Here is a 247,554-nt window from a genome sequence, read left to right as displayed (position 1 = left end):
GCTCTTGTGTCACCCCCTCATCCTCATAGACTGTAAGCTCTTGTGTCACCCCCTCTTCCCCATAGCCTGTAAGCTCTTGTGTCACCCCTCATCCTCATAGACTGTAAGCTCTTGTGTCACCCCCTCATCCTCATAGACTGTAAGCTCTTGTGTCCCCCTCATCCTCATAGACTGTAAGCTCTTGTGTCCCCCTCATCCCCATAGACTGTAAGCTCTTGTGTCCCCCTCATCCCCATAGACTGTAAGCTCTTGTGTCACCCCCTCATCCTCATAGACTGTAAGCTCTTGTGTCACCCCCTCATCCTCATAGACTGTAAGCTATTGTGTCCCCTCATCCTCATAGACTGTAAGCTCTTGTGTCACCCCCTCATCCTCATAGACTGTAAGCTCTTGTGTCACCCCCTCATCCTCATAGACTGTAAGCTCTTGTGTCACCCCCTCATCCTCATAGACTGTAAGCTCTTGTGTCCCCCTCATCCTCATAGACTGTAAGCTCTTGTGTCCCCCTCATCCTCATAGACTGTAAGCTCTTGTGTCCCCCTCATCCCCATAGACTGTAAGCTCTTGTGTCACCCCCTCATCCTCATAGACTGTAAGCTCTTGTGTCACCCCCTCATCCTCATAGACTGTAAGCTATTGTGTCCCCTCATCCTCATAGACTGTAAGCTCTTGTGTCACCCCCTCATCCTCATAGACTGTAAGCTCTTGTGTCACCCCCTCATCCTCATAGACTGTAAGCTCTTGTGTCACCCCCTCATCCTCATAGACTGTAAGCTCTTGTGTCACCCCCTCATCCTCATAGACTGTAAGCTCTTGTGTCACCCCCTCATCCTCATAGACTGTAAGCTCTTGTGTCACCCCCTCATCCTCATAGACTGTAAGATCTTGTGTCACCCCCTCATCCTCATAGACTGTAAGCTCTTGTGTCCCCCTCATCCTCATAGACTGTAAGCTATTGTGTCCCCTCATCCTCATAGACTGTAAGCTCTTGTGTCACCCCCTCATCCTCATAGACTGTAAGCTCTTGTGTCACCCCCTCTTCCCCATAGCCTTTAAGCTCTTGTGTCACCCCTCATTCTCATAGACTGTAAGCTCTTGTGTCACCCCCTCATCCTCATAGACTGTAAGCTCTTGTGTCCCCCTCATCCTCATAGACTGTAAGCTCTTGTGTCCCCCTCATCCTCATAGACTGTAAGCTCTTGTGTCCCCCTCATCCCCATAGACTGTAAGCTCTTGTGTCACCCCCTCATCCTCATAGACTGTAAGCTCTTGTGTCACCCCCTCATCCTCATAGACTGTAAGCTATTGTGTCCCCTCATCCTCATAGACTGTAAGCTCTTGTGTCACCCCCTCATCCTCATAGACTGTAAGCTCTTGTGTCAGCCCCTCATCCTCATAGACTGTAAGCTCTTGTGTCACCCCCTCATCCTCATAGACTGTAAGCTCTTGTCTCACCCCTCATCCTCATAGACTGTAAGCTCTTGTGTCACCCCCTCATCATCATAGACTGTAAGCTCTTGTGTCATCCCCTCATCCTCATAGACTGTAAGCTCTTGTGTCCCCCCTCATCCTCATAGACTGTAAGCTCTTGTGTCACCCCCTCTTCCCCATAGCCTGTAAGCTCTTGTGTCACCCCTCATCCTCATAGACTGTAAGCTCTTGTGTCACCCCCTCATCCTCATAGACTGTAAGCTCTTGTGTCCCCCTCATCCTCATAGACTGTAAGCTCTTGTGTCCCCCTCATCCCCATAGACTGTAAGCTCTTGTGTCCCCCTCATCCCCATAGACTGTAAGCTCTTGTGTCACCCCCTCATCCTCATAGACTGTAAGCTCTTGTGTCACCCCCTCATCCTCATAGACTGTAAGCTATTGTGTCCCCTCATCCTCATAGACTGTAAGCTCTTGTGTCACCCCCTCATCCTCATAGACTGTAAGCTCTTGTGTCACCCCCTCATCCTCATAGACTGTAAGCTCTTGTGTCACCCCCTCATCCTCATAGACTGTAAGCTCTTGTGTCCCCCTCATCCTCATAGACTGTAAGCTCTTGTGTCCCCCTCATCCTCATAGACTGTAAGCTCTTGTGTCCCCCTCATCCCCATAGACTGTAAGCTCTTGTGTCACCCCCTCATCCTCATAGACTGTAAGCTCTTGTGTCACCCCCTCTTCCCCATAGCCTGTAAGCTCTTGTGTCACCCCTCATCCTCATAGACTGTAAGCTCTTGTGTCACCCCCTCATCCTCATAGACTGTAAGCTCTTGTGTCCCCCTCATCCTCATAGACTGTAAGCTCTTGTGTCCCCCTCATCCCCATAGACTGTAAGCTCTTGTGTCCCCCTCATCCCCATAGACTGTAAGCTCTTGTGTCACCCCCTCATCCTCATAGACTGTAAGCTCTTGTGTCACCCCCTCATCCTCATAGACTGTAAGCTATTGTGTCCCCTCATCCTCATAGACTGTAAGCTCTTGTGTCACCCCCTCATCCTCATAGACTGTAAGCTCTTGTGTCACCCCCTCATCCTCATAGACTGTAAGCTCTTGTGTCACCCCCTCATCCTCATAGACTGTAAGCTCTTGTGTCCCCCTCATCCTCATAGACTGTAAGCTCTTGTGTCCCCCTCATCCTCATAGACTGTAAGCTCTTGTGTCCCCCTCATCCCCATAGACTGTAAGCTCTTGTGTCACCCCCTCATCCTCATAGACTGTAAGCTCTTGTGTCACCCCCTCATCCTCATAGACTGTAAGCTATTGTGTCCCCTCATCCTCATAGACTGTAAGCTCTTGTGTCACCCCCTCATCCTCATAGACTGTAAGCTCTTGTGTCACCCCCTCATCCTCATAGACTGTAAGCTCTTGTGTCACCCCCTCATCCTCATAGACTGTAAGCTCTTGTGTCACCCCCTCATCCTCATAGACTGTAAGCTCTTGTGTCACCCCCTCATCCTCATAGACTGTAAGCTCTTGTGTCACCCCCTCATCCTCATAGACTGTAAGATCTTGTGTCACCCCCTCATCCTCATAGACTGTAAGCTCTTGTGTCCCCCTCATCCTCATAGACTGTAAGCTATTGTGTCCCCTCATCCTCATAGACTGTAAGCTCTTGTGTCACCCCCTCATCCTCATAGACTGTAAGCTCTTGTGTCACCCCCTCTTCCCCATAGCCTTTAAGCTCTTGTGTCACCCCTCATTCTCATAGACTGTAAGCTCTTGTGTCACCCCCTCATCCTCATAGACTGTAAGCTCTTGTGTCCCCCTCATCCTCATAGACTGTAAGCTCTTGTGTCCCCCTCATCCTCATAGACTGTAAGCTCTTGTGTCCCCCTCATCCCCATAGACTGTAAGCTCTTGTGTCACCCCCTCATCCTCATAGACTGTAAGCTCTTGTGTCACCCCCTCATCCTCATAGACTGTAAGCTATTGTGTCCCCTCATCCTCATAGACTGTAAGCTCTTGTGTCACCCCCTCATCCTCATAGACTGTAAGCTCTTGTGTCAGCCCCTCATCCTCATAGACTGTAAGCTCTTGTGTCACCCCCTCATCCTCATAGACTGTAAGCTCTTGTCTCACCCCTCATCCTCATAGACTGTAAGCTCTTGTGTCACCCCCTCATCATCATAGACTGTAAGCTCTTGTGTCATCCCCTCATCCTCATAGACTGTAAGCTCTTGTGTCCCCCCTCATCCTCATAGACTGTAAGCTCTTGTGTCACCCCCTCATCCTCATCGACTGTAAGCTATTGCTTATTGCTCTATATGACTGTTTGTACTCTGTAACATAGTATTATATTTGTATATGTCCCCTATGATCTGTAAAGCTCTGGAATATGACGGCGCTATATAAATAAAGATTATTGTTATACTAGGGGCAATGGGTCTGGATGCAAAGCTTCATCAATAACAAGATCCCATTCCTCCTAATAAATGGTGAAGCAGGTTTTAAAGCTCCCTGCTGCTCCATTCATTCTCTGTGGCAGGAGTGGAGATAGCGGTTACTATGTTGCAGTCCATGGATGAGTGACGGTATTACTACTACTCAGTCCTGCCATGTATCTCATATGTATCTCACATGTATCTCATATGTATCTCCTATGTATCTCACATGTATCTCATATGTATCTCACATGTATCTCATATGTATCTCACATGTATCTCATATGTATCTCATATGTATCTCCTATGTATCTCACATGTATCTCATATGTATCTCACATGTATCTCATATGTATCTCCTATGTATCTCACATGTATCTCCTATGTTTATGCTGCAGTAACCATCACAGCCTGCAGATGGCGGTGCTGTAGATTAGATTTTATATTACCCCTCTGTACATATAAAACCCTTATTACCGGGCTGATACCATCTCCTAAAAGCTCATTACCTGTGCGCCATCAGCCATTTACTTTTATTTACCCAACACTAATACCAGATCGTTTCACATCGATTTGGTTGTTAAACGCAGACGTCAGACGGTAACAAATGTGGCATTTTCTGATCATTTTTTTGCAGTTTGTGATGAAAGTTTATGAATATAAGTTTATGGGAATCTATATTAATCGCTTTGAGGTCCAAAAAGAAGAAACTTTACAATATCTGTGTCCTTAGTGATTACCTGGTGGTCTCGGGTCTCCCCCACCAATAGTGTCACGTGTCAGCAGCCCTATAGAAGTGAATGGGGCGCTGGTCACGCAATGGAGCTTTGTTTAGTTGGGGGATATTGGGGGGGGGGGATTTCTGGTCCCCGTTCCCTTATAGCTTCAGTTCCTAATTGTCGGACCCCCAGTGATTTGCCACATATTGCCCATCCAGGTGATAGGGGTATAGTGTCTCTGCTTGGACACCCCCTTTAAGCTTCTAAGAGTGTACACCTCAAACTGGCCTGAGCGAAGAGGTGGATCCAGAACAATGGATTCAATTAAAATTTGATTTTTTTATTAACCCATTAAATCATGAGGATACAGCTACATGTGAGCGGTGCCCAGTGTTAGGGTACAGGGGGCGCTAGCAATCACCTACAGCCCGGGATCCGGTTCTGTATCTCCTGCCGAGCTCCATTGTGCTGCTGGTTAATTATTTAGGTTTCTATCCACGTTATCGCTGTTTATCTTCGCTCCAGATTTGTTTGCAGAGATTCTGCTGTCAGTCAGATCCGCTTTCCTGCTACATTTCATTGGAAACTCAGAATCTCTGGAATATTACAGGAGAAGCAGGTGGTTGTATTCCAAATCCTTAAAGGGGGTATCCTTTAGACGCTTGCTGTTTGCACAGGATAGGGGGTCAGTGTCTGATCACAAGGGGACGACCCCTAGAACCCCCATCAGTTCTGAGAATGAAGATCTTCATACTGAATGGATGCGGATAGACATGTTCCACCTACGCTCCAGCCACTTCCAGCTGTCCATGAAATCTTGTAGGAGTGAATGGAGCACCTTTTATTTGTCCTGATTTTTTAGGGTCCCAGTACTCAGACCCTCATCCGTTAGGAGATCAGTGCCTATTGTGGCACAGACCCTTTAAAAGATTTGTCCGATTATAGCAACTAGCAGCTATGTAGTAATGTTATAGAAAAATAGCAATAATGAATGTCCCTCCGGTCCACTGGGGGCGCTGTGTTCCCAGTGCTTCCAGTTCTGACCAATTCACATATGATGACTTCCTAGTCATGGGACCGGTGCAGACGATTACCTGCCGTAGAGGTGACCTGTCCGTGATGTAGCTTGATACAACAGTCCAGAACCTAACACCATAGCTGGATCAAAGGGAGTCTTAAAAGGAGAGATTTTTTTTCTTTATTTTTTATTTTTCTGAGTTCTTTATTTTTTTGGAGTCGGAGGTCCCCTTTAAAGCAAATCTACCATCAAAATCCATCCTAATAAACCAGGGACATTACTCATAGATGGGCTTTTAGAATTATGCTAATGAGTCTGAAGTGCTCCTGGGGTGCTATTAGAGCCCTGCTGCTTCACAGGCTGTTACACTATCCCACTCCTCCTGCTCCCTCAGCACTTCTTTCTCCCTCTGCCTAATGTAATTCTCCTGAACAGTTTAACAGCCTGTAAATCTACAGCACGGAGGGGCTCTGGTAACACCCCCTGGAGCCATTCAACATAATTTTAAAAGTTGACTTTAGAAGGAAGCAGGCGATGTATGGCACAAGACGATTACCACAGTCACAGTGCCTGGATCTATGAGTAATGTCCCTGGTTCATCGTTCTTCATTTTAATGAAAGATTTCCTTTAATTCTTGCAACTTTTTTTTACAGCTAGACCTCTGTTTGCCGCCAGTGAGTGAGAAATGTCTTATTTATAACCAAGTGTTATAAGTGTTTACAGACCCCATGGGGTAGGGCAGCAAGGTGGCTTAGTGGTTAGCATTACAGCCTTGCACTGCTGGGGACCTGAGTTCATGTCCCAAGGTCAAAATCTGCAAAGAGTTTGTATGTTCTCTCCGTGTTTGCTTGGGTTTCCTCCGGGTCCTCTGGTTTCCTCCCACACTGATTAGTTTGTGAGCCCCATTGGGGACAGAGACCGATTTAGCAAACCCTGTGCAGCGCTGCATAATCTGTGTGAGCTATATAAATAAATAATTATAACCGCTGGGTGCAGGGTTCAGCGGTGGCTAGAAGTTTTGCAGTAAACTGATGCATCATTCCTTCTTGGGATTGGCGTCACACCCATAGCATGACAACATACAGTGGAGATGGGAATATCCCTTTAACAAGGGGTAATGGCACTTTTTGGTTGTGTAGTGGCTATATAAACCCAGATTTAGCAATCTTTAGTGGGTATCTACAGTCTGAGCAGTGCGCCACTTACTCCTCCAATGCCCAGTGCGCCATACTCATTAACCGAATACACGCCGATTGTATCAGGCTACATAGATTGATAAATCCACCCCCAGGACCCTGCGCCAGCTCGGATCTGTCATCCTGGGGCACTGGGTGCCTCTTCTTCTTATAGATGTGCCCTTTCCTGCCAATACTCTTTCTTCATTGTGACATCTTTCCTCCCCTCCTGTCGGGCGTTTTATTCTCCTTTAATAAGTCTGTTAGTACATTTCCCTCGTGTGTGAATATTGATCTGCACCGGGACGGTTTTATCAGCTTATATGCATTTAGTATGAAGTATCGCACCAGACTCCGCCGATTAGCGTGTGGGCAGGTTATCAATAAGACAGCGGGGAGCCGTTCTGCGGTATAATTATACATCTGACTTCCATGATAAATCAGATAGCACAGATCCGGATTGCGCTGTGTAGAAGACGGGCCCAGCATATGTTTCCTCTGTAAGGAGGGTCATGGATACCCCAGAGGAAGCGCCCCCAAACCGATATACCCTTGGCTAGTCCAGGGCAGAGGGTCAGCAACGCAAATGACTGTGGCTTGTATGTAATTTGCATAACAGAGACTTGACAAAGCCTCTCTTGCAGGTAATCTTGACATTTGTTTAAATTGTTCTCTCCTGCAACTTTGTAATAAATTTATCAGGAGCAAGATTGTCTTCTAACAATTTACAGTCCCCATGTCTAGATCTAGGTACATGTTTATAAACCACCTACTTTACCAGAAATCAGTGAATGGTAGAGAGGGAGGAGGGGGATGAAGCTGCAGCATCTCTGTTTGTGTGAGGCTTATGTTGTGAGAGAGAGGATAGATATGCTGAAGCTTATGCTGTAAGAAGAAGAAGGGAGATGCAGCTGCAGCCCCTCTCACTTAGTGGCTGTATGCAGCTCATGCTGTGAGAGGGAGGAGGGGGATGAAGCTGCAGCATCTCTTTTTGTGTGAGGCTTATGTTGTGAGGGAGAGGATAGATATGCTGAAGCTTATGCTGTAAGAAGAAGAAGGGAGATGCAGCTGCAGCCCCTCTCACTTAGTGGCTGTATGAAGCTCATGCTGTGAGAGGGAGGAGGGGGATGAAGCTGCAGTTTCTCTCCTTTAATGTCTGCGTGAGGATTATGCTATGAGAGAAATGATAGGGGTGCTGTAAGAAGTTGAAAAGAGATGCAGGTTCTCTACCCTAATGTTTGTATGAAGCGCATGCTGTGAAAGGGTGGAGGGGGATGCAGCTTCAGTATTTCTTCATTAGTGGCTGTGTGAAATTCATGTTATGGTTGGGGGGGAGGGGGATGAAGCTGCAGTATCTCTATCTTAGTGGTTGTATGAAGCTTGTGCTGTGAGAGGGAGGAGGGGGATGAAGCTGCAGTATCTCTACCTTAGTGGTTGTATGAAGCTTGTGCTGTCTGAGGGAGGAGGGGGATGAAGCTGCAGTATCTCTACCTTAGTGATTGTATCAGGCTTGTGCTGTGTGAGGGTGAAGGGGATGAAGCTGCAGCATCTCTATCTTTGTGGTTGTATGAAGCTTGTGCTGTCTGAGGGAGGAGGGGGATGAAGCTGCAGCATCTCTGTCTTAGTGGTTGGATGAAGCTTGTGCTGTGTGAGGGAGGAGGGGGATGAAGCTGCAGTATATCTTTGTTTGTGGTTGTATGAAGCTTGTGCTGTCTGAGGGAGGAGGGGGATGAAGCTGCAGTATCTCTACCTTAGTGATTGTATCAGGCTTGTGCTGTGTGAGGGTGAAGGGGATGAAGCTGCAGCATCTCTATCTTTGTGGTTGGATGAAGCTTGTGCTGTGTGAGGGAGGAGGGGGATGAAGCTGCAGCATCTCTGTCTTAGTGGTTGGATGAAGCTTGTGCTGTGTGAGGGAGGAGGGGGATGAAGCTGCAGTATATCTTTGTTTGTGGTTGTATGATGCTTTATGAGGGATGCAGCTCCTTTCAGTCTGTGTTAGGACCTTTCTAAGAAAGGAAGGGGGCGTGGTTTCAGTATCTCTCCCATAGTGGCTTTTTGATGCTTATGCTGTCAGAGGGGAGGGGGATGCAGCTGCAGTATCTCTTCCAATCTTGGAGTGAATATTGTAACATAGTATAGATGTAGAAGCCTGGCCTGCTTACATTTCTGATATCGTATATTTAGTATCTGCATGTTTGGTTCTGTTGCTTACGGCGGGGTAATGTTCTGTAGATCTATAGAACGGTTTTGTAAATTAATTCTTCTGTCTCTGTTGAAGCAGCATTTCCCGATGCGAGAACGACTACGATGTGAGTTAATAAGTCAATAATACATTCAGTTCTTGGAAGATACTTCAACATCTGCAAGTGATGCCTGGAACGTGATGAGCCGACTACTTAGAGGAGATCTCCATCAGGACATCTGCGTGTGAAGGTCGCTTTCCCTAGGGCTCAGGTGCAGGAGCAGAACCGTCAGAAGGTGCGGTTACAAATAATTGCAGAAAAACATTAAACACAATCCCCATCATCTTACATAGATTAGTTCTTCTTTAAAGGGGTTGTCCTGTAGTGGGAGAAAATGGCTACAGCTCCTCTCCTGCCCATGGGTAGATGCCTATATAATGGCAGCTTAGATACAGCAGCTCAGCTCTATGTATGGTAGATAACTCTGTAATGGCAGCTTAGATACATCAGCTCAGCTCTATGTATAGTAGATACCGCAATATCATAATGGCAGCTTAGATACAGCAGCTGCGCTCTATGTATGGTAAATACCTCTATAATGGCAGCTTAGATACAGCAGCTCAGCTCTATGTATGGTAGATGCCTCTATAATGGCAGCTTAGATACAGCCGCTCCGCTCTATGTATGGTAGATGCCTCTATAATGGCAACTTAGATACAGCAGCTCTGCTCTATGTATGGTAGATGCCTCTATAATGTCAGCTTAGATACAGCAGCTCCACTCTATGTATGGTAGATGCCTCAATAATGGCAGCTTAGATACAGCAGCTCAGCTCTATGTATGGTAGACACCTCTATAATGTCAGCTTAGATACAGCAGCTCCGCTCTATGTATGGTAGATACCTCAATAATGTCAGCTTAGATACAGCAGCTCAGCTCTATGTATGGTAGATACCTCTATAATGTCAGCTTAGATACAGCAGCTCCGCTCTATGTATGGTAGATGCCTCTATAATGTCAGCTTAGATACAGCAGCTCTGCTCTATGTATGGTAGATACCTCTATAATGGCAGCTAAGATACAGCAGCTCCGCTCTATGTATGGTAGATACCTCTATAATGTCAGCTTAGATACAGCAGCTCCGCTCTATGTATGGTAGATACCTCTATAATGTCAGCTTAGATACAGCCGCTCCGCTCTATGTATGGTAGATACCTCTATAATGTCAGCTTAGATACAGCAGCTCCGCTCTATGTATGGTAGATGCCTCTATAATGTCAGCTTAGATACAGCCGCTCCGCTCTATGTATGGTAGATACCTCTATAATGTCAGCTTAGATACAGCAGCTCCGCTCTATGTATGGTAGATACCTCTATAATGTCTGCTTAGATACAGCAGCTCCGCTCTATGTATGGTAGATACCTCTATAATGTCAGCTTAGATACAGCAGCTCCGCTCTATGTATGGTAGATACCTCTATAATGTCAGCTTAGATACAGCAGCTCCGCTCTATGTATTGTGTATGATATCACACACTTTGGGTCACATGTATTGAAGTGTTTGCTCCAGTTTTCTGTCTGACTTTGCACAGAACCTGCAATCTGCTGCTCGTGTATTTATGAAGTGTCTGCGCCAGTTTCGCGCCGCGGCTCCTCCGTTTCTGACAATTCTGCGCATTCAGTGTTCAGTCACCTGCCGCACGCCGCTCGTTAGTGACCGCACTACATGTTATTTTATCCATCTCTTATTCTTATTCACTTTCAATTTTTTCTGAACTTTTTCTAAACTTTCTCTAAAATGTCTTTATCCTCAGAAGCCGCTGACTCTTCCTAAATATTTTCCTGGAATGTCTCCAGCGCCTGAAAACAATCGGGGACTCCAACAAAATCCGTCCAGTCGGCAAAGGCTTCACTGTGATTGGCCGGAGCGGAGCCCTCCTTGACCCGGGACGCCCCCTGCTGTTTCCAGACAGTACAGCGTCTCTCAGCCCTATCTCCAGCTATGGAGGGGGTCCGGCCCCACACAATATATTGATTTTGGATCTTACAATGGTTCTGCCACATTCTGGATCCAGCATTCCTGGGGGGGTGATGCGGACTGTCCCCAATGGGGTGTTATAGCTGTGCATGGAGTTTCTGTCGGGGGGAGGTTTTTATGAGTCTTTTTTTTTATTATTTTTGTTTTTCCTGCACGGAAAGAATTTTCTTTGTAGACATAAACTAGTTTCAGTGTCCACGTTTGAAGCTTTGGTATAAAATGCGGGCGAGCTGCGCGGCGGCGGCTGCAGGAAACAATGCGCACTTAATTTACTCCAGCATTAATGTGAAATGTTGCTGTTCAGCACTCATGCCTCCTGTCGGCTCTTGATAAATGGCCCCCCACTATGTGTTTTACCTGCAGTCCCTTCTATGCTCAGCATCCCAGTCTCCATGGTTACTGGGATCTGATACCCACAAGGCGCGCGCTGTAATTGTTAACACTTTCCATCTTTAAGGACTCCGCATGAGTTATCAGCGTCTCCCCATAAATGTACTTCTTACAGGGAAGGAGTAACGCAACGGGCAACCGAGGGTTAATGCATAGCCTGAAAGGAGCAGTGATGCTGTATGGATTGTATAGGGATAACTTGTTGCCAAAACTATAACAGATCATCCGACTGGGGAGACGTAAAGTGTGGGGGGAGGGAGGGGAAACTTCTATAGGATTGAACACTTTGTATCTATCTTCTATCTATCTTCTATCTATCTATCTATCTATCTATCTATCTATCTATTATCTATCTATTATCTATCTATTATCTATCTATCTATCTATCTATCTATCTATCTATGATTTTTCCCTATATATTTCTCTCTATCTACTCGTATCTAAAAAACCTCAAAGCCAATCTATCTGTTCTGTGTTTCAATTTATACAGTCATGGCCATAAGTTTTGAGAATGACACAAATCTTCTATTGTCACATGATGTGTCCCTCTGGTTTGTCAGATGTTTATCACATACAGAGATACAAGTGCAATCATATTATGGGGAGCAGAAGCTTTTATTGTCAGGTAGGAGGAGTTACTGCAGCGAGTCAGTATCTGCAGGACCTCTCCTTCTTCAGGACCTCTGCAATTATCCCTGGCAGCTCCCAATCACCTCCTGCACCAAATCCTGACTGATCGCCGTCCATTCCTGCACAATCACTGCTGCATTCTGTCACAATTTGTTGGGTTTTGTTTGTCCACCCGTCTCTGGATGATTGACCACAAATTCTCAATGGGATAAGATCCGGGGAGTTTCCAGGCCATGGACCCAAAATCTCTATGTTTTGTTCCCGGAGCCATTTAGTTCTCCCCTTTGCTTTATGGCAGGTGCTCCATCATGCTGGAGGAGGCTCTGCTCATCACCATCTGCTCCGGGAGGGTTGGGAGAAGCGGCTCCTGGAGGACATTCTGCTCCCATTCTTTATTCATGGAGGTGTTTTTAGGCCGATTCCCTTGGCTGAGAAGCCGCCCCACACATGAATGGCTGCAGGAGGCTTTACAGGTGCAGGAGACAAGACTGGAGGCATCGCTCACCTTGTCTTCTCCCAACAAGCTGTTTCCAGATGTTCCAAACAATCGGTAAGGGGATTCATCAGAGAGAATGACTTTCCCCCAGTCCTCAGCGTCCACTTCCTGCACCTCCTGCAGAATATCAGTCTGTCCCTGATGGTTTCTGGAGAGAAGCGGCTTCTGTGCTGCCCTCCTGGACACCAGGCCTTGCTCCAGGAGTCTCCGCAGTGTCACAGTGCGTGCAGATGCCTCACACCTGCCTGCTGCCATTCCTGAGCTCTGCACTGCTGGGAGCCCCATCCCCAACCTGAGACACTTGTAAGAGACGTCCTTGCGCTTGCTGGTCCTTCTTGGGCACCCTGGAGCCTTTTTGGTAACAATGGAACCTCTCTCCCTGAATTCCTTGATGATGGGATAGATTGGTGACTAAGGTGCAATCTTTCTCGCTGCGATACTCTTCCCTGTTCGGCCAGTTTTGTGCAGTGTAATGATGACTGCACATGTTTCTTTAGAGATAACCATGGTTACCAGAAGAGAAACAATGATGCCAAGCACCAGCCTCCTTGTAAAGTGTCCAGTGGTGTGATTCTTACTTAATCATGACAGATTGATCTCCAGCCCTGTCCTCATCAGCACCCACACCTGTGTTACTGGAGACATCACTGACACCATGTTAGCTGCTCCGCCTAAGGCGCCTGCAATGAAGTTGAAATGTGTTTTGGCGGAAAACGTTCCTTTTCTGGGCAAATATTGACTTTGCAATTAATTGCTGTTAAGCTGATCACTCTTTATAACATTCTGGAGTATATGTAAATTGCCATTATAAGACCTGATGCAGGAGACTTTGTAACAATTACCATTTGTATCATTCTCACAACTTCTGGCCATGGCTGTAGACTAATGTCCTGAGTAAAGATAAATGATCCCTGTTGTGTAAATGGGAGTTGTGGTGCAGTACCCTGGCATGGCCACTACAAAGTAAAAGGAGCCACCTCACTCTGGCTAACACCTGATCACTGGGGGAATAACCCCACAGCGGTGCCGGACCCTCAAAGTCTTGAAACATAATTACGATATCTCACTGTGTATCTTGTTTCTCCTGTAGTGTAAGCAGAGGGGTATTTCTGGTTTGGCTAACATTACTAGTCATGAGTCTGCCTCTAGGTGTCACTAGGGAGACAGTACCCTCCTCTGGAGGAGAGCTAATTTGCATACTATTTCCCAGAGATTGTTGACCAACTTCATCTCCCTGAGTAGAACTAGACTTCTTTAGTTTAGGTTGTAGGAGAATGTATGATTGTCGTTTGCTTGGACTTGTAGTCTTTACAGCGTTGGCTATAGATATTACGAGATCACGGCCGTCCAGATGTTTTCCACGCCTCCCGATTTTTCAGTATTGAAGCACCTGTTTGTGGACATGTGTGTTCTTCACCCATGAGTAATGCCTTCTGCCGCATCACTTAACACGTTGTGCGCCTCCTCCAATGCCCGCTCCGTGCCTGCTCATCTCCTAATTATAAGACTGACGAGAGCTCACGTCTTATGTCGTCTTTCTCCCCCCTCCCCTGCTCCATCCTCTCCGCCGTTTCCCCCGATCAGATCGAGTTGTGCTTTGTGCCAGTTAAAACAGGTCACTGGACACAGTTTTGCTCTAATTCTCTCAATCTGCCGGATACGAGGCGGCTGGGGGATTGCTCTGCAGCCTGCGCCGCCACTAAAGGGTTCAAGTTCAGACTGGAAATAATATATATACATCTAATGTAATAAGCGCTAAGGACACCCAAGTGCATGAGAATTCCGTAGCCGCGCCGCCCGCGGATCCCTCTATGACTAATGGTGGCCATTGTCTTCCAGTCACTGCCGCCATTCACTACGTGATGTTTAAATGCCAACAACAACGAAAAGAAAAAAAAGCAAATGCGACACATTGACAGATACCATTTTTTTTTTCTGCTTGTTTCTATAATTGCTCTCACGAGGAAGAAGGAGGGGAGACGTCTCTTAGAATATCTCATTGGTCTCACCTCGGAGCTGGCGGCGGGGGAGTCGTACAATGATTAGCCCTGCCTATTCCCTATGAGATAGCTGAGGCGCTGGGAGCCTATAGGGATTTACCGAGGTGGCCGACTAAGTAACACAAAGCCCAGGCGGCCGCGTGCAGATGTTCAGACTTATCAGTCCAGCCAGTGTTTTTGTAAAAAATAAAAAAAAAATTTCCCCTCCTGTCCTCGCGCACACACAGTCCATCTTTATGCAGTTTGTGCAGGAATGTTATGTTCTCAGCAGCTCGACATGCAGATCCAATCCTGTAGCCAGATCTGCTCAAATATGTAGCCACCACGGAGTCAGGTTTCAAGAGTTTAGGAACTGGGCAGTTCACTGAGTCAGAATCAAAGAATTTTTTTTAGCCATGAAAAGTCAACTAAGTTGGTTGGAGAATCAAAGGGATGGAGGGGGGTCCAGAGATTGCATTTGCACTTGGGACCCTGTGTATAAGGGACGCGCGGTTCCGTGAGCCACATACAAAGATGGCACATGATCAGCGGGGAGGACTTGTTGCATTTAGGAACAGGAGCTTCAAACTGTGGGGGGATTTATCAGGACTTGTTTTCCTACCCCCCCCACCATTTGCCAACTCTATGCCAAGAGGGTTCCGTGGTGGCAGAGTTGACTAGCATGTGGCATTCCTGCACCTGATAACCTGCACCAGAACCGAACCTGGCATAGAACGCCTAAAGTGGTCTGATGCACCATCTAACATGGGATGGTATTTTATTAGGCTGGTCCCAAACCCATGCCCCAATAACTAGCCATCGCTTAAGATGAGCAGATCCATAAAAGTCTGAAACTGGCGCCGATAGTGGATGTTAACTGTTTAAATGCCAATTGCAAATTTGATGCGGTTGTGTATGTGCCAGCACTGATGTGTAGGCGGGAGGATCGGTGCTTCCCGATGATGTCACAATCCTCCCAAAAGTGGCGCAGGTGACTTTCCCAGCGGCATTTAAATTGTTAACACCTGTGATCGGTGCCAGCGTGATCACAGGCATTAGCAGCTGCTGTGCGTTGAGCCGGACCCCAATTTCTGATGAAGTAAGGGTTTGGGTCCTGGGGACCTGAACCACTCAACACTATTCATCACCTCTGGGATGTCCAACCTAAGAAGCATCGTATGTTGTGAAAATAAAATTCCCAGCATGCCCCATTCCTTTGTAGATGAGTTTCATGAACAGTTGGTTTTCCCGATGGGAGTTGTAATTTCACAACAGGTGACTGACCCCCACTGTACAGAGAAGCCGAGCACTCGGATAGACATTAACCTGTGTTATTTAGGTTAGTGCTAGGTTTAATGTTAATATGGGTTAGCTTGGGGCCACATACGCAACTCATGTGCTCTTAGTCTCATCTGGAGGATGGAAAGTTCACAGTGTCTCAAATTCTTGTACGTTCCCTCCCTAAAATGTTAGAAATGTACAAAAATCACAGGACTTAGACTGATAATGTGATTCTAGCACCAACCCTGAAGACTATTCTTGCTCCCCCCCTCTCCTGTTTGTTACTTGGTATCACCTGCCCAAAATAAAGAGGTGACATCTGGTGAGAACACTTTTGTGGATCCACCATTAACTTCTATACTCTCCCATGGACATAATATTGATGTGAATGTGTGAGATTGCACTTCCAGATCTTCCTGTATATTACAAGGTCATTCTCCATATTGGGAATCTCGCCGGGAATGATGGTTGGCTATTGACTCCTCGTCGTCAGAATGAACTTGATGATGGGCAGAACTACAGTCACCAGGGTTAAACTCGCAAACTCTGGTCTTGTTAGCGCTTTAGGGACCCCAGACTGGGTGACAGAGTCTTATTAATGGCCAACCATGAGTTTGCTGAGTGATCAAACCTTTGGAGCCATTGCTATATAATTTCACGGAATAATAGAAGGAGCGCGGGGATGCATCACATTTGGCCGGTCTCCAGTCGTCTACTTTGTCTCTGTGATATTTTGCTTTTGGCAACTGATGTCATAAACAGAACTGAGGGTGAAATTTGTATCTACAAGTCAAGAAGAAACAAGGGAGTTTAATTGATCGTTGATTTGTCTCCCAGGATAAGCATCGGATGGGTTAAGATCCAGCTTTTATTTCCCTGCGACGGAAGATACAAGGAGAAGTCGAATTTTCATACTTTAGTGGATCTGCCAATAAATATTTGCATATATTCATAGTGTCAGCATAGTCAAATCTCATCGATGCACCCAAAAGAATGATGGACTGTCTGTGCCTTCAGGAGGTGGAAGCCCAAGGTGTGGTCTGATGAAGGAAGTAGAGGAGGCCAAACACACTGGTCTGAAGTCAGCCAAACATGCAAACTTTTAAAAGTCAGCTGACAATCTTACGTTTATGGGGTAGGGGGAGGGGGGTCTACAAACAATTCCAAATTTACAGGTTTGCTTAAAAAGAATAAAACAAATCTCCCACGGAACTATGGATGCATGTCCGTGGGTAACTAGAAGGGATTACTTTTGGCCATAGCGATTGCTTGGCTTACAGCTGTGTAATGAATATGCCTAACTTCAGAAAGAAGTTGTATATGGAAAACAGATTTGTTCAAGTATCAGTAAATTGGGCTTTTTACTCTAAATTATTTTTCTTTTGAGCCTGGATGATTTTGACAAGAGCGGTCGACCCTAATGAGGGGTGTATGAGGGTGTCCTGCTACTCGCCCACTGCAAATTTTGAGGAAAATAAGAATTGGACATGTTGGATTTTTCTTATTTCTTATTTAAGAATACATGTTGTGCTAAACTGAGAGTGCATGTGTCTGGGGGAGCTGAAAGGAATATCCACCAAAAGAATATACCCCTGTCGGCCATCTAAGAGCTTGTCAATCCCTTCAGGTAGATGTTTGCTGGACGCCCTGATAATCTCACTGCTTGTAGGGGGGTTATGTCTCGCCGATATAGCAGGTGAGAGGGGGCGGGGTGCTTATATCCCCTAAAATGAACATGCACACTCAGTATACAAGTATACAAGTTGGCAGTGGAGTCAGAAAGGAAGTTTCAGCTCTGGGGAAGTCTCTGTAAACCCAACATGAAGATCATGACCTAGTTGTATAAAATCTGGAGCCATGTGTCCCATAGCCCCCTCCTTCTGGATGTGTATTTTTGGAATAACCTTAAAATTCCTTATAATTGTTTAATTGTAAATTCCCGTACATTCTAATGCTATTAGGGAGATATCCATCTTTCCGGCCGAGCAGTAACGTGACTTTTCTACTGATCGCCAGGTGACCTTTACTACCGCACATCCCGAGTGATGAACAATTTAACCCCCCCCCCCAAATTAAAAGACGTCACCCGTCCACGTCATCAGAAGACAACGGATTGACGTCAGCCCTTATCCCCTATGAGGATGGAGTTTTTTGGCGCGTGGCACCTCTTTTCGCTGCCAGGGCGCCGATTAAATAATCCTTTACCGTGCGTGTACATTAGCGATGGGCAACGCCACCATCAGAACCGCCGTAAACTGCTTGGACGTCACCCAAACTCTGCATTCATTTTCTGCCTTGTTACAAAACAGATCTCTTTATCGAGCGTCGTGAGCCGTCGCTCTGGCGTGTTGCTCTTTTTTTTTATTTTGCACGTTTCTTCTGCCTCTCCTTTCTTTTTGTTCGTCTTTGCGTGCGCGTTGCCTGTCGCTGTCTGTCAGCCTGTGTTAGGAGACACTATGTAACTCTGTGATGCAGTATATGTGCCTTGTCTCGGCGCAGGACACCTACAACCACTTCTCTCCGTCTGCCTGTCGTCCTCTCCAATCAAACATGTCGTACTTATCAAGGGTGCAATCAGCATGTCACCGCAGCCCCCTCCCCCCCTATATTACCATATATGTATATAGCTATGTACATATGTCTGTATGTGGGTGTGCGTCACATGCTTGTTATTCATTGCACCCGTTCTATCTCCTTCTCTCTCTCTCTCTCTCGCTCTCTCTCTCTCTCTTGCTTTTCTCTCCCTCTCTCTTTCACTCAGGTCACTTTGACAAGCTCTCTCTCCTCCCACTAGCATTGCAATTAGCATATTAATAAACCACAGTACTGCCAGCAGAGAGAGAGAGAGGGAGAGCGAGGGAGACACACACACACAAGCACATACAGAGACAGAATAAAATTCCTTCCTCCTGCTTCCTCTGAGGCCCAATTTCTGCCTTTTAGGGGGGCTTGTTTTGTTCCTTGAGATCTCACAAGGGCATTTTATGCCAGGAGCCTTAGCTGTGGGCACCCAGTACCTGCTCGTCTCCACGCCAGGCATGTGAAGATGTCAGTGGGTTGCGCATGTCCTGGTAAGTGCTCTTCTTCCTCTTCTTCTTCTTCCTCGTTTTTTTTTTTCGTAATTAACTCGCAATCAATAAAGTCGAGATATTTGGTCGGGATTTGCTGCAGGAGTCGGGGCCCTTTGTATTTTCTTGGAATGGAGTCCATTAAATTTACGGGGGTTTGGGGGGGGGGGGATACCTGCTTTGTTTTTTTTTTGCTTTTTTTACCTGGATCAAATTCCCAGAGTTTCTAAATGTCAGCCAATCAGAAGTGCCTCTGGACTTTTGACCTTAGGTCAGGGGGGGTTGTAGATATGGACTCATTTCTCAGCCCTGACCGTGATAATTGAATGACGTTAACAGATATTGTCATAGGGCTGATTATAGTCGCTACTTATGTTCCCTCTCTGGACACTTACCCGTACAAGTCTAGGTCATTATGCCCCCCCCCCCCCCCCCCTTGTATCCTGTGCCCCTCCAGGGGTTACTAAAGGTTGTTGCCAGTTCTGCCATCGGTGAAAGGCGCATTTTTTGGACCCAGTTTGAATGACATGCTTGTGCATTTCTTTCTCTGCTATTCTAAGTTAACTCCTCCACTGCTGGAGGGGGCCGTGGGTAGTCCTCCAGTTGCCGGAGTTGCCTGTTGATCACCTTAGCGCTGAAACCTTAAAACCTATAGGTATTACTCCAAGGCTTCTGTTATTGCAGAGGGATTGTTGAGATTCACTTTAAGTCAATGTAGCTTTGCTGTCTGGATGTGAAGAAGCGGCGGAGTTACTGCAGGACTGGTGCACATATTTCTTACTGTGTTTAGCAAGGACACCTTTCCGTGGTGTGCACTGCGCTCATATCTGCAGGGACTCATTAGCAACGTCTTAAAGAAAAACATTAGAGGGTCATTTAATGCTATAGCTGCTGAGTCGGTCTTGCAATGGGGGATTGTACGTGTCTTTCACAATACATCTTCCCCCCTTCTCCCTTAAGACTTAACTCTATAGCAACAATGTTACTCTGAGTTTGTTTTGGAGATGAGATGGATACATTGTATCACCTTTTATAGGGTGGTGCAGAAAATAATATTGTAAACAGAAATGTTTCTATTCTTTATGTAAACAAATGAAACTTTATGGATTCTGTTTGTGGAATCTGGTCTCTGTTGGGTTCTTGGAGGCAACCTATGTCTGTGGTCTGGTCCCGGTTAGTTTTTGGATGCTACGTATGTCTGTGGATCTGATCCTGGTTTCATTTTTTGGATGCTACGTATGTCTATGGATCTGGTCCCGGTTGCTTTTTGGATACTATGTATGTCTGCGGATCTGGTCCAGGTTGCTTTTTGGATACTATGTATGTCTGTGGATCTGGTCCAGGTTGCTTTTTGGATACTATGTATGTCTGTGGATCTGGTCCAGGTTGGTTTTTGGATGCTATGTCTGCGGATCTGGTCCCGGTTGGTTTTTGGATGCTATGTATGTCTGTGGATCTGATCCTGGTTTGATTTTTTTGGATGCTACGTATGTCTATGGATCTGGTCCTGGTTGGTTTTTGGATGCTATGAATGTCTGCGGATCTGGTCCCGGTTGGTTTTTGGATGCTATGTATGTTTGCGGATCTGGTCCCGGTTGGTTTTTGGATGCTGGATTAGTTTGTGGATCTGGTCCCAATTGGTTTTTGGATTTTACTTATGTCTATGGATCTGGTCCCGGATGATTTTTGGATGCTCCATGTGTCTATGGGTCTGGTCCTGGTTGATTTTTGGATGCTACTTATGTCTGTAGATCTGGTCCCACTTGGTTTTTGGATGTTCCATGTGTCTATGGATCTGGACCCGGCTGGTTTTTGGATGCTACGAATGTCTGTAGATCTGGTCCCACTTGGTTTTTGGATGCTCCATATGTCTATGGATCTGGACCCTGTTGGTTTTTAGAATTGGCCTCTGTTGATTGCTTTAGATCAGAGCTGAGACTGATCGTGTGGTCATTACCCGACCACAATTGACTAGGGAAGACTTTACATAATGTTCTGCTGATAGCAATAGATCTGGGTTATGTCTGTCTCAATCAAATCCATGGATTTCTCCAGTTTTATGCTGATGTTTAGCTCTAAAGGACATTTGTTTCTTTAGTACAGATGAGTCTCTTTTTGCAATTGTGGTCCCTGCATAATAAACACTTCCTTGTAGATCCAGGCACCATGACTATGCTAATCTTCTTATATTTATCATCCATGGCCTCCATTCTTCTAAAATTTTTGAAAATTATGCTAATGAGCCACAATGGCTCTGGCCGGTGTTACCAGAGCCCCTTTGAGCTGTAGCTTCACAGGCTGTTACAGTGTGCAGGATCATATCTCCCCTCCTAGTGTGTGAGAAAACAGCAGGCAGGGGGAGGGAGAACTTCTAAATGAGTAGGGGGGACAGTGTAAAGGCATGTGAAACTACAGCATGGAGGGGCTCTGGTAACACACCCCAAAGCCCTTTTGGCTTATTAGCATAAATATGAAAGTTGATTTTAGAAGGAAGTAGGCCGTGGATAAGAAATATAAGAATACTACAGTCACAGTGCCAGGATCTATAAGAAAGTGTCCCTGGTTTATCATGATGGATTCCTTTAAGGGTACACGCTGGGTATTACATATGCAGAAAACAAATGATTATGATCATGTAACTTCTCTACTGCTGCTTTGCTTTTTTGTGTGCAATTTGTTTTACATTAAAGACTTAGGGAATGTGAAAATCTGTATCAAATCAGCATTGAGTTAAGAAGGTTTTGTTTTTGATGCAGATTTTTCAACTTAGACAAAAGAGGTAGAAAAAAGACGTGTGAAAAAAATGCATGTAAATCCACATCACTGACACACTGCACATAAAACGAATCTGTATAAAAAATACACATTAAAAACAATCATATTTTGATGCAGATTTACATGTGAATTCTCTGCATGATGATAAGCAATGTGTGCAGATACCCTGGAGTTTTGCTGCCCATGGTTAAGGCTCCTCTGTGAATTTTCCTCACTGAATTATGTACTGAAACGCAGCTGGGTTCATAGTAGCTTTAAAGGAAATCTACCACCAGGATGAAGGATTGTAAACCCAGCACACTGACATACTGGCGTGTGCCCCCTCTGGCAGGATCCGCTCTTCTTTTAGCCTCTTATGCTCTTGTTGTTTATGAAAAAAATATGCAAAAAAGGCTTTAAATTATGCAAATGAGCCTCTAGTGCTCTAGACATAATAGCTGTTAACTGAGCCTGGAGCCCCCGAGGCTCATTTGCATATTCAAAAACCTTTTAAAGAAACAAGGGTATAAGGAGCTAAAAGAAGAGCAGATCCTGTCAGAGGGGTCACACTGCTATGTTAGTGTGCGTGGATGACAATACTGCTCTGCATATATGAGCACATTGATCTTCTGTTTTAGGATTGAATGAAAAATACTATGAGAATCCACAGAAAATTGTGACCCAAATCTGCAATAAATGCACATGTTGTAAATGTGGGTTCAGCACAGATTTTAGGCTGGATTTACCTGTGTATCGGTGCTCAGGAACCCAAAAGGGTTTTCCAAAAAAAGCTTTATGTTATCTGTGTCTTTAGCAATGTCCTTCTCCAACCTTGGCGGCATCTAGCAGGGGCAGATTAGGACCTCCATGCGCCCTGGGCTGCATGAATATTACAGCTCCTACAAGTCTGGAATCACTTCCTACATCTGGTACTAGAATCAGCTTCTTAGAGAATGGAGGATGAGGCCCTTCTGCTGCTTTCAATCTGTGGTTTCAAGACCTTTGGAGGACCTTCAAAGGTCCTGAAATGACTCTTGTGTACATGTGTATACAGAGCAGGAACAGATGTACAAGGATTTCATGGGTGAAGGTCCTTCTCAGTATAAAATGTGGTTTGGGTGGCCATGGGCCCCCGTGAAGGCTTGGGCCCCGGACTACCGCCCAACCCGCATATATTATAATCCACTACTGGCATCTGGTCCCACATGTTCTATCCTCATGTACAATGTACAATATTTTAGTCCATTCTGAAGCATGGTAGTCCAGAAATCTGGATGGGCGAGTATACACTTTATTTCTATTTCCCGAATGTTAGAAAACCCCTTTGACCTCAGGTGGGGGTGTGAAAAAATGGTTCTGTATTTATAATGATATTTCCAACATAACAACTGATATTGATGACCGTACAACAATGTGACTTGCAGATTTTTGGGTGCGTTGCCTGGGCTGGTGCTCAGATGGCGCTGCGGCTGATATCACATCCTCATCTCAGATAACGGATGGTGGTGTCTCCTAAGGTCTGCATTACCTGCTATAAATCTGCTCCTTCGCTCTCTTCCTACCTTTGCCCTTCCTGAAATTTGCAGCTCTGATGCTTTTTACAGATGACCCCATTATATTATTAAATTACAAGAGGATCGTGAGTTTATAAGGGGGGGGGGGCTGCTTTAGAAAACCCATTTTATAACATAGTATATTGGGGAATCCTTAGGAGTCTCCCATTGTATCCCCTTATATACTGTATCTGTATATACAGCCTGTATTCTGTGAATGGAGATCTGTGTACGAGCAGAATACAAGCTGCTGGAGACATCTGTTACATATTATATCTATTATAATGAGAGCGCTGAGTTTACTTTCCACCTACCTGAGAATGAAGTTAATAATGAGCGATTGCCTGTAGAGCGATTCCCTAATTCTAGCTATCGTTACAATTGTCATGATTCAATTACAGTTCAGGAAACTTGCAGCGGAAGACACAGAAGTTCGGTGATGCCTCGTAGGCGGCTGTAGGACCCCTATGTGATACACTGGGCCTGGAAACTACCAAGGTCATGTATAAGTGACCCCCTGGTATTCACCCTTTGACCCCCATACATAGACGTTGTTGTAAGACGTTGTTTCATTGGGCCTTTGTATATGTTAGTAGCAGCAGGGCTGTGAAATATGGATTTATATTCCAGGATTGTATCTTCTTCAAGTGCACTGGGTGCATGTCCTCACACTGCTGTGCTCTGTGCTCTCTGCAGACATTGTAAGATATTCTCCCTGGAGTGATGTATAATCATACATTTGTGTATGTTAGCAGCAGCAGTAGCACTGTGAAATATGGATTTATATTCCAGAAATGTATCTTCTCCAAGTGCACCATGGGCATGTTCTTACACTGCTGTGCTCTGTGCAGCCAGTGTTAGGTGTTGTCCCTGGATGATGTGAAATCATATCATTGTGTATGGTGTAAGTAGCAGCAGGACTGTGATATATGTATATTCCAGGATTGTAGCCTTTTTAAGTGCACGGGAGACGTGTCCTCACACTGTTGTGCTCTGTGCTCTGTGCTTTCTGCAGACATTGTTATATATTGTTCCTGGAGAGATGTATTATCTGTGTGTATTGTTATTTGCAGCAGGAATTCTACATTTGGATTTATAGTCAAAGGATTGTAGCTTCTCCAAGTGCACTGGAGGTGTGTCCTCACACTGCTGGGCTCTGTACAGCCACTGTTAGGTATTGTCCCTGGAGAGATTTGTAATAAGTGTATGTACCTTTGTGTATGTTATTATTAGCAGCAGGACTGTGTAATGTGGATTTATATATCAGGGCTATAGCTTTTCCAAGTGCACTGGGGGCATGTCCTCACACTGCTGTGCTCTCTTCTCTCTGCATTGAGCTACTCCACATCCCTGTTACACTGCTTTTTGTAAAATGTATAGAAGGGTTATGATTTAATACTATAGCAGTTACTCTGATAAAGTCAAGAGCCTGTGTAGTAGTTATATGCAGAAGGCAAAGAGCCCAGCAGTGTGAGGACACGCCCCCAGAGCACTTGGAAAAGCTACAGTTTTATTAACAACATACACAAAGGTATGACTGGACAGCTCTCCAGGGACAATACCTAAAACTTACTACAGTTTTGCATAGTCAATTGCCAAGATACATTGTCTTCCAATTGAATATATCTATAGTTAAAGGGGTTGTCAACTATCCCTTTTAGGATCCCACTTTTTAGAATTTTTATTAGAAGATTATCTTTCAGTTACCTAGAAACTCTGTTATCTGTGGATTAATATAGAAAGAAGCGTGCACTTCCCCTGCAGCGCCACCACTGGTGAAAGGGAGGTATTGCTTCATCGCCATTAGATTCTAATGTGTCAGGTCCTCCAGGGGGTTACATCTGTCTGTGTAACAAATTTTGGACTTTTTATTTTATTACCCACAGATTAGTCCGGACAGAAAGGTTCATAGTCAAAAAACTGTGGCTCCCATTGTGCATTGTTGTCTTGTTTTTGCTGGTTTTATATCCGACAGATGAGTTGCTAGAAATCGTAGTAACACCGAGGACTCTGCATACTAGGTTTTTGCTGTATTTAAAAAAAAAGACTCATTATTATGTGTGAACTTCACACCCGAAACGCTGTCTGTCACCTCTGGCTGAGATTGCTTGGGTAAGTGCTTATCTAAAATAGGACAGAGAGTAAATAAATTGCTTCACTCCACCATTTACTGCTGCAGAGAATATATAACAAAAGCCACGGAGTATGTGCCCGATCAATATGTACATGAGACAACCCTCTACATGCCTTATAGCAGCATATGGACGCCGTGGAGGTGGGGCTTGTATGGAATAGCCCTTTAAGATAAAGGAGGAGTCACAAGTGTAGTGGAGGACCAAACACATCGAATTATGAAAATATGAAGTATGTAATATCATCATTTTCCTGTAGTGGTCGCTACTCCAAGCATTAGCATCTGGTCACAGGGGATTCCTGTTTATCTATATCTATCCATGTATCTATCTCCTATCTATCTATCTATCTCATATCTATCTATCTCCTATCTATCTATCTATCTATCTATCTATACATCTATCTATCTCCTATCTATCTATCTATCTATCTATCTATCTATCTATCTCATATCTATCTATCTATCTATCTATCTATCTCCTATCTATCTATCTATCTATCTATCTATCTATATGTCTATCTATCTATCTATCTATCTCCTATCCATCTATCTATTTATCTCCTATCTATCTATCTATCTATCTATCTATCTATCTATCTATCTATCTATCTATCTATATGTCTGTCTATCTATCTATCTATCTATCTATCTCATATCTATCTATCTACCATCTATGTATGTATGTATGTATGTATGTATGTATGTATGTATGTATCTATCTATCTATCTATCTATCTATCTATCTATCTATCTATCTCCTATCTATCTATCTATCTATCTATCTCCTATCTATCTATCTCCTATCTATCTATCTCATATCTATCTATCTATCTATCTATCTATCTATCTATCTATCTATCTCCTATCTATCTATCTATCTATCTATCTATCTATCTATCTATCTCATATCTATCTCCTATCTATCTATCTATCTATCTATCTATATGTCTATCTATCTATCTATCTATCTATCTCATATCTATCTCCTATCTATCTATCTATCTATCTATCTATCTATCTATCTATCTATCTATCTATCTATCTATCTATCCATCAGTGAAGCTGCACATCAGGCATTGCAATCCTGAGTAATGTTCTGTATATTTGTGACATTACTTTGTGGACTGCGCCGTCTGCTCTTCTATACAGGACCCGCAGACGCCGGCTTTATAAAGCTCTCATCTCATTGTCCCGGGAAGACTGGAGCTTTGCTTCACCTGCAGTTCTGGCGGAAGCTTTTACAGATTCTATTTTAAAAATCTGTTTACAGCGTCGTCTTCTAGTATAGATATCTGTAACAATGTAAAAAAAAAATAGAAATTCTGTCTATAGGATAAATCCTGTGTCTGGTATGATGGTAACGGGAAATTGTGGTCACTTTAGGGTTCCCCTAGCATTGTATTTGTATTTAGAAACCGTGGGGGATATGCTTTATGGTTCAGATAATCCTAGCCCTTACATAGTTCACATTGCATATTGTACCTAATGTAAAAGAGGAACTAATTCTGCGCTCATGATGTAATGCACTTGCTTCATATACCATAGAAATATGTAACACATTTCTTGCTTCCAGTAGCCACCACTAGAGGGAGCTCACTGTACCATTTTTTGTTTTAAACTACAATAAATCTACTAGCATCCGAGCTACGAGCAAAGAAAATAGCTACAACAAAATTGAGTGCACATATTATAAAGGAGGATGACGGATTAGATTAGATTGGGGGGTTGTAATTTTGTAATATGAAGCCATTTTTTTATTCCCTATGGCGAAAAAGACTTATAGTAAACCTTTTTTTTAGGAGCAGAGTGGAAAAATTTAGAATTTAGAATTCTAGAATATGTATACTCAGTATTACTGGAGGGGACTTCTCAGAATGCTCATTTAAGTAGGAGACAGACAGAACAGGAAGTAGGTATTGTATAGCTTCATCCAATTGCTGCACAGTAGGAAGTGATGTCAGAGAAAGGGGCGTAGTTTTTTTTTTTCAAGAGATGCGCAGCTAAGCTATCTGAATCCATTGTGTTTTTTCCTGGTGGGAAAGATCCTTATTGTCCCTAAAAAATGAGTGTCCCTAGTATTTTATGATCCCACAAATTTTTCCTGGAGTCTCCCTTTAAATAATTCCTCAATACCGCTGCACTGAGCCAGTATGAAGCCAATACTACGCACAGCCTTTCACCTACTTTTTACAAAAGCCAAACGAAAGCCCAGAATTATTCTGAACTTTGCAACTTTATTAAGTCAAACAAAAGTATAAATAAGCAAATTTCTTCTGGAGAGAAGTCAGGTCCAAGAAGACAAAGACATTGGGGCACATTTACTTACCCGGTCCCTGCGCGTTCCCTGATCCGGACTGTCCAATGAGGATGAACTCTGCCGTGATAGATGAAGATCATGCGCTGTTATCCTGCATCTGTCGCTTCCCCACTCAGGTCCACCGGGGTTCACCTTCTTCTTCCAGGTGCATGTAAGTGCTTGGCTTGCGACACAAATTTAAATGTTAAATCCCGGGCGTAGACCAAATCCGTCGGATCATCTGACGGCCCACCCTCCAATTTGTGTTTGCGACACAATCCGATCGCATGCGACACAATCCCCGGCGCGATCCCCGAAAAGTCGGAAAAAAAAACGAAAATGCGGCTGCAGGACCCTTAGTAAATAAGCCCCATTATTTTCAGATTATTATGGAGGATGAAGGGGTAGGTGGTTAAAAGGAGAGAAAATAACCGCTGCCAATTTAGCACCAATTTTTTTTTTTTTCTGTTGTTGTGTGTGAAAGACAAAACAAGCTGATCCAGTAGAAATTCCACGGAAATCGCTCACTAATCAATCCCACAGGGACCCGGCATTCAAAGAGCCTCACATCACAGGCGTCTCCTCGCATATTGTTTCAAATCACATTTTGTCTGCTAGCAGCGCCCCATCTCTGATGTCAGAAGCACAAACGGTCGGCACTAAAAAAATACAAAAAACAAAAATACACGGCTTCTTTTTTCTTTTAATTATTCATCTGGAAGGCGACCAGAGCATCAGATACATCTGGTATCAGGCATCTTGGAATGGTCTGGCCCATAGAGAATAGTGGGATCATTCCAGCCCAGCCCCTGGAAGCCATGCGGATTTACCAGCAGGCGCCTGCACACTTTTGCTAAGTTAACACTTTATTACTGTACAAAAGTGACAATATAAAAAGGACTCAAAATCAAAAATAAATGTTTTTTTGCACAGCAGTATTTAGAAGTCAACAGAGCCGGGTAATACCAGCTCAAACATACAGAGGTAGTACAGAGTTTCTATGTAAAATACCTTTGCAGAACATTAGGAACTGGGTAGCATATTGCTCAGGCACCTTCTTTTGAGTCTTAAATAATGAGGGAGTGTCTATAGGAAGAGATACAGTCTATAAAAATGGTTACAACTCCTCTCAAGTGACATGGAAGCCTTCAAATGCACCATTCAGCACACATGTCTAGATTATTTAAGGCACCTTACCCCATCAGCAGGTGCCTGAGCAATAAGATACCTATAATTTTTTGACATATTACCTTTGTTTGATCTACTTACGTTACCCGGCTCCGAAACTGTTGTGACCTCTGGCCGATTACCTTGATGACTTGCTGCCTGCCCTGACCTCTGTCTTGGTTTTAGTTATACAAAAATTCTACCAGCACTGACCTTGGCGTATCCTCTGACCACATCTCTGCCCATCTAATTGGTACCATATGCATGTAGGTCCCTTTATCTCCTTAGGTCAGCTGTCACTGAATAAAGACTACTCTAAGAGGTAGCATAGTCCACATCCCCGTATGGGGGTTAAAGCAAGAATGCCACTTAGATTACATCCTTAGGAGTAGCACCAAGTCAAATCCACCCATGGTCTCCAGCAGTGTAATACAACTGTCGCCCACTGTTATATCGTCTCACAATAATGAGACGACTCTGCTCATGCTGTCTCAACCTATACAGCAAAGTTGACAAGTGAATTACACCTAACAGGAACAGTCAGCACAGAACCGGAACAGTCAGCACAGAACCGGAACAGTCAGCACAGAACCGGAACAGTCAGCACAGAACCGGAACAGTCAGCACATAACGAGGACATAACGAGGACAGGACAACCTACCATGAGAAATCTGCCCCCTCTAATTGTTTGTGATGTCACTGGTCCTGGTCATTGATTGTGACATCACATGAATGGTGTATCCTCTCGTCGTTTACAGTGTACATTGATGGTGTGATTTTCTGTGGTGTCAGCACTCATCGCTTTCCCACAGTCACGGCTTTTTGGTAAGAGATCAGATTAGTTATGCAGGGAGTCTTCTCACTTCCTAACTCCCAGTATTCTCAGTCTGCTGAATAGGGAAGGGGAAGCTCAATTCCCAGTGTCTATATATATCTTCTAAGCCGATGATGTGCGAGAAGCAAAACAAGACTTTCTGTCTGATTCAGTGCCTGGCAGATCTATAGCAGGATCACTACCACGAAAAGGATTTAAAGGGCAACTCCATTTACACATATCAGCCTTCTACTTCTAGTGGTGGGTCGTGCTAAGAGCTGGAGCAGTCAGGATAGAGCTTGAATGTGAATGATGAGCGACAACTTAGGTCCTGAGCCAGAATAGTGTACAGAGCAGTTGTCACTTCCCTTCCCCCACACTTCTTGTCCATATTCACCAAGTTTATAACTCAGAAAAGGGTGAGGCTATGAGGATAGAGAGAATATGAGATCTGCCCCATCTGGAGGCATTGTGGGGTTTATGCCCTCATGGCCACATTTTAGCACCCACTAAAATCATTGGGTGTCCATTGGGCCCCACCTGGGATTAAATAGGATATGTATATATATGACCCCAGCTAGACTTCCAAATTCACCTAAGATACTAGGAGACTCTTATTGTTCTAGGGGTGTAAGTAGAAGAGATAGGGCCCCATATCAGATTTAATATATATATATATATATATATATATATATATATATATATATATATATATATATATATATATATATTATATAGATTTGTACAGTTACATATGTTTGTACAATCACAGACAGTTATAGACTCCTATACACATACAGTTCTATACTAATACCCCTGCATATGGACACTTATAAGTACAGTGTATATACATCTTATATACACACATATATAGTATATATACATCATGTACTTACACAACATATATAGACACATTCATACAGCATATACACACCATATGTACACACATACAACATATACACATATACATACACCATAAACACACCATACAGTGGGTATTCAGTTCCCTTTTACATTTTTCACTCTTTGTTTCATTACAGCCGATTGGTAAGATTAAAAAAGTTTTTTTGCTCAATAATATACACTATGGCCCCATCTTGACAGAAAAAAACTGAAATGTTAATTTATTAAACAAGAAAAACAGAAATATCTCATGGTTATAATTGTTCAGCCCCTTTGCTGTGACACTCATATATAACTCACATGCTGTCCATTTCCTTCTGATCTTCCTTGTGAAGGTTCTAATTTTTCATTGAAGTCCAAATGTGTTTAATGAAACTGATAGGACTTGTTTAGGAAAGGCACATACCCGTGCATATAAGACCTCACGGCTCACAGTGCATGTCAGAGGACATGAGAATCATGAGGACTAAGGAACTGCCCAAGGAGCTCAGAGACAGAGTTGTGGGGCAAGGCACTGCAGCGCTCAAGGTTCCTAAGAGCACAGTGGCCTCCATAATCCTTAAATCGGAGAAATTTGGGACGACCATGACTCTTCCTCGTCCTGGACATCCAGCCAAAGTAAGAAATCATGGGAAAGAGCCTTGTTGAGAGGTAAAGAAGAGAAGAACCCCAAGATCCCTGTGGCTGAGCGCCAGAGATGCAGGAGGGAGATGGGGGTCACCTATCACTGCAGCCTCCAGCAGTCGGGACTTTATGGCAGAGTCTGGAAGCTTCTCCTCAGTGCAAGACATAAGAAAGCCGCATACAGTGTGCAAGACACATGAAGGATCCCAGACTATGAGAAATCAGATTCTCTGCTCTGATGAGAAAGATTGGACTTTTTGGTGTTAATTTTAAGCAGTGGAGAAAATGCGGCGCCGCCAAATACAATCCCAGCAGTGACACATAGGGGGCAGCATCAGGCTATGGGGGGAAGGGGGGCACAGGACCACTGGGGGTAATGGAAGGAAAGGTGAATGTGGCCAAATACAGGGAGATCCCGGATGAGAACCTCTTCCAGTGATTGTTTTGGTCAGAAAACAACAATCTTGCAAGTTCCCCAGTCCAAAAAGTGGTTGTTCTGGGTTGGTGTTCGGCCCAGATTTAATAAATCCAAAAAAAGCCAAATCTCTCTTAATTTTAAACATGATGTGAGTCCCCAAACCTCTCCAGCATATCTCAAAAGCCAAGTACCGGCTATAAAACATTTACTAGTTACATAAAACACTCCATACCTCTTTAGTATTAGATAAGACCCCCCTTTCACCTTGTATCCACCCTATAGATCTCAATATATGACACCATTCCAGATGCTTACATGGAAAGATAATTCAATATGCGACCCCTTATATTTGCGTTATACATGGTGCCGGGTGCACATGCGCAGACAGGGTCCTCGTGTTGCCGCTGGTGCCGACTGCGCATCTAAACTCGGAGAAGTGAGACGACAACCTTGGCCCCCAATCTGGAAGGACCTGGGGGAGGTGTCTATGTCTACACATATGAAATGAGGGAGGAGCTAATTACATATAAGGAGGATCTTTCCATAATGACGGCACTAACTAGCCCAGTGTGCAACTCAACTACAAGAGCTCTTCACCGAATGGGAGACTTCTGTGGAAGCCTGCGTGTTATTCCAGGGCTCCATAGGTCCCCCATAGGTTTTCTCCTATATCAGCTTTTTTTTACACTTCCTCTCCGGTGGCGCTATATGGAGTATGAAATCCCTTTTCTGGAGTCCCAATCAGCCCCCTTATGAATCACCGGAATAGGTGAAGAAAGGCGTAGGGAAGGGACAGGGAACACATACGACTAATGCACATCGGGCAATTCTGTAACAGGGACAACATGGATACTGTCCTTGTCAGGACGGGAGCTTGATGGGATCATAGGGACAATTTAGAACCAGGGCAGAGTATGACCACAGGACCCCCTTTTGGATCCTGACCGTGGCGATAGATCCTCAGGCTCAGCATCTGACTTGGTAAAGACTGCTCCTTTTTTAAAAAAAATTTCGGTAAATGGTGGAATTAGCCAAAAATCCATAATCTTTACCTTTCCATCTGCCAGTATAACATCAAGTGACTGGCGGGGGAGCCCCGGGTGATCACCCATGTAAATGAATCCGCAGTGTGGTAGCGTTGTTATGCTTTTTAACCATGTAAGACACGCGAGCGCCTCTCATGTATCCGAGTCTGATGCACCACCTGTCATCTCTATACGAGCTGAGGGGATTATCGAATTCTGCAAACTATGCCAGCTCCTTCCTTTCCCAATCTTACTGAAATACTGCCAACAAGTATTGGTCGTAATGAAGTCTGAAAGCTTACATGTGGTCCCTGTAAAAGTGTAGATGATAGTTATACCCTCCTGTCAACACACTTGTCATACATGTCATACATGGGCCAGAGCTGGTGAGGAGTCTGACCACATGTCGTATACATATCACCATAAGATGGAAAGGCAAAAATCACTTACTAAAACTGTCCGGTCAGCAAGAACATCAGTGATTTGTTTTTTTGCATCCGACTACAAAAAGGGTTTGTGTGTAGTCTGTTACCAGGGAAACCGTTTGGTTTTTAATCAAGCCTATTTGCTGCCATACTGTTAATGTCAATTTTGTGTTTAAATACATAATTCCTAATTTCTTTCAGTTTTGGGGTGACTACCTATTAAATGTATATGGGTATTTTGCTCTAAAAGCAGAGGTATATGTGACCCCCATACCGATTATAGATGGGTTCCCAAGCACAGAACTACATTCAGGAGGGTTCTGTAACATCAGTTCTTATCCTCATGGACCTTATTATGTGGATGAACGTTCATCTGTATGGCCGTCGTGTTATGCTACACTTACCCTGCGGTGGGCGCTGCAGTGCAAATGACTGGGCTGCTACAAGTTGCTAGTAAGATGATGGACATTGGTGTGACTTGTCTCTCATGTTATCGAATGTTTTTTGGAATGAGGCGGAGTAGGCAGCTGCTCAGGGAGCCACTGGCAATGGGGAAGGCTCTAATTGTGAATCCTTGAGGACCAGGTCCATCGTGTGGTAGGAAAGTAATATATTTGATACTGTGTATAGAATATGATGTATCAAGTAAAATTGGCCGTGTGGGCCCCATATCATTCTAGGCAGTCCGACCTGAAGCTGCTTGGTGCCGATATGTACCAGGTTACCTCGGAATATGGAGAAGACAATGCTGGGTACTTTATGGCACCCGGCCCAGGTACACGCTATTTTATGCCTCTGATTTTGGGTAATGCTTGTCAAGCCCATGGTAGAAAGGTTATTTTTTTTATAAGCTTTTACTATACATCAAAAATCTATCCTGATCCTACACGGAAACCATCAACAAGGCACAGATGACGGATCCATTGGGGCTTATTTACTAAGGGTCCTGTGGCCGTATTTCCGTTGTGTTTTCCGGCGTTTTTGGGGATCGCGGCGCCAGGACAGGGATTTAAAAGGGGATTGTGTGGTTCGTGACCGGATTGTGTCGCAATCACGCCGGCCTCCATGCGTCACAAATCAGGGGGGTGGGCAGTCGGACGATCAGACTGATTTGGACTAAGCGCGGGAATTAACATTTAAAATTGTGCCGCATCCAATGCACTTACATGCACCGGGAGGAAGATGATGAACTTCGGTGGACCTGATCGTGGAAGCGGCACAAAAAGGAAATCGGGTGCACAATCTTCTTCAATCGCAGCAGATGTGTATTCCGGCTGACATTCCGGATCGGGGATTGCGCAGGACCGGGTAAGTAAATGTGCCCCATTATGTTCTACCTGTTTGTAAAGGGGTTGTCCAGAGGTTGAAAAACTTGGCTGCTTTCTTCTAAAAACAGCTCCACCCCTGACCATGGCTTGTACTGGTAGTGCACCTCATCTGTATAGAAATTAATGGATCTTAGATGTTACGCTGCGCACTACCCATGATCAGAAGAGGAGATTTTTTTTGAAGAATCACATCATGTTTTTCAATCTCCGGATAACCCCTGATGAGGGGAATTATGACATTGGGACCACCGCTGGTCAGTATCGCTTCATAAACTGTGCCGCAATACCAAACACGACCCATATGCAGATGTGGCGCTGTTTCTGACCAAAACAACATCTTTTTCCTAATCCACAAGGCTACAAAAGTAGTTGACTCCGAGCTGTAATATAGGGTGGGCCACATAGGAAATAAATCCCCGCACAAGCGATTAATGGAGAGCTGCCGTCAATTAATCGGGAAGATAAAATTTTCCAAGGTCAAAGCGAAAAGCTATTAAATCAAGCTCCGCACCGCGAGTCAACCTGCGGCGCCGAAACGCGGGATTGTCCTTATAATAGCGGTGTAGTGTCTCTCTGGCGCTTGTCTTTCCCCGATGGACGCCAGGTTTAACCCCATGCTTGCTGCTATAGTATAACATTGGCCGCTGCAGATGATTATGAAGTGCGCCCAGGTCCGGCGGAAACATCACATGGAGTATCAGATGACATTATCTTTCTATAGGAAATGGAGGGAGATGCAGAACAATAAGCAGAGAGATTTAACGTGAGCCGAGAGATCGGGAGATCCTGATTTGTAGTTGACCTCTCCCGATCTTCACCTGCAGGACACATTCGTCATTCGGAGAATCGCTGCAAATCGCGAAGACGCATTTAAAATGCTGGATGATATCTAAGGCGGCCATGAGGATTTACTGATAAGATTCAAAGAATCTTTTTTTTTTAAAAAACCAAAGATTTAATTTTTCATACACAAAGCAAAGAAGAAAACCCTTCCAATTTCAGAAGGACATTGAAGAAATAATTTGGGTTATTGGTGGGCCCAGTACAAAGGTTACAACTGTGAGCCCTCCAGTCCTTATAAGGGAATACCATATATACAGGATAGGGGTAGTAGTACTGTGCTGTGCCCATATATACAGGATAGGAGTAGTAGTACTGTGCTGTGCCCACATATACAGGATAGGAGTAGTAGTAGTGTGCGGTGCCCATATATACAGGATAGGAGTAGTAGTACTGTGCTGTGTCCATATATACAGGATAGGAGTAGTAGTACTGTGCTGTGCCCATATATACAAGATAGGAGTAGTAGTACTGTGCTGTGCCCATATATACAGGATAGGAGTAATAGTACTGTGCTGTGCCCACATATACAGGATAGGAGTAGTAGTAGTGTGCTGTGCCCATATATACAGGATAGGAGTAGTAGTACTGTGCTGTGCCCACATATACAGGATAGGAGTAGTAGTAGTGTGCTGTGCCCATATATACAGGATAGGAGTAGTAGTACTGTGCTGTGTCCATATATACAGGATAGGAGTAGTAGTACTGTGCTGTGCCCATATATACAAGATAGGAGTAGTAGTACTGTGCTGTGCCCATATATACAGGATAGGAGTAATAGTACTGTGCTGTGTCCATATATACAGGATAGGAGTAGTAGTACTGTGCTGTGCCCATATATACAGGATAGGAGTAGTAGTACTGTGCTGTGCCCATATGTACAGGATAGGAGTAGTAGTAGTGTGCTGTGCCCATATATACAGGATAGGAGTAGTAGTTCTGTGCTGTGTCCATATATACAGGATAGGAGTAGTAGTACTGTGCTGTGCCCATATATACAAGATAGGAGTAGTAGTACTGTGTTGTGCCCATATATACAGGATAGGAGTAATAGTACTGTGCTGTGTCCATATATACAGGATAGGAGTAGTAGTACTGTGCTGTGCCCATATATACAAGATAGGAGTAGTAGTACTGTGTTGTGCCCATATATACAGGATAGGAGTAATAGTACTGTGCTGTGTCCATATATACAGGATAGGAGTAGTAGTACTGTGCTGTGCCCATATATACAGGATAGGTGTAGTAGTACTGTGCTGTGCCCATATATACAGGATAGGAGTAGCAGTACTGTGCTGTGCCCATATATACAGGAAAGGAGTAGTAGTACAGTACTGTGCCCATATATACAGGATAGGAGTAGTAGTAGTACTGTGTCCATATATACAGGATAGGAGTAATAGTACTGTGCTGTGCCCATATATACAGGATAGGAGTAGTAGTACTGTGCTGTCCCTATATATACAGGATAGGAGTAGTACTGTGCTATGTCCATATATACAGGATAGGATTAGTAGTACTATGCTGTGCCCTAAGATTTATACAGGATAGGAGTAGTAGTACTGTGCTGTGCCTATATATACAGCATAGGAGTAGTAGTACTGTGCTGTGCCCATATATACAGGATAGGAGTAGTAGTACTGTGCTGTGCCCATATATAAAGGATAGGAGTAGTAGTACTGTGCTGTGCCTATATATACAGGATAGGAGTAGTAGTACTGTGCTGTGTCCATATATACAGGATAGGAGTAATAGTACTGTGCTGTGCCCATATATACAGGATAGGAGTAGTAGTACTGTCCGACAGCACGCCCCCTAATTTGTGTCGCATGGAAGCCACAAAAAGGGTTGCATGCGACACAATCGCAGCACACACATTACTTAAATACCTGTGCAAGCTGTTTTAGGCCTGCAAAAGGTTCATAGTCCCACAAAAGTGCTTAGTAAATGAGCCCCAGTGCCCTATTAGCAGGCTGCATGTTATAGAGCAGTGATGGCTAACCTATGGCACTGGTGCCAGAGGTGGCACTCAGAGCCCTTTCTGTGGGCACTCAGGCCATCACCAGAGATGACTCCAGGTATCTTCCTGCAGTCCCAGACAGCCCAGGACTTGCTGTGCACAGAGCTATTTTAAAGTGACAGCTGTACCTAGGACTATTTTCTGCTTTATTTGTGTCCTCAGAGTGCTGGTATCAATGAAAACTGTGACAGAGCAGGGAGTATAAATCACAAATTAAATTTCTGTGTTGGCACTTTGTGATAAATAAGCGGGTCTTTGTTGTAGTTTGGGCACTCGGTCTCTAAAAGGTTTGCCATCACTGTTATAGAGCAAGGTGAGCTAAGCAGATTGTACATAGTGTCCTATGTGCAGGCAGCATGTTATAGAGCAGGAGGAGCTGAGCAGATTGTCCATAGTGCCCTATGTGCAGGCAGCATGTTATAGAGCAGGAGGAGCTGAGCAGATTATACATAGTGTCCTATGTGCAGGCAGCATGTTATAGAGCAGGAGGAGCTGAGCAGATTGTCCATAGTGTCCTATGTGCAGGCAGCATGTTATAGAGCAGGAGGAGCAGAGCAGATTGTCCATAGTGTCCTATCTGCAGGCAGCATGTTATAGAGCAGGAGGAGCAGAGCAGATTGTCCATAGTGTCCTATGTGCAGGCAGCATGTTATAGAGCAGGAGGAGCTGAGCAGATTGTGCATAGAGTCCTATCTGCAGGCAGCATGTTACAGAGCAGGAGGAGCTGAGCAGATTGTGCATAGAGTCCTATCTGCAGGCAGCATGTTATAGAGCAGGAGGAGTTGAGCAGATTATACATAGTGTCCTATGTGCAGGCAGCATGTTACAGAGCAGGAGGAGCTGAGCAGATTGTCCATAGTGTCCTATCTGCAGGCAGCGTGTTATAGAGCAGGAGGAGCAGAGCAGATTGTCCATAGTGTCCTATATGTGTCAGAACCTGGTAGATTTGGTGCCCTGTTGCTCCTGTCCTCTCTTCTATCTCAGGAGGGAAAGTTCTGTTCTTACTGAACATAAATGTCCCCACAGTGTCTCTTGTTCCCATTGGCGAGCGGCTTGTTACAATGTATTTATGTCGGCCTCTTGGGCGATGACTTGCTGGATAAATCTATGAGCCATGAAGGAACGTATCTTACTGCGCTCATTAGCTATAGGACGTGAGCATCTAGGTTGTTCCCCTGGGCTATTTAGTATGGATTCATGTAGATGATGGGATGTTGTGCATCATCTTGACAGCAGTAAACAGACGGAATGGAATATGATAAAAATGGAAAAAGTCAATGTAGAGAATATAACCACAACACACACATCCGGGGGGGACGGATATTCCGACAAGAATTAGTTCAGGGCTTCATCATTGTAGGAAAGTGAAGTTCTAGATAAATGACTGATGGGTTTAGGTTTTATGTTCAGGTTTTCTTGTAGTCATTGTCAGGGTTATATTATACGGAGGTCTGAAGGGTCTCGGGATGGAGGGTCTCCCCAGAGACTGAGATCACTGGGACACTGTGTGGTTTGTAATGTTTAGGCATCATGTGGTTACTTAGGGCAGTACATGTGTAATTATTATAATTTCTGTTAATTAGCATTATGACTACTATATGGGACACTGTATGGCGGTATTACGTGTAACTGTATAGTGGGATCTCATGTCTATATTGCGGTTGTAGGATTGTGGTGGTTCTGTTTGGGCTCTGTATGGTATTAGTTATTTGGGCTTTATGTAACTCTGTTATTAGGATATTGTAGTAGCTCGGCGGTATTACTATATGGCGGTATTACTTATGCAATGTAGCATGTGGAGGTATTGCAGCATCTATATAATTACCGAAGCATTATAGTGCTCAGTTATGTGATCACTGCACTGACTATATTAGGGAGCGCATGGTTGCTGTATTTGGGCACTATGGGGCACAGTTACTTACCCGGACCCAAAGTGCATTGTCCAACGATAATGCATTCTGCCACGATTCACTAAGATTGTGCGCCTGATATCCTGCATGTGCCGCTTCCCCGCTCAGGTCCACAGGAGTTCACCTTCTTCTTCCTGGTGCAGGTAAGTGCTTGATCTTGCAACACAATTTGAAAGTTAAATCCTGCGCTCAAAATCCCTGTGCCAGCGGCGCGATCCCCGAAAACGCCGGAAAACCCAACAGAAATGCGGCCGCGGGACCCTTAGTAAATAAACCCCTGTATGTGAGTTTTATGGGAGATGTGCGGCGGTATTTCTTGGGCAATATTAGGTGGTTTTATTTGTGTTCTATCATCTGCTCACTGTATGGTAGTATCCTGGGTAATGTGTGTTGGAATATTTCGGGTGCTGTATATTGGTGTTATTTGGACAGTGTATGTATTGGTGTATTATTTTTGCTACTTTTTGTATAATATATATAGCATTATTAGTGCATTGCATGGCTTTATAGTGTAGGCATTATACAGCCTTGTCAAATGGGCACAGTGGTCGCTAAATTTGGCCACTTTATATATTTGGACAATGTTTGGGGGTATTATTTGGGCACTTTACGGTAATATTCTAATGGTAATGTATGGTGGTATTATCAGTCCCCTTTCTATTTGTGGCATCTGAGCACTGTATGGTAGTATCCTGGGTAATGTATGTTGGTATAATTTGGGTGCTGTATATTGGTGTTATCTGAGTAGTGTATGGTGGAATTACCTGGGCAGTGTATGGTGGAATATATATATATGTTACCTATCAAGGACAAAATTTCAATGGTCACATTGTATTGGGTAATTGTTAGCTAAGCAGTTGTCTACATTCAAGAAGCTGTTATGCCGCACCGGTATGTTCGCCCATCAGTTCCTTTCTGTTTTATTTATCTGGGTATTTGGGGACAGCACCATGAAAACATCCCACCTGCGTTTAGACAGACTATAAATAGACAGTAAACGGCTTGTACTAAAGGGCAGCGCAGGGGCTACGAGAAGTTCAGGCCGAGCTCGTAACCGCATCATTTCCACAGCAACAGAGTTGTGAGGTCACAAGCAGAAAATCATTAAATCATGGAGGATGAACACGGAGCGAGCGGCGCTGATTCAGATGTTACAACTCGCTGTAAGGGATCTGTATAGATGACGACACCGGCGCATCAAATCTCCTGCCCAAGAGTGGGCAAAATTTTTTGGATACATTCAACTGGAAAAAAGACCACAAATGTCATTTCGAGTAGTCACACAGGTGCTAGGTCCTGGCGGACTGTCTCCTGGGGTCTGATGGTTGCGGCCCCCTGCAATCATGAGTATGGGGCATTTAATGGAGACATGGGAATCCCATTGTTGTAAATAGAGAAGGTTCCCAGTGGTCGGACCCTTCTGAACTGGCGGATTTTACAATCATACCTTTGTGTATATATTTAGCAGCAGGACTTTTTCTCACCCTGCTGTGCTCTGAGCTCACTGCAGAACGGGTTAGATATTATCCCTGGAGATCTATACAATCATACCTTTGTGTATATATATTTAGCAGCAAGACTTTTCTCACACTGTTGTGCTCTGAGCTCACTGCATACAGGGTTAGATATTATGTCTGGAGATCTATACAATCATACCTTTGTGTATATATTTAGCGCAGCAGGACTTTTTCTCACCCTGCTGTGCTCTGAGCTCACTGGAGACTGGGTTAGATATTATCCCTGGAGATCTATACAATCATGCCTTTGTGTATATAATTAGCTGCAGGACTTTTTCTCACCCTGCTGTGCTCTGAGCTCACTGCAGACCTGGTTAGATATTATCCCTGGAGATCTATACAGTCATACAAATGTGTATATATTTAGCAGCAGGACATTTCCTCACCCTGCTGTGCTCTGAGTTCACTCCATATAGTATTAGATAATATCCTTGGAGATCTATACAATCATACCTTTGTGTATATACATTTAGCAGCAAGACTTTTTCTCACCCTGCTGTGCTCTGAGTTCACTCCATATAGTGTTAGGTATTATCCTTGAAGATCTATACAGTTATACTTTTGTGTATGTATTTAGCAGCAGGACTGTTAGCTTGCACTCACCCTGCTGTGCTCTGTGCTCACTGCCAACCTTTTCCATTTTCTCTGAGTAAAAGCTCAAAGTGGTTGCACTCTAGAGTCACTCAGAGCAGAGGGGAGGGACTGTGGAGCAGTTTATTGCAGAGAACTAATAGCACAGCAGTGTGAGGACCCCCACTGGAGTCGGACAAGCAGATTCCCATACAATGGCAGCTATACAGAATCCAAAATATCCAAGTGCACAACCCCAAATGATCCTGAGCGCCCTGGATCTCTACACGATGATACGGTAGACGAGTCAATGTTGCATCTTGTATCAGATGTTGTTCTACCACACGGATACATTAATACATAGCGGCTCTGGTAGTAATAAAGCTGCTAAACCACATTGATTCCCACCTGAAAAAAAAATCCCCACACCACATCAATCAGTAATTAGCTGTAATTTGTCTAGTGCATATTAAAGTAAGAGTCTAATTGGTTGCTATGGTTTAATGCAAAATTAAAATCTAAATGCAATGTTTGAGTGCGGAATAATGAAGGTGTAAATGGAAGACACAATTACCGACGTGATTACAAGCCCCGGAGTCACTAACTATTGTTTGGAAGCGTCGCCTTAACTTTCAGGGGGCGGAAAAAAAATTCAAGATTATGATTATATGACTTTTTGTTATCCTAAAGTTTTTTTGATCTTAAAGGGATTGTCTGGGTTTTGGAAACCAAGGTTTATCTCTAATAGAAAGAGCGCCCCCGCCTGTTCATGCGGTATTGCAGACCACCTCTTTGAGGGGAATGGGGCTTGGTTACAACCTTTGATCACCAGTCTGACCAGCAATACAGAGAGTTATCCTGCCATGTCAGGAAGTGTTCTGTGTGCAGGGCTTCCAGTGGACCACAGCGTTACATCATCACTTACTTATCTAATCCCTACTCTCCGTCACCTTCCCCAGACTTATACATCCAGGCTATACTGTGTGCAGAATTACCAGCATATACTATAAGCTTCAGCTTCAGATTGTTCTCCTATGACTCACATGGCCTGTATATACTGTGTGCAGAGTCTCCAGTGTGTATCCTATTAGATGATACATCACACTGCTCTCCTGTCACTCACACGGCCTGTATATACTGTGTGCAGAGTCTCCAGTGTATCCTATTAGATAATACATCACACTGCTCTCCTGTCACTCACACGGCCTGTATATACTGTGTGCAGAGTCTCCAGTGTCTCCTATTAGATGATACATCACACACTGCTCTCCTGTCACTCACACGGCCTGTATATACTGTGTGCAGAGGCTCCAGTGTATCCTATTAGATGATACATCACACTGCTCTCCTGTCACTCACACAGCCTGTATATACTGTGTGCAGAGGCTCCAGTGTATCCTATTAGATGATACATCACACTGCTCTCCTGTCACTCACACGGCCTGTATATACTGTGTGCAGAGTCTCCAGTGTATCCTATTAGATGATACATCACACTGCTCTCCTGTCACTCACACGGCCGGTATATACTGTGTGCAGAGTCTCCAGTGTATCCTATTAGATGATACATCACACTGCTCTCCTGTCACTCACACGGCCTGTATATACTGTGTGCAGAGTCTCCAGTGTATCCTATTAGATAATACATCACACTGCTCTCCTGTCACTCACACGGCCTGTATATACTGTGTGCAGAGTCTCCAGTGTATCCTATTAGATGATACATCACACTGCTCTCCTGTCACTCACACGGCCTGTATATACTGTGTGCAGAGTCTCCAGTGTATCCTATTAGATGATACATCACACACTGCTCTCCTGTCACTCACACGGCCTGTATATACTGTGTGCAGAGTCTCCAGTGTATCCTATTAGATGATACCTCACACTGCTCTCCTGTCACTCACACAGCCTGTATATACTGTGTGCAGAGTCTCCAGTGTATCCTATTAGATGATACATCACACTGCTCTCCTGTCACTCACACGGCCTGTATATACTGTGTGCAGAGTCTCCAGTGTATCCTATTAGATAATACATTACACTGCTCTCCTGTCACTCACACGGCCTGTATATACTGTGTGCAGAGTATCCAGTGTATCCTATTAGATGATACATCACACTGCTCTCCTGTCACTCACACGGCCTGTATATACTGTGTGCAGAGTCTCCAGTGTATCCTATTAGATGATACATCACACTGCTCTCCTGTCACTCACACAGCCTGTATATACTGTGTACAGAGTCTCCAGTGTATCCTATTAGATGATACATCACACTGCTCTCCTGTCACTCACACGGCCTGTATATACTGTGTGCAGAGTCTCCAGTGTATCCTATTAGATAATACATCACACTGCTCTCCTGTCACTCACACGGCCTGTATATACTGTGTGCAGAGTCTCCAGTGTATCCTATTAGATGATACATCACACTGCTCTCCTGTCACTCACACGGCCTGTATATACTGTGTGCAGAGTCTCCAGTGTATCCTATTAGATGATACATCACACACTGCTCTCCTGTCACTCACACGGCCTGTATATACTGTGTGCAGAGTCTCCAGTGTATCCTATTAGATGATACCTCACACTGCTCTCCTGTCACTCACACAGCCTGTATATACTGTGTGCAGAGTCTCCAGTGTATCCTATTAGATGATACATCACACTGCTCTCCTGTCACTCACACGGCCTGTATATACTGTGTGCAGAGTCTCCAGTGTATCCTATTAGATGATACATCACACTGCTCTCCTGTCACTCACACGGCCTGTATATACTGTGTGCAGAGTCTCCAGTGCATCCTATTAGATGATACATCACACTGCTCTCCTGTCACTCACACGGCCTGTATATACTGTGTGCAGAGTCTCCAGTGTATCCTATTAGATGACACATCACACTGCTCTCCTGTCACTCACACGGCCTGTATATACTGTGTGCAGAGTCTCCAGTGTATCCTATTAGATGATACATCACACTGCTCTCCTGTCACTCACACGGCCTGTATATACTGTGTGCAGAGTCTCCAGTGTATCCTATTAGATAATACATTACACTGCTCTCCTGTCACTCACACGGCCTGTATATACTGTGTGCAGAGCCTCCAGTGTATCCTATTAGATGATACATCACACTGCTCTCCTGTCACTCACACGGCCTGTATATACTGTGTGCAGAGTCTCCAGTGTATCCTATTAGATGATACATCACACACTGCTCTCCTGTCACTCACACGCCCTGTATATACTGTGTGCAGAGTCTCCAGTGTATCCTATTAGATGATACATCACACTGCTCTCCTGTCACTCACACGGCCTGTATATACTGTGTGCAGAGTCTCCAGTGTATCCTATTAGATGATACATCACACTGCTCTCCTGTCACTCACATGGCCTGTATATACTGTGTGCAGAGTCTCCAGTGTATCCTATTAGATGACACATCACACTGCTCTCCTGTCACTCACACGGCCTGTATATACTGTGTGCAGAGTCTCCAGTGTATCCTATTAGATGATACATCACACTGCTCTCCTGTCACTCACACGGCCTGTATATAGTGTGTGCAGAGGCTCCAGTGTATCCTATTAGATGATACATCACACTGCTCTCCTGTCACTCACACGGCCTGTATATACTGTGTGCTGAGTCTCCAGTGTATCCTATTAGATGATACATCACACTGCTCTCCTGTCACTCACACGGCCTGTATATACTGTGTGCAGAGTCTCCAGTGCATCCTATTAGATGATACATCACACTGCTCTCCTGTCACTCACACGGCCTGTATATACTGTGTGCAGAGCCTCCAGTGTATCCTATTAGATGATACATCACACTGCTCTCCTGTCACTCACACGGCCTGTATATACTGTGTGCAGTCTCCAGTGTATCCTATTAGATGATACATCACACTGCTCTCCTGTCACTCACACGGCCTGTATATACTGTGTGCAGAGTCTCCAGTGTATCCTATTAGATGACACATCACACTGCTCTCCTGTCACTCACACGGCCTGTATATACTGTGTGCAGAGTCTCCAGTGTATCCTATTAGATGATACATCACACTGCTCTCCTGTCACTCACATGGCCTGTATATACTGTGTGCAGAGTCTCCAGTGTATCCTATTGGATGATACATCACACTGCTCTCCTGTCACTCACACGGCCTGTATATACTATGTACAGAGTCTCCAGTGTATCCTATTAGATGATACATCACACTGCTCTCCTGTCACTCACACGGCCTGTATATACTGTGTGCAGAGTCTCCAGTGTCTCCTATTAGATGATACCTCACACTGCTCTCCTGTCACTCACACGGCCTGTATATACTGTGTGCAGAGTCTCCAGTGTATCCTATTAGATGACACATCACACTGCTCTCCTGTCACTCACACGGCCTGTATATACTGTGTACAGAGTCTCCAGTGTATCCTATTAGATGATACATCACACTGCTCTCCTGTCACTCACACGGCCTGTATATACTGTGTGCAGAGTCTCCAGTGTATCCTATTAGATGATACATCACACTGCTCTCCTGTCACTCACACGGCCTGTATATACTGTGTGCAGAGTCTCCAGTGTATCCTATTAGATGATACATCACACTGCTCTCCTGTCACTCACACGGCCTGTATATACTGTGTGCAGAGTCTCCAGTGTATCCTATTAGATGATACATCACACTGCTCTCCTGTCACTCACACTGCCTGTATATACTGTGTGCAGAGCCTCCAGTGTATCCTATTAGATGATACATCACACTGCTCTCCTGTCACTCACACGGCCTGTATATACTGTGTGCAGAGTCTCCAGTGTATCCTATTAGATGATACATCACACTGCTCTCCTGTCACTCACACGGCCTGTATATACTGTGTGCAGAGTCTCCAGTGTATCCTATTAGATGATACATCACACTGCTCTCCTGTCACTCACACGGCCTGTATATACTGTGTGCAGAGCCTCCAGTGTATCCTATTAGATGATACATCACACTGCTCTCCTGTCACTCACACTGCCTGTATATACTGTGTGCAGAGCCTCCAGTGTATCCTATTAGATGATACATCACACTGCTCTCCTGTCACTCACACGGCCTGTATATACTGTGTGCAGAGTCTCCAGTGTATCCTATTAGATGATACATCACACTGCTCTCCTGTCACTCACACGGCCTGTATATACTGTGTGCAGAGCCTCCAGTGTATCCTATTAGATGATACATCACACTGCTCTCCTGTCACTCACACGGCCTGTATATACTGTGTGCAGAGTCTCCAGTGTATCCTATTAGATGATACATCACACTGCTCTCCTGTCACTCACACGGCCTGTATATACTGTGTGCAGAGCCTCCAGTGTATCCTATTAGATGATACATCACACTGCTCTCCTGTCACTCACACGGCCTGTATATACTGTGTGCAGAGTCTCCAGTGTATCCTATTAGATGATACATCACACACTGCTCTCCTGTCACTCACACGGCCTGTATATACTGTGTACAGAGTCTCCAGTGTATCCTATTAGATGATACATCACACTGCTCTCCTGTCACTCACACGGCCTGTATATACTGTGTGCAGAGTCTCCAGTGTATCCTATTAGATGATACATCACACTGCTCTCCTGTCACTCACACGGCCTGTATATACTGTGTGCTGAGTCTCCAGTGTATCCTATTAGATGATACATCACACTGCTCTCCTGTCACTCACACGGCCTGTATATACTGTGTGCAGAGTCTCCAGTGTATCCTATTAGATGATACATCACACTGCTCTCCTGTCACTCACACGGCCTGTATATACTGTGTGCAGAGTCTCCAGTGTATCCTATTAGATGACACATCACACTGCTCTCCTGTCACTCACACGGCCTGTATATACTGTGTGCAGAGTCTCCAGTGTATCCTATTAGATGATACATCACACTGCTCTCCTGTCACTCACATGGCCTGTATATACTGTGTGCAGAGGCTCCAGTGTATCCTATTAGATGATACATCACACTGCTCTCCTGTCACTCACACGGCCTGTATATACTGTGTGCAGAGTCTCCAGTGTATCCTATTAGATGACACATCACACTGCTCTCCTGTCACTCACCCGGCCTGTATATACTGTGTGCAGAGGCTCCAGTGTATCCTATTAGATGATACATCACACTGCTCTCCTGTCACTCACACGGCCTGTATATACTTTGTGCAGAGTCTCCAGTGTATCCTATTAGATGATACATCACACTGCTCTCCTGTCACTCACATGGCCTGTATATACTGTGTGCAGAGGCTCCAGTGTATCCTATTAGATGATACATCACACTGCTCTCCTGTCACTCACACGGCCTGTATATACTGTGTGCAGAGTCTCCAGTGTATCCTATTAGATGACACATCACACTGCTCTCCTGTCACTCACACGGCCTGTATATACTGTGTGCAGAGGCTCCAGTGTATCCTATTAGATGATACATCACACTGCTCTCCTGTCACTCACACGGCCTGTATATACTGTGTACAGAGTCTCCAGTGTATCCTATTAGATGATACATCACACTGCTCACCTGTCACTCACACGGCCTGTATATACTGTGTGCAGTCTCCAGTGTATCCTATTAGATGATACATCACACTGCTCTCCTGTCACTCACACGGCCTGTATATACTGTGTGCAGAGTCTCCAGTGTATCCTATTAGATGATACATCACACTGCTCTCCTGTCACTCACACGGCCTGTATATACTGTGTGCAGAGTCTCCAGTGTATCCTATTAGATGATACATCACACTGCTCTCCTGTCACTTACACGGCCTGTATATACTGTGTGCAGAGTCTCCAGTGTATCCTATTAGATGATACATCACACTGCTCTCCTGTCACTCACACGGCCTGTATATACTGTGTACAGAGTCTCCAGTGTATCCTATTAGATGACACATCACACTGCTCTCCTGTCACTCACACGGCCTGTATATACTGTGTACAGAGTCTCCAGTGTATCCTATTAGATGATACATCACACTGCTCTCCTGTCACTCACACGGCCTGTATATACTGTGTGCAGAGTCTCCAGTGTATCCTATTAGATGATACATCACACTGCTCTCCTGTCACTCACATGGCCTGTATATACTGTGTGCAGAGGCTCCAGTGTATCCTATCAGATGATACATCACACTGCTCTCCTGTCACTCACACGGCCTGTATATACTGTGTGCAGAGTCTCCAGTGTATCCTATTAGATGACACATCACACTGCTCTCCTGTCACTCACACGGCCTGTATATACTGTGTGCAGAGGCTCCAGTGTATCCTATTAGATGATACATCACACTGCTCTCCTGTCACTCACACGGCCTGTATATACTGTGTGCAGAGTCTCCAGTGTATCCTATTAGATGATACATCACACTGCTCTCCTGTCACTCACACGGCCTGTATATACTGTGTGCTGAGTCTCCAGTGTATCCTATTAGATGATACATCACACTGCTCTCCTGTCACTCACACGGCCTGTATATACTGTGTGCAGAGTCTCCAGTGTATCCTATTAGATGATACATCACACTGCTCTCCTGTCACTCACACGGCCTGTATATACCGTGTGCAGAGTCTCCAGTGTATCCTATTAGATGATACATCACACTGCTCTCCTGTCACTCACATGGCCTGTATATACTGTGTGCAGAGTCTCCAGTGTATCCTATTAGATGATACATCACACACTGCTCTCCTGTCACTCACACGGCCTGTATATACCGTGTGCAGAGTCTCCAGTGTATCCTATTAGATGATACATCACACTGTTCTTTCCATGTGTCAGTCATCACTGTCTCCCTGGTATTGTATTCATTCTTCCCTGTTTGCACGGGATTGTGGGTAACCACATCATAATACAGATTAATGGGTCACGTTTTTTTATAAGCGATTGTTTAGTGGCCAATTTCGGAGGTGTTTTTTTTCCCCCTAATTTTGCGCAATCTAGGGGATTATTTTTAAGTAATTGTTTTGGTTCTGACCCGTCCGTCCTTGTCGGATAGATAAACCGGAATCGCAGTCAGTATTGCCGCTAATTAAAACCTCCTAAGCTGAGATAGTTAAGACGAAATCCAGCCCGCCGCTACCGCCTTCCGAAAAAAACTAAAATAAGGGCTGCATTTGGGGACTCGGACTTAACTCTTCGTTGCCCAGAAGACCCCGTATCCCGCTCTACGCGGACGCCACGATCTATAATTCTCCTCACTATCAGCCCACTAATCAATTTCGCCCCCCGTAGATGAAAGAGCCCCCCCGGAGCGCGGCGAATAAACAGCGCGGCGGCTCTCGCCATCTCGCTTGTTTTTCTCCTTGCGCTTTAAATTTTTGGCCTGGCTCACGAGAAAAAGTCATGTGACTTTCTGCTTGAGGAAGCAGAGCGCTGGCAGCTTCCAGAGGGAGAAAGAAGTAGGAGGAAGGTGGGGGAAGGGGCAGCTTAAGCTTAATGGGGAGCAGAGCAATGCAAAAAGGAACAAAGCAACGAAAAAAAATAAAAACGTGTTACAGATAGGGATGCTGAATCATAGCACCGCCGCCGCGGCGAATCCTCCACGGAGCAGGACGGGAGTCAAGGGGGTCAATAACACAAGCCAATGCGCTATTCCCTTATGGGGGTCAGCTGCATAGCAAATGTAGAGACATGGAGGGTCCAAGCCAGGGCAGGGTGTGCACATGTACAGGGGAGGCCGCGGGGAATAGCAGACGCTGCTCGGAGCCGGGGGCTTATTCTCCTTATTACAGGGGCTGATACACATGTAATACAGAGCCTGTGCAACGCATTATAAGGCTGAAGAGATTCCTCACACCGTACATCACTGACACACATCTGCTCTGTGCAAACTATGAATAATGCACAATATGGATTCATATTCAAGGGTTTTAGAAGTGTCCTCACACTGCTGTGCTCTGTGCTCTCTGTGCGGACAATGTTAGGTATTGTCCCTGGAGTGATGTGTTGTGTATGTTGTCAGTAACATCCGGATATATGGATTTATTCCAGGATTTTAGCTTCTCCAAGAGTACTGATAATGTGACCTAACACTGCTGTGCTCTGTGCTCTGTGCTCTCAGCAGACAGTGTTGTCCCAGTGTAATCACACTATTGATTATGTTGAAACTATCAGCAGGACTGTGATATATGGATTTATATTCCAAGGTTGTAACCTCTTCATGTGCACTGGGGGTGTTTATTCACACTTCTGTGCTCTTAACTCTCTGCAGACAGTGTTATGTATTGTCCCTGGAGAGATGTGTAATCAGACCTTTGTGTATGTTGTTAGTAGCAGCAGGACTGTGAAATATGGATTTATATTCCAGGATTGAAGCTTCTCCAAGAGCACTGACAATGTGACCTAACACTGCTGTGCTCTTAGCTCTCTGCAGAGAGTATTAGGTATTGTCCCTGGAGAGATGTGTAATCAGACCTTTGTGTATGTTGAAAGTAGCAGCAGGACTGTGATATATGGATTTATATTCCTGCTGCAGCTTCACAGGCTGTTCACTGTAACCACCTCTATTCCCTCTGCCTGATGTAATCTCACACAGTGGGAGGCGTGAAATGTGCTCCCGTACAGTGTAACAGCCTGTGAAGCTTCCGCTTGGAGGGGCTCTGGTAACTATACCCTTTTACCACAGTTTTGATTTTGATGGCAGAATTTCTTTAAACCCATGTAAAAAACTGATCCCTTCCGATCAAGAACATTCTGTCACCCAGCTTTCTAAGAGACAGATATAGCTAACATACAGCTGGATAGAATCAATAACCGGACAGGAGGGAGCGTCTTGGGAGAAGGTGGATATGAATGAAATAACGGCAGCCTATAGAGGGAGGCAGTGATAAATGGGTTAATGAAAGGTCATGCGCCCCCCCTGGTGCGGGCTACGCTGCATGTCCCCGGTGCTCTATCCACTGCTCAGGCCAGGCCGTACATAACTCAGTGCGACAGACGCTTCAGGGAGGGAGAGGGGCTGATTGCGCAGCGGAGAAATAGAATTTCGTGTGACCCGCGGGATGATAGCGTTCAAGATCATTGCATGTGTGTGTGTGTGGGGGGGGTGGACGCAGCGGTGACCATAGAGCGGCCAACGTGTGACTACAGAGGGACAACAGCAGCAACGCTCTGTGTCACTCCACAGGTGCCTAATACCTGCGACCACCACTAAGAAGGTCATCGTCATATGTAATTCATGTGACGGAACAATCATGGATCATCTTTTCTGTTACCTTCCTGCTGTGTGTCCCTGCACAGTCGGACCCATCAGACAGTGTCTCAGCTCTTCGCACACTGTCAGTTTATGCATACATTTGTATGAGAACACGTCCGAGTAAAATTCAGAATCTGGGAGTTGCCACGAGATGGCGCTTGGAAGCTTATCGCAGACATTTCTATCAATCAATAATAGCACCATACGCAGTGGGCTCCCCCTAGTGGTGGCTGCTGGTTGTAATCATTTAATTACACATCTGTGCAACGGATTTGGAGATATTTTTTTAGAAAAACGTAGACATTAGATGTAACTAAAGTGATTTCTATAGGCAGGGTTGGTATGAAGTTTACTCTACCCAACCTCTAGATACTGTAGCCAGAGGTCAGGGCACTAGATTGCTTGCCCTGGAGAGAAGGACGGCACTGAAGTTGAAGCCAACCATGGGGTCGGTTTGTCCTGAGGATGTTCTTGTTTCATGATCCAGAAGTGGTTCAGAACATCTGCACTCCATCTGACCTACAAAGCCTTGTGTCCCTCCTATCCGGGCCGTGTCCCATCTTCCGCGGCTGATACATTCCATTCACCTGAAACATATGGACAACATGATGTTACAACACGCGGCTTCCCACAATAACAATGCAAGTTCCTTCATGTAAGTCATGTCATAGTGTGCTCATTATCATATCAGTGTATAAGTCATCATGTATGAACCGTACGTGTATGTATCTTTATGTATCTGTATGTATCTATATACTGTTTATGTGAGCATGTGGGTGCCTATGGACTGTATGTGTGTATATGTGACCGCACAGGGTGTGACACTTGCTATAGGCGAGATGACTTATTAATAAAAAGCTCATAAATCAATAATATCCACACATATAACAGAGCAGGTATTTATGATACCATAAACTGAAAAAGCAGAAAATAAATAAATAAACATATATCAATAGTGGGCAGAGTTGAAACTTTGTAACAAAGACCTCCAAATCCCCTGCACAGACATAGAGATGAGTGATACATTCTGTCTGTACACATTCACCTCTAGGGGGAGCTCTGGAGCTTATTGCATACAGATTATAAATTGAACTCTATAGAAACACAGTATACAGTGAGTTCCTGGGCTCCCCCTAGTGTTGGTTATAGACAAACACATTTTATTTATCTTTATTTAGGGTATTTGTAGGAGTTAAATCATTAAGTTATCTAATAAAGAGGTGATACGTGTTATTGATGGGGGTCCAAGAACTGCCACCCCTGCTGAATGCTAGACCTCACCTACTGCCCTATTGGGGCTATAAGAAGTTCTGGACATTGCTCCACAGGAGCATTTCTGGACCCCCCTGTAGGATGATTCACATGTATATTAGGGGGTGGGGGTATAAATTCCTGTTGCTTGCACTAGTTCTGCCTTTGTTTTCCAGAGCCGGAGCCATAATTATCCAGCATCTGCATAATGATATGAGCAAAACAGTCGTAAAAATCTCCTGCGTCCGAGATGAAGGATTTTTTTTCCATCCCGGAGTTACAGATTAAATATTTAGCCCCTAATAGTCCTTGGAAGGAGCGGCGGTGGATACTACTAGTCGCTGCTTCATATTCCGCTTTTTTTAATTGTCCTTCGGTAAATCTCGCTCGTCCTCCATACGGGTAAATAATCAATGATTTACAGCGAACGAGCAGATAATCAGCTGCTGAATTATTTAGAGGACTTGTTTATGGCAGGTATTATCCAGATGACACCGTTATATGGAGGCGCACAACCTCCTGCCTGCTCATAGATATTGGGGCTTATTTACTAAGGGTCTAGTTTTGTTGGAATTTGTATTGAAAAATTGCAACATTTTCAGAAAATGTAGAATGTTTGGGAACCATTGGGCCTCATGCACATGGAGATACTGGGGCACATTTACTAACCCGGTTCTGCACAATCCGCGATCCGGAATGTCCGACGGAATGCACATCTGCCGCGATTCATGAAGATATCCTGCATGTGTCCCTTCCCCACTCAGTACCGCCGGAGTTCACCTTCTTCCTCCCGGTGCATGTAAGTGCTTGGCATGCGACAGAAATTCACTAAGATCGTGCGCCAGAAATCACCCACTCAGGTCCGTCAGAATTCACGATCTTTTTTGTGGTGCACCTTTAATATAGGGCATGCGACACAATTTGAAAGGTAAATCCCGCTCTCTGTCCGAATCAGTCTGACCGACCGCCGGCATGGCCCCCTAATTTTGGTTGTATGGAAGCAGCGCAGCTGTGCCACAAAAGGGTCGCATGTCACAATCCCGGCGCAGACTCGGGTGCCCTTAGTAAATGAGCCCCATTTACTTCCAATTTTGTACAATTGTCTTCAAGAAAATTTACCAACAAATCCATCCTGATGTACCAGGGGCACTTACTTATAGATCCAGGCACCGGGGCTTTGCTTACACCCCCAGTAACTTTTCAGGCTCAGTTGCATTTTTAGAATTTTAAAGGAAATCTGCCACCAGGATGAAGGTTTGTAAACCAACCATCATTTTCATGGCACTGTTCGATGAAACAGTGTGCTCAAAAATGTAGGAATTCTTAAAGAACATCTACCACCAGGATGAAGGATTATATATCAAGCACACTGACATACTGGTGTGCGCCTCTAAATTGAGCGGCTCCAAGCTCCATAGTTGCCAATGGAGCTTGGAACCCCTCAGGTTCATTTGCATAATTTTCAAAGCCCTTTTTCTCTGTAAAAACCAGGACATAAGAATCTAAAAGAAGAGCAGAAGCTGCCAGAGGGGGCGCACACCAGTATTTCCGTGTGCTTGGTTTACAGTCCTTCATCCTGGTGGTAGATTTCCTGTTTCACTGTACAGTTCCATGATAATGTGATGTGTATAGGGCACAGGGAGTTATGTTATAGACAGACCTATATAGATATTACCTATATAATAGGAGTCTTTACTCTCATAGAAACCAGTGCAGTCTCTGTCCAGTCTCTGATATTTACGACGTCCCCTACAGAATTGGACCCTGATGTTCAGAGTTGGTTATTATATATTTTTATGATAATGAAGTTTAGATGTTGTCCTAGACTTTTTCTTTGTTTCCTATATCTGGTTGCATCAGCAGCTCGGGGTGTCCTCGGGGTGAGGGGCCTCTCTGTGGGATCTGTTCTCAGCAATGATGATGGTAAATAGGTGGCACAGGTGGCGGCTCTATAAACACGGGGGCCTGGGAGATCATCAGGTGACGGCCTCCAGGAGACAGATAGTAAAGTGTATAAAGATTCCTTCCCACAGCTTCAGGTCATCGAGAAATTCTCCACCAATTACCAGAAATATGAGTAGCAGAGAAAGTTTATATTTTCATTATTAATTCTATAAATTATATTCTGCGACCATAGAAAATCAGATGATGCAAATCTTCTGCTGCGCTGCAGCACCCCCGCAGGTAAAGCGGAGTATTGCGCATATCTTTTTTTTATAGTTTGCTGTGAATAGGGAAAGTTATAGACTGCTGGGACACCCTCCGATCTTGAAAACTTTCAGAAATTACACTTTCCCCCTGCAACCTCTAAATTCGACTCATTTCAGGTAAATTGTGACTCTTTTCTAGTCATTTGCATGTGAATTTGGTGGAGATTTTTTATAAGTAAACAGTTGAGATTTCCTAAAAGAGAGGGAATTCTAGAAAGGACATTTCATACCTCAGGGCTGGGAGTTTAGTCGGGTAAAAGTAGGTGATTGTCTGGTTCCCTTAAAGCCATTGTTCATTCCCTACAATACATGGGCAAAGTGGGGCCTCCAGTAAATGAAGGGATCACTATTGATTTTCCATGGTGTACATAAAGTTTTCAGGGACTATAATTTTTGGGTACGATTGATACGGTTGTAAAATGTGTGGCTTGGAGCAGAGGGTCAGTGTGGAGAGAACCAATGCAAACGTAGTCTAATATTGGGAACCTCTTCTATCTTCTGGAGGACCGATATAAATGCGAAATTCTACTGCCTCACACACATAGAGTAGACTATAATATTGGGACTGCTTCACAGATCCAAGGGCACTTTGAATTTTCTTTCTAGCCCCCATGATTGCTGAGCTATCAGTCCCAATATCTGACCATTGTAATCCTGTCCACTATCAGAGAGGAGTTGCTGGAGCAGAGGAGGGGAGCGTGTGTTTTCTTACATTGAGAAGATTAGCATAACCCTGCCCCCTCTTCCATTGCCTGCCACTGATTGGACAGTGACAGAGATGAATAAAATCACCCCCTCCTTCGGCACAGCACCTCATCTATGACTGTAGAGAGGATTAAAATGGTCCGATACTGGGACTGATACCTCAGAAACCGTGGGGGCTAGAAAGAAAATTCCTGAATCTGTGACTCAGCCCCTAATATTATGGCAGGTTAATCACTACATGTGTGAGGTGGTGAAAGGTCCTCTTTAACAAGCATATTCTGTACTTACCTGTAGTTTCCTTTGGATTTATGATGAGAAGTGGGGTGTAGTAGAGTCCCCCCTCTTTCTATAATACAGATGATGGGCCCTGGTGGTGGAGGCGAGGAGATGTTCCCAGCGGTGAGGTTTCCTCCTCGTCTCTAGTCTTCTTCCTGTGATTATCAGCGCGGCGCCAGGTGATCGTGACCTTGAGGAAAGAAATTATTTCTTAAAAGAGAAGATGTCACTTGCTTCTTAGCTCCCAAGCGGAGAGAGAGCCTTGGATGAATGTCCTATGGGGCCGTGTGTGAGGAATATCTGAGATCTGAGGAGCCTCCAGGGGTATGGAGAGGCTTTGGTACAGTGTGACAGTGCGGATGTCTCAGCTCATTATGTAGTCACTAAAAGCTGCGATCATGGGACATCACAGAACCTAAGATATAAGGGAGACATGGGGTAACCCCCAGGCCCCCAGACATTGGGACACAATGCTGACATGGGGCAACCCCTTCCAGGACTTAGGGCGCATAACTTGTGTCATTGCACAGGGGGCACCACTCATGGTCTTTTCATATTTAGAGCACAATTATTAGATTACGTTACATGTTGCGCTGTTATGTGGTCATAGTATTGGGGTAGTATATAAGCACTGGAGATATGAACACTGTATGGTGGTAATATATGATCATTGTATAGTGGTGGCATGCGGCCACTGTATGATGGTAGTATATGAGCACTGTATGGTGGTAGTATATGGGCACTGTATGGTGGCAGTATATGGGCACTGTATGTTGGTAGTATATGGTGTAAGGGATTAGCTCCGGGGATCGTCGTCTCCTAAGCAGACGACCAGCACTCACAGGGAATTCACACAATGTGAGTAAGGTTAAGACTGGCCTCAGCCAGCTTTATTTGGCAGTACACAAACTCAAAACATAAAAATAATACCTATGTCTCTCCGGCACTTACTATACATCGAGGTTCCCTACCTCACCAGGTGCTGGCCTACTGCCAGCCACCCCAAAAACACAGTAACAGTTCACTGCCACCGCTCCACAGGCCTTTGCCGTAGCCTGTCTCTTCCCCAGGGTGGAGCCCAGTGTGAAGTCTGCCCCATCTATTAGTGCAGCCCCTCCAGCTGAAAACTAATCAACTTAATTAGACAGACCCAACTTTTCCAGGTCTGTCTTCTACTCAGCTTTTCATAAGGCAAAATGCACATTTTATGCCCAAAAGCTTCTCGAGTGGCAGCCACCCTGCCACATAGGGCACTGTATGTTGGTAGTATATGGGCACTGTATGGTGGTAGTATATGAGCACTGTATGGTGGTAGTATATGGGCACTGTATGGTGGTGGTATAAGAGTACTGTATGGTGATAATATATAAGCACTGTATGGTGGTGGTATATGAGTACTGTATGGTAATAATATATAAGCACTGTATGGTGGTGGTATATGAGTACTGTATGGTGGTGGTATATGGGCACTGTATGTTGGTAGTATATGGGCACTGTATGATGGTAGTATATGGGCACTGTATGGTGGCAGTATATGGGCACTGTATGGTGGCAGTATATGGGCACTGTGTGATGGAAGTATATGGGCACTGTATGTTGGTAGTATATGAGTACTGTATGGTGGCAGTATATGGGCACTGTATGGTGGCAGTATATGGGCACTGTATGGTGGTAGTATATGGGCACTGTATGTTGGTAGTATATGGGCACTGTATGGTGGTAGTATATGAGCACTGTATGGTGGTAGTATATGGGCACTGTATGGTGGTGGTATAAGAGTACTGTATGGTGATAATATATAAGCACTGTATGGTGGTGGTATATGAGTACTGTATGGTGGTGGTATATGGGCACTGTATGTTGGTAGTATATGGGCACTGTATGGTGGTAGTATATGGGCACTGTATGGTGGCAGTATATGGGCACTGTATGGTGGCAGTATATGGGCACTGTGTGATGGAAGTATATGGGCACTGTATGTTGGTAGTATATGGGCACTGTATGGTGGTAGTATATGAGCACTGTATGGTGGTGGTATAAGAGTACTGTATGGTGATAATATATAAGCACTGTATGGTGGTGGTATATGAGTACTGTATGGTGATAATATATAAGCACTGTATGGTGGTGGTTTATGAGTACTGTATGGTGGTGGTATATGGGCACTGTATGTTGGTAGTATATGGGCACTGTATGGTGGTGGTATAAGAGTACTGTATGGTGGTGGTATATGGGCACTGTATGGTGGTGGTATATGGGCACTGTATGGTGGTAGTATATGGGCACTGTATGGTGGTGGTATATGGGCACTGTATGGTGGTGGTATATGGGCACTGTATGGTGGTAGTATATGGGCACTGTATTGTGGTAGTATATGAGTGCTGAATGGTAATAATATATAAGCACTGTATGGTGGTGGTATATGAGTACTGTATGGCGATAGTGTATGAGTACTGTATGGTGATAGTTTATGAGTACTGTATGGTGGTGCTATATAAGCGCTGTATGGTGGTAGTATATTAGCACTATATGGTGGTAGTATATGAGTACTGTATGGTAGTAGTATATGGGCACTGTATGGTGGTAGTATATGGGCACTGTATGGTGGTGGTATATGAGTACTGTTTGGTGGTAGTATGTTGGCACTGGATGGTGGCGGTATATGAGTTCTGTATGGCGATTGTATATACACAGTCTGGTGATAGTATAGGAGCACTAAATGTGCATTGTTTACTGGTGGCATGTGGCCACTTTATGGTGGTAGTATATGGACACTGTATGGTGGAACGATATGAGTACTTTATGGCGATAGTGTATGAGCACTGTATGGTGATAGCTTATGAGTACTGTATGGTGGTGGTACATGGGCGCTGTATGGTGGTAGTATATGAGCACTGCATGGTAGTAGTATATGGGCACTGTATGGTGGTAGTATATGAGCACTGTATGGTGGTAGTATATGAGCACTGTATGGTGGTAGTATATGAGCACTGCATGGTAGTAGTATATGGGCACTGTATGGTGGTAGTATATGGGCACTGTATGGTGATAGTATATAAGCACTGTATGGTGGTGGTATATTAGCACTATATGACAGTAGTATATAAGCACTGTATGGTGGTAGTATATGGGCACTGTATGGTGATAGTATATAAGCACTGTATGGTGGTAGTATATGGGCACTGTATGGTGGTAGTATATGAGCACTGTATGGTGGTAGTATATGGGCACTGTATGGTGGTAGTATATGGGCACTGTATGGTGATAGTATATAAGCACTGTATGGTGGTGGTATATTAGCACTATATGACAGTAGTATATAAGCACTGTATGGTGGTAGTATATGGGCACTGTATGGTGATAGTATATAAGCACTGTATGGTGGTAGTATATGGGCACTGTATGGTGGTAGTATATAAATACTGTATGGGGGTAGTATATGGGCACTGTATGGTGGAAGGATATGAGTACTTTATCGCAATAGTGTATGAGCACTGTATGGTGATAGCTTATGAGTACTGTATGGTGGTGGTATATGGGCGCTGTATGGTGGTAGTATATGAGTACTGTATGGCGGTAGTATATGGACACTGTATAGTGGTAGTGTATGAGCACTGTATGGTGGTAGTATATGGGCATTGTATGGTAGTAGTATATGAGCACTGTATGGTGATAGTATATGAGCACTGTATGGTGGTAGTATATAAGCACTGTATGGTGGTAGTATATGAGCACTGTATGGTGGTAGTATATGAGCACTGTATGGTGGTAGTGTATGAGTACTGTATGGTGGTAGTATATGGGCATCGTATGGTGGTAGTATATGAGCACTGTATGGTGGTAGTATATGGGCATTGTATGGTGGTAGTATATGAGCACTGTATGGTGGTAGTGTATGGGCATCGTATGGTGTTAGTATATGAGCATTGTATGGTGGTAGTGTATGAGAACTGTATGGTGGTAGTATATAAGCACTGTATGGTGGTAGTTTATGGGCACTGTATGGTGGTAGTATATAAGTACTGTATGGTGGTAGTTTATGGGCACTGTATGGTGGTAGTATATAAGTACTGTATGGTGGTAGTTTATGGGCACTGTATGGTGGTAGTATATAAGTACTGTATGGTGGTAGTTTATGGGCACTGTATGGTGGTAGTATATAAGTACTGTATGGTGGTAGTTTATGGGCACTGTATGGTGGTAGTATATAAGTACTGTATGGTGGTAGTATATAAGTACTGTATGGTGGTAGTAGTATATAAGTACTGTATGGTGGTAGTAGTATATAAGTACTGTATGGTGGTAGTATATAAGTACTGTATGGTGGTAGTATATAAGTACTGTACGGTGGTAGTATATAAGTACTGTAAGGAGGCAGTATATGAGTACAGTATACTGGAGTTATGTCACTATTGTCTGGTTGCAGTATGTTAGTATTGCTGTAGTACAGTATGTTAGCATTGTATGGTGGTATTATGTTAGCACTGTATGGTGGTATTATGTTAGCACTGTATGGTGGTATTATGTTAGCACTGTATGGTGGTATTATGTTAGCATTGTATGGTGGTATTATGTTAGCACTGTATGGTGGTATTATGTTAGCACTGTATGGTGGTATTATGTTAGCACTGTATGGTGGTATTATGTTAGCACTGTATGGTGGTATTATGTTAGCACTGTATGGTGGTATTATGTTAGCACTGTATGGTGGTATTATGTTAGCATTGTATGGTGGTATTATGTTAGCACTGTATGGTGGTATTATGTTAGCACTGTATGGTGGTATTATGTTAGCATTGTATGGTGGTATTATGTTAGCACTGTATGGTGGTATTATGTTAGCACTGTATGGTGGTATTATGTTAGCACTGTATGGTGGTATTATGTTAGCATTGTATGGTGGTATTATGTTAGCACTGTATGGTGGTATTATGTTAGCATTGTATGGTGGTATTATGTTAGCACTATGTGGTGTTAGTGTTATATGCACTTTTTTTTTACTAAAAATGTAAGAGACCTCACAGCGCCAGCTTTACACTCCATAAAACCTGAATTAGCTATAAAGATGATGACAGTAGTCCTCCTCTGCTCTAGATGGTCCAATGTACGGGGCTGTCGGGTATTTTTAGGATTCCTCGTTTCACAGCTTCTCCTTCCCGTACAAACAGATAATAACACCAATAATAGTTTCCCTGCAATGAAGGGAAGATAAGAAATCTCCGCATGTTACAATTACCCCATTATGTAATGAATATTACCGAATGCAAGAAATTAACAAATCGAATTTCCTCCTTTAAAGTCTTCCTATCAGCATTATACCGCGCAGTGCACCCACTGTACCGCACTCAATAAGACTCTCATCTACAGAATAATTAACTACAGTGCTGGCGGATAACAAAACAAATAGATATTTTGTAGCTTCGCAGTACAAAAAAAAATTAATAATTACCAACTCTGCTAATCCTAGATTATTATGTTTTTAAAAATATATGACTTTCTTAAAGGTAAAAATACAGTCAGAGTTGTGTATTGTCCCGGGTGAGATGTGTAATCAGATTTTTAATTATGTTGTTAGTAGCAGCAGGACTGTGAAAAAGGCATTTATATTCCACACTGAAAGCAAGTCCTCACACTGATGTGCTCTGTGCTCTCTGCAGACAGTGTTGTGTATTGTCCTGGGAGAGATGTGTAATCATACCTGTGGTTACATGTGGTTAGATGTGTAGCAGCAGGACAGTGAAATATGGATTCATATTCTTCTTGTGCACTGAGGGTGTGTCCTCACACTTCTGCGCCCTGCATTGAACTACCCTACAGCCCCTCCTCTTTGCTCTGAGTGACTGCTGTAATATCTAACCAAAAATTTGCTACAGTTTTAACTAAGAGTAGAAAGGAGGGACTGTAGAGTAGCTCAATGCAGGCAGCTAAATGCACAGCAGGGAGAGGACAAGGTGCAGAATATAAAGGGCAGATATCATCTCAAATATTGGATGATTAAGAATCTGCTTGTGAATATTATTAGTTACAAAAATATTGTACAACTTGGGGCATATCCTCACACTGCTGTGTCCTTAGCTCTCTGCATTGCACTTTTCCACTGCTACAGTGACTGCTGTATTATCCAACCAGAAGCCTGTTACAGCTTTTACTCGCTAAACAGAGTGGAGGGGCTGAACAGGAGCTCAATGCAGGGAGCTGAGAGCACAGCAGGGTGAGGCAATCTACAGTCCTAGAATATAAACCAATATTGTCATAAAGGAAGGTGCGATACAACAGGTCTCCACTGTATGAAGTTTTGTTTGGTGGATTCTAGTGACACATCCCCTTTAAAGGGATAGTCTATGCAATGGCAACTTACAAAAAATGGGGCATCATGCAAAGTAGCCCTCCTACATTTGTTCTAAATCCCTGGTGGTACTAAAAGAGTTAATTTTACTTCCCCTGGTGGTCTAGGGAAATGAAAGGTTCAATAGTGAATTCACATGGAGCTGGTAAGTGGAGGGTCCTGGGCAAGTGCCCATCAGCCGCCCCCTAAACCTGGCCCAGCGTCTGTGCAGTGCACTCAGGATGTTTAGAATGGGCTGGAGGAAGGAGTATAGTTTAAACAAGCCATCAAGATGTGAGGCGACTCATGAAGCTCCGCAGGGTTAACATAGGTCCAAGGCACCTTCCTCCTCCAGAATAAACGCATTATCTGGTGTATGGCTTCCAGGAGCCTCCACACCAGATGCTTCCCGGCTCTCAGACTCGCTGGCTCCAGACTCATGTTACTACAGAGTGCAGCAGTCTGGGGTCCTGCGCTCATCATCTGTAACCTATATACGGGATCACTATGGGAGCCCCCGCTGTCATGTTCACCCATCTGCCCATCCGGGAGCCTGCAGAGGGGATACATAGTGCAACAGCCTGAGGGTTTGTGTATAGCAGAATAGGACGTCATCATCAACTAGATATATATATATGTGAGAGCAGTCAGATCTGGAATAACCTTCCCAAAGAAGTGGTAAAAGAAGGAACTATAGGAACATAAAAAAATGGATAAAATAATCAAATAAAAATTGCTATTTCATTCATTTATTAATAATTGTAACAGTAATTAATAAATTATAACAGTTAATGTTGGGTCTGATGGATCTGCTGATATCCATTTGGTAAAAATTTCAGGAACTCACTAGAACGTGCTCAGTCCACAAAGCACGGACTGTGTGGTGGCTGCAGACCCTGGTATGAGAGTCCAAGCACCATAGTGATCCATAGCTCCCAACCCTCCCGATTTTGACAGGACTTTCCCGTTTTTCGTACCTCTGCCCCGCGTCACGGGCAGCTATGAGATTGTCACGGATTCTCCCCCCAGGTCCCGCTGTGTCCCGGCGCTGTGTCCGCATAGTAAATACTTTGAAAGTCTGAACTCACAGTACAGAATGGCTTCTACAGACATCGGGAGGGAATCCTTTTCAGAGAAGTGTTCGGCTTAGCGGAGAGCAGGGACCACGTCATCAGCTTCAGATCTGTCCATATATGGTCGCTGCATCTCCTAGGGTTCCCCAGAGCAGACATCGGGAGGGAATCCTTTTCAGAGAAGTGTCGGGCTTAGCGGAGAGAGCAGGGACCACGTCATCAGCTTCAGATCTGTCCATATATGGTCGCTGCATCTCCTAGGGTTCCCCAGAGCAGACATCGGGCAGGGAATCCTTTTCAGAGAAGTGTCGGGCTTAGCGGAGAGAGCAGGGACCACGTCATCAGCTCAGATCACCATCTGTCCATATATGGTCACTGCATCTCCTAGGGCTCAATAATTACAATAATCTGAGAAGATCCCTCCCTATATACCACAGCAGTATATAGTTCTTAGTTACCAAAATTCTCTACCTTGTTAATCACAGGGGCTATAGCTCAGTGGGTTGAGGCGCTGTGTTATTATTGCACATGGACACTGCAGGTTCTGGGTTCAAATCCCACTGAGGATATATATATATTTTTTTATTGAGATGATTTTTATTATTTTAATATGGCTAAAATTTGGGGCGTGGCCAGGGAGTGATTGGGGGTGTGGCTTAGGGGGATCGCCGCGGCACACTACGCGTGCCGCCATTTTATCCCTCTTTCGTTTTCACAAATGTTGGGAGGTATGGTGATCTGTGATGGAAGGATCCCCTTCCTCTATAATGTAATAATGTTTTTAGTGTGGAGGTTAGGGATAGACTCCATGTATATCATGGTGCTTGGGCTTCTTGTCCACGGAGTAGTGTTTCGGTCCGTGAAATGCGGCCACCACGTGATCTGTGATTTAAATTTGTGTGAATTATCCCCTGGAGAGGCTGATCCCGGGATTATTTTAGTTCCTGTATCTAGAGATAGGAAGGAGTTTTCACCCTAATAAAGAGGAATTTGCTTCTGCCCCATGTGAGTGTTTTGTTTTCTCTCGTTCAGGTTGGACATGATGGACCTGCATGTGGGAGATGAATTACCCCCTTTAGATCATTTAAAAGAATCTCCCATCAAAATCCATCCAGATAACCCGGGGACATTACTCATAGATCCAGGCACCGGGACTGTGGTATCTTCTTATATGTGTTATCCATGGCCTCCTTCCTTCTAAAATCAACTGGAAGATGTGAAAATACAGCTATATTTTCACATGCTGTTACACTGTCTCCCACTGCTCCCTCAACACTTACCCCTCCCTCTCCTGCTGTCTCACACAGTGGGAGGGGTGACATACTCCTGCACAGTGTAACAGCCTGTGAAACTGCAGTACAGAGGGTCTATGGTATGAAAAAAAGGAGGCCATGGATAACACATATAAGAAGATACCACAGTCCCGGTGCCTGGATCTATGAGTAATGTCCCTGGGTTATCAGGATGGGTTTTACTGGTAGATTTTCTGTGGTTCTTGAATCACCTGCATCCAGATAACCCTATCATGTAGTGCAATCTCACTGCCTCTATGACACGTTGGAGCAGGGGTCCAGAGTTGGGCATTACTTGACCCCATGTAGCTGGTCCCAATCATTCACACTCCCCACCACTACATGTTACATTGTATCAGTCTTGTCTCTAAAAGCGTAAGTAATAGTAACATAAAGGATCACGGGAACCTGTAGGAGTGATAGTCAGAGCCAGTGCCTGCACCAGGCATACCCGGGCAAGTGTTGGGGCGCAGAGCTCCTAGGGGGAGGGGGGGGGGCACATGGCTGAATATTAGTCCCCAGCAGCCTGGCAGCGTCTGCATATAAAATAAGACTTTCTGATGTCCTCCTGTCTCTGGCCGTATCGCTGTCCCTATGGTGTGGAGCATAGTCTCCCGTTCCGGCTTGTCTGCTCTGATGATGCTATTACCATTGCTCTTGGGTCGGTCTAAATTTAAGACATTACTTCTTATATCTGAATTACTCAGCATGCAGACTCTCACTGTCACTTCCATAATTGCAGACATATTTTATCCCCTGACAGTCACTGGGCTCATAGAGACGTCTTGACGGAAGGTACAAAACGCTGTCAGAGGCTGAAAGTGATCAGTGACAGATATGTAAAAGATTAGATATCACTCATCGGCTGATGTAATGGAATTGTAAGCGCTTATCAGTAATGAGTACATGTCTTACTATAAGATATCCCGAATATAAGGTATTGATCACATAATGGACAGTAGGCAGGGGCGTAACTACAGCCGTAGCAGTCATAGCAGCTGCTATGGGGCCCGCAGTGCAAGGGGGCCCCGACATCTGGCCTGACACACAAAAGAATGTAGGATGTGCGCCATTATATACATATTACACCATAAGGGCTAATACACACGACACTGTACTCTAACTGCATGGGGGCCATGAATCTCCACCTCCTGCCATCTACCATGTGCACTCTGTATGTTTGTGTGTATATATGTGGTATGTGTGTGTGGAGTGTATACATACTGTATGTGTGTGTATTTGCTATATATTTGTAAATGGTATTGCATGTATGTGTGTATTTGCTGCATATATGTGTGTATATGTGATGTGTGCATGCACTATATTGTATGTGTGTATAAGATGTGTATATTCTGTGCCTAAATGTGTGTAAGATTGTATAAATGTGTCTGTCTGTGTTTGAATAGAATGAATATAAATGTGTGTGATTGTAATATACAAATATGTATATTTGTTTAAAGTGGAGCAAGGGCCCCATTCAGAAGGCTGTTACACCCCTGACAGTGGGGCAGGGCTGGGATCAGTGCCAGAGTGACCTGGGCAAATGTCTGGGTCCACTGGATTAGTATGGTGAGAAAAAATATTCTATGTATGTGGAATTGGGAACCAGGATTCCCATAATCAGATTGGCAAGGTCAGGGCAGGCAGAGTTTGTGCATAATGCTGTTCCAGGCAGGGGTCAGGGCAGGTGGCAAAGAGTCATTATTGTAGTCAGGCTAAGGTCAGGGCAGGGGGAACAGGTTTAGAACTAGGTAAAACAGACAGAGGTCAACATAGGACAAACTATAGTAAGCACCTAGTGCACTTAGAACCTGGAACCTTGTTGCTCAGGCACCTTCCTATGGGGGAAGTTGCCTTAAATAACCAGTTAAAGGAAGGAGTGACTCTCTGTGCGAGCCTCCAAGTGCATTACAACTAGAGAACAGAATTTGGGTAGTATATGGACAACTTTCTTGCTTTTATGTTAAGTCCTGCCTCCGTTTTATAGCCACACCCCCAGCAATAGCCACACCCATCCATTGTACGTCCCTAGGACTCGGCAGGCTGCACTGGCACAGGTTGCATGGAGCAGATGTCTCCTCTGTTCTCCGCAGTCTGATGCCGCCTTCTCCTGGGTGTAGTACATCTCCAGTCTTGTTAAACCTGAAAAGAACAGGTTGGTAAGAGGAGAAATGTGCGGCTCTGCGTGAGTACACAAGTTGTTAGGTAGCTGGCGGCTTAGCACTGCGCGCTGGCGGTACCGTAAGTGTCTGTGTACAGCGCAGACACAATTACGGGTTACTTCTGCAGGGAGGCGTGACGTTCCTGGCAATGTTGTGACTTTTCCTAATAGGATAAACGTGTCTCTCACAAGACTCGTAACGATACTCCACTTGTACTGTCAAGGGGGTCGACACCTTCTAAATACTCATCCTTAACCTACGACACCAACATCTTGAGTATGACCATTCCTCTCCACATACCACAGCAAGGCTCATCCATGCGGCATCTCTGCTCGGACAAGATATTTATATTGAGGCTATAAATTCTATGGTTTTTATACATAATAGAATATACAAAACATACATTCTACCATTTTATCATTCGTTTAACAAAAACAAGGTAAAATAAGAGAAACATTGCATAAAAAAGGCCACCCATACTTTGCTATAGGAATTGCGAAGGCTAGTAGCAGCCTGGTGCAACCAATTAAAAATTCTTGATGAATTGATCATCGGAAAGTGTGACCACCTCTATAATAGCAGATGTTTATGTAATTTGCTGGATTGGAGCATTGAGAGGTCTGTCCATCACAATGCCTTGGAGGAAAGATGAGTCTATGCACAGTGAGTGACATGAGTCTAGGCATCCAAATTCATTGGGTCTGGAATGAGATGAGTGTAAAAGGTAGTTCAGGAGAAAAAGGTGTGTGGGGGAGTCTGTGACTAAATAGCAGCTCCATATCTTTGCAAATATGGCCGACACACCAGAAATACCAGGAATTGCCCACTAACCCAATCACTGTCTGAGGCGGGTCCTTGATGTGGCTGTTGATTGGCTGAGTAAAGATTACGTGGTACTTCCTTAGCTGAGACAGGAACAGGAAGTTGAGACCACCAGGGAGCCAGTAAGCAGCTAAATATTTGTATTTGTTGTTCATTTTAGAAATCCCCTTAAAATATACTCCATATATCCCAATCCGCTCTATCCAGACTCCTCCAAGCTGTGGTGGAGGGCTAGCAGCGGGATCCGAAATTCAGCTTTGGCTGTGAATAGAGTAGAGAACCTCATGTATCAAAGTTTTTGATTGATATCAGAAGTGAAACGTCTTCTTGCACCCCTCACAAGAGATTATTACTGCAGACTGACTCAGATCTTCCCCCTTGTGTGACAAAGCCACTTACCTGCTCTGTGTGACGTCCCCCGGGGGATTCCTGTGCAGCTGCTAAACACACGGCTCTCACCCTTCCTCACAGATTTGCACTTGTCTAATCTGCGATAGCGATCACCGGGCGCCTAGTCAAATATTCATCTACAAGATGTACAGATCACAGCTCAGGATCTGCCCATATATAGCGGTGCCAGAGCTGCCAGATACAGTGCCAGGGGCCCAGGGAAGTCATGGAGTTTCAGTTCAATCCTTTTTATTGCTAAAATACTTCTAAATATTTTTTTCCCGCTACCATTTTGTGTATAAAGCTCCTTTTCAGATTTATGTGTCTCCATGGTTACAGAATAGAAACAAACTATTTGTTTTCAAATTCAAAATGATACAAATTATCAATTAAGTGATTGTGGATAGAGATCCAGGACAAATCATATGTCTCTCTGTCCCTCACTGCTGAGTGTTTGGAGCAGTGTAGCCGGAAATGGACTTCATCCTCTCTGGCCTCCTGGTCCTGGCATTGTTGGCACAGTCTGCTCTCCCTGGGCACATATGTCTGTCTATGCCACAAGGACTCAATGATCAGGTGGAGGGCGCTCAGGATCTGTCACTCACAATATCCATATATCTACCTCACTCACGTCTATTTATGTATCTTATATCTGCTAAATATTTCATATGTATTTTTGTATATCTATGTAACTCATACTAACCTATCTATCCATCTCCTATCTATCTATCTATCTCCTATATATCTATCTATCTCCTATCTATCTCATATCTATCTATCTATCTATCTATCTCCTATCTATCTATCTATCCATCTATCCATCTATCTATCCATCTCCTATCTATCTATCTATCTATCTATCTATCTATCTATCTATCTATCTATCTATCTATCTCCTATCTATCTATCTATCCATCTATCTCCTATCTATCTATCTCCTATCTATCTATCTATCTATCTATCTATCTATCTATCTATCTCCTATCTACCCACCTATCTATCTATCTATCTATCTATCTATCTATCTATCTATCTATCTATCTCCTATCTACCCATCTATCTATCCTATCTATCTATCTATCTATCTACCCACCTATCTATCTATCTATCTATCTATCTCCTATCTATCTATCTATCTATCTATCCATCTATCTCCTATCTACCCATCTATCTACCTATCTATCTATCTATCTATCTATCTATCTATCTATCTATCTCCTATCTATCTATCTCCTATCTATCTATCTCCTATCTATCTATCTCCTATCTATCTATCTATCTATCTATCTATCTATCTATCTATCTCCTATCTACCCATCTATCTATCTATCTCCTATCTATCTATCTCCTATCTATATATCTTATCTATCCTCTTATCCCTACATAATATGTGCAGCCGTAGTATCTGTGATTTATATCCCTGTACAGCGCTGCAGAATATGTTGGCGCTATATAACACTTGGTAATGTGGCGGCAGTGCGGGAGCTGTGGCGCCCCCGTCTGTCGTGTGCTTGTCTGTTTAGTATGCACCCGGCATATCGGGATGTGAATGGATTCCTTGGAACAGTCTGTCTCCATGGGCACGGGCTGCACAGCTGTAGCATATGGGATGTGTGTGTGCATGCGCCTGTGTACATGTGTTTGCTGAATTCCCTGGCTGCCCGTGACGTGCGCTGCAGAGTCCCAGCGTCTCGCTGCTCACATGGATCTCACATGTGACACCACAAATAGAGTTAAGAATTAACTCCTGCCCCATTTTTTCAGGCAGGATGACCAAATATAAAGCAGGCGAGGGAGGGCGAGAGAGGGGGCTGCCCGCTGCAGGCGCAGGGAAAGGGCTCGCCACCCGCAGATGGTTTACGGCTACGCCATCGATTACAAGGCCACGTATAGAAGTCCTTGCAAGGAGTGTTAAAGGGGAGGTTGTTAAAGGGTTCCCTAATTCAATAAATTAAAAAAAGAGCTTATCTATGGAATTGGGTTTTGCTGCAATACCACACACAGCCTTGTCACAATGGTGGCGCCAGTTCTCAAAGACAGAAGCTATGAATGATTAAATCATCTGCCTACAGGTTGGGTCTGGTCTTGTAGCTCCCAAGGACATTTATCCTGTGGATAGGGATAATACTATTTAAATTAAGAAACCCCTTTGAGTTGTAATATCTCTCATGGACAAGTGTGGCGCTATAGTTTTGGTTAAATGGCTCAAGATGAAACAGCAACAACGTTATCTATAGGCTGTGTCTAGAATTGTAAGCTGCCATACCAGATACAGCCAGATACAATGGAGGCGCTGTTTCTATAGGAAGACAGACATGTTTTTTTAAAGGGGTTCTTTAGAATTGCAGAAACAGCACCACACCTGCTTACAGGTTGGGTCTGGTATTGCAGTCCATAGGGATATTATGTTTTGAGTTAATATGGGAATGGGACTGAGTAGCAATTTCACTAGTGGACATGGCGATGGAGGAAACAGCAGAACCATTGTCCACAGGTGCTTTCCAAATTTGGGAATTGGGATGAGCTGCAATACCAGATTCAGCCATGTACAATGGTGGCACTGTTTCTTTAGGACATGTTTTTTTTAAAGGGGCTGTTTAGAATTAGAAACAGCACCACTCATGTCCACAGGTTGAATGTGGTATTACATTTGTGCTGCATGAAAGACATTGGCAGTTGCAATACCAACTGTGGACAGGTGTGGCGCTGTATCTTCTACAGTCTTCCCCTGTCCAGAAGTAATATTGCATACCAGTCTTATAATGTATATTATGGACAATACCGGACACCACCTGCGCACTAGTGAGTGGTGCTGTTTTTGGTTATGTATACTGTAGAAGGAGCTGCACCCCAACTGTCTATTGGCTGTATCTAGAATTGTGTATGGGGATGAGTTGCAGTACCAAGCACATCCTGAACACCATGGTGGCGCTAATTCTGTAAAAAGGGATTGCTTAGATAGAACGGCTGTGCAGCGGTTGGGTCTAATGTGACGCAGCTCCGTTACAGAGAATAGGACTGAGCTGTAATACCGCCTGTGGACAGGGGTGGCGTTGTTTTTTTCTAATATTCTTAATTGTGTCGCCTACCTGAATGGAATACAAAGCTGTAGAATTATGCTAATTATTGTTACAATTCTGAATATTTTAGTGTCAGTCGTCACATGAGCTCCAGTCTTCTATTCTGAGCCTTGACCTTCATCCCTGGGGTTGAGCTTTCCCCTGAATGTTATATAAAGTAGGATTTTTGTGCCTAGTCAGCGTTACATTGTCTCTTCATGGTGTCAGTCTATACTGCACCTCTGGAATTCTATTCAGAATAATCAATGACATCATTTACACTTTCCAGGACTTTATGTAGCAGCAGATCATTATCTGTGCCAGTCTTCACTGTCAGTCTTTGCCTGATATTCAGGAGCTAAGTCTCACAATTACCAATTTTGATGAATTTGGGCAGAATCAGGTGACTACGGGAAACATTAATTAAACGCAGACACTGATTGTATGCGATTTATGAGACTTACAAACAAACAGCGCCACCCTTGTCTGCAGGTTAGGTCTGGCATTGCAGTTCAGCACCATTAATGTATATCAGACTGCAGTACCAGGAACAACCTACAGACAAGAGAGGCGCTGTTGTTTTTTTTGGGGGAAAAGGGGGTTATGGAACCCCCTTAATTATTTTCTTCTTTGAATCATATCTGACTTGAACGTCTGAGTCATTTTGGAGTTCCCCTTTAAATCATAGAAGGAAAAGTCAATGTAGTAAACAGGCGCGTCAAAATATTTGTCTTCCATATTAGCCAGAGGCTGTTCCTAGCGTCCCGTGATTGGAAAGACAAATAAACTGTGGATGGTTCCACTTTTTTCTAAATTAGGAGGAATGTAATTTGCTCCTCCCAAGTTGCCGAACAAGTTATTTTTTTTTTTTTTCCAAGTTAAACCCCTCAATAAAATGTAAGAGAGAGGTGTCTACAAAGTTTTTATTAATTTTTCTTATCCAATAAGTCATAGCCACTACTAGAGAGAGCTGCATACATTGTTACTATAGAGATTGGTTTATAAATTCTAAACAGTATATACTAAGCTCTGGAGCTCCCCCTGGTGGTGGCTGCAGGCAGATAGAATTGTATCAATGATTCTGTGGGGGAGATTTGTCACTGCTTCTATGCCAGAAAGTGAATTAATGGCCAAATTATTGCGCACGAATTTGCTGTTATAACAGCAACTACGCCGCCTCCACATCATGTGGGCATGGAGGGGGTGTAGAGGTGCTGGGCAGCTGGGGGAGTGGGCTGGCATGGGGTGTTCCCTTCCCCATTCCTCCATAATTTTGGAAAACGTGCAAACTTTCATCCGCAGGTTTTTACGCAAAACTACGCCAGGTCGGACCGCTCCACCCGACGGATGCATCAAGAGGCTTATCATAAATCTCCCCTGATGTATATAAAGTGATGCAGGGATCCATATTCCAAAAAATATACCCTCTACTATTATAAAGATAGACTAAGAAGAGATTGTGATAAGTATGGATAGTTTAGGTTAGGAAAAGGGTTAAATGGGTTGGCCTAGGTTTTAGGTGTTAGTGTCCACATTTTGGTTGGTCTACAGCAGTGAAGGGGTTAGTTACAGTAAACCTGGTAGTCATGAATTATGAGGGAACTTATTCTAAAATTCATGATGGACTTGGACAGTGAGGTGACATTACATTTTTTGGACAACCCCCATTAATTGCAGGGCGAAGATAGAGGAAATTGTGCAGCAATGGCTTTTGTAATGCTGCACAGTTCTCACTAAGATCAGGTGGAGTGCAGAGACTCACTGACAATAGGTAGTTCCCCTACTGGACCCCCACATTGAAGCAAAATCCCCACCTACAATGATGCATTTATAATATTGTAATTGTGGGTAGGTGATACAGGGGACTGTGCAGCACTGGCTTTTGTATGGCTGCACAGTTCTCTCTAAGATTAGATGAAGTGCAGAATCTGACTGATTGTAGTTCCCCTACTAGACCCCCACATTGTCGCAGAATCCCCACCTACAATGATACATTTATAATATTTTAATTGCAGGTAGGTGATACAGGGGACTGTGCAGCACTGGCTTTTGTATGGCTGCACAGTTCTCTCTAAGATTAGATGGAGTGCAGACTCTGAGTGACGCTAGTTCCCCTCCTGGACCTCCACATGGCAGCAGTGTCCTCACCTACCATGTTGCATTTCTAATATTTGTGTCTTATGTGGAAGCTGAGACCATAAAGCTGACCTCCAGCCACCAGGGTCAATGTGCATCTGCTCCACCTACACCAATTCACCATGTGCAGACATTTGAAATTTAACTATTTACATTCCTTGCCCTCTTTTCTTCTGTAATATTACGGCATCTCCCAGGATCCTGCGTTTGGGGAGAGCTGATCCAGTCCCATCCTTCCCCCTCCCCCCCAGGGCTGTTAATGACCGCTCATTACCTGGCATTATGAACATGTGCTCCCCATAACTGAGCTGCAGCTTCATTCCCATGGCCCTTCACCTTGAGACAGGTATCCAAGCAACTGCCGTATCCGGGGAATGAGCTGTAGACAGCAGGCGGCTCAGCTTGGGATCTATGGGGGTCATTTACTAAGGGCCCGATTCGCGTTTTCCCGACGTGTTACCCGAATATTTCCGATTTGCGCCGCTTGTACATGAATTGCCCCGGGTTTTTGGCGCACGCGATCGGATTGTGGCGCATCGGGGCCGGCATGCGCGCGACAGAAATCGGGGGGGCGTGGCCGAACGAAAACCCGACGTATTCGGAAAAACCGCCGCATTTAAAAAACGAAAATGTGTCGCTTGGGGAGCGCTCACCTTCACCTTCTATGGGATGGTGCATTCCGGGGCGTTAAGATTATTTTCGGCGCTGCAGCGCCACCTGGTGGACGGCGGAGGAACTACCATCTTAAATCCCAGCCGGACCCGAATCCTGTGCAGAGAACGCGCCGCTGGATCGCGAATGGGCCGGGTAAGTAAATGTGCCCCTATGTGTTACTATACGTCTGGTGGCGCCTCCTGCATTCCAAAGTGGGGATGTGCAGCGCTCTTACCTGTCACCTGAATCGCCTGATTATATTCTGTTAAGGTGTTAGGTATTGTCCCTGGAGAGATGTGTAATCATACCTGTGTGTTGTTAGTAGCAGCAGGACTGTGAAATGTGTAGCTTCTCCAAGGGCACTGGGGGTGCCCTCACACTGCTGTGCTCTGTGCTCTCTGCAAGCAGTGTAAGTTATTGTTCCTGGAGAGATGTATAAGGTATAGTGCGTGTAGTTAGTAGCAGCAGGACTGTGATATATGAATTTATATTTCAGAAATTTAGCTTCTCCAAGTTCTGTGAGGGTGTGCCCTCACACTGCTGTGCTCTGTGCTCTCTACAGCCAGTGTTAGGCATTGTTTTGGAGAGATGTATAATCATATCTTTGTGTATGTTCTTAGTAGCAGCAATAAGGATTTATATTCTAGGATTGTAGCTTTACCAAGTACACAGGATTGTGTCCCCACCCTGTTGTGCTCTGTATTCTCTACAGAGAGTGTTAGTCCCTATAGAGAGCTGTGTAATCATACCTTTGTGTGTGTTGCTAGTCACAGCAGGACCTTGAAATATGAATTTATATTCTAGGATTGTAGCTTTTTTACGTGAACTTGGGGGTGGGTCCTCACACTGCTGTGCTCTGTGCTCTCTGCAGTCAGTCTTAGGTATTGTCCGCTTTGAATAGAGCTTTGTATTCGGACGTCTGTGTATGTAGTTAGTAGAAGCAGGACTGTGAAATATGGATTTATATTCCTGGATTGTAGCTTTTCCTAATGCACTGGGGACATGTCCTCACACTGTCTTGCTCTTATCTCTCTACTCAATAGCCACTCCTCTCTTCTCTGGGTTCTGGTTGAATGCTATAGTATTCACTTAGAGCAGGGGGTATGTGGAGCAGTTCCGTGTAAAGAGCTCAGAGCACAGCAGTGTGAGCACTCTGGGCAACTCCACAAGCCTCTTCCTTTGGACATGATGCTTCTTACTCTTTCTGGTTTTGGCGCCATCTAATGGCCTGGGGAAGCAAATGCAGCCAATATGTAATGTTTATTGAAGGGTCTTCTAAACAAAGTGCATGTGGCGAATCCCAGCGAATTGGGAAAATTTACAGCAGAAATTTGGTGGTCATTCTCCATAGTCTGAGCATGTCCCAAAGAATCACCATGGGGTGTTTTCCCCTAATTTTCTTTCTTCTTCTTTGTGGCAGCTTCTTATCTTTCTTTCTCAATTGCATTTAAAGGGGGATTATTTTCCTGTAGGGGTATTTATGGCACAATTTATGATTTGATTTTGTGGTATAATCATATTTTGCTGATATTTTCTTTGCTGATGCAAAACAGTTACATTGTTTGTATTAATTGTACTTCTATAGTTCTATCTCATAATGAAGGCTTTGCTGCCCTCTAGTGTTAGATATTGGGTACTGCATGTTACAAAGATTTTCTCTTTGGTTTGGTGCCTCTATAGGAAGATATTCCCACAATATTTCCTCACTGTACAATTATAACCAGGAGTGGAAATATCATTGATACAAGCTGATACACATATATACATTGATCCCAGTATGTAAGGGGCCACTGTCATCCTTAGATTGTATATAATGTCATTCTTACCATTACTAGTAGGCATTGATGTGAATGGACACTGTTCTGCTTCATTTCTCTAGTGGGAAATGGAATACTCAATGCTAAGTGATCCCTCACATCACTGGAGGTCCTGGTAGATCATGAACCTTTCAAATATTAAAGGGGTGTAGCCATATCAGCAAATATATGTTATTGTTTACATAATGAAAATTGACATAATAATATCAAATAACTTCCTGTATTAATTCAACATGGTGTTTTTTAGATCTCTGCTTACTGTCTGACTGTGACCTCCACTGGATAGAAATTTGTCCATGGTCACACAAGTGCATGGCTCATTATTTCCCTGGTCATGTGATGTCACACAGGTGCACGGCTCATTATATCTCTGGTCATGTGATGTCACACAGGTGCACGGCTCGTTATATTCCTGGTCATGTGATGTCACACAGGTGCACGGCTTGTTATATTCCTGGTCATGTGATGTCACACAGGTGCACGGCTCATTATATTCCTGATCATGTGATGTCACACAGGTGCACGGCTCATTATATTCCTGGTCATGTGATGTCACACAAGTGCACGGCTCATTATATTCCTGGTCATGTGATGTCACACAGGTGCACGGCTTATTATATTCCTGGTCATGTGATGTCACACAGATGCACGGCTCATTATATTCCTGGTCATGTGATGTCACACAAGTGCACGGCTCATTATATTCCTGGTCATGTGATGTCACACAGGTGCACGGCTCATTATATTCCTGGTCATGTGATGTCACACAGGTGCACGGCTCATTATATTCCCGGTCATGTGATGTCACACAGGAGCATGGCTCATTATATCCCTAGTCATGTGATGTCACACAGGTGCACGGCTCATTATATCCCTAGTCATGTGATGTCACACAGGTGCACGGCTCGTCATATCCCTGGTCATGTGATGTCACACAGGTGCACAGCTTGTTATATCCCTGGTCATGTGATGTCACACGGGTGCACGGCTCGTCATATCCCTGGTCATGTGATGTCACACAGGTGCACAGCTTGTTATATCCCTGGTCATGTGATGTCAAACAGGTGCACGGCTCATTATATCCCTGGTCATGTGATGTCACACAGGTGCACGGCTCGTTATACCCCTATCATGTGATGTCACACAGGTGCATGGCTCATTATATTCCCGGTCATGTGATGTCACACAGGTGCATGGCTCATTATATCCCTGGTCATGTGATGTCACACAGGAGCACGGCTCGTTATAACACACAGCTCTGATTACTCTTTGTGACATTAATGATCCCTGTACTTTTCGACTATGGACAGATTTCTATCCACTGGAAGTAAACACAAAAGTTTTTAGCAAGTGACAGCAAGCAGAGATCTAGAAAACTGTGAGGAATTGATCCAGAAAATATATTGGAAAATTGTAGAACTTTTCATCTTGAAAGCAATAACATTAATTTGCTAAAATGGAAACACCCCTTTAAGGATTGTCTAAACCTCCCGGCAGTCAGCGGCACTTAGCACCCATCAATGTGCACATCATTCAACAAACTTTATTAACACAGTCACAATAGACCCTTTATAAAGTCCAATTTTGCGGTAGAAGGACAAAACCGGCAGCATTTGTAGCTGAAATGATAACTTTTTTTGGTTTAATAACCCCCTGCCTCATTGCCCCCATTCTATAAGATGCCCCCTTAATGTGGCCGAAACATGACCTGGTCCAATCTCCCCTTCCTGTTACCCCCCTACACTGTATAAAACCCCCTTTTCTGTTGCTCATCCTTTCCTTTAACTCTAAAGCCCTCAATTATGCCCCCTTTCTAGTAGCTCCCCCAATTCTAATGCACCCATTTTAGTGTCCCCTCGAAACCATTACCCGTCCTCTCCACTGCCGGCAGACGCCATGTCATCAGACTGCGCTCCATCCTGTGCCGCACACAGCAGAGGCTCAGGGGGAGAGTAGAAAGTCCACGGCAAGTTAAAGCCGGGTACGTGTCACCTGCAGCGAGGGATGTGCGGACGTTTCCGATAATCTGGGACTCTCCAGCTCAATCTGGGACGGTTGGGAAGTCTGATAAAGGCCATGGTCCTAAATCTCCTGGGATTGTCCTGCCTGTTCCCTAAAAGGAGGAGGGGTTTATGCCATCCCTGGCTAAATGTGAGCCTTTAGTTTTGGCGCCCTGCGCTAAGCGTAACACTATAACCACAGTGTGATTATTGCTGCAATCTCTACTATTATTCCGCTCCCCTTCGCTTTGCCTTTTATGGTATTTTTTATTCCATATCTCTCAGAGACGTTTAGGAAACCAATTTCACGTTTTATTTTCTGCGTCTCTTCCTCCTTTCCCGTATCCGGTGTGCGGTGTATTTATCTCATTACGCGGCGCATGGCTGGAAGCAGTCACATCACCAAGACTCCTCAATCTGCACTAAGTAGCTCTAATACCCAATGTAATACGATAAAAAGCGTCGGCGCGCTGCGTAACCGCCGGATGACAGCTCCGCCGCACTCATTAAGGAAGTGTACGTTATACCGCTCCTTATTACACTGTATACTACTATTATTATCATCTCCTTGTCATCAGTCTACAATATCAAGTGGAAATCATTGCTGTATTGTTTTCTGATGTACAACACGATCCGTAATTATATGTTACTAAACACAGGGAAGCGACACGACATCAATAATGCGCTAATATCAGACTAATACATGATAGACGATGATACAGGGGGGATAGTAAGATACAGACAAGTGATACTACACACATAGTAATATACAGAGGATACAACGTACTAGTGATATTACACACGTAGTAATATACAGAGGATACAACGTACTAGTGATACTACACACATAGTAATATACACAGGATACAACAGACTAGTGATACTACACACATAGTAATGTACAGAGGATACAACAGACTAGTGATACTACACACATAGTAATGTACAGAGGATACAACAGACTAGTGATACTACACACATAGTAATATACAGAGGATACAACATACTAGTGATACTACACACATGGTAATATACACAGGACGCAACATACTAGTGATACTACACACATAGTAATATACAGAGGATACAACGTACTAGTGATACTACACACATAGTAATATACACAGGATACAACATACTAGTGATACTACACACATAGTAATATACACAGGATACAACATACTAGTGATACTACACACATAATAATATACAGAGGATACAGCATACTAGTGATACTACACACGTAGTAATATACAGAGGATACAACATACTAGTGATACTACACACGTAGTAATAGACAGAGGATACAACATACTAGTGATACTACACACATAGTAATATACAGAGGATACAACATACTAGTGACACTACACACGTAGTAATAGACAGAGGATACAACATACTAGTGATACTACACACATAGTAATATACACAGGATACAACAGACTAGTGATACTACACACGTAGTAATATACAGAGGATACAACATACTAGTGATACTACACACGTAGTAATATACAGAGGATACAACATACTAGTGATACTACACACATAGTAATATACACAGGATACAACAGACAAGTGATACTACACACATAGTAATATACACAGGATACAACAGACTAGTGATACTACACACGTAGTAATAGACAGAGGATACAACATACTAGTGATACTACACACGTAGTAATATACAGAGGATACAACAGACAAGTGATACTACACACATAGTAATATACACAGGATACAACAGACTAGTGATACTACACACATAGTAATGTACAGAGGATACAACAGACTAGTGATACTACACACATAGTAATATACACAGGATACAACATACTAGTGATACTACACACATAGTAATATACACAGGATACAACAGACAAGTGATACTACACACATAGTAATGTACAGAGGATACAACAGACTAGTGATACTACACACATAGTAATATACACAGGATACAACATACTAGTGATACTACACACATAGTAATATACACAGGATACAACAGACAAGTGATACTACACACATAGTAATATACACAGGATACAACAGACTAGTGATACTACACACATAGTAATGTACAGAGGATACAACAGACTAGTGATACTACACACATAGTAATATACACAGGATACAACAGACTAGTGATACTACACACATAGTAATGTACAGAGGATACAACATACTAGTGATACTACACACATAATAATATACAGAGGATACAGCATACTAGTGATACTACACACATAGTAATATACACAGGATACAACAGACTAGTGATACTACACACGTAGTAATAGACAGAGGATACAACATACTAGTGATACTACACACGTAGTAATATACAGAGGATACAACAGACAAGTGATACTACACACATAGTAATATACACAGGATACAACAGACTAGTGATACTACACACATAGTAATGTACAGAGGATACAACAGACTAGTGATACTACACACATAGTAATATACACAGGATACAACATACTAGTGATACTACACACATAGTAATATACACAGGATACAACAGACAAGTGATACTACACACATAGTAATGTACAGAGGATACAACAGACTAGTGATACTACACACATAGTAATATACACAGGATACAACATACTAGTGATACTACACACATAGTAATATACACAGGATACAACAGACAAGTGATACTACACACATAGTAATATACACAGGATACAACAGACTAGTGATACTACACACATAGTAATGTACAGAGGATACAACAGACTAGTGATACTACACACATAGTAATATACACAGGATACAACAGACTAGTGATACTACACACATAGTAATGTACAGAGGATACAACATACTAGTGATACTACACACATAATAATATACAGAGGATACAGCATACTAGTGATACTACACACGTAGTAATATACAGAGGATACAACATACTAGTGATACTACACACGTAGTAATATACAGAGGATACAACATACTAGTGATACTACACACGTAGTAATAGACAGAGGATACAACATACTAGTGATACTACACACATAGTAATATACAGAGGATACAACATACTAGTGATACTACACACATAGTAATGTACAGAGGATACAACAGACTAGTGATACTACACACATAGTAATGTACAGAGGATACAACATACTAGTGATACTACACACATAGTAATGTACAGAGGATACAACATACTAGTGATACTACACACATAGTAATATACACAGGATACAACATACTAGTGATACTACACACGTAGTAATAGACAGAGGATACAACATACTAGTGATACTACACACGTAGTAATATACAGAGGATACAACAGACAAGTGATACTACACACATAGTAATATACACAGGATACAACAGACTAGTGATACTACACACATAGTAATGTACAGAGGATACAACAGACTAGTGATACTACACACATAGTAATATACACAGGATACAACATACTAGTGATACTACACACATAGTAATATACACAGGATACAACAGACAAGTGATACTACACACATAGTAATATACACAGGATACAACAGACTAGTGATACTACACACATAGTAATGTACAGAGGATACAACAGACTAGTGATACTACACACATAGTAATATACACAGGATACAACAGACTAGTGATACTACACACATAATAATATACAGAGGATACAGCATACTAGTGATACTACACACGTAGTAATATACAGAGGATACAACATACTAGTGATACTACACACGTAGTAATATACAGAGGATACAACATACTAGTGATACTACACACATAGTAATATACACAGGATACAACATACTAGTGATACTACACACGTAGTAATATACAGAGGATACAACATACTAGTGATACTACACACGTAGTAATATACAGAGGATACAACATACTAGTGATACTACACACATAGTAATATACACAGGATACAACAGACAAGTGATACTACACACATAGTAATATACACAGGATACAACAGACTAGTGATACTACACACATAGTAATATACGGAGGATACAGCATACTAGTGATACTACACACATAGTAATATACGGAGGATACAACATACTAGTGATACTACACACATAGTAATGTACAGAGGATACAACATACTAGTGATACTACACACATAGTAATATACAGAGGATACAACATACTAGTGATACTACACACATAGTAATGTACAGAGGATACAACAGACTAGTGATACTACACACATAGTAATATATGGAGGATACAACAGACTAGTGATACTACACACATAGTAATGTACAGAGGATACAACATACTAGTGATACTACACACATAGTAATGTACAGAGGATACAACAGACTAGTGATACTACACACATAGTAATATATGGAGGATACAACAAACTAGTGATACTACACACATAGTAATATACAGAGGATACAACAGACTAGTGATACTACACAGATAGTAATATACAGAGGATACAACAGACTAGTGATACTACACACATAGTAATGTACAGAGGATACAACAGACTAGTGATACTACACACATAGTAATGTACAGAGGATACAACAGACTAGTGATACTACACACATAGTAATATACAGAGGATACAACATACTAGTGATACTACACACATAGTAATGTACAGAGGATACAACATACTAGTGATACTACACACATAGTAATATATGGAGGATACAACAGACTAGTGATACTACACACATAGTAATGTACAGAGGATACAACATACTAGTGATACTACACACATAGTAATGTACAGAGGATACAGCATACTAGTGATACTACACACATAGTAATATACACAGGATACAACATACTAGTGATACTACACACGTAGTAATATACAGAGGATACAACATACTAGTGATACTACACACGTAGTAATATACAGAGGATACAACATACTAGTGATACTACACACATAGTAATGTACAGAGGATACAACATACTAGTGATACTACACACATAGTAATGTACAGAGGATACAACAGACTAGTGATACTACACACATAGTAATATACACAGGATACAACAGACAAGTGATACTACACACATAGTAATATACACAGGATACAACAGACTAGTGATACTACACACATAGTAATATACGGAGGATACAGCATACTAGTGATACTACACACATAGTAATATACGGAGGATACAACATACTAGTGATACTACACACATAGTAATGTACAGAGGATACAACATACTAGTGATACTACACACATAGTAATATACAGAGGATACAACATACTAGTGATACTACACACATAGTAATGTACAGAGGATACAACAGACTAGTGATACTACACACATAGTAATATATGGAGGATACAACAGACTAGTGATACTACACACATAGTAATGTACAGAGGATACAACATACTAGTGATACTACACACATAGTAATGTACAGAGGATACAACAGACTAGTGATACTACACACATAGTAATATATGGAGGATACAACAAACTAGTGATACTACACACATAGTAATATACAGAGGATACAACATACTAGTGATACTACACACATAATAATATACAGAGGATACAGCATACTAGTGATACTACACACGTAGTAATATACAGAGGATACAACATACTAGTGATACTACACACATAGTAATATACACAGGATACAACATACTAGTGATACTACACACGTAGTAATATACACAGGATACAACATACTAGTGATACTACACACGTAGTAATATACAGAGGATACAACATACTAGTGATACTACACACGTAGTAATATACAGAGGATACAACATACTAGTGATACTACACACATAGTAATATACACAGGATACAACAGACAAGTGATACTACACACATAGTAATATACACAGGATACAACAGACTAGTGATACTACACACATAGTAATATACACAGGATACAACATACTAGTGATACTACACACATAATAATATACAGAGGATACAGCATACTAGTGATACTACACACATAGTAATATACAGAGGATACAACATACTAGTGATACTACACACGTAGTAATATACAGAGGATACAACATACTAGTGATGCTACACACATAGTAATATACAGAGGATACAACATACTAGTGATACTACACACGTAGTAATATACAGAGGATACAACATACTAGTGATACTACACACATAGTAATATACACAGGATACAACATACTAGTGATACTACACACGTAGTAATATACAGAGGATACAACATACTAGTGATACTACACACGTAGTAATATACAGAGGATACAACATACTAGTGATACTACACACATAGTAATATACACAGGATACAACAGACAAGTGATACTACACACATAGTAATATACACAGGATACAACAGACTAGTGATACTACACACATAGTAATATACGGAGGATACAGCATACTAGTGATACTACACACATAGTAATATACGGAGGATACAACATACTAGTGATACTACACACATAGTAATGTACAGAGGATACAACAGACTAGTGATACTACACACATAGTAATATATGGAGGATACAACAAACTAGTGATACTACACACATAGTAATATACAGAGGATACAACAGACTAGTGATACTACACAGATAGTAATATACAGAGGATACAACAGACTAGTGATACTACACACATAGTAATGTACAGAGGATACAACAGACTAGTGATACTACACACATAGTAATGTACAGAGGATACAACAGACTAGTGATACTACACACATAGTAATATACAGAGGATACAACATACTAGTGATACTACACACATAGTAATGTACAGAGGATACAACATACTAGTGATACTACACACATAGTAATATATGGAGGATACAACAGACTAGTGATACTACACACATAGTAATGTACAGAGGATACAACATACTAGTGATACTACACACATAGTAATGTACAGAGGATACAACAGACTAGTGATACTACACACATAGTAATGTACAGAGGATACAACATACTAGTGATACTACACACATAGTAATGTACAGAGGATACAACATACTAGTGATACTACACACATAGTAATATATGGAGGATACAACAAACTAGTGATACTACACACATAGTAATATACAGAGGATACAACAGACTAGTGATACTACACAGATAGTAATGTACAGAGGATACAACAGACTAGTGATACTACACACATAGTAATGTACAGAGGATACAACAGACTAGTGATACTACACACATAGTAATGTACAGAGGATACAACAGACTAGTGATACTACACACATAGTAATGTACAGAGGATACAACAGACTAGTGATACTACACACATAGTAATATACAGAGGATACAACATACTAGTGATACTACACACATAGTAATGTACAGAGGATACAACAGACTAGTGATACTACACACATAGTAATATACAGAGGATACAACAGACTAGTGATACTACACACATAGTAATGTACAGAGGATACAACAGACTAGTGATACTACACACATAGTAATGTACAGAGGATACAACATACTAGTGATACTACACACATGGTAATATACAGAGGATACAACATACTAGTGATACTACACACATAGTAATATACAGAGGATACAACATACTAGTGATACTACACACATAGTAATATACACAGGATACAACATACTAGTGATACTACACACATAGTAATGTACAGAGGATACAACATACTAGTGATACTACACACATGGTAATATACAGAGGATACAACATACTAGTGATACTACACACATAGTAATGTACAGAGGATACAACAGACTAGTGATACTACACACATAGTAATGTACAGAGGATACAACATACTAGTGATACTACACACATAGTAATGTACAGAGGATACAACATACTAGTGATACTACACACATAGTAATATACAGAGGATACAACATACTAGTGATGCTACACACATAGTAATATATGGAGGATACAACAAACTAGTGATACTACACACATAGTAATGTACAGAGGATACAACATACTAGTGATACTACACACATAGTAATATACAGAGGATACAACATACTAGTGATACTACACACATAGTAATATACACAGGATACAACATACTAGTGATACTACACACATAGTAATATACACAGGATACAACAGACTAGTGATACTACACACATAGTAATGTACAGAGGATACAACATACTAGTGATACTACACACATGGTAATATACAGAGGATACAACATACTAGTGATACTACACACATAGTAATGTACAGAGGATACAACAGACTAGTGATACTACACAGATAGTAATGTACAGAGGATACAACATACTAGTGATACTACACACATAGTAATGTACAGAGGATACAACATACTAGTGATACTACACACATAGTAATATACAGAGGATACAACATACTAGTAATGCTACACACATAGTAATATATGGAGGATACAACAAACTAGTGAAGCTAATATAATAATAATTTCTTTGTTTATATATCGCATTTAAATTACGCAGCGCTGCACAGAACTTGCCAAAGCAGTCCCTGTCCCCAATGGGGCTCACAATCTAAACAAGCTACCAGTATGTTTTGGAGTGTGGGAGGAAACCGGAGGACCCGGAGGAAACCCACACAAACACCGAGAGAACATACAAACTCTTTGCAGATGTTTACCTGAATGGGACTTGAACGCAGGTCCCCAGCGCTGCAAGGCTGTAGTGCTAACCACTAAGCCACTGTGCTGTAAGGCTGTAGTGCTAACCACTAAGCCACTGTGCTGTAAGGCTGTAGTGCTAACCACTGAGCCATCAGGCTACAGAAGATACAACATACTAATGATACTACACACATACAATGGAGATAAAACACAGCAGTGATGATGATTTAAGGGTGATAGTAATACACATAAGATACAACATACCAGTGATGCTACACACATACAATGGAGATCTAACACAGCAGTGATGATGATACAAGGCTGATACTAATACACAGTGGGCGATGCAATGTAACTATTGCAATGTTACAACTCAGAAGTGATGACAGATGATGACCATACAGATATAAGACACACAAGATAATAATATGGATATACTACTAGAGTGATGGTGATATAGGGATGATACACAAGCGATAACAATATGGAAGTAACAAGAGGGTCAGCAATGTACCTCAATGCAGAGAGATATGGGCACAGCAGTGTGAGGACACGCCCCCAGTGCTATGATCCTGGAATATAAATCCATATTTCACAGTCCTGTTGTCTTGTGAATAACAACATACACAAAAATAGAAAACAGAGCAAAGTGGATCCGTATAAAGGTAAAAAAATGTACACAATTTATTGTTACAAAAATACAAGGATACATAAAAATGTTTAGATGTTTGTTATGTATCTTTGTAACAATAAATTGTGGACATTTATTCCCTTTCTGCGCATCCACTTTCTTCTGTTCTGTTTTCATTTGCACTTTTGATGTGTTGGTTCTTTATTAGGTTTGTTAGTGGCCGCCTCCTTCGTCCTAGTTAACATACACAAGGATATAATTACACATCACTCTGGGGACAATACATAACACAGTTTGCAGGGAGCACATAGCACAGCAGTGTGAGGACACACTGCCAGTGCACTTGGAGAAACTACAATCCTGGAATATAAATCCATATTTCACAGTCCTGCTGCTACTAACACCATACAAAAAGGTCTGATTATACATCTCTCCAATACATAACGCTGCCGGCTGTCTGTGTGGTCCTGACTGCTGACAGTTTCCCTGTAATGGGTGGTCGGGGCAGTGCAGGGACCCTATAATTTGCCGTTTTCCAGGCTCCTGAATACCTGGCCGGTGCAGCTTTCCTCTGCAGCGCATGGAGCCGAGCATTGTGAGGGGAAATAATACGATTTATTGTATTATATCCAGTAGACGGCAGAATCAGTGGAAAGCTCGGCAGTCACGTAGGAGTCCTATGGATAGTTCTCCGAGGGCTCTGAATAGTTTTTCTTTAAAGTGAAATTATACGCCATCGGAATCATTTAGCCCTAATTAATTAACGACCTTCAAACAATCAGTTGTCTTTCCAGCCTCCATTTGTTCTGTGGAATTGAACAGACGTGCCCCAATTATACCAAACTCAACGAGTCACTTACCCGCATAACAGGAGAGCCATCGAGTAATGAAGGTTCTTATGTGCTGCACCTCAGGGTAATTAACCACCTTTTAATCACCGCAAGCACCGGCCACACAGGTCACCATGTTATTATGTGTTACTATCTGATGTGTAGAGCGTACATACATTACTTACCTATCCTGTACTGAGGTACATCTTCCAGAGCTGCACTCACTGTTCTGCTGCTGGTGTAGTTACTGTGTACATACATGACATTACTTATCCTGTACTGATCCTGTGTTACATCCTATATTATACCCCAGAGCTGCACTCACTAGTCTGCTGCTGGTGCAGTCACTGTGTACATACATGACATTACTTATCCTGTACTGATCCTGGGTTACATCCTGTATTATACCCCAGAGCTGCACTCACTATTCTGCTGCTGGTGCAGTCACTGTGTACACACATGACATTACTTATCCTGTACTGATCCTGAGTTACATCCTGTATTATACTCCAGAGCTGCACTCACTATTCTGCTGCTGGTGCAGTCACTGTGTACATACATGACATTACTTATCCTGCACTGATCCTGTGTTACATCCTATATTATACCCCAGAGCTGCACTCACTATTCTGCTGCTGGTGCAGTCACTGTGTACATACATGACATTACTTATCCTGTACTGATCCTGAGTTACATCCTGTATTATACCCCAGAGCTGCACTCACTATTCTGCTGCTGGTGCAGTCACTGTGTACATACATGACATTACTTATCCTGTACTGATCCTGAGTTACATCCTGTATTATACCCCAGAGCTGCACTCACTATTCTGCTGCTGGTGCAGTCACTGTGTACATACATTACATTACTTATCCTGTACTGATCCTGAGTTACATCCTGTATTATACTCCAGAGCTGCACTCACTATTCTGCTGCTGGTGCAGTCACTGTGTACATACATGACATTACTTATCCTGTACTGATCCTGAGTTACATCCTGTATTATACCCCATAGCTGCACTCACTATTCTGCTGCTGGTGCAGTCACTGTGTACATACATGACATTACTTATCCTGTACTGATCCTGAGTTACATCCTGTATTATACCCCAGAGCTGCACTCACTATTCTGCTGCTGGTGCAGTCACTGTGTACATACATGACATTACTTATCCTGTACTGATCCTGAGTTACATCCTGTAAATCTTTTATTTTATATAAAAATGAAAAACATAACAACCATAAACATAAATCAAGCCATAACTTCTGGCAAAATAAAACAATAATAATAATAACAAAACAATAATACAAACTAAAAGAGTCTTACGGAAATCTCCTGGCCCAGCCACACACACACCACACACTCAGCATAAGAACAAACAAAACCATCACCCATTCCCACCACCTAAATTTTTTTTTTTTTTTAAATACACAGCAAAATACACATAAACGAACAAGAAATAAACATAGAAATAACAATGAATATAACTGAAATAACATTAATAACATTAAATAACATTAAATATAGCTAACTAAATCCCACGCCCATCACCCTCCCCCCCCCAGACACTGGTCTAACGTCCAAAGTTCGCGTTATATAGTCCAGACCAGTGCCCAGGATCGTACAGTCCAAGTCCCGTCCACCCCCCTCCCAACCTAACACCCTAACACCAACACCCCAAAACCAACCAACCTATAAACACACACAAGAACTATAACTACATATAACTATATACACACTGTACACAAGATACAAACACATTAAACATATCAACATAACAATCCAAACCACATAAAGCCCAGGTTCGGCACCTGCAAGCCGCTACATCACTACATGCTCAGATACAAAACAAAAATCTACAGTGTCAGCTTCAGCCCAACACCAGGAGAGGAGATGACGGACTAAGGGACACTAAAGGAGAACCCCCTCCAAAGGAGAGAGGCCCTCCCCGTGCCCCGCCTCTCATACTCCAGAGAGCGCACCTTCACCAGGTCACCCAGAATGTTCCTAACCACCTCATCCACCGGGAGGATTTTACGCTGCGTCGATACTAAACACCGTGCGTTCCACGTGTGGTACCTGACCACTAGGCTAACTAGGAATAACGTGCAGCGGTCCCGGCCACCCAGGCCTCTGAATGCTCCATAGGCCCACTCCGCATAGGAGAGACCGGCCAACCCGGGCCAATGGATGGAAGCGCCCACCCGGTTGTACACCTCTGTGTTAAAGGGGCACTGAAGCAGGAAGTGGTCCATGCTCTCCAGAAGGCCACCGCACTCCTCCCGGGGACAACCCCTTTCCTCAGAGCTCCTACACTTCAGATTGTCCCTCACACACAGCTTTCCATGGAAGCAGCGCCAAGCCAAGTCCCAAAACTTCAAGGGGATCCTGATGGAATTCAAAAGACCTAAACCCACCCCAAGATCCCGACTTGGGCAATCCCTGAGGGCCAGAGGCTTCTGGAAACGGGCAAACAGAACCCTCCTGTCAAGGAGTTTCCTCGACAAAGTCCTGATCTCCCACATTCCCAGACCCCACCGGCGAATCACCTTCAGAACCGGGGTAGCGTAAGCCGGAAGATGCCCATGTGGTGTACGGAGATCCTTCACTCGCCCTCCTGTCTCCCATTCCTGGAAGAAAGGCCGAAACCATCCCCTACAGGAGTATACCCACGGAGGAGCCCTCTCTTTCCAGAGGTTTGCAACATTGATCTTAAGAAAGGTATTCACTAGGAACACCACAGGGTTGACCATACACAACCCTCCTTGTCTCCTCGTGCGGTAAGTAACCTCCCTCTTGATAAGGTTCAGCCTATTCCCCCATAACAGCTGGAAGAACAGACTGTACACCCGAGTCCAGAGGGGCTCTGGCAACATGCACACACTGCCCAGATATATCAGCAATGGGAGCAGGTAAGTTTTAATCAAGTTCACCCTTTCCCTGAGGGTCAAAGACCAACCCTTCCACTGGTCCACCCTCTGAGCGGCGATCTTAAGCCTGCCGTCCCAGTTTTGCATGGGGTAATCCCCCTGGCCAAATTCGATGCCGAGAACTTTGGCAGAGTCTTGGGGCCCTGGAAGAGTGTCCGGGAGATCAAAGCCTGGATCCCCCTCTCCCAGCCAGAGACTCTCACACTTATCCCGGTTGATCTTGGACCCAGAAGCCTCTGAGTAGCGGTCAACCTCTGACATCACCCATTGCGCCTCCCCTCTCGAGGACACAAAAACGGTGACATCATCGGCATAGGCTACCACCCTTAGAGTGGCTTCCGGTGCCGCCTGGTCCATCCCGACTCCCACCAACGGCCCACGATCAACCCTCCTAAGGAATGGGTCAATCGCAAACACGTATAAGAGTGGGCTCAGAGGACAACCCTGGCGAACACCAGACCCGACCTCAAAAGAGCGGCCAATCCAACCGTTCACAAGCGGGAAACTCTCTGCCCCTGCGTACAAAACCTTTAGCCAATTGACAAACTCCCCCGGCAGGCCATACCTCAGAAGGACAGACCAGAGGTACTCGTGGTTAACCCGATCAAACGCTTTTGCCTGATCCAAGGACAGCAAGTACCCCTTCCAGTTACCAGCCCTGCCCTGCTCCACTGCCTCCCGAACACAGAGCACAGCACTAAATGTACTGCGGCCTGGAACAGAGCAGTGCTGGGTCCCCGAAAGGAGCCGGGGCGCAAACTGCACCAGCCGATTAAACAGCACCTTTGCCAAAACCTTTCTGTCCGTATTGAGAAGCGCTATGGGACGCCAGTTCTCAATACGAGATCGGTCCTTACCCTTTGACAGAATGATCAGGGCAGACCTCCTCATTGACTTCGGCAGAGCGCCCGAGGAAAGACACTCATTGAATACCTCAGTCAAGAGGGGAACCAAGGCGTCCTTAAAGGTCTTATAAAACTCAGATGTTAAGCCATCCGGACCTGGCGATTTCTTGAGGGCGAGCCCTTCAATCGCCCGGCTGACTTCCTCTTCCCTGATCATCTCTGTCAAAACATCAAGAGAGGGGTCTACTCCTGGCTCAGGGACAGTTTCAGCCAGGAAAGCCGACATCACATCCCGATCTAGATCCTTCCTGCCCAAGAGGTGCGAGTAGAAGGATCTGACGACCTCCAGAATCCCTGATCTGGACCTTTTCAGGGATCCCGTACTGTCAACCAGTCCTGTGACAACTTTACCATTCACTGACATCTTGCAGTTTCTGTAAGGGTCGGGCGAGCGGTATTTCCCGTAATCCCTCTCAAAAACCAAAGATGCGTGTCTATCGTACTGACACCTCTTCAGCAAGGACTTCACTCTGGAGATGTCCTCACGACTACCTCCAGTCGAGACGAGATGCTCGAGTTTCCTCCTCAGGCCCTGATACAGGCGGTACCTGTCCAGGCTCCTGAGGCTCGAGAGCTGGCGGAAGAATCTCGCCACCCTTTTCTTGAGCATCTCCCACCACTCTGACTTACTGCTACAAAGGCCCAGCAATGGTACCTGGCTCTGAAGAAAGTCCTCAAAGGATTGTCTGATCTCCGCTTCTTCCAGGAGAGACGAATTGAGCTTCCAGTAGCCTCTTCCCATCCGGGGGGTCTCTGTAACATTCAGAGAAAACAAAATTAGACAGTGGTCGGAGAACTCCACCTCAACAACGGACACTGCTGAAGAAATGGCTTCCTCCTTTAAATAAAACCTGTCTATTCTAGACCTGCAGCTACCCCTATAATAGGTGAACCCCGCGTGGCCTGGGGTGTGCCGGATGTGGACATCCACCAGGCGAGCCTCACTGGCTATGCTATTAAGAGCGACGCTATCATAAGTCAGCTTGTCTCTGGAACCTCCCCTATCCTGGGACCTCGTGACAGCATTGAAGTCCCCTCCAAAGACCACCTGCCGACTAGTAAAAAGGTAGGGCTTGATCCTCATAAAGAGACACTTCCTGTCCCACTTGGACTGGGGACCATAGATATTAATTAGGCGAAGTTCTTGTCCCTTCATGAGGACATCCAGGATCAGGCACCTCCCCATTTCTAACTCAATAACTCGTCGGCATTCTACCGGTGCGGTAAAGAGGACCGCCACTCCGCTATACGGCTCGGCCGCAAGAGACCAATAGGAAGGCCCGTGTCTCCATTCCCTCTTAGCTTTAAACACGGCCGCCAAATCTGGCAACCTGGTCTCCTGCAAAAATAAAATGTCGGCTTCAACACGGCCGAGAAAATCAAAGGCTGCAAATCTAGCCGCATCAGACTTAATGCTGGCGACATTAATGGACGCCAGCGTCAACGGAGTGGGTGCCGCCATCATGAGTGATTGAGTTAAACGGCTTTTTTCTTATTGCTTCCCCTCCCCCGACTCTCCTCTGACGATGATCCCCTTTCTTTTTTCCCATCAGATTTAGGGCAACTTCTTTTTAATGAAATTGTGGTGTCCATGTTATTATTGGACCCCAAGGACCCACCCGGACCACCCTCTCCTTCGTCCTTGTCTCCTGACTCTGAGTCAGTCTCCCACTCTGAGGACCCAGCATCCCCAGAGGATAGAGACTCAGCGCCCCCTGCAGGCTGCTCCGCCGCCACCTCCAGAACCCCACCCTCAGCCTCTCCTTCCGAGGAGGCGATCTCATCGAGGGTGAGGAACCGGTTGGAAAGCTCAACCAGAGGGGAGGAAGTTTTCCCTTCCTTAGGTACCTTAGATGCGCCGCGCTTTTTCTTTTTCTGCTTGCGCTTATTTTCTAGCCAAATCCTGTTATCCTCATCCATACTTTCATAATGGGAGGACGTGGAGGACATGGCACCTTTCTCGCGCTCCATCCTCCTGACCTCCTCATCCAACTCATCATCCCTCAGGGCCTCAGTAGCATGACCAGCCTCTGAGGAAGGACCAAGGGTCACCCCAGCAACCTGAGGCTTCCCCAGCTCTCTCCCTTTTTGTCTGGCTTCAAGCCGCCTCAACTGAGAAGGTGACTTATTCTTGCTTTTCTTCACAGGCCCCTCAGCTCCTCCACCTCTGCTGGTACCTTCCCCAGCAGAAGCAACCTCATGGCTCTCCTCCACTGGGGTCACAACCGCATTGGCAAAGGAGCGAGGACAACGGCTGAAAGGGTGACCGAGCTCACCACACAGGTTACACCTAATGTCCTTACAGGATGCAGCGAGATGACCTAGCCCACCACACAAAGCGCACTTCTGCACTTGGCAGCTGGCGCTAAAGTGTGTGGGGTCACCGCACCTGTGACAGACCTTCGGCTGCCCCTGGTAGAAAATCAGGATTCTGTCCCGTCCAAGAAAGGCTGAAGAAGGAATGTGGGCGACTGTGCCGCCTGAACACTTCAACTTCATCATGAAGGTCCAGGCTCCAGACCAAATGCCAAATTCATCGCGGTTTTTCTGAGGTACCTGAACTACTTCGCCATAACGACTGAGCCAAGTCATGATGTCCATGCAAGAAAGTGACTCGTTACGGGTCAAAACGGTCACCTTCTTGACTGCGTTTTGGCGAGACACTGCTTGCACAGCAAAGTCTCGCCATGCGGGCTCGTTCTTTGCCAGCTCATAATTTGACCAGAAGAGCTCTAAGCCCTCCGGCCGAACAAAGCTGACATCGAACTCCGGAGTACCATAAGGATGTATCAGGGCAAAGATGTCACTAGCCCTGAAGTTCATCTTCAGGAGGAGCTCCACCACCCTTGACCTGGGTGGGCATGCGTCACTGCCCCTCCAGCGAAGACGAACCACATTCCTACGGGAAGCTCCGGGCCCAGTTGTGGGTAAAGACCATACAGTCTCTCCCCCCCTTTTCTCTTGGAAGGCTGCCAGGCCATGCCTGTCTGTCCAGAAGGACAGATCAACATCTCTCCCCTATACAGTGATTGACTTTTCCCCTCTCCTGAGAGCCTCCAGAAGACGCCTTTGCAAAACGCTGTTCCCAGAGCCAGGAGACAAGGAGTTAACCCCACTTGCCCCAGCAGTGACACTCGCATAGCTCCTTATGGGAGCGGCCACCACTGGGGGTGCAGAAGGTCCAGCACGCACAACAGGATCACCCCCCTCAGCACCATTCACCACTCCCACATTCACCACACTATGTGCATTACTGCCTCGCTTCCTTGCATCACTCACACCAGCTGGGCCAGGAGGACCTGGGGTTGCCTCGGCGTCACTGGGCACTGGGGGTAGAGCCACCTCCATAGCTGATACAGCCTGAGAAGAGGCAGCTCCAACCCCGATCTTAAAGGTGCCCTCTGCCTCATTGGCATTAACCCCTTGTTGTCCAGTAGTTTTTTTAATATTTCTGCTCGCTGGATGCAAGAGGCCACTTGCCCTTGCAGACTCCGGACAGTCTTTTTGTGCCCTCTCCAGGGTCTGATGATCCAATGCAAAACAACACTTTTCCTGCGCCTTTCTCTGCAGGCTGTTCGGGATGCTTGGGAGGCGCCGCACCACAAGCCCCAGCAGCCCCATCACACTGCCGCTGCTCACCGGAGCTAGATGCAGCCACAGTGCTAGGGGCCACAGGAGCCACCGCCACTGCCCCTGGCACTGGGCCACCCCCCCCTCCCACTGGGGGGCAGCGCACAGTACCAGGACCTGCTGGATCGCCCTTACTGTCCGGCCTTTCGGCCGATGCCTTCCCTGCACCATCCTTGCTACTGCAAACAAGGCTGGTGCTCTGCGCCATGATGGAACGTGGCTTTGCACTCTCCCCGCACCCTGGCACCGAGTCCACTGCAGGATTCGTGCTGGGCTGGGTTACGGGGCCTACACGACAGGCTGACACTGCTGCCCGCCCGGAGGAAACAGGGAGGGGACGAAACACCAGATTCACCTCCTGAGACGCCTTGGTCTTCTTGGGTCTCGTCTTCTTCCTCTTTTGGTCGTCACTCGGGATATCATCACCAAAGGAAAAGTTCTGGAGGTGAACTGGAGACTCAAGCTGACGTATCTGAGCCATTAGCGCCCCCCCCTGGCCGCTGTCATCACTTTCCTCCTCCAGGTTGGCAGAGCCGCAGCCTGATGGTAATGGCGCTTGCTCTGCAGGCAGCCTGTCGTGCGAGGCCTGCTGGTGTTGGTGCAGGCCACCAGACGGACACGGCAGGTCTTCCTCATCCTCCTCATCATCGCCATCATCCGCCTGGATCTGAAGCCCCTTCAGTTTTCTTAACTGCTCCTGGCGCATGTCATCAAACCGGGCATCATTCTCCAACTTTTCACGGAACGGACCGCTGTGCTCGCGGATAAGATGTCGCTTCTCCTGCAGAGCGGTGACCTCGGCTTTTAGTCTGTCTATGGTGGTAAGTAGATCAGACTTTTTCTTTCTCTGCGTAGCCACCCCCGCTAGGGCCAAGGTCTCCCTTATCTCCTCCTGGAGCCTCCTCAGCGCTTTTCCAGCTTCCTCGTACTCACGGAGGTGCTCAGCAATCCGGGAGCCATAGATGGAAGCAGACTCCCGGGCCTTAAGATCACCCCATGCTTTTTGCACACCTCCGTGAGCACCCAGCTTTCCAGCTGAACCACCCAGCTTTCCCGCACATACATCCAGCTTTCCAGGAGGAGCACTCAGGCTGATGTCACTTGCCTTGATCTTCTGTGTTCCGGAGACCTTGCGGCTTCCCTGGGTCTTGGGGGTGGCAGCCGAGGTCACATCGCTGCGTCCTTGGCTCCGGGCAGATCTTCTTACACCCTCCGATTTGGCCGGTAACTGGCTTCTCCTGCCCCCCGCCGGCCTGGTCCGGGAGACAGGAGCCTGGGATTTTCCTGCAGGATTCATCCCACAGAACCCACTCCCTCCCTGGGGAGGAGAGAGCAGGCCTGGGTGGATTGGTCTTCCACCAGGTGGTGCAGGAGCTCAGCAGCACACAGCCACACCCTTCAGTAGCACACAGCAGAATGAGATTGCACGCACTATTCTGCTGCTGGTGCAGTCACTGTGTACATACATGACATTACTTATCCTGTATTATACTCCAGAGCTGCACTCACTATTCTGCTGCTGGTGCAGTCACTGTGTACATACATGACATTACTTATCCTGTACTGATCCTGAGTTACATCCTGTATTATACCCCAGAGCTGCACTCACTATTCTGCTGCTGGTGCAGTCACTGTGTACATACATGACATTACTTATCCTGTACTGATCCTGAGTTACATCCTGTATTATACCCCAGAGCTGCACTCACTATTCTGCTGCTGGTGCAGTCACTGTGTACATACATTACATTACTTATCCTGTACTGATCCTGAGTTACATCCTGTATTATACTCCAGAGCTGCACTCACTATTCTGCTGCTGGTGCAGTCACTGTGTACATACATGACATTACTTATCCTGTACTGATCCTGAGTTACATCCTGTATTATACCCCAGAGCTGCACTCACTATTCTGCTGCTGGTGCAGTCACTGTGTACATACATGACATTACTTATCCTGTACTGATCCTGAGTTACATCCTGTATTATACTCCAGAGCTGCACTCACTATTCTGCTGCTGGTGCAGTCACTGTGTACATACATGACATTACTTATCCTGTACTGATCCTGAGTTACATCCTGTATTATACTCCAGAGCTGCACTCACTATTCTGCTGCTGGTGCAGTCACTGTGTACATACATGACATTACTTATCCTGTACTGATCCTGAGTTACATCCTGTATTATACCCCAGAGCTGCACTCACTATTCTGCTGCTAGTGGTGCAGTCACTGTGTACCAACATGATATTACTTATCCTGTACTGATCCTGAGTTACATCCTGCACTCACTATTCTGCTGGTGGGGTACTCATCCTTGGGTCATAATTCTCTCCATGGAGAAAACTCAATGCTGCTTACCTGCACTGCCACCACTAGAGGGAGCTTTCTGCCTACTGTTTCATTATTATGTCCAAACTGTACATAAGCTCCCCCTAATGGTGTCTAGATGAAACAGAATTTTGGAGCAATACACAGGGAATCATAATATACCTTTATATACATACATATATTAGTTTTTCATTAAAAATTATTGGTGATTTCTGGTGTTTTTAGTACCTGGGGTTTCGCCTTTGCTCCCAGACTTCAGCTTTGTTGCTCCTCACACCATGTGTGTACAAGAAGGGGAGGAATGAAGACTGGGGTTACAGCGCAATGCCCCAGGTGCACAAACTGCCTAATTTACATAAATTGTAGGGGCCACAAGGAGGTATTATACATTGTAGGGGCCACAAGGAGGTATTACACATTGCAGGGGCCACAAGGTGGCATTATACAGTGTAGGGTCCACAAGAAGGTTCTATACAGTGTAGGGGCCACAAGGAGGCATTATACAGTGTGAGGGCCACAAGGAGGCATTGTACTGTGTGGGGGCCAAAAGAGGGTATTGTACAGTGTGGGGCCACAAGGAGGCATTATACAGTGTGGGAGCCAAAAGGAGGCATTATACATTATAGGGGCCACAAGGGGGTATTATACAGTGCAGGGGCCACAAGGAGGCATTATACATTATAGGGGCCACAAGGGGGTATTATACTTTATAGGGGCCACAAAGGGGTATTATACAGTGTGGGGGCCACAAGGGGGTATTATACAGTGTGGGGGCCACAAGGGGGCATTATACAGTGTGAGGGCCACAAGAAGGTTCTATACTGTGTAGGGGCCACAAGAAGGCATTATACAGTGTGGGGGCCACAAGAAGGTTCTATACAGTGTGGGGGCCACAAGAAGGTTCTATACAGTGTGGGGGCCACAAGGAGGCATTTTACAGTGTAGGGGCCACAAGGGGGTATTATACAGTGCAGGGGCCACAATGAGGCATTATACATTATAGGGGCCACAAGGGGGTATTATATAGTGTAGGGGCCACAAGGGGGTATTATACAGTGTGGGTGCTACAAGGGGGCATTATACAGTGCAGGGGTCACAGGGGGGGGGGGCATTATACAGTGCAGGGGCCACAAGGGGGTATTATACAGTGTGGGGGCCACAAGGGGGCATTATACAGTGCTGGGGTCACAGGGGGGCATTATACAGTGCAGGGGCCACAAGGGGGTATTATATAGTGTAGGGGCCACAAGGGAGCTTTATACAGTGCAGGGGCCACTTAAAGGGTTATTAGTAGAGATAAGCGGACCGGACATTTGCGTTTGGGTTAAGTAAATTGACGCGTCAATTTTCCAGTTTTTCTGTTTGGTGTGAGCACAAGGGGGCGCTGTACTTTGTTGGTCCTCTGATGGGGTATCATACTACATATACATAGTGTAGGGGGCAGTATACTATGTGGGGGCAGTAAGGGGGTGTTGTAAATGTAACACTGTGACATTATTAGAACCTTTGTGAATACGTCCTCCCTTTAGTCTACATTTAGTACAAGTAAGAATTGGCCACACTCCAGGCATAAGCCCCTGACATGACATCCAAATAAGAAGCCCCCCATTACAGGGCTCCGCCGCCCGCTGTAGGCCCCAGTGTCCGGGCACAATAGCCTTGGCCTTGTTCCTGCACAGGAGGCTTTGTCTTTGGTGAATGACCCCCATGATCCAGGCTTTGTAGCGAGGATGGATAGAAGAAGGGGGGTGCAGCAGCTCTTATCAATGTTGCTAATGCGGATTGCTGACATAGTCCCTGGGGAGCCATTCCCCTCCCCCACCCTCTGCTTGCTGTGGTGAGTGAGGCTGGGCTGCTATCAGCTCTCCCTCAGGTTGCGGAGATGGTTTCCTGTGGTAGAGGGCGGGGTGTTCATACACAAGGCGGACGCCTGACGAGCTGTCACCACCGCCTGGACCCATCCTGCGCTCTCCTCCGATATCATGGCCACTTGTGCATGACCCCACCAGAAGCTGACCACAACACAGGGGTCTGGGAATAGAGACCCCCCACATCCGCACCCTGACATTGATGAGAAGCAAAGTGCACGACCCCTTTAACAAATGGCCGAAGACTTTGACATAGCAGGTAAGAAAGAATGGCAAAGTATTCCGAAATTTGGGTCCTAACGTGGTTAACCGGACCTTGAGAGGTCACCGCATTATGCGCAAGTTATTAGTATTGCGTCACATGGCCAACAACCCATAAGTGAGGGGTTAAAAAAGAAGCGGAACAACCCAAGTACGGGGTTAATGCGAAGAGTTTTTGTGGCTTGTGTGGGTTCCGGAATGCGGCTTCCATCATTACGGTAATAACAGGTCACATGACGTGGGGTTTGTTTACATCAGGTTCTGCTCTGTTATATTAGGCGCTACGAGGCCCCTCCATATATTTGTTTGTGTTGTTAGTAGCAGCAGGACTGTGAAATATGGATTCAATTTCCAGGATTGTACGTTCTCTAAATGCACTAGCGGTATGTCCTCCCACTGTTGTGCTCTATGCTCTCTGCAGGCAGTGTTAGGTATTGTCGATGAAGATCTGTGTAATCATATCTTTGTGTATGTTGTTAGTAGAAGCAGGACTGTGAACTATGGATTTATATTCTGGGGTAGTACATTCTCCATGTACCTAGGTGGTATGTTCTCACACTGTTGTGCTCTGTGCTCTCTGCAGGCAGTGTTAGGTATTGACCCTGGAGATCTGTATAATCAGACCTTTGCGTATGTTGTTAGTAGAAGCAGGACTGTCAAATATGGATTTATATTTCAGGGTTGTAGCTTTTGGGACATGTCCTCACACTGCTGTGCTCTTCGCTCTCTGCAGGCAGTTTTAGGTATTGTCCCTGAAGAACTGTGTAATCATATCTTTGTGTATGTTGCTAGTAAAAGCAGGACTGTGAAATATGGATTTATATTCCGGAGTTGTACGTTCTCCAAGTACATTAGTGGTATGTTCTCACACTGTTGTGCTCTGTGCTCTCTGCAGGCAGTGTTAGGTATTGTCCCTGGAGATCTGTATAATCATACCTATGTGTATGTTGTTAGTAGAAGCAGGACTGTGAATGGATTTATATTTAAGGGTTGTTGCTTTTGGGAGATGTCCTCACACTGCTGTGCTGTTAGCTTTCTGCATTTACCTACCCCAAAACCCCATCCTTTTCTTCTGCTTTGAATGACTAGAACCAAGCCTGCAGCTTTTACCCAGAACAGATAGCTAAGAGCACAGCAGTGTGAGGAAACACTCCCGCTGCACTAGTAGAAGGTAGATTGCTGAAATAAAACATTACCATTATCCCCTTCACTATTTCTTTGTGCATTGTCTCTTGGTGTTGTGTTGGTGGTAATATGTTGCAGTGTTTTGTGTGCCCTATATGATGTTCTGACTTCTAGCGATGTAAGCATTGTAAACCCTTCAACCTTCCTCCGTGCACTGAGATTTATGACACAGGCTGCCAGCTGTGCTTCCTTCCCTTAGGAGATTATTCACCTTATAATGTCATAAGTAGCAGTAGGTGAGTATATAGTCGAGTGACAAATACATATAGGGAACTATGTCTTCTCTCGAAATTAAAGAAGGCAGCACCTTATAGATCAACGTTCAACTTTTAAGAAGACTAGCGACATAATTTGGGATATTAACAGAATCATTACGTTTTTTTCCAAAAGGAAAAATCATCTAAGCCTTGCCCAATAGTCAACTGAGGCTATAGAGAAATATGCAGCTGAAGGGTCACAGACTTCTCCTTTTACTCCATTCTCACCACATTCAGAGATGTAACTGGAGTGTAATTATTTCTCACCGTGTACAGCTATATACATACAGTATTATATAGGTGTCAATCTGAGCTGCTGTATCTAAGCTGCCATTATATAGGCATCTACTCACATAGACCTGAGCTGCTGTATCTAAGCTGCCATTATATAGGCATCTACTTACATGGACCTGAATTGCTGTATCTAAGCTGCCATTATATAGCCATCCAACTTACACGGAACTTAGATGCTATATCTAATCTGCTGTTATAGGGGCATCTATGAGACCTAGATCTGAGCTGCTGTATCTAAGCTGTCATTATATAGGTATCCAGCTTTCATAGATCTGAGCTGCTGTATCTAAGCTGTCATTATATAGGTATCCAGCTTTCATAGATCTGAGCTGCTGTATCTAAGCTGTCATTATATAGGTATCCAGCTTTCATAGATCTGAGCTGCTGTATCTAAGCTGTCATTATATAGGTATCCAGCTTTCATAGATCTGAGCTGCTGTATCTAAGCTTCCTTGTTAGGAATGATGTTTTATATATGTAGAAGTTGTTTACAAAACACAAAGATAAACAAATAAATACATAAAACTTTGGGCCCCATTCACTATGTCTAAGACCCGGGCGATGATCCTGGCTGCTGCACTAGAGGGTCACATGAGCTGCTGAGGGGCACAACGAAAAGTTGCTTGAAACTTTTGTGCTGAGTCTTGTGTTGCGCCGCTGCAGAAAGGATGAAGTAAAACCACAAACTGCAGCATGAAAATACACAGACCCCGCAGAGGAGTATACTGGCTGCAGCATGAAAATACACAGACCCCGCAGAGGAGTATACTGGCTGCAGCATGAAAATACACAGACCCCGCAGAGGAGTATACTGCCGGCTGCAGCATGGAAATACACAGACCCCGCAGAGGAGTATACTGCCGGCTGCAGCATGAAAATACACAGACCCCGCAGAGGAGTATACTGCCGGCTGCAGCATGAAAATACACAGACCCCGCAGAGGAGTATACTGCCGGCTGCAGCATGGAAATACACAGACCCCGCAGAGGAGTATACTGGCTGCAGCATGAAAATACACAGACCCTGCAGAGGAGTATACTGGCTGCAGCATGAACATACACAGACCCCGCAGAGGAGTATACTGGCTGCAGCATGAAAATACACAGACCCCGCAGAGGAGTATACTGCCGGCTGCAGCATGGAAATACACAGACCCCGCAGAGGAGTATACTGCCGGCTGCAGCATGAAAATACACAGACCCCGCAGAGGAGTATACTGCCGGCTGCAGCATGGAAATACACAGACCCCGCAGAGGAGTATACTGGCTGCAGCATGAAAATACACAGACCCTGCAGAGGAGTATACTGGCTGCAGCATGAACATACACAGACCCCGCAGAGGAGTATACTGGCTGCAGCATGAAAATACACAGACCCCGCAGAGGAGTATACTGCCGGCTGCAGCATGGAAATACACAGACCCCGCAGAGGAGTATACTGGCTGCAGCATGAAAATACACAGACCCCGCAGAGGAGTATACTGGCTGCAGCATGAACATACACAGACCCCGCAGAGGAGTATACTGGCTGCAGCATGAAAATACACAGACCCCGCAGAGGAGTATACTGCCGGCTGCAGCATGGAAATACACAGACCCCGCAGAGGAGTATACTGGCTGCAGCATGAAAATACACAGACCCCGCAGAGGAGTATACTGGCTGCAGCATGAAAATACACAGACCCCGCAGAGGAGTATACTGGCTGCAGCATGAAAATACACAGACCCCGCAGAGGAGTATACTGGCTGCAGCATGGAAATACACAGACCCCGCAGAGGAGTATACTGGCTGCAGCATGGAAATACACAGACCCCGCAGAGGAGTATACTGGCTGCAGCATGAAAATACACAGACCCCGCAGAGGAGTATACTGGCTGCAGCATGAGAATACACAGACCCCGCAGAGGAGTATACTGGCTGCAGCATGAAAATACACAGACCCCGCAGAGGAGTATACTGGCTGCAGCATGAAAATACACAGACCCCGCAGAGGAGTATACTGGCTGCAGCATGAAAATACACAGACCCCGCAGAGGAGTATACTGGCTGCAGCATGGAAATACACAGACCCCGCAGAGGAGTATACTGGCTGCAGCATGAAAATACACAGACCCCGCAGAGGAGTATACTGGCTGCAGCATGAAAATACACAGACCCCGCAGAGGAGTATACTGCCGGCTGCAGCATGAAAATACACAGACCCCGCAGAGGAGTATACTGGCTGCAGCATGGAAATACACAGACCCCGCAGAGGAGTATACTGCCGGCTGCAGCATGGAAATACACAGACCCCGCAGAGGAGTATACTGGCTGCTGCATGAAAATACACAGACCCCGCACAGGAGTATACTGGCTGCTGCATGAAAATACACAGACCCCGCAGAGGAGTATACTGGCTGCAGCATGAAAATACACAGACCCCGCAGAGGAGTATACTGGCTGCTGCATGAAAATACACAGACCCCGCACAGGAGTATACTGGCTGCAGCATGAAAATACACAGACTCCGCAGAGGAGTATACTGGCTGCAGCATGAAAATACACAGACCCCGCAGAGGAGTATACTGGCTGCAGCATGGAAATACACAGACCCCGCAGAGGAGTATACTGGCTGCTGCATGAAAATACACAGACCCCGCACAGGAGTATACTGGCTGCAGCATGAAAATACACAGACCCCGCAGAGGAGTATACTGGCTGCAGCATGAAAATACACAGACCCCGCAGAGGAGTATACTGGCTGCAGCATGAAAATACACAGACCCCGCAGAGGAGTATACTGGCTGCTGCATGAAAATACACAGACCCCGCACAGGAGTATACTGGCTGCAGCATGAAAATACACAGACCCCGCAGAGGAGTATACTGGCTGCAGCATGGAAATACACAGACCCCGCAGAGGAGTATACTGGCTGCAGCATGAAAATACACAGACCCCGCAGAGGAGTATACTGGCTGCAGCATGAAAATACACAGACCCCGCAGAGGAGTATACTGCCGGCTGCAGCATGAAAATACACAGACCCCGCAGAGGAGTATACTGGCTGCAGCATGAAAATACACAGACTCCGCAGAGGAGTATACTGGCTGCAGCATGAAAATACACAGACCCCGCAGAGGAGTATACTGGCTGCAGCATGAAAATACACAGACCCCGCACAGGAGTATACTGGCTGCAGCATGGAAATACACAGACCCCGCAGAGGAGTATACTGGCTGCAGCATGGAAATACACAGACCCCGCAGAGGAGTATACTGCCGGCTGCATGAAAATACACAGACCCCGCACAGGAGTATACTGGCTGCAGCATGGAAATACACAGACCCCGCAGAGGAGTATACTGGCTGCAGCATGAAAATACACAGACCCCGCAGAGGAGTATACTGGCTGCAGCATGAAAATACACAGACCCCACAGAGGAGTATACTGGCTGCAGCATGGAAATACACAGACCCCGCAGAGGAGTATACTGGCTGCAGCATGAAAATACACAGACCCCGCAGAGGAGTATACTGGCTGCAGCATGAAAATACACAGACTCCGCAGAGGAGTATACTGGCTGCAGCATGAAAATACACAGACCCCGCAGAGGAGTATACTGGCTGCAGCATGAAAATACACAGACCCCGCAGAGGAGTATACTGGCTGCAGCATGAAAATACACAGACCCCGCAGAGGAGTATACTGGCTGCAGCATGAAAATACACAGACCCCGCAGAGGAGTATACTGGCTGCAGCATGAAAATACACAGACCCCGCAGAGGAGTATACTGGCTGCAGCATGAAAATACACAGACCCCGCAGAGGAGTATACTGGCTGCAGCATGAAAATACACAGACTCCGCAGAGGAGTATACTGGCTGCAGCATGAAAATACACAGACCCCGCAGAGGAGTATACTGGCTGCAGCATGAAAATACACAGACCCCGCAGAGGAGTATACTGGCTGCAGCATGAAAATACACAGACCCCGCAGAGGAGTATACTGGCTGCAGCATGAAAATACACAGACCCCTCAGAGGAGTATACTGGCTGCAGCATGAAAATACACAGACCCCGCAGAGGAGTATACTGGCTGCAGCATGAAAATACACAGACACCGCAGAGGAGTATACTGGCTGCAGCATGAAAATACACAGACCCCGCAGAGGAGTATACTGGCTGCAGCATGGAAATACACAGACCCCGCAGAGGAGTATACTGGCTGCAGCATGAAAATACACAGACCCCGCAGAGGAGTATACTGACTGCAGCATGAAAATACACAGACCCCGCAGAGGAGTATACTGGCTGCAGCATGAAAATACACAGACCCCGCAGAGGAGTATACTGGCTGCAGCATGAAAATACACAGACCCCGCAGAGGAGTATACTGCCGGCTGCAGCATGGAAATACACAGACCCCGCAGAGGAGTATACTGGCTGCAGCATGAAAATACACAGACCCCGCAGAGGAGTATACTGGCTGCAGCATGGAAATACACAGACCCCGCAGAGGAGTATACTGCCGGCTGCAGCATGAAAATACACAGACCCCGCAGAGGAGTATACTGGCTGCAGCATGGAAATACACAGACCCCGCAGAGGAGTATACTGGCTGCAGCATGAAAATACACAGACCCCGCAGAGGAGTATACTGGCTGCAGCATGGAAATACACAGACCCCGCAGAGGAGTATACTGGCTGCAGCATGAAAATACACAGACCCCGCAGAGGAGTATACTGGCTGCAGCATGAAAATACACAGACCCCGCAGAGGAGTATACTGGCTGCAGCATGAAAATACACAGACTCCGCAGAGGAGTATACTGGCTGCAGCATGAAAATACACAGACCCCGCAGAGGAGTATACTGACTGCAGCATGAAAATACACAGACCCCGCAGAGGAGTATACTGGCTGCAGCATGGAAATACACAGACCCCGCAGAGGAGTATACTGCCGGCTGCAGCATGAAAATACACAGACCCCGCAGAGGAGTATACTGGCTGCAGCATGGAAATACACAGACCCCGCAGAGGAGTATACTGACTGCAGCATGAAAATACACAGACCCCGCAGAGGAGTATACTGGCTGCAGCATGGAAATACACAGACCCCGCAGAGGAGTATACTGGCTGCAGCATGAAAATACACAGACCCCGCAGAGGAGTATACTGGCTGCAGCATGGAAATACACAGACCCCGCAGAGGAGTATACTGGCTGCAGCATGAAAATACACAGACCCCGCAGAGGAGTATACTGGCTGCAGCATGAAAATACACAGACCCCGCAGAGGAGTATACTGGCTGCAGCATGAAAATACACAGACTCCGCAGAGGAGTATACTGGCTGCAGCATGAAAATACACAGACCCTGCAGAGGAGTATACTGGCTGCAGCATGAAAATACACAGACCCCGCAGAGGAGTATACTGGCTGCAGCATGGAAATACACAGACCCCGCAGAGGAGTATACTGGCTGCAGCATGGAAATACACAGACCCCGCAGAGGAGTATACTGGCTGCAGCATGAAAATACACAGACCCCGCAGAGGAGTATACTGGCTGCAGCATGAAAATACACAGACACCGCAGAGGAGTATACTGGCTGCAGCATGAAAATACACAGACCCCGCAGAGGAGTATACTGGCTGCAGCATGAAAATACACAGACCCCGCAGAGGAGTATACTGACTGCAGCATGAAAATACACAGACCCCGCAGAGGAGTATACTGGCTGCAGCATGAAAATACACAGACCCCGCAGAGGAGTATACTGGCTGCAGCATGAAAATACACAGACCCCGCAGAGGAGTATACTGCCGGCTGCAGCATGGAAATACACAGACCCCGCAGAGGAGTATACTGGCTGCAGCATGAAAATACACAGACCCCGCAGAGGAGTATACTGGCTGCAGCATGAAAATACACAGACCCCGCAGAGGAGTATACTGGCTGCAGCATGGAAATACACAGACCCCGCAGAGGAGTATACTGCCGGCTGCAGCATGAAAATACACAGACCCCGCAGAGGAGTATTCTGGCTGCAGCATGGAAATACACAGACTCCGCAGAGGAGTATACTGCCGGCTGCAGCATGAAAATACACAGACCCCGCAGAGGAGTATACTGGCTGCAGCATGGAAATACACAGACCCCGCAGAGGAGTATACTGCCGGCTGCAGCATGAAAATACACAGACCCCGCAGAGGAGTATACTGGCTGCAGCATGGAAATACACAGACCCCGCAGAGGAGTATACTGCCGGCTGCAGCATGAAAATACACAGACCCCGCACAGGAGTATACTGCCGGCTGCAGGCTCTATCTATGTTACACGCGTGGTATCGTAACACATGTGCCGCGGGGAGATAGGCAGAATCATGTTCCCTGCAGCTGCTGATCTCCGCCTCTGCACCCAATACACCCAGTCACCATCTGCTTTGGACTGGGAATGATAGTGCTTTTTTTTTATACTTTTCATATTTTTGTTTTTTTGGATAACATTTTAGCAAGAAATTTTCTGGCAATGTTGACAAGGAGTGAGGGAGATTCATGGATATACGATTAATAACGTACAGCACCACTCCGCTCAGGCTGAGCTGCAATACCACACATGACCTGAGGGCCAGGGGGCGCTATTTTGACTTTAATCTTAAGTATTAAACTTTGAGAAACTTGGAGATGTTATTTCCCTATATTTCATGTGTCACCTGCTTTTAGCTTAGTCTCCAGCTGTTTGCATTAACATTTAGATTCTTTATGGCATGCATGAACGCATGTACGTGTCCTTTCTATGTTTAAAGCGTATTTCTTTTTTTTCTTTTTTTTTTTTTTATAATTTTGTTTTTATTGGTAACCGGAATAGAAGCAGAAAACAGGGACGCAGTCCTTGTCACATCGATAATATGTATGAAAAAGGTAGGAAACAGTAGGTCATACATGAATCATAAATGGTGATTTACATTACATATAATCACTTTAGGTGTTATTATGTTTTATTTTTGACCATTCTTGCCAAGTTGTTGAGAATGGTCACTGTGAGGAAGGAGATTGGGCAGCACGGTGGCTCAGTGGTTAGCATTACAACCTTGCAGCACTGGGGACCTGGGGTCAAGTCCCAGGGTCAACATCTGCAAAGAGTTTGTATGTTCCCTCTGTGTTTGTGTGGGTTTCCTCCGGGTCCTCCGGTTCCTTCCCACACTCAAAAAAACATACTTGTAGGTTGATTAGATTGTGAACCCCCATTGGGGACAGGGACTGATTTGGCGTAATCTGTGTGCGCTATATAAAAAGAGGAATCAATATTATTATTAATCTAGTAGTGTTCCTCAAAAGATATTGGCACTGTCACATTTTTCATTGGCACCACCCACTAGAGGGTTAGGGCCGCCTCCTGTGTAACTGAATCCACCCCTATGTCGTTAGAGTCCTCCACCGCATTGACACAGCCCAATACTTTATCAGGACCGTCCCCTAAATCATCAGGACCTCCATCATTGGTCCCATCCCCTGCTGTCAATGTTATCAGCAGCTTTTGTCAACATAAATTTGTGATCATATAATAATTAATATATCATGTTTAATGTAGTCCCCGAGAGGTCCCTAAACAGTCCCTATGCCTGCAGCGTTCCAACATTCCCACTTTTATTTTATTGCCTTATTCTAAATGGATGTGTCTGGAGAATCGGTTTTTCACACATTGTAATTGTTCCCATTCAGTATTCTCCTTATGGTGTCAGCATACACTGGGCTTGTACTGTATACATTGTATACTAGGGTAATGTAGATCGGGGAATGTACATGTGAACTTACCCGACCATGCTGAGGTCCAGGTCACGACCCGCTAATGATTGGATACATTTTCATATGAAATATTTACCCCTATTTATCCACAATGCATCCAATTGATTCCCATTTGTGTATACAGCTCCTATGCAAAACAATGTGACTACAAACTATAGTATAACGTCATCTTGTAATCTCAGTGCATTATATTGATATATGATGCATGGAGTTTAATCTGTGGCGCGGCAGTCATCACACCCTTCATCACAGACTGATCACGGAATAATGTGAAGTGGGTCTCACCATGAGGTCCGGCAGTTTTCTGTTTGGATTTTCGTTCTTTTAAGAACAACACTTTAGATTTTGATACTTTTGTCATCAAAAACCCAATGATTGATACTTTATTCCATGTCTCCTCTTTTCAGTAAGTTAAGATATAAGTGCAGGACCTGACTACACAGGGAGTGTTTGTAGTCTGTAACCATGGAGACAGATAGGTCTGCATTGGAGTCCTAACCCCAACTTATTTCATCTTTTTTATATTCCCTTGCCATTTCAAGAAATCACTGGCCTCAGGGATCACATGCCCTACCTGCGAATATCAACACTGAGACCCATGAATTTCTGCAGTGGTCACATGATCTGTGTGATGTCAATACTGTGGTGTTAAATAGTTGAGGTTTAACTGGTGAATATAGATTACAGACGTCCCACTGAAGTGAATGGAGCACAGAAAGGAAACATAGTATAAACCAACCCTGGAGAGGATCTGTCACCTCTCCTGATGTGTCCATTTTAGTGAGTACTTGTGATCTCCACAAAGTAACAATCCTGAAGTTCTTAGAATTCCACTTATTCCGCCGTTACAATGTATTAGTAAATTGGCAAATGGAGATGGTCTGGATTGAGTACGTCACCGACAGCCCTGATTGGACTATATCTTTACAAGAAGTTATCTAGTTAGATGCACCATATTCTGATGCAGAGATGAATACACAGGGAGTGCCCCCTAGTGGTGACACCTTTTCCACTTTTTTTAAAATTAATTTTGAGGGGATGTTGCACCTGTCCACAAATTAATTTGCCGGAATGTAATAGGCTATGCTAACTCTGTCTTTTACCCCCCTGGGGATCCTGTGCTGTGTTTAGCAGTGTTTCAAGTCTCTGCTATGGACTCAGTAACACATGATGACTACACCCCAACAGCAGTGGTGCCAGTTCATATCCATTGACATGTGTTCGTGGCACACTGAAATGGATCTTCAGCAAAACCACCATATATTTACAATACTGTAGTATTGCAATATATATTAGGAGAGATCAGACCCCCTAGGGTTAAGGTACCCTTGGTTGTCTACATATACAGTAAAAGAAAAAACTAAAAGTATTGAGACTTTTGGGATGTGGCGATACCTGTTTTTTTTTTTTGGGGGGGGGGGGAGGAGGGGAGGGTGATGTACTGATATAAAACAAACCAAAAAAATAATAAACATGTCAGGAATCGCCGCGTCCCAAAAGTCACTATCTATGAAAATATAAAAAGGTTACTCCCAGCGGCGCCCAAATGTCTGAATTGACACAACAACACATACAAATTTAAATAAAAAGTGATCAAAAGGTCGTACAGTCCAAAAGATGGTAGAAATTAAAAACGTCATCATCTTAATGACACCTTTCACAGCTTCATATACCAAACTCCCTAGGGTGAAAAAGTGTCTGAATATGGAAAAAAAAATTGGGGGGCAAAAAATGGAAACAAAAAGACAAAAAAAGGGCATCGGCGTGAAGGGGTTAAAGGGACCAACAGGGTGGCCCAAGCTGGACAGGTGTTGTATAGGTAGGACTTTACCTTTAAGAACTCACTAAGGGTCCTTCAAGTAGTTGGATGTCTCTGCTCTGTGCACCTCGGGTTGTATACAATACAACATACAAGCAGAGAACAGGGTTGATGGTCTGTGTAGCGTTCCCCGGCACTGCACCCCTGGTTTCCCCTACGCCCACTCTACTTTTTCGGATTTATAAACTGGAATAAGAAGAATTTGCCCCTTTCCCTGGTGTATTGACACCTTCACGAGCTCGGAGACCGCTGCTCCAGAGGATGAGGGCGCAGTTATTTATTTATTTGGGCTGCGCCATCTGTCCCGCTTTTTGTCACCAGTTCCCCTCCTGCCTGTGAACACGGATTACTGATGACCTAAAGGCAAATCTGTTGCAGGGGTTGGGATGAGACTGAATAACAAAGGATAAAAGTGTGTCACGTCCTCCCACAGAGGGGTCTCGCTCTGGTCACTGATAGGGACCATCATATGATGGAATATTACAGGCTGATGCACTGGTCACATCATGGCCGACCATCACCATCCTGACTGCTTTACATTTAGTTACATAGCGGCGCCATATTCTGCAGCAATGGACAGAGGATCCGTCACAGCCAGCGCTCTAGACTCATAGCCATGGTGCAGGCAGCATAGCCATAATATATCCAGCATAGCCACGGTACAGGCAGCATAGCCATAATATATCCAGCATAGCCACAATACAGGCAGCATAGCCATAATATATCCAGCATAGCCACAGTACAGGCAGCATAGCCATAATATATCCAGCATAGCCACAGTACAGGCAGCATAGCCATAATATATCCAGCATAGCCACAATACATAACATATAGCCATAATATATCCAGCATAGCCACAATACATAACATATAGCCATAATATATCCAGCATAGCCACGGTACAGGCAGTATAGCCATAATATATCCAGCATAGCCACAGTACAGGCAGTATAGCCATAATATATCCAGCATAGCCACAGTACAGGCAGTATAGCCATAATATATCCAACATAGCCACAGTACATGCACTATAGCCATAATATATCCAGCATAGTCACAGTACAGGCAGCGTAGCCATAATATATCCAGCATAGCCACACTACATACAATATAGCCATAATATATCCAGCATAGCCACAGTACAGGCAGCATAGCCATAATATATCCAGCATAGCCACAATACATAACATACAGCCATAATATATCCAGCATAGCCACACTACATACAATATAGCCATAATATATCCAGCATAGCCACGGTACAGGCAGCATAGCCATAATATATCCAGCATAGCCACAATACATAACATATAGCCATAATATATCCAGCATAGCCACACTACATACAATATAGCCATAATATATCCAGCATAGCCACAGTACAGGCAGCATAGCCATAATATATCCAGCATAGCCACAGTACAGGAAGCATAGCCATAATATATCCAGCATAGCCATAATATATCCAGCATAGCCATAATATATCCAGCATAGCCACAGTACAGGCAGCATAGCCATAATATATCCAGCATAGCCATAATATATCCAGCATAGCCATAATATATCCAGCATAGCCACAGTACAGGCAGCATAGCCATAATATATCCAGCATAGCCACAGTACAAGCAGCATAGCCATAATATATCCAGCATAGCCACACTACATACAATATAGCCATAATATATCCAGCATAGCCACAGTACAGGCAGCATAGCCATAATATATCCAGCATAGCCACAGTACAGGCAGCATAGCCATAATATATCCAGCATAGCCACGGTACAGGAAGCATAGCCATAATATATCCAGCATAGCCACAGTACATGATATATAGCCATAATATATCCAGCATAGCCACAGTGCATACAATATAGCCATAATATATCCAGCATAGCGCTATGTAAATAAAAATTATTATTATTATATTCATAGCCACTGTACATATCATATAGTCATAACATATCCAGCATAGCACAGTACAGGCAGTATAGCCGCAATATATCCAGCATAGCACAGTACATACGATATAGGCATAATATATCCAGCATAGCACAGTACATACGATATAGGCATAATACATCCAACTTGGCCATAGTACATGTTACATAGCCATAATATAGTCAGCACAGCCTTTGAACATACAGTGCATGCAGCATAGCCACAGTATATAAAATATAGACACAGTATATGCAAAATAGCCACAGTATATACAATATAGACACAGTATATGCAGCATAGCCACAGTATATACAATATAGACACAGTATATGCAGCATAGCCACAGTATATACAATATAGACACAGTATATACAATATAGACACAGTGGATGGAGCATAGCCACCGTATGTACAGTATATGCAGCGTAGCCCCAGCAAATAATGCATAGCCATAGTACTTATAGCCACAGTACATGTAACATTGCACAAGCACATAGAGGAGACAAGTTTGACTCATTTTATTCCCCTTTCCTAATGTGACTCAAAATCTAATTTCCCAGCCACATACAGGCACCGGGGCCAATTGTAAGTCAGCAAGTGACGCCATGAACATCATCCTGGAGTGTGGGAGGAAAACTAAGCAACTCTAACGTGAAGATGCACAAACTCCAAGCAGATGTGGCTCTTAGCTTCACGTCTCAGACCCCAATGCTGCAGGAGAACAGCACTGCCCCCCGCACTGCCCCCTGCGCTGCCCCCTGCACTGCCCCCCGCGCTGCCCCCTGCACTGCATCTGAAAAACTGAACGTGTGAACACGCCCTCAGCTGTATGACCCCATGTTCCACGAACTCTGAGGGCGCATTCACACAATGGGGGTCATTTACTAAGGGCCCGAATCGCTATTTTTCGTCAGGTTACCCAAATATTACCGATTTGTGCTGTCTTTCCCTGAATTGCCCCGGGTTTTTGGCGCATCAGCAACGGCATGCATGCGACGGAAATCGGGGGGGGGCGGGGGGTGGTGGCCGTCGTAAAACCTGACGGATTTGGAAAAACCGCGGAATTAAAAAAAAAGTGTCACTTGACACACTCACATGCACCAGGATAGGATGGTGAACTCCGGCGAACTCCAGCGGACTTCAGCGCAGCAGCGACTCCCTGGTGGACATCCGGTGCACAACCTTAGTGAAACCCGGCCAGACCCGAATCAGTGTCGGAGAACCTGCAGCTGGATCGCGACTGGACCGGGTAAGTAAATCTGCCCCAGTGTGTTGTGTTTTTGTTGCGTTTTTGACGCATCTGGAAAAACGTTCCCTTTCCTCTTCCATTTAAATGCATGTGTCTGCAGTGCTCCTGTCTCTATAGACACAAACTTCTAATTGCTTTGTGTCGTGTTTTGTGATGCGTTTTTACATTTGCGTTTTGCTGGGAGGTAAGCAGCCCTTAACATTTTAATCAAAGTCCCAACTTTTATGCGTTGTTAAAGGGTGCAGGAGACAATGGGGCACATTTACTAAGGGTCCGTCGGACGCATTTCCGTCGGGTTTCCCAAATTTTTCAGTTTTGCCCTGTATTGCCCTGGGTTTTTGTCGCACGTGATCGGATTGTGGCACATTGGCGCCGGCTTTCATGCGACACAAATCAGGGGATGCGGCCACCGGACTACCCGACTGATTCAGACAAACCGCAGAATTTAAAAATCAAATTATGTCGCAAGATCAGCACTCACATGCACCGGGGACCTCAGCGGGGAAGTAACACATGCAGAAAATTGGACGCACGATCTTAGTGAATCGCGGCAGCTCCGAGTCCTCCTCGGACATGTGCCCTAATTGCTTTCATCTGATTAGGGTTATAAAATGCATTTGCAAACTGGTATTTTGCTACGTCAAAAATGCAGTGCATTGTGTGAACGCGCCCTAAGGGGGATCCATTTTAAACTTCCCCAAGCTTTAGTGCCAGTCTTTAAATGCGGTTTGGAGTCTTATTGATAAAAAATATTGATGAAAATTGGAATGATCACACCTACTATTAAGTTGCAAACCAGAGCAAAAAAGTTGCAACTCATCACATGTATCACAAAGGGAAAAAACCTAAAGGAAATCTACCACCAGGATAAGGAATTGTAAACCAAGCACACTGACATACTGGTGAGTGCCCCCTCTGGTAGGTTCTGCTTTTCTTTTAGCTTCTTTTTTGCTTTTTTTGTTAATGTGAAGGATTTTAACAAAAATATCTTGATGAGAACAATTCAGGGAAATTTACTCAGCACCGGAATAATTATACCCGAAAACATTCCTAGGGGGTGGAGACTACTGAACCATAAAAATAATTAGGTATTTTTGTCCACACTGCGTCCATAAAAATAATTTGGTATTTTTGACCACACTGCGGCCCACGACCATCACCTTAAGTTTATGGACAATGCGTCACATTATGAGAGGGGGGTCTATATATTGGGTTTTTGGCCATATAAAAACATCATTGAACCAAATCGCACCATTTAAATTGACAGAAGTCCCAGCGTGTTGCCATGACAACTACAGCGATTTGCATCAACTAAGGAACTGGCATAAAACTCGGTGGAGACAGAAATCAGCAAGCGGTGCACGGCGTGTGGAGGACACTTGTGCATGTTATTACCCACATTTATGGATTACAGCGTTTTGTAGAAAATCTTACGGGGATTTTTAAAGTGCACCCAGTGTTATATAAGGGGACAAATCCGGTAAAGCCACAGGAGCAGCAGGGGGCCACTACCTACCTTATCAGGTAGGGGGCACTATAGTGTGGGAGAGGGCACAGGAGGGGGCACTATACAGTGTGGGAGAGAGGGCACAGGAGGGGCACTATACAATGTGGTAGAGAGGGCACAGGAGGGGGCACTATACAGTGTGGTAGAGAGGGCACAGGAGGGGGAACTATACAGTGTGGTAGAGAGGGCACAGGAGGGGGCACTATACAGTGTGGTAGAGAGGGCACTATACAATGTGGGAGAGAGGGCACATGAGGGGGCACTATACAGTGTGGGAGAGAGGGCACAGGAGGGGGCACTATACAGTGTGGTAGAGGGCACAGGAGGGGGAACTATACAGTGTGGTAGAGAGGGCACAGGAGGGGGCCCTATACAATGTGGGAGAGAGGGCACAGGAGGGGGCACTATACAGTGTGGGAGAGTGGGCATAGGAGGGAGCACTATACAGTGTGGGAGAGAGGGCACAGGAGGGGGCACTATACAGTGTGGGAGAGAGGGCACAGGAGGGGGCACTATACAGTGTGGTAGAGAGGGCACAGGAGGGAGCACTATACAGTGTGGTAGAGAGGGCACAGGAGGGGGCACTATACAGTGTGGGAGAGAGGGCACAGGAGGGGGCACTATACAGTGTGGTAGAGAGGGCACAGGAGGGGGCACTATACAATGTGGGAGAGAGGGCACAGGAGGGGGACACTATACAGTGTGGGAGAGAGGGCACAGGAGGGGGACACTATACAGTGTGGGAGAGTGGGCACAGGAGGGGGCACTATACAGTGTGGTAGAGAGGGCACAGGAGGGGGCACTATACAGTTTGGGAGAGAGGGCACAGTAGGGGGCACTATACAGTGTGGGAGAGAGGGCACAGGAGGGGACACTATACAGTGTGGGAGAGAGGGCACAGGAGGGGGCACTATACAGTGTGGTAGAGAGGGCACAGGAGGGGGCACTATACAATGTGGGAGAGAGGGCACAGGAGGGGGACACTATACAGTGTGGGAGAGAGGGCATAGGAGGGGGACACTATACAGTGTGGGAGAGAGGGCACAGGAGGGGGCACTATACAGTGTGGGAGAGAGGGCACAGGAGGGGGCACTATACAGTGTGGGAGAGAGGGCACAGGAGGGGGCACTATACAGTGTGGGAGAGAGGGCACAGGAAGGGGACACTATACAGTGTGGGAGAGAGGGCACAGGAGGGGGCACTATACAGTGTGGGAGAGAGGGCACAGGAGGGGGCACTATACAGTGTGGGAGAGAGGGCACAGGAGGGGGCACTATACAGTGTGGGAGAGAGGGCACAGGAAGGGGGAGCCTTCTTTATTGCAGGTTAAAAAAAAAACAGCATATACAACCATCCATTGCACCTTGAAGTGGCATGCAGGCGCATAGGAAGGCACAATCAAAATCTGCATAACAAAAAAGGAATATATATTATAAATCTAGAAACAGCGCCACCTCTGTTCATAGGTGGAGTCTGGTATTGCATCTCAAGTACTAGTGTGCAAAAGAGAAACAAGAAACAGGGCAAGAATGTAAAAAAAAATTAAATACACTTTGTTTTTATATAAAACCAAATGTGGAAAATTGTAACTTAGTTAACAATAATATTAGACTATTCACATTCTGCCGGCCCTTAATACGGCAAAATCCTGACCGCCCTATGGGATGTGACCTATGCTGATTTTTGTACAGAACCTGCGGTTCAGATACTGTATTTTCTGGATGAGACATTGTCAGTATGTAGAAGGGCTATCCTGCTACTATCATTGTGGCTATTAATAATGTTAGGTATAGGACATCCCAGGATTAGGGTGCAGCAGATATTGATATGGCAGTATAGTAGGATCCTCTGTGTACACAATGAGAAGGCAGAGGAATAACCCCTCTCTCTTGTCTTTTGTTGTCCTCCCAGCCTATGACTGCTCCAGCTCCCTCCCAGCCTCTTCCTCCTCCTCCTCCCCCTCCTGTATTCATGAGAGTCAGAGAGAGGAGTAGCCCAAGAGAGCAAGTAGCAAGAAGGAGGTGGAGGAGGGGGGAAGGGTGCAGGACAGGCCACCTCCTGGGCCTCTTTGTGGGAGACACAGAAAGGGGGGGGTTAATGTGGGAGTGAGTGAGAGAGCAAGCAAGCACCCTGCAAGCTCCTGCACTCAGGACTTGTGCAAGAACCCATCAGAGGGCCCAGGAGCAGGGCTGGCGCCTGCAGGAGCAGCCATTGTTGCATTGCAAACAAAGAGGGGGAAAAAAAAAAAAGCAGGCACCTTCCTCCACCTTCCTGTTCCCTCCGGCTCCTGCACTTTCCTGCCTGACATTTCCCTGCGGCCTGGATCCCCAGACAGACATGTTTTAGGTTTTTATTTTGGAGTCTCTTGGTTGCTCTTTTTATTTTCTTCCCTTGTGCAGTTTCATTTCTTCAGGTAAGTACATGCACGCTCTCCTCTCTGTCCTTTATGTGTCCTGGGGCTGGTGACAGAGGCCTGGAACACATTGCTGGGTATGTAATGTCTTCCAGGCCTCTCTTACAATGGAGGAGGTGTTAGCATTTTATTTAAAGCGACAGCACTCAGTACTAGACCCCCTTATACATTGTTACATGTTTGATAGCTCTGTAGCGGATACTTTGTATCAATCCTTTGGTTTGTATGTCTTGTTACAACATTGATACTTTGTTGCAGTGGAATGACCCAGGTGTAAATATTTAGATATTTGCTTTATTATTACATTTTCTATACTTTGTATCAGTTTTGTGTGTGCAGAACTCTCCTCTCCTTTAAATCAGAATCCATTTAATTATTCCATGAACTCTGGGGTCACCTTCTGTTGGCCATTTCATTAACCACTTCACAGACAGATATAGGTCAATACAGCGGAAACCTTAACTCTTTACAATAATACGGTTGATCCCCCCCCCTCCCCGTGTGTGTATATTTATATATACTGTATGTATAATATACTGTGTATATCTATCCCATGACCCAGCTATATGTCCATGTGTATGGTGACTCCTGTGCATATTGTCTCTAGAAGTAGGCCAGACACTATGGGGTTAAGGAGAAGGCTCAGAGGAAGCTGATGATACTACCCCCCCCCCTTTTTTTTTTTTTTTTTTGCTTTTCCACCCCATCCCCCTTCCTTTACTGTTGCTTTACAGCTTTGATAATCTCCTCTTGCTAAAACAAATGATTGCTGCAAAGAAAATAAACCTCTGCATCCTGCACCGAAATTATCAAGAAAATGGTTAAACTCTAATAAATAGCTGCAGCTTTATTATATTTGGAAAACCGTCCTCCCCCCCCCCCCCCCTTCAAAATAGTCCAGACTGAAATTGTGAACTTCCAGATTTGTGCCGTGTCTCTATAGAGGAGCTCAATTTTATTTATTATCTAATTTCTATTTAGCCTTAATGACTTAAAAAAAATATATTTAGCTTTTTTTTTTTTTTTTTTTATACTATATTTATTATGGTGTTATAGTTGCTTTGGCTTATTTATTTTCATTTACATTTACTTTAATTTAGTATTTTTAATTTTGTTATGCATTTAGTAACTTTTTCTTTACATTTTTTTTTTTTATTATTATTTGTTTTAAGTTTATTTTATTTTTGTTTGTTTTTACTTCTTCTTTTTTTTTTTTTTTTTTTTTTTTTAGCAGCTGTTCCGACTAGAGCGGTGACTGGTATTTTTGTATTTTATTTGTGCGCTCTTATTATATTCTTATGTCATCATCTGTAGTTAACCATTTGGTGTCTGAGTGTCGATTAGTCTTTGCTGTCAGAGCAGGAAGTTAAACTTCTTTAAAGTTTATGTTTCTGGGAAGAAGTTTCACTATTTTTTGTCATCCTGGAATTGTACAGGAACTGAACCTTCTGCTGGGGTGAGCACCTAAGGTCTTGTGGAAGGTTACAGCCAGGCTACAATGTACCTTGTGTGTTATGGCCACGTGTTTTGGACAACACCTGAATCTATTGACCCGGAGTAACAACGTCATAGGGAGTAATTATGCTGTTGGTTTAGGTTACTGGCGCAACCTTCGGACTTATCTAAATGTAGGTCGTGCTCACATATAGAGGTAGTTTGATGAATGTACACACAAACTTACCTTCAATATGTTTTCAGGTTAACCTTTGCAAGTGGCTGACCCCCAGCAGTCTACATGTGCAGAATAAGATCACGTTCACACATTGCATCTGGATTGTGTTTCGAGTGAAGCTCAGCGGGGAGGAGCTATTCACGAACGGAGCTCCGTTTTTAGACCTAAATGGTTACGTTCCACAACTAGCAACGTGTTCTTTGCTGGTTACAAATTAAAAACAAAAAATTGTGATGCTCATGCGTCTAAACGCATCTGTGTCTGGGAGTAGCTTCTCCACGCAGGACTTGACAGGACGAGCCGTATTTACCGGTCCAAAAGTAGTTTTCTGTGCAGGTTGCGGTCAAAAATGGAAGTTGCAATATAAAATGTCGTTAAGTCACCATGGGTGGCGGGCTCTCCCAATCGCGTTTGCGTTTACACTGAAAGCCCTTCCCCGCGGCAAATGCCATGTGTGACCGGTATGTTGGATCGGATATATTGGAATTAACTTGCTTGTGGACAACCAGCCTAGGGGTGAAGCCACACGTGGCGTTTCTGGTCTGTTTTTTTTAGCATGCGTCTTCAGTCCGTTTAAAAACTCAGCCGTTTACCATGTGTTTGGCTGCTTACAACCTGTTTATCTATTAAGATAATTGGAAATAACATTCAAAAACACATGCTTTTTTTTAACGGACTGAAAGCGCATGCTTAAAAACGGACCGAAAATGCCCTGTGTGCCATCACCCTGAACCCGAGTTCACATGTTCCCCTGATTTTTGAAGTGCAATCCAGACAGAGTGGGGAGGGGCTCAGCTCAAACACATTTGCATTTCAACAGAAACACAACAGAAACACAGTGTTCTGCATTGTTTACAATGTGCGTACGCTGCCTTAGGCCTCTGGTACACGATTTCGGCCCAATCTCACGGACTGCACACCGTGTACTGATGGGGAATCCTTGCATTACACCAAAATCTGATGCAAGGACTTCCTCTCTGACGGCCGGACTTGAGCAACGGCAATGTAACAGTTCCTGGTGTTGCAGCTCTGCCGGAAGGTGAGTCCTTGCATCATATATAGATTATTATTCTAGGTGTAATGCAAGGAATCCCCTTCTGTACAAGGAGTGCTGTCCATGGCATTGGGCTGACATATGGACAGGTTCCACAATCATGTGCAGGAGTCCGCAGGAACCCCCCGCTATGGAGGGGCTTTTGCTCCCACAACTTGCAGGAGAACCTGCTGCAGAACTTCCTTGCAAAAATCTGTGGCATTTTTCCCCAGTCTGTTACTGTTTCCATGAGTTACCTTCTACATTGATACAGTGGCAAAATTTTGTACTGGACCTGAGTCCAAAGTTCGGACCTACAGAATCTTTGCTTTTATTGGCTGAAAATTTCTTAAGAAGTGTCTGCAGCAATTTTTAGTGAAGAGGTTGATATGTCTGTGCTATAGAGGGCATGGACAAAGTCACTGTGTAGCCCAAGCCTGTGCCCAAGTGTCTCATGTACATCCAGTTTTACAGCGCCCTCAGGTAGGCAGTGAAATGTCTTTTAGAATTCCCTCTTTAATGTTCAATCATGCCTGTTTAAATAATAAAAAAAAAATCACCTCTACATGCAAATGAGTCACCTGTAGAGGGTGGAGCATCACTTCAGATGCAACTATCCTTCGCTCTATAGCATCTGGAACCATGCTTCTGGTGTCATTGTAAAGATGGATCTCATTCTGTTGTTCTCTGTGCTACAGAACCAGAGATAATTAAAGACACCCCAGGCCTGATGCAATTTTACAAATGTTTTTGCCCTTAAAAATGACACAGGAAGCATGGTTCTGCTGCCTTCTGTACAGCCCAGGACTAAAGTGACTCCACAGCTCATTTGTCTATTATTTTGGAACCAATTTTTATAATTTCATATTAACGGGTAAGATAGAACATACCAGAAGCCCAGAAAGTATATTTCATAACGTACCTAAGGGGGCTGCTAGCTTACTGGTGTAAAAGCTGGTGACAGGTTCCCTTTAACATAGATACATTGCACAGTTGTTACACAATTTTCCTCACCATATACAATGGGATGTAGGCACCTCGATATCTGTTACTGGGCTCCATATGTTGATTCATTACGATTGCTTGGCTGGTTCCATAGTGTAATATGTAGCGCATTGTTATACGACTCTGCTCAGTAAAGGCGTTGGATACGATGATGAATTTGATTTTACAAAAAAAACTGTTGAAAATCCAAAGTGTAGAATCTTTAGAAAGTTTTCTTGCTGGGTGTGAGGATAGTGATATTGTATAAAGATGGCAGCTTGGAGCAGGAGGCTCTTGTGTGATGAGTCACGGACCATAGGACCTGCGAGTGTCCGGCTTTGTATGGATGGCCACTCGTTTGCCTGGATTTAGTAATCGCTTGGGGACAATCAAAGATTCATGAACATTTCCTGGAGTAAGACCTAAGAGCCTCAAATCTTCCATAAAACATGTATTAGAGTTTTCCAGACCTGTAAATATTAATGGGAAAGTGTCACCCAAAAAGATACTATCAGATTAGACTGGACGTATGTGACCGGATCCCTTTAACCATGTAGTTGTTATGTTGAAGACCTACAGATGGGTCATTAACATAAGTCGTAGTGGTCCTATTATCAAAGTGAACACCTAGAAACAAAACAATGTGATATCCTCATCTACCCATTTTTGAAAATTATTTTATTGCATACTGTTTTGTGTAAACTGAGTGTTTAATAAAAGAAAGATACTTTGTCCAAAATTGGCTTAATGTTTTGTTTCTAGGTGTTTAATTCTTTACAGCCAATTATATGATTTGACTGTTTATAGAAGGGAATTCTGACAACATTTAGTTTGTCATGAATGAACTATAAGATCCCCTTAATGTATGTAGCCCGTTTATTGGTGTTACTATTATCAAAGTGGCATGCAATGGACCATGATATTGCCCAATTTGGTGGCTGTACAGAGATTTACATGGACCTTTATTTCTACCTGAAAGAAAAAGTCTCAGATGACTTATCCAAAGTCGGCAATACAAGGGGAACCAATAGGGATGAAATATGTGGTGTCAATCGTGTTCCCGTTTTGCTTCAAGTCCTGACTTTGGTGAACATGAAAGTATTAGATGATCTGTTGAGTGAGGTTCTTAGTTGTATATTTTTTGTAAACAATTCTTGGACTTCTTGGTGGATATTATTCCTCCCGATGTCAGATATCATCTCTGTTTTTCGTCGGAGGATTTCTAGAGCTATTGCGGATGAGACATAAGGAGGTCCTAATGCATCTAGGCAAACGCCTCTCGAAACCAATGTGTCTTGTGTTGGGTCAGAAATTTCCTAGGGCTCCAAGTATCTTGTCGTGATGGTCGTGTTATCGCTACTTGTTCCTTATATGCAAGACAATAAAGCTCTTGGATACTTGGTTACACCCATGGATCTCCCCATTTTGAAGAACGTTTATGTCCAGCTATGAGTAAGAGATGGTGACATCTGGCCATGATACATTTTAGCTAGCCGTTGGCCAGTCTTTCATGTAGCAGCCATCTTTCTAGAGTTCCTTACATCCGTGCATGGACTAGGCATGTGAATAATGAAGGGAGTCTTCTAGCAGCTTATCTCCTCGGGACAAAATGATGGGGTGCTTAGGGTCTCATGTCTTCAGTTATTTTCATCTGTTAGTCTCCATGCACAGGACCGTAATGGGGGTGGTGATCTGGCCGCACATATTGCTGTGTCTCAGCGCAACGTAACCAACGGCTGCAAAATATAAAGCAGCTCCTCACTCGGGCCCGGTTTGCATCAGGGTTGCTATGGAGAGGGGAGGGCTGAGGGGCATGCACCCCCTTCTTCACCATTTCCACTCAGCCATGTGCATGCCAAACACAGAGGGAAGGTGTAATGGAAAGAAGTAATTCTGCCTTGCCTCAGTAACTGATGGCGATAACTGAACACCAAACAGAGATGTGAAGTTGCCTGTAATGTCCAACTTGCCCGATCCTACACCCACACCCCCTCCCCTCAGTCTTTCTTCCATTGGGAGAGTGAGCCCCATAATGTGAATAAGCCCCATTCACATTAGATGGTTGGTTTAACCTGTCAGGGAAATGTAACATTTGGCCACTTGGTGACGCATGACAATCATCATGCCATGCCGTAAGCATGTAAAATTTTTGTCCGAAAAGGAAATGTATTTCTCAAGCACAGAGAATGTTGCGGGACACACGGCTCAGGCTTGGGTTGGAGACATTGGAAATGAAGACCTATTTGCCAATATTGAGTGAATTCTCTTTTCTTTTTTTTTTTTTAATTTTGTCTACATAATTATCATCCAGCTGATGATCATTTGACAACTGTTGCCCATTAACCTCCTTCTACTCCCCTTTTAATAATTGCCCATGTATCGCGCTTCTGCTCTGCAGAAGTCCGGATCCTTTCAACAAAAACCTATCCACACTTAGTGTCAGGAATCCTGTGGATTTCGTGTATTTTCATAGAACTGCACCTTAAAGGGCATCTACTACCAGGATGAAAGACTGTATGCAAATGAGCCTGAGGGGCTCCAGGATGCATTAACACCTATGAAGCCTGGTGCCCCTCATGCTGGTTTGCATACAGTCCTGCATCCTGGTGGTAGATGCCCTTTAAGGGGATGAATCTTCTACAAACTGTGCAGGCAGACAATTTGCAACGGTCCACATTTCAAAAAGTGAAATTTGCCACATTTCTAATACAACAATGTTTTTTGTGAACTTTTTTTTTTTTTTTGTGGTTATTAATATATTGTAGAAATATATCCATGCCAAAAGCACGAAATGTAACTAGTTTACGTTCTTTTTATGGATTGATATCGGCGGAGATGAGAATTGGGGTGAGCTGGAATTTACATGTCCGATCTTTTTGGTTTTGGGAGGTAAATCTGCTGTCACTGACTTCCCCCTTGTCTACTTTCGGCTGAGTTGATTTTTTGGGTATTTGTGTTGGGGGAGTCGGCTCATTTAGCTTCTAGTGGACGGCTCTTATGTGTATTGGGGCCGTGAGGTTTGTGTGTTCTGCAAGTTCAGATCGGAGCCTCGGCCCCCGGAATATTGTGTACACAATACATGTGGTGGGACCGGCCTCCCACCCACTGGAGCCGCCCAGATCTCGCGTTCCCTGTGTAGCTCGGGAGCTCGGTGTTTTCTGGCGTCTTCCTGGAGCGAAGGCTTTTCTAGCTCGGAAGTTATATGATGCCAGGAATAGATCTGCTCATCGTACAAGACCCTCCCACACTCCGTCATGTGCCGAGGGATTAAGTAAGATTATTTCATTCATGAGCTTTGGATCTGCAGTTTCCAACCTTTGTTGGACACAATCTGAATTTGCTTCTAATTTTAGGTTTTATGTTGAGACCCCTGTCCGGGATTATGACCCATAATGGGGGATGTGACCGTCTTCAGTAGATGCAGCAGCTGCTAGCGCTAACCCATCATTGAGAGTAGATATAACACAGGTTTTAGATGACGTGTTGCTTGGCCAACAGTTAGGGTGATGCCACACCTGGCGTTTTTGGTCCGTTTTTAAACATCCGTTTTCAGTCCATTTTTGGCCATTTACCATGCGTTTGGCTGCTTGCAACCTGTTTATCTATTAAAATAATTGGGAAAAACGGACTTAAAATGGACCAAAAACGCCATGTGTGGCATCAACCTCAGATGACCTCTCCCATGGGCGACGGTTCCCCATACACTTGATTTTATAGAGGTTTCCACTTGTGTCTCTTGTGGACGTGGCCATATTCTGACTTCCACTGCTTTTCCATTGGGGGGGAGAGGGGCACGGGGGTCAGCAGTACTGATGTGGGGTATATGAGACCTTATGTGCCTCCAGTGTGGGAATATTTTAATATTTTTGGTAATACGGCACATACCTAGTTGTCTTGGCGTTTGCACCCTGGCAGCTTGTATGTGGCTTTACCCCAACCTGTATGACATTGAGGTGAAGCCCAGGAGTTGTCCTTGGATTTTTCAGAATTTTGGATTATGGGGAAAAAATTTCAGATTTGAAACGAAACGTTCATTGTTGTGAGTGTTTTATTCTTATCCTTACAGTTTGTGCACAATAAAAGATTTGTCCTCATCAAATGGCTGCTCTATTGGATGTGTCAAAGTCATGGCTAAATCTGATGCAGGGCTATAGGCAGGGTCACTAGTACTTCCATATAATTTCGAGTAGTGTTAACTGGATCATCTGGGCTCCATCGTATTGGCTGCTGCATAGTGACTGTGTGGGGTATTGCAAGTTGGAGGGGGGTTTTTTTTATAATTTTTGGTGCAAAAAAAAAAAATCACATTAAAACTTGTAGCTTCACTGACCGTTATACTGCCCCTCCTCCTCCTGCAACAGCCTATGAAGCTACAGCATGGAGGGACTCTGGTAATGCCCCCTCAGTCCTTATGGATTATTAGCATAATTATTGATATTAATTGTACCACAGCCCGGTGCCTGGATCTATGAGTAATGTCCCTGGTTTATCAGGATGGATTTTGGTAGATTTCCTTTAAGAACCTGGATGTATTAGATGTTGAACATGATGATTAGATGATGAAGAACAGAGAGGATCGGGCAGATTAATTCCAACTTGTTCAATCTATCTATAGTTTTGGGTGGCCCCACGTAAGATGATTGGCTGAAGCCACCGGATTTTCATCCAATATGTATGGGAAGCCATAGATGCCTGATATCCCAGCGGCTCCAGGGGGTTGGTCATGTGACTATAAGCTCAAAAATTTTACAAAAAATAACTACTGTAATCTGTGGCACAGAGCGCGCACCCACATCTCTCCTCTCTGTACACACCAGTCACGTGGAAGACCTTAATTATCGGCTCCGGCAGCCATTCGTCTTCTACCTCCGCCCTTCAGGGGAAATACGTCTATTTTATAATTACTCTAAGTGAGGTTTGGTAAATGAGTGAGGCGTAGTGGATGTTCCCGCACCGCACATCAGACGCTTTCCTGTTTTCCCATGGAGTATTCGCTTTATATTTACAGAAAACCGCAAGGAGTTAAGTTTCCAAAAGGTTTCCGGTAGTAATAAGGAAATGGACAACCGGCTAATGAGATGCCGATCCCCCGAGGACGGGCGGGGGAGGGGCGGGATCCCATCTATGCAGTGTATGTGCTGGGAATTATTCTGAGAATTACTTCTAGTTCTGTTTTAAATCTTGAAACAGATAAATGTTTTTTTTTTTTCATTTTATTAAAAAATGTTTTAAACTAAAAATTTTTTGTAACATTTGGCAAAATGTATCAGCAGCTCTTCAGTAATGTGGGTGATCTCTACCGGAGCGGGTCGGCAGGTAGTGGACTTTTTAAAAAAAAAAATTATTATTATTAGAATAGGATTATTTAGTATTAGAATTATTATTTTTATTTTTGTATTTATTTTTTGTTCTTGTATTGGAGGAATCTTCAATGAATATATACAGGATTTCTGCACTCGCTTTACATCCTCACTGATGCTTAGATTTTTCCCCACCACAGTATATGGACTAGAGACTGATTTTGTCGCAATATCTGGCACAGAATTGTGTATTTCCCCTTAAAGGGGTGTTCTAGAAATTCACTGTTAACCTATCCTTAGGGTAGGTAATTATTGGAGAGAATCCAACGCTTGGCACCCTCACCGATCAGCTCAGTTACTAGACCTAGAAATAATTGATATTGTTTGTGAAAGGAAAAGTTTTATACAAGTTTTCAATATACTTTCTGTATAAATTCCTTACAGTTTTCTAGATCTCTGCTTGCTGTACTCCTATAGAAAGCTTCTATGTTTACTTCTATTGGATAGAAATCTGTCTGGAGTTTTGTGATCAGAACGGTTCGTGCACCTGCACCTCTGTCACATCACATGGACAAATTTATATCCACTGGAAGCAAACATAAAAGCAGGACAGCAAGCAGAGATCTAGAAAACCATGAGGAATCGATACAGAAGTTATATTGGAAAATTTTTCCTTTTAAGTCTATTAAGCACAGCGCCCTGCATTGTATAGTGGCTGTACTTAGTACTGCAATCCCCTTTGATCTATCCATTCGCCATGGACCGATTTCAGAAACTTGAATACAGTGCAGCAATGTGGAGCTTGTGGACCCTTGTAATGATGATTTTGGGGGTCACTGCAGCTGGACCGCTGTGAACAGTCTTTTTTTATTTTAAGAGAAACCAAGGGATGGAATAAGATCTCCATGGACCCTGGGCTGTATGGATATTATGGCTCCTACAAGTCTGGAATCACTCCCTACATCTGATACTAGAATCTGCTTGTTGGAGAATGGAGGACGTGTCCCTTCTGCTGCTATTGATTGGAGCTTTTGGAGAAACTTCTCTAATGTTCTGGTCCATCAGTGTTTCATTCTTGGGCTCCGTGCACACGACTGCGGCCAAAAATCGTATAGGGAAAAATAGACTCCGATATGTATCAGTCTGGCCTCTGGATCCTCGTAAGCGGTACCCTACGACTGATCCGTGAAAATCTGTTCTGAGTAGGACTTTTTTAACGGATCGGTCGCACGCTCTTTCAAATAATTGCAGTATTACATTATTCTGCATTTATAGTTCTGACCTTAAAGGAAACCTTCTAAATATCTTCAAAATTAAAGGGGTTGTCCTGATTAAAACAAATTTTTTAAAAAATGCCAGACTTGCTGCGATTTCGCAAAAACACCAGTGAACCCTGCGGCAGTAGGGGCAAAATTTGACCATCAAAAGTGTGTACATTTTTTATTATTAGAATTTTTAACAATAAAAGTAAATGGCTCGGCTCACGCGAGGCTTTGTGTGATCAGCCCCTAATGCCGGAGAATGATTTCTCAATGTTGTGCTGCATAGATTGTTGGTCGTGATTTGTGTGTGTGTGTTTTGTTTTTTTTTTTACCGATTTTGTCTTTTTTAGTCTGTTTTGGTAAATATTAGATACTTGTGGACGGATATTTTCTGTAGTTTCGCAGGATATATGTAAAGTGCCGAGTATCTATGATCTGGGTGACGGCTCTTGTAGTTATAATGGAGATTTGGCTTTAGGAAAGACAAAAGACTCCGAGCAATGTCCTACAAAACGCCCGTCCCCGGGAACAAAGGATGTGGGTCACCCCGCTGGGGGGAGGGGTAACCACAGGCTGTCACATGCCAAGGGCCACTGATTTTTATTTTGCTTGCGTTTTTTTTGGTTGCCGGATATGAGAAGTGATTATTAGACAGATACAATTGTATCTATATTATGTAAATTTGGGAATCTTGTATCAGGAATCTTTATGTCTGTAGCGTCTTCTATGGTTTTGTAGAACGTCTTGTATTGTTTACTGGCAACACACGTGTCGCTTGTTCCCAATTGAAACACATTGGCGATTGGGAGAAACTCCTCCTTGTTGTGCTTAATTTGCATATCTGAAAGCATCCGTAGTCTGGTATGTGATCCATAGATGACCTGAGATATTACAAAAATCCTCATATAAAAAGAACCCATTTAATTGTTTCGTGTTGATCAACTTTTTAAAAATTTTCTAGGATTGTCCCTAATTTTCAGTTAGAAGTTTTGGTTAATTCAGGAAACCTGAACGCTAAATTAACCAAAACAAACAAACTATTGGAAACTTTGTTACAAACAATTCAGTGTTTTTATGGGACTTTCAGTGTTTAGATACAGGAACAGCAAGCGGACAGCACCGTTCTTCTTATAGTGGTCAGATCCGATTATTGCCGGTCCGCTCTCTTTCATGAGCCGCAGTGACTTGGTTCAGCCACTAAATGGCGCTGTCTGCGTCCTGTCCCATGCACTGTGTATCATCTGCTCAGAACCGCTCATCTGTAGTGGTGCTGGTTGCCGGACCCCCACCCATCTATTATTCTGTGAATGGGTCATCAATATTTTAGTCTGAAAAAAATACCCTTTAAAAAAAAAAACACGGAACCAAATTTTGGACCCACTGAATATTTATGTCCTGATACCAGACTGTACCACAATAGTGTGTGTATAATGTTATGGCATCATACCATAGACGGCAATGTACTCTGCTTTGCTCTGCTATTGTTCTCTGTTATCAGCCACTGGTCTGCTATCACATTTAATGACTGGACCCGCACATCTTGTGTCTCGTGAGTGACCTAAAACCTTCCCATACGGGTTTAAGAAGGATATGAGCGGCTCGTCTTACAAGATGCACTTTAATAAAATTCTTAAGTGGTGATGAATCGCTAAGAAAAGTGTTGTCCCGCATGTTGGTTGGTGTCTGAACTGGAGTCTAATTTTATAAGCTGTGACTGGGAGGGAAGAACCTGCTGAGATTATGACCAAATTCGCCAAAGTCTCAATTACCTACAAAACAAAAAATGGAAAAACTTGTGTCCTGCTGTGGAAAGTCTTATGTGATTGTCTTGCTCCAGGTTCTGGCTGTGACCCGTCCTGAGCAGCCTCATGGGTGTGGGTTGAAGCTGTTGGGTGTGGTGGGTCAGGGAAATGGGATTCCTGAAGGTTGCAGTCACAGAGCTGTAATGTGATGGTTACTTTACAGCCAGAGGGGTTATACGGGGTTAAATAAACATGGCGGCTTTCTTTCTTAAAAAACCTAAAACTAGGAAGTGACTGATCCGGTGTTGGAGACGCACTTACCCCAGGGGAAGTAAGCTGCACTACCAGGCACAACCCATCGGCTGGTGCGGCACTGGCTCACGAATAGCGTTTTTGAAAATTGAGTCCTAATTCACACCATGTGGAATCTCAAAATATTTCTCTACTCCAATGTAACTTAAACTTATGAAGGAAAAATACTTCCTTAAAGGAAATCCACCATCACAATCCATCCTGATAAACCAGGGACATTACTCATAGATCCAGGCACCGGGACTGTGGGTATCTTCTTATATGTGTTACCCATGGCCTCCTTCCTTCTAAAATCAACTTTTAAAATTATGCTGATGAGCCCCTCTGTGCTGTTGCTTCACAGACTGTTAAACTGTGCAGAAGCACTTGCTCCCCCCACTGTTTGCTGAAACTTCATCTGTTGCAGGAAGATGGGGAGACAGTATAACAGCCTGTGAAGCTACAGCATGGAGGGGCTCTAGTAAGACCCGCCAGAGCCCTACTGTTACATTTAGTACAATTTTTAAAAGTTTATTTTAGAAGAAAGGAGCCCATGGATAACAAATATAAGATAAACCTAAAGGACACGCGCTTCCTTAATAGGGCAGTTTTAGAATTAAGTTAAGCTCTTCTATTAGGATTATTCACATCAATAATCCTAGTATTTTTTTTGGTCCTTCATTTGCTGGGTTTATCCAAAAATTTTTATAACAATCCTGTAAAGTTTAGTTTGGTCCATCCCTATAAGACGTGGGTGAAGTAGTGGATATAACACAGGCAGTTAGGGCGGTAGCCCTGGGCCCGAGCCTTATAGGGGGCCCATGGCCACCCACCAAATTTTATAGTGAGAAAGACCTTCACCCATGAAATCCTCGTACACCTATTTCTGCTCTCAGAAGGTTTTCGGCGGATAAGGGCTCGTTTGCAGGTTTTACTCCCAGAAAGCTTTGCATCTACAGGGTCTCTTCAATGAAAAGCAATATTTCCCCTGAGCTCCCTGTAGGATATTATAGGTGGAGGAGGGGGAAGATCTGGACTAATTAGTAACAATTTCCCAATCTCGATTTTTACAATTTTTTTTTAATATTCCCAATAAATATATTTATTTTAATGTATTTAAATAATAATGAGTCGCTATGGAAGACACTCTGCTGTATTTCTCGTTATTTCTATTCTAATGATATTGAATTATTTCTCCTATTTCAGGCTGTTCCTCCAAGTCATTCAAGCTGTACTCGCCAAAGGAGCCCCCCAACGGCAACGCCTTTCCCCCCTTCCACCCAGGCACAATGCTGGATCGAGATGTGGGGTAAGTTCTCACTCGTCTTGTACATTTTCTTGTATTTGGGGAATGTCATGGCTGGAAACTCTAATCCTACTGCGTTCATCTACAAAAAGACAAGCCCCCGTAACGGTGATGGAACTGATCCTATGTATTCTGAAAGTTCTCTAATATGATCAGAGTGGACCCTGATCAGGTCCTTTGGTCACACCCTATGACACAGTCTTCTTACTGCTCTCAGGGCCATTTACGTCTTTGCTACGGTTTTTCAGTTTAAAGAGAACCTACCACCACGAATCTACCTATAAAGGTAGATCGGGTGGAAGGTGGATCATTAGGATGTGAGGAAAGCCCTTTTAATGGCTAATCCTCACGTCCTCGCACTTTTTTGGTAACTTTTATCAGTATATGGAAATTTTGTTATGCGAACAAAATTTGCATGCGCAGAACAGCAGGCCTGCGCACCCCGAAGATTGTGGGTAGGAGGAGTAAAGAGGCTACTGGGACATGGAGTAGCCGCGCCGTGTAACCTCAGCTCCGGCTAATCCACGCCCCAGTAGCCGGATAACATAATTTACATATTCTGATAATAAAAGTTACCCATCACTTAAGGATTGCAGCGTCAAGGACACTGATGCATTACCACATTGGTGGCCGTGTAGCCGGTCTGCCCCATTTGGTCGCCGTGTAGCCGGTCTGCCCCATTTGGTGGCCGTGTAGCCGGTCTGCCCCAACCTACTAGCCTTGGCTGTGATTGGCTGTCTTTACTGCTATTATTATACACGATGTGTAACAGAACCTTCACATTATATGTCATGTACCTATAATCCATAGGATACATGGAGCCGCCTATGGCTCGTGCCACCATCACAGATAAGTCACTGAACTAAGAGAACAGAAAATTTACTTCCCCTGATTTATAATGTTGGATCACTTGGTCTACAGCTCAGTAGAACAGTCATTGTGTCCTGCAAGTTTTTAATAATCTAGAAATATATATACACCAGACTGTATAAGGAGCAAGAAAAATCTAGCTAAAAAGTGGCTGCATCCTATAGTCCGGAGGTCAGGGGGACCAGCACTGGCAGAACCTCCTGACCGCTGTCCTGGAGATCGGGTCAAGCGCTGACCTAGAGCTCCTGCACTGATCTCTCCCTTCCTCAGCTCATCCCGACAGGAGTATTACTGCAGGAGCTAGAGTGATGTCAGACACGTGTGACTGATCACATGCTTCAGTGCACGGTCCTTATAGACCAGTGATGGCGAACCTTTTAGAGACCGAGTGCCCAAACTGCAACCCAAAACCTAATTACTTATCGCAAAGTGCCAGTACAGCAATTTAACCATAAAACTGAGGGTTTCGTTTAGAATCAATTTACACAGGACTGTCTGAGCTCGGATTCCAGCAGTCCTATACACACTGAAACGCCACTTTTACACCATTTTACATCACATAAAAGAGTAATAAAAAGTTATCAAAAGGTCACGCAGTCCTCAAAATGGTAGCAATGAAAACAACGGCTCATAAAGCAAAAAAACCACACCTCCCCAGCTCCGTGCACTCAAGTTATTAGCGTCAAGATGGCAAAACTATTTTCTTTTTCGTACACGGTTTTAATTATTGAAAAAGTATTAAAACACAATAAAACCTACAAATCTGGTATCACTGTGATAGGACCGAACCAAAGAATAAAGGAGACAAATGATTTGGAGCGCACAGCGAAAGTATTAACATCCAGCTTCCCAGTACATGACATGGAATAATAAATGAGAAGTAAAATATGTTATGCAAAAAATAAGCCCTCACACAGGTATAAATATATAAATGCACATATAAATATATAATATAATATGTATATACATAAATACATACATAGAAATACATATGTTACTTACTCTTTGGTTGTCCAAGGTGGCGGCCATGCTGGCGGGCAGAAGTTCAGGTGTCTGTTGTTCCAGGGGGGGGGGGAGGGATCAGTAGGGTAGATGGGCAGAGGGTGGGCGGCCAGAGTTGGGGCTGGGGGGGAGGGGGGGCTAATGCAACATCTGGAGTTCGGGGCAATGGGGTTATGAGGCATGAGTTCCAGGGGAGGGCAGTGGCCGGAGTTGGGGGGGCGGGGGCTGTAGTGAGAGCGGCCGGAGTTCGGGCAGGCAAATTACAGTAGTGGGCGGAGTTTTGGCGGGGGTAGGGGTGTGATAGCGGGCTGGGGTTTGAGCGGCGCAGTGAGTTTCGGGCCGGTTGCTTAGGGGAGGGGCGGGAGCGGGCAGGAAATCAGCCTCCTGCTGATCTACTATGCCCCGTGGATGCGCTGAATTAAAAAAAAAAAAAAAACTCACCTCAGACTCGGCGTTCCTCCGGCTGATCACTGCAGCGCACACGGAGTAAGGTTCCCCAGCGCTGGCAGCGTAATGACATCATTACGCTGCCAGCGCTGGGACGCTTACCGTCCTGTGCGCTGCTGTGATCGGAGTGACAGAGCAGGAACTGTCAGCACCCTGCTCTGTCATGGCTGTTAGCGCAGCTCCGATACTGCTAACAGCCATGACAACCAGGTGTGGACAGTGGTTGGGAGGATGGGGCGCGTGCCAGCAGTGAGGGCTCTGTGTGCCCTCTCTGGCACGCGTGCCATAGGTTCGCCACCGCTGTTATAGGAAATTTACCATCACAATCCATCCTGATAAACCAGGGACATTACTCATAGGTCCAGGCACCGGGACTGTGGTATCTTCTGATATGTGTTATCCATGGCCGCCTTCCTTCTAAAATCAACTTTTATAATTATGCTAATGAATCTGGGAGGCATAACCTGAGCCCCTCAGTGCTGCAGATTCGCAGGCTGTTACAATGAGCAGTCCCACCCTCCCCTTGCTTTCTCCCTCATCGTCTCTGCCTGTGTAATATAGCAGCAGGAAATTCAGGGGTAAGAGAAACCTGCTCTGCTCATTATAACAGCCTGTGAAGCTACAACACAGAAGGGCTCTGGTTACACCCCCAGAGCCCTGCTGGCTCATTAGCATAATTGTAAAAGCTGATATTAGAAGGTAGGAAGCCATAGATAAGTCACTGTGCCCTGGTTTATCAGGATGGATTGTGATGGGAGATTTACTTGACACCTCTTCACACTGTCAGGGGATGCGGCAAGAGAAGAAGTTGTGGCTGGGACTGGGTATGAAGAAGATGTGTGTGTGAATGGATGTAGCAGGACTGAGTTTGTTCATATGGATGGATTTAGCTGAGCTGTGTGCGCTCGGTGCTTGAGTGTGACCAACAGGGAACTTCCATTATTTGGATGAATAATAAATCTATAGTCCGAAAAATACAGAATCATTTCTAACAAACACATTTAAATTTCCCCTTAGGCCGACTCCAATGTATCCTCCGACATACCTGGAGCCCGGGATAGGGTAAGTACTGGGATCTCTCTTTTTAATAAAAAAAAAAGAGCTTACAAGAGCTTACAGTCTATGAGGATGAGGAGGTGACACAAGAGCTTACAGTCTGAGGATGAGGGGGACACAAGAGCTTACAGTCTATGAGGATGAGGGAGGACACAAGAGCTTACAGTCTATGGGGATGAGGGGGTGACACAAGAGCTTACAGTCTATGAGTATGTGGGGGTGCTATAAGAGCTTACAGTCTATGGGGATGAGGGGGTGACACAAGAGCTTACAGTCTATGGGGATGAGGGGGTGACACAAGAGCTTACAGTCTATGGGGATGAGGGGGTGACACAAGAGCTTACAGTCTATGGGGATGAGGGGGTGACACAAGAGCTTACAGTCTATGAGGATGAGGGGGTGACACAAGAGCTTACAGTCTATGAGGATGAGGGGGTGACACAAGAGCTTACAGTCTATGAGGATGAGAAGGTGACACAAGAGCTTACAGTCTATGAGGATGAGGGGGTGACACAAGAGCTTACAGTCTATGAGGATGAGGGGGTGACACAAGAGCTTACAGTCTGAGGATGAGGATGAGGGGTGACACAGGAGATTACAGTCTATGAGGATGAGGGGGTGACACAAGAGCTTACAGTCTATGAGGATGTGGGGGTGACACAAGAGCTTACAGTCTATGAGGATGAGGGGGTGACACAAGAGCTTACAGTCTATGGGGATGAGGGGGTGACACAAGAGCTTACAGTCTGTTATTTCATGTAGAAGGACTACAAGTCATTGACCTTTAAGTGAATCCAGTCCTTTAAATGAAATATGGGGTTAATAATGAGGGCTGCGTCTGGATTGGTTGATGCTCGGCCTCCGTGTATCCATAGCAATGTATTTACTTGGCATAAACAAGATTACTTGTTTATGAAGCCTTTCAGTCAATTTTTCTGGAACGTCTTGACTTGTTAGTCGCGTTCCGGTTTTCAGCTATATGTAGTGCATTTATTATTAAGTAGTTGTGTCGGATTAGACTTGTTACTTCTCGAAACAGCGCCCCTGCTATCATCAGGTTACGTTGGGTATTGCTTCGCAACTTCATTGAAATATATAGGTCTGAGCTGCAATACTACCAGCAACCTGAGGTCAGGTGGGGCAGTGTTGGAGAAAAGTGACTTGTAGAATGATTGGTTGTAAGTTTTATGCATTTCCTTCCTCCAGGAGACATACGCCGTATGGGAACCAGACAGACTACAGAATATTTGAGTTGAACAAACGTCTGCAAAATTGGACGGAGGTGAGACCCCATACCACCGGAGGCCTATAGTCTTTAATGTTTTTGGGGGGTAATCACATCCACCCGTGTGCTGGGAGCTATAAGTAATCGGATTCTCCGCTTTCAGGAATGTGACAATCTCTGGTGGGACGCCTTCACCACGGAGTTCTTTGAAGATGACGCCATGCTGACCATCACTTTTTGCTTGGAAGACGGACCAAAGAGATACAGTGAGTCATATAGTGTATTGTGTATTTTAGGAGAATAAATAGGCTTGGTCTCTCTGGCGCCCCCCTCAGGCTCTGGGTGGTATTGCAGCTCAATTGTTTGGGTTGAGCTGAAAAACGTCACGGAGCCCAATGTATTTCTACATGTAGTCATGCGTCGGCAGTCTTTAGGATAGGTATTCAATTTCAGGTGAGTGGGGGTCTTGAGTCAGTCCGCTGCGCCCCCCCCTAATGAACTCCACTGACTGACTAGGTGCTCTCGTGGCCTATTTATAACTCCGTCCCATTCACGTAAAAATATACTGAGCTGCAATACCAAACATGGCCACTACACAATGAATGGCGCTGTGCTTGAGCAGTGAAGAGGCTACAGTGCTAGTCCTAACCTTTGGTCACAAAGTCTCTTTATAGTAAGGAGAGGTTCTCAATAAAGTATATTATGGAGAAGACCTTTAAATGGTTTGTCGCCTGTTATAACGCCCTGCTATTCCACAGTCTGGTGGGGTCTTACTTGGCCACAGTGATGACCTGTGAGAGACAGGACTGAAAAGATGAGTATTTCCTATGATTATGGAGTGCCCCTTTAAGCACTGCTTAGGGTAAGAAGTATTTTAGGCTAGTGGACCATATAATGACTGACCCCTTGTCATCCAGCACATTCACTGCAGCCGCTGGTACAGCCTGACCACAACCTGCTCTTCTCTTACTACAGCAATCGGGCGGACGCTGATTCCCCGCTATTTCCGCAGTATATTCGAAGGTGGCGCCACTGAGCTCTACTACGTCCTGAAGCACCCAAAGGAGTCATTCCACAATAACTTTGTCTCTTTGGACTGTGATCAGTGCACAATGGTCACACAGCACGGCAAGCCCATGTTCACACAGGTAAGAGAGGGCGCTGCCCTGTGGGGATAAGCTCCCATGTCTGATCTTCCTTTGGTTTTTGGAAACCAGTATCAGTAGGTGGATCCCAGGAAGAGGAAAACTGTAAGGGAAACATTTGAGTTCTCTGTAGCAGCAAAAATGGGTTTATAATCTGGGATTGTAGTTACTGAGTGCACTTGAGATGTGTAATCAGACCTCACACTGCTGTGCTCTGTGCTCTCTGCAGTCAGTGTTATGTATTGTCCCTGGAGAGATGTGTAATCATATCTTTGTGTAGGTCGTTAGTAACAGCAGGACTGTGAATACTTTATTTATAATCATGGATTGTAGTTTCTCTGTGCTCTCTGCTGCCAGTGTTGTGTATTGTCCCTGGAGAGATGTGTAATATCTTTTGTGTATGTTGTTAGTAACAACAGGACTGTGAATAGTGGAATTATAATCTGGAACTGTAGCTTGTGCACTGGGAGCATGTCCTCACACAGCTGTACTCTCTGCAGACAGAGTTGGCTATTGTCCCTGGACAGATGTGTTGTTATACTGTGGAGCATATTGTTAGTAGCAGCAGGACTGTGATATATCGATTTTATATTCCAAGATGAAGTGCACTGGGGGTGATTCATCACACTGCTGTGCTCTCTGCAGCCATTGTAGAGTATTGTCCCTGGAGCTATGTGTAATCATAGCTTTGTGTATGTTAGTAGAAGCAGTACTGTGAATAATGCATTTTTAATGTGGGATAGTTGCTTCTCCATGTGCACAGGGGTTGTGTCCTCACACTGCTGTGCTCTATATACTCTGTATACAGCTGATCCACAACCCCCTCCACTCTGAGTGAAAGCTGGCTTCTAATCGTATACTACAGCAGTCTCTGAAGAGAGGGGACTGGGGTCTTCTCTGGGGGTTTCCTGGTCTCTTTCCATATCTACCTCCTGTTTGGCCTCCTAGTTGTCACCTTTGACCTGCCCCAGTGATTGAGTTTGGCAGGAAGTGATGGGAGAGATTATCATACTGCCATCTAGTGGTGGTGTTGGAGAACTGCTGCCTTGTATGTTTGTGACTGTTATTCCTGTTACATTGTATCCTCTTGCGTCTCCTGATCTGTTCCCATTATTTGTGTAGGTTTGCGTAGAGGGCAGGTTATACCTGGAGTTCATGTTTGATGACATGATGAGGATAAAAACGTGGCATTTCAGCATCCGGCAACATCGAGAGCTTATTCCCCGCAGTATCCTGGCCATGCATGTAAGTCTGGAGCATAGTCCGTAATATTCTGCACAGCTCGATGGCGTCATGTGTCGCTACATGGCAGCATTTTATTTCATCTAATTTTTTTGTTTGTTTTTAGGCCCAGGACCCCCAAATGTTGGACCAGTTGTCAAAGAACATCACAAGATGTGGACTTACAAACTCTACGCTTAACTACCTCCGGGTGAGGACCAGAGATGCCCCAGATCGGGGTGGGGGGTGGATATTGGGGTGGGGATGCCCCAGACCAGGGTGGGAGGTGGATATTGGGGTGGGGATGCCCCAGGACCGGGGTGGGGGTGGATATTGGGGTGGGGATGCCCCAGGACCGGGTTGGGGGGTGGATATTGGGGTGAGGATGCCCCAGGACCGGGTTGGGGGGTGGATATTGGGGTGAGGATGCCCCAGGACCGGGGTGGGGGTGGATATTGGGGTGGGGATGCCCCAGGACCAGGTTAATACATACAGCTCCTTAGTAAAATTTAGTAGATTTTGCACCTCGCCCTCCAATGTCATCACTAACTGCTTAATATGTCTGAGTTATCAATCATAAGCAGCTGCTGCCCTGGCAGATGCACCCACGTGTAGTTGCACCCGTGTAACACCCATAAGTGGGGGAATCTTGATGTGGAAGATGTGAACCTTATATACGTGTCTCTTCTCTCTGCAGCTGTGTGTAATTCTGGAGCCCATGCAGGAGCTCATGTCCAGGCACAAGACATACAGTCTAAGCCCCAGAGACTGCTTAAAGACGTGTCTATTTCAGAAATGGCAACGGATGGTGGCGCCACCCGGTGAGCATTATAAGAACTGCGCCTCTTCTCTCATTTGTGTTGTTCTTACCATCCTGACCTCCCATGTGTCCTTCCTGCAGCCGAACCAGCCCGACAGGCTCCTAATAAGAGGAGGAAAAGGAAGATGTCAGGGGGGAGCACAATGAGCTCTGGAGGGGGCAACACAAACAACAGTAACAGTAAGAAGAAAAGTCCGGCCAGTACCTTCGCCCTCTCCAGCCAGGTACCTGTAAGCATCACCTTTTAATTTTTTCTTTATACCCCGTCTGCCCCAGTTATGGCTAAGGGCTGGTGTTGGGTTATTAGCACAATATGGCGGTTTTGGAACCAGAATGGGAACAGATGAATGGCTCTTGGCTTTATTATTACTTCATCTCTCTGGTTGTACAGATAATTTGATAAAGGGGTTTTTATGATGTGATAAAAATCTGTCAGGTCCTCATCCTGCAGAAGAATAATGCTGGCAAAGTATGGAATAACGCTTTCCTCTAGAGGAAAGTCATTGGGGTCCTCAGATGATTCCTGTATATGTTCTCTGATAAAGGGGTCTCTATTCTTCAAACCCTGTCACGATCTGTGATACTATGTGAAGTGACTAGGGATATGCTGCAATGCTGTAAACAACCTGTAATCATGTGTGGCGCTGTGTGTGGCAGGAAGCAGCCATGTTTTTCTAATCCTGGGGAAGGCTCTAGTGACCATCCCTATACCAGTAATGCTGTACTACAAGTTGTAAAGCGAAGAGCCATTCATGTGTAGTGTAATGCTGTGTCCTACAAGTGTCAGAGTGATCTTTATATGTGTAGAAATATATGATGTGAGCACCACACACCAAGTGCAGGGTCACATCTGTGCATGTCCTGCTCCGGAGCTTTCCCATAGTAAATTCTGTGTACATATGGGGTGCGATGCAGGGGGCATCCTCTATGGGGACCATTTGTAATAACTATTGCACCGATCATCATTGTAGGATTCCTGGGGCACTGAGCACTCACAGTATCTTATTGCTGGGGGTCTGACCCTGTGTCCTGCAGCCCAATAGCCATGAATGGAGCACAGGGTGGGCTAGTGTGCCAGTGCTTTATTATCATTCTTATGGGGCCCTTCACAGGACTTGTAGGATCCAGTGCTGGGACCCCGAGATATCAGACACCTTATTCCCCATCTCTGAGATAAGATGTGTCTATAATAGAGAAACCTTTAAACTTCCGTTAGCTGTACTTTTCATGGTGCACACTTACATCAATGCGTCAACCATGTGTTTTTTATTGATTTGCCAGAATTTTTTCTTCTCCGTTTTATATTGGAGGAAAAACTGAATCCCCTTAAGGTTTTTCTAAACCATACAACTAGTTCATTTCATAAATGGACATAATCTGCACTAATTTCTAGCCCCATCCTGTGTTCTCACCTCTGTTATACTTCACAGCTGCAACTGCTAATCTGCCACTTCCTGTCGGCAACAGACAACAAATGTAGTCAGACACGCCCCTAACCTTAGCTCTGCAGCAAATTCCATGTCCATACCTCCTGCTTTCCCTCCCCGTTGCACTGGGGTAACCTTTTTACAATTTGCAGCTACTGGTTACACGTATGTGCAATAGTTTCTACAAATGTTGCCGTGTTTGTAACGTTTCTCGTATAAAGAACCTCTTAAGGGTGGAGTCTAATTTTTAAGGGGTGTGGTTGGATATGGTCACAGCACATAGTCCTGGTGTCCTGTTTTGGACCATTAGGGGAATTAAAGCTCGGACAGAACCTGCATCTATGTGACGAGACCCACTGAAGGTTCTTAGCGGGAGTAGATTTTGGGTTTTGATGCTTCTGTGTAATGACTGTAGGGCTTTAATCCTACATCCCTTACGTTACATACATTTTTGCAGGCCACAGCTTTCCCCTGACCTCCGAGAAGCCGCTTCTGACCACGCGTAGTAGTGGAAGGAAGGGACACGCCTCTGCCTTGATTATGTTTCTGGAACTCTTCCCTTTCAGGATGTAATGGTGGTGGGCGAACCAACCCTTATGGGTGGAGAATTCGGGGATGAAGATGAGCGACTGATAACCCGCCTGGAGAACACTCAGTTTGATGCTGCCAATGGAATTGATGACGAGGATAGCTTCAATAACTCCCCCGCGTTAGGCGCCAACAGCCCCTGGAACAGCAAACCACCCTCAAGCCAAGAAAGCAAATCGGAGAACCCAACCTCACAGGCTTCACAGTAAAGAGAAAGCGGAGGGGGGGAAAAATAGAATAAAATTATATATATGTGTATAACAGGCCGATGTGGAGGAACAAAATGTTTGTTTTAAAATAAAGTCGAGAAAACGTCAAAAAAAAAAAAATTGAAACTTATCTTCCTGTAAATTGAAATAAAAAAAAATACAAAATGACATTTTAAAATGTAACCCCTTTGCTGCAGGTCCTGCCGTTTTTACAGGAAAGGGGTTACTGCAAGAGGGACTGAGGTACTGTGGAGCGGTAACTGCAGATGAACAAAGTCATATGGGGGGCGGGGCCTTGGTGGGGGGGAGGGGTTTGTAAACTTTGAAAGAAACTCATAGGATGGGATTGGTTAATTCTCCAGTCATTCTTCCAGTTATGTCCACTCTCAACCATCCACTACCACAAATCATCCGTTTTTACGAAAATGCTAATTAATAAAAATATCAATTTTTTTATGTTTTTTTTTTAATTTTACATCTCGGATTAATAAATGATGCATAGATGGCGCTGTGGAGCTGTCATTCTCTCCATGTTCGCAGTTTCATGGGCAAAACTGCTGACCGTGGCCCCCGAGAGAGGTTAAATCATGTTTGTTTGTATAGCAGGAGTCTCCTAACACTGCTGTGCTCTTAGCTCTGTGCATGGTGATGCTCCACAGCCTGTCCCCATATGCAAAGTGACTGCAGTGCTCTACAAGCATAAGCTTTCTGCAGCATTTCATCTTGGCAGAATAGAGGGGCTGTGGAGCAGCTCAGAGCACAGCAGTGTCAGGGGTGAAAGCGATAAATGTAATTTATTGGAAAAACCTCCATAAGCCTCTGATCTAATGAGACTTTTTAGTCCTGCATTCACTGTGAATCAATTTCCTTTAATCTTTATTGCTTTGGGAGTCTTGTTCCTAATTTAATATAAATTATAAATTTCTGCTACTCACAGCCACCACTAGGGGGAGCTTTACTGTGTACTGGTTATATATTTAACTTTACAGTAATACAGTATGCAGTAAGCGCTTGAGCTCCTCCTAGTGGTGGCTCACTGAAGTGTTATTTTATCTTTTTGTGTAGTAGAATTTGGCTTCCACAACTAATGAATTAATTTTAAGCACATTTAAAAAAAAAAAAAAATTAATATGAAATAATTTTGTACAGAATTTTAATGAATACAGATGATGGTGAGAAAGGGTTGAACTCATGTTGAAGGGGTATTCTCCATGTGTAGTTCATGTAAACCATTGGTTTCCATCATACCCCCCAGGATATGTAGGTAGGACTACAGGACCTCTAGGAAGGGTGCATGTCCATGGTAGGTGGTAATAGGACACCCGCCTGCGTGCACATACCGGGTAGCGTGGCATGACGTGGGCATTACCCTAGTAGTACCCGTATCATTCATCCATCCCAGCTCATTGTACATACCCATCAGCGACCATCTCCAGCAGTTGGCGTCCTCCACAGTGCCTCGTTCTTTCTCGCTTTTCTAAAAAAAAAAAAGGAAAACATTTTTTTTTTTTTTAATCTATTTTATTTTTCTTTTTTGTTTTTTTTATTTTTAAATAATATTATTAAAAAAAAAAAGTAAGTTAAAAAAAATGCTGTCCTGATTTTGTACTGGCTTATTCTATCTCTCTGGGGGAAAAATCTTCTTGTTTTTATACAGTTCCAAAAGCTTCAAACCAAGGAAAGAACTTTGCCGAATTCCTTTGTAATCCGAGCGGAAGAGAAGAGGCCGCTAAGGCTCGCGCTCTTCCCGTCTATGTAAAGTTGTGTGATACCCCCCCCCCTCCTCCTCTCGCTTGGGTTTATGTATCTTGTGCCTGTACATTTCCGCTCTGTAGAATCCGTGTGTAATTCTAGTCTTTAATGTATTATTTTAGAAAAAAATATTCATTTTATTTTAATTTTTTTTTTTAAATAAGTATATGATATTTGGGAGGGGAGGGACTTGTGCCCCATCCCCCATAATGAGGACTGTAATAAATGGGGGTTTATTTTTTATTAATTTTTTTTTTTTTGGGGGGGGGGGGGGGGTAATGTTCATTGTCTGTGAGAGCCAATGTCCCATTTTTGGGGACTTGGATCTGAACCAGTCTTGTTAAAAGCAAAAGAATGAAAGGGGTAGCTTTAAATTTAAAGGGGTCCTCTACTGTTCCTTGGATATACAATCAGTACATACTGCTTTCTTATGCTGGTAAGGGGGTAGTCAGTAAAGACCCGATTGTTTACATTCATTACAGCAATTGTGGAGAATTCCTTTAAATTTGTACATGTTTTATTATAAAAAGCAGCTTCAGTTTTTTTATATTTTGTTTTTTGCCCTTCGGTACGGCCCAGTACTGCTACATACACATTACTATCTGATGCCTGAATTCTATGTTGTGTTCAAGGACATTAAAAGTGAACAAACCAGGAAGTAAAAGCCATGTTTTGTGTTAAGCTCATTGGTTGTCACACGGCCTTCCTTCTAGTCCTGTTGTAACTCTGTGCCCCTTTATGTCTTAGGTCTTCTGTTTTAGAGAATTCAAGGCCAATAGATCGGGTGGACCTCAGAGTGTCTCTTGCTTTGGAGGACCCAATGGTGTAATACCTCATTTACCCTGCGGAGGCGCTGCAGGGAAATGAAACGCTGTGGGTTCTTCCTTAAACTACAGTTTATTCCTAAGGGTTTCAGGATAAGTCGGCTAATGGCAGGGGGTGAAGGATGAGTCGAGTCCCAGTTTATAGAATAAGTCCATTAAATTTGGGCCTTATTGATAGGAGCCATGGTCCTGCAGGGTAGTGTGTGAACACTGCTAAATTTTTCTTATCTATCTAACAACGCTGTTAGATACATAACCTGTAAACAGATGGCTGCTCTTTTTAAAATATTCATCACCAAGTAAATGAATATTTTGCTATCAGCCCAACTTCTCCGGGATCCTGAAAGCCATTGCCACACTTTAGAGATTCTAGAAGATCCTACAGCAAGTTTCTTTTCTGCATGTGCCGGTATTGCCCTGATAGTACAGCATTTGTGTATATAAATTTGTTTTTTTTTGTAATCTTGTACTTGGCCACAAGGGGGCTCCATTGTTGCATACATTTTTCCAAAAATAATTAAAGGGGAATTCCTCTATTAGTTAATAGGATTTTTCTGATCATCCATTTGTCTCAACAGCCGAGGGGCAAAGCTATTTTATCCCCCCCCCCCCCAGTAATTTTAGGGCCCCTGTTGCTCCCTGTCTAGTGGTCAATGTTAAATGCCCTGTTGTAGTGGTAGATGATGAACACAGATATGAGAGTAGTCGCCTCACAATTTATGTGAAGTGATATCATCCAACTCTTCCCCTCAGCTGAGCAGATAGGTTTTGGTTCTAGTACTTTACAACAACTTAAAGGGTGTCTTACAATTCGACCTGAGGTTATTAGGTTTAATCAGGATTTATTCCTCTCCGCAACTGGCAAATATTCGGAGATGTGGATTAAAGAGCTTGTCCGAAGGTTGAAAAATCATGTTTTTTTTTTTTTCTATCCAAAACAGCGCCACCCCTGACCATGGTAATTGCCGGTATTGCAGCTCAGCTGTATATAAATTAATGGAGATTAGTTGTAATACCACACACTCCCTGTGGTCAGTGGTGGCGCTGTTTGTGGAAGAAAGCGGCCATGTTTATCAACCACCAGACAACCCCTTTAAGTCCGGATGTCTGAAAAAAGATCTTTAAGAAATTTTCCATAAATTGTCAATGATGATGTCATTAGCTGCTTGGGCTCTGACTATATTTTCCCAGTAGAGGTGACTATATTCTGGGCCATACAATCTCTCCAGTTCTCAAAAATGTTGCCTTCTTATGGCAAAACCGTCCAAGCAGCCAATCACAGCTTACTGTTCATTTTTAAAGCTGCAATGGAAAAATTAGAGCCGAACTGTGATTGGCTAGTAAAGATGAGCGGACCTGAACTTTAAAGGATATATACCACCAGGACGAAGGACTGTATGCAAATGATCCTGAGGGGCTCCAGGCTGCATTAACATCTATAGAGCCTAGAGCCCCTCAGTCCTTCATGCTGATGGTCGTTGCCCTTTAGGTTCCTGGTCAGGTGTCCAATCACAGCCATGCCTAGTTGCTCGGGGGCGTAAAGCTGCCTGATTGGCTGCTCTGAAAGTTGGGGTCCACTCCTCTCTACTACATAAGGGTGATGCCACACATGGCGTTTTGAATCCGTTAAGTGCATGCGTTTTTTTGGAAATGCATCCATTTTTGTCCGTTATTAATTGCGCAAATTTGGAAAACCTGTCAAAAATGAATGCGTTTTCAAAAAACGCGTGCATTTTAAAAAAAGGATGCGTTTTTTAACGGAGTGCTTAAAAACGGACCAAAAACTGTTTCAAAACGCCATGGGTGGCATCACCCTTAGGTGTAACAAAGAGCGTTCTATAATATTTTAATATTTTTTGTCACTTCCTATATTCGCTCTTTTGCTTTTAACATGTTTATGTTTCTCTTTTCCTTCAGTTCTGTCTTCCCTCTCTGTAATCTACAGCAATACATTCACTGTAAGCCCATGTCCCATGTGTATAGCTCCCCCGGGGTGGTAATGGAGGAGACCTGTAGAATATATATATGTATATATCAATGTGTGTGTTTGTGCTACATTATATTTTTTTGGTTCTTACGATGATGTACAATGAGGTCAGAAATTGCCATGAGCCCTTTTCCTGTTTAGGAATTTTTATGTTGTGAAATGGTGATCTTTTTGACCCCTGCCCCTCCCTGTAGACTTTGCCAACAATCCGCGCACTCACATGACAATGCGTAGTTTGTGCCATTGAGTCCTGTACGGTACCAATAAAATCCAGTTTCATAATGTTCATTTGAATCCTTGTACTTTTCCCCCCTCATTATTATTCGGACCTCTGCATCGGAGGTTCTTCTTCTCTGGTTTCTTTATAAATATATTGTATAATAAACTCTACCTGGGTTTCTATGTGTCAACGTTTCCACTCTGGTTTCCTCTTTTCGTTATTGGGTAAATGTGTGTGATTTGTCTAGAATTATTATTTGAAGCTATACATGGAGCACTACAACCCCCAACATCACCAGGTCTATTATATAATCCTGTTATACTCTGTACATAAAGCACTACAACCACCAATATGCCCCTGCCACTGGGCATTACCACAATGCAATTGTATTATGCTCTATCCACAGAGCACTACAACTCCCAACATGACCTGAACCCTGGACATGAGCATAATACATTTCCATTATACACTTAGTTTGGATCAGAACCATAGAAGATGCTAGTGGTGTGTGAATAAGCGCTGCTCACATTAATCAGTCCTAGGTGGGAGAAGATATCGGACTGATCTGAGATCATCCATGATGTGCAACAACATAACATCCTGGGATCACACGGGGCTTTGCTGCTTTCACTAGAAACACAATAATGTGAATTGTAACAAGTGACAAAACCTCAGTGACCCCTGCAGGTAAAGCCCCTGGTCCCCGCCTAACCCTAGGAGGAAGGACTGTCTTGTCCACTACAATGATGTAGCTACAATGATGACTCTATTACAACCGTCACGTTACATCATGTAGTATTACTACTAGCAGCTACAGTCATGGCCAAAAGTTTTGAGAATGATCCAAATGTTGATTGTTACAAAGTCTCCAGCATCAGGTGTTATAATGGCAATTTGCATATACTCCAGAATGTTATAAAGAGTGATCAGCTTAACAGCAATTAATTGCTAAATCAATATTTGCCTAGAAAATGAACATTTTCCCCCAAAACACATTTCCCCTCATTGCAGGCGCCTTAGGCGGAGCAGCTGCCATGGTGTCAGTGATGTCTCCAGTAACACAGGTGCGGGTGCTGATGAGGACAGGGCTGGAGATCAATCTGTCATGATTAAGTAAGAATCACACCCCTGGACACTATAAAAGGAGGCTGGTGCGTGGCATCATTGTTTCTCCTCTGTTATCCATGGTTATCTCTAAAGAAACACGTGCAGTCATCTTTGCACTGCACAAAACTGGCCTAAGGGTGATGTCAGACGTGCCGTTTTGTCTGCGTTTGCAAACACAGACAAAGCCGCACCCACCGGGGCGGGCCGCAGCCCAATCGCATCAGTGTTTCCATGGAAAGCCTCCGATGGAGAACGAGCCGCCGGTGTTTTGCGTTTCCATAGAAACACAGATGCGATCGGGCCGCCGCCCGCCCCGGTGTGCCACAAGCCTGAGGCCGATGTCACACATACCGCTAGGTGTCCGTTCATAACGCGACACTAGCGCACAGGGGGAGGTCCGCGGCCCGATGCACATGCGTTTCCAGAGAAACGCATGCGTGTTCGGGCCGAGGACCACCCCCTGTTCGCTAGCGTCGCGTTATGAATGGACACCTAGTGGTACGTGTGACCGCGGCCTAACAGGGAAGAGTATCACAGCTAGAAAGATTGCACCTCAGTCACCAATCTATCGCATCATCAAGGAATTCAAGGAGAGAGGTTCCATTGTTATCAAAAAGGCTCCAGGCGCCCAAGAAGGACCAGCAAGTGCCAGGATCATCACTTAAAAGTGTCTCAGCTTGGAGAAGGGGCTCCCAGCATCGCAGAGCTCAGGAATGGCAGCAGCAGGTGTGAGGCATCTGCACGCACTGTGAGACTGCGGAGACTCCTGGAGCAAGGCCTGGTGTCCAGGAGGGAAGCAAAGAAGCCACTTCTCTCCAGAAACCATCAGGGACAGACTGATATTCTGCACAAGGTGCAGGGAGTGGATGCTGAGGACTGGGGGAAAGGCATTGTCTCTGATGAATCCCCTTTCCGATTGTTGGGAGAAGACAAGGTGAGCGATGCCCCCAGTCCTGTCTCCTGCACCTGTAAAGCCTCCTGCAGCCATTCATGTGTGGGGAGGGGGGGGGGGGCTTCTCAGCCAAGGGAATCGGCTCTCTCACAGTCTTCCCTAAAAACACCTCCATGAATAAAGAATGGGAGCAGAATGTCCTCCAGGAGCCACTTCTCCCAACCCTCCCGGAACAGATGGTGATGAGCAGAGCCTCCTCCAGCATGATGGAGCACCGGCCATAAAGGGGAGAACTAAATGGCTCCGGGAACAGAACACAGAGATTCTGGGTCCATGGCCTGGAAACTCCCCGGATCTTATCCCATTGAGAACTTGTGGTCAATCTTCAAGAGACGCGGGACAAACAAAACCCAACACATTGTGACAGAATGCAGCAGTGATTGTGCAGGAATGGACGGCGATCAGTCAGGATTTGGTGCAGGAGGTGAGTGAGAGCTGCCAGGGAGAATTGCAGAGGTCCTGAAGAAGAAGGAGAGGTCCTGCAGATACTGACTCGCTGCAGTAACTCCTCCTACCTGACAATAAAAGCTTCTGCTCCCCATAATATGATTGCACTTGTATCTCTGTATGTGATAAACATCTGACAAACCAGAGGGCAACACATCATGTGACAATAGAAGATCTGTGTCATTCTCAAAACTTATGGCCAGTCACTAGTACTAGTAGCTACAGTCACGTTACATCCTGTAGTATTACTACTAGTAGCTACTAGATTCCTCTGGGTCCTCATTATATTACATGTGTATCTGTGATTCCTGGTAGAATAAAACCTGCAATAACATCTGTACGTGTGACGCCGGCCGTACATAGAACACCTAGGAATTTAGATGGGGACTATGTAATGCTACATTTGTCCTGTGGTGGCGCTGTAGTAAATTACTAGTAGTCGCGTCAGGGGGGAGGGGCACTGATCTACTGGGGTTTTCTGTAATCTGTATTTATGATTTAGTTTGCTGTCCCGTTTGACCCCCAAATTTGCGACCTGGACCATAAAAGGTGTAATTACACATTAGGGTGATATATCATTTTTTCTATTTGGGATGGATTTGGGGGTCCTGGGCAACTCCTCCTGATAGATGAGTTTCCAGGGACCTCCAAATCCATTGTAAATATTAAATATGGCACAATTTGGGAATTAGTGGTGTGGTCCTGTGATCCCTGTGCCCACTTCCTGTGGTGGCACATGGGCCGGCACACACCAGGGTGCGGGGCTGCTGGAATCACAGGACCACACTCAAGGTCCTAAAAGGGACAGAATGTACTAATGGTTATGACAATGGAGGAGACTAATGAACGGTCTCTGCCCAATCACAGCGCAGGGAGTCGCCCATACACTAGATGGTTGGTCCGTCCACTTAAAATTGGTGGATAATGAACAATATACATTTTGTGTCCGGTATATGCTACATTACTTTGGGAATGCGTATCACATACGTGTATGAGTGTTTATGTATGACTGTATGTATATGATAATGTCAGTGTGTATATATAACTATATAACGGGGTACTAATATGTGAGTCTGTATTTGATGGTCTGTATGAATCACACTATAAGCTTGTAGGCATATGATAGTATATAGGTGTGTATATGATGATGTATATAATGCAGTATATGTGTGTGTGTATGTATTGAATTTTAGGATGTGTATATACATAAGTGTATATATGTGTATGTATATGCATGTGTATATGATGTATGAGTGAGTATATAAGTAAAAGTATATAAATTGTATAGTGAGTATGAGTGTATATATATAATGATGTACATGTGTGTTTATGATAATGAATAAGTGTGTGTGTATAAAGATGTGTATATGTATTGGTGTATAAGTGTTTGTATAAATATAAGTATATATGATGATATACAAGGATGTGTGTATTAATATGATATTAGAATGTATGTACATAATGGTGTATAAATGTGTGTATATGAATGTATATGTGTTTGGATATGATGGTGTGTAAAGATGGGTGTATGTACAAATTTGATATATGGGTGTGTGTATTTGATGATGCATAAGTGTGTGTGTGTATGAGTGTATGTGTATAATGATGTATGTATATGAGTGCTGGTATATAAATGTATATGCATGTGTATATGATGCATAAGTGTGTATTTGAGTGCTGGTATATAAATGTATATGATGATGTATACGCTGTGTGTATATAGTGGTGTGTATCTGATGTAAATGTATAAGATGTGTTGCTCTATTGCTGGAATGTATATAATTGCACAGTCCATAGAGACGTATATTTCCTGGAGCTCCTCGTGTAATAAGGAACATTTCATCCCTGGAGGCCGCAGTATTGTCAAGGTGAGTCAGTAATTAGCATGTTCCCTTCACAGGTAGCGGGTACCTATGGAAACCAGATAAATCTTCTGGTGTATTTACCCTGGATCACGCTGTCAGATATCTCCCGGGCAGGCCGCTGTGCTGTACATTTCCAGGACACTACAAGGGTAAGATGTATGATATGTATGACGCGGCGGTGTAGTGCTATTACACTGGTCAGGCTTCTGGGGGTGACATTTCAAGGTGCTTTTAGTGTCTCCTCACTCCCCAGCATTCAGTAGTAGTCGTGTGGGTGACTGAGGAGCAATGACATAATCCCACCCCTTATACCTAGAACACCCCCCCCTTTTGGATGTGACACACCTCTTTTAAAATGTGATGCACCCCTTTATGTGACGTGGGTGTGCAATATGCCGGACATGCCTATTTGTATTGGCAAGTGATTATATCATATATAATAAGCAGGACCGTTTCAATGTAACGCACTATGTTTCACTTTCGGCGCAATTTTTACATTTTGAATTACCAGGTTGTTTTTGTCAAAGAACGGGCAGGGGCGCCAGGGGGTGTCAGCTACAGCACTCTGCCCCCAACATATGAAAAAAACTAAACTCTGTACTCATTTTCCGGCACTCCCCACAGCTCCTCTTCTCCCCACTTATGGCTATGTTCTGGGCTGCCTACATACTGGGGGGTTCTGGGCTTCCTATACACTGTGGGGCAGTGTTTTGGGCTACCAATATGCTGGGGGGGGATGTTCTATGCTACCTATATACTGGGGGGGGGGTTCTGGGCTACCTATATACTCGGGGGGCAGCATTCGGGACTACCTACATGCTGAAGGGGCAGTGTTCTGGGCCAACTGTATACTGGAGGGGCAGCGTTCTAGGCTACCTATATACTGGAGGGGCAGCGTTCTAGGCTACCTATATACTGGAGGGGCAGCGTTCTGGGCTACCTATATACTGGAGGGGCAGCGTTCTGGGCTACCTATATACTGGAGGGGCAGCGTTCTGGGCTACCTATATACTGGAGGGGCAGCGTTCTGGGCTACCTATATACTGGAGGGGCAGTGTTCTGGGCTACCTATATACTGGAGGGGCAGTGTTCTGGGCTACCTATATACTGGAGGGGCAGTGTTCTGGGCTACCTATATACTGGAGGGGCAGTGTTCTGGGCTACCTATATACTGGAGGGGCAGTGTTCTGGGCTACCTATATACTGGAGGGGCAGTGTTCTGGGCTACCTATATACTGGAGGGGCAGCGTTCTGGGCTACCTATATACTGGAGGGGCAGCGTTCTGGGCTACCTATATACTGGAGGGGCAGCGTTCTGGGCTACCTATATACTGGAGGGGCAGCGTTCTGGGCTACCTATATACTGGAGGGGCAGCGTTCTGGGCTACCTATATACTGGAGGGGCAGCGTTCTGGGCTACCTATATACTGGAGGGGCAGTGTTCTGGGCTACCTATATACTGGAGGGGCAGTGTTCTGGGCTACCTATATACTGGAGGGGCAGTGTTCTGGGCTACCTATATACTGGAGGGGCAGTGTTCTGGGCTACCTATATACTGGAGGGGCAGTGTTCTGGGCTACCTATATACTGGAGGGGCAGTGTTCTGGGCTACCTATATACTGGAGGGGCAGTGTTCTGGGCTACCTATATACTGGAGGGGCAGTGTTCTGGGCTACCTATATACTGGAGGGGCAGTGTTCTGGGCTACCTATATACTGGAGGGGCAGTGTTCTGGGCTACCTATATACTGGAGGGGCAGTGTTCTGGGCTACCTATATACTGGAGGGGCAGTGTTCTGGGCTACCTATATACTGGAGGGGCAGTGTTCTGGGCTACCTATATACTGGAGGGGCAGTGTTCTGGGCTACCTATATACTGGAGGGGCAGTGTTCTGGGCTACCTATATACTGGAGGGGCAGTGTTCTGGGCTACCTATATACTGGAGGGGCAGTGTTCTGGGCTACCTATATACTGGAGGGGCAGTGTTCTGGGCTACCTATATACTGGAGGGGCAGTGTTCTGGGCTACCTATATACTGGAGGGGCAGTGTTCTGGGCTACCTATATACTGGAGGGGCAGTGTTCTGGGCTACCTATATACTGGAGGGGCAGTGTTCTGGGCTACCTATATACTGGAGGGGCAGTGTTCTGGGCTACCTATATACTGGAGGGGCAGTGTTCTGGGCTACCTATATACTGGAGGGGCAGTGTTCTGGGCTACCTATATACTGGAGGGGCAGTGTTCTGGGCTACCTATATACTGGAGGGGCAGTGTTCTGGGCTACCTATATACTGGAGGGGCAGTGTTCTGGGCTACCTATATACTGGAGGGGCAGTGTTCTGGGCTATCTATTTACTAAATGTATGCAATGAATACGAAACCAAAACGCTACGCATGGCTGCACTCCGTGTTTTGTCTTGTTACCCACGTGGTGCATCTGGAAAATCGTTTTAGTCTCTGTGGGCTCTGGCATAGGGCCATGTTCACACGCTGCCTTTGAATTACATTCAGATACAAAGTCAACCACAGCAGGGAGGAGTTTTACAGAAAGAGCAATGCATGTTTTGCAAGTAAGGCTGAGGGCGCATTCACACGTTGAGTCGCTTTTTTAATGCGTTTTCGTACACATTCCAAAGGCTTCAGCCCTGATGACATGTTGAAGTAACATTGCGTTTCCATTGCATTTGCTAATATACAATGTTACTTCATTGTGTGATCAAAGCTGAAGCCTTTTGAATGTGTCAAAAACGCAACGCAATGTATCATGTGAACGCACCCCGAGTTCACACCTGGGGGGGAATTTATAATATGATGAAGTCCTTGCCCCTCAGATGCCGCTGGATACATCAGGTGGCTCTGGCTATGAGCCGCAGACAATCCTGAGTGGTGTAGAGTCAGGGCACTTTCACACTATGCGTTGCGTCACGTTTTTTATGCGTTTTTAATGCATTCCAAAGGCTTCAGCCTTGATCACATGCTGAGGTTACATTGCGTTTTTGTAAACGCAGTGGAAATGTAATGTAACCTCAGCATGTGATCAAGGCTGAAGCCAGTGGAATGGGTCAAAAACGCAAAGCACAACGCGACGCAACGCATCGTGTGAATGCGCCCTGAGGCTTTGTTCACATAATATGATTTGAGACATAATCCAAAGACTGTGTCACACGCTGAGGAAACATTGATTTTCCATCGCGATTGCGTATGTTACCTCAACATGAGATCATGAGGGAAGCCATTGGGTTGCATCTCAAAACGCATCATGTGAACGTTGGGGTCCGCTCCTCTCTGACCTGAACAGTAAGGCCGGCGCCACACAGGGCGCTTTGTCTGCGCTTGCAAACGCGCCCACCGGGCAGACAAAGCGCCCTGTGTGGTGCCGGCCTAAGGCTGCGGTCACACGTACCGCTAGGCGCATGTGCATTCGGGCCGAGGACCTCCCCCTGTGCGCTAGCGTCGCGTTATGAACGGACGCCTAGTGGTATGTGTGACCACGGCCTAACTCTGGAGTAGTTGCCCATCAAAACTTGTCTGTTCCCTGATGTAAATGTGTTCAGTCAGATGGAGGCCGGTGTCTCTCTATTACTAGGCCTCGTCATTTATCACCTCATGGATGAAACTAGTTTAGGCCTCATCATTCTCACCTCCATTTTAGGCCCCTGCCGCTCTCCATACCTGAGGGGTTGTGTCTGTCCTCGTTAGCATTGGGGTCACTAATGAAGGCACCTGATTCCCCTCACAGCCAGGATCCATGAAGGACGCGCGTCTGTAAGTGATCTCCTCAGTATTTCACTCATGTTCCTCCATCTTTTCTTTGCTGAGGTGATTTGTATATTAAAATATCCTGAGGAAACTCAGAAATGGCCGATTTCCCTGCAGTTCACGAATCTGCATGAATTTGGTGCGACTAAAGGCCTTTTAAGTGTTCAAGTTACCACACAAAATGAGCCAGTCTCTTCAATATCAAAACTATGGAGAACTAACAAGGTTGTTGTAATGATTGTGATTGTGGGGGAGGGGGGGGTTCTGGTTTTCGCATATTTCTGTCATAATGTGTATTCTTCATTACAGTTTTGGCACACATGTGGTGAAATGCTTTGGGTTAATGTGATTTTAACCAAAAATGCAACAGCAAAGTGAGAGCATGTAGATGCATATACAGGATGAATTAGGCCGCGGTCACACGTACCGCTAGGTCTCCGTCATAACGCGACGCTAGCGCACAGGGGGAGGTCCTCGGCCCGAACGCAGATGCGTTTCCAGGGATTGTTAAGCCGATCGCATGCGTTTCTCTGGAAATGCATGTGCGTTCGGGCCGAGGACCTCCCCCTGTGCGCTAGCGTCGCATTATGAACGGACGTCTAGCAGTACGTGTGACCGCGGCCTCAGGAGTAAAAAGGCAATTTTTTAGACTTAGGGTGAAGACACACTTGGAGTTTTTAGGCCATTTTTGGCCGTTTTTCCGAATTTGCGCAATTAAAAACGGACAAAAACGCATGCGTTTTTAAAAAATGCCACGTGTGTCTTCACCCTTAGGCCGGTGCCTAAGCATTCGTACTTGGTGCGTTTTTGGAAACGCATGTGTTTTTTGCATGTTTACCAAGCGTTTGACTTTTGGCTTTGAGTTTTCAGTGCTTTTGGAAATGCACCAAGTGCGCACCGCGTTTTCTGACTGTAGAGCAATTCTACACCAGATGGGCCCTGGTCCCGAATTGTACGCCACTACAGACAGCCACGGATACATCAGGGTGGTGGCACACGTGGTGTTTTGAACCCTTTTTTGGTCCATTTTTTAAGCAGTCCGGTAAAAGCATCAGTTTTTTCAGAAAACTGACAAAAATGGAAAAAAACTGATGCATTTTTTAACGGACTGCTTAAAAACGGCCCAAAAACAGGTTCAAAATGCCACGTGTGCCACTGGCCTCAGGAGGGACGGACTTGCATCATACGTCTTTGCACGATTTGCAAGATTATGATAACTTTCCCCCATATAGCTCAATCCGGTTTTTTCTTTTTAAATCTGACCAGTACTTTATAACCTTTTATCATTTTAACTTATCAAACTGATTTTGAGATTGTTTTTATGTGACACATTGTAGTATAATTTTGCCGATTGGTCAGGTTTTTCTGGGTTAGCAATGCAACAATTTAGGAAAAAAAAGTGAAAAAAATGTACAATTTTCTGACTTTCAAATGTTCTATTTTTTTTTTTTAGACAAAAAGTCATACCACAATGTTGTTGTTTTTTGTAAAAACCTTTTGCTATCTTTCTATTTCCAGATTTTTTACAAATTTTATAAGGTCTTAAATTGTGTGCACTACCCCCTCCTCCGCTCACGGTGTGCACATGTTGCGGTGTGCTGGATACCCATATACCTAAATACTGGGGGGCATTTTTATCATGTATTTAGCTGCCGTTGTGAATATTTATTGTTAAAATATTGAATATTTTACTTTTTATCACCACTAAGGGTGTTGTGTTAGTGGTTTACAGTGTGTTATCATTAATAAATATAAAGATGCATTATTCCATGTACAGCCGGTTCCCTACTTACGAACACCCGACTTACAGACAACCCCTAGTTCCAAACGGATCTCTGGATGTTGACAATTTACTGTACTTTAGCCCTAGGCTACAATAATCAGCTGTAACAGTTATCACCGGTGTCTGTAATGAAGCTTTATTGATAATCCTGGTTCTTCTAACCATCCAACATGTTTAAAATCCTATTGTCACAGAGACCAATAGGATTCTGCGCATGCGCAGAAGAGCAGGCCCGTGCCTGCGCGGTCACTGCTCCGAAACAGGCGCGGGCCTGCTCTTCTGCGCATGCTCAGATGGCAGGATCGCCGGACGAGGGAGCGGAGCTGCGCGGCGAAGATGGGTGAGTAGGAGGGGTAAAGTGGCTACCGGGGCGTGGAGTAGCCGCCTCGTGTAACCTCAGATGCGACTACTCCACGCCCCAGTAGCCGCATAAGTAAATTTGAATATATGTCTAATAAAAGTTAACAAAAAAGTGTGGGGACGTGAGGATTAGCCCTTAAAAGGGCTATCCTCATGTCCCATTGATCCACCTACCACCCAATCTATCTTTATAGGTAGATTTGTGGTGGTACGTTCCCTTTAATAACCTGGGGACGATAACATATTAGAAACTGCCCTACTCTTGTGTAACACCAATCAGTGGTGTGCGAGTGTTTTGGCTCCTACCACACCTAGACTTTCCTATGAAAACCGGTTTCGGATCAATACCAGTAACGTCAGTCAGATCGAAAGTGAAATTTCATTGTAGTGTGATGGGAAGGAAAAAAATTCTTAGATAAAAAATGTTTAGTAAAGTTTTTTTGGCATTGTTTTCATGGTGGCGTCACGTGGCGAGGTACGAGGAAGAACTAGTTTTGTCTCTTGTTATCTTTTAGTCATCTGTCGCTAAAAATAGATTTTTCCATTTAGCCGCTGACCTCGAAGGAAATTTTAAAATGATCTATCTTCATGCAAAAGAGATGGAGGAAGACTGATGCCTCGTGAAGAAAACTGAGGCTACATGGAGTCTGATGTTGTGTTCATCCTTGTGCGATGCGTTTTTTGGGTGGGTGTCACACTGACGTATTCATTTCAATGGACCCATTCACATGGACATATGTTTCACAGATCAGTGTGGAGGCTGTAGAGAATCCAGAGTAGATCCTATTGTGGCCCATGTTTTTAGCTCAGGTCTTCCCGTGGAAATCTATAGGTGTGCAGAAACAGCGGACGGCACGCGGGGTCATCCATTTGCCGGGTAACACATTCTTGTGACCTCATCAAGAGGTTGGAACAAGGTGGTGACTTCACTTGCCATCTGTGGGTTTTTTTTTTTTTTTTTTTTTTGTGGGTGCGCCAAATAGATGACATATAAACAATTTTTTTGTGTACATATGGCTCATATGCAGATTACATATTGATTCCACATGGACCACAATAATGGACCACAAAAATGGACCACAAGCCCTCGTGTTTAAGGCCTCATGCACACAAAGTTGTTTTGGGACATTTTTTCAGCCCGGGCCATATCAAGGACTACAACATGGCCCTGTGTATTTCTATGGGCTCACACAAAACTGTGGTTTCCATGGTCCTGTGTATGAGCCGCCTACCCGAGCCACAGATATGGAGCTTCCCCCATTAAGGGGTTTTTGGCTTGGACAGTCCTTATCTACTGTGACACACTGACCACAATCGATGGACCATGGGCGCATTGCCCGCGGGCAGACATTAAGCAGCTTTCGTGTGTATGTAGGCAATGTCGGAGTATTTATCTGGCAGTCCTGGGAGATTCCGGCACGTCCCATTCCAAGAAGAGACCAGGCTTACAAAACCCTATCCCAAAGTAGGTGGTCCTATCCTATTTAGGGATTACACCAAGGGTGGGTTCCTATCGTACCAGGTCTTAAATTGGCACATATGGAAACTTGAATGGAGTGGTCCACTTCTTAGTACATTTTGGCACGTTATGTATTGTTGTTTGACATATTTGAGAATTTAGGAAATGTTGTAGAGAGTCTGACTCCATGAGGGGAATTACAACCTCGGAGATCAGGTCAGGCTTTAGTGGTCGGTCCATAACCATGACTTGCAGCTCCAATGACAGCCAGAGCTGTGTCCTCTGGATACCCATCATCTATGTGGGGAATTTGGCAAGGCCACTCCTAATGGTGCAGCTTAGTCAGGTTATATAAAGGGTAGAGTCCGCACCATTGTCTGGGTGTTTTTTGGAAGTTATATTTACAGGATGAGCGGTGTACAGCAGGGATGTCGTGATGCAGAAGGTGTGGCTTACAAACCCGACTAAAGTGGGCGGTGCCATTCAGATAACCGCAGTCTGAAGGCGGGGACAGGGGTGGTAGAAACGAGGGCCTTGTATTTCCCCTTATACCGTAATTGAAGTAATGCAGATCAAGTATTACTATTACTAAATTTTAAAAGTTGTAGCTTTATTTTAAAACCATCTGATCCTAAAGCTCCAAACCCCCTGGATCTGAAACATTTAGGAGACATACTCCTCTTTATTTTTGAAGAATATTAGGACTTTATTTTTAGACCTGTAATGGTCAGGTTACTACCCCACCCATAGCTGCTATGATCCATATGAAGCATCACAGCTTGGCTGCGATATTGTGAGGGACATCTCCGGACCTCTCCCCATGTCTCCATGAATTCACACAGACTCATTACTGCTCACAAAGAAAGTGAGGTCACGTCCCCGAATAGATCAGATCTGAGGATTCGAACAGATCAATAAAGGGCAAACAAATCCAGACGCACCCATGCCGGCCCCGGCAACATCACACAGGTTTAATCTCTGATGTGCAGCTGCTCGGTGCAGGACACAATGGAGAACCTCGGCTGTATTACCAAGCAAGAGGACGGAAAGGTTATAGACTCTCTATATGAAGGCTTATTGTATGAATCATTTATATCAAAAGATAAATATGTTTTGTTTAAAGAGAACTTGTCAATGGGTTTTCACCATAAAACAGTCTTCAACATGTTTCCCATTAATTTTTGTATTATAAAAAACTTGAAATGAAGGAGTTGAGGTAGATGTTGGCCATGACTCGGAGAAGAGAATTCCTGAGAGAGGGGGAATGAGGGAGCTGGGAGAGCTGTTGGATACATGTGATGTGCTGAAGAGAATTCCTGAGAGGGGGGGGGAATGAGGGGGTTGGGTGAAAGTTGGCTGTGTGTGACTTGCTGAAGAGAATTCCTGAAGGTGGGGTGAGAGCTGGGGGAGATGTTTGACTTGTGCGACTTGCTGAAGAGAATTCCTTAGTGGGGGGAAGATGGTTGCTAAGAGACATGTTGTAGAAGAGAAAACGTGCACCTTGTTACTCTTGAGCGAAGACTTCTTTGGGAACCTGTCATTAGGATTAATTGTGAAAACCTAATGACAGGTTCACTTTAAGAGAACCTGTGCTTATGACGATGGAAAACTGAAGCCAGTGTTGGGTATTGTCCCTGGAGAGATGTGTAATCAGACCTTTTGGGTTTTTAGTAGCAGCAGAACTGTTAAATATGGATTTCTATCCCAGGATTGTATTTTCTCTAAGTGCACTGGGGGAGTGTCCTTACACTGCTGCGCTCTGAGCTCTCTGTAGATTCTCTGGTATTGTCCCTGGAGAGATGTGTAACCATACCATGGATTGTGACTTCTACATGATAAGTGTCAGGGAAACTTGTACATGTTTGGCTACAATGTATCCTGATGAGATTCTTGGTATTCACAATAGTATTGATGGTCCATGCTTACGCCTTTGTCAGCCCGCAGTCCACTGTGACTACTTACCTTCTGGTTAGGGTGGTCTTTGGACCCTCAGACATAACTTGGCATTTGGATTTTGGAGCAGATTTTTTTTCTTTCCAAAGCTGAATTTTTGAGGCTAATAATTTGGACTTTTTGAAACCTGTGATTTTCGTACCGGAAAAGTACGGTCAGGATATTACATTTATGATTTCTCCTGCCGTCGGCAACATTGAGGCTTCCTAATAAAATTGTCATCTCCTCCGTGACCGTGTCCATCAGCGAGAACAATGCAAAGAGGAAACTTTTTTTTTACAAGGTGCGACTTCCCCTTTAAATCTTCCTGGTCACTTGCTTTGTGTGTATTGTTAGCTGTGAACTTGAACATTTACAATGGATGGAAGGCGTCAGAAGACGAAGCCTCTACAACTGCTGAGCTACCGGCGACAACACACACAAAGGCAGAACATGTGATTTCAGTAATGACAGGCTTCTAGTAAGGGGGAAGTATTCGAAGGCTTCACCCACACAATGGGGTACGGGCTGGGGGGGGGGCGCGTTGTGTTTATTCTGCTAGGAGTGTTGTAAGATGTATTGTCTGCTCTTCCTTGTGTAGTGTTACTTACCATAACCCACCTGTGTTATTCAGCTGTACAATCACTTCACTTCCTTAACTCCTGTATCAGCAAGCTCAGACATAATAGGGAGGCAATATTGTATAAAGCCGTAATAAGAAACCCTAGTGGGGCCCTAGCGAACCTTGGACCATGTAAAATCACATGGCTGTCATGCAGAGGCAAAAGTCCCAAAGTCCCCCCAAAATATACAGGATTGGAGTAGTAGTACTGTTCAGTGCACATATGCACAAGATAAGAGGAGCAGTGCTGCGTCCATATACTCAGGATAGGAGTAGTAGTACTGTGCTGTGCCCATATATACAGGATAGGAGTAGTAGTACTGTGCTGTGCCCATATATACAGGATAGGATCAATAGTACTGTGCTGTGCTCATATATACAGGATAGGAGTAGTACTGTGCTGTGTCCATATATACAGAATAGGAGTAGTAGTACTGTGCTGTGCCCATATATACAGGATAGGAGTAGTAGTACCGTGCTGTGCCCATATATATACAGGATAGGAGTCGTAGTACTGTGCTGTGCCCATTTATACAGGATAGGAGGAGTAGTACTGTGCTGTGCCTATATATATACAGGATAGGAGTAGTAGTACTGTACTGTGCCCATTTATACAGGATAGGAGGAGTAGTACTGTGCTGTGCCCATAGATATACAGGATAGGAGCAGTAGTACTGTGCTGTGCTCATATATACAGGATAGGAGTAGTAGTACTGTGCTGTGCCCATATATACAGGATAGGAGTAGTAGTACTGTGATGTACCCATATATACAGGAAAGGAGGAGTAGTACTGTGCTGTGCCCATATATACAGGATAGGAGGAGTAGTACCGTGCTGTGCCCATATATACAGGATAGGAGGAGTAGTACCGTGCTGTGCCCATATATACAGGATAGGAGTAGTAATACTGTGCTATGCCCATATATACAGCATAGGAGTAGTAGTACTGCGCTGTGCCCATATATACAGGATAGGAGTAGTAGTACTGCGCTGTTCCCATATATACAGGATAGGAGTAGTAGTACTGTGCTGTGCCCATACATACAGGATAGGAGTAGTAGTACTGTGCTGTGCCCATACATACAGGATAGGGGTAGTAGTACTGTGCTGTGCTCATATATACAGGATAGGAGTAGTACTGTGCTGTGTCCATATATACAGAATAGGAGGAGTAGTACTGTGCTGTGCCCATATATACAGGATTGGAGTAGTAGTACTGTTCAGTGCACATATGCACAAGATAAGAGGAGCAGTGCTGCGTCCATATACTCAGGATAGGAGTCGTAGTACTGTGCTGTGCCCATTTATACAAGATAGGAGGAGTTGTACTGTGCTGTGCCCATATATACAGGATAGGAGTAGTAGTACTGTGCTGTGCCCATATATACAGGATAGGAGTAGTAGTACTGTGCTGTGCCCATATATACAGGATAGGAGTAGTAGTACTGTGCTATGCCCATATATACAGCATAGGAGTAGTAGTACTGTGCTCATATATAAAGGATAGGAGTAGTACTGTGCTGTGTCCATATATACAGAATAGGAGTAGTAGTACTGTGCTGTGCCCATATATACAGGATAGGAGTAGTAGTACCGTGCTGTGCCCATATATATACAGGATAGGAGTCGTAGTACTGTGCTGTGCCCATTTATACAAGATAGGAGGAGTTGTACTGTGCTGTGCCTATATATACAGGATAGGAGTAGTAGTACTGTGCTGTGCCCAAATATACAGGTTAGGAGTAGTAGTACTGTGCTGTGCCCATATATACAGGTTAGGAGGAGTAGTACTGTGCCCTTATATGTAGGATAGGTTCTCACAATTTTGCGTCCAGGAAACCAGGATAGTAAAACTAGAACAGAATAAATACATTCCCTTATAAACTGCTCCACTGCTGCTATTGGTTGGTCACTGCCCTTTTAAGTGTTTTCAATCCCATTTTTTTCATTTCCCACGTGGTCTTGGAAGGATACGTGATACTATATAATGTTATACACATCTTATGGACATTGATGGACGCTGTAATATATACGGTATTATATGTGACATCTCTAATTACTGCTGTGTACATGGCATCCAGGAACTAGAGGGAACAATACCTGCTAATGACCCATTATTATATCCCTGGGTATGTGTGACATCTCATGTTGTCAAGGGAAATGTCTTATGTATCGCACAGCGAGAGTGTCTGCTATAACATAAACTTTAGTCATCAAAGGTCACCTCTCCGATCCAAATGAGTCCAAACCATCCTATTCCCTATAATGGTCCCCTTAGAGTGAGATATTTTGCAGGACTTTGTCATTCATGATTTCTAAGGAAATCTCTGTCACCGATGTGAATCTACCATTAAATGAGAGTGAGTTAAAGGGGTTGTCCATCATTTCATTTCATGCAGGGGTGTCCCTGGAGCCAATCACAGGGTCTTTTGGTAATCTGGATTGCAGCACATAAGAATGCAGCATATTCAGAAGAGTAAACAGATGAGATACAATGTATAACGTTCCCAGTTGCAGTCTTCTATGGCGCTGAAGCGGGCCTATTCTGAATTTGGGATCCACAGTCTCCACGTCAAATTCTGCCCCACTAGTAAGTTCGTGTATTACAGACTGGGTACTGCAAAAAGTCTTGAATATTGTTACACAATAAGATTGTCCAGAAATTTTTAGAGACTTTCCCACTACATTTAAAGGGGTTGTCCGCAGGTTAAAAAACATGGCAGCTTTCTTCTAAAATCAGGCTTGCACCTGACCATGCAACTCCGCTGTATGGAGATGAGTGGAACTGAGCTGCAATACCCGCTCAAACCACGGTCAGATGGTGGAGCTGTTTTTGGAAAGAAGCAGCCATGTTTTTTACTCTACAGACAGGTAGAAAGTTGCTGGTTTTGGGAAATCGTCCTAATGGGTAATCTTAGCAGAATTGTTGCCATTTTGGGGGGTGGAGCTTAAAATGACATTTTCACCCATATAAAGTTGCTACATATGTATGTGGGCTTATCCCCCTCCCCTCCAGGACGTGGGTGTTACCTCCCCTATAGCTCCCCCTCTGCTGCACCTGCAATACAATTACATCTATTGGAGTCATAAATCATAGACCTAAAGTAACTGTCTGTTAATATGGTTAACAATTACATAAAACTGAAGCCAATAAAATCAATTTATGGAGCTAAAATGTATATTCTCTGCACAGAGGAAACTAAAAGAAAAAAACTTCCACCTCTAAATGTCATATTTAATGATTATGCGCCTATAAAGTCAGGACATAGTGAGCTGCCACGTAGCAGCCTATCCCCTGTGCCCTCCACCGCCTGTGTAATTATACATGGGATCTACATTGCAGCAGATGTGGATACCTTACAATGTTGCAAAAATAAATAATTTCCAGGTGTAATGTAAGAATTAAAAAAAAAAAAAAAAAAAAAAATTTTCATTAGTGCTGACTATACAAAAGTGCATTTACTGCAAAACAATGTTATTAGTAGGAGCAGGACTGTGAAGTATGGGTTTATATTAATAATAATCTAGTAATAATAATCTAGTATTATGGCATGATTAAAGGGGTTGTCCGAATTCTGGAGGGGGGATAAAAAGTATTATCCAGCGCTTCCAGTTTTCGGATTTTTTTTTCTTTTAAATAAATTCAGACAACCGCATTAATGGACATCAACCACCATGATGAAAGACTGTATGCAAATGAGCCTGAGGGGCTCCAGGCTCCATTAACACCTATGGCGTTTGGAGCCCCTCAGGCTCATTTGCATACAGTTTTCTCTGTGCATAGAACTACTCCACATACCCTTCCCTCTACTTTTAGTATAATTTGTAGTATTGAACTGCTGACTTGTGAAAAGCACAGCAGTGTGAGGACACTCCCCCAGTGCACTTGGAGAAGATAGAATCCTGGAATATATATCCATATATCGCAGTCCTGCTGCTACTAACGTACATAAAGGTCTGATTACACATCTCTCCAGGGACAATACTCAACACTGGCTGCAGAGAGCACAGACCACAGCAGTGTGAGGACAAAAACCCTAGTGCACTTGGATAAGCTACATTTCGGGAACAGAATTCCACATTTCACAGTCCTGCAGGAATGATTAGACCATAACAATGCTGGAACCAAATTCTAGTGACTGAAGAGGGATCAAATGACCCCCACTGATCAGATCTTCATGACTTATCTGTCAATGTAAAACAGCTTTAAGACCTCCTCCTGGGGACATGTTCACACGATTTCCTACTTTGGAAGCAGCATGACCCCCCCCCCTCCCTCCCAAAAACACAGATACTCCTACACAGCCTATGAATCTGCAGCAGGGAAGGGCTCTGGTAAAACCCCCAGATCCCTTCCAACTGATTAGCATTATTGTAAAAGTTTTTATTTTAAGAAGATTACCATAGTTGCCTGGATCTATGGGTAAGTGTCCCTGGTTTATCATGATGGATTTAGATTTTTGTAATCCTATTCCGTTATTCCCATAAATGAATGAATACATTGACCATTGAGTGTTACCATTCTCCATGTAAAATGTAGTGTTCCCACTGTTTGTTACTAGCAATGTCCTTGTCTGTAGGGACTACCCTTCAGATGTTAGTTTATTTGCGAATTCCCAAGAGGAATAGCAGAGTAACGATTACGGAGTTCTAAAAATAAGATGCTCTACAATTTTAGTTTCATGGAGATTACATATGTTTGTTACCCAAATGGGTCAGAAAAGTTAAGCGGAATAGACAAATGGCTATATGAAACAGCGCCACAAATGTGCACAGGTTGAGTTTGGTATTACATCTCAGTTCCTTAGAATGCGGGGAGGAGCTAGAATCCTATACAGAATTTATGGACCAATGTGGTGCTGATTAAGCCCAGTTCAATCCCTTTTAACTCTTAAAGTGGGTGCCAGATTCTTACCAGGAGCGATGGTTGATTATTAACCGTGGTGTGTAATGTTATACAGACCATTAAGCGTAGGAAAATAAAGACCCCACCCATCAGGACGTGATGAAAGAACCTAGTGATGTATATGTTATTATTGATGACAGGATGTTTCCCCCCCTCCCCTAACCATCCTCATACGATCTATTTATACAATGTCCGCAGCCTGTGTATGTCGTAGTAAGTCGTTGCAGTCATGCAATACCAGATGCAACTCATGGACAGGTGTGGCGCTGTTTCTGATTAAATCGGCAAAATTTTTCTTATCCCGGACAATCCCTTTAAACTGCACGTTGTCTCCTTTGGCTGGTGCTCATGTGAGATGTAACTAGATGATGCTGGGACCCGTGTCGTTCTTTTGATGCTAAACTCCAGATCACACCCAGTCCCCAGCATAAGACTTCTGCTTTATCAATGAGTTTTAAAGGGGTCTTCCAAAAGATAGAACATTCCGACTGATCAGAACCTGACCTATGGGACCTATCCAAGCAGTCACTAAAACTGAGTGCACTATGGGGATGTACCCCTGAAACTCCATTCACTGATGATGGAGGATTGCATGGAAAATCATGGCACGCTCTTTATGACGGTGAATGTGCGACTCCTCAAAGAATCCAGGGCAGGTCCCTTAACTTCCACTTTCGGTCATTGCTGCGCCCCCTGTGACCACAATCATTATGTTACTGGCAATTTCCTTATGTGATGTTATTCTGGGCAATACCAGGAAGTAACCACAGTTATAACCCTATAGGAATTTGCAAAAACTTGTCATCCATCAGAGCCGAACGCAGATTTATGTTCTTTCTTATTTCCTTCTTAATTTTTTTTTCATATTTATTTAATAGAAAAAAAAAAAAATCTATATCATTTTAGGAAACTCTGTTTTGTATATAAACAGTTAGATGTCCCCCAGCTGTGGATTCTAGTCTATTGGTCAAGTGCTCAGAAGTTCTTTGGATTTGAGGAGCTCTGATTTCTGTTTTTTATTTTTTTTTTTTGTGTGCCTAGTGTAATGCTCTATATCACCTGTGGTGGCGCTGCAGGAAAACTGAACACTTGCAGAGGCTTCACCGCTGATCACAGCTGATTGAAGGAATATGAGAAGTATGGGGGGGGGAGACTGTGATTGCCTTACATTTAAGGGGCTATCTAAAGTGAAGAACCCAATGGTGAAATAGAGCAAGCTACCATATAAATATAATTTATTTGGGTATCCCCTCTTCTCCTGTACAGCTCCTTCCTCGGTCATTGATGTTGGCTCACCAGGCTGTGAGCTCTGTCCCTGTGTGAGTGAAGGAGCAGGAGGGAGGAGCTGTACAGAAGCACAAAGGTGGGGGCTGAGAGCTGAGGAGTGAGTGAGCAGCACACAATAGTCTGTGTTTTTTTTTTTTTTTTTTTTTTATGCATCCAAACTTAAACAAACCTGGGACTTAGAACAGGATTCTGCAAGGTGGTTAACACACAATCATATTTGAGCCATTGTTACCAGTCGAGGTGAGTGTTTGGGAACATGAACCGAACTTTCGGGTTGCATTGACAAATTCCTTTTGGACTGCGTTTCTAAATGCAATCTAATAGGGGCCGGGGCTTGGCCTGATCGCATATGAAATTGGAACCCCAGTGTAATCCAACTGGAACGTGTGAACGTGTTTTTTTTTTTTAATGCAATTTTGGATCAAATTGGGTGTTAACATATCTGTAAACTTTATCAGGAAAACTGAACATGTGAACACACTCTAAGGATTGGGTTCAGGGGTCTGAAACTGAAAGGGTCTGCTTCTGCCTCCTACCTACATTTGGGACGTCCTATGCTTCCTTGTTTGGTGTCCCAAATATACAGTGGATACGGAAAGTATTCAGACCCCTTTAAATGTTTCATTCTTTGTTTCATTGCAGCCAATTGCCCATTAATGTGGACTCTGCCCCTATCTAGATATTTTTTTTATAATTTATTAATAAAAAAAAAACCCCTGAAATATCACTTGGTCATAAGTTTGTAGCCCATTTGCTGTGACTCTCATATGTAACTCACATGCTGTCCATTTCCTTTTGATACTCCTGGAGATGGTTCTTCTCCTTCACTAAAGTCCAGCTTTGTTTAATTAAACTGATTGGATTAGGAAAGGCGCGCACCTGTCTATATAAGGGTGGGGTCCCACGTCGCGTTTAAAATCGCAACAGCTGTAGAGAGATTTGCCTAGTTAAACAGCTGTTAACACTTGTGTCTACAAAATGCAAAGGTTAACGCATGAGTTAACATTGCGTTAACAAACAAATGCATTAAGGGTTGTGTTTTGTAAACACAAGTGTTAACAGCTGTTTGATTAGGCAAATCTCTCTTCAGCTGTTGCAATGCGTTTTTAAACGCATGCGTTAAACGCGACATGTGACTGCACCCTGAGGGCGCGTTCACACGTTCCGCTATTGTCGCATTCATAACGTGACGCTAGCGCACAGTGGGCGGGGCTCGGGCCGATCGCATATGCGTTTCCTGGGAAACACATGCGATTAATAACCCGAACGCATGCGTTTCTCTGGAAACGCATATGCGATTGCCCCAAACTCCGCCCCCTGTGCGCTAGCGGAACGTGTGAACGCGCCCTGAAGAGAATCATGAGGTCTAAGGAACTGCTCAAAGAGCTCAGACAGAATTGTGGCAATGCACAGAACATCCAATGGAGCATCTCTGGAGAGACTTGAAAATGGCTTCCACCAACGTTCACCATCCAACCTGAGGGAACTGGAGAGGATCTGCAAGGGAGAGGCAGAGGATCCCCAAATCCAGGGGTGAGGGACTTGTACCATCTTCCCAAGAAGACTCCTGGCTGCACCAGCTCCAAAGCATCTGCTCAATACGTATCACCAGGGACCGGATACTTATCACCAGGAGCGATTTTAGTTTTTGCTTGCTTTATAAATTAGCAAAAATACCTACATTTCTGTTTTTTTCTGTCAAAATGGGGGCAGAGTGCACATTAAGGAGCAATAAAAAAAACTTTAATGATCTCCCCAACTGGCTGCAATGAAACAAATGGTGAAAAATGTAAAGTGGTCTGAATACTTTCCATACCCGCTGTATATACTATAGGTCCCCATTATGTTGCAGCCCGTGCAAAGAAATAACCCCCCTTCCTCTGCCCCCCTAGTGACACCTTTCAGGTGGGGTAGCTGTATCATAAGGGGCACAATACGGTGCCGTTCATTGTTATGCCGCAGCATCGTCTAGAAAACCACATTTGGAAATCCTGGATCTAAACAAAAGGCAGGGAAACCATCCAAGCTGCAAATGTGCCAGCACTTATTAACCGCATGTGAACTGGAACATCCACATTATAAGGGGGAGGGGAGGGGGACTTGGCCAAACTTTCACATAACCCTCAGGCACACATAGTGTCACATCCCTTGAAATCACAGTAAGTCCCAAGTCCTGCCTCCAGTGCACAGGGGCTCGGCTTCTCCTGGGAGCTGGTTTATAGTCAGAGCTGGAGGCTTCCTCCTCACTAGACCTGTGCAGACTATGTCACCCCTAACCTGACACTAGCCGCCGGGTAAGTACCTAGCGCACAGCGCACAGCCCTGCTGGCTTCTCCCATTGCTCTGCTTATTCATTGCTCCATGTGTCGCCTCTTTACGCTTTAATTTCCCTCTAAAAATCTCCGAAGACAATAACCCTTGGAAACAACTGCTCAGGGGTTTACGTAGCTTGGGGAGAGCAGATGTACGCTGCTCACTTACACGCACTGGAGACTGTGGGAAATGTCACAATGCAGTCACCAAATCCACTTTTATTTAGTCAAATATTATTCATAGTTTATGTTATTGTTATATTGTAAATTTTTTGCACAATTTGTCTCCACTCTGCAACATTTCCTTTAAAAGTTTCCTGCCGCTTCTGAAGACCTGAAACTCTTGTAACTGTTTCCTTTATAAAGTTACAATGTTACACGTGTGACCGTGTGTCCTCACAATGATGTGCAATAACCGTCACAACTTATTATTTATTTATTTTATTTTTTAATTCTATCAATGACACATTGTTCCCACAAGTTCCGGTGTCTTCAGCTGTTGGAACAGATGAAATATCATAATGTAGCGTGAGACCGTGGTGGCGCCCAGGGCACATGGCTCAGACGAATATTTTAGTTTTTTTCTTTTCGAAAAATACAAGGTGTGAAGTTTTATTCATGGCTTTAGGGGTTGTAGGTTTTCCTTCACAGAGCTCATCGGTGTATAAACAGACTGAAGAGTTCACATAAACTTAGGGTGATGTCACACATGGCGTTTTTGGGCATTTTCAGATCGTAAAAAAACGCATGCATTAAAAAACGTTTAATTGTACAAATTCTGAAAACCGGACAAAAACGCACATGTTTTTTTTTTTTTTTTTTTACGGATTCGTTTTTTACGATCTAAAAACGCATTAACTAAAGTCGGCCCAAAATCGGCCTAAAAACGCCATGTGTGACATCACTCTTACCATAGGAATACCTTGGGGGGGGGAGTTGAAAAAATGTTAGAATTTTTTCTTTTTTACCAATTGAAAGATCTTGTTACAAATATTGGACCTGTGATGTGGTCCTGCTCATATGCCGATGACCATAGAAAAGACAAGGGGAGGAATAGGATATATGTGACTGTGATCGGCTCACACACACCGTGTGTATGAGCCCATAGAGAAGCATTTGTCCGTGTGCCTTCTGCTGATTTAATGGGTAGCACCAGGACAAAAACAACATTCATATGCAGGGGGTCTTACTTATATGTCCCCGTGTCGCTATAGGGCATGCTTAGCAGCTTTAGGGTGATGCCACACGTCACGTTTTCAGTCTATTTATGTAAAAAGATTCAAAGCAGCCAAGCGCATGGTAGACGGTCAGAAACGGATGCGTTTTAAAAACACAGGCATTTTTTAAAATGGTCCAAAAACGTGTTTATATTTGTTTGTTTTTGATGATATTACACTGTGTTAAGTAAATATATCCTCTCCATTTACTGCACTCAATAACCTGTGCAAGTTTGTACCCCATCCATTTTTTTTTTCACTTTTATTTTCTAATCCTGAGGCTAATAAAAACAAATCTTGATGTTGCGCCATCTTACTCTGGAGCAAATCCTTGTGAACGGGAGAACATGAAAAGCCCCAGCAAATACAGTGTGTTTGGAAAGAATCGGTTTAGTCCTAGATGGACCTCTACGTCGTGTTCACACTTTGCTTTTTTGATGCACTTAAACGCGATCCAACGGTGATCACATACTGAGGTAACCTTGCGCTTCCATCGCGTTTGCTTAATCTAATGCAGTGTTACCTCAACATGTGGTGATGGTTGGAGCCTTTGGATTGTGTTTAAAATGCAACAAAATAGCAACGTGTGAACACGGTCTTGAAGAGCTCTGCTTGTTGTCATTCATTGTCTTCTGGTTGTCATGTGGTGGACACGGCTGCAGGGCATGTGGCAGGAAAGGTACCGGAGCTGTGTCTTGTACCGAGCCCTGGGGTGCATCACGAGAGACGATGACTCTACTGTAACAAGTGACACCACATGATTAGGATATATTTGAACTACCTGTAATTAAATCATGAAGGTTCCCATGAAATGACAGCAAGCAGAGATCTTCAAAAAGGATGGGGAAAGTAAATTGAAAAATTTGTATGGCTTTATCCTATGTCAGTGGTGGTGAACCTATGGCACGGGTGCCAGAGGTGGCACTCGGAGCCCTTTCTGTGGGCACTCAGGTCATCACTAGAGATGACTCCAGGTATCTTCCTGCAGTCCCAGACAGCCCAGGACTTGCTGTGCACAGAGCTATGTTAAAGTGACAGCTCTACCTGGGGCTACTGGAGGAGTGGGAATGTGTGGACAGATCTGGATTATCATTGTAGCTCCTGCTCCTGCCCTGACGATTCTTCCTGTTCATGGGACCCTGGAGGGAAGCTACAATGATCATCCAAATTTCTTCTATTTACTGATTTATTGGTTTCCTCAGGGTGCGATTATGAATGAAAGCTGTGACAGAGAAGGGAGTATAAATCACAAATTAAATTTCTCTGTTGGCACTTTGCGATAAATAAGTGGGTCTTGGTTTTAGTTTGGGCACTCCGTCTCTGAAAGGTTCGCCATCACTGCCATAGGCCCACCAGAGAAAATCAATTTGGGGGCCCACTCTTTATTATCCCCCAGGAATGGACCTCTGGGGTTCAGTATTGGGTTGAGCCAGGGGCCCACCTGAGGATCCCCTGGTACTCTGGTGGGCCAGTCCAACACTGCATTAGCCCCCCGTGTATAGTGTGTGTACCCCCATGAAGTGTGGTCTCCCAACATAATACAAGGTGCAGGGGAAGGGATGGGATCACACAGCCATTTATATGTGTTATCTATATGTATACTGTTATATGCGTATTAGGACAATCATTTATGGCAGAAATACTTTTGGACTGATGAAATAGTTTTTTTTCTGTCCTTAATTTAAAGGACATCAATTACCAGATTACGGGTGGTAGACTGCATGTTCCCTCTAGAGCAGTGGTGGCGAACCTATGGCACGGGTGCCAGAGGTGGCTCTTAGAGCCCTTACTGTGGGCACCCAGGCATTCACCCCAACATATAGTTTGCCAGATAGGACTCAAGGCTTCCTCCTGTGGTCCAATACAGCCCAGGACTTGCCATTTTAAAGCATCATCTTTGGCTGCCAGGGTTACAGCAGGAACAAGAAGGTATGGATAGAGACAGGTTATTGTTGGAGCTCCTGTTCTGGGAACCCTGATTCTTCCTCTTTAGGGGACCCTGGAGGAAAGCTAAAATTTAAATATACTGCTTAAATTGTCATGTTGGCACTTTGCGACATATAAATGGGTTTTGGTTGTACTTTGGGCACTCTGTCTCCATAAGGTTGGCCATCACTGTCCTATGTGATATCCTATAATACAAATTAGCAGCGCCGGGTATGGCTGCCCATGCTCTATAATAACCCTCCTTTGTTTAGCTACCTGATGGCAGAGGTTTCCGTGGGCTCACGTCACAACTTGTAGCCATAAAAACAACGATTTTTAGACAAGGAGGGGCCCCAAAAGAAAACAGTCCGTAAGAGGCTCCTTAAAACCCAGCACAATAATAACACTTACTATTACCATTCGCCTTACCATACTACGGTTTGTAAACTACAATGTGTAATATGGGACTGTAGGAGACAGATGATGGGTAGATTGATGATATAGATTCAGGGCAGCACGGTGGCTGAATGAGTAGCACTTCTGCCTTGCAGCGCTGGTGTCCTGGGTTCGATTCCATCTGCAAAGAGTTTGTATGTTCTCTCCGTGTTTGTGTGGGTTTCCTCCGGGTCCTCTGGTTTCCGCCCACACTACAAAACATACTGGTAGGATGATTAGATTGTGATAGGAGATGGATACATATGAGAGAATGGAAGACCAATGGATAGATAATAGATAGGAGATAGAGATGAAACATAATAAAAAGGAGGTAAACAGACCAAAATCTAGATAGGTAGGAAATGGGCAACTAGACAAGGGTATTAACCCCTTTCCTGCGGCAGCCCTTTTTCATTTTTTTACTCCCCGCCTTAAAAAATCTATAACTTTTTACATTTTCCATGTACAGAGCCGTGTGAGGACTTGTTTTCTACGTAACAAATTGCACTTCATAGTGATGGTATTTAATATTCCATGCCGTGTACAGGAAAGCGGGGAAAAAAATTCCAAATGAAGTGAAATTGGTAAAAAAAAAAACACATTTGCGCTGTTTTCTTGTGGATTTTATGGCTTTCACTGTGCTCCCCAAATGACTTTATTCTTTGGGTCGGTGCGATCACGGGGATAACAAATTTGTATAGGTTTTATAATGTTTTCATACATTTACAAAAATTGAAAACCTCCTGTATAATTTTTTTTTGCCGTCTTCTGGCGCCAATAACTTTTTCATATTTTGGTGTATGAAGCTCTGGGTGGTGTAATTTTTAGCGAATTTTGATGACGTTTTTCAATGCTACCATTTTTAGGACTGTACAACCTTTTGATCAATTTTTTATTTATTTATTTATTTTTTATGGCAAAGTGCCATTTTCGACTTTGGGCACTATTTTCTGGGGTTAAACGCAGTAAAAAAAGTTATTATATTTCGATCGAGCATTTTCGGATGCGGCTATACCTAATGTGTGTGACTTTTACTGTTCATTTATATTTATATCAGTTCTGGGGAAAGGATGATTTTAATATTTAGATTTTTTTTTACTATTTTTCAGACCTCCTAGGGTACTTTAACCCTAGGGTTAATCATATACTGCTATACTACAGCATCATGGCGACCGACTATCTTCCCAGACCCATGCGCCTCCGTTTTTTTTCTTTTAAGCTGCCGGCACCCGCATCGTGATGGCACCGATTGCGGGTGTTACCGGTAAGTGTTTGCTGCAAAGACTTATGGGCTATGGAGAGGGATCAGGCCGTGAGCCCTCTCCATCTACCCGCACCCGATGTGTGAAGTACTATAAATGCAGGAGCAATACATCCCCTGCCCACACAAGTCTACATGCAGGGGGTATGTATCTATCTTCCTATTTCATATGTATATATATCTTTTCTTCCTAGGTCTATCTATCTATCTATCTATCTATCTATCTATCTATACATCTTGTATCTCATATATCTAGTTATCTTTCTATTTATCGTTACATCTCATATGTATCTCTTATGTACCTCTCCACCTCTTTATCTCATATCTATCTTTTATTCCTGAGCAATATCCTGTGTAGATCCTTATCTCCAGTGTCGTCCGTACAACTTTTATTATTGCCGTCTTATGTTTGTAGAGCCTTGTGGGACATAGTAAGGTGCGGTTTTATAGCTGCGGCCAGGCTTAGAAAACCAACCCAACCTTAGGCTGCTCTCTTAGGCCCCTTCCACACTAGCGAGTGTGATGCGATGAACTCGCATCACACTCGCAACGCAAGCTGCCGGGAACGCACGGCCCGAACGCTGCACCGCGGGAGTGAACTGACATGCTGAGTTCACTCCCGCGGTGCAGCGTTCGGGCCGTGCGTTCCCGACAGCTTGCGTTGCGAGTGTGATGCGAGTTCATCGCATCACACTCGCAAGTGGGGAAGGGGCCTTAGACCTCAAGCTAGGGCTGAAATGGGCCGCAAAGAGGGGAAAGTTTGCGACCTGTTTTATCTGGGTGGAAATGGGAGGGGGATAAGGGGGTGCACAGCTCACCCCTCCAATCTCCATAGGAAATGAGCAGCCACAGGAATGGGACCTGCTATAAATCGTGGTGCGGAGAGGCCATGATTGTGCACAACAGACCAGAAAAATGGCAGCTGGCTAACAGCCTCATCTATGGTTGTTCTAAGCCTAGTCCCAGATAACGTAATGGAGGTGCAGTAGGGACTCCATATGCTTTCACATGCTCACTATTACAGCTGTAATCTGGCCATGTGCATAAGCCTTGTAGACTAATATAGAACTATTTCATGCCAGCTTTTTATTGGTAAAAGAAACTCCTGTTAAAAATTTTTAAGAATGATGAGACCCGAGGGAATTTAAGAAGAAGGATCACAATCGTAGCACGTGTAGTGTTAATTTTGTAACTTTTTTATATTATAATTTTATCAAATTGAACCGCACCCAACCATTTCCACTCGGGACAGAAGGACAAATCAGTTTTCTCAGTTTGGGACTTTTTGACCAATTCCCTACTCCCATGTTTGTTAACCATGTAGTTCCTCAGGGGAGGGTCTGCACTGATTTGTTACCATCTCCTAAATTAAAGCTACACATTCCTAATGCAAAATCCTTTACTGGGTCCTCAACTATAAGGATCAGCCTTCTCGTATATGGAAGAGACTCCTTATGGCCCCTAGTGAGGCCACTGCACCCTCTGAATCCACTCAAGTTACACCCCCGAGTAGTGAAATGAATAGAATACATGGTTTGCCCTTATGGTATGTCATCACTGTGTCCCTTATACCTGTACAATCTACCGATATACGTCAGTGGAAATTTTTCTATACTATGTCAACTTCTGTTGACTTCTATGGAATGCCAAGGACGGATAAGCTCGTCAGATTATACTAAACTTGCCCGGTCATTCTATGTCCTTGTGCTATATTCCAGGATAGCCATATGTGGGATACTCGGCCTGTGTTGGTATGAACTAGAAATTGTAGAAAAGTTCTGTTCATACTCGTCAATCGTCTACGTACCTGAACCAAACTGGTTTGAGACGTCTGTCCTGGAGCGCCAATATTGAAAATATCTAAGGCAAACTTCCTCCTCTGCTCTGCATTTGGTGAGATGGAAATTTCCCTTCAATCATTTTAATATAACAGTCTGTTCTGGAGCTCAAAATCCATGAGCACCACTCACTATTCCTGATAAGGTGAAGCCCTTCTTTCTCCGTGTGATAGGTTGGTGCTCCATTGATTCCGGCGCAGTTGGAATTTCCTTTCTAGTCCTCACCATTCCCGAGTAATCTGTAATGTTAGTTTTGGTTTTTGTGGAGTGGGCGGAACAGACAAGCTAACACCTCCCATCTGACACTAGAGAGTCTAATGGACCAATGGGGGGCTGCCATTGGTTACTTGTAAACAGTGGGGACTAGAGAAAATATTTTGCCGCAGGTTTTAAAGGGGTGGCGAAAGTTTTTAAAGGGAGACAAATGTTACTCTTTAATTGGATCTAATACAGATATAGAAAAGACGGAAAAAAAACCTCTTGGCATCTCGAAATGTAAACTAATTAAATCGGTTTTACACACTGATGATGGGAACATGTATTATAGAGCAGGGAGGAAGTTTATTGGAGAGGGAGTCTGAGCACGGGGTCTGCTCCTGTCTTGCCCCATTGGTAATGGTACAGGTACTCGTAATTTACCAAAAAAGAGAGCAGGGACACAGAACCGCATCCAGGCCAATAGTAATAGGGGCTCCGCCTGTGCTCCTCCTCGGGAAAACCTCCACTATATATCATCAGTCATGACAGGATTTTCTAGCTTGTTCTTAAAGGAGTTGTACCAAGTTTACGTGTTATGCCCTGTCCAAGCTGAGTCCTGAGAGTTGGACTGATGGCAAGAATGGGACCTCAGCACTACAGAAAATGGGGGGTTCTGTGCTCACTTATGCCACTCCATGCACTAGTACGGGATTGTCTGATATTGCTGAGCACAGCGCTCCGTTATCTCTGGCACTCTCAATAACAATGAATGGGAGAGCTAAAGCTACCTGAACAATGTGCTCAGTAATTTCTGACACACTCATATTATTTAGCGGCAGGACAAATGCTTGACCTGTTGCTCCACACATTTGGACCCCTGTTCTCCGGATTGCTGGGGTCACCACGAGTCAGTCCCACGCCATGTTATCCTCAATGCTGTGGATAGAAACAAATCTTGTGAGACCAGTTTGGGCAGGATAGTTGTGCTTCTTATTGAAGCATATCGGGCGATGATCTTATGATCTGGGGGTTTCCCACTGTTAGTTTGTTTTCCTTTTCTATATTTTTACCACCATCCGGCTGTCACATTCATGCGAAATTCTTAAGAACAATGGAAATATTGCACATATTTTATTTTGTTTCTTTTTTTCGGAGTTATCGTTGGTGAACATTAGAGAAGCAGTTTGTCCCCATTATGTATGAGTGCACCCCTGCATGTGGTATATCACTCTCTACAGTTTATAGGGTCCCTCATTCCTGGTGGACACAATATCCAGAACCTATGCAATTTAACATAGACGTCTTTATTGCCCTGGAACATCAAAGAACATAAACCTTCATCCAAGAGTATGCAACTAACAGCGTTGTCTCAAGTTAGATTATTTTCCTCTATGGTGGGGTCCAACTACAAGAACTCCCGTGAACCCAAGAATAGGGGGTCCTTTTCCACCTATTCAGAGCAGGTCCAGATATTCTACTCAATATCTACTGTAGTGGTGGAAGAACACCCAAGATATTTCCGGGACTTAGACAGTGTATGGAGAGGCAGGACAAGTGCTCTGGCGTCAATTATTGGGAACAGGATGGTCGGACCCCTCTGACCACACATCTATCCCCTTTTTCCTGGTGGGACAATGACTTCACAATGACAAGAAAACCTGACTATGTCCCTAAATTTATCCAGGGCCTTAGAAGGGACCCCACTTTTATTATGTTAGTATGTCCTATCGGAAATGTAAGGCCCCGGGAACTGCCCAAACAATTATGTCCATAAGATGTGTGTCCTTAAGTCCAAAGATGTTGCTCAGCATAGCCTCAGTGGATAAATCTGCATGAGTTGCATGTACAATGTAACTTATCGCGGAGAAGTTACCTTTGTGGGACAACACCTTTTTATAAGATGGATTTCCCCTTTAAGTTTAGTAATGGGTTATAATGTAGGTGCTGCACAGGCGCGCCCATTTCCAGATAATTTCTGATTACACCAGGTGTGAAAGTGATATGGAAGGTGTGAGACGCCATGAGGTCACCAAGGAAGTTGCGATAGATACAATCGTACTACATCATGGCCCCGCAGGAATGCACAATCCTCGGTGTGTGGAGGCGGCTGCGTTCCCATTGTCTTCTCCGGCATGTGCTTGGGGCATGGAGATGGGGCTGAAGTTGTCCTTAAGAGGAGGAAACAGAATCTTGTTTGTCGGTTTGCTTACTGTGATGGAAGAAATGTGTGCGGAATCTTTACCTCAAACCTGAAACTCTTCTTCTACTGTAATGAAATGTTGCCTCAACATAGTATTAAATGAAGAGCCGGAGACAGAGCCGTGTGTGTGTGTGTGTGTGGAAGACGAGTAGGGTTTGTACTGTGATTATTTTGGCCACTTATGTATTCCACACAATAAGTATATAGTCGGGGAGGCTGAGGCGCGGGATCCTTGTTTATAACTGTGTGACCAGAACCCGTCTGGTTATTATTATTAGTAGTTGTGGTCGGAGTTTCTTACTCGCTATGTAGACACACAGGGGACATTTACCACTGCTTCTATGTCCAAAAACTGGCGCAGAGGCCCTTTAAATAATCACAATTACTAACAAACCACAAGCAATTGTGATTATTATCCAAGAGATCTTGGAGGGTTATCAAAGCGGCTGCCACGGAATATTTCTGTGCCAAGTATGACCGGTCATAGAATTATACGCTGCTCGGCTGCTTTGCCGTATACATCAGGGGGCCTCAGCCTCTTGGTGAACCTGATGGCGCTGGAATAGTAGGTGATTTTATCATACACCGGAGTTTTCTAAATCTCCCCCATGGCATCTGTGGTACAGTCCATTATATAGGAAGTTTCTATCTGTGGGCAGTGGTGTAACTAGAAGCTGATGGGCCCCAGTGCAAAGTCTGTGCCGGGCCCCCCAACTATAATGTATGGTTTATAGTACTAGTCTCCTCATATGGGAAAGTGACACCATAAGGGTCCCCTAAACCTCTCGGGCCCTGGTGTGACCGCAACCTCTGCACCAAGTCGCACCCCTGTCTGTGGGTGACATCTACCTGTCCATAGACTCAAGTACTGGAAACGAGTCCTCCCACAGCCAAGCTTCTATCTCTAATTTAAATATGCAGATAGAGGCGACAAGTTTAACACATGGAATATCATAAAAGGAGCACACGTGGAAGGTTTGTTTTGGCTACAATGAAGTTTCATGACTTCCATACGGTTAAGTGTCTAAATTACAATACACTGTACAGGTATCACATATATAAATGTAAAGGCAGTGACTGGCTTCAAAAGGATAGATTATCTGAACTTGGACACTTAGAAACAGTTCTGGTCTCCTTTTAAAGCTGAGAATCTCCCCTTTGCTATTACACCAGGATTGTGTTTCTAGGTGCCACAGACATGGAAATGTTAAAATTGCAGTCAGAGGTGTGATTTTTATATACAGACTGTAACTTTAATTGTGGATATCTCCTGTTCTGTGGCACCTAGAAATACATTCCTGGTGCTTATATTAAAGGGGAGGTTCTTAGAAGATAAATCCTTTTTGAAAAGCCCCTCCTCCAGCCTGTCAGCTAAAGGCAGAATGGACAGAGCTGACAGCCTGTAGAAGTACATGCACCCTCTGTATCTGTATCTGGGGAAGGGTGTCGGAGTGCACGTTACATATTTTTAACTGATTTTGTTGAAGGTTTTTTCACTTTTACTTCCTATTGAAGAAACTTTAAAGCGGAGAACAGATCTGTGAAATATGGACTGATGACTTATGGTCATGAAAGGGTTAATATGGGGGTCACTATCGTACTACAAAACTATGTTAAAACTTAAAAGGGGAACTTGAGCAAAGCGTTTACCTGAAAAGCATTTCTAAGGGGCCATGTTCTGCATGTTAAAGGGGCGGCCCTATCTCCTGTTACATGTAGGAGTATTTCTGGGTCCTGCGGTCAGTTCTGGTAACACCGGATTGTTGTTATATATACATACTGTGCAGGACCCGGGTCAGTGCTGATGTAGCTCGGTTCCTAAAAGCCGCCTGCCTGGCACAGAGCCTTTCTCTAGTTCACCTACATAAAAACTGAGCATATCCTTAAAGGGATTTCACACCTCTTTAATACTGACCTAATGCTTCGGATCAGTGGGGATCACAAAGGTCCAGGAGTTCTGCCAGTACCTGCTCAGCATAATTCCTGGGCATCTGTCAGTAATGTGGCCACCAGTGTTATCCGCTGCTCTACACTAAAGCTGCAACACGGAGAAGCTCTGGTAACGCACCCCATCGCTGCACAACCGCAGTTGTGTTCTGCCGCACTAAAAGTTGGCAAAAAGAGTTTTTTGATGCAGTTTCTAAAGCAGAGACAAAGTGCGGATAATAAAGGGAGACGAGCGAAGGGCAGATGGTAACATATGTAACGGAAAATTAACAAATGGGCTGCAAAAACGTTACATAAATCCAATGTATATAAATCCCCTGACTGTAAGAAATGCAGCCTCACCCCTAGGACCACCCTGTTATCTCCTGTGCCCCCCAGGTGCCTGATACTAGAGGAATGTCCAGTGACTCCTCCATAAAGAGGCCAGAAAATGCAAATGAGCTTGTGCTGAGTCTCCACTAATTGTCCTATCAGACCCCTGGGCCGGAGCGTGGAATGTCCTGGGGGGGGGGGGGGGAGGGTGGTGATAAAATAAATTCATCTTCCAAATTCTCCAAGTGTCTCCATTCTGCAGATAACATAGGGGGCGAGCACTTCTATCCCTGGTCTGTTTTTCTTAGTTGTTTTTTTTTTTTTAACTTTTTTTTTTTTTTTCCTTTTGCAGGAAATCCTTGTATTCTGAAGGAGGAGACCCCACCTGCACGGAGGATCTGGAAACTTCACGCAACTTCTAGGACTTTCTCTTTAGGATCTTTTTTTTTTTTCATATTTTTTTTTGCCAAAATTTTTTTTTCTGAAACTTTACATTTTTTTTTTTTTTTTTTTTTAATGGCTTGTTATGGGAAACTTCTGCCTGGAAGAGGGGATTTGTTTGCTGAGGAATTTGCTGGGGCACAATAGATTTTGCTGCAATTGGGAGAGACTGTGCGTGACCTCGGAGCAAGGCCGTCTCTAAACAACAAAACGGGTTTGGTGACTCTGAAGTTTCTGTAGAACACTGGCAGTTCTCCTTACATAGGGGGTCTGTCTTTAAATAGGATTTTTTTTTTTAAATTTTCAACTACCTCTAAAAAATACAAAAATGGAGTACGGGAACCTGACAAACCCAACATACAGTCCAGCAGCGGCCCCCCAAACTGGACCGATGCAAGTCTTTAGCAGCATGGTCCATTCATACCTGGATCTGGTGCAGAGGAATGCCTTCCCACCTGGTAAGTTCAGGAGCAAATTTTTTTTTGAGGGGTGGGGGTGGGGATTATTCAGAAATGTTTAAGTTTCATTAATGTTGACACCACTGGTTCCATTCAATGACATTAGTGTGGGGGGACACGTGAAGAGACTGCAGCAATCAGAGGAGATCACTTCCTACCAAGCACAGCGCCATGCAGTGTTTAGTGGCTGTGATTGGTATTGAAACTATAATAAGAATAGGGGTCCAATTTATTTATTTTTTAAATACGGAATAATTTACAAAAGCAAAGACATGTTAGAAGTTCTGATCCAAGAACGTCCAGGTGCCCATTCAGCTGTGAATGAGAGGTCTATGTCTAAATTCTTGGCTGTGTTGGTTCTCGACGTGTCTGTTTTAGGTAAATACTCACGGAGACCATATAATAACAGTTCTTAGAAATCTGTCTTGTACTGATCCTCTGTTATTCCTCTAGAATTTTTTTTCATTTGACAATTGGGTGTTACCATTTCCCTTGTCAAAGAGGTAATGTTGCAAGTAACGGAAGGCTCCAGACCAGGAAGCGCAAATTCAGGTCAAACATATTTTATTTTCAATACATATGCAGATAAGGGACAATGGGGCACATTTACTTACCTGGTCCAGTCGCGATCCAGCGGCGGGTTCTCCAACGCTGATTCAGGTCTGCCGGGATTCACTAAGGTCTGTGCACCCGATGTCCACTAGGTGTTGCTGCTGCGCTGAAGTCCGCTGGAGTTCACCTTCTATTTCTTGGTGCAGGTAAGTGCGTGTCAAGCAACACTTACTTTTTTTTTTTTTTTTTTTCCCAACGGCCACGCCCCCGATTTCCGTCGCATGCATGCCGGCACTGAAGCACCAAACTCCGATCGTGTGCAATTTGGCACAAATCAGAAAAATTCGGGAAACACGATTGAAAAAAAGCGAATTGGGCCCTTAGTAAATGACCCCCAATGCGTTTCGGCTTCTGGCAGAAGCCTTCATCACGTGGGTATTGAAAACAAAAACGCCAGAACAATCTCTAAACCTTCCCTTCCAGTTGTTCGTCTAGTCAAAGAGGTGTCTTATACAGTCCAATCAGCACTGACCGTGTAAGTGCTCAGGAACACACCCCCTGCAACTGGTAACGCCCTGTTGTCAGTTTATTTTTAAATGTTACCTTTCTAGCACTTGTTAGATCCTGGATTCTCAAAAGGTCATAGAAAAGTATAAGGACTTGTTCTATAGGAGTAGAAACTAACTAACATGAGATGTGTAATGTCTAAGCAGTGATTGGTTCTGTGTGATGATCCAGTGGATTAGTATACAGATATTTCCCTGGGAATGCGCTCCTTACACATCATCTGCTTACAGATTTTGGAGCGTTCCTCATCCTTGTGTATTTTGGATGAGACGCCTCTAGGGCAGGGACACCTCCTGTGGTAACTATAGTAGACACATCCTGTTACTAATAACTCTCCAGCTTCTCAGCCTGGACCGCTGAGCACCTGTGCACTGATCAGGTCCCCAATAAGTGACCCCAGCCCCCCATTTCCCCTGCGTGTTAGTATAGTTGCAGACACCCCTATCCCTTTAATAGCCCTCGCCTTGCACTGTAAGTTTCGTCTCTAGTTGCGAAGCCACTTCTGCGGTTTTAATAAAATGTGTTTACTTCCTTCACGTCCAGAGCTCTTCACATTTGTGTCAGATTTCCATCCCGTATTTCCATATTTTCTTGCCGTCCTTGTGTGTCATGCAAATATCACAATAAGGACATTTATGTGCAGCACAATAAACTCCAAAAGGTGCTGCTAGATTTCATCTTAAAGGGGCGTGAGTGTCATTTGCCGTCTACTGGAATCTGCCATTGCAGAGCGGTCAATGTGTACAGTTTTCTTCAATGGAAAGTGAGACCGGAAAATTAGACAAAGCCTTTGTGACAGCACTACACCACACTGTACCCCCAAATCTGAGGGGTCTTAACCTCCCTCCTCTTCTATGCTCTATACCAAGTCCCATCTGTCTCCTCTTGTAGATGCATCCTGCTACTGATCATAAAGACCATTGCCCAAGGGCCCCCATGTCTTTATAACCCCTGGGCACTGGCGTAACTAGAAGCTGATGGGCTCCAGTGCAAAGTCTGTGCCAGGCGCCCGACTATAATGTATGGTTTATAGTAATAGTCTTCTCATATGGGAAAGTGACACCATAAGGGCCCCCTAAACCTCTTGGGCCCTGGTGCGACCACAACCTCTGCACCCCCTTAAGTTACGCCTCTGCCCCTGGATCAATCATTGACTCAATACAATACAATAAAATGCAACTTTGAGGGAAAAGTCTTTTGTACACGGTGCCCAGGCAAATTGTTACATACAGTATAGATACAGTTACATACTTTACAAAAGACACAACGAGTGATGTTGTTACTAGTAAAAGTCTTGCTTCCTGCTTACTTGTTTAATGTTATGTAACGTGTATGTATACTGTATTAGTACGTAGCATGTATATAAAATGACATAACATTTTTTTATAGGCTACATACGGGTTGGGCGGGGGTGACACTATTACATACTAGACACTGGCTATACTGCTATGTGCTTTGACTGCCCGAGAATAAAAATTTACCACTCGCACCTCTATTACTATCATAGACCAACATGGATTTTATATGGCACGAACTTTTTTAACAAACTGCATAAATAAATCCGAGAAACTTTATATCTATTATAGGCAAGTGCTTCCTTCTCCGCATACCTGGCTGTTTTCCTTTTCCATCTGCAGCTTTTATCAATCCTGCATCAGACTTGAGTCGCTTGATACTTCTGTGAGCTGCAGTCTAACCCCAGGTGCTTTATTCCGTTCAGTACAGCTGACTACTGCTGTATTATGCCCCATATGACCCTTGTGATATGGTGTATGGGAGACCTCTCAGCAGCCAGTCTCCAGCCGCCAGCTCTGAGACATCTGAAGAGGGAAAAACTGCTAAACAATGGAGAATACTAGTCCTATAATAGTCACGAGTCGTGTTGTTACTCATGTGCACGCCTGGTCCACTTACTTATGCAAAGTTTGCAGGTGACTTTCATGCACCTTAAAAGTAAACGGCTCTGGGTGCTATTATCTACCTACTCCGGTATCATATGGAAAGTATTAGAATTATTTACCACAAGCTTCTTTCCCTTCTACCTATGTCCTACATTAAAAATGGCCAAAGACATAACGCTTCATCCTGTATAGTATGCAGCGTCTGATGTTAAGAGATTTTGGGGGGGGGGAGGGCGTTGAGGTTTGAGCACTTTTGCAGAGGTCCTGCAGCAGGATATGTGCCCCTATAATGAGGTGCATGTATCCCGGCTTAGGATATTGATGGTCTATCTTAAAAAATATCTCCTACTTTTTAGTTGTGACATTAATTTTGGCCCTATAGATTCTTAAACTGTTACGTTGCGGATCTTGGTCAGGAAAATGTGGTGTTCTGGAAGGGAGGAACATGTTCTTTTCTTCTCGGCACATATTACAGAGCTTCATGTGTTCTCTGCCGGTTGTGGCTGTCGCTATAATGAGAGCAGAGTGAGAAATGGCTATTTACATGGTGACGGTTTCAGATAAGATGGACAGATAAGCCTTTTCAGAAGGCAAACACTACAACAAAGCGGCTATACACCGGAGTCATGAGCCCCATGGACGTGTTCACACAGCCACCGAGTCTTGTCACCATTTATAATGTCTGTTCTTATAGGAACCAAGACATCAGGAAGGTCCAAGGAGCCTAAGTCCAAGGCTCTAGTTAGAAGCGGGAGTTGTATTCTTGATCTCCATAAATATTGTGCTTTTTTTAAAGGGGTCGTCTTAATGAATAGATCCCCAAATATGACAGGTTACCATTTAAAGGGGTTCACCACTTATCTTCAAGTGAAGCCTCTTGTCTTTTACCTCATCAGCCAAACATCCCTATGCATAAAATGGCCATAGATTGGGTCATGTGATCTCTGTCCATGAGCAATCGCCCTGCCAGGACCTTTATGATGGTATTCATGAAAGCAACCTTAATCTACCACCAGGATGAAGGATTGTAAACCAAGCACACTAACCCCCTCTGGCAGGATCTGCTCTTCTAGGTTTCTAGCTGTGGGGCACTAACCTCAGGATCTCTCTCTACTTGTAATTATAAACCTGAATTTCTACTTCTAAGGTTTTTCCTCCTCCTACGCTGAGGAGTCAGCCAGTGCTAGGATCTACTCCGGGCTGTGGTTTATAGAGCGCAACGAATAAATCATTTACACTCAAGAATGTGAAGTCCAGAGGTTCACCGCACAGGACCATGAATCCAGCGGCTGGGGATACCTGACCCCAGGGGGCAGGGCGGGACCCAGGAATTCAAAAAGAACAAACCTTGTTACAAATAGTTATAAATATTGTTGTGGGGAAATCAACAACTGCTTTGTGTTTACAGTTCCTTGCAGAATGATACATCTTCATGGCAACAGACTACAAACAAACACTCTGCTGCAGTCTGGTCCTCCTACTCACTTTCCATTTGTCCCCTACTTCTTGCTGAGCTAGACAATGTACCTTAAGTAAGATATAGGGGATGCATGAAGACTACTGTCCACAGATCCACACTTCAGAGTTCATTTTATGGTCCACATAGGAGCTGCAGTCACAAAATGATGACAAGAGATTTCTAATCGAGTGTATTGGAGAAGTGGCCATTGCTCGCCATAGGTTGAAAATGCATGGGCTGTTTGGCTCTTAAAGGAAACTGGTCATCCATGTAGTAGCCCCAATTTTAAGTGTAATCAAACCTTATAATCAATCAGTGTTTGCTATTAGTGGTAGCAGGACTGTGAAATATGGATTTATATTCTTCACATCACTGTGCTCTTAAAGGGGCTGTCCAGGCTTTAATAAACAATGTATATCAGACCTGGGAGAGGGGGCCATAAATCAATTAAAATCTTTCCTCCTCCACCACCTGAGTGGTGCTCGTGTCACCACCTGACTCTGTGCTCCCATCTGACCACTGCCATGCCTAGACAACCCCTTTAACTTTCTGTGGTGGGCTTCCATACTGCCCCTCCCCTTCCCTCTTCTCTGTAACAGGCTTCTGGTTGAATAATGTAGCAGTCACCCAGAGAGCAGTTGTTGGGGAACAGTTGAGTGCTGAGAGCAAAGAACACAGCAGTGTGAGGACACGCCCCCAGAGCATGCAGAGGCCGCTAATCCTGCAACATAAATCCATATTTCGTAGTCCTCCTGATAACAGCACACACAGGTCTCCTTTACAGATGTTGGACATGGATGTGCAGTGCTATGGATCTGAAACTGGGGACAAAATGTAAATGTAAATAGCGATAAAATATGTCACCCCCCTCTGCTCCTAACTTAATTCTTTCACTTTTTTTTTTTGCAGCGTTTCTCTCCAAGGTGCTGAGGACGGGAGATTTTGCAAATATTGATTATAAAGAAGTAAGTGACAATGGAAATGTCCTGTAGTCATCAGGATATTATAACTATCACAACATTGGGAAAATTTGATATTGAGGACTAGTAATGAGCAGACCCAGGGGGACTGGTCCGGCGGGTTCATGTACCGGGACCCAAATCCGATCATGAGTGTTAACCCTGTAAATGCCACTGGCAGCTTTCAGAATGGGTTCACTCGTTAACCCCCCCCCGTGCTGGCACTGATTGTGGGCGCTATCCCTTGTGGAATGTAATTGGCGACTTTGCCCGCAACATTCTGGTCCAGTCCTCTCTATTGAGGAGCTTTTCTATGGAAATATTATCAACATTTACAGCCCACAAATGGCATTTATCTTAGTGACCCCCATGCTTTACACTGCTGCTGTGCTTTATTAGAGAAAGTTGTCCTATCACACACCCACATATTGTATTATCACAGCGTGGACTGAATATAACACACAAAGGACCAGTGAGAGACACGCAGAACCAGAGAGCCTTGAGGTGGTCTATATCATTGCACATCCCATCAGTCCTATAGGAATGACCTAGACGCTTCCTCCTCCCCAGCTGCACCCGGGGCTTCCCACACAGCGAGGGCCCCATACAATGTCCTGACACACGGGGAAGAGGAAATCGGCAGCTTCTGCCCCGGGATCCATTGTTGGTCACCGGATGAGGTCGGCTTCCCCTGCTGCATCTCTAACAATGACCCTCATCAGGTGCAAAGAGCAAAGTATCCTGGGGACAGCAGCCTATGGACCGCAGCGGCGCTGGTTCTGTTATAAAATACCAACCTGCTCTATCAATACAGACTTAAAGGGGGAAGTCTCGCCACCTTCCCAAAATCCAATTCCTTGATCAACTTGTATTCCCGCACAGGACCTCCCACCTGACAGTAGAGAGACTAGTTAACATATTAGCTTCCAGATAGTCAGGTGGGTGGAGCTATTGGTAGGTGGGTGGGGCCTGGTTTTATTTGATGGAGTTTTACCGTCTGAAACCTAAACCCCTGAAATTGGGATTACAAAAACAGCGCCCCACCTGCGCATTGGCTGCGCCTGGTACTGCATTTCAACTCCAAAATTGCAATGCGGTAAAGTCTGCTGCCCCGGCATGCACCAATGGGGGAAAATTTATGAAACTACCTAACTAAAATGTTATTGTCATATGAACCAATCACAATGCACAGATACAGACTCCCTCCCTCCATTGTCTCCCAGTTCTTGGCAGTAGAAGGGGGAAATTTCTGTGACTTCTTTGCAGGATATTTCGGAGAAACCCAAGTGGATAGAGGGAGTCTGTAGGGAAGAGGTAGTGGTGGGGGTCACGGTGTAAAGTCAAATCTTGCACCAATTTTACTAAACCTCCTCCATGGCTGACAAAGCCTGAACTGTCCAGAGGGCCTGCAGGGTGATGGAGTATTCCCGGAGGCCCGGATGCAGGAAAACTTTCACTGACTAGTTTCGTTTTGTAGCTCTTTGCTTTGTATTGTTCTCTGGTGTTGACTTTCTTATATTTACAGCCTCTGACTCGTTTTGTCGGATAAGAGAGGGCGTGCGAGTCATAAATCGCTGCCCAGATCGGCGTCTAGCCATGTCCCTTCACTCTACTGTAAGAACACGGCATGACCGGCACAACAAGCACCTGTGTCTAGAGAGTAAATGGGTATAATCGGGGGAGCCCCACTGACCCCACACAAGAAATAGTCCTAAACAATGGGATGGGCATAGAAAGTGAAAGAAAATAGAAAGTGCATATCCTGATTCCATTGTTATATTTTCATTCGGTTACTTTTAACAGCAATAGCAAAAAATATTTGTAACTTGGTAACCTCCAATTTTACATCAGAAATAAGCATGTGGGGATACACAGGAGGGATTAGAATCATAAAAAATAACTTTAATCGAAATATATTAAAAAATGTTTATCCATAATGTAAATCTGGCCAAGAGGTAGACAGTTTAAACTGCATGGCCATTTAACCCTCAGAAGTGAAATGCAAGTGTATGTACTTAGCAAATACGCCTAAAAGCCTCAGGTATATCTAGAATATAATGGTTCAGACGTTTCTAGGCTTAATTCAGGTGGGTGTAAGGGGCACACGGGCGACACATACGGCTAGCCCGCACACGAGATCTCCGGGTCCATCACTAGGACAGGAGATATGCGGCTCTTTTATATATACTTGTGAAGTTTGACGCACAGGGTACTTCACTCTCTTTGCATGCCACTTAATGCTTTTTCACTAACCATCCCTCTGAGGAGTCGGGAGACGAAACGCGTCAGGGAAGGTGACGCCAACAGGGGGCATGCGTGATTGCTGACAAGGACAGCTGTGGACTGCCCTTGTAAGGGCGGGAGTTAAAAGGGGTGTACCTAGGGACAGAATGTTCCGTGTGCCCCTTACACCCACCTGAATTAAGCCTAGAAACGTCTGAATCCTGGTAAGACTGAACCATTATATTCTAGATATACCTGAGGCTTTTAGGCGTATTTGCTAAGTACATACACTTGCATTTCACTTCTGCAGGTTAAATGGCCATGCAGTTTAAATTGTCTACCTCTTGGCCAGATTTACATTATGGATAAACATTTTTTAATATATTTCGATTAAAAGTAATTTTTTATGATTCGGTTACTTTTAGTTTTATATTGTGGCTTTGCCCGGCCAAGGTATTATTCATCAGTCCATCTAATGAATAATGGTGCTTAGGAATAACTTACTGATGCTGGTCTAAGGACACCCTCATTCCGGACCCTCCTGCAATGGAAGGTTTACTGTCTTGTATCCCGTTTGTAGCCACAACCAGATATATTCATCATCAGCCTACAATGTATCTTCTCCTGTAGACCCTCATACTAATGCAGGACTCCCCTCTAGGTTCTGATGTATGAGGTGGGCTACCTGGTGGCGCTGGCCATCGGCGCGCTCTTCATTATCTTGCTGACGCTGGTCGGATTATTTTTCGCTTGCTGTCGCTGCTGCGGGAATTGTGGAGGAAAAATGTATCAGAAACAGACAAAGCACATAACCTGCCGGAGGAGGTTCCAGTACTTCTTCCTGCTCGTCATCACCCTCATCATTCTGTGAGTATGGAGACTGCCTGGTACACTCTGATAATTAATTGTGTGGGTATGAGTATGTGGACAGTGTGGAAAATTGATTTATATTCCAGGATTGTAGCTTCACCAAGTGTCCTGGGGGTGTGTCCTCACACTGCTGTGCTCTATAATCTCTGCACAGTGTTAGGTAGTCTCCCTAGAGAGCTGTGTGATTATACCTTTGGGTATGTTAGTAGCAGAAGAACTGTGAAATACAGATTTATATTTCAGATAGTTTCTACAGGTGTATTGGGTGGTGTCCTCACACTGCTGTTCTCTATGATCACTGCAGACAGGGTTTGGTATTGTCCTGATAGAGATGTGTAATCAAATCTGTGTATGCTGTAGCAACAGGACTGTGACATATGGATTTATATCCCAGGTTTTCCAGCTTCTCCATGTGCACTGGATTGTGTCCTCACACTGCTGGGCCAGTCACTGGAGAGATGTGTTATCAGACCTTGGTGTACAACGTTAGTGGCAGCAGGACTGGAATTTTGGATTTGTATTCCATGATGGTAGCTTCTCCAAGTGCACTGGGGTGTGTCCTCACACTGCTGTGCTCTTAGCTCTCTGCAGACAGTGTTTGGTATTCTCCCTGGAGAGATGTGTAATCATACCTTACAATAGGTGCAGAGGGCTAAGAGCACAGCAGTGTGAGAACTACCTCAGAAGAAGCTACAATCCTGGAATATAAATATGTATTTCACAGTCCTGCTGCTACTAAAAATCTATACAATGGTCTGATTACACAGCTCTCCTGGGAAATACTTTTTTGTGTGTTGTTAGTGGCAGAAGGACTGAAATACGGATTTATATTCCAGCATTGTATCTCCTCCAAGTGCCCTGGGGAAGTGTGTCCTCACACTGCTGTGCTCTTAGCTCTCTGCATTGAGCCACTCCACAGCCCTTTCCGTCTGGTCGCTGGATGTAACCTAGAAAATAAAAAATAAACTTTATTTGATACAACTGTAACACCCCTGTAAGTTTTAGAAGAAGCTTTCACCTGGAAATGTCTGATTTGTGCGTCTTCTCTCCTCCTCAGGGCCGGGGACATCTGCGCCTTTTATAGCAACAGCAAAATAACTCAGTCCGTCAACAGCAGTTTCCAGTCCTTGAATGATACGATGAACAACCTGAAGACCTACATCAACACCGTGCCCCAGGTGCAGTACCCAGCGCCACTGCACAGACACTACAACTCCCAGCATACCCCAGAGCCGGCTCCCTAGGCTGTGCTTACACATCACTGGTCTGGAGAACATCCTGTATTGAGCTCCACCATCTGCTGAGTCAATGGAAGGATTACATAAGGCCCTGAGGGAAGGCTTTATGGCCACTTACCCGCACAATGGTGGAGTAGGTTGTAAAGATTTATAGGGGATTGGAAACGAAAGGCAATGACCTGATAATACAGCAACAAAGCAAACACCGATGTGTCGTAGATACTGGGCAAAACTATTGACGTAATTGTACAAATACTCGAATACACAATATGTCCTCAGGGAAGCAACGTGGCTTCTGTATGGAGGAGCCTATGGCCTGGGGGGAGCTATGGGACAGCTGAGACCTTCCTCTCAACGTTTGTAGGCCAACCCAGACCACCATGGCGTGCTCATAGCAATCCCTACAAGTCCTGCCTTTTTTGGACACTTTGGTTCCTATTCAACCTGATTTTGTAGGACCAATAGTGATGGACTGGTCCACCAAAATACTAGAGGATCCTCTGGTGGTCACAAGAATGGTCCCATCTACTCAAGCTCAAGACAACCCAATGTGAAGGCAACTGATTCTTCTTGGTAGAGAACTTTATCTGTTAGGCCCAAGAAACCCCTGCAAGGGATGATGAGGACAACTCCACAGTGACAGGACCTCGCCAAACAGAAACCTCACCTCTCGGGCTCCCTGGCCTTGTCATTGAGACATTACAGGCTTTGAGTAGATGGGTCCAAGTCAATGTAAATGTAGTATTGGGGGTGTCTAATGGTGGAGGGCGATGCACTTCATCATTGGTGATTTAGGGCACAGAGATTTATATAAAGATCTTGGATAAATGCAATTTTTCTTTACTTTTTTGTCTTTCAGGATGTTGACATCATTATCAATGCAAGTCACGTACCCATTGCCCTGGCCAACAGCAGCATTCTTGGTGAGTCCAATATTACTGCTTACTACTTACTACTACTTATCACTAATCCCAGTCCTCGCGCTCGCTCTGCTCTCCTCGCGCTCGCTCACTCGCTCTGCTCTCCTCGCGCTCGCTCACTCGCTCTGCTCTCCTCGCGCTCGCTCACTCGCTCTGCTCTCCTCGCGCTCGCTCACTCGCTCTGCTCTCCTCGCGCTCGCTCACTCGCTCTGCTCTCCTCGCGCTCACTCCTACTACAACTACGATAACTTTTTATCTGTATGAGGTCTTTGAATATATTATTATGTTTTTTGCATAAATCAGAGAACCACCCATGGCTGCCCCACCCAACGTACCAAGAACCTACAAGCTCTATATTACCTTGGGTTTCTACCCAGGGCCTCCCAACAGGGGCACAATGCCCCCATTATACCATTATACCCCCTCGTAGGCCTTTTATAGAGGTTGTACCTTGTCATATTTGCTATTCAGAGGTGGAAGATTGTGACTTTCCCAACATGAGAGATAATAGACCTAAAAACAGAAGAAACTCCCATTTACTGATGATCCGGAAGTAGTCAATGACTTCTCTATCTGACTTTGTGTTTTGTGTCCTGTACAGCGATTGGTCCAGTTCTCGGGGGAAAGATTAAAGGGAGCGTGGAGGTGCAGGCAAATAAAACGCTGGATACGATTCAAACGACGGTGAATGGTAAGGACTGGTTCACACAATGTTACTCTAAAGGTGAATCCACGATGGAGTCACTAACCCTTCGGCTGTAGTCATTGGCCGCATACACCTGGTGTAACCGGAAGCAGCGGGGCCCCAATACAAAATCTGTACCAGGCCCGCAACTACACATATTATTTATAGCCATGTTCCCCAACCTTTTGTATCTGGGGACCTTCTGCACCCAAAAAAATGTTTTTAATGGGGCCGGGAACCCTCTTACCATGGCCATTGGGAAGAAAAAAATTGTGTGCAAAAAATTGCAGGCGAATTGCCGTGATCGGTTGTTCCACGGCCTGCTCATGGACCATGGCCCGGTGGTTGGAGACCGCCAGTTTATAGTACAGGTCCCTTATGGGCCCCTTTTAGGCTCCAGTGTCCAGAAACAACTAGTTATATTTGTGAATTTACTGAGAATGTCCTGAATTTTTTATGAATAATATTGGCAAGTTTGTCTCATCCCATACAGCCCACCCAGAAAAGGGGCCGTTGCTTGTATGTTGGAGGTGTTCCAGGACCAAGGCTTAAATACCTGATTCAGGATTTTTGCAAACAAAAAGTTACTATGTTGTACAGATATCTATTTTGAAAGAATTGGGTATGGTGAAATCCAACCAGCCTGATCTGTCCCCCAATATCTGCTGTCAACTACATGGGACAGCTTTTGTTCCATGCATAGGCACCTTTATATATATTTAAAGGGGTATTCCAGTAATTGAAGGGGATGTCAACTTTACGCACATTAATAATAATATTTGCGTAATGAAAAATTATTTCATTTTCCAATATACTTTGTCTCAATTCTTCCCTTTTCAAGATCTCTGCTTGCTGTCATGCTATAGGAAGCTTCATTGTTTACTTCCTGTAGATAAACACTGGTCCATGGTCATTTGATGTCACACACTTTAATATGTAAATTTAGCTTACCTTAGCAGAAAAATGTTGTGGACTTATACTTCAATGAAGACTTAACTCCTTGCCCCACCAGCACGTACAGGAACCTCTTGGTTCCGCAAACGGTGCATGAAAAGGGTTCACAGACTGAGCCCTCTTCATTCAGACTGGGTGTCATCATGGGGGATCAACGATCTGTTGGCATGACAGCCTGGGGTCTTTATATAGATGTGTTACCATGTGCCAATGGCACACTGTAACAGATCTTGTGCAAAAACACCATAAACATCTATACTGCAGTATATGGTAGTATCAGTCAGACAACCTAGGGTTAAAGCACTACAACTTTTTTTTGCCATTTTGAAGAATTGAAGGAAAATTTATAACATTTTTCCCACAAAACATTTCCACAAAACAAATAAAACCGATATAAATTTGGTATCTCCGCGATCGTACTGATCCAAGGAATAAGGAGAGGTGTCATTCGGAATGCTTAATGAAAGTCGTAATAATGGATCCCAAAAGAAAATTGAAGTGAGTTTTTCACACGTCAGTGAAACCGCATTTGGAATTTTATTCCTGCCTCCTAGTACACGGCCTGGAATATTACATACCAACAAAAAACAAGCCCACACACTGCTCTGTACACGGAAAAATAAAAAAAAGTTGGGAGTGTAAAATGGAAACGAAAAAAGGTCTGTGTCTTTAAGGGTTTAATATGCTACTGGCCCTTTAATATGTCCACTGATTTAGTCCCTGCGGAGGAGAAGCAGGACAGGAGATGGCCATTGGTCACATGTCCACATCACATGTCCTGCACATTTATGAGTACCGTATTCTTCAGACTATAAGGCGCACAAAAAATCCTTTGGTTTTCTCAGAAATCAAAGGTGCGCCTTATAGTCCAGTGCGCCTTATATATATGAACCGCACTTACAGACAACAGCTGCCTTGTACTGTGCACAGGTCTGCCACCTGCTGGTCATTCAGCCTTATAACCCGATGCGCCTTATATATGAATCTACACGTTTTAGCAGGCATTTATTAAGGGTGCGCCTTATAGTCCGAAAAATAATGCAAGTTCCCCTGGTTTCTCATGATGGATTTTGATGTTAGATTTCCTAACATCTTGTAACCGCCAGCCGTTCCTTATAGCAGTAGTAGTATTTCCTCTGTAGGACGTTAGAGCTTTGAGCAATGTCATATCTGGAGCAACAGAAGGTGAACCTAGAGTTGTGAAGGTATAAAAACTTATCAAAAGGGATTGTAAAAAACAAAACCTAAATAAACCCCCCCTCCTTCTATGACCACGACCATGAGACCAGTGAGATGCGCTATAACTCCCTCTCTGTGTTGCAGACACTAATGGTCTATTACAGTCTCCACCACCTTTGTAGCCCCCACGTGTCGGTGTATTTTTACCGCTTTACTATAAAAGGATAAAAAAAATACGGCACTGCGGGAGGATCCAAACCTCAAATCCTCCAGAAAAAGAAATCTCATCCCAGTTATAGTCACAGGAGGAAATTTAGGTTTTCCGGTTTCTGTCTCAAAATATGTGTTAAACCTTTTGGCCTTGGGATCTTCTGTGCGGCCTCTAAACCAGTGACAAATGTCTCTGATTTTTAGAGGAAACTGAGGTTTTAAACATTTGCTTTAGATTCCATGGTTTCTATAGTTTCTACCATTCGGTTGTGTTCAGAGCCCAGCAGTGGTTCTGCTCATCCCCTTCCCATCACTAGCACCTATGTAACGGAACAGTCCTACATTTGGGTAGGACACCAGGACCTAAAACGGCAGGCTCCGACTACAGAGCGTTTGTTTGTAGTCTGTTACCATGGAGATGCCAAGCTGTCCACAGATGATTTATAAGCAGTAATCAGATCTGGTTATAAGGTGAACATGGCCTTTAGGATATACACGTAACGATACTTTCCGTTTTACATCTGATATATTTTGGAACGTTTCGTGACTCTCGTTCCAAGTCTTGAATATTGTCCCACATTGAGAGAACAATAAATAATTTATTGTAAATGAATCCTTAGCCAATCGCTCGTATCCAAGTCACTGTGTATCAAGGTGCATTTAGCAACAGTAGCGGACTGATAATGGAGGGTGTAGATCGAGATACGAGATTGAAATCACTTCCTCGTAGATCAACTCGAATAAACCGGGAAGAACTAGTGGTGAAATAACTTCCTGTACCACCGACACCCAGAAACCAGAGGAGTTATAGGAATTTACTCTAATGGTAATAAACATGATAAATTATGAGGAGTGAATATGTGTCCTGTGTCCTCTTCCATCAAGAAGGTCCACGACCCCCCTAAGAGTCAATCACAACCTCAAGAACTAAAAGCTTTGTTTCATTGATGATGGTTACAATGTATATGTCAGACTTGTTTAGGATCAGTTTACACAAACTTTAAGATTACTTTTTTTTGTTCTATTATTGGATAAGAAAAATTGAAACCCCAAATGGGGACAGGGTCCTGATATTCTAGACACAAATAGATTGTGATGGATCCTATTGACTATAATGGGCTCTGTTGGGTTTCTGTAGTGGCCGCAATTTTTCCAGACAAAAAAAAGGCTTGTATACATGATTTATTTGGGGGAATTTTGCAGATTTTATGATGAAGGCTTCTAAAGAACCTGTTACGCAGATGTGAACATGGCCATAGACCACTCCATCAATGGTGTGGCAGGGGTCATACAGTATGCAGTGAGCTGGACCACTACAACATGGAACTATACATAGTATCACAGTCCTGGCAAAACATCCATCAATCCCCTATTCATGGTCTAAACACACAAAATATTGGAGAAACCCATAAACCTAGATGGTATCAGCCATCCATGAGTGATGGACTCTCAACTCCCCCCCCCCCCCCCACCCAATAGCAGATGGTGGGAAAGATGAGTTGTGTATTTTGGCTTTCACCGTGGACTGCATCATGTTCCCCTGGGTCCAGCGGTTGTTTATTCCAATCAAAACTGCAAAACAGATGTGCATTGGGATAGCTATGAGTGTTTATGGCGGAATGATATGGAATTTGATGTAAGGACCATAAGATGAGCGAGGAGTCTACGGATGGTTATCTCATATGTTTCCAACTTCTACGTTGTAAGAAAATGTGTGGACCCAGTTATGGTTGGTGGGGTCATTATGTGAAGGGGTTAAGTAAAGGTTCTGCTATCAGGAAGTAATATTCCGAAAAAAAAAAAACAAGCGGTCATGCAAATAGAGGCGGTATCATTCCCAGAACGTAGAGCGGAAAACCAATCCGACTGGAAAGTCTGACGCCTTGTAGATCTGGTCAGACTGGAGATTTCTACAGCAAATAGTCTTGTTTGATCAAGATTAGCCTCCTCCTGGGTTATGTTTCATGAATTTTGATACCGTAATGTCAAACCATACATTTTTTCACTAGGACAATAGTCAATGAAACCGTAGAGGATGCTTATGTTCTGTATGGGGGGGGGGGGGTGGAAGATCCAGTGCTAGGTGTCAGGTGGCCCCCATATGGATGAGTTAATCTAATCATTATGGTGACATTTAGGCACTTTTTATGTTTTGCTTCCCAGAACCACACTCCTGGTTAATCTGAAGAGAAGAACCTATTTTTATAGCTTTTTGTACATTTCCATTATTGGATAACATTGTAAACCTGTGGTGGTTCGTCCAGACACTGCAAAGTGACTAGATGACCCATCTCTCCAGGACCCATATTGGTTTCCTCTTTGATACATGCACCCTAGTTTCAGAGGAGACTTTGAGTGTGGACCAAAAATGAAGAACTTCCTAAAGTTCTATCACACTTTAGCTATGGATGTAAACTTAGTTTTTTTTTTTCTCTCAAATTGAGGACTTTTGTATTGTACAATTACTTTTAGTTATTGACTATATAGGCAGTCCCCGGGTTGCATATAAGATAGGTTTGTTCTTAAGTTGAATTTGTATGCAAGTCAAAACTGTATAATTTTATCATAATTTTTGCCCCAGTGACAATTGGAATTTCAAATTTTTTTTGCTGTAATGGGACCAAGGATTATCAATAATGCTTCATTACAGACACCTTACAGCTGATTATTGCAGCCTGGGACTATAGTAACACCCAGAGAGGTCACCAGAGGTCACAGAGGGGAGAGAGGGCCGTCTGTAACTAGTGGTCGTCTGTAAGTCGGGTGTCCTTAAGCAGGGGACCGCCTGTATATTTTGTATCTGCCAGATATGGACTTGGGTGATCCCATCCCCCAATCTCAATGTGGAGGTCATGGTACAAGCTTGGGAGCTACAATGATTTTAATAATGGTTGTTATTAATAATAATCCCTTCTCTGCAATGGTGGCGGTCATGGTACAAGATAAGGAGCTAAGAATTGTATCTCCTCTGCTATTGTGGCACAACCTCAATGGTTTCCTATGAAAAGTGAGATCCAAGTTTCGTCGTCTTTGTGATCCGTAGTTCACCATATGGATAGAGGTGGCGGATGAAAGAGGTGAATTGTTGGAAAATTCTTTCATCTTCGCAAGATCATTAGGAGGTCCCAACAGTGTAACACAATGACCAGTCATAAGTGTCCTCTTACTACAGCAAGATCTTCTGGCAGGGAGACCACCATTGTAACACCCCCCATTAGTTGTCTGTCATGGGACCTGCTCTATCTATTGTTTCCCTGAGCCTCCAGGAGGTAATAATCAGGACATAAGAAAAGGCGACGTCTTAAAATGGAAAACCCCTTTAAAAGTGGCTATTTGTACCTGCAATTACATATCCACCGACTAATGAATGGTGAAGTGGGATAGATAAAAGACACCACATACAATCATAAAAAAGGGTCAAAGCAGAGTGTTATTAGTGCAGTATATGGCGGTATTATTTATATACTATTGTACAGTATGTGTGATGTTACTCTCCTGTTTCTTCTCTCGTTATAGTCCTCAATTCCACCGCAGTCAGCCTGAGGGCCGTAAATACATCCTTTAACGCCCTGCAAACCACCCAAGATCAAGTGGTCCAGAACCTGACCACCATCAGGAATCAGATCAACCAGACGCTGCACTCCTGCGGCAGTAGCTGTACTTCAGCGGTTTCTGTCAGCGACCTGACCCTAGATGCCAACTTCCAGAGTGTAAGCGATGTATCTCCATAGCATATTCACTACGATGAGATATTTCCCAAAAATACAAGTCCTTGACTCGTCCTCTAATAAAGGCTCAGACACAGCAAAGCCAGGAGTGGAGCCAAGGAATGGGCGCTATAGAGGGAGGACTTGTACTTCTTCTTACTGCTGGATCCACTCCTGGATTTCTTTTAAAAACTCTGCAAAGAAAAACTGCAACAGAAAATTCACGTGCGTCTCAGGCTTAAGACAAATATTAAAAAAGTTGCAAATGACAAAGTATAAGTGGGAAAATTCCAACACGGGTACAGCTAAATGCATAGTTGGGTTGCAGAGCTTTATTAGTAGTTATTATTGAGCCATATAACTAATCATAATAATAATTCTTTATTTATGTAGAGCACACAGGGACAGAGTTTTGCCAAATCTGTCCCTGTCCCCAATGGGGCCAACAATCTAATCATCCTAAAAGTATGTTTAAGAGTGTGGGAGGAAACCGGTGGACCCGGAGAAAACCTACGCAAACACAGAGAGAACTTACAAACTCTTTGCAGATGTTAACCCTGGGACTTGAACCCAGGTCCTCAGCGCTGCAAGGCTGTAATGCTAACCACTGAGCCACTGTGCTGCCCAGTAGCAGAACAATAAAAAAACAAAAAGGAGATGTGACTCTCACACTGCTGTGCTATTAGATCTCTGCATTGAACTGCTTCACCGTTCCTACCTTCTACCCTGTGTAAAATCTGTAGCAAACATGTCTTCTCTAAGTGCAGTGCAGTGCAGTGCTTTGTCATACTATTCGCATGGAGCTGCAGCATTTTGGTGCAATATTACAGCAGATGCTGGGTGCAGAGCAGAAAGCTGTGAGGACAGCAGTGTGAGGACAGCAGTGTGAGGACAGCAGTGTGAGGACAGCAGATGCTCAGTACGGAGCAGAGAGCTGTGAGGACAGCAGTGTGAGGACAGCAGTGTGAGGACAGCAGTGTGAGGACAGTCCTTAGAGGTAGTATTACACCGCTCTTTGGGCACAATACCCAACGCTGGCTGCAGTCTGCATGTCACACTTGGTGGCAGTCTACATAGGTCTGTGATCTGGGATTTTGGTTTGCTGTGATCTTTGTGCCTAGGGCTCAATTCATCGGTTATGGCGCCCCCTACTGATTTCTAATTGTGTTTGTTATATGTTTACAGATACCGGACTTTTCCAGCCAGTTGTCATCGATTGACGGTTTTCTGAACTCTGGGGTTGAAAGTAACGTCCAGAAGGTGAGGGTCACAGCGACGGATTCTGTGGGATCTTCTGGAGGATGAATGTCAGATTCCTTTTTTGCCGGTTGCCTTAAATGGGCCAGATGTCATTTTATTACTGTATAAATGTAATTACACCTTGGTAGTAAAGCTGTTTAGTAGTAACATTTATACAGTATTACCATTACAATCAGCCCTTTGTGTGACACTAGGTTTAGCTTCCTGGTTACCATCCATCTGAGAAACCATTTCACATACCATCCTCATCCGTTATTAATCATGTACTGAACATAACAAATACAAAGCAACGTAACCAACGTTATGTAGCGTTTGATCCTTACTGTCTGTTCTAGTTGTAGCTCTCCAGCTTCTGTAGTGTAACCTGCTGCACAAGGTGCTGGACTGCAGAGCTGTCTTACAATTCATGAGTGGGACAGCAGCCCATAGTCACAGTGCCCCCCAAATAACCCATAGTCACAGCGCCCCCCAAATAGCCCACAGTCACAGCGCCCCCCAAATAGCCCACAGTCACAGCGCCCCGCAATAGCCGGGTATTGAATGTGTGTCCCAGTGTTGCTCATTAGCCCTCAGTCTTTCCTGTGGCAGGGTGGGTCCGCTGTCCTGCGCATGGTATTTGGCTAGTCGCGTATGCAGAGCAGTTCTCTCTATGCTGCCCTCCTGGCCTGCTAGCCACCAAGACTGTGACTAAAGTATGTAGATAATATCTGTGCAGGGTACAACAACCAAACAATGATGACATCGGAATAACAAGCAGTTAAACCCGGCCTCTATGAAACTATTAGAGTTTTCCTGTTCAATTTATTTTTGTCTGTAAGGCAACTAACTGCAGCAGGAGCCCTTCCCCCGCTACATAAGACGAGTGCTAAAGGGGCTCTGTCCCATCAGCCGTCCAAATATGGAGGTTCCCAAGTCTGTCCCATCTACGCTTGTTATTTTTAGGCAGATTTTTTTTCCCCCTTTAATTGAATGTTTTTCCGGGTGAGAGCCGGGCAGGACCTTCCTGTCTACAGCTGGTTTCTGAAGTCCTATTGATTTTACTTCTGTTGAGTTCCTGGTGGCTCGCTGTCAAGTCAAATATTTGTGCTTCACGATACAATATCTCGCCTTCTCATTATATTCTTATCAGGGGTAGTGGTCAGGCTCAGTCCGGGTGGATGAGGGGGAGCACAAGCCCTTGTTACATCAGCGGAGATTCTATCCTGGAGCCGAGGGTGCATGTAGATACAAGCGGAGATTCTATCCTGGAGCCGAGGTGCATGTAGATACAAGCAGAGATTCTATCCTGGAGCCGAGGGTGCATGTAGATACAAGCAGAGATTCTATCCTGGAGCCGAGGGTGCATGTAGATACAAGCAGAGATTCTACCCTGGAGCCGAGGGTGCATGTAGATACAAGCAGAGAGTCTACCCTGGAGCCGAGGGTGCATGTAGATACAAGCAGAGAGTCTACCCTGGAGCCGAGGGTGCATGTAGATACAAGCAGAGAGTCTACCCTGGAGCCCAGGGTGCATGTAGATACAAGCAGAGAGTCTACCCTGGAGCCCAGGGTGCATGTAGATACAAGCAGAGAGTCTACCCTGGAGCCCAGGGTGCATGTAGATACAAGCAGAGAGTCTACCCTGGAGCCCAGGGTGCATGTAGATACAAGCAGAGAGTCTATCCTGGAGCCCAGGGTGCATGTAGATACAAGCAGAGAGTCTACCCTGGAGCCCAGGGTGCATGTAGATACAAGCAGAGAGTCTACCCTGGAGCCCAGGGTGCATGTAGATACAAGCAGAGAGTCTACCCTGGAGCCCAGGGTGCATGTAGATACAAGCAGAGAGTCTACCCTGGAGCCCAGGGTGCATGTAGATACAAGCAGAGATTCTATCCTGGAGCCCAGGGTGCATGTAGATACAAGCAGAGAGTCTACCCTGGAGCCCAGGGTGCATGTAGATACAAGCAGAGAGTCTACCCTGGAGCCCAGGGTGCATGTAGATACATGCAGAGATTCTATCCTGGAGCCGAGGGTGCATGTACACACAGCTATTTAGATACTAAAAATTATTAATTGCGGTTTATCTCCCATTAAAGTTGGAAAATGGGTTACAGGGAAAATCTGTTTTTAAGAACCGGGGTCTTCTCAAGAAAAGAATGACGTATGTGATGTAAGTCTTGTAGATTTGTAAAATGAATCTTTATTATTGACTTCAGGCTCGACAGACGCTTAATGACATCCCCCAGATGGTGAATAATCAGACCAAGAAATCTGTACAAGGTGAGACCCCCTTATCCCCGGACATGACAAGCTGGAGAATATCGGCATCGGACCCCCCCCCCCCCCCGGCCTCAATAAAAATAATGAATAGACATAAATGGGAGAAGACCCCTGTAACGTATTCACATTGTGTTTGCAGATGTGCAGGATCAGCTGGCGAACATCAACCAGAAGATCCAAGAGGTGCGCAGCAGCATTTCTATTGTGGACCAGCTGAATACAGTGAATTCTTTTTTCGATACTGTTTCCGGTAACGCTACAAAGTTACAGCCGGACGTGGTGAAGTATGATTATTACAGGTGAGATATTCTGCATACACGCCCCTACTCCATGATAGGATTGGGGTGTCCTGGTGGACACGGGATAGGATGGTAGCAGTGATACTGTGCAGTATATAACACGTTGTGTTCCCTGCAGGTGGATAGTCGGCATCTGCCTCTCCTGCATTATCCTCCTCGTCGTTGTGTGTAACCTGTTTGGTTTGCTGCTCGGACCCTGCGGCCAAAATTCGAGCAAGGACCCTACTGAGCGGAGCTGTTCCTCAAATTCAGGGGGAGACTTCTTTATAGCGTAAGTAAACCTCGAGCTCAAAATATTTCTTAGTGTTTGGATACATGTCTTGATCTTGACATGGACACGAAACATTGAGGATGGCCCGATATTTTTTTTTTCCGTCCCCAATTTCTACATTTTAAGACAATCCCCACCCCTTAGTGCCTTGAATAAACTGCAATCCTGGAATATAAATCCAGATTTCACAGTCCTGCTGCTACTTACAGTATACACAAAGGTGTATGATATGACGCTGGCTGAAGTCTGCATGACCTAAAATGCTGACAGGTCAATTTAATTAGAATAGGATTTATGATGAGGGGGTTTTGCACATTTTCCCTAAAAGTCTGTTTATAAGAGAAGTTTTCTCAGTTTTTGCTCAGAATAAGCCACTGAGCCTTGTCTGTCTGTGTGTGGTGGCAGTTCCTGCAGGTAACACTAGGTGGCAGTCCAGGGTTAATGTGCTGTCTCCTTGCAGGGGCGCTGCCTTCAGCTTTCTCTTCGCTTGGCTCCTCATGCTGGTGACCGCCGTGCTCTTCGCTGCTGGAGGAAACGTCTACACGTCTGTCTGCAAGCCGTGGAGCAGCCGCCAGCTCTATCAGGTGACTCCCACCTTCTACTGACCAGGGGGATTTTGGGGACATTTTCATTTTTAAAAATCTATAAATCGATCTGGGGTCTTCCTCGATCCACCTCCTGCCATCCTACTGAATTGTAAGGCTGAAAGTGATCTGACCTGCATCACCTGCATATACATATAGTGTAGAGAATTCCAGGAGATTTAAGCGTCCGGCAATTTATTCTACAACATTTCTTCATTTTATAGAATGTACAGTAAATAGTGTTATACAGGTGGTTCCCGACTTACAGACGACCCCTAGTTACAAAAGGACCTCTGGCAATTGGTAATTTCCTAGGCTACAATAATCATCTGTAACAGTTATCACAGGTGTCTGCAATGAAGATTTATTATTAATCCTGGTTCTTATGACAACCCAACATTTTTAAAATCCAATTGTCACAGAGACCCAAAAACTTTGTCTGGGATTACAATTGTAAAATATACAGTTCTGACTTACATACAAATTCGACTTAAGAACAAACCTCCACAACCTAACTTGTATGTAACCCGGGGACTGCCTGATGCAGTCACCTACTTAAGAACACCTGACTTACAGACGACTCCTGTTTACAACCGGATTCCTGGATATTGGTCATTCATTTACTGTACTTTAGCCTTAGGCTACAATAATCAGCTGTAACAGTTATCACAGGTGTCTGTAATGAAGGTTTAGTGTTATTCCTGGTTCTTATGACAATCCAACATTTTTAAAATCAAAAAATTTTGGCTGGATCTACAATTATAAAATGTACAGTTCAGACTTGCATACAAATTCAACTACAATATATATATATATTAGTAATGTATTAGATTTCTAATGTCGCCTTTCACCACACTCATTACAGTCGCCATATTTCTATCTATTTCCAGGCTGTTGATGAAAATGTCAATCTAAGCAAGTTACTGGGTACAGACCTCAACAACCGGAACCTGACCACCGTGTATAAGTAAGTAGAGACTGTGATATGTACAAGGTCATTGACACAACCCAGAAGTCTCCGCTCCTCTGTGAGTTCTGTTGTTCTGGTTTTAGCTGTGAATTTCTGTGCGGATTAATTTGAGTACTCGAGGTTCTGAGTTTGTAACTTTAAGAAATGATAAATTTATGACCACCTGCAGCCGCCACTAGGGGGAGCTAACACTTTATGAACTTATCACACCTGACATCACCATGTAACCCCATCCTGTCTGTACTACTCAGTAACACGGGGATCTCTGGTCATGTAACAGACACTCATGGATGTGTATTCCCTCTGCAGTGACTGTCACAATGATGATTCTCTGTGGAATACGCTGAATCTGAACTCCATGTACAATCTGGACAGTTATCTGAATATCAGTGAGGTGAGTCCTGCTGTTGGCAGCCATTGGTTCCCTATGTTTCCTGGCATGCACCAGCTCTGTTATACTCATCACAAATGGCCTTGTTAAGCAATAATCCTGAATTCATATTACCCCCTCCCTTTCCAATCTATTAGGAAAATACCCCAAACCACAAATACTCTTCATCTCCTCACCTCCTGTAAAACATGAATGAAAAAAGTAATATAAAGTTATATGTACCCCAAAATAGGACCTATTAAAAACTCTGTACCCTACAAAAAACAAGCCCCCTTCAGCAAAAAGTCATGTTTTTAATGTAGTAAATCATTAGAAAAAAGCAATTCCTTGATCTCTTCTCTCCAGTACACGGCTCAGGTGAACTCCATCCTGGACAACACCAACATCACTATAGACAGCATCACCTTCCTGAGCACCAGCCAGAAAGACAAAATTACGGAGGTGGCCACATCCGGCATAGACAATAACGACTTCTCCAACTTCAAGCAGCAGGTAAGGAGACCCCTGGTATATGTATGTGGGGGATAAAGACGATGACCATAGGACAGAACCTTACACTATCCGGCTGCCCCTGTTTTTAGGTCTGCCCTCTAGTGGAGATGGCAGAGACGGGCAGGGTATGGGTAGAGCTGTCAGGTAACATGTAATATTCTTCTTCTTTTAGGTCTCTAAGAACATAACCAAGACAAATCTCGTATCATTTGCGACACAGCTAAAGAACCTGGCGGCCGTAAGTGGCTTTTAGCTTCCTGGTACCTCTAGGACATTGGTACCCATGAGGGACAATTACAATGTTGGCTTTGAGTTTGCAGAGGGGTGGTGAAGCTGCACAATGCAGAGCCAAGAGCACAGCAGTGTGAGGAGGCCCCTCACAGTGCTCCAAGTCCAGCTACAATCCTGGAATATATACTTCCTTTCCAGTGGCTATGTAAATGTGAGCATGGTCCATCCCCTTTAATTAAATTTTGGGTTTGGATTAAATTTGGGGTACAAAATCTCAAAAATGTTAATGATAATATCAGACCTGCCAAAGTGACCACCTCATCTTCTGGAGGCAGAGACCTTATAATACTATCGTTATATGCGGAAATATTGTGATGCGTTCAGTGATCCGGGTATTACTCCGCCTCGTAGTGTTATGGTTGTTGTCACCTCTACACTACTTGTCCTTGGCTCTGCTGGGAGTAGTAGTTCTCTAAGGTATCTTCCTCCCTAGGCCAATCCCACATACGCCAGTGATCTGACGAACGAGGCCAACGCTCTGCAGAGTCTCCAGAACTCAATCGATGCCACCCTGGTCCCGCAAATCGTAAGTACATGGGATCCGTCCTGTGGGACCATTAGACTCCGTGTAGGGGGTTTCCTAAACCTTGTACTTCTGCCTTACAGGCCAAGCTTAATACCAGCATCAACAACCTACAGGCAAGCGCCAAGCTGCTACCGGTAAGTGATTCTACAGCTACTTACCTTGGGACACCAAGAGCGCAATGTTTCAGCCACTTAAAGGGGAACTCCTCCCCATATATCACACTAAGAAGTATTCACTTCTCCTTTAATGCAGACCTCTTTAAACGCCACCCTCAAGAGCATCGCGGACGCTCAGACCTTCGTAGACACCAAAGTGGTCAGCGTTGTGAAGAATGTAAGTTATTGTATTGTTAGTGTTTGTAGGTTTCATATTAATAACTATTATTTATTCTAGTTTGTAAATCCCAACGTATTACAGAACATGTATCTCTGGTTCTGTAGATCACAGAACCACAAGCCCGATGCCATCTAAGATTCTTTCCTTTAAAATGACACCAGCAGCATGTTTCAAGGTGTACCTGAAGTGATGCTTTCGCGGCAGTCTATAAATTTGACTTGTCTCAGGCAAAAAATGACTTTTTTTTTTTTTTTCTGATCGTTTTCACATGACTTTGAAGGGGATTGTTTAGAAATAAGAGTGAGATTTCACACAAAATAAGTCATTTTAGAAAGTACATTTCATCTCCTACCTGAGGGGCTGCTAGTGTGATGGGGGTAATATCTGTTGACCAGTTCCCTTTAAAGGGAACCTGTCACCAGGAAGCTCATTTTCACTAAAGACAGGTTACGGAAGTCCATCACACCTGAAGTGCAAAAATGTCTTTCTGCTTTTTCTAAGCATTTGCATTACAATATAATTGTGCGTTATAACTTACCTTGCACCCCGACAGAATCCTCTGTGTAGTCCCAGGTGTTGGGCTTTGGTTTGGATGCATTTAAAAAAAATGTGACTAGCCTGTGCTGCAGGCTCCTCAGCTCTCAGCCCCCACCTTTGTGCTCCTGTACAACTCCTCCCTCCTACTTCACTGAGCTCACAGCCTGGTGAGCTGAAATCAGTGGGGGAGGGAGGAGCTGTACAGGAGCACAAAGTTGGGGGCTGAGAGCTGAGGAGTTTGCAGCACAGACAAGACACATGTTTTTTGAAATTCCTCCAAATCAAAGACCAACCCCTGGGACTACACAGAGGATTCTGTCAGGGTGCAAGATAAGTTATAACACACAATTATATTGTAATGCAAATGATTAGAGAAGGCAGAAAGACATATTTACACTGCAGCTGTAATGGGGTCCTGTAACCTGTCTTTAGTGAAAATGAGGTCCCTGGCAACAGGTTTCCTTTAAAAATTGCTCCCACATCATCCCGTAGGTGAAAAGCGCATTGCGCAGGTCACTTTATAGGATTTCCAGACCTTCCTTTCCTGTTCTACTTTGATGTGCCATTAAAAAGAAAATTAACTTTTTCTTTTTATGTATATAAGCTTCCCGGTGCACCAGGGGTGGAGCCAAATCTGATGCTGCACCAGTTTTCTTCTTTCCCTCCTTTTATACAGTGGACACCAATCCTTCTAAAACTGGTTATGGCTTGGTGGTGCAGAAAGAAGAAAAGTGGGTGCATCGGTATATTTGGTCCCGCCCCTAGTGCATTAAGAAGCTCATTTGCATAGATATACATCGCAAGGAAATGGCAGAGGTGCCATAGTGTGATAACTCGTGCCATCTATATCTGCATCACCTCTGAGGCCTGTGATTGGCTGCAGCTGTCACATATATATAAGAACAGTCCATATCACATGTACATGACCCCATATTACTGTAGGACTATAGATTATTGGAGATTGTGCGCATGTAGATTCCTGACCATTCCTTATTCGTATCTTTGTGTCTTAGGAAACCAAAGTCTTTCTCAATACCATAATCGGATATTTTGAGTCGTACATCACGTGGGCTAAGAAGATGGTGAGTGTCCAACCGTTGTGCTGTAATGTAAAATCAAAGGGAATCTACCTTCACGATCCATCCTGATAAACCATGGACATTACCACAGTCCCGGTGCCTGGATCTATGAGTAGTCTTATGATCTTCTTATATTTGTTATCCATTGCCTCCTTCCTTCTAAAAAAAAAAATCACCATTTAAAATTATGCTAATGAGTCAGACATGCTCTGGTGGGTGGTACCAGAGCCCCTCCGTGCTGCAGCTTCTCTGCCTGGTACGCTGTGTAAGATTGCAGCAGGCTGACAGAGCAGGTGAAGACAGTGCAACAGCCTGTGAAGCTGTAGCATGGAGGGGATCTGGTTCAAGCTCATTAGCACAAATTAGCACAAATTAATAGTTAATTTTAGCAGGAAGGAGGCCATGGATAACATATATAAGAAGATACCACAGTCCCGGTGCCTGGATCTAGGAGTAATGTCCCTGGTTTATCAGGATGGATTTTGATGGGAGATTTCCTTTCACATTAGGTTTTAAAAAAAAAATTGGATGAATTTAATTGTACACAATTTTTTTTTAATATTATAAGCTGACGGAGAACCTTGCTCGGTGCGGACCCCTGGCTAACGCTCTGGATTCTGTCGAGGTCATCGCTTGTCAGTATCTTGTGGATAATCTGGTAAGAAAACAACTTAAGAAAACCTGACTTGCAGACGACCCATAGTTACAAACTGACCTGTGGATATTGGTAACTTACTGTGCTTTATTGTTAATCCTGGTCCTTATGACAACATTTTTAAAATCCAATGGTCCCAGAGACCAAAAACATTTTGTCTGGAGTTACAATTATAAAATATACAGTTCCAACTTGCATACAAATACAACTTCAGAACAAACCTACAGAACCGATCCTGTACGTAACCCGGGGACTGCCTGCACATCATATCGGACCCTTCTTGTGCAGCATCTGCCGCTCCCCGGAGTATAAAATGTCACATATTTGGCTGATGAGGCGGGAACTGACCCAAGCGTGAGACACTTAAAGGGTTGTCACAGTATAAGATCTATTCCCCAGTGTGAGCCCATCACTGCGCTGCCTGCACCTTGGGATTTGGCCACTAGGGCTGCACCGATACAAAGAATTTCAAAGGCGACACAATACCCAGAGAAGGATCACAATACTTTCAAGAAAAGAGGAAAAGTATCATCTGAAAGTTTAGCGTGCGGTCACATGGGGCGTTTACATTGCGTTTAGAAATGCAATGCAAACGTCTATGGGGCGGGGCTCAGCCTAATCACCTTTGCATTTCCATTGAAACCCTAGCGATCCGTAACGGTCACCAGTGATTGGCCGGGTGAAGCTTTAGTGCTATATGACAGTGTAGTAGATGTGCTGTACAGGGTGTCCTGGTGAGGTTAATATAAAATACTATACTAAATAGTATAATTTAGGGCTCATGTAGACGGGTTTTTTTGATGTCCGTGTTCTTTCTTTTCTTTGCGGATGGCAAACGGACCCACTGTTTCCTATGGGTCTGTTCACATGTATTTCTTTTTGTGGATCCATTGAATTTTTTTTTTTCTCAAATGTTGCAACCAAGAAGATTAGAAACCCATCAGCCTTTTTGGGTTTTTTTTTTGCATATGTGAAATAAACAGATACAATATGGATTTAATTTTTTGCAGACACGCTCATCTGAATGAGCCTTTATTTTTTGTTGTCTTCTACATTTTTATTAATTTTTTTTAAATCGTATAATAACTTATATAGAGACGCATCTTCTCACTGATATTATAAAGAAAAAATATATATATATAAGGTGCATGGAGCCCGTGTAACTCTATGGCTTTAGTGAAGCTCTTGGTTACATAATATCCTCCCACTGATGGTCCATTGGACTCACTGGTTACATACAGCCGGCTCTGTATTGGGGATGTGGTGACCATGACTCTTCCTCTGTATTTCCCAGAATGCCTTCTGGTTCAGCCTGGGCTGGTGCACCATCTTCTTCATCCCCAGCATCATCACGGGGGTGAAACTGGCAAAACACTACAGGAGGATGAAGACGTCCGACGTCTACGAGTAAGTGACGGTAATGAGGAGCTTTATTCCATCTCTATCATTCTATGTGTGTGATACAGGTCAGTCCTGCAGGGCAATGTGTCTCCATGGTTACCCACCCTGCTGTACCGGCCATGGAGACGCAACTGTGTCTTCTCATATTAATGGCTGACGGGTGATGCTGTAACTTATCCCAGCGCTGATGTAGGCAAGGGGGGGGGGGGGTATATACAACATCATCATCATCATTATTATTATTATTATTATTATTATTATTATGATTTATATGAAATTGTGAGTTCTAACATGTAATCTGTTGTCTCCCCAGAACTCCTGACGATCACATGGAGATGTAAGTGTTATATACACTGTCTATACAATTCATCCCAGTGGATGTACAGGAGATGCAATTTACAGTTTCGCCACTAGAAGGCGATGTGCAATCTGATTCCATTTTACAGCTTGCCTTAAAGGGAGTGTAAACCAGTGTCAGGTGTATTGTCTATGGAGAGATGTGTAATCAAAACACTGAATGTTGAAACAGACATAAAAGGATATTCCCTCCCCCTGAGCTACAATCCCACAGTATAAATCCATGTTTCACAGTCCTGCTGCTACTAACAACATGGACAGCAGTAGGATTACACATCTCTCCAAAGACGATACCTAACTTTGGCAGCACACCTACAGTGAGAAGCTGCAATCCTGGAATATAAAGCCATATATTACAGTCCTGCTGCTACTAATAAAACACCCAGGAGATCACTCTCTTTGGCCTCTGCAACTTGCATCTTGACCTACATGTCCACTTTATGTAAAGGGGTTGTCCCACTTTCAGCAAATGTATCAGGTATGGTTTGTTTAAGGAAAAAGTTATGCAAATTTCCGGAATACTTTCTGTATCAATTCCTCATGGTTTTCTAGATCTCTGCTTGCTGTCATTCTATAGAAAGCTTCAGGAATCTGACCATGTGATGTGATAGACATGCAGGTGCACGAGCCGTTATGATCACAGGAAATAGTTGTGTGATATAACGGCTCATGCGCCTGTCTGTCCATCACAGGACCATGGACAGGGTTCTATGCATAACCTTTAATTACATAAAAAAAAATATCAAATATTTCCTAATGGTGGACAACCCCTTTAAGGCTGTGTGAGGGAGTGAAAAAACTTAAACACTAAAAAACGTTGGTCTAGAAGGTGTTAATGAACTTAATAGGGGATAGATCTGCTGTGAGAATCTGCTCCTCTATGCTGCTAGGAGTCCCTGTAACCATTACAGCAGTGATGCAAGGATCCGTAGGTCATTGATAAGATTCTTGGAATACAGCACATGGTCATTATGGCACAGATTTATTTTCTTGTGTAATAATTAGGGCCCCGGAAACCCTATAACCTGTGTATTTCTCCCTGCAGGCGCGCCACCTCGCAGCAGTTCCTCATCCCTCGGGTCACTGCAAAATCCTGAGCCACTCGCCCCCCGCGGCGATGAACGCGACACGTGCCAGCACTGATGGCGCCATCCTCCATGTTTCCTGCGTGTTCTCTTTCCATGAGGACGTATTTATTGATGAGACTATTTATTTTCCTATTACTTTGATGCGCGGATGGTGAAGCATTGCATTGTGGGTGAGATGAACCTGCAGCTGTGATTCGTGTGTGTGCACTGAGCCCCCCATGACTGTAGCCTCTGCTGAGGGGGTCTCACCAGCGCATCTGATCTTTTTCTACAAAGATGTAAAGTTTTTTTTTTTTGTTAGGAAAAAAAAAAAGAGAATTAAGTTATTTGCAGAAGTTCCCGGAATAAAGTGCAGTTTCTGCATGTGAAGTGTGCGCCGCCATCCTGAGCTTATATGTCCCACCATATCTCTGCGGTGTGCGCAGATCTATACAGTATGTGAGGCATCAACTCCTCAGCGCTCCTCCACGTACAGGTACGTCATGCAGCACTATAACAGGGGAAAGCAACTGGAAATATCAATGAAGAACGCAATTCCTCCTGCAAAACACAAGTCCTCACATAGGAAACACATTTTATAGCTCACAAAAGTCCATTAAAGAAACTAAAACCCACTAAATTCTGTAGGGGCAAAAGCGACTTCTGCTCCATGACTGCACCCCCTGGATCTATGAGTAAGCGTCCCGGGTTTATCATGATGGATTTTGATTTCTTTGATATTCTAGAGCTAAGAAAAAGGAGGAGATCTGTGGGGTGTTCAGGGTTGGACCTTCACCAATCTGGTAAATTGTTTTATCCCTGAAAACCCCTATTTTTAAACATCTGAATGGCTGGGGTTTACAGAGTGGGGCTTTCACACTTAAAGGGGATGCCAATTCTTTCACATAATTTCCCATGTCCTTTTACTGCCCTATAGGAAATCTACCATGTGATTTGATGCACTATGAAGCAAACATACCTGTAGCTACACTGATGCAGAAACATATCTTGTTTTAAAATAATAATTAGGCGCTGTCGCTTCTCCTCTTACCCTATATCATTCTCTGGAGCAGGGCATAATTAATCACTGTTGTGTCTGACAGGCTAAAGTAATCACTCGTTGCACCATCCCCCAGATCCAAGTTGATTAGTCCTGTCTGGATAGTTCAGGCAGCTCCTGTGTATGTGGAAATAATGGTGCACATTTACTTACCCAATCCTGCGCGATCCCCGATCTGTAATGGCCGCCGGAATGCACATCTGCTGCTATTCAAGAAGATTGTGCGCCCGATTTCCTGCATGTGTTGCTTCCCCAATCAGATCTGTCGGAGTTCTCCATCTTCTTCCTGGTGCATGTAAGTACATGTTAAATCCCGCACTCAGACCGAATCCGCTGGATCATCCGACGGCCGCCCTTCGATTTGTGTCGCATGAAAGCCAGCACGACTGCAACGCAATCCCTGGCGCGATCCCCAAAAAGTGGGGAAGTCTGACAAAAATGCAGCCGCGGGACCCTTAGTAAATAAGCCCCAATGTGTTTATGTACAGCAGCTAGGGCACCCAGGTCCTGAATTTTATAATTTTAATTGTTTTTTTGAGCAAAGCCACACAATTCAGGACTGCTGGACCAGGAGTCACAATAGGGAGTGGACCTGAGAAGATGCTGGAAAGGGGGAAAGATGTCTGACAAACGTAGGGGAAAACCATGTAATGGCGCTATACAACAGCCACATAATACCAAGACCACCACCACGTGACTAGTAATGTGACCTGTGCAGACACAATGGGCCACATTTATCAGGGCTCGTACATCTAAAACGTGGCGCACAAGCCTGGAAATGAGCGCAATTCCTGTCCATCCTGGGTGTGAGGGGAGTGTGGTCGGTGGATCAGTACCAGACCAAGAGTAGAACTTCCCCGGCGGAGCAGCACCGCCACATGGTGGTTTTATCAGGAGGTCGGAGCGTCATCATACACTGGAAAATGATAAATGTGTCCTATAGTATGGGGGGGGAATAACAGTATTAGTCCTATGTTGTCATGATATGAAGGTATTAATATCATACATAATATATGTCATATCATATATTACTCATATATAGAGACTGTTGTCCTGAAGGTGAAGATCCGCCTTATATCATGTACACGGAACAGGGAGACGCGTCACTTTCTAAGTCTCTGTAGCTATATCTCCTGTGACTACAGGCCCTGTCCCCGGGTCCCTGCGCCTTCTGCATTACTCCAGGAATGTGACGGCGGAGGATGGGGCCGGGGGTGGAGGCCGCACTGTCAGAGTCTGATTGTCCTCCAGTAATAGAAGGACGATTATGTGCCGCTGCCCCCCACCCGTGATGTCTCATGTGATCCTCATCCGTGCACAAGGCGAGACCCTTAAAAGGTCCCCTCCCCCCTTGCAATAACTGATGGCACCAACCATACGCTCCCCACAGATCCCTACACATCACGTCTTACATTGTACTACACAAGTTTTAACAATGAAGGCAAGAAAGCGGAATTTAACTTTCTCTCACTCCAAGAAAGTTAGTACTCAGTAAGACACCTGACCTCTCCTTTAAAGGAAAATTGGGTCACACACTTTATGTAGAAATAGTTAAAGGAAATCTTCCATCAGAATCCATCCTGATAAACCAGAGACTGTAATATCATCACCTTTTATAAGTATGCTAATGATCAACAAGGACTCTAGGGGGTGTTACCAGGGCACCCCCATGCTGTAGCTTCACAGGCTGTTACATTGTGCAGGAGCACTTCCCCCTCACTCTGCCCTTCTGATTCATTAGCATTGTGAAAGTTGATTTTAGAAGTACTAAGGCATTGGACAGGATTCTCAACATGTAACCTGGCGACTGATCTCCTGCAGTAACCTGGTATGACTTCTCCACTGGGATCACATCCCCCATCAGATGGACCGCCTCCCTCCCCTCCCCAAAATAGACACCACCAGAAAGTACAACTTGCCTCACAAAACACAAGCCCTCAGGCTAAGAGACACATAAAAACTATAGTAACGGCTTTCAGAACGTGACAGGAACAGAATTATAAAGTAAAAGGCTTTGGCCACAATGGACTTTCCTGACGCAGAAACCAAAAGTCACCGGCCAGACAAATCACCGGCCCCCGACAGAAGAAAACTACACTCAGAGGGGCCCAATGCCAGACCTGGAATACCCCCTCCCGCTCCGCAGTCCCACAGCTGCAGCCACCAGGTACGGGAGCAGTCACAGCAGGCGCTATGGACATGCCTCCTCCTCCATAGCACTAGAACAACTCTACAACCATCCAAATTCTGAACGCCCCCCCCCTGGAGGTTGGACCCATTACCCCCGGGCACACATTATACCCTGCTGGGGACCATCCATTAACCCCCGGCACACATTATACCCCATGGGGGACCATCCATTAACCCCCGGTACACATTATACCCCGCGGGGGACCATCCATTAACCCCCGGTACACATTATACCCCGCGGGGGACCATCCATTAACCCCCCGGTACACATTATACCCCGCAGGGGGACCATCCATTAACCCCCCGGTACACATTATACCCCGCAGGGGGACCATCCATTAACCCCCGGTACACATTATACCCCGCAGGGGGACCATCCATTAACCCCCGGTACACATTACACCCCGCGGGGGACCATCCATTAACCCCCGCGGTACACATTATACCCCGCAGGGGGACCATCCATTACCCCCGGGCACACATTATACCCTGCTGGGGACCATCCATTAACCCCCGGCACACATTATACCCCATGGGGGACCATCCATTAACCCCCGGTACACATTATACCCCGCGGGGGACCATCCATTAACCCCCGGTACACATTATACCCCGCGGGGGACCATCCATTAACCCCCCGGTACACATTATACCCCGCAGGGGGACCATCCATTAACCCCCCGGTACACATTATACCCCGCAGGGGGACCATCCATTAACCCCCGGTACACATTATACCCCGCAGGGGGACCATCCATTAACCCCCGGTACACATTACACCCCGCGGGGGACCATCCATTAACCCCCGCGGTACACATTATACCCCGCAGGGGGACCATCCATTAACCCCCGGTACACATTATACCCCGCAGGGGGACCATCCATTAACCCCCCCAGTACACATTATACCCCGCAGGGGGACCATCCATTAACCCCCGGTACACATTATACCCCGCAGGGGGTTGGACCCATTCCCCCGGGCACACATTATACCCCGCAGGGGGACCATCCATTGACCCCCGGTACACATTATACCCCGCAGGGGGACCATCCATTAACCCCCGGTACACATTATACCCCGCAGGGGGTTGGACCCATTCCCCTGGGCACACATTATACCCCGCAGGGGGACCATCCATTAACCCCGGGTACACATTATACCCCGCGGGGGACCATCCATTAACCCCCGCGGTACACATTATACCCCGCAGGGGGACCATCCATTAACCCCCGGTACACATACCCAGCTGGGGACCGTCCATTAACCCCCGGTACACATTATACCCCACTGGGGGTTAGATCCATTAGCCCCGGGGCACACATTACGTCGCTGGCCGCAGATGAGAAGGGTCATTATGTAGATCCCCTCGTCCTTCTCAGTTCTAGGAATTTTTGGAATGTCATTAAGAGCAAACACTGAATCTCCACATCCTGTACAAGGCGCGGCCATGGGATGGAAGCCGAGGGTCTCCCCGAGGAAGAAGAGCAGGGGCTACACACGTGGCTTGTGACATGGTCAGGGAATGAAAGGTCCTTTCTACAATTCCCTTTTATGGGAAATTTATCTGTTAAAAAAAGTTACCTCTAAAATCATATGCAAATGAGCCGAGGATTGGGATCTATAATACCTAGAACTGGTGTCAATGTAAAGATGAGAATCTCTTCTATGAACTACAGACCAGGAGATAGTCATCAGATATTTGTCATGTGTAACTGCCTGTATTGCTATAGAAGCATAAGGCTGGTGCAGTATTAAATAGGAGATTCTTAGCTTTACAATGACACCAGTACAAGGTGTTATAGGGCCACAAGACTGAAGTTATTTCTAGCAGGCAAAAAGTGAATATTCTACTTAGAAGGAATATATGTGTCCCTAAAAATAAACCTGCTCCTCGCTGCTTGGGAGGTTTGTCCTCACCAACTCCTTCAGTACAGGGCGCAACTGTGACATGTGCGGCTCATCCGATCAGTTTCAGAAGTCTCCGTAGGAGCCAAAAAGAGCTGTCAGATCAGAGGACCTGCGTACAGACAATAAAGCAACAATACGTAACACTGGGTGCAGAGAGCACAGAGCACAGCAGTGTGAGGACACCACCCGAGAGCACTTGGAGAAACTACAATCCTATAATATAAATAACACAAAGGTCTAATGACACATCTCTCCAGGGACAATACCCCACACTGGCTGTAAAGGGCACAGTACAAGCATGATGGGAAAAGCACCCAGTGCACTTGGAGGCAGTGATACAATCCTGGAATATAAATCCATATTTCACAGTCCTGCTGCTACTAACATACACAAAGGTCTGACTGCTATGAAGGGACACAAACCAACACTGGCTGCAGAGAGCGCAGAGAACAGTGTAAGGACAATCCAGGAATATAAAACCATATTTCACAGTTCAGCTGCTCCTGAATGATGACACATAACATGGGCTGCAGTCGGCACGGTCACACCTGCTGGAGGATTCCTGAGGCACAGGAGGCACAGCAGTGTGAGGATTCCACAAGCAGCTCCTTAGACCTGTGACATGTAGTGAACATTAACCCCTGAGCTGCCAGGCTTCTATGCAGAGGCGGTGGAATGTGATACACAGGTGTGACATGTATCTGCTATGTGACAGTATAGACATCCCACTCCCCCAATACCAGAGGCTCCTCCATCATCCAGGCTGCAGCCATCCCCATCCCCCCCTCCTCCAGGGCAATGATTTCTGGACACAGTTTCCTGGAAACCAGATCCAATAACATCAGACGTTCCCAAATTCAATATCTGCTGCTCATCCGAGGTCACAGTCACATTCTCCTGCACTAAGAGGGAATAACGTGCAGCACCGGGAGGGGGAATACAGCACTGCATCTTATACCACAGCTACATACAGGGGGGCCCGGGGTATACAGCACTGCATCTTATACCACAGCTACATACAGGGGGGCCCGGGGTATACAGCACTGCATCTTATACCACAGCTACATACAGGGGGGCCCGGGGTATACAGCACAACTCCTTATACTACAGCTACATACAGGGGGGCCCGGGGTATACAGCACTACTCCTTATACTACAGCTACATACAGGGGGGCCCGGGGGATACAGCACTACTCCTTATACTACAGCTACATACAGGGGGGCCCGGGGTATACAGCACTACTCCTTATACTACAGCTACATACAGGGGGGCCCGGGGGATACAGCACTACTCCTTATACTACAGCTACATACAGGGGGGCCCGGGGTATACAGCACTGCATCTTATACCACAGCTACATACAGGGGGGCCCGGGGTATACAGCACGGAGGGGGGGGGGGGGGGGGATGGTTACAACACTGAATCTTATACTACAGTTATATACGGGGGGGGGGGGGGCTGGGGTATACAGCACACAGGAGTTATAACATATTTGAGGTACTGCCTCCTCTGTCACCCATAGTCTGAGATTAGGAACTTATTCCCACTAGGACCTATAGACACCTTTACAGAGCGCGGTGCATCCTGGGAACCTGTCAGCAGGTGTGACCATAGAGACTGCGGTAATTAGACCTTTGTGTAAGGTGTTAGTAGCAGCAGGACTGATGTATGGATTGATATTCTAGTATTGTAGCTACTGTCCTCACACTGCTGTGCTCTCTGTATCGAGACGTTCCACAGTCTCTTCCCACTGTGTGTGTGTATATAGGCGCTACAACCCTAGAATATAAATCCATATAGCACAGTCCTGCTGCTACTAACACTGGCTGCAGTCTGTCACAACTGCTGACATGTTCCCCGTCTCATGCCTGATGTTACTGGATTGAAGACCCCAGTGCAGGTCCATCTTTATTTCAATGGAAGATTTGGGGGGGGGGTGGTCATGTTGCATTTATATATTTAGTATACAGATACTCACCCCGATCCCTGCCGTTACCATAGGTTGAGGGCTGCAGCAGTCTGTATGTGCGGTCACTGCTGCCGGGACGCTGTAGGACTACATATCCCAGCATGCCCAATCACCACATACCAGGAGATTTACCATTAAAAGAATTTATTTCTCTTAATATCATAAAACACTGCAAAAGATAAAACAAACAAACAAACAAAAAAGGTGCCGCATCTACCGCTACACCACGTGCTGCTACAGCCCCATCTACACCCAGCGTGGGATTAAAATGTACCAAGCCTTACAGGGAAACTGTCAGCAGGTAGGATCTTTCAGTCAGGGTCAGGAAGAGATGTGTAATCAGACCTCTGCGTATGCAGTTAGTAGCAGCAGGACTGTGAAATATGGATTTATAGTATATGATATCCTCACACTGCTGTGCTCTGCGCTCTCTGCAATGGCTTGCTGTATAGAACCTCTCCTCTGAAATCCTGCTGGTTTGTTCAAAAGCTTTGACACCAAGCAGAGAAAGAGCCAAGAGCACAGCAGTGTGAGGACACTCTTCCAGAAGCTACAAACCTGGAATATAAATCCATACATCACATATATCCTGCTGCTACTAACAACATACACAAAGGTCCGATCACACATCTCTCCTGGGACAATACATAACACTGTCTGCAGTACTGTGGAGGTCGCACCTGCTGACAGGTTCCATTAAATAAAAGGACGACGACATTAATAAATATTTATACAACGTCTGTAGGGATCATTATAATACACAAGCCACCGGCATAAATATTACACAGCCCGGGTAACAGTCTTCAGTCATACGATAGGGTCTGACTGTCAGGATCTCTGCTTGCTGTCAGCGAGAATTCTTCTCACAGCTGAGGGTTTATTACACCTGTACATTGTCTATAAAGAACCCTACAGCAGCCTCCACTCTAGACTGATACACTGTCAGACTAAGCTCCTGTGTCACCCCCTCATCCTCATAGACTGTAAGCTCTTGTGTCACCCCCTCATCCTCATAGACTGTAAGCTCTTGTGTCACCGCTTCATCCTCATAGACTGTAAGCTCTTGTGTCATCCCCTCATCCTCATAGACTGTAAGCTCTTGTGTCATCCCCTCATCCTCATAGACTGTAAGCTCTTGTGTCATCCCCTCATCCTCATAGACTGTAAGCTCTTGTGTCATCCCCTCATCCTCATAGACTGTAAGCTCTTGTGTCATCCCCTCATCCTCATAGACTGTAAGCTCTTGTGTCATCCCCTCATCCTCATAGACTGTAAGCTCTTGTGTCATCCCCTCATCCTCATAGACTGTAAGCTCTTGTGTCATCCCCTCATCCTCATAGACTGTAAGCTCTTGTGTCATCCCCTCATCCTCATAGACTGTAAGCTCCTGGGATCAGGGCCCTCCTATTGTTCCATATGACTGGTTGTACTCTAATGTAATATTATTTGTATATGTCCCCTATGATTTATAATAAGATGACGCTATATAAAGATTAACAAACCATCTGCCAGGACAGTGCCCTCATGGCTCTCAGCGTTGGCACTGAATACAACTGTGACAAACCCTCTGCTGTGAGAAATATTAAGCCGTGACGTGCACTGACAGCAAGCGGTGATCCTGAAAATGAAGGCAAAATAAAACAGACCGATGTGTAGGGATCTGAGGAGAGAGAGGAGAAGGTCTGGGATTTAAGACATTAAGAGTTCATAAAAGGGAAAGTCAATTAAAGGCAACTTCAGACCAAGAAGTGAGTAGCCACAGGATAGGACCTCACCGCTGACCCCTGCATCAAGCAGCTGATTGGCCAGGATAAATCACAGGGGTGGGCTCCACGATTATTGTAGTGGTCAGAAGATGTAACTGCAGGAGAACCAACATCTTGCCCTGTGTATAAGCCTGGTGACTAGTGTGGGGGGTCCGATGATACGTTTTAGGGTCTCCATTACACCCAGGTCCAGTGCATGTTCTCCACCAGTGGTCTCAGGCCCATGTCTTTCCACCATGTTGGGGGTTGTAGTTTGCAATATATGGAAAGCCGCAGGTCTGAGAGTACAGATACACCCCCCGGATGAAGGCTTATAAGTCATTATTGGCGTAGATGTCAGTGGGGGACACGTCATCCCCATTCACTACAGGACCAGGGGTAACAGACTTGTTTGTGCGTTTGGGGGCGGTGGGGGGAAACGTTTGTTTTGGATTTGCCTCGTCTTTCCCCTTCTGGTTCTGTAACACTTTATTCAGGAGAGGTTTGAGTAACCCCAGTGTCACATGTGCCCCATCGCTGCAGAAAGGGGACGGTTCGCCCTCAGTTTTGGGCAAGTTCTGCAGGACGATCCGCAGGAGGTCTGTGGCAGTCATGTCCTCGGGGCAGATCTGGCACAGCTGGGCGACATAGGAGTCTAAGTGTCTGTGCCGAACGAATTCTGTGAGCAGGGTGATGAAGATGTCCTTGGAGATGAGGGGGCTGAGCTGGGAGAACCTCAGCGTCTCCTCCATGACCCTAGGCCAGCGTTGTAGAGCGATGAGTATGTGAATGGCCTGGATGATGGCCTGGGGTCTCCCGCTGCACAGGAGGATCTCCACCTCCAGGTCCACATTAGTGTTGTCCTTGCGCTTCCCCAGGACAGACAAAGCTCTCTTATAAAGGGGCGCACCATCACCGTTGTCTTTGGCAGTGAAGTTCCAGGAGAGCCCGGAGCAGTCCTGAGCGTGCTGGATAAAATTCGGGAGCCACTTGGGTTTATAGACGCACAGAGACTGACAGATGACCTCAAACAGCGGGTACACCCCATTCTGGGAGCCGTCCCTCGTCCCTGACGGGAGGGGACTTAATACTTTCTTCCACAGATCGGCGGTGGCTCTGACCACAAGTTTTCCTTCTCCGTTTGGAAGAAACTGGAAATTATTCCTTAAGGCCGTCCAAGCCGCCCTGGGGAAAGTGGTAAATAAATAGTTAATATACACCAGACTGTCCCGATCCAGGTCCATCTGGAGAAGCCGTGTGATCTCATGGTCCACCAGCTCCTCGCAGAACTTCTCGGTGTCGTCTCCAGAGGCTGTGATGATGCAGGTCTTGAGGATCTCCAGACTGACGAAGCTCTGGAGCTCGTTGTTCATGTTGCTCAGCAGATCCGTGTACGGCGCCTGGTCCTTGGACTTGCCGTTCTTTTGGTAGTGGTTGAGGATGGCGGACAGTGCGATGGGGGCTTGGAACATCCCCCCTTTCTTGAGATCCGGCACAGTCAGCTTAGTGTTGCTGAGACTTCGTCTTTGGTAATACTTACAGGCCTCTTCGTAGACCATGTCCAAGAACGAGGGCTCGGACTTCACATCATCTTCAGACACAACAGAAGAGCCGATCTTATAGATGGCGCTCCTCGTGAGAACCTGGACATCCTCAGTATCAAATATTCTCAGGAAGAACACTTCCTCCGCTTGGAATATTTGCTTTCCCAGCGGCCTCCCAGTAGGGATATCTATGAGGAACACAGTTGTATCCACAGCACAAGCCAATACCTTCCCAAAAATCTGCATCTTGATCTGAGCTTCAGCCTCCAGGTCAATATCACAGATATGTCTGACACCCCCGTCCTCATAGAGTAGATAAATCTGCCCAGCAGTTGTCAGAAGCAGCAGGTGCCCGTCCCCAGTCACCACCGACTGTAGGATTGCTGGAGCCACCTGAGAAGACAAGAAGCCGACGTACTCCAGGACCATGGTCTTAAAGTCGCCCTCTGTGAGAGCTTTGCTGTGGAGGAGGCCGGTGCTCAGGGTGGACATGGTCATTCTGTCCTCCAGCAGGGAGTATACCAGGAGAGGATGGAAGCCGGAGCCTGGGACCATGAAGATGTGGTCAGGAGAGGAGAGCATGGAGTACAGGGGGCTGTGGTGGAGGACGATCTTCATGCTGCCCAGGGTCACCTGTAGTCAGAGGAGAGAGAATATTAAGAACCGGAACAAAACTAACAAGATTCCCATCACAAGGTAAAGGAACAGGTCACCGGCTCCAGCGCAGCAGAGACAAAGATTTAGGGGAATTTTCTCTTGATTATCCTGACAATTTGCCAACGTTTTATTTCTAGTTGGCGCCGCACGCGCCCAGAGAGAGGTCATCGCCTGGAGCCAACGTTTCCATATACTCACCGGCAGATACAGTACACATAGGGGCTGGGGGCTCAGTGTATATATTGGGGTACAGTACAGATATGTATTGGGGTGCAGCACCCTCTTAACTGTGTTCCGCACATGCGCAGGGCCCTCCGGCAGATGCAGTACACGTAGGGGCTGGGGGCTCAGTGTATATATCAGGGTGCAGCATAGGTATATATATTGGGGTACAGTACACATAGGGGCGGGGGGCTCAGTGTATATATATATTGGGGTGAAGCATCCTCTTACCTGTGTTCCGCACATGCGTAGGGCCCTCCGGCAGATGTGGTACACATAGGGGCTGGGGGCTCAGGGTATATATATCGGGGTGCAGTATATATTTGGGTACAGTATATATTGGGGTGCAGCGCCCTCTTACCTGAGCTCCGCACACACGCAGGGCCCTCCGGCAGATGTGGTACACATAGGGTATATATCGGGGTGCAGTATATATTTGGGTACAGTATATATTGGGGTGCAGCGCCCTCTTACCTGAGCTCCGCACACACGCAGGGCCCTCCGGCAGATGCAGTACACGTAGGGGCTGGGGGCCCCCTGAGGCCTGGAGGGGCCCCTCTCCTCACACCACACCAGGTCTCCGCCTTGGCCCCCGCACAGCGCCACCACCCGGGCGCGGGGACTGTTGCACAGCTCCAGGCTCTGCAGCCTCCGCCAGGTGCCGGCTCCCCGGGGAGGGCTCCACACGTCGGCGCGGCCGTTCTCCCACACGAGGAGCAGCAGCCAGGCCGGTGGAGCGGGCGGGAAGAGCAGGCCACACAGCGCGGGGGAGTCCCAGCTCAGCTCCAGGTGCGCGGCGGGGAGCGGGCGGTCAGGGCTCAGCCGGGGGAAGGACAGGAGCCGCCGCCGCAGCCACAGCACCAGGTGCCGCCCGTCCGGGCTGAGGAACAGCCGGCAGTGCCCGGAGCCGAGCGCCTCCTGCAGCAGCTGCTGCCGCCCGAAGTCTCCGTAGTCGGAGAGCAGCTGCGGAGCCCCGAGGTGCGTCATCCCGCCGCGCCACCGCTTATCCCGGCCGCCGCGCTCATCACAAGACCGACCCCCGCCTGACTTCCGATTCACCTGCGCAGGGCGGGAGGAGCCAGCGGCACAGCTTCACCCTGATTGCACAGCTCTGACCAATAGCCTCTGACTTACGTGACTCACTGGCCAATAGCGTTATGTTTTTATCGGTTAGGGGCGTGACTCTAAAATTCTCGACGTCGTCACTTGAGAGGGGCGGGGCAGGGAATGTGCCGGAATGTACCATTACAATGGTAAACAGGGGAGATAGAGTGTAGATCATCGCAGGAGGTATAGGGAGGGTGACGCTGATCCCCCCTCTTCCGTGACTTGCTGGGCTCCTGTGCTGTATCCTGGCTGGTGCCCGGCTGGAGGCTGTGGCGCCACTGAGGGGGGCTGTGTGTGATTGGTGAGTAGTGAGGGGGTCCCCGGATGTGAGGGGTGACCGGGGGGCGCTCGGTGCCCTGTGGAGGGGCAGGGGCACTGGGCAGAGGCTGGAGCAGGGCTCTAGGAGGGGTAGGCCGCATGTGGCACAGGAAGCCATGCTGGGCAGTGAGAGGGTTGTCCATACTACATGTCAGGAGCTCTGCTTCCTGTCAGTGAGTGGAACTGTTCCCCTACTACACAGGGGTAAAAGATATCACAGCTGAGGCTTTGTCACAGTGTATCAGCCTGGACTGATGGATCTCACCCTGGTTCTTGTGTTTAATCCAGGAGATTGGACAAATATCTCCCACAGAGGATGTGTCTCCTGTGTGGTGTAGTATATAGAGGATGTGTCTCCTGTGTGGTTTAGTATATAGATGATGTGTCTCCTGTGTGGTTTAGTATATAGATGATGTGTCTCCTGTGTGGTTTAGTATATAGATGATGTGTCTCCTGTGTGGTGTAGTATATAAAGGAGGTGTCTCCTGTGTGGTGTAGTATATAGAGGATGTGTCTCCTGTGTGGTGTAGTATATAGAGGATGCGTCTCCTGTGTGGTGTAGTATATAGAGGATGTGTCTCCTGTGTGGTGTAGTATATAGAGGATGTGTCTCCTGTGTGGTGTAGTATATAGAGGATGTGTCTCCTGTGTGGTGTAGTATATAGAGGATGTGTCTCCTGTGTGGTGTAGTATATAGAGGATGTGTCTCCTGTGTGGTGTAGTATATAGAGGATGTGTCTCCTGTGTGGTGCAGTATATAGAGGATGTGTCTCCTGTGTGGTGTAGTATATAGAGGATGTGTCTCCTGTGTGGTGTAGTATATAGAGGATGCGTCTCCTGTGTGGTGTAGTATATAGAGGATGCGTCTCCTGTGTGGTGTAGTATATAGAGGATGTGTCTCCTGTGTGGTTTAGTATATAGATGATGTGTCTCCTGTGTGGTGTAGTATATAGAGGATGCGTCTCCTGTGTGGTGTAGTATATAGAGGATGCGTCTCCTGTGTGGTGTAGTATATAGAGGATGCGTCTCCTGTGTGGTGTAGTATATAGAGGATGCGTCTCCTGTGTGGTTTAGTATATAGATGATGTGTCTCCTGTGTGGTTTAGTATATAGATGATGTGTCTCCTGTGTGGTGTAGTATATAGATGATGCGTCTCCTGTGTGGTGTAGTATATAGAGGATGCGTCTCCTGTGTGGTGTAGTATATAGAGGATGCGTCTCCTGTGTGGTGTAGTATATAGAGGATGCGTCTCCTGTGTGGTGTAGTATATAGAGGATGCGTCTCCTGTGTGGTGTAGTATATAGAGGATGCGTCTCCTGTGTGGTGTAGTATATAGAGGATGCGTCTCCTGTGTGGTGTAGTATATAGAGGATGCGTCTCCTGTGTGGTGTAGTATATAGAGGATGCGTCTCCTGTGTGGTGTAGTATATAGAGGATGCGTCTCCTGTGTGGTGTAGTATATAGAGGATGCGTCTCCTGTGTGGTGTAGTATATAGAGGATGAGTCTCCTGTGTGGTGTAGTATATAGAGGATGTGTCTCCTGTGTGGTGTAGTATATAGAGGATGTGTCTCCTGTGTGGTGTAGTATATAGAGGATGTGTCTCCTGTGTGGTGTAGTATATGGAGGATGTGTCTCCTGTGTGGTGTAGTATATAGAGGATGTGTCTCCTGTGTGGTGTAGTATATAGAGGATGAGTCTCCTGTGTGGTGTAGTATATAGAGGATGAGTCTCCTGTGTGGTGTAGTATATAGAGGATGTGTCTCCTGTGTGGTGTAGTATATAGAGGATGTGTCTCCTGTGTGGTGTAGTATATGGAGGATGTGTCTCCTGTGTGGTGTAGTATATAGAGGATGTGTCTCCTGTGTGGTGTAGTATATAGAGGATGTGTCTCCTGTGTGGTGTAGTATATAGAGGATGTGTCTCCTGTGTGGTGTAGTATACAGAGGATGTGTCTCCTGTGTGGTGTAGTATATAGAGGATGTGTCTCCTGTGTGGTGTAGTATATAGAGGATGTGTCTCCTGTGTGGTGTAGTATATAGAGGATGTGTCTCCTGTGTGGTGTAGTATATAGAGGATGTGTCTCCTGTGTGGTGTAGTATATAGAGGATGTGTCTCCTGTGTGGTGTAGTATATAGAGGATGTGTCTCCTGTGTGGTGTAGTATATAGAGGATGTGTCTCCTGTGTGGTGTAGTATACAGAGGATGTGTCAGTTCTATTGATTATTGATCAGATCTTGCTGCATCCTGAGATATATATATATAATATTTCCTTGTACGTTGCCGTCTCCTGTTCTCTGTTATCAGCCTCCGGTCGTGGAATTTCCGCTGTGTCCCGGCTCCGTCTTCCTCCCTTGTGATGACATTAGTGTAATCGGATTATATAATGATATTATGGAGTGTAATCTAATCTGTGGACACTGACCCTCTGTTCCCTGTTATGGTTATTCCGACCACAATCTGCGTCTGATGGAGAAGACCCCGCATGATATAATGATGTTATTCTTACCAGTTCCCCCTATGTAAATGTGGGTCTTGTGTTTTTGGCGGAGGGGGGTACACGGCGGGGCCAGAAACCCATATGTACAGTGTCCCTGCCTGTGAGCTCTATTAGGAGCTATCTATGAGCTGCTGTATCTAAGCCTGCCATGCGTGATACAGTCTCCGAGGCTTAGTTCTCACTGTCTGTTTCTTATCTTGGGTTATAGATTGAGAAGCTGCAGCTGTGTGCACAGAGAGTGATACTGAGCTGGTGTATCTAAGCCTCTTATGTGTGATCCTGGTGTATCTAAGCCTGTGTGATACAGCTTGTACCTGTTTTGCTCTTAGCTCTGTGCATTTAGCTACTACATATCCCCTCTGCTTTGTTTGACTACTATCTATCCAACTAGAAGACTGTGTACAAGTGTTGAGAGAGAGCAGAACACTCATGTCACAGTCTGCAGGAGGAGGGAGGGGGAATCACTGTTTTCGTCATCAGTGTTATGTTGTAAAAGTATTTTATTATCTATAATTATTATTATTTTTAATACAGATTATGCTTAAGACATGGCGCAGGTAGACAAGAAAGTGGGACTTCTCCGAAAGTCGTCTTCCAACAAGAAGCCCCTGAAAGAGAAGGTTGTGTTGATGTACGATGAGATCTTTACGGTGAGCTTCTCGTTGTATTCTTGGCACAGTCCCTGCTGTGGGCTATGAGCGTGTCCATGGCGTATACAGCCACCTAACACTACAAGAGTGACTCCTCCGTGTAACCCCTTAGATGCTGTGGTCAGAAGCAACCACTGAATCTAAAGGCATTGGTGTAAGGAGCAGGGTCCCTCTGGCAGCTCACTGGAGTCCAGACACAGGACTTTAGGATGCAGATGAGGTGTCAGGGTGGTATAAAGATAATTGGATCTACCAGATTTGGGAAAACAGAGGTTTGAAAGCCCATTCCCCCCTGTGAATGGAGCAGCAGTATACATGACTGGCGGTGGGCAATGGGTTACACAGTGACGGGCATCTGATATCTACCAGTGTCTGTTCTGAATTGATTTGAATACATATGCAAATTCAACATTTCAACAACATCCGATGATGACTGATCCAAAAATTAAGGCATAAAGCAGCTCTTTAATTTATTATTATTATTATTATTTTATTTAACTCTTTATTCCACCCAAGTGTTATATAAAAGTGCAACATTTCACCCTTTCCAATGGCGACTGATATTTTTGACTCTTTGGGTCACCATGGTTATTCCTCCATCCTTAAAAACGGTACTAATAAGAGCTTTGGATGGAGCACCCCCCCCCCACTCCCCATAGTGGGCGCATTGTTCAGCATGACCCACGCCGCTACCATGATGAGAGCTGTTGTCCGGGTAATTGCTAGGCGCGTGTATCCGCATGGCGATTGCACTGAAATGTTATTACCTGAATGGTTTTAGGATTAATCAGAGGAATTCCAGGAATCACTAGGCACAGGGTTACTGTGCAACTTACCCGGACAGCCAGTAGGTCTTCAGCCTGGGCCTTGGTAGTACAACCCCCAGCATGTACTTTTCATATACAGTTTCCAGTTGTAACTGCAGTTGTTGCATGTTGAGAGTAGTAGTTTGGAGCAGTCTGTATCTCTATGATTCTGGCATCGGAGAAGGACAATCTATAGGGGTCCATAGTGTTCTGCTGCAGTAAGCCTAGTGTTAAGGTTACATTAAATACAATATTTAATATATTATAAATATACAATGTTACCAGTCCATAAATCCAGTTCAAGGGGGGGTCACCTACCAGCTCCGAATATACAGGGACAAAGTTTTTACATTGGCTTATATAGATCTGTCACTACTCCCAAGGCTGGGTTTAGAGTTCTTCTTTCGTTATAACCCCTTAGATACCACGGCCAATACTGGTCAGGGCATCTTAAGCAATGGTCAGTTATATTGACGGCTCGTTCTGACCTCTACAATGCCATCTGACAGTTTTCTGACTGGCATTGCCCACCAATCTGGTATCCAAATTTTTATAAACTGGGAATACCCTTTTAAGGCCAGGACTATGTCAGTTGTAATCCCTGCAGCAGACATTGCACAGACCATGGTAGTAAGCAGCTGATTTCTGACCTACCTGTGATGGGTGTTTTCTGCAAAACTTAGATTTTTACCGATTCTTTTGCAGAAAGAGGATCCGACCAAAACCAACCCCAGATTTTGGGATGAGCTTTTCCTTATGAAGGTAAATATCACCAAACCTTACAATATTCTCACCCCCTAACCCCAGGCTCCTGGTGTCGTTAACCCTTTGTAATCTTCCTCTGCCCAGGTCAATTTGGAATATCTGGAAGCCAAGTTAGAGTCGCTGGATGGAGAAGAGTTGATGAAGATAAAGGACAATATTAACAGCCTCTTCCAGCATTGTATCCAGGCCCTGAAGGCCGAGCACCAGATCCGGGTGGTGAACTCCTTACAGGTAATGCAGCTATGGAGGCCGGGTGGTAGAAGAACGTTGTACTGATTACTGGGATCATTTACAGTGCAAGGGGTCACCAACCAGCTGCCAAGTATACATATAACCCCTTAGATGCTGCGGTCCATTGTGACCGTGACATCGTAAGGGTCTGTCATTTATACTGATGGCTCTGTCGTCCCTTTTACACTGATATCGCAGGGTGCGAGTGGATTACTGTGTAAACAGGGGGGTCTAAAGGAGACTCCTAAGGCTGCCATCTTGATCCACCTATTAGTTCTTACCAGAGGCAGGGCTCTAATATACACATACCCTGGGAACACAGCTGACTGTGCCCACCCTATATCTATTATAGAGGCCACGTCTCCTCCAGGAATATCCAGCCCCCCAAAGATAAGTAATTCCTTGTTCTAGGGTTACTGTCTTGGTCCCTGGTATCATTTATGTAAATAATGAGATTTTTATGTAATATTTTGTTATTTTGGCAGACGCTATGCGCACTCATCCGAGGAGTCCACCAGAAGAACAAGCCGACATCCGGCTTCGATATCATCAACATGCTGATGGGCTTCGACAAGGCAGAACTTCGTATGAAGGTGAGGGGGGGAAGGGGGGTACACATAAATTATGGCTTCATTTCTGCTTTTGTGGTAAATGTATGTAAAACTTAAATGAAGTGAAACCAGCTGCTCTCTATAAGTGATACAAGGATGTGACAAAGGGGACAACATGTGCCTGGTATTGGGGGTTACCATGCTTTGGAACACTCCAGTCATAGCTAGGTCATTGATAATGCCTGGTGCAGGGTATGAAGGGAGGAGAAGGACTCATTACATTGTAGTACCAGAACCTTGCTAGAATCTGGAGTCCTGCTCCTCTCTCCAGGACCTGCACAAGGTATAATTCAATGAATCGGCTGTGACTGGAGTGTTTCTATAGTCCTTTATCACAGGGATCCAGAAGACCAACAGCGCCACCCTTGGTGGTTTCTCGTATTGCAGCATTCAGATAAAATTGGCTTAGCTGTAATACCAGACACAACCTGTAGAAACGACTGGGGCTGTTCCACGGCCCATAGAAATTTTTAGACAGGACTTGTCACCTCTCCTTACATGTATATTGTAGTAAATCCTTGTGTTTATGACAAAGTAACACTTTTTGATAATCTTTTCGGCTAACTTTGTGTAGTTCCTCTTTTATTCCACTTGGAATTGCACAGATAAACTCCTTTTGTCTATTTTTCAATTTGTCACTTGTATCATATAACATGTGAGTGATGTTTCCCTGCAGAACCTGATGGAGAGCCTGGATATTCTGCTGTGCGGGGAAGGATCGGAAAGCCTGAAGAGTCTCTGCCTGAAGCTGCTACTCTGCTTGGTCACTGTGAGTAGTATCCGAGTAGATGTGGGTAGGAGGCTGCAGTCTGTAAAAGTTTTACAATCGGGTTAGTAAGTAGCAAACGGGTCTAACTTAAAACTCAGTGCAAAGTCATGGGAATGCGAGGGGCATCGGAGAAGATGATGGCAAAGGAGCAAAAATTCCCTCAAAATTCTTGGAATACAATAAAGTAAATGTTTTACCACACTGCTCAAGGTCCAAAAAACAGCTCAGCCCCATCAGGAACATAAGCAGAGTGTTATGTCATTGAGCTGGAGAACCCACAATCCCCCCTATGGCTCCAGTTCAGACATGGCTTCAGGTCCCTGCTGCTCTTTGTTTCCCGATCCCTCTTTAGGCAAAGGAAATGACCCACCCCCTGCCTGTGATAGGCTAAAAGGCCTGTAAGGGTGTGTCCTGTGTGCCTGAATGGTAGCGGCTGGTTATTGAGAAGCAGCCCCATTATATATACCCTAATAAAGTCTGGAATATGGCTTTAAATAGGACCTGTTACCCATAAATAAAGGCACTAGGAGCTGCTTAGTAGAGTGAGCAGCTCCTAGCGCTAGCCCATTTTTAGCAGTGATAAACTGCTAGCTTTATTGGAACACTCTGATAAAGCTAGCAGACACTGCGGCGTAGTACAATTGGAACGCTGGACTGCGCTCAATTCATGCGCGTTCATGGACTGTGGCTTATTCATGAGGGTGCGGGACTAAGAAGTAACTGCCGCATGAAGCTCGGCAGTCACTGGTAGCCTATGGAGTGGGAGAGGTGGTCTGGGGAAGAAGCAGCGCCTCGGACCGCCCCCTCATGAGCGCGGCCCGGCGTTCCTATAGTACAGTGCGGCAGTGTCTGCTAGCTTTATCGGAGGGTTCCAATAAAGCTAGACGTTTATCACTGCTAAAAATGGGCTAAGCAGCTGCTAGTGCCTTTTATATAGGTGATAGGTCCTCTTTAAAGGGGTTGTCCAGAGATGGAAAGAATTGGCCACTTTCTTCCACCAACAGCGCCATAGCTGACCATGATTGGTGCAGCTATTACAGGTCTGTGTAGAGATAATAATTCCTTTATTTATATAGCACACACAGATTACGCAGCGCTGCACAGAGCTTCTGCCAAATCAGTCTGAATGGAGCTGAGCTGTAATACCATTACTATTATTTATTACATATTTTAATATTATACTATTTAATAATAATAATTGTTATCATAATAACATAACTTTTACTATTACTATTTTTATTATGAATAAGTTAATGTGAATATTATATTATTTTATTATTATTCTGTCCTTTCTATTATCGTCTTCTGTTATTCCTCAGTGAAGTAATTTTTTGTTTTTTCCCCTCTATTTCAGGTGACGGATAACATCAGCCAGAACACTATCTTGGAATATGTGATGATTAATAGTATATTTGAGGCAATCTTACAGGTACAATAATGTGAAACCACCCGTGCTGTTTGCTGGATTCATCTCCATATCCGCTCACTCTCACATCTTATTGGGGTTTGACACTCTTGGATTATTGGAGCCACTTTTTGGATTCTTTGGTTCCCTGAGTTGCCCCTTATCTCCCTGCACAGGGCGTCTTGTTGGCTGCATAAGATGTGAATGTACAGAAGGGGTTGGGGTGATGAAGAGTCTATTATACTTATTATATTCTGGTCTTTACTGTCTTGTTTTTCAGATTCTGTCCCATCCTCCCAGCCGCAGGGAGCACGGCTACGACGCTGTGGTACTGCTGGCCCTTCTAGTAAATTACAGAAAATACGAAGTGAGTCTTCCTATAAGCCAGAAGGGTCATCTGTCTGTGGTCATGGGACCCCCACCAATTATAATAGTAATAAGCTTATTCTAGTGATGAGATGGAGGACCCCTTTAAGGGATAGTTCAGCTTTATGACTCTACGCTGTACTAATGCATCTCATCGCTCCTTTCCCTTTCCAGTCTGTGAACCCGTACATTGTGAAGTTATCCATCGTGGATGATGAGGGGACGCTGAATGTGAGTGAAGTCTTAGGGTCTTCTTATACTAGTCATGTCTTATAATTTAGTGACCTCACTCTGTTCTTATTTTAGGGGATGGGGCTGGTCATCGCCCGGGCGTTATTTGAGTATAACACGTATGTATTCTGTAGCAATCCACCTGTCTATATGGCGTTATTTTCTATGTACGTGATTGCGGGTCACTAGATCTCTCTTAGTTACCAGAAGGCCCTTTAGGAGGCTTCTATGGCCTCAATCACATGGGGTTATTCCTTCAATCAGACTTGTTAAAGGCCATTAACACAAAACTTTACATGGGTAAGTATAAGGGCATTGTAGGGTCACCCATATTATACTTACCCTGATAACGTTTCTGCATGTTCTCTGGGAGCTGTGGGTCATATCTCTGATGTCCCGTGTCCTCCTGGCAGATGGAGGATTCTGTGCACTCCCTCCTCCATGATCCCATATCAGTGATAGTAGTGGCTAGCCAATAACATTCAGCCGCCCCTTTAACCACTGCTATGAGAGTTGTTATGCCAGAGGGGGTGTGAATACAGTAACTACTACACGGCCTCCTCCATTACCCAGAGTCCAACAGACCACCCAGTAGTGTTCAGGGACAATGACAATGGTCTAGATGTGGGATTGAGCGGGCGCATTTACTGTATATGTTCTGGTAATGCCGGAAATTGGGTTTTTATTGGAAGGAAGTTCTGGCGCTGGTTTTTAAGATACACGGCATAAACCTACAGGTCCCTTCCATAGTTTGGATTCTAGGTCTGACATAACATGTGACACATGATGTTATGGAGTGACCTTTTACGTGTTTTTATTACCCCTCAGGCAATACAGGGACAAGGAGGAGGAAAACCAGACCGGCTTCTTCTCTGCACTGACCAGTATGGTGAGTACTCTCTATACACACACACATACATATATATATAACAGGATCATATCAGAAATCGGGGGATTGCAGAACTTTATGGTTCTGAGCACAATTCAACCCTATCCTTGAGGATCCCTTGAGGAAGGGGCCATAAGCACTGTGTTTCCAGGATCGGTAAAGATCTTGACACGTGATCAAAACTCATGACATGGAATTCGACGTATAATGGACCTGCAAAATTCTAGCTCTATCACATTAAAATATGTAGAAGCAGCTTCCCATATAATCCAACTGCATTTTCAGTTGTAATTCTCCCTGTCTCCACAGGTGGGCAGTATGTTCATCGCAGATGCAGACGAGAAAATCTCCGTACAGTAAGTTCCTTTTATTCCCTATTGTCTCCTCGGCCTCACGTGTACATGACATAACTTTATCCTCTGTATTCTCTTGCACAGAACTAATGAAGCCATTCTACTTGCACTTTACGAGGCCGTACATCTCAATAGGAACTTCATCACAGTCCTGGCGCAGGTCAGTCTATGCTACTTGGGTTTCATATTTTCCAAAATTGTAATAAATCCTAACATAGGAATATGTACACGAGAAGATGTCTTGTCTCTATGCGCAGTGTATGGAGCTGTTCTATGCACCTCATAGACAGACCCGATTATATGGAGTCAAAATCATCAAAAACTAAGGCCATATGTAACCAGGTCATTTTATTTATTGCAACTTTCTACCGTTTTGTGTCTGCAGCTCCTGTGCAAATTTAATGTTTTGCCATGGTTACAGACTACAAACACGCTTTGTGTAGTCAGTTACTATGGTCATGGGTTGCACTATTCTAAAACATGAAGACAGAGAAGATAGAGGGGTGTAACATGTGACACGGGTTGAATGCTACCTGTAAGTGGTTCAGTAAGTTTGGTAACTGGCTAGACTTTTGTGGAGAGTTTAAGAGTCTCTTAAAGGGACACTCTGGAAAGGTATATCCTGTTTGGTCGCCATTATTATGCAATCCTCTTTCTCTCTGACTTGTATTTAGAGCCATCCTGAGATGGGATTAGTTACGGTACCCACCACCCCTCTCCCAACTACACCCACCACCCCGCTGGGTACAACGCCTCCTTCCTCGGATGGTAAGGGTGCACTGTTCTGTCCCGTCTGGGTATTATGTACAGTGATTAGAAGCCCATGTGACATATATAATAACTACTTCTCCCGTCAGTTATCAGTCCGGTGGAGCTGCCGCTCGATGCCGATGTACAGACGAGTAACCTGCTCATCACCTTCCTCAAGTACAGCTCCATCGTTATGCAGGACACAAAAGGTAAATGGTTTCGATCTGATGCCTCTTATCTCTCAGGAGGAAGATGCAATCATGTATCAATATGCCGTTCTACAGACTCCTAGGGGGAATCCTCAGAGTAGACATCGGGCGGGGAAATCCTTTGTGTAGATGTGTTGGGCCAGCAGCAGAGCAGGGACGATTGTCATCAGGGAATTATTATGGACTGACCATATATGATGTCAGTCCCTGACACAAGGGGGGCATTTATCATGCGCTAGCGCTCATGCGGCAGCGTATGATTGCCCCGCTGCTGCATATTCGGAAGCCTCTTGATGTATCGGGGCAGGAGGCTGCGCAGCGTTTATTCTAGGCCAGAGCGTCAAGATGGTGGAGAGGGCAAAATAGTCGCAGGCGCTAGAAATAGGCTAGCATTTGCGATTATTTCAGGGCCTGATAAATATGCCCCAAGTTCTCTAAATTATTTCATGTTATTCAATTAAATATTTTTTTGCCCAGATGGGATTACCAAGCTATAGATATACAGCGCCTCTATCCACTAGACTATGGGCCACCATAGTTACACCAGCTCCATGCACTGGTATTTAGAGATGGATCTTTTCAGAGAGTTTTCATTATCCTTTTTTTTTTTTTAATTTTTACCTATAATTAATACAGTTAAATTGAATAAATAGAAATGTGTTGGACACAAAATAAATTCTACATTTTATACCATTACCAGGAAAACACTGGTTACTCATTACTGATCTCATCCATTTAATTGTAAGCGCATAGAAAAATTGGACTCAGCCCCGCCCAACCCCCCCCCCCCAAACATTTTCATTGCGTTTCTAATTCGAGGTGCGACCTCTTTAGGTTGAGGTACCAGGCCTACTCCAGAATCACCTGTAATTTCGAGGACACTGACCCAGTTGTGTAGTTTGGGTCCTGTCCATATATTCTATAGGTTCCTGCACTTACTTCCATGTATTATGTGTTGTAGATGAACATCGACTGAACAGTGGGAAGCTCTGCCTCATCATTCTCACCTGCATCGCTGAGGTCAGTCACTTTTTTAGTTGTCACCTATTTTGATGGTTTATTCTCTCAATGTCTATATTTAAATAAAACATTTGAGATTCCTTATTAAAAGGGTTGCTATTAAAATGATCCCCTTTGTAGGTGATGGGTTATAACAATCTGATTGTGGAGGGTCCGACTACTGGGAGCCCCCACCATCATGAAAACAGATTGCCCAACAATCCAGAGAATGAAGGTCTTGGTTCATTAATTGGTAGTGAGACCGAGCACGTGTTTTACAACTCCATTCAATAGTAATGAAGTATTGGAAATTGCTGAGCACAGCGCTATCATACCACTAGCCTATGCTTGGAGATACCTAAGCGCTGTGATCAGCAGCGTTCAACACTGCCATAATAAGGAATGGCGCAGCAGGGCATATACTCATCCTGACGCTTCACCCATTACTGAGAATGGGGACCTGTATTCTCTGGATTGCCATATCTGTGATTAACGTGGGACCGTCCCAGGTTGTATATCCCTGGAGAGGCTGCTGACATTCCCATATCTTGTGTCTGCACAGGACCAGTACGCCAACGCCTTCCTGCATGACGACAACATGAACTTCCGAGTGAACCTCCACAGAATGGTGAGTGCCACCGCAGGATCGGCTCACACAGACCTCAAGTATCACCAAGAAAGATATGGAACATCCCCGAGATGGGACAGTACTTACCTTGACTCATGGTTCCTGTAGCGCACTGACCCTTCCGACCTCCCCCGGTGTGACACGAGACTGAACATCTGAGGCTTTCTGATTCTGGTTTATTCCATTTTCTGTCTTTGCAGCCCATGAGGCATCGGAAGAAAGCAGCGGACAAGAACATCCCCTGCCGGCCGCTGGTGTGCGCTGTCTTGGGTGAGCGACGTCATTAAAGCAGTATATTCACTGGTGGGGTTATAATAATTTATCTGGCCCAAGGGACCAGGAGGCAGCGCCTTTACACTGCCCTGCAATCATGCTCCGAGCCCGGGTCACATGTTCTCCATCCCCCAATGGGGTCGGATTAATGCTGCAGCCCCTTCAGATGTCTGACCGCTCAGTACATCCCACTGTGACCAGGTCACCTGGAGTCTAAGCATCATTGTACGGCAGTGTAAAGTAACTGCTTCCTGGTCCCTCAGACCATATCAAATATTTTAACCCTGTTGCAGCCGTGAAGGGTGAAACAAGTTAATTATATTGGCTTGAAAATTATATCCGATTCTACCAATGAAAACGCAATTTTTTACCAACACATAGAATTCCCCGACGTCCGACCCAATCTTGGCAAATAAACACTTTCGCTTAGCAAATGCAGCATATCTGTTTTTCTATATAATGGGGGACATACTAGGACTTGTATGTCAGCTTTCTAAAATTATTCTTCCACCTTTACAGCAAGGGGGTGTTGAGGTGGGTGAAGGCGGCGTGGCTGGTAGCAGAGTGGGTCATGCAGGGTGTTGCTTGCCCCACTCCTGCTACATCCAGAAAACCTTGAGAAGGGAAAGTTCACAGGCTGCGCCATATTTTTATACCAAGCAGGACCTGGTGTAGAATTGCCGACAGGTGCCGCCGACCTGGAGCCTCCTGATGTATTTGGAAACGCCAGATGAAGCTTTCATTGCTTGTGCACCGCTGTATAATAAATCTCCCCCATTTGGGGATCACACTCTTGACTGCTCCTTTTCATTTCTTGTAGATCTGATGGTGGAATTCATAGTCACCCACATGATGAAGGAGTTTCCTATGGACTTGTACGTGTAAGTGACAACATATCTGATGGGGCTGAACATTATGTCAAGCTGTCCACGAAGTAACTACCACAATGATGCAATGAAACATCAGCACTTGGGTCTATGAACTATGTAACCCCTACTATTGGGGTCCCCAAATCTGAGATTAGAATGATGAAACCTGGACATTAAGTCACCCAGAATAATGTTACCCCTGACAACGTTGACCCCTCACCTTTTGGAGCCCCCAGACAACATGACCCTAAAACTTCTGGCTCCCATACAGTGTAACCCAGATCATTGGGGACCTGGAACCAGGCAGAGGGTGCAGTCTTGTCCTTCAGGTGACCCGACCTCTGATCTATAGTTGTATATATGTAATAACCTTCTTTCTGTTTCTGTAGACGCTGTATACAGATCATCCACAAGCTCCTGTGTTACCAGAAGAAGTGCAGGGTGCGGCTGCATTACACCTGGAGGGAGCTCTGGACAGGTAGGGTGCAGGCCTCTCACATGGGGTGTATATAGAATTATATACCATGTACACACCCACCATTAATCCTTTACTCTGGCTACCTGGCTGCTTTTCTAGAAGCCTTTAGGATATGGGTGTCGTACATAGAGCGAGAATAGCCTAGAATAGGGGTTATTATAATGCTTCCTTTGCTGTGGCTTAAACTATTGACTACTGTGTGGGGGCACTGTGACTATTGAGGTACTGACACAATTGGCTACTGTCTGATGCTATTTGACTATTTGCTATTATGTGGGGGCACTGTGACAGTTGGGGGCACTGACACAATTACTGGTTGACACTACAACTACTTGCTACAATGTGGGGGCACTGACTATAGGTTACCATGGGGGCACTGTGACTATTGGGGGCACTGAAACACTTGGCTACTGGTTGAAGCTATGACTATTTGCTACTGTGTGGGGGCACATACCGGCCATAGTGGTGGTCTTATTCAACAATATGTGCAGCTTTGTGGTTGCCCTCAAATTGCTGATTGTAAAGGTAATAATGTATAATGTAACTACTGCTTTACAGTAGGTACATTTATACAAAATTTCATTAGTCCCCATTAAGACGACATTGTCTAATTTGTCAAAAAAAGTTTGACCCCCCTCCCCCCTGCTTTAGGATATTGAAGTGATACAAATTATTCATTGCTGAAATATGACACAATTTCTGGTGCGGGGAGAAGAGCAGAATCTCATTTTTTGTTGTTAAATTAATAGCAGAAACAAAAAAAATCTACAAAACCCTGCAGTTTCCTCACACATCAGATCCCGCTGCCTTTAGGCATCCTGGTACATGTAGTCCCCCAAATTCTTCCAATCTGTTATGATCCCGTTTCTTTGCAGCTATGATAAATTTGCTGAAATTCCTGATGTCCTACGAGACTGTGCTCCTGGCCAAACACAACATCTTCACCCTGGCTCTGATGGTAAGTGTCTCCGTGTGTATAATGTACAGATACCGTATATACCGGCGTATAAGACGACCCCCCTACTTTCCTGTTAAAATATAGAGTTTAAGATATATTCGCCGTATAAGACTACCCCTTTTCCAACGCATACAAAACACCGGTAAAAATTAAAAAAAAAAAACAGATTTGAATTTAACATGGTCCTTTTTTTAATTTAAATTCTTATGACCTGCAGGTATATAGCAGGAAAACTGTTGCAATTATACGTCCTGCGGCCTCCCCCTCTATATAGCCAGCCTGCTTGGCACATTAAATTAATACAACAGCTTCTCACCTTTCCCGTGATCCACCGAAGCTCCGCTGCTGCACTCCGGCCGGCGGTGACCGCTCATTGAGCACTGGCGGCTCACAGAATATGACGTCAGCCGCGTGCCGACGTCATATTCTCTGCGACGCCGGCACCCGCGGAGCTTCGGTGGATCACGGGAAAGGGGAGAGGCTGTTTGGGTTTTTTTTTTCGACCGGCCCCAGACTCATCGGCCCACTGGGATTTCTCCCGGTGGGTCAAATGGCCAGTCCGCCCCTGCCCACATGTCAATTTCTGAAAGTTCAAAAACATTACCGGCGTATAAGACGACCCCAGACCAGACAGAAGATTTTTCAGCCTTCAAAAGTCGTCTTATACGCCGAAATATACGGTGTGTATATATGTGTGTGTGTGCGCGCCATGAGACGGGTGATCTGTCCTCAGTACTGAAGGCTCCGGATCTTTTCCAGGTTGTGAATCTGTTCAATATGTTTATCACCTATGGAGACACCTTCCTCCCCACCCCCAGCAGCTACGATGAGCTGTACTACGAGATCATCCGCATGCACCAGATATTTGACAACCTTTACTCCATGGGTAAGAAGTGACGCGGAGCTGACTGAGTCTCACAGAGTCTGGACATAAAGTTTGAGAGCCGTCAGCAGAAAACAAATTCTGACCACAAAAGTCTCGCCCCAAATCACTCATATACATGCATGCTCAGCTATGTAAAGTGGTGCATGTCCTGAATGAACTGGTACAGTGTAGAAAGCTACTGCTGGACTCCTTCTGCCCCCCTTTTCCTGCACTCCCCCTTCTGCCCCCCTTTTCCTGCACTCCCCCTTCTGCCCCCCTTTTCCTGCACTCCCCCTTCTGCCCCCCTTTTCCTGCACTCCCCCTTCTGCCCCCCTTTTCCTGCACTCCCCCTTCTGCCCCCCTTTTCCTGCACTCCTCCTTCTGCCCCCCTTTACCTGCACTCCCCCTTCTGCCCCCCTTTTCCTGCACTCCCCCTTCTGCCCCCCTTTTCCTGCACTCCTCCTTCTTTTCCCATCACTCCCCTCATCCTGGGCTTTGCCTTCTGTTTACCTTCCCATTGATGGTAAAGGTCTGAAGTAGTAGTAGTAGTAGTGTTAGTAGTAGTAGTGTTAGTAGTAGTAGTGTTAGTAGTAGTAGTGTTAGTAGTAGTAGTGGTGTTAGTAGTAGTAGTAGTGTTAGTAGTAGTAGTGTTAGTAGTAGTTTTAGTAGTAGTAGTAGTGGTGGTGGTGGTGGTAATGGTAATGGTAATGGTAGTGGTAGGAGTAGTGGTAGGAGTAGTAGTAATGTTGGTAGTGTTAGTCGTGTTAGTAGTGGTGGTAGTTTTAGTGGTAGTTTTAGTAGTAGTGGTGGTGGTAATGGTAGTGGGAGTAGTAGTAGTGTTGGTAGTGTTAGTAGTAGTAGTAGTAGTAGTAGTAGTAGTGGTAGTGGTGGTGGTAGTGGGAGTAGTAGTAGTGTTGGTAGTGTTTAGTAGTAGTAGTAGTGGTGGTGGTGGTGGTAATGGTAGTGGGAGTAGTAGTAGTGTTGGTAGTGTTAGTAGTGGTGGTGGTGGTGGTAATGGTAGTGGGAGTAGTAGTAGTAGTAGTAGTAGTGGTGGTGGTAGTGGTTAGTAGTCGTCAGAGAGGAAATCTGTAAATGTCTTACTATGAGATAATCTCTTCTGTTATTCGATCATTTCCTTATTGTTGGGTTTGTTTTTGCAGTGCTCCGTCTTTCTACCAATGCAGGACAATGGAAGGAACCGGCCAGCAAAGTCACCCATGCCCTGGTCAATGTCAGGTGGGACTATGATCCTGGTGGGCTTTCTGTAGGAGACAGCTGATTGGCTGAGGGTCACTGGTCTGATACTGGTGACCTCTCCTATGCTTGACCCTTATTCTAGTAAAAGTGAATGGGGGAATTTATGCAGCTGGAGGAGCGATGTCTTATCCTGTGTCCTAGAAACATTCAGTTACCTTATAGGATTACACTTGCGTCAGTCATGTGGTAGAAATGACCACCTTTTATCTTAAAGGCAATGTGACCGTAGGATTGACCATGCGTACAGCACCCAGTATCAGACCTTAATGTGTGCTGTTAGTAGCAGCAGGACTCTGAAATATGGGTTAATATTGCAGGGTTGTAGCTTCCACAACTGCTCTGGATTGTGTCCTCACACTGCTGTGCTCTGATTTCTGCAGCCATGGTTGGTACTGTCCTGGGAGAGATGTATTATTATACCTTTGTGTATGTTATTAGACTGTATACAAAAGGATTAATATTCTTGGAGTGTAGCGCCTCCTAGAGCACGGAATGCTGGTCCTCACACTGCTGTTCTCTTAACTCTTATGTTCCACTACTTTCCTGTGCTTTGATTTAACTGCTGTAGTTGTCAACCAGAAGCTTGCTGCAGATTTACTCACAGCAGTGCGAGTACACCCCCCCCCAGTACAGAGAAGCTACAATCCTGGAATATAAATCCATATATGACAGTCCTGCTGCTACTAACAACACACTCCAATGTCTGATTACACATCTCTCCAGGGACTATCCATAGCACTGGTTGCAGTCTGCATGGTCAATACTACTGACAGGTTTCCTTTATACGAGTCCTCCCTTGGATGCCTTTATATCCCATCCGAGTAGTGATACACATCCGTCTTTTATTCTTCATCCAGGGCCATTATAAACCATTTTAACCCTAAAATTGAATCCTACGCGGCTGTGAATCACATCTCGCAGTTATCCGAGGAACAGGTAGGTCCTTTTATTGTCATTATCTAAGCGGGGGCGGGGCTAGGTTTCTTGCTCAGGGGTGTAGACCTGTGATGTAATCTTGTTATGCTTCGTTTCCCCTGTGGGGGGCGCTGCAGAGCAATCTGATCATATGGAGTCTGGTAGAACTACAGGTTATCGCTTGGGATTTCTGCAGACACCTTTTTACTGAAAGGGATTGGGCAACATTGGCTTCACCTTTGACCCCAGTTCCTTACATCTCATCTCTATGCGTGACAGGTGTTAGAAGTCGTCCGCTCCAACTACGACACCCTGACCCTGAAACTTCAGGACGGTCTGGATCAGTATGAGCGATATTCTGAGCAGCATAAAGAAGCCGCTTTCTTCAAGGAGCTGGTGAGTCAAATATACATAAGCTTGTTTCCTCACACTGCTGTGCTCTCATCTCTCTGCATTAAGCTTCTTCACAGTCCCTCCTATCAGAGAGCTAAGAGCACAGCAGTGTGATGACACTCTCGCATGGAATACAATCCCTCACTCCCTTTTGGAATACAAATCCATATTTCACAGTCCTGCTGCTACTAACAACACAAACAAAGCTATGATTACACATCCACTGTGAAGAAGCTTAATGAAGAGAGATAAGAGCACAGCAGTGTGAGGACACACCCAAAGTGCACTTAGAGAAGCTACAATCCTGGAATATAAATCCATATATCTAAGTCCTTTTCTGTAAAAATATACACAAAGGTGTGATTACACATATCTCCAGGAACAATGCAATGAAACTGGCTACACAGAGAACAGCAGTGTGAGTGCACTTAGCAAATCTATAATCCTGAAATATAAATCCATATTTCACAGTCCTGCTGCTAACAACATAAAGAAAGGTCTGATTACACATTCCTCCAGGCACGATACATAGCACTGGCTGCAGTCTGTGTGGTCATAATATTTGGTAGGTTCACTTTAAAGGGATCCTGTCAGCAGCTTTGATAATGCAGACTGAAGCCAGTGTTGGGTAGTATCCCTGGAAAGATGTCTAATTATACCCTTGCGTGTGTTGCTTGTGATGTATGGATGTATATTCCAGGATTGTAGCTTCTCTAAATGCAGTGGTGGGTGTCCTCACACTGCTGTGCTCTGTGCTCTCTGCAGCAAGTGTTAGGTATTGTCCTTGGAGAGGTGTGCAATCATGCATTTGTATATGTTGTTAGTAGCAGCAGGACTGTGATATGGATTTATACTCTCTTGGGGCTTGTCCTCACACTGCTGAGCTCTGTGCTTCCTGCATAGAGCTTCTCCAGAACCCCCTTCCCACCTTCTCTGAACTGCTGCTAGTTTTACAATCCATTTTCTCTCTCTCTCTCTCTCTCTTTCTTTAGGCTCGGTCGATTAGTATCAATGTACGGAGGAACCTCGCCTTCAGCACCCTAAGCCAAGAGATCCTCCTGAAAGAGTTCTCCACCATCTCCTGAGACCTCCTGTAGCATCCAGCTGTATGGACTAGTACCTGTCCCCCTGCACCACTAGGGGGCGACACTTGTTTATCACTCCTTTTTACCTGATCATTGACAGCTCCCCCCTGTGTCAGCCCTGGACATGACGTGAAGGGCATCGGGGCGAGTCTTCCTGGGGCTAGTTTTTCCCATTTTTTTGTTGGACTTTTTTACAATAAATGTGAACCCCCCCCCCCATGAGTGCGGTGAATACAGGGGGGAGGATTGTCTTCTTCTGTATAGTGATAAATACAATGTTCTGTCGAGACTTTGTTCTTTCTGTGAAGATCTGACCTTCTAAAACCTGAAAAAAAGCTTTTTTTAAAAAAAAAAATGTTTTTTTTGTTGTTGTTTTACAATGATTTTTAAGCTTAGTTTACAATATTAAAAAGTTTTTGCTTCTCTGCAGGATATGTCCTATAGATGGGGGTCACTAGGGGGTTCAGGGGCCACCAAATCCACCGTACTGGAGTGGCAGCCGCGCTTGGCTGTTGTGAAATTTCCATAGAATTGAATGGAAGGAGTAGGGCGGCCGACTCCCCGTTCAGAGCAGGATAGGGGTCTTGCTTATTCTTCAGTAAGTTTTGGATTTGGTAGTTAGGACTTGCAGTTTAAGACATTTTGGACATATCCTGTGGAAATGTCATAAATGTTTGTCAGGAACACCCCTTTAAGTTTAATGGATGGTTTGTGTTAAATGGAAAAACCCCTTTAAGGGAACCTGTCAGTTTAACCTACACTTACTAAACAAATGTTTGAAAACTGCTATTATTCAGCAGTACAACTATCCCTATATTGTTCCTCCCCATACCTGTTATAGTTTGAGTCAGTTCATAAAGTTGACTGGTCATCTTTGCATACTCGTGCTCTTATAGCTGAGCCGAGCTTCCAGATTCCTGATTGACGAGGGCTGTGCCGAATAAACACTACATCCCCCCCCCCTCCCTTAGGAATGAGAGACTATGACTGTGTGTGACCCGCTGTAGAGAAATCATCTCCCTCACTTACTCCACTCTGAGGAATTCTCTTCAGTGAGTCACACAGCCAGTGTCTTTCAGTCTCATTTCTGAGGGAGGGGGGATGAGCTGGAGGCACAGATGAAGAAGAAGGACATAACATGGGGTCATTTGCATAGATGGTGATGTAACGTTAAGAACGGACTTTGCAACTTTACATGCATGGGAATGAACAATATGAGGATAGTTGTGTTGCTGTTTACTAGCTGATTTTCAAGATCTGTTTAGTTTGTGTGGGTTAGACAGGTTGTCTTTAAAAGCAGACATTCAAGGGGGGTATAGCAGACCCCTATACATTCGGGGGGAAAACAATCCTATCATATTTGGCTTAGGGTTCATACTTCATTTTGCAGGGATTCACAACCTTCAGCACTCCCTCTGATGGCAGACTACAAATCCCAGCATGCTCTACTCTGTTTCACAGGAGTCTCAGGTGAGCAAATGCGCATGATGGGAGTTGTAGTTTCACAACAGCTGCAGGGCTGAAGGCTACTGACCCCTGCAAAAGGACTAGTGTACCCCCAACTGATACTGCCTCCAGGCAAGTAATAGGGATGATCCCTACACTGCATAACACTGTGTTATTCCTAAGGATGAGCCCGGGGGTCTATACGACTGTGTAAGGTCTTCCAGCTGCTCCTCTGTGTAGGGTTAATTTATTGCTTTTCCGTGTGATCACTGATGGTTTCAGTGACGCTGCAGATGGGAATATTGTGTAATGTCCCGGAAGATGGAAATAAAAACGGAATTTGAGTTCTAAATTCTACTGAGCAGTCATGTGATTTTACTGTGTACTACACATTTCTATCTGTCTATCTGTCTATCTCATCTGTATCATGAACCAGTCATCTATACATTCAGTCTCTTGTGGCACATACCCGAAGCAGTGCAGTCCTCCCACCCGTCACTAGAGGGCAGTGTGTCCCCAGCAGTTACACAGGAGACCGTCTGTAACATAAAAGTTCACATAATGTTTGGTTATTGCATAAACTGAAAAACCAAACAAAATCCATATTTGTGCAAAATGCATAAAGGGGTGAAACACTTTCAGAAAATAGATATTGTTGGTATATAATTTCTGTATCAATTCTTCAGTTTTTTAGATCTCTGCTTGCTGTCATTCTTTCGAAAGCTTCATTGTTGAGGATAAACACAGATTCCTGGTCATGTGGTGTCGCACAGGTGCACAGCTCGTTATATCCCTGTTCATGAGATGTCACACAGGTGCACGGCTCATTATATCCCTGGTCATGTGATATCACACAGGTGCACAGCCCGTGATGTCACACAGGTGCACAGCTCGTTATATCCCTGGTCATGTGATGTCACACAGGTGCACAGCTCGTTATATCCCTGGTCATGTGATGTCCCACAGGTGCACAGCTCGTTATATCCCTGGTCATGTGATGTCACACAGATGCACGGCTCGTTATATCCCTGTCATGTGATGTGACACAGGTGCACGGCTCGTTATATCCCTGGTCATGTGATGTCACACAGGTGCACGGCTCGTTATATCCCTTGTCATGTGATGTCACACAGGTGCACAGCCCGTGATGTCACACAGGTGCACAGCTCGTTATATCCCTGGTCATGTGATGTTACACAGGTGCACGGCTCGTTATATCCCTGGTCATGTGATGTCCCACAGATGCACGGCTCGTTATATCCCTTGTCATGTGATGTCACACAGGTGCACGGCTCGTTATATCCCTGGTCATGTGATGTCACACAGGTGCACGGCTCGTTATATCCCTTGTCATGTGATGTCACACAGGTGCACGGCTCATTATATGACAGCTCTGATTACTTTCCTATGAGTGGTACATCTTGGAGGATGTTGCACAGTCTCACATGTTCTCAGTGTGAACTTGCTCTTATCTGCGTAGAGCACAGGGCGCCGATGACAAATTTGGCAATCTTTGTTTTGTATGACAAAGGCCAATCTCCCTGCACGGTGTTGGGCTATAAGCACAACACTGACTTGTGGACATTGGACCCTCCTGGACATCTTTTGCAGGGCTTGGGCAGTGTTTCTCCTTGCACAAAGGCGGAGGCAGCGGTCCTGCTGCTGAGTTGTTGCCCTCCAAGGGCCCCTCCGCATCTCCTGGTGCACTGACATGTCTCCTGGTACCTGCCCCATGCTCTGGACACTGCACTGACAGACACAGCAAACCTTCTTGCCACAGGTCCCATTGATGTGCCATCCTGGATGCGCTGCATGAACTGAGCTACTTCTATGGGTTGAGTGACCAAAACAACAGGGAAATGGTCTGTGGTCACCACCTACAGAACCACTTTATTTTTTATTTATCAGGCTTGTCTTATTAATAGCCGATCATTTCTGTTCCAGTTGTACAGCGGCGGGAGAAATTGATTCACAACGGGTGTTTATTCATAACTGGGCCGGTTCATTTCACAGAAGTGATTGACATTGTAGTTACATTGGGGCTCATTTACTAAGGGCTCCGCGGCTGCACTTTCGTCGGGTTTCCCGAATTTTTCCGTTTTGCACCGAATTCTGCCAGGATCAGTTTTTGACAACCCAACGGATTCGGAAAAACTGCGGAATTTAAAACACTAAATGTGTCGCAAGTTCAAGCACTTACATGCACCGAGAAGAAGCAGGTGAACTCCGGCGGACCTCGGCGCAGCAGCGACACCTACTGGATATCGGGCGCACGACCTTAGTGAATCCCGGCAGAACCCGAATCCACGACAGACAATGCGCTGCGAGATTGCGACTGGACCGGGTAACTAAATGAGCCCCATTATGTTTAAGTGTTTCCCTTTTTTTGAGCAGTGTATGCAAGTATCGGGAGATATTGTATGGAAGACACGTAGACAATGGATTTGGTACAGTGATAATTTGCCTGGAGTCATCCA

The 247,554-nt window shown here is 44.7% G+C and overlaps 4 protein-coding genes and 1 long non-coding RNA gene across 17 annotated transcripts; 3 read left to right on the top strand and 2 right to left on the bottom strand.

Moving 5' to 3' along the window:
* Window positions 1–18,516: 18,516 nt before the first annotated feature.
* Window positions 18,517–146,617, top strand: LDB1 (LIM domain binding 1). 6 transcript variants are annotated; one of them, XM_072131000.1, is made up of 11 exons: window positions 18,517–18,846; window positions 131,539–131,641; window positions 134,975–135,019; window positions 136,220–136,295; window positions 136,402–136,504; window positions 137,214–137,386; window positions 138,506–138,628; window positions 138,732–138,815; window positions 139,302–139,425; window positions 139,506–139,648; window positions 141,418–146,617. In XM_072131000.1, the coding sequence occupies exons 1-11, from the start codon at window positions 18,822–18,824 to the stop codon at window positions 141,646–141,648; spliced, it is 1,230 nt and encodes a 409-aa protein (XP_071987101.1). In that variant the 5' UTR covers window positions 18,517–18,821; the 3' UTR covers window positions 141,649–146,617. The 6 variants fall into 6 exon arrangements, with proteins under 6 accessions (XP_071987101.1, XP_071987103.1, XP_071987104.1 ...); XM_072131002.1 differs by having other exon boundaries at window positions 18,518–18,846; window positions 139,506–139,654; window positions 141,309–141,446; XM_072131003.1 differs by lacking the exon at window positions 141,418–146,617 and adding an exon at window positions 141,309–141,368 and having other exon boundaries at window positions 18,518–18,846.
* LOC140106522 (uncharacterized) lies at window positions 51,685–119,825 on the bottom strand. Of its 2 annotated transcripts, none has more exons than XR_011850797.1 (3): window positions 119,730–119,825; window positions 55,852–56,029; window positions 51,685–51,984 (listed from the first exon to the last, which is right to left on the bottom strand). It is a non-coding gene; the product is annotated as an uncharacterized lncRNA (long non-coding RNA). The 2 variants fall into 2 exon arrangements; XR_011850796.1 differs by lacking the exon at window positions 119,730–119,825 and adding an exon at window positions 60,888–61,055.
* Window positions 146,618–154,466: 7,849 nt separating the features above from the next.
* LOC140105673 (prominin-1-A-like) lies at window positions 154,467–212,277 on the top strand. Of its 3 annotated transcripts, none has more exons than XM_072129677.1 (25): window positions 154,467–154,567; window positions 180,910–181,456; window positions 186,845–186,900; window positions 189,779–189,984; window positions 191,045–191,165; window positions 192,085–192,148; window positions 192,747–192,836; window positions 198,690–198,883; window positions 200,066–200,140; window positions 202,336–202,399; window positions 202,539–202,698; window positions 202,817–202,969; window positions 203,430–203,553; window positions 204,444–204,520; window positions 204,833–204,917; window positions 205,260–205,406; window positions 205,579–205,644; window positions 206,131–206,223; window positions 206,304–206,357; window positions 206,476–206,556; window positions 208,110–208,178; window positions 208,744–208,833; window positions 210,125–210,237; window positions 210,545–210,568; window positions 211,634–212,070. In XM_072129677.1, the coding sequence occupies exons 2-25, from the start codon at window positions 181,327–181,329 to the stop codon at window positions 211,683–211,685; spliced, it is 2,388 nt and encodes a 795-aa protein (XP_071985778.1). In that variant the 5' UTR covers window positions 154,467–154,567; window positions 180,910–181,326; the 3' UTR covers window positions 211,686–212,070. The 3 variants fall into 3 exon arrangements, with proteins under 3 accessions (XP_071985778.1, XP_071985779.1, XP_071985777.1); XM_072129678.1 differs by lacking the exon at window positions 154,467–154,567 and adding an exon at window positions 169,039–169,205 and having other exon boundaries at window positions 210,125–210,247; window positions 211,634–212,277; XM_072129676.1 differs by lacking the exon at window positions 154,467–154,567 and adding an exon at window positions 169,039–169,205.
* Window positions 212,278–218,911: 6,634 nt separating this feature from the next.
* Window positions 218,912–224,076, bottom strand: HPS6 (HPS6 biogenesis of lysosomal organelles complex 2 subunit 3). The gene is made up of 2 exons (XM_072129701.1): window positions 223,427–224,076; window positions 218,912–222,706 (listed from the first exon to the last, which is right to left on the bottom strand). Exons 1-2 carry the CDS (start codon window positions 223,937–223,939, stop codon window positions 220,862–220,864), a joined length of 2,358 nt encoding a protein of 785 aa, XP_071985802.1. The 5' UTR covers window positions 223,940–224,076; the 3' UTR covers window positions 218,912–220,861.
* ARMH3 (armadillo like helical domain containing 3) lies at window positions 223,765–245,434 on the top strand. 5 transcript variants are annotated; one of them, XM_072129704.1, is made up of 26 exons: window positions 223,765–223,930; window positions 227,411–227,526; window positions 229,038–229,094; window positions 229,182–229,328; window positions 229,814–229,921; window positions 230,616–230,708; window positions 232,063–232,137; window positions 232,394–232,480; window positions 232,654–232,710; window positions 232,786–232,829; window positions 233,539–233,599; window positions 233,909–233,955; window positions 234,037–234,112; window positions 234,627–234,720; window positions 234,810–234,911; window positions 235,873–235,931; window positions 236,473–236,538; window positions 236,739–236,808; window positions 237,632–237,692; window positions 238,070–238,158; window positions 239,034–239,116; window positions 239,876–240,002; window positions 241,142–241,217; window positions 242,096–242,174; window positions 242,433–242,549; window positions 243,539–245,434. In XM_072129704.1, the coding sequence occupies exons 2-26, from the start codon at window positions 227,425–227,427 to the stop codon at window positions 243,629–243,631; spliced, it is 2,070 nt and encodes a 689-aa protein (XP_071985805.1). In that variant the 5' UTR covers window positions 223,765–223,930; window positions 227,411–227,424; the 3' UTR covers window positions 243,632–245,434. The 5 variants fall into 5 exon arrangements, with proteins under 5 accessions (XP_071985805.1, XP_071985806.1, XP_071985803.1 ...); XM_072129705.1 differs by lacking the exon at window positions 223,765–223,930 and adding an exon at window positions 224,126–224,205; XM_072129702.1 differs by lacking the exon at window positions 223,765–223,930 and adding an exon at window positions 224,214–224,360.
* Window positions 245,435–247,554: the final 2,120 nt, after the last annotated feature.

Source organism: Engystomops pustulosus, chromosome 11 (assembly GCF_040894005.1).
Source record: "Engystomops pustulosus chromosome 11, aEngPut4.maternal, whole genome shotgun sequence".
Classification (NCBI taxonomy): Eukaryota; Metazoa; Chordata; class Amphibia; order Anura; family Leptodactylidae; genus Engystomops; species Engystomops pustulosus.
Note: the sequence above shows the minus strand (reverse complement) of the source record. Positions and strands in the feature narration are given on the sequence as shown.

Bases quoted from the DNA above. Each gene is read 5' to 3' on its own strand.
- LDB1 (XM_072130998.1), top strand. From the start codon at position 18,822: ATGTCAGTGGGTTGCGCATGTCCTG. The intron at 136,296-136,401 runs GTGAGACCCCAT...CTCCGCTTTCAG, and splicing joins GTCTGCAAAATTGGACGGAG to GAATGTGACAATCTCTGGTG. The intron at 138,629-138,731 runs GTAAGTCTGGAG...GTTTGTTTTTAG, and splicing joins GCAGTATCCTGGCCATGCAT to GCCCAGGACCCCCAAATGTT.
- LOC140105673 (XM_072129677.1), top strand. From the start codon at position 181,327: ATGGAGTACGGGAACCTGACAAACCCAACATACAGTCCAGCAGCGGCC. The intron at 186,901-189,778 runs GTAAGTGACAAT...ACTCCCCTCTAG, and splicing joins CAAATATTGATTATAAAGAA to GTTCTGATGTATGAGGTGGG. The intron at 206,358-206,475 runs GTAAGTGATTCT...CCTTTAATGCAG, and splicing joins CAAGCGCCAAGCTGCTACCG to ACCTCTTTAAACGCCACCCT.
- HPS6 (XM_072129701.1), bottom strand. From the start codon at position 223,939: ATGACGCACCTCGGGGCTCCGCAGCTGCTCTCCGACTACGGAGACTTC. The intron at 222,707-223,426 runs GTAAGAGGGCGC...CTCTGACTACAG, and splicing joins TGCGTGTGTGCGGAGCTCAG to GTGACCCTGGGCAGCATGAA.
- ARMH3 (XM_072129704.1), top strand. From the start codon at position 227,425: ATGGCGCAGGTAGACAAGAAAGTGGGACTTCTCCGAAAGTCGTCTTCC. The intron at 232,138-232,393 runs GTACAATAATGT...CTTGTTTTTCAG, and splicing joins TATTTGAGGCAATCTTACAG to ATTCTGTCCCATCCTCCCAG. The intron at 233,956-234,036 runs GTAAGTTCCTTT...TCTCTTGCACAG, and splicing joins GACGAGAAAATCTCCGTACA to AACTAATGAAGCCATTCTAC.